Source organism: Apus apus, chromosome 2, assembly GCF_020740795.1.
Source record: "Apus apus isolate bApuApu2 chromosome 2, bApuApu2.pri.cur, whole genome shotgun sequence".
Taxonomy (NCBI): domain Eukaryota; kingdom Metazoa; phylum Chordata; class Aves; order Apodiformes; family Apodidae; genus Apus; species Apus apus.
Window position 1 is genome coordinate 111,895,949 of NC_067283.1, and position 254,804 is coordinate 112,150,752.

At 41.1% G+C, this 254,804-nt stretch overlaps 5 protein-coding genes across 9 annotated transcripts; 3 read left to right on the top strand and 2 right to left on the bottom strand.

Annotated features, from left to right (window-relative positions):
- The first annotated feature begins 230 nt into the window (after positions 1–230).
- RNF125 (ring finger protein 125) lies at positions 231–10,535 on the top strand. The gene is given in 7 exon segments (XM_051610283.1): positions 231–298; positions 2,983–3,124; positions 6,261–6,355; positions 7,722–7,777; positions 7,780–7,880; positions 9,295–9,483; positions 10,443–10,535. Coding segments are annotated over 7 exon segments (744 nt in total).
- Positions 10,536–14,806: 4,271 nt separating this feature from the next.
- On the top strand, positions 14,807–25,312 carry RNF138 (ring finger protein 138). 2 transcript variants are annotated; one of them, XM_051611764.1, is made up of 7 exons: positions 14,807–14,977; positions 15,888–16,053; positions 17,589–17,704; positions 19,157–19,225; positions 19,700–19,805; positions 21,015–21,122; positions 22,518–25,312. In XM_051611764.1, exons 1-7 carry the CDS (start codon positions 14,865–14,867, stop codon positions 22,584–22,586), a joined length of 747 nt encoding a protein of 248 aa, XP_051467724.1. In that variant the 5' UTR covers positions 14,807–14,864; the 3' UTR covers positions 22,587–25,312. The 2 variants fall into 2 exon arrangements, with proteins under 2 accessions (XP_051467724.1, XP_051467726.1); XM_051611766.1 differs by having other exon boundaries at positions 23,209–25,312.
- A 7,628-nt stretch (positions 25,313–32,940) lies between these two features.
- MEP1B (meprin A subunit beta) lies at positions 32,941–61,144 on the top strand. The gene is made up of 16 exons (XM_051610284.1): positions 32,941–32,960; positions 34,528–34,774; positions 40,272–40,290; positions 40,476–40,526; positions 40,627–40,670; positions 41,630–41,702; positions 42,798–42,915; positions 47,227–47,405; positions 48,779–48,997; positions 51,358–51,510; positions 52,263–52,478; positions 55,749–56,216; positions 57,935–58,117; positions 58,568–58,805; positions 59,954–60,155; positions 61,127–61,144. Exons 1-16 carry the CDS (start codon positions 32,941–32,943, stop codon positions 61,142–61,144), a joined length of 2,448 nt encoding a protein of 815 aa, XP_051466244.1.
- A 20,326-nt stretch (positions 61,145–81,470) lies between these two features.
- Positions 81,471–187,573, bottom strand: GAREM1 (GRB2 associated regulator of MAPK1 subtype 1). Of its 2 annotated transcripts, XM_051609721.1 has the most exons (6): positions 187,193–187,573; positions 163,175–163,315; positions 107,545–107,675; positions 96,342–97,520; positions 90,754–90,920; positions 81,471–87,593 (listed from the first exon to the last, which is right to left on the bottom strand). In XM_051609721.1, exons 1-6 carry the CDS (start codon positions 187,311–187,313, stop codon positions 86,681–86,683), a joined length of 2,652 nt encoding a protein of 883 aa, XP_051465681.1. In that variant the 5' UTR covers positions 187,314–187,573; the 3' UTR covers positions 81,471–86,680. The 2 variants fall into 2 exon arrangements, with proteins under 2 accessions (XP_051465681.1, XP_051465682.1); XM_051609722.1 differs by lacking the exons at positions 107,545–107,675; positions 187,193–187,573 and having other exon boundaries at positions 163,175–163,257.
- Positions 187,574–194,724: 7,151 nt separating this feature from the next.
- LOC127380566 (ras-related protein Rab-10-like) lies at positions 194,725–224,265 on the bottom strand. 3 transcript variants are annotated; one of them, XM_051609723.1, is made up of 6 exons: positions 224,079–224,265; positions 217,915–217,975; positions 216,690–216,828; positions 209,040–209,129; positions 204,819–204,920; positions 194,725–195,105 (listed from the first exon to the last, which is right to left on the bottom strand). In XM_051609723.1, the coding sequence occupies exons 1-6, from the start codon at positions 224,239–224,241 to the stop codon at positions 195,031–195,033; spliced, it is 630 nt and encodes a 209-aa protein (XP_051465683.1). In that variant the 5' UTR covers positions 224,242–224,265; the 3' UTR covers positions 194,725–195,030. The 3 variants fall into 3 exon arrangements, with proteins under 3 accessions (XP_051465683.1, XP_051465684.1, XP_051465685.1); XM_051609724.1 differs by lacking the exon at positions 209,040–209,129; XM_051609725.1 differs by lacking the exon at positions 204,819–204,920.
- Between the last annotated feature and the right edge of the window lie 30,539 nt (positions 224,266–254,804).

Below are 254,804 nucleotides of genomic sequence, written 5' to 3' on the forward strand. Positions count from 1 at the left end.
ATATGCTGGGTTTATTTGATTTTTGATGCTTTTTTAGGCTTTAAAATAAGGTGACACTCTCAGAAACCTACCTCTTGGATACTTCCAAGACCTCAATCCCCACCCCATCCCCTAGTATCCCTGCATGCAGGAAAGGAAAATGCTCTTGAAAAAAAATAAATAAATAAAAAAAATTGGCTGTTCCCGCCGCCACTTATTCCTGCAAAGGTTGAGCGTGACCACGACCCGAGATGCCGGGGCTCCCTGGGCCGTGCCAGGCCGGGCAGTGGTGGGAGTGCATCCGCGGCAGCAGCCGGAGGTTGGGGTGTAGGGCCTGGCAATGGGAGAGGGTTGTGGTGTGGGCACTCGGGGGTCACCCGGGAAGGGAAGAAGGCTGGGAAAAAGACAGGGAAAAAGGGGGAAGTCCACTTTGAACTGACTGAAAACCGAGTAATCGGTGAGTTTCATCAGTAATTGACATATAGTTCAGGGCGAACCAGCAGGACGGTGTGCGGGTGCACAGGTAAAAAAGCAGGGTAGGTTTTGCCAGAAAATCAATTGCGGGAAAGAAAATAAAAACAACAACAAAAAAATCAGTGTATAAACCAGCTGTTCTAGACTACGCTCCTGAATCAGATTCCAACTTCTAATAGTTGTCTCCATTGCAAATTTAATGTGAGCCATGGTTGTAGTGTTGCCCCGAATCTGTATCTTCCCCACGGGCGAGCATACAGCAGCACAGAGATCTTGCCTAGAATTGGCACAGAGCAATGGATACAGGTGTGAAGGGCAAGAGCAAATGTGAACCGTCTGTTAGGGATTCCTTCTACAAACGTGGCCCCTGGCACAGGCATCCTGGTGATAACGGCAGCTGGAAGCATGACTTAAGCCAGTGATTAGGAGTAATTTATTTTTTTTTCTGGGGGGGGGGCGGGGAGAAAAAAGAACACAAGGCTTTCTAGCAAGTTCCAGAGCCCCTTCTTAATTTCCAGGACCACTTGTTGCCTCAGAAATTACAGGCAACTTAGCAGAGTTCCATCCCAGCAGAGAGCCAGCTAAGAAGTTGTGCCTTTTCTGCTATTTGCCTGGTGAGGCTTCTTTTGATTATTTATTCCAGGTCACAGATCAAGGAAAATTATATGCTCCTGAGCTGAGACATAAACACACACATATAGATATATGTGCGTGTGTCTAAAAATGCAACTGTTTACGGCACCTTCACTATCTTCAAGAACTACTGTATTAGCTTTTGTTGAATTTGAGAAATGTTACATAGCCTCTAACTAGAGTGCTGAGGCAATTGTTTGGAGGCTAAACAGAAGGGAAATGAAAGTAGGGCTTTACCAGTGTTCGTGGCCAGTATCCTGAGGTGCTTATGTTTTATTTCATCTACTTGCAGTGGTTTAAGTTTTGCTTGCTTATTTCTTTTACGTGTTTAGATCCAGGCTGGGCAAATAAAGCAGAGTGATAAATTTGGTGGAGAGGTGTAGTTATTCTTCACCAATCTTTGCATCTTCTATATTAACCTTTTCTCCTGCTGCTAACAGTTTTATGGGGAGGTTGAACAAACTGGCAAAGAATAATCTGATTTTATATTTTGTGGCATTAAAAGGGGAGAGTTCTCAGCAGTGTGTTTGAACCTTGTACAGGGTTATTTATAGAAGACTCTTCTGTTTCTCAGGGAAACAACCTTTTCAACCCTATCTAAAGTACAGGAATAACCTAAGCTAAAACCTGCCCGAGGGCAAACTGTGTGTAACAAATCAGAGTTTATCCTTGGACAGGGAGCATGTTGGGTCTTGGCTGTACTCTCTTTGCACTTTGTGTAATAATTTATACTGCTGTGAAGTAACTGCAGAATACCACCTTACATCTGACTTAGGCTTTGATAGCATTTTACATGGTTCTGAGGAGCTATATATGAAGAAGGCTCCTAAAGAAGAGATTACATCTGAAATCCTCCAATAGATTGATTGGCAGGCTGTTAAGTATATTAGGAATGCTGTTGCAGAGTGCACTGGTAAGATTGGCAAGTTGTTTTACAGTGGCTTAAAAAGGTTTTGCCTAGCTTCCAGCTCCACTCCTCTGCTGGGGTTGCCACCTACATAGCAGAGCTGGTGGGGATGATGTGGATTTAGCAGCTCTGGTGCAAAGGTTAGCATTTCAGCAACTGGGAAATCAGGTGGATTTGCACTAAAATGCCAAACTGAGTACAAGTGTCTGAGAGATAAGCACATGAATCCTTCCACTGGGCTGTTGGAAGAGGAGACAGAAGGAGAAGTGAGTAACCTTCAACAGAAGGGCAGCACAGAAGGGTGCAAGTAAAAACATCCTAAATTGGCACAGTGTGACCACCAGTACTAGCTGGTTTGACCACAGTGATTTAAGGTTTCTTAAAGAAGACAGATGGCTGTCTTCTAGAAGCAACAGCATTTAAATCTTCAGGCAGAACTGGCAGAGCAGATGTTGTTTGTGCTCCTTACCTGTTTCAGTGCAAAGCCGGCAGTTAATCTAAGTGAAATTTTGCATTCGTGCAGCTGGGGTTGCAGAAACATTTGCTCCTGGCACTTCTGCTGCAGAGCTGTGCTACTTAGCAGAGGGTGTATTTGTAACATTGTCCAGAAGCAACACTACAGAAATGAAATATTCTTTACTGTGATAGCAGGTTTTGAAATGATGGACTGCATGCAACGTTTGCCTGGCCTGTGGGGGGCAGGTTCCTCACTTCTGCTCTGAAATGAGTTCTCACAGTCACCTACATTTCAGTGCTACCAGGAAGCTCAACTTCTCAGTTTTCAGTGCTCCCCTTAGTGCATGTAGGGCTGCAAGAACAATACTCACAATGTTGTTAATAATATATCGCAAGAAGAACAAATACCCCACAGTGTTACCCTGGGGATGCGTTTGCTGCAAAAAAAATGATTCTTTTTTATATACTTTGCCTTACTGGAAGCATGTTTTGGGGGCATTATCACATTTGTTTTCGTTTCATTCTATATCTAGATTCTGTCATCCCTGTATTTCTGCAAGTTTAAAGAATAACGCATGGATGTGTCCTTATCTTCCTTCTGAAGGAATTCCAGCCACCAATATTGCTAAGAAGATGGAGAGCACGTACCGAAACTGCACAGAATGTGAAACACAGGTTTGCAGCCTCAAACACTAACTACTAAATAATTCCAGAGATGTCTCCATGCATGAGAACTAACACTGTTAAGATCCCTTTTTAAGGGCATGTCTAAACAAAGAAACTCCACCAGCATGGCAATGGAAGAATACATTGTTGTGATTTATGAAGTTCCATATCTAAAAGAGCTCTAAAACACTCTGCCAGTGCCATTGAAAATACTAAGTTCAAGCCTAAACCTATGGGAGCTGAATCTGGAGGAGGGGATTGAGTGGCACCCTCTGTAAGTTTGCAGATGACACCAAGTTGGGTGGAAGTGTTGATCTGCTTGAGGGTAGAAAGGCCAGCTGAGGGTCCTTCTGCTGAGGGACTTGGACAAGCTGGATTGATGGGCCAGTTGTATGACATCAACAAGGGCAAGTGCCGGGTCTGGCACTAGGGTCACAACAACCCTGTTTTGCACTGCACAGGGCTAGGAGAAGAGTAGCTGGGAAACTGCCCAGAGGAAAAGGACCTAGGGGTGTTCATGAACAGCCAGCTGCACATGAGCCAGCAGTGTGCCCAGGTGGCAAAGATGGCCAATGACATCCTGACCTGCATCAGAAATAGCTTGGGCAAGCAGGAGTAAGGAAGTGAATCATAGCCCTCTACTCAGCCCTGGTGAGGCCACACGTCAAATACTGTGTTCACTTTCAGGCCCCTCACTATATGAAAGACACTGAGGAGCTAGAGTGAGTCCAGAAAAGGACAACAAAGCTGGTGAAGGGTCTAGAGAACAAATCTGATGAGGAGCAGCTGAGGGAACTGGAGTGTTGTGTAGCCTGGAGAAAAGGAGGCTGAGCTTATCACTCTCCACAGCTACCTGAAAGGAGGTTGTATTGAGGTTGGGGGTTGGTTTCTTCTCTCTAGTAACAACTGATAGGACAAGAGGAAATGGGCTCAAGTTGCTCCAGGGGAGGTTTAGATTAGATAGAGGAAACTTCTTCACTGAAAGGATTTATCAAATACTTGAACAGGCTTCCCAGAGAGTTGGCTGAACAAACATTCCTAGAGGTGACGTGTAGATGTGGTGCTTAGGGACATAGTTTAGTGGTGGACTGAGACTAGAATTAGATTAATGAGCGGACTGGATGATCTTAAAAGTCTTTTCCAACCTAACGATTCTGATTCTTGACTCCCTATATTTTTTTGGCTGGAGAAAAAACAAATCACGTTTTTTTTAATATGCCACGATTGCCCAATTATAAAAATCCTGGCTACAATTGCATCTATTACAATGCAGGACAAAGATACAAAATGTTGTGAATTGTTTTTTTAAACATCTCCCCTCCCCCCCACATTTGGTAAAGCTACCTAAACTGAGCCTTTTTCCTTAAATCTAAATAAAGCCTTTGAAACATCACTTACTACTCACATGCAAACAAAGTTTTAACTGCTGCTGTTTGAACTGTAATATGTTAATCATCTTTCATTAAAACAAGGTGCAGAGCAAAAACTCTTAACAGTACATTGTGGTGGTGAACAGGGCAGATATCAGTAAGAAAAAGAGTTAACCAAGACTGAATTAATATACGTTAACTTCAAAGTTCATATAAAACCAAGTATTTTCTCCCATGTTTGCACATATTTACTGTGTGCCTCTTTCAATATAAAGAACACATCATTCTTGCTCTCCCATCGTATTTTTATATCTCTGTTGTTTTGTGGGAGGAGATTGTACAGCTTAAATGTGACTTCCTCCTCTTCCCTGGATTCACATCTGGCTTTTATAATTTCTGCTGTCTTGCCAACTGCAAAATAATACCCTGAAATCTTTCTTGTTTAGGTATAGTAGTGTGAAAATACCATGAAATATAAACCAGCAAATAAATGTGTGAAGAAAGGCTGTTATTTGCAGGGTTGTGAGAAGTTACAGAGAACATTAAAAAAGCAGGGAAAATGTCTATTTGTTGTTAAAATAATTGATTCTTTACCTTTTCTTTCTATGAATTTTTACATCAGGGAAAAATTTGCTTAAAACTAACAATGAGATATATGAACTGCAACACCTTGTTATTAACAGTAGCTCAATATTGAATTTAATTTCAATATTTTTTTAAATGGAGGTTTGCAGAAGGAGCCCAGTTGTAACAGGTAGGTTAACAAGTGCTGAGCTATTATGTGGCTTAGCTGGGCTTCTCAGTTAAGGACTCCCTTTGTTGTTCAGTGGCAGGATGCAAGAAATTACCTAAGTATGGGTATCTGCAGGGGTTTTTGATCTTTCTTATGGCTGCAGAAGGGACTGGCTATATTTCTTGCATAAAGCCGTCAGTGAGGCCACTAAGAGATGTTGAAAAGGAGAGTGCGTTTAGTGCATTATTGTGTCAATACACCTTTGTGTATTGTTTCTGATATTTGGCAGACTACCCTTGGCAAATCCTCCTGCGGTGTCTCAGTCACACCAGTGCATGGATCGCTGTGTTAGTATAAACATAATTTCATTTGCTGTATCTGCTCAGGGAGTGGAAATCATAATGAAGTGGCTGAGGCATGGGCACGTTTCATTTTGCTGCATCTGCAGTCTGGATAATAATTTGAAGTGGAGCCATAGCATTGACATCTGGGAGAGGGTTATTTTCAGTTTCTTCACCGAAGACTCACTGGAACTGGTCATCAGTGTTAAAAGGTTAAGAATGTAGAATAGCATGTAAGAAACATTAATGTCTCTGTACTGTTTCTGTGCAAATAATATTTTAATATCTCAACATAGTGACTTCTTATAATTTCGTATTTCACTTTTGCAAAAAGCGAACTGGGAGGGTCCCCCTCCCCAGACTAGAAATGTTTCCTTATTGCCTCCCTAATTTAATTTAAAAATATTAAGGGCAAATAAAAGGAACAAACAACATTACCACAAACTAGTAACATTTTCACTCTAATTAACTTCACTGTCATAAGACGAATGTTATTATTATAAAATGTATTACAGCAATACTGAACCAGTAACATAATGCTTGAGAAACTGAGCCAGTAGGAGAAGGAGATGCATATTCTTCCCTAGGTACGGCCACAGTGTTGTAATAAGGCTTTGAACTAGGAAAATGTTCAGAATAATATATTGGCATGAATGTGTCATGGTATAAAACATAACAAGCTGCTTCTTCTAATTGCTTAGGTATGCCTGAGTGAAATGAGAGCTCATTTAAGAACTTGTGAAAAATATATAGAAAAATATGGACCTCTACAGGAGCTTGGAGCTGCTGTAACAAGGTAGATCTTAGTGATGATGACACCGCAAAAGCACTTTTGAGCTCATTATCCCAACACAGTACAGTCAAACTGGTAAAAGGATTCTCTGATTTTATTTATTTTCTTTTCAATTGGAACTTGCTTCTGTTCAATAGAATTAAACATGAATCCTTTACCAGTATTTAAAAATTATAATACTCAAGTAGTATTTAAAATTGACACGTTTTTTGGTGTATGACTACAAAATAGTACATTTTACTTGCAGTTAGTATGATTTTTGATAGAATTTAGCTCCACGTGACCTATTCTGTAGCAACAACAATATTTTTACAAGTTAGCAGTTTTTAATGTTTTTCTGGGGGAAGAATTAATGATTGCTTTAAATAAAGCTCCTTGAAAGTGTTGGTTATTTCCAGAATGAGTGAAGATTAATAATAATTACATTTAATTTGCTCTCATCTATTACTTTGTTCTTTGGAAGTAGCTTTGAATTAAGAAGACTAACAGCTTTTCTTATTTATATATAGTATATAAAGAGAATGTGTGTCATATGTCAAAAGTTCAAATTCTTTGTCCCTTTCATTCTCTTTCAGGGCAGGACCTATTAGAGCAATCAATTAGGCATGTAGCAATTCTAGAATGACAAGTCTGCAAGTTCAATGGCCCTTAGTTTTATTCATGAACAAATAGGATTTTCATATCATTATTAAACTGCTTTTTTGATATATGTAATTTCAAGTCCCTATACTCACTGATACTGGAATTCCTACATGACATGTTCAGGTTGCTTGCTCTGAAGACCTGTCTTCATCTCAGTTATTGCTCTTTTGATGCTCACAAAAACTTGAATATTTATCCACACACATTTGAAAACACAACTAACCCAAAAATAACTTTTCCGCTGTGCAAGAAAACAATGCTCTGAAATGTACTGAAAACTAAGTAGGAATCCTCTGTGAGAAAGTGTCAATAGCTAATGATGGCTCCTGAGAATTGGTAGTTTGGTCACGCGTGCTCCAACTGTATCACAGCAATTAAATGATGCTTTTATCAAATGTCTGTAGTTGTAGCGTTCAGTATTTTCATCCATTCATCTCTAAGGTCATGGTTATGTTAGAGTGCTTCTCTGGATCAATATCCTGACATGCTGGCACAGTTCTGTGCAGTGTTTGCAGTGTCCATTAGCAAGGCTGACCTTTGGCCAGCACAACATACATCACACCCAGGTACATGACATATGCTCATGCTGTGTTTTAGCTATGGCAAAAAGAAGCTTCTAATGATATCTGACCAAAGAAGTCTAAGTACTTCTTTTATTGCTTGTAGCGCTAAGAATGTATTAGTTCTATCTGCAGCCACTAACAATATTACTATGTTTCATTCTCAGATATTCCTGTCCTTATTGCCAGTGTGAAGTAGATGAGGATGAGCTTATGGACCGTTGTCTCACCACGGATCAGAAAGGAGAGCAGCGGTAACATACATAAGTATATATTTTACTGAATTCACATTAAATGGATTAATTCTAGCAACATTACTCATCAGTGTATACTGTGTTCATCTTTGTCTGAGCTAATGCTTTAATGTGTAAGATTTTGCTAACTTTTGTGTTTTACAGATAAGACTTTGTTTACTTTGGTCAACCGAAATAATTGTCAATAATTTTTATAATACCTATCAGTCTATAAGCTCTCATTTTTTCACATAGGGCAAATTCATACATAGCTGTATTGTGTAGCTGTAGGGCAGAGTTTAAGCCTTAACGCTTAGAAAATTATTAAATCCTTTGCTCAATTCAGAGTTGCATGTACAAGCTGATCCTGAGAGACTGAGTAATATGCATTATGCAGCCTCTGTTGCGTGGTTCTTTGAAACCTAATGTAACAAACAATATTCAGAAAAATTCTCACCCACAAATAACAGGAAAATCATAAGCAAGGAAACAAAAATATGATCTTTTAAATCATACTGGTTTCACAACTACTTTAATTGGTGTATGAACTATGACACCACATCGTTAATACAAAGCAAAGAGAGGGAACATGCTGAGAGGTGCACTGTGTCATTTGCTACTGACACACTGACTCTTCCCTTTAATTCTGAAATACCTTTGGAGTAACTGTTTCTGGATTTCAGTGAAAAAGTGGTTTGGCATAGCTATTTCAACCTTCTTATTTCAAAATTAAACATATCAGACTTCTAGTTCTAAAAAGGCATTGCATTTTTGTTGTGTTGTATCATAATGTTCATAACCAGAACATGTAATAAAGGTGTTTTTAGTATACAAATGGTATATTAATACAGTATATTCCCACATGGTATATTCCATGATAATAGCATTTTTAGTATACACACAGTGTTCTCACAACACTTAAGAAATACAGGTTGCAACAACTGCAACTTTTATATTGCAGAGAACCCTCAGGAAGTAATTCAGCTTTTCTTTTGAACAAGTGTTTTAGGCACTTCTGTTGTAAGCACACAGGTGAATCAATTTGTTATGGATGACCAGAGAAATCCTGTATGTTTCTTAGCACTTTGTCATCCAAAAAATGTCTTGGTTGATAAACAAATGGATTGTTTTTTATTAGTTTATTCGAATGATAAACAAATGGATACATGAATTGTTGGGATGATAAATTTTGTTTTGCGTAAAACAAATGCTTTTACATGACTGTTCTCTTATAGCTAGCAGAAGGGAATTTATTAATCATCAGATCTACGTAGATTGACAGTCCTTGGGATGTCTGTAGGCACAAATTACACAGCAAGGATTAGCATAATTGACAGCTGATCTGGAAGTGCACTGGGCCTAAGCAGTGTTTGTCTTGCTCAGAGAATGCTGGTTGGCTATAATAGCTCCACTTATTTAACATTTCTGGTTTTTTAAACATTGATAGCATTTCTTCTGTAAGACCTGCAAGATGAAAATTGAATATTTCCTTCCATTTTCTTTATAGTGTTGTCCAATTTGTTTTTTAACACCCGGGAGAGAACCAAGCTATTTCAGCAGAAGTTTTATAAGGCACCTTCAACTCAGACATGCACTCCATTATGAAGACTACATAGTAAGTAATGGTATTTGCAGTCTACTGGACTTGATTTCTTTGTGTGTTTCTTCTTCCACACCTTTTACAATCAAGAATTCATGAAAAGAACTGAGCAGGTGACTGCACCATGAAGTCACGAAGTGTGGCAGGTATGTACAGAAACAGCACAGCTGGTGCCGAGAGGTGCCAGCTTGTTCTCAGTTCTGTTGCTATCTAATGGTGGGACAAGGGAATGGTACCCCCTTACCTCACTTCTTAGCAGGTACTATACATCTCAATTATGTTTATAAATTACTTGGAGATCCTCAAATGAAAACCTGCGTACTGTAAGTGACAGTTCAACAACCCATTTTATTCTGTAGAACCTAAGATGGATCAGTTTTAGTTCTGCAAGGTGCTGCATGAGTGGGCTGTAAAATACAAAAAGCAGCACAAACATTAACACGCTGCTAAAATTCCTCAAGAATATCAGTTAGTGCTTTCATGTATTTATCTTTGATACTCATGCAGACAAAATCCCAAAGAGAGATACAAAACATTTTTTAATGGGGCAAAAGAATTGAAGACAATGATGTGCAAATGGAGGGCAGGGGCAAAGAACCAACTTAATAGTCTGAACCTATAGTTCATGCACATGGCAGAAACATACCTATGTATGATAGCACTTTAATGATAGCTCACATATCATAACACACTTAATAAAGTATAGCTAAGACTTGAGAATTTATACACAGTAATATAAAATGCATCACCAAATTGGAGTCTTTAATAAACAGCATTAGCATTGCTAGGTTTTGCATAATCACTGAATTTGACTGTTCCTGCATTTGTCATTCTCATTTATTTCAAGTTGCATAATGATTTATCTTGTTTCAAGTTGCAGTGTTGACCACTAAGGAATAGAAAGTTGGGCAGTAAACTTTACACATGAATGTAAAGCCACTGAAAACAGTAGTTGGTTAACTGGTAACCCTACCAGTCAGAATTAAATCAATTAACACAGTAATTACTACCTTGATAGTCAATAAAATATCCTTTTTCATTTTTTTTTCTTTCAGTACATAAACACTGTTGGAGAAGTTCTTGTTGAAAGAGTTTTGGATGGGTCATTCTTAGACTATATGCATGTGAGTCATCCAAACAGCACCTAAGGTATCCTGCAAAAGAATGGAAGAGCATTCTCTGTGGATAAACACAGTAATTAAAATTTAGCCCTTTGCAATCAATGGAGTGTTAGTAACTCGTGTGGACCTAAAAAGGTTATGGGGTGTTTTTTTTTCCTTAAGCATTGTTTTGGTTTTAAACTCTTTAATTAAATTCTCTTCATTAAAAAGAATGCATTTTTTTTTTCTTTTTGTATGGATAAAATACAGCTCGTTTCTCTACTTAAAGCACAAGGGTCAAGAACTTGCTGCTAGTCCACTATACAAAACCACCGGCTTTGATAGCAGCTCCTCCTATTTGTTTGCAGCTCTGTTCCAGGAACAGGCCAGTCTTTCATACATTGATGATGACAAAACAATGCTGGAGATAGGTTACAACAGCTTTTCAGATGATACAGGACCAAATAAATTTGAACAAACCCCACCTGCAAACAATACCAGGCATACTGCTGTCAATGCCTGTGTTACTGACCCCATAAGAGTGCACGAGTTGCCATTTACAGTGCAAGATGAGACTCAAAATTAGCAAAGTAAGTGAAAGCCACCTTGAAAGGATAACAAGAAATTAATATGATGTTTGTAATAAAAAAATATAAACCTGCAAGAGATTGACAGCATCTCTTAACTAACCTGTATTCTTTTAAAAGTACATAGTTTCTTAAGGTACAGTATAACATGGTATCTTTCAAAGATTCAGCTGATCTGTAAGAAATTAAAATTCATGTTCATGCATAAAAGGATGTACGGTGATCAAAGTAGCTTTAATCCCATGGTAACATGTTAACAAGGAAACTCGTGATAGACTTTGGGTCTTGTCTAGTTTTTCTTGGAATCTGAAAGTGGCTCCTTTTTGGGAAGAGAAAGATGCAATGTTTAATGTGTGTGGGAAAGTTGCTTTTCTTTCTCTTTGAGAACTGTCTTTGGGAATGAAAATTCCTCAGTTAGAAAGATGGACAGTGTTGCTTTGAAGGGTGGAATTTGTGGAAACATTTGAGTAGTTAAAAAAAAAAATTATCTCATCTGCCAGATCAAAGTAACCAAAAATGTAGGGAAGAAGTTACTTGATTTATGGCTTCCTACACATCTAACAAACGTATAGAGCACTTTATATATGTATGAAATGAGCTACTACTGTGGGAGTGGGGAGTGTTGTCCTTAGTTTTGCCTGTGGCTGCAAGTGTTCTTTGTCAGTAGTGATATAGATACACCTGGCAGGAGTGAAGGATGCCCTTCCCCTTGCACATGGCACTTTCTGATCCCCCTGCAGTGACACAGCTTTCTTTCCCTTTCTGCTCACATCCATCTTTCAGTACTCCCACAGAACAAATCCCTGCCCTTTTCATATTGGCAAGGAGATGAGCTGTTCTTGCAGCAGCACTGTCAAAAAAGCAACCAAAATAGTATTTGCACAAAAAGTAGTTCTACAAAGTACAATAGCTGTGCAAAGGTGATATAAAATGTACCTCTTCACTGGCAGTTGCCCCCTGCAAACTGCAAAATTTTATGAGCAGTTCTACAAGTTTTCACAGTTGAGATTGCATTTCACAAACGCATTTTTCACAAGGAATAAAAAGTTGGCAGGGCCATTGGTTTCATGTCATCTAAAAAGTCTGATTTAAAATGCTTTCCGTCATATAAATGTGTTTGATAAACTTCAGCTGCCTGATGTCTCTTTACATGTTGTCTATGTCAATGGCAAAAACTACCTAAGATTTACAAGGCTGGTGCCATGCTATATATTGCTCTGTGGTGTACTAGTTGTCAACTCCAAGGTCACAGCTTTATTAAAGGCTCAAGATTTACAATAACGTTAGGAAAAGCATGAATGTCTTCACACACACCTTCCTGTAGTTTACTTCTCAGGTCATCTGTACAATTTCTCCCCCTGCCAAAAGGTGCTAATCGATAAATACTGCAGTCTGCTAAACACAGCTCAAATGGACCTATCATGTTCCTTTAGTAATAAATCTTTGCTTTTGTTTAACACCTGCCTTCTAAGGACATAACCCTCTTTATCTGCAGTAATTAATTTAACTTCACAGCAGCCTTATTTGGTGATTAAAAACTGCTCCCCTTTTACAGATTGAGAAATTGAGGCATAAGGACATGCCTTGCTGAAGTCATACAGGAAGACTGAAAAGACTTGGAAGCCCATTTCTGTCAGCCTCTGACATGCTGAGGCTGAAGGCCATGCTACCTCTCTCCCCATGAGTAATGGAAGGTGCTTGGGCAGCATCTGAGCTGAGGCTTCTGTAATTCTTCCTTTTAATGTACTGTCATGGCATGATTAGGGCACACCTGAAGCTGGCTATACAGCTGTGGTATAGTCCTAAGTGACACAAAAACAACAAGAAGCATTCTGCAGGGTATTTACCACTTAAGGTGTAGTTCTGTGTCTTCTTCTGGCAGTATTTGCACAGCTGAAGAGGTTACTGCCACCAACTGCTGCTTGTTACCCATTGTGCCTACTCAGATTTACCGGCCTGGCTTCCTGCTTCATTTCACGGAAAATAATCAGTTACTCTCTTTAAATAGTAGGGCTTTCTTGCCAGCTGATGGACAGTTCAGCAGCCTCTAACAGAGCAAAGATGAGTACAGGGGAGCAGTAGCCTGAGCTACTATCACAGCCACAGTTAGAAGAGGACGTATTACTGCAGTGCCTCAAATCCAAGGCCTATCCTCTCCTGGGAAATCTTTACCCAGGGAGTGGGCCTTTCCCACCAGATTTTCACCTGACCTGAAGCTTGAGCAGTAAATATCCCAGCCCAGACAACTTAACTCTTACACTGGGCCCATCACTTCAGATCTGCTTCTGCTGGGATAGATTTCATTCTCTTCACAGTAGCTGGTATGGAGCTATGATTTCACTTTGTGCTGGAAACAGCGTTGATAATTCAGATATGTCTTCAATACTGCTGAGCAGTGCTCACACAGCTTCAAAGCCTTTTCTGCTTCTCAGCCCATCGGCGAGCAGGCTGGGGGTGCACAAGTGGTTGGGAGGGGCCACAGCTGGGACAGCTGACCCCAACTCTCCAAAGGGATATTCCATGCCATCTGACATCACGCTCAGCAATTAACCTAGGGGGAAGGGGGGGATGTTCGGAGTGACAGTGTTTGTCTTCCCAAGCCACTGTTACACACGAGGGAGCCACGCTTTACTGGAGATGGCTGAAACACCTGCCTGACCATGGGAAGTGGTGAATGAATTCCTTGTCTTGCTTTGTTTGCATGCATGGCTTTTGTTTCACATATTAAGCTGTCTTTATCTCAACCCATGAGTTTTCTCACCTTCATCCTTTCGATTCTCTCTCTCCCCAGTCCTACCGGGAAGGTGCGAGCAATTGGCTGCGTGGGGCTTAGTTGCCATCTGGGGTTAAACCACAACAGATCTCCTGGTACTTAGAGGCATTCAATGTTTGCCTTCATGTCGTCTAAATAAAAAAAGGAATTTAGGGCAGTCATTGGCTTCTGCTCTGCTGTTCCCACTTTTTCTTAGGAAGACGCTGTTATTTTTAGCTAACAGTAATCATGACAGAGCCCTGAGTAAGAAAACAGCGCCAGCATCCTCCACAGGATCACAACATGGTTCAGCCCTCATCCGCAAAGAGGGACCTGAGCTTCACCTTCTTTCCCGACCGCGAGACCCGTGTCTCCTCGGCCTGGCTGGGGGGCAGGAGCCGGGTCCCGGGGGCAGGAGCCGGGTCCCGGGGGCAGGAGCCGGGTCCCGGGGGCAGCCTGACGGGCGGGCCCCGGCGCCCGCGGAAGGGGAGGGGAGCGGCTGCGGCCGCCGGGAGGGCGAGAGGGGCGGAGCGGGGAAGCCTCCCGGGCAGGGCGGGGCGGGGCGGGGCGGAGCGGATGGCGGCCGCCCAGCCGTGTCACGGCAGCCCCGCCGGCCCGGAAGGCGATCGCCATGGAAACCCAGGCCCCGGTCCCGCCCCCGCCGGAGAGCGGCCCCGGGACGCGGTTGCCGCCGGGAGCTGCGGCGGGGCGGGCGGGCGGCAGCGGCCGGGGTGGCCTCCCTGCCCCCCGGGCAGCGGCGGGCGGAGCGCGGGGCGGGGGCGCTCCCCGGGCCGGGGAGGGCGGAGAGGCGGGCGGGGCGTGCGGCGCAGGCCGGGCCCGCTCCTCCTCCTCCTCCTCCTCCGCCGCCGCCGGGTCTGGCACCTCCTGCCAGGTGCCCACCCGCCATCTTCTGCTGGGCCCCCCCGGCTCCGCGCCCGCGTCCCGGGGCTGCCCCTGAGGGAGCGGAGCCCGGCGCGGCTCGGCTCGGGGCTTGCTGCTCGTCCCCGATCCCGGCGGCCGCGGCCCTGACGTGTTGCCATGGCCGAGGGAGGCGCGGCGGCAGCGGCGTGCTTCAGCGAGGATGATTTTTACTGCCCCGTCTGCCAGGAGGTGTTCAAAACGCCCGTGAGGACGGCGAACTGCCAGCACGTGTGGGTATTGCCCCCCTCGCAAGCCTTCTCCTCGCCCCTCCCCGCCCCTCTGCCCTCTCACGCCGCCCAGCCCCGCGCCCCAGCCCGCAGGCCGGCGCCGGGCCTGCAGCCGGGACGGGGCGGGGCGGGGCGCGGCCCCCGCAGCTCCGCACCCGCCGGGAGCCGGCGGCAGGGCTGGCGTGTGCGGGGCTGCCCCGGCCTCCCCGCGGTCTGCCGGGAAGCCGCCCCCGGGAGCCAGCCCCGGGTGCCCGGTCCGATGGGGGCCGAGTTCCGCAGCCGGTGAGAGAGCATCTTCCACATCTCACCTCACTCGCTTTTCTTAGCTTTCCAGTTTCCTGTGCGTTTTCCAGCGAGGACCGTAGCTCAGTTGTTCTCTCCTGTCACTTCGTCCGTTGTGTGTTCCTCAGAGGGGCGTTTGTTTACCAAGTAGTACTTTGTTAGAAGATCAAAACCGCTTTGGCAGTCGGTAACGAGGAGGGTCGCGGGGAGAACCGCGGAAGTTCGTGAAGTGAGGTCTTGTGGAAAGTTGCTCAGTGAAGCTTTGCAGTGTTTTTGCCTCTGCTTGGGGCAGTAAACAGGAGTTCATTTGACAAGGTTTTCCGGTATCACGTGCCTCCGGTACTATTTAATCTCTCATTATCGGTCAGTCTGGTGCACAGCTCAGGAATACTTCCTTGACAGCAAATACTGAGATCTCTACCTAAAGTGCAACGCCAAGTTCCACTGCTTTCTGTGTACTTCATAAATGCTGTTACTTCATTTTGCTTATATCTACTTCATGAAGAGTTTTATTCTGTAGACTGTTACTTTGGTATATCTTCCTGATAATCACCCAGCTCTCTTCAAGGACAAAGTGTCTTAACTTTCTTGGCTTTGCTGACCTATGTTTGTGGTTAACTTTTAAATTTAGGTTTTGCAGGAAGTGCTTCCTGACAGCTATCAGAGAAAGTGGAACACATTGTCCTCTCTGCCGGGGGAGCGTGACTAAAAAAGAAAGAACATATCCCAAAAGGGCTCTAGATGTTGAAAACAGTATGAAGAAAGCTTCTGGGGGCTGTAGATGCTGTGAGAAGCAGGTAGAGTAAAACTTTATAAAAAGTTTAATACATTTTTCTTATTTTTGACCAGACACACTTCTACTGTGTGTCATTCTTGTCTTGGAGATACAAAGCCTATAGCAGGTTGAACTTGCCTTTCTTTGTGTGGCTTGTGAATATGCTAGGCAGGCAGTGCCTGCTAGATACACTTAACAGATGTGATCTTGTATTGCCTATAAGGACTTTTTAAGTGTCGTGCAAGCTTTCCCCCAAAACAATGTGAAAACTGGATATAGCTATAAAACAATGTGAAAACTGGATATAGCTATAAAACTGCCAAAAGAAAAATTAGACAACTGAAAGTTGCAGATAATACGGAAAACCTCAGAAACTTTCACTGTGGAAATGAAAGTTCTTAGAGCTACTGCAAGATGTAATTTAAAACAAAAAAAGACAGGTTGATTACACTTGGCGTACATACAGTTGTCTGTAAATTCTCCCTGTCCCATCATCTGTTGTCCATTCCCATCATTCCCTCCATTCCCTTCATAAAGGGGTCATTATTTTCAGAACATTGGGTGAAATGTTCACCCCCACTGAAATAAAGAGTAATCTCTCTTCTGATATAAATGGATACAGGATTTCAGTCACACATTTTGTTTACATCAAATTGCATCAAATCCAGGTAGTTGTCTTCATGTTTATGTTTCGTTTGGGACTTAGTTCTACCAGTGTGAAGATTAGCACTTTCTGGAAGCTGAGCTGCTTGCTTTGTTCCACATGATTCATTAGGATGAAAATGTAGGAGAAAGAAACAATAACAAGTTGATAAACTGGAAGAAAGAACCAAACGGATCTCCAGAACAATGTTCATGGAATTTAAGCACAGGCACGTGAGATGTCATCTTGTTCAGCCTGTAAAGGTGTAAGCACTTTCTGACAGTGCTGTTGGACCTGAAATTCTGACTTTGGGCATGTCCAGCACAGCTGTCTCCTGATAAATCTAAGGAACTCATTGTCTTGCCTCCCATTTAAGCAGGACAGGTAGCCTTAAGTTGGTGTTCATTCACCTTTTTTTTTTTTTTTTCCCCTCAAAGAGAAAAGTTACATAGTCTCAGGACACGCCTAATGCAAAAACATTTTGCCCTGTGTAAAGTAACAGCAGGCCAGAGAAGACTGAAGGAGCAGTGTTGTTAATCTCCTTGTGGCCTTGCTCTGTTGTAGCTCATCAGTCATTGATCATGGATCTGGGCGGTGTAGTTCCTATGGCTCTGTTACAGTGAAATGGAGTTTACTCACATCTTTCACCCCTGAGAGAGCTCTCTTAGTTGCCTGTTTGTTGTGAGCTTGGGGCATGGGAACATTCTCCAGTCTCACAGAAGCTCTATGGAAAAAGGAAATGAAGATCTGTTGGGGAAGAAAGTGTTTATGCCGAGAGGGGAAACAGGAGTTCTGATTTCAGCTGCATATGATGTCTAAACTCCTGCATGCATTGCTTTCTGTTGGCAGAATATCTCTTCTTCTATCCCAGGATTATTTAGTATAATTTCAGTAACTTGGCATTTCATTTGCAGGTTAGATTTTCGTGGATGAGACAGCATTATAAAACATGTAAGAAGTATCAAGATGAATATGGTGTTTCTTCTATTATTCCAAATATACAGATTTCCCAAGATTCAACAGGGAACAGGTAATCAGGGTGCATCTTCCTCCTCCCTCTTTCCCCAAGGAAAATTATTTTTTTTTCCAGGGTATGCCTTCTTTTTGCAGTAATTATTGTCTGTGGTTTTGTGCTTCAAAAAATGACAGTTTTTGCAGGTCTTTACTATTTGCAAACAGAAGAAACCCTTTCTACGTGATGGTTTGGAATATCTTCTAGGGACTCTTCTAAAAAGCATGTAGTATTTGTAGCTTGCATTCCTTGCCTTGACAGCTTTTGAGCAGCTTACCTTGTAACAGTTTCCATAATATTTAGCCCCAGGGAAGTTTTCTTCTCTTTTTATTCCCCACCACCCTTTTCCTAAGTCTGTTTTGGTGGTTTCAAAACATTACTGTGCAAACGTTTTCTTTCTGATTTATTTTGAACTGATCTCTTATGAAACATATAAGGAACTCCAGTATGTTACACACCATAAAATACAAATGCCACTTACCACTTTTTTCAGGCAGTAAAAGCTAAACAACTTTCTCTTTCGAATGGTCTTACTGATATATTTCATTTGGTTTAGGATTTTTGCTTATTTTTGCATACCTTTTTTACATACTGGTTTCATAGGACTTTATTATATATAGCCTGTCTTTTATTTACTTTGGTTTGGCATTTATTTCGTATTTTTAGCAGTCTGAACTTCTCTGTATTTGGTTTTCAACCCATCAGTTTATTGAAAGCAGAAGTTAAAGCTGTTACCATAACTATTTGCAGCAAAGTTTCAGTGAAGTGTCTGGATATTGTTATATCGCTGTTTATTGTTTATGCCACAGTAGAATACCTGTGCTTAAAATAGTAAAGAAGTATACAAAAATGTATTGTGACCAGATTTGTGAATGTAAATATTAATGTTTTTAGGATGATCAGAATATCTAATCAGTTTTTTCTGGTTTAGCTAGAGGGGTACGTGTGGTAAAATTTACTTCCTAAAATGTTTTGTCACTCTTACTGTAGGTGACAGTTTATTTTGTGGACAGCATAAGAAAATTTTTCTTGCCATAGTCAAAAGTTGTAAATTATTTGTGTAAACACATGGCAATTAAATGCCTATTTACATAGTCCTAAGTAAAAAAAACTGAGGAAGTGCTACTTGTCTTACATTCACATAGTTCAGAATGCCTTTTAGCTGTAATCTCCAATACATTTCTTGTTGACTAAATGTCTGCTGTCTTGCATGCCACTTTCCTGTAAAGTTGTCTAGTATTCCACCAAGGGTCACCATGGTAACTAAATATTGAGACATACCTTGATTGAAAGGAAAAGTTGTGAGAGTTAAAATATGTGCCATTTTATGTTTTGCCTTGAAATTAATAGGATTTAATGGAGATATATCGATACATGTGGTTTTTTTTTTACCTGTTACTGTTAAATTTCTAAAACTAGTGGAGTAAAATGATCTCAATTTTCTTTTTTTTTTTTTCTCTTTACTTATAGTAGCAGGAGTGATACAATATCTGATAATGGCGAGATGGCTAATAATCAAATACTTCAAGGAGAAACAAGGTAAGCTGCTTATTTTTATGTACTTACTATTAAAGTAGATCCAGGCAATGATAGTGCAAGCTTCTACTAACTTGAAAAAAAACCCACCCACAAACACCTACAACAAATTGTATTAAAAAACCCTGTAGTTTCTTCTGCATTTGCATTTATACATTAGAATTTGGGTTTTTTTCAGTACTTTCCTGAAGGATTTGAACTAAAAGCTGCTACCAGTGAGTTAGAGGGTGCAATTGCAATTGGAACAAAAGAATTTTCTGAAGTCCAAGTCTCAGAGGAATGAATTTAGTTGTACAAATAATAAATGTGGTTTAAAATGGTAATTTGGAACTCTGTTAGGTTTACTGTTGTGTCATTGAGGATGGGAGTTTTGTTATCAAATTAGGGTAAATAATGACAAGATAAGAGATTAATTAAGCTTTCTGTAACACTACTTCTAAAACTCTTTTCTGTTTAATACTGTATTTCTGTTTACAGTGGACATCCTACCTTCAAATGCCCCCTGTGTCAGGAAGCCAATTTTACCAGACAGCGTTTGCTGGATCACTGTAATAACAGACATCTCTATCAGATAGTTCCTGTAGTAAGTAGAGTTGCTTATGTATGCTTCTTATGCTACTTTCATTATAATTATGTGAACAATTTTAAATGTGCAGTAGCTAGTCTATGTCTGTGAACATCACTGTGGTCTGAGAAAGATAAACTCAATGTAGTGCGTTTAACTTGAGGAGTGACTTTGATTTGAAAATGTTTCTTGTCCAGCTGCTTGTCAGTTCTAAGGCATTTCTGACTTTAGCAGTCTCATTTATTTTGATGTGAGACAAAATCAGTTTTTCACTTACCCTGACATTTATTTAGCAATTCAGAACTGTTTCTTTGAGCCCCATTTGCAACTATTGGTTCATGTGAAGCCTAGAGTTACTTGAAAAGTAATCTCAGGTAATTAAAAGGAACAAAGGAGAAAAATCTGTTTGGCTTTCTATTATTTTAATCTATATAGTCTGTTATTTTTTCTTTGGACTTACTTGGTCATCTTAATTGTATGAAAATTAGAGCTACAGAGATGGTTAGGAGACTGGAGCATCTCTCTTACGAGGAAGGACTGAGCAACCTGGGTCGACTGAGAGGGGATCTTATCAATGCTTGTAAATATCTAAAGGGTGGGTGTCAGGAGGATGGGGCCAGTCTCTTTTCAGAGGCACCCAGCAAGAGGATGAGGGGCAGTGGGCACCAATGGGAACACAGGAAGTTCCATCTGATCCTGGGGAAAAGCTTCTTTACTGTGAGGGATGATAGAGCACTGGAACAGGCTGCCCAGAGAGTTTGTGGAGTCTCCTTTGGAGATACTCACAACCCACTTGGATGTGATCTTGTGCAACCTGCTCTAGGTGAACCTGCTTTAGCAGGGTGGGTTCCTTCCAACCCCTAACATTCTGTGATTCTATGAAAATCCTCCCAAACAATAAGTAGGATGTAGTAATCACTTTCTTTTCTAAGTTTTAAATAACAGAAATTGACAAAGAAAGTGCCAGACAGGCATAGTTATCCTCCACTCCTAAGAGAAACACTAAGAAATTTGGCAAGTTGAAATGTAATTTTCAGATGTTGCATGATTGAGATAAAGAACACTTAGAGCTGTGACTTTACGTAAAGACCTCTGATGTATTTTGGTAGTGGATGAGTAATAGACTAGTTATTCCTGCAGAACCTGTCCTTAATGCATTCTCTATTACCAATAACTTTTTTTTTTTTTTTTTTATTCTCTCTCTTTCCCTTTCCCCTCCAAATTCAGATCTGTCCTATTTGTGTATCTCTTCCTTGGGCAGATGCTAACCAGGTTACTAGAAATCTTGTTAACCATCTAAATCTAAGACACCGGTTTGACTACGCAGAATTTGTGGTAAGCTTTTTCTTCTCTGGTGTGTAGGGGAATAAATAAATGGTAACTTCTTTCTCTAAATTAAAATGCCAAATAAAAAAATCTGTAACAAACTTGTTAGTGCTCTGGACATGATATGTTCCTGCTCAAAAGTAGACCTGTCTGTTCTTAAACTTGCTGTTACCCACATGAAGTGCTACTGGGAATAGGTGCTGTCGACAGTTAATTTCTGCTCCATACTGATAATTTAAGTCTAGCTTAGTGTTCTCAATCTGAACTATTTGTTCCTCCAGAAGAGTTTATTACTGCTGCTTCTGGGGAAAATAAAATAGATGCTATGTGTTCTGTTGGCATTTCTGACCTTTTGTGGTGGAAATAGCTAAATAATAATTTCCAGGACTCAAAGTGCAGCTTGACTAGCTGGTACTGCTGCTGTGACCTCTGACCTCTATGGGAGAGGGGTGCAATGTGAAAAAAGATGTCACTGAATCATTGTTCTGGTTGCCTTCTTTCAAGCTCACTTTGAGTAAATGGCCTTAGAGTACTTGCAGAGCTGCATATACAGGTGCAGTCAGTGGATGGATTGTAATTCAAGCCAACCAGTTGGGTTCTGCATGTGGGTTGAGAGAGTTTGTGTCGTAGATTCTGCAAAGTTTGACAGGCTTTGGGGCACACTGCTTGAGCTCTGTGTGGAACGAGCAGGGTGTTTGAGGCATAGGCAGCCTTAGTGGTTAAAGACAGCAAAGATGATGCATGTTTTTTGCGTTGAGTCTTCTGGGACAAAGGCATGAAGGGCAAGGAGATTGAAACAGGGGTTTAAGCTCTTTGACATGAGTACATCTTGCATGTTTGAGGATGTAAAACTGGTGACTGGAATTCTGATTTGGGGGAGCTGCCAGAATTTCACTAAAAAGGTGTATTACTGTGGCATATTAACAACTTAAAATAGAGTTCTTCAAAAGTAGCAGGGTTAGCTACCCATCTTTTGTGATGTATGTTTACTTCCTCATTTTAAGCAGCATATTCTCAACAACCTATGATTGCTGTTGTCTGAGGATCACATTCTGTTTTTATTAATGGCGGATGTTATGGCTGATTGGAAGCCCTGTTGTAAGAATTGCATTGACGCAGTCAGGTTTCCTGAGCTGGCTATTCTGTAGTGTAATTGAAGAAGATGAACCCTTCTGCTTAATGAGCCTTGTCCCACTCATCTGATTCTTTTCCTGTCTCATGTATCTCTTGGTTAAATAAAAGATAGTGAGCAACATAAACAATCATCTAGTGGATATTAAAGCTGAAGAGCCTTAATCTAGGTGCCAATTTCTATGTTAAAATGTGGAAAATTAATTATTAAACTAAGGTCTATGGTACATCTTGAGTATTTGTCCATTTTGATGATGTTTTCATTTTGTTTAGAATCTTCAGCTTGATGAAGAAGCCCAATATCAAAATGCAGTTCAAGAATCCTGTCATGTGAACTTTTAAAGTGTAGCCCTCCCCTCACCTTACTGATTATCTGGGAGAAAAATTACATTATATCTGTTGATGATCTGAAATCTATATTAATTAAAGTGGTATTTAGTAACCACTTTTCAGGTTTAACTTTTTTCCATGCTCATAAGGACTTTTCATGAATTACTTTGCTGAAGCTCAAAACTGACATCTTTACTGAGATCTGTCTCTGGAAGTAGGGACCATTTTGAAACTTCTTACTATTGTCTTAATGTTCTCTAATTTTTACTACTGTTAATTACATGGTTTCTTCTATTAGTGTCAGATATTTTAATTCATCAAAACCAACTTTGAAAGTATCTTTAGAAATATATGCAAAGATGCTCTGTTGCACTGTTAATTTCAGCTGTCATCTGCTAAGATATCGATGAGATTATAATTTTTTTTTCTCCTTCTACCCAAGGACAAAGTTTTATTTGATGCTGTGATTTTTTTACCTTTAGTATGTGAATGAAAATAACAACAACTTAAGAAATAAAAATACTTCTACTCTATAGATCAAAATGCAGAGCAGGTTGGTTTTTTTCACCTTCCATTAAGAAAGAATGATGCTGTTGCCTAGGAATAATTCCATCTATTTTTTCCCCTTTTGGAGCATAACTGAAATAGGACGCTTGCTTACTACAGTGCGGTGTGAGGAGTTTTCCCTGTACTCCCAGCTACTGAAGAAGATGGCATACTTCCTGAGCAATTCAAGATAACATGCAAAAGGCATACATTTTCAGTATATGACTGTGACCAGCTAGTTTTTTGTTTTGTTGGAGCTTTTAAATAACTTCTGTTGTTGCATTTGGAATTAAAGTTTTGGTCTGTCCTGTCTTTCATTGAAGGCTGTGTAACTGGAGAACTAACTGGCTTCAGACCTACCAACACTCAGAAATTAACTTGCTTATTTTGATAAGACTGTCTAAACTTGGACATCTCCTGCATCCAGATTCTTGAAAAAACAGTTGAGAAGAAAAACTTGCTCTAAAATAGTTACCAACATATTTTAAGAGTACCTTTTTTTAGGTTTCCACGTTCCCAGCAAGACTGTCATTAAAATCAGAGGAAACAGAGCAATAATACGATTTTGAATTTCAATGGAAAATCCATTTGTAAAGGAACTTTAAGGTATTTTGTTTAATTCTAATGGGGAGAAGCAGAAAGCAAGCTGCACAGCTTACGTTTAAGAGGTTTTAATACAGGCTGTTCCGAGCATCTACCTTTTAGGACTGACTCTTCATCCTGTGTCACCATTGCCCACTGTCAAACTGTTGTTCTTCATGGATATTGTATACATGGTGGAAAACATCCCCAGTAATTTTCTTAGTCTAGTTGGCAATTTATGTGTAATATCAGTTGTGCAGCCAAAGTATGATCTACTTCTTGTGCCCTGGCTCCTGTTTGCTCTCCAAATACAGGTTTTGATGGTTCTTTAAATACTGGGATATTTCATATGCCAAAACTGGTAAGGTTGACCTGCCTCATTCTGCAATGTAATAGGTTTCAGAACTGAATCTTAGTCCTAATATGTTGAGTGTTGGAACTAAAACACTATACAGTGTAAGCTGACATTCCTGTAATCTATTTTTAGAGTGTAAAATTTTACTAAAGGCATAGCTGGCTAAAATACAGAGAAAGCTGGCTATTTCAGAAATGTCTGAAGATTATTAGAGATTTTTCTAACAACTTAATGTATTACATTTTGTTACTGGCTTAATACAGTATTTTGACAGCAGGTCACGCTTTGATCTTCTACTCAAACTTACCTATTTGCTCCTCATGTTCTTGTCTGTGTATTCTCACCTGTGTGTCAGCTGAAGTGCTTGTGTGACCACATGCTGATTTGGAGAGGTTCACTGATCCAACTGAAAAGGAGATTGTTTGGATTTTTCACTCTCTTTTCATCTATAAAGCCAACTATGAAAGGAATTTCAAGGTATCCTGATGCTAAAGTTTTAGCTTTTAAAAATAAAAATGTATACCATGGGGATTTTTATTAGTGTATACGTTTCCTATTGAATGTGATAGGTATATGTAAGTTTAGTTAACTTTTTTAGATTCAATACAATATTTATATTATATGGCAATAAATGCCTACAACCAATACAGATTCAGAATGCCTCATGGACACTGGAACTGGTTATTTCTATTACTTGAACATATCTTAAGAGTTGCAAATGGAATTACTTCTATTTTAAAACTCTGGGAAACAAGTTTTTCTACAGCAATAATTAGTTGTCATGTAACACATAGTTGCTGTGCATTTTAGTAATATTTAAATGTTGGGAGACTTGAATGCACATTTTAAAGCAACAAATGTTTATAAATGCAATATAAAAAAGCTTGCAAAATGTTTCTCCTCTTTATTCGCATATGTTAAAATCTGTATTGGCAGGCACTGCCTTGGTTAAAATTTTATACTTTTAATATGAAGAGATTGCATCCAATACATTAACTAGGTAAGTTCTTAATGAAAATGAAACAATCTATTTAAATATGCTGCTGCTGGTCATGATCTTTCTCACTGAAGCTCAGACATACACAAAAAGCTGTGTATTTGTGATGGGTGATGCTTGTACTCGAAACACGCAATCTTTACCAGAAGATTGCTGTTTAACAATGTTTTCATGTTTGCGTTGCATTGTGTTTCAAAATGGTATGTTATGTTTGAATTGTACCTCCTATTTTTTCTCCTATTAAAGTATTTTATTTCCTGTTTGTCTCTTCGGTGCATAATAAAGATGATCAGTCCCCTTGCTGCTACTTCTTCCTTTCCAGATGCTTTCTAAACTTAAGTACATGGTCAGTTATGTGCCTTCAGACTTTGCATGATTAGAATGGCATGTATGCTGCTGGAACTGACAAGTTGTGGCTCATGATCCGTTCATGAGCTCACAAGTTACCTTAAATCACACCTTAAGGTTTTTCCATGAGCAGAAAAGATGAGAAGTTGAACAAAACTCATTCCTGCTTCTTTTCTGCCTCCGATGTTCATATGTTGCTGTTCTTTGCGATGTTACTAAAGAAATAACCTCCTAAAAGGAGAAAGAAGTATGAAAGAGTTGGGGCCAATAGCAAAAACTTGTTATTTAAGGGTAGATTTACTAAGAAGTGTTAATGTTTTTCTGAGGAAAGAACTGTTATTAAGTCTGGGCTTGCTGCATTATTGGACCACCAACATAGCATCTAGAAGATTTATCTTTCTGTCCTGTACAGCTGAGCTGAAAGCCACTTTGGTTATTTTTTGTGCTTTAATATTGTAAAGAGATATAGATGATAATACAATTATGAAATTGAGTTAATGTCTTATTTTGAATGGTAGAAATATTGCAAAAATATTACATTTATTTTTTATTAGTTTATTTTCTTTCCCCTTAGAATGTAGTTTTCTGAGCTGTAAATGGATTATTGTGTCTTCTAAATTTGATTATAAGCTCTCTGTTAGAGAGTATTTAATTTTCTTTTACCATAGTAATGCATATTTCATTATTTAGAGAGAATGCACTGAATGTGTTTAATTCTTCTTGGCAGTATGTTGATTATAAGATATGTGAACTCTGCAGAATCTTTCTTTCTCAAGGCTTCATTCCCAGGGAGAGAGGGGGACTAGTGCACCCAGGTCATCTTCTGACTGGTAGTCAGGGCTACAAGGTTTTCTGTATTTGGGAAACATTCCCGGGTCCCTCTTCTTAGATGTGACTTTTGAGTCCAGTGAGATTTGTACACAAGTGTTTGTGAGGACTCTGTATAAAAGACTACAGCTAGTGCATTTTTTATCTCCTTTGTTCCATGCTGAAACAGACACACTAATTCATAGATGCTCTGAAGAGATGTGCGTTTTGTTATGTCTTGTAAACATTGTGTCACTTGTGAAAAGACTGCAGAACCTGGCAGCCAAAGTTGTTTCATTGCAGGCAAGCAGAGCTACAAGAATATCTGACAAAAAAAAAATTTGGAGTTCTTTTAGAATTAGAGAAACTAGCAATGAAATGGCACAAACACTATATAGTCTATTTTCAGACAGTGTACATTTAAACTTGCTCTAGATACCAGATTTTATTTTGTGCCCTGTTGCAGGTGTGCTTGAAAACACATAGGAAACAACAATTGGGGCATCTACTATGAGAAGGATTTTCAGTGATGTTAAAATTGCCACTTCCCAGTGAATAACCAGACTCTTACTAGGGTCAAGGCATGTTTTTGTTTGTGTGTTTGTTTTTTTTTTTCCTCATTAATAAAGATATGTACTGTTTCTTAAACTGTAGGTCTGCCTTGGGAAGAAGCAGTTTTCACTGCTTTATTTCCCAGCCCTAGCCAGCCTTATTCTATCTGTAGCACTTTCTCTTGATGTTTTTATTTTTGTCTTTCCCCACAGTCATATATGTGTTTTGTGGACATGATCGGGAAAGCTGCTGCAGCAGAGGGGGTTGGACTTGATGATCTTCAGAGGTCCCTTCCAACCCCTATGATTCAATGAAAGAGCTAGAAAAGTAAATTTTACGTTTATTGCTCCACCACCCCCTAAGCTTTCAGGAAACTGGAGGGGCAGTCATCAATACCAAATGCATTCCATGGAAAGCACCTAATTCCATTTTAAATCTTTACCTTAAATAGTGTACATTTAGGATGCATTCCTGAGCTCCATGAAGCTGTAGGTCATTTCCCAGGGCTTGGTGGCAGAATACTGTTTTCATGAACTTGCTTAAGCTTATGAGGATGCTAAGTCACTGAGAAAAGTGTTCCTCACTGTATTACTTTGCAGTCTTTCTCTGATTGTATCTTTATGTCTCTTTTCCTCTGTAGGTATTTCCCGACAGCAATTCTCTATAAGTTTACCCCATCTGCTTCACTCCCACTTACCTTTCAATCTTCACTCCAACTTACCATCAACAACTAAATAGCTAAGATTATTTTATTGGCTACTAAGTATCATCTCATATTCTGTATGTTTTATAAACTCTGCTTGTGCCCTCAGTATCTTGGGGTTGATGTGAATAACTAAGAAACTTTGCACCAGTAACTTCCAGAGTTCACTTTCCATGTTTACTTCTATGGCTTCTATTTACTTCTCAGAATGTTTGCAGTTTGAAAGAATGTGAACATTTTCCCAGTCAGATTTATTTATTTTTAATTTAGGAGACCAGGATGATGATTAAAAACATCTCAAAACCTGCTCTTTAATAGTAATAGGCACTTGGTTCTTTTAGAAAGCCTTGCATTAGATTATCTGTTTTTGCAGCTATGGACAGAAGACAGTAAGAATATGGTGGCTTTTTTCTCCACAGTAATGATTGTGGCAGTAGTGTCACCGAAGGAGCGAGTTATGTGCCACCTCAGCTGTAAGACTGTTCGAACTTCAGTAGCTTCTCTTAGGACACTTTCTTCTTAATTCAAACCACAAGAGGGCACTGATTATTTTTGCATTGTCTCTATAGTATTTAAAGATGGTAATTCAGTAAGTAGTTGTACTCTGAGATGGTTTTAGATAGAAGATTTCTATCCAGGTGTTTCATAAAATGTCATAAATGTTTTAGGGGTTTAGAGAGTTACTGGGGTCATTCTGATCTACAGAAAGAGCATTTCTATCTTAAGTTAATACCTCAAACTTACAGATTTACTTGTGTACTTCATCATCTGTGGCAAGTAAGCTGTGTTTCCCCAGGGCTCCACTCTGGGAAGAACTGACTGCTCCTCAGTTCACAAGTAAGCATAAAAAGTAACATGTTTTTGCAGACTCCAGATACTGCTTAAGTCCCTTCCCGAAATACGTTCTTTGCAGTGCGCGTAGGGATCACACGGGGGCATCTGAGGACTGCTGCATTCTGTGCTAACGAGCCATAGGGCTGTTGCTGATTTTTGACTTGCTTTCTGAAACTGCAGAAGAGTCAACGACCTCGCCAATGACATTTCCCACCTGCTGCGGTGAGACGGTGTCTGGTGGGTAGGACAGGTGTGCTTCAATATCCCTTCGTATTACTTTGGTCTTTTAAGTTGTTCTCTGGCTGGACACAAAATAGTTTGGGTTTACTACAGGCCTCTGGAATGAAGAGATAAATTTGCCCAGCTAAGCTGATGATCCATCATCTAAGAGAGAACGAAATATCCCCTGAGTATGCTTCTACAGTGGCATGATAGTGGCCAGCTACAGCCACTGCAGTGGCCGCGTACAAGTCACAGCCTGTTTCACACTGTAGTCTGATGCATATTTATCCTAAAACAAGCTTGTGTAAAAGCACTAGATGTGATTCAGATTCAGGGGAAGAGGTGTAATCCTGTATGACTAATTATTTAATTTGTGAAATATTTTCTCACTCAAAAGAAAATGGTTGAAGTACATGTCTGAAGTGGCAGTGGGCAGTAGGGGGTGCACCGTTACACACCTCAGCTTCTGCTGTTTGCTTTTAACCTTGATTGTTAATTTGCCTGTAGCTAAGCAGTGTGAGGAAACTGAAGGTCTGTTTCATTTTCTTGATAGTTCTCAATCAAAGCAAACATATCTTGTTTGCTCCTCTGCAAGAAGATGGAACACTTGTATTTTATATATGTTGTAATTTTCACTTTCTCCCCTTATATTCCATATGACATCTGCCATGTTTCCCAACATTGGAGTTTCCTAACTTGAAGCACTTTGATGTTGAACTCAAAACATTATGGATCTGATTGAGTCTCTATAATATAGCAGGTTTTTTCTGACAGCCCTTATCCTCACTGGTGCATTTACCTCCTCAGCTAAGGAGATAGTATTATAGTGTCATTCCCATTTGTGAGATTAACTGAAAAAGTGAAACTAATCTGTGGAAGATAATGCAAGAAGTTGAGACAGGGCAAGGAACAAACCACTCAGAATAGTACACCATTTAAATATCTTCCTGCTCTTTAGCATTTGATCAATAAGCACTGCTAAGTGAGCTATGTAATGCTCTACATGCCAGCATTTTGCAAGATTATTTAATTAATTCATATCAGTTGCAGTTGACATTGAAAATAATGATCAGTCAGGTTCCACCCAAATATCAAGAAACAACTATGAATCACTGTTGTTCACTGAGCAATGTACTGATCACAACATTGTCAAAGCATCTGTGCTGAAATATGGGAGATTAACAAAACTGTTTAAATAGGAAACTACCTACCAGAAAGGCTAGGATATGTCTGTCTGTATTTGAATTGTTGTTATAGTTCTCTGTAGTTAGCTGACATTGCATTTTGAAATTAAGTTCCTTTGGCTTTTAAAAAGAGCTATTGCTTGCTCTCCTGCACTCTCCTGTTCCTGCACATGTTCCTCTGACTGCAGCAAGGCAATGGGATAAGCATTGCAGTGGTAGAATAATAAATTATTGTTACTATTGTTATTGTTATTAGTATTATTATTTTACCTGCGCTGTAGTAATGCTCACTGGCAATAGTGCTGCTGGGCAGGCACAAAAAGATAATGCCTGTCCAAGGGAACACACTCTCTGCTCTGTGGTGCTCCCCATCTGTCTGGTATTAGTGAACTCTGCAGGAGATCCAAGTGGTCACTGCAATAGATCTTCAGCAAGCTCCACACAGAGTTCTGGTGTCTTTTCATTGCTTCTACTAGCAGCATGGGAACATGTGGGTCTGTGGGGAAGGAAATGTAATTGACTGACAAAAGCTCAGATTTTGCAGGTGTCTCTTATAGCTGCTTAGGGCTCATTAGATAGCTTAGCACCCATAAAAGTTGTGAAATGTGTTCAAGGCAAAGAATTGCAAGAAAGGAAAAAGCAATCAACCAGCTAAAGACCTGCTCCTTCTGCTTTGTGTTAAATGTTTTTACTTTTCCTCCAATACAGAACTTGTAGTCAGGACATTGGTGAACTCTACCAAATCAAAATAGTAGAGGAAATAGCATCCTCAAGTTCCACAGGTCCCTGACCATATCAAAAAAAGGACATGTGTTACTTCTGGCTGTTATAAGCCCTGGTAACTGTAGAAGACATAATCTAAGACTGCCATTTTTCTTGTACATCTCAAAATCATAGAATATCAGGTTGGAAGGGACCTCAAGGATCATCTGGTCCAACCTTTCTCGCCAAAAGCACAGTCTAAACAAGATGGCCCAGTAGTACCCTGCAGGGTGCCTCTCCCTTCCAAAGTGTCCACTTCTCCACTCAGTTTGTTAAAATCTGCAGGCTTCATACAGTTGATCCCATAATCCAGATCACTCATGAAAGTATTAAACAGCGTTGGGCCCCAATATTGATCCCTGGGGTCCCTGCTTGTGACAGGTTGCCGGATGGAAAAGGTTCTATTTACCACCACTTTTTGGGTGTGGCCTGTCAGCCAGTTCCCCACCGCCTCAGCCACTTCACCAGGTTGTAGCACAGCAGTTTCTCTAGTAGGAGTCTGTGGGGAACTGTATTGAAAACCTTGGGAAATCCAGATAGACAACGTTCACCACTTGCTGTGCATAAACCAAGCAGGTTACTTTGTTGTAGGTGATTGGTTTTGTGGAAACCAGTTTGCCTCTGTTGAATCCATGCTCACTTTTCCCAATCATGTACTTCATTTGTCTTGTGAAAGCCCCCAGGAGGATTCGTTCAATGGCTTCCATAGGAACTGAGGTAAGACTGACGGGCCTGTAATTTCCTGCATCTTCCTTTAAACCCTCCTAGTAGGTGGAGGTGACATTAGCCTTCTTCCAGATTTCTGTTATGTCCCATAGTCTCCATGACTTCTCAAAGGTTATGGAGAGCAGCCTGACAATGATGTCGGCCAGGTCTCTGAAGACCCTCAGGTGGATATTGTCAAGGCCCATTGACTTGTAACGGTCAAGCTCCTGTAATAGTTCACGTGCCAACTCTTCCTTTACTGGTGATGTGCTGGTGTTTGCATCAACCTGGGTTTTTGTTCCCAAGGCCTGGGGCCCAACAGTGCTTGTAAAGGCAAAGGTGAAGAGAGCGTTGGGAACCTCTGCTTTTCCGTGTAGTTGGTGACTGAGCTCTCCTGTTTGACAGAGGGCAAATATTTTCCTTTGGTTTTTCCTTGTTGTTTATATATCTGCAGAACCCTTTCGTGTCGTTTTTTTTATATCTCTGGCAAATTTAAATTCAAGCTGAGCTTTTGCTTTTCTAGCTTTTTCTTTGTATGCCTGGCAATGCCCTTTCAGTTCTCAATGGGGATTTGTCCACTTTTCCATCTCTGGTACACTTCTCTTTTGATTTTGAGTGGACTCAAGCTTACCATCAAGCCAGAGGAGTCTCTTGCTCTGCCTACTTCCCTTACCTTTAAAGGGGATGGAACTCTTTTTGTGCTTCCATTAGAGTGCTCTTGAAAAACTCTCAGCACTCACTGGCTCCTTTATCCTCCATGGAATCTTCCAATGGAATCCCTCCCAACTGAGCTCTGAGCAAGCTGAAGCTTGCTCTTCTAAAATCTAAAACCTTTGTCTTAGTACTAACCCTCAGCATGCTCAGCAGAATCCCAAACTCCACAATATGGTGATCACTATGCCCAAGGCTGTCACTAACCGAGATGTTACAATGCAGGTTTTCTTTCTTTGTGAGCAGCAAGTCCAGCAGTGCCTTATGCCTGGATAGCACATCTAACATTTGTATGAGGAAGCCATCCTCTACACATTCCAGGAACTTGATGGATGACATGCGAGCTGCTATATTGTTCTTCCAATAAATGTCTGAATAGATGAAGTCACCCATAAGAAGCAGGTGCTGTTGACCCAAAGCTTGCCTAAGTGGCCCAAGTATTGCTTCATTGGCCTTATCATCCTGGTAGATGATGAGGTTGGTAGCAGATGCCTGCTGTTAGAATTCCCCTTAGAGATGATCCCTCTGATCTTGACCCAGAGTGATTAGATAAAGCTTCCACAATCACCATAGCTGACTATACATTCAAGGGTCTCCTTAATATAGAACACAACTCCTCTTCTTCCCTGCCTGTCTTTACAAAACAGCCTGTAGCCATCCATTGCAATCCTCCAGTCATGTGAGTTGTCCCACCATGTTTCAGTTATTCCCATGATATCCTGACTTTCGGTCTGGGTGCAGAGCTCCAGTTTTTCCTGTTTGTTCCTGAGGTTGCATGCACTGGCAGACAGACACTTGAGGTGGTTGATCTTCTGGTTCTCACCTTGGGAGGCATCTAAGGAACATATGTCACTTCTCTGGTTGGCCTGACTTCCCCAGTTGGTTGCAATGCTGTCAGCGTTGCCGCATTGGACTTCATCCCAGTTCAGGCTACTCATCAAAGAATGTCCCTTTGTCATAAAAGCCAAAACCCTCATGACAGCACCAGCCATGAAGCCCAAAGTTGATTTGCATCATACGTCTATTTCTGGATGAATCTCTTTCCCCTAACTGGTAAAATGACCCGCCATCTGTTCAGGTAAGTTGCACTATCCTTTATTAATTCATCTCTAGTAATACTCAGTTATTTCTTACTGTGTGCCTTGATCTTAGAAGTGTGATATGACTTAAAGCGTTTTTCTTTAAAGAAAAATGCAGAATCATGTAGCAAAGCCCTCAAGGAAAATAAGGTATAGGTGTATTGCCCGAACATAAAAAGTTAGTGATAAAGCAAGATGTTTGTCATTATAGAGAACATGGTCACAAAAGTAGATAAGCTCTGTAGAAAAAAAACCGCCATTATTAGATAGAAAAAACTTCCTTAAGACTGCCTGTCTACTTATTACTTTCTCCTCAATATGTATAAAAAAACCTATGTAGCTACTTCATGGGTGACACTGTAGTTTATGCCAAGAACTTCTGTCTTAAAAGTCCTGACATTCTGTTGTTCATATAATGTTTAATTTTCTATTGCATCTTGTTTTTTTATACCAGGTGACTGGTTGAGGTGTCAAAACCCTGAGTTTAATTAAACAAAAAGCAGTGTGAATTGGAGGAAAAATGTATAGAAACTGTATTTTACAATGCATGATTAGCATATAACTTATCTTCCTTCTTTGGTGTCAGAATTCCAACACCTTCTAGTGTTTTCTTTGTGTAACTCCTTAGCCAGTCCTGAGAGCACTGATGGTCATGTCGCAGGCGTTCGTCCATACAGCCATTCTTTAGGACAGGAAAATCAACCTCCTGTCTCCTGTTGTGAAGAGGCTGGGTGAGATCTCATTGTTGGCTGATGCATCTTAGAAGTGGGAATGTGGGAACAGATAACATATTGTCTTTATTATTTGCCTGGAAAAGGGACCAAAGAAGTACAAACCCAGGCTTTTAGACTTTCTTCCAACACCATGTAGTAAGGCCAAAAAATGTGCTATTTCTTTTGCGTTTATCATACTCCATTTCAAGAAAACACTTGTACTGTACTCAAGGAATAATGGATGCAGCTACATCTTTTGGTTTTGATCAGGAGTATATTTTTTAAGCAAGTATCATCATTGTTCCCACTTACCATGCTTTAGTCATAGAATCATAGAATCATAGAATCATAGAATCCTAGGGGTTGGAAGGGACCTCGAAAGATCATCCAGTCCAACCCCCCCTGCCAGAGCAGGGTCACCTAGAGCACATCACACAAGAACGCATCCAGGTGGGTTTTGAATGTCTCCAGTGAAGGAGACTCCACAACCTCCCTGGGCAGCCTGTTTCAGTGCTCTGTCACTCTTACAGTAAAAAATTTTTTTCTGATATTCACCTTGAACTTCCTGTGCTCCAATTTACACCCATTACCCCTTGTCCTATCACTGGTCTATATCACTAGTCCATATCACCAGTTTTGGAGTGTCCAAATTGAGTTCCTTTGGGTTTCAACAAAACCGGAATATGTTCTGCAGATCCCCACCTAACACAGACCAGTTGCCACCACTGACATCCAGTCTTCGGGATCAAATCACATCCAGTCAGAAATAAAACCTGTTGAGATGTGTACAACATAGGTGCCAGGTTCTTAGCACCACATTTCAAATTACTGACCCATTCCAATTGGTTTGAAGTACTTATTACTGTGGACATACCCAGTCTAACCTAGAGAACCTCCAAGAGGAGAACCACCATCGTCTCCCAGCAGCTGAAGATGACAGTGTGCAGAATTCAAGGATTGCTGAACTTGCAGAAGTAATCTTAACAAAAGAGCTTTTCAATCTTCCAAACATCACTAATCTGAGAACAATTTACACCACCATTATTGATGGGTTGAGAATGACAATACTTATTGTTACTGTTGTTAAAAAAGAATACATTGTAAGAACAACAATATCCACAACTGCTACTTCTCAACCGATCAGCTATGAAACAAGCTAGGATCTGAGTGACTAGAAATGGCTCTGGTATCCTCAATACTTAGGGTCAATCTGTTGTTTCTTATCAGCTCTGATATTGAAATAGTATGAAAAATATTATTTTAATATAGTCATTTGGGAGTCTGTATTGACAACACAAAATCTAAGTGCTGTTTTTAGTTTTTATGATGTTCTAGCCAGATAGTTCGACTGGGGAACTAAAACCAAGTGTTTGCCAAGTGTTACCATACAATTACTACAGGTACCTTCAGTTTAAGTGTAAGAGAAACCATGGCAATTTAAGCACTCTCTGAAAGCTAATAAGTAGAAAAGATGATTTAAGTTGGAATAAGCTAGAACTGCAAAGCGTAGCAGACAGTGGTGATAGTACAATGGCACTGACATTTAAAAAATTATCTTGTATGGAATTTTTAAATAGTCCAGAAGAATACCAGAAGAATACAGAAGAATAGTCCAGAAGAAGCTATAATTTACTGATAAAGCAGTGTTTCACATTCTTCAACAATAGAAGTGGCAGTGCCTTTTCTAAAAGCAAGATACTGAAATTATGTTGCTGACAGATTTTTTTAGGTACACACATTTGCCCTTTTTACTTTCTGTCCAAAAATGTGTATGTCTTACCTGCCAGGAGTGTTCCTAGCTTTCAGTTGTTCAAAAGGTTTTAGAGCCAGCTTTATTCACTGAATCACAGGATGGTGGAGGTGGGAAGACACCTCTGGAGATCCCCTAGTCCAGTCACCCTGGTTGCATCAGGGACACTTGCAGCAGGTTGCTCAGGGCTGTGTTTGGTTGGGTTTTGATTGTCTCCAAGGATGGATATTCCACTGCTTCCCTGAGCAACTTGTTCCAGTGCTTAGAAACCCTTAGAATAAAAAACTTTTTCTTATTTTTAAATGGGATGTCCTGTATTTCAGTTGCCTGTTTCCTTGTAGGTCTGTTTTCTTGTATCCATTTCATCCTGTATGTCAGTTTGTGTCCAGTCTATTTTTTCCACAGCTATGCTTAAGAATAGTTAAAGTATATGTTAGTTATCATGATATAGTAATGATGGACTTCGCTTACTGGAAAAGAAAAAGGTAGGTAAGTTAATCGTTGATGAAAGGACAAAGGTTTTGATTTATGATATTTACTGTCTTAAATACCAAGTTGGTCTGAAAACCTGTCCGTGCAACTGCTGACTGGATATTAGCATGGGCTGGTTTGCTGTGTCTGCGCTCTTAACTTGGCTTCTTCTTCAGGTGGTCTGGAGTCAGGTAAGAAAACAAAGGATGCATATTCTCTATGTGATGGAGTAAGCAATGCAGCTTATGATGAGTTTGAGAGGGAAAGACTGAAGTACATTGCTTTTGCAAAACAAGAATTCTGTTGTCATCTGGATGGAAGGCAGAGAAAGATTTCTGTTTCCTCACGGTCTTGGTGCTGCTATTTTTAATAGGCCTAGCTATACACTGGAAGAGCTTATTTTGCATTCTCCATGTAAGCAAAATGTCCAGTAGTGTTCAAAATAATGATACCAGATTAGCAATTCTGGGGTTAGAACTGAGATAAGTATTAACATTTATATCTGTATTTGAATGGATTTTTTTTTTTTCTGTAACACAATATATCAATACTGAAATTAATGCTTTTTCAGCCACTGCATGTACTTGTAAATGGCAATTCTCTGTTCCTCTAATCCACCTGAACTATTTAATGCCAAGAAAAGTAACAACTGAGATTTTGTATTTCTTGTATTTTGCAGTGAAATACAGCATTTTGCTCATCTTGTGCTAATTTATTGTAGAGGCCAGGAATTTTAGTGATACACAAAACAGTTCGTTTGGAGAACAAAAACCAGTAGGTTGCTGAAAGTTCATTTCAGCTGTTCTTAACTTCAGGGTAATCTATAGAGTAAGGCATTACTTACTGTGACATTAGTTAAGTGGAATAACATTATCTATTTTACGTGATGCAACTTAACTCTCTAATTCTATGAATCCAGCTCCAGTATCTCACTGTGGTAGTCATATCCTCTTCCTCCCCACTAACACATGCTGATACGTCTTCTTAAGTCAAGCTCAACCTTGTCCCCAGCTGTCCGATACTCCCCTTGTATCCCCCACTGCCCCAACCCCAGACTTCCCCTGTGTTTCCGCCGCCTACCTCTCTATTCCCAACCTTTTGAAAACTCAAGTCTCAGCCTTGTTTAGATTAGTCTATAGGCTAATCTAAAAGCTTGTAGTAGGTGTTGTAGACTGCTACAAACATCCACAACCTATTTCACATCAAACTGACTTGTAATAACCAGCGCCTGTGTGAGAGAAGGGCTTCTGATCACCAGGACTATTTCATTTCCGTGTGCCTATGGCCTGGAAGAGTTTGGTTTGTATTTTTGGATGCCAGTACTAAAAGTTGTATAGTCTGGAGAAAACACTGGTAAGTCACAGTGTCTCATCTAAACTTGGTGGCTGCTCTGGTACTCCACTGGTAATATAACCTTCCTCTGTATGTGACTGTGAACGGTGAATATGCCGTTGATTAAAAAAATAAAAATAAAATTCAGACTTGAAATGCATCATATAGGTTTCAGTTGTCAGGCTGGTATTGGAACTGAAGCCATTGCTACTCAGATAAGTAATACTTCTACACAGAGATACACCTTTTGAAACCAAGTATTTAGCTGTTGAGATTCACAGAACTAAAGACTTTTTTTTTATTGAGAAGGAAGTGGAAATGAGTCATGAAAGGGATTCCTTCAGCGTAAAACATTCAGCAAGTTTTCAGACACTGAGGACCAGCCTGGATTTCAGGCAACTGCTGAATTTGGTATTCTTCAGCCATGGACACATACTCTGGTATATGCAGCAAAAGTACTTTTGGGACTTAGCTACATTGATTTCAGTTTGTGAGCTTTTGCTGCTGATAAATGAACTTTTCCATGACATAGCCAGTTTTTATCTTTAGTACAGTTATGCTTTCTGATTAGCTAATATGGGTATATTGTAGTTTATAGTTACTGAAACTGTAGAAACATTTTACTCTTCATTAATGGTTATAAGATGATTCAACATATATAAGTACAATTCTTCTCCTCCATGAACAATCTTTAACAGAAACAATAATAATTTTATTTTAATTTTTGAATATTGCAAGCTTTACTTGTCATTTTTTTTCTTCCACATTAGCTGGAAATCTGTGTGAGAGTGGGAATTTGAAAGCAAATGAAGTCTTCAACATGTGTGTCACACACTTTGCCCATGTACTTTCAGCTTGTTTTACAAGCTGAACTTTTCATTTCAAGACTTCAATATATGGACTGGATACCATCTTATGCATATCTAGTGAGAAAGAAATGTAATGAGAGGATATATGTGCAATAAAACCTCAGTGTGCAAGAGGATTCTATTGATACTGCAGATCCATGGATAATTTGTCTGGAAAAGATATTTTGGGTTATTAAACTGTATCTATATACTGTTATTAGTTTATTCTTTTTTATGAAGTCCCAATCCTAATTTATCATGTATCAATGTAAACTTGAATAATACTAGTTAACTCAGTGAAATGTGGGATCAAAATCAATCCTTCAGCATTTGCATCTGCAAAACTCTGGAAACAGTTTTTCAATGGACTCAGTCGCTTTTCCACAGACACTGGATTTTTATGAGTCAAGTATCTTGAAATCTACGAAATTTTGAAGCCATCTAAAACCATGATGTACAGAAACAGTGCTGTTTCAGGAGAAATGGGGTCAGGAAACACATTTGACTCAATTATTTTTGTAACCAACACTTTAAGATCAAAATCCTGCCTTTAGACTGGGCAAGAACGTGTGTGTGTGTGTGGTAGTTTTCATTAAGAAAATGAAGAGACAGAAGAAGAAGCTGATGAAACACTTTGCCTGTTTATATAACATTTAGGCAGTAAGCAGTTGATTGTGCCAGCTCATACCAATTAGGCATTATCTCTCTTAAACCTATAAATTATCACCTCTAATTAGTTAGGCAAAAAATGGTTTTCCCCCTCTTAAGCACTCAGAACAAATATAAAAATCTGACAAAAACTGTAAAACAACAATTTGAATTAATTTTAATTCAGGTGAAAAAAAAAAAAAAGAAAAAAAAAGAGATTTCAGGCTTTTGTATTTACAATTTTTTTTCTGCCATTTGCTCAAGTTTTCACAAGACAGTCATTTCAGATTGAAAATTAATCTTTCATTAAAAAGCTATAATGAGACATTCTGGCAATTTCAAAGCTTTATATTTGAGCCTTTTCCAAATGGAGAAATGTCATTGAAGCTGGTCTTTTTCCTGCATTTTTGTATGAACCCCATCAGTTTTAGGGCACACAGTAATGTTTGGCTTAAAAATTATTCCCCATCTTCATGTGCCAAAAGTCTAGAAGAACATGTGCATTTGAACCCCTCTTGAGTATTCTGGCCACACTTTTTTCTTATTCATATACAGATGATAAAAATTACCAAAACTAATATTTTTGTGGACTGCATGACTTGGTTTTTGCCATTTTTCAACATAGTGATCTTGTACTGTTCACTAATTCTGATGGAGTTTGCAGATGCCTATCACCCTGGAAAAAAAAAAAAGTCCTACATGCAAAACTCCATGTATGACAGATAGCAAATTATTTATACGGAGAAAGAAAATCAGCTCGGGGGAGCAGGAACTATTGTAAAAAGAAAAGTAAAAAGCCACTCTGCTTTGCAGAATTATATCTGTAACCTATATTGACAGAGCTTAGAATTTAATGGTGTTTTTTACCTTCAGTTTGTGAACTCCTTTTCAAACATCTGAACACAAAGATTTCTGAAGAAATCTTTTCTGAGAAACAAGAAAACCCACCCAGCAACAATTGCTTACAAAGGCTGTTCATTATTTTACTCACTGCTTGAGAAATAGCTGCATAGTGTTAGGTCAAGTATGTTCAAACCTGTCCAAAATAAAGAATCTAGTCCAGTGGCATCTTGCAGAATCAGCCTTTGAGTTGGTGTTGCTGAGGTAAAGAGAGCCCAGCCAAGGCACTGAACGGGGGCTGAGGTGACCTGGACTCTGTACCCAGTCCTTGCTGCGTGCCTGACTAAGTAGCAATACTTGATTTAACAGAAATAATAGGCTCTTTTCTCCTGTTTGTGAAAGTCCATTGGGCACTGCCTGAATTGTGAGAGAAAAATGGTTGTGAAAACTTCACAGAAGCAGCACTGGGTGACTTGTTGGGCAGCCTAAACTGGGGAGGACACAAATCCAGCACATATAACAATCCAGCAAATAAACATTTCCAGCCAAATGAGAAAGCAGTGGATTCAGTCAATCCAATCCAAAGCCATGCTCTAAGTGCTGTCAGTTGAGCTTAAATCGCATCTCTAATACAGTTGAGAGAGTAATGTGAGCTGCATTTAATTATGTGCCTTTCTAATAATATCTTTTTTTCTTCCCCCTCCCCAGCCTGCTCTGGAGACAACTGGTGAGTTCTGTTTAGAAATCTATTTGTATTCACAGGAGGCAGTCAACAAAAACAGCTGCTCATAAACATTGCTAGGACAGACACAGACTTATAATTACTGTTATTGTTATTGCATTAATTTTCACACTTCATAAAGATAACAGCAAGGGCTAATGTCCTACCTCACTTGTCTTTTTATTTTTCAGAAATAGATGTGGATGGAGGAATTGATCAAGACATCTTTGACATCAATGAAGGTTTTTGAAAATTCAGTTTCTCTTAATTTTTTTTTGTATTTTCATTACAGTAGCCACAGATCAGTACAGTAACTGAATGTTAATCTCCTCTTCCCTTTAGCCTTAGGACTAAACCTTTTTGAGGGAGACATCAAACTTGATCAGGTGAGTTAAAATATAAAATATAAAACCAGAAATGTGCATTGGCTTATGCAATGTAAGTTATCACTGGCATGGAAATTATTGACGCATCCTGCTCATGCAAACAATACGTGCTCTTTACGTAACAATAAACTGAGAATGTCTGAAGATATTTTCCTACCAAATGTCACAGACAATGAAAGAGCTGGGTGCATCTGCAGAAACAATGTCCTGTATAAGGTTGGTTTAGATCAATATAATTAGCTTTTTGTTTGCTATACTGTGGTTTTTATATTTGCACTTTTAAGAGATTCTGCAGCACTGATGACATCTAGACAAGTTTATACAAAAGATTCTTAATTTATGAGCACAACATTTATTATGACCCAATTAAATTTACAGACCAGTGCTGTAAAACCTTCATCGTGTAAGTAGATTCACTAAAACCAGTGGGTAAATTTAATCTGTAATACCACACTTTAAAGCATCTGTCCAATATCCCTATCTGATAAATTAAAACCAAAATAATTTATACAGCAAGTTACATGTCCTAGTAGAAACCCCAAAAGTGTCTTGTACCCCTGAAAGTCACTGGTGTTTTACTCTTCCTTTTGGTGAACTGCTTTGGCTTGAGTATATCAGTAGAAGCAAAGAAAGCACTTGCTAAGGGCACAGGAACAAACCCCTACATGATGAAAAATTACATCCCACAGCAGCTGAAACTCTTCTCACACAAACATACAAATCTCAGGTAATTTTTATGGAGAAAATGTTGCAGAAGTTAGAGACACTAGCAGAAAGGAGCAAAGGGCCTTCAAACCAAAGCCTTAGACCTCTGAGTTATCTTCCAAAGTTTTTGAGCTCTTTGATTTCTTATAGGTCTTACACTGACTCATATGAGACATGCTTTGCTTTAGCACTATTGTAGTTCCTGATCCTAAATCAGTTTTTACTGACTACTGCATAATTATTTTCTTTCTCAGGAACGAAACTCCATCATTGGTGACAACTATCGGTGGCCTCACATTATCCCCTATGTCCTTGATGATAGCTTGGGTACAGTATTTGGTGTTGACAATGTCTGCATGTTGTGTTGATTGAAATAAAGACACTATGGCATCCTTTCCTCTTACAAGGCTTGAGCAGGCCATTTTCCACAGCAGGGTTGGCCCTGGATATGCGCAAACAGGGTATATAATCTTGGTGTTGGCTCTCACATCCTTTCTTGGATGGTTCTTATCCTGCCATGGCCATAGTCCAGCAGATTGATTTGACTTTCAAAGCATATGACATGAAATAGTACTAAGCAGAAGGAAAAACAGGGCACCGAAGACCTTTTCAAAGCAAGAAAGCTTACCTGGCCGCCTACATAATCTACAGCACTGATGGCAAACTGGCATTCTGGCACCAATGCAGACTGCAATGGCACATTGCTGACTTGCCTGTTGTGGGGCCAGGGACAGGTCATAGTGTGTCTTCATCCCTTCAGATTCACCTGGCTGTGGCACTGCATGGCAGAGGCAAGCAATGAGACTGGGAGCTTGAGTTCCTACTGTGTGCCACATGGGGAGATTGTGCCCTTACTACACAATGTGGGAGGAAAAAAAGATCACCCACCCCTAGTTTAGATTCAGATCTCGACCTCTGAAGGGGTTGAAGCCATGAGAATCACTTAGAGTAGGCAACCCAGACATAACATTAGCAATTCAACTCCTAGAGAAGTTATGTGAGAGATCTATAACTTGCAGTTTGCGCTAGATGAAATCTGATGCTTTTGTTCCCTGTTTATGTAATACTTGCTCACTTACATCTCAGCAAAGTAAATTAAAGAATTTACAAAAATAAAGACCATGCACTATCATGTTTTAAATACTCATCATGCCCTATTTTATACATATGTATATGTAGCCCCCCGCTACCGGCTTGCGACAATATGTATTGAAGAAAAATTACATGGAAAAAAACCAAGAGGAAGTTATTATGTCACAATAGCCAAATCTGTTTTTTAGGTCCCTACTCAGGTTTGAATTCAGCAAAAAGCTAGCTTATTTTAATCAAATACTGTTGGAGCGATACTTAGGACTTGCTCCATGTGGGTAATAGTACAAACCTATTGGCTCAGTACTGACAAGAGCACTGTTTGCTTTGCAGAAATGAATGCTAAGGGTCTCATCCTTAAGGCATTTGAACAGTATCGACTAAAAACCTGTATTGACTTCAGACCTTGGAAAGGGGAGAAGAATTACATATCTGTCTTCAAAGGAAGTGGGTAAGAGGAGTAATATAAAATAACTCTCATCCTGTTTGACTACAGACTATTTTTGTGTTCAAATTCACTCTAAAACTGATATATCCAATGATAATGTTGTATTTTTGTTGTGGCTATTTTTCCAGTCCTTTTTTTTTTTTTTTTTTTTTTTTAATTGGAAATTGTAGTAGTTTCCAAAACAGGTATTACCTAGGTAGTAATGAACAATTTCATAGCGATAATTATTTTTAGATATAAGAGGCAATCAAGTCCTTTAAGAGGTAATTTTCTGGTTATGGAAACAAGCCATTTGTTTTCTTGATTGATTTTTGGATACATGAAGTGTCACTTTCAAGTGGTCATTCTTAGTATACCTCAGTTTTTAGAAAGAAAAAAACCCAACCCAGTAGAAATACAGTAGTTCTGACTGTGGAACAATGAATTTGTTTGACTATAACAAATGGAATTGCATTTAAATGGTGTCACACCAGCATTCAGATACAGCAGCGATATTTTTAAATGCTGCACAGCCCTGAGATATTTCACAGAGGTTTCAGTTTATTTACCTCTTTTGATTGATAATTATGCTATTCAACTACATGTTTTACAAAATAAGGCTCAGCAAAGAAGTAAAAATTACCCCAGCTGCTTCCCTTCCTAAGACGGTTCTCTGTCAAAACAACACAACAGGAACAAATCTATTCTGCACTCTATACTAAATCATTTCGCTGTGGGAAAAGATCAGGGAAAGCCTGATAGCCTGGTGAGGAAATTTACTTTCAGAAAATCATTTCCTGATATGAGAATGCATTCATAAATGGTAAAAGATTTTCTGATAATAGAAATGTCTCCCTTTACCTTTGGCTTGTTCTGAGATATCTGTAGCAGATAATTGTTTCAAAATTTCTTCAGTCTCTGGCTCTTTATATTTTCTGCCCTTCATGCTGTGCACATGACATTGAAAGTCAACCCTAGAAGATATAAAAGTGGAGACTTAGGTAGCAATGCATTTTCCTGTACTAATGACTCCTCAGTTTTTTGAGCCAAATGGAAAACTCATGTAGCTTAATTTTTTTAGCCCATTGTCACATAAAGTATGCATTGAATTTGCCAATAATTGTACCTGAAAAAGAACCACAGTATTTAGCCTATGGCAAATAAGAGGCCTCTGCACAATGTTTCATTTCTAAGTCTATTGAAGATAGATGAATCATGGTGATGAAGAAAACAAGGCACTCTAGTGGGACAGCATATCTTGCCCTCACTGCCGCATGCGTTGCTTGCCCTGAAATGTTTCTATCATCTCAGCTGACACATCCGTAAAACAGTTAAAACTCACCAGCACTTTTTAAAAGATAGAAGCTAAAAAATGCAGTCTCCAGAAATGGCTCTCCAGTTTCAGTGAGCTAACTTGGGGCTGTATAAAGGAATTATCAGGCATCGGCTACCCTTCATTTCACTCCATTTCTCTCTTCTGATACAACAGAACAAGGTGAAAGGTGAATAAACCAACCCATTTCCACTTTACCATTGCTGACTACTTTTTTTTGTTGGTGATGGTGGTGGGATTTTTTTTAATCAGGTAGGACTCCTCTAACTGCAGACTAAAGAACTCAGTCCAGAGGGTACAGTGAACACAGCAGCACAAAGTCCCTGGCAACACCAACCAGATTCCTAAAGTTTTGTCATACCAAGGAAAAGTTGATAAATCATCTTTGCCTTTCTGTTCTTGGTTTGTGTCTATAAAACAGAGAGAGGAAGGTGGGGGGAACTTTGTGTCAAAAGGATTTGTAGCAGACCATAAAGTTTCCATCTGGATTATCCTTTTGAATTCAAATTAAGTCAGCCACAACAAAAGTCTGCTGCCATTTTGTTGTATGAACTGCCCTGTGTAAAAACACATTTATAGTCTCTGATGTACATACACAGTTTCATAAAGCCCCATGCAAAGAGCACTCTTTGTGTCTACACTCTTTAGGTACTATTTGCCAAGACTTGGCTACTGCCTGCATTAAGTTTACGCATATATATATATATATATATATCTTTACAGCACTAAGTGGATAGAGGTACATGTAAGGTTTTCTAGCACACAGTCTTTCACCTCACCCTCTATTCAGGCTTATTTACCTGCAGCAGAGGTTAGACAGAGAATATATTGTAAGGCATTTTCTTGACTCCAGCCTTTGTGCTAAGCAAAATAACTGAGAGATGGTTGTGAATTATGGAAATGCAGGAACGTCAGATGTGGCTGGTGCCTGCAAAGCTCACAGAACAGTCTGGGATGACATCCTGCAATAGATTTTCCCCTACTTTTCTCATGAAGAGCAGGACTCATTCTTCAGGAAAACTCATATTGTGCAGTAGTCAAATAGTAGACCAACATGGATCAACCGCATCTCTAGTATTTCCATATGGGACATAAGGTTTTCATGGAGATGTCCTAGGAGTTCACCCAAGTTCTTTGCCACTGTAGCACATGGCAAAGGGAACCCATGGAGAAGTGGATTGATTCAGATCCCTGGCTAAGCAGCATGGTGCTGATAAGTCAAAGAGCCTGTGTGTTGATACTGGTCTGGTGATCAGAGAAGCTGTGGATGCTCCCTCTGTGGAAGTGTTCAAGGCCAGGCTGGATGGGGCTTTGAGCAACCATCAGGTTGCTCAACCAGTGGGAGGTGTCCTTGCCCATGCAGAGGGGCTGGAACTGGGTGATCTTTAAGGTCACTTGAAACCCAAACCATTCTATGATTCTATAGTATGGGAAGTTATTTAGGAGTAGGACATCATTACGAAAATGTGCCTGAAATACGCATTGTGTCTCAGAGGACAGGATTTCTAGGTGGCATCATCACTAGTGATGGTGTGTATCTACTTACAGCCCATCTTCCAAAAAGGCTGATAGGAATAGACAGAGCAGGTGCTTCTCTCTTCCTGTAGCCTTTGATCAAGGAACTAGCAATGAAGAAAGCATTGAATCAAGGGAGTTATGGCTCTCACACACTTGGGGAATCTGGGACTTTCCTCCCATTTTCTCCTCTCCTTAAGACATCGCTAACACGTTGCCTCAGGTACCCATTGATCTAGAGTCCCCTGTTCCACCCACCTAAGTCTTATTCTCAGAGCTTGGTGACACAGACCATGCTTTTTCTCCCTCTGCAACTGCTGAATAATGGGGTTGTAGGCGTTTGGCAGACTGAAGGCAAGAGAAAGCTGCATCCCCCAGTGTATGGGTGCGAATTTTGCCAAGTGTCCTGGATGTGCCTGTAGCCTGCTGTGGTCTGCACAGCAGCTGTGAAGCCAGAGGCAGCTGCTTTGGTATGAGGTGGACCCAGAGCTGTAATGGACTTCCTGGACTTCTGCACCATCAAAAAAAGCTGCATAATTGCTATGAGGCCTTGCTCAAGGGGAGCCTGTGAAATCATGGATGCCATGTGTGCTCCTTCCCAGGTCTCCTGCTGTGATTTTAATGACTAATCAATAGCCAAGGCCTGTGCTGCTTTGTGGAAAGAGAAATACTAGGGAATATGTTGCACTAGTAAGTTACAGGGTTTGAAAGTGCATTTCTAAATTTCTGAGGTGGTAGGACTGCAAATCCTATGGCATATTTTGCACCCGATTAGTTTTATGGACTTCTTTGGGTAAGTGTTGATTTATTTGCTGCTTAAAATATCAATTTAAATGTAACTCTCATTGCTTACTAGTTTGTGGACATGGGGTGCCATTTTATTGGCTTGTGCAGAGAGCTCACTGAATTTTTTAATTCTTTAATAAAAACTTTTAGCACAGCTGCAGTTTTGCTTTTCCTCACCAGTATCAACAGCAAATGCTCTAGCACAGCAGCTCACAAATAACTAGAAAGAAAAGAGTTTGTTTAAAGCACCGTCAAATCCACTAACCTTTCAGAAGGTGACTCTGGTTTGCCTTACAATAGGGACAGGCTCAAAGTGCAGTCACAGTCACATACTGTGCTCCAGCTAAAAATTGTTAATTCACAGTAATTTAATTGCTGTTAGTCATGTGTTTATAGTCTTCACATTTACCAAACTACCAATGAAATCCTAACCAGTTTTATTCTGTCAAAAATAGATCAACATTTTTCTGCTAAAGAAACCCCATTAAAAACAATAGAGCTGGAGCAGGGGAACTACTGTTTCATCAAAACTGAGGTAAATGTGAGAGGAAAGGATTTGGACAGTACAGATCAATGAAGATCTCTGTAGCAAAATGTAACTTCAACACTCAAAATATACCCGTTGAACAGACTGATTCTGGATTTCTTGTGGCATGGTGATGATGTCTCACAAGCCATCTCTCATTTTATTTGCATGCTAGCTGCTGGTCCTCAGTGGGAAACCAACAAATGGGTTTGCAGGAGCTCTCCATTGGCGCCAACTGTGACAAGATTGGGACGATTCAGCATGAGTTCCTGCATGCCCTGGGATTCTGGCATGAGCAGTCACGGTCTGACCGGGATGACTACGTGTCCATCATGTGGGACAGGATTCAGTCTGGTCAGTCAATACCTGGCTTCTCCTTTCACACTCTGGTGTGAGGACGCTTAGCTGTGGAACATCCCTTCCAACCATCCTTTGGTGGTCACGCTGTTCACACGCTGGTACTTTGTTTTCAAAGCCAGCATATAAATTAATTAAATATCAACTCACATCTATTTGGCTTAGAAAGCCTAATTTGTTGTTGCTGTGGTTGTTCCTTGTGCCACAGCAGTTCCCAAATACCTCACTAGAGACATGAGTCTTGTTATGCTACATGTTGTACAGCAGAGCAACAGAAGAGAGTAATTTAGCTTGTTTAAATGAATAATATAAAAGCACTGTTATTCTGGGAGCCTTTAACAAAACAAAGTAATTTTCAAAAATCCCATTCTGAAAAACCCAGTGCATCCAAAGCTGATAGAAAATCTCCACTGAAAATACTGGTTGTCTTCTTTCTCCCCAGGTGCTACAGCTGGTGGGGGCAGCAGCGCTGAGACAGCAGAGAGTGCAGGGAGGGTGTGCAAACAAGGGGGACCCTTTTCAGGGTCCACATCATATGAGTGGTTACTTTAGCAATGCAGCTTGTGAATGTAAGTGTTGGCATATTTGGCACAAGCCTGAGCTCTGGCACAAGGTTCCTCAGGACTCTGCTTGATCTCTACCCCTTCAGCTTGCCGTTGTCCTCTGTGAATTTCAGACAACTGAAAAACAAAGTTATATACACAGGCTTGATGCTTTCCTGACACAGGTACACACAAAACACTGAAAAAACAGATAATGATACAATCTAATGCATTGTTACTTAGTCGTGCTCAACAGTCAGGTGCATATACAAGTATATGTTGCAGAAAATGACTTGGACACTGTTATTTGATTTCCATTATAGTTTGCTGACTCTTTAGTGACAAGTTGCACTATTGTTAGCAATTTAAAACTGCTGCAGCTTTTTTACACTGCCCATAATATAGTCACATGTACAGTTAAATTCTGGAAGCTTATCTAATGAAAACTCTAACTTGCTTATTGCAAGCTAAAATGACCAGCAATTAAACAGGACATCATACAGATTAGGAACAGGGAGGCATTACAGTTGCAAATTGCATTTATTTGAGTACTGAAAGAGTATCTCCACTTTTGGGTATCACAAGCCCATCAAAGCTTATGGGTTTCACAAGGAAAAGATTTCTGGTAGCAAAAAGCTTTCCTTTATCTAGCAGAAGTCATCATGTCATGTTCCAGCAGCTAAAAGAGGAAAGTAAATAACCCTAGACTAGAAATAAAATAGCTATACAGAGTAAATACAAGTAAGCAAGAACAAAACAAATACCTTAATTCCATCCATCAAAACTTGGTCCTCTTGGGCAGTCCTTCCTTTTGTTTTTCCCATTTAGGTAAAGAACATAATTTTAACAAATATGATGACAAAACATCTGACTTCCTGAATGTGCCCTATGACTATACTTCTGTGATGCACTACAGCAAAACTGCATTCAAGAATGGATCTGAACCCACCATTGTCACTAACATACCAGACTTCATGGATGTAATAGGACAGCGAATGGATTTCAGTGATTATGATCTCCAGAAACTAAATCGGCTGTACAATTGCTGTAAGTTTCTCCATTTCTTTCACTTTTTTTTTTACTTCAAGCGTTTGAAAGAAACAAGGGTGATACTTACATGCTGGACTCATCCAGGCACGAGTGAAAGAGATGCTAACATATTTGGAGAAGCAAATAGTGTTAAAACCACCAGAAATAATGGTATAGCTAGAAATAACATAGCCCTCCTGGAGAAACACTGCTGCATAGCAGAGTCTTCTGTGCAATTTTATCTGACCTTTAGTTAAAAAACAGCTTCGTTCAGCTGCTGATTTTTTGTTCATCCCTTGGGTGTCTGTTTAAAATGTGTGCTTTGGAACAAAGCTTTTTGTTTTTCCTCCTTATTCTGCAGCTGTTGCTCAGAAATAAGTACTTTTGCTGGGGCTGTCATACCTACCCTGCTCTCATGCAATCTGTGAGACAGTGTGTTCATGCAAATAGGGTACATGTGCTGTTATGAAGAAAATATGAGCCATTAAAATTTCATTCTTAGTTTAAAACCTAATCTCTTTCCAAAGTGGTCAAAAGAGTTATTTTGCCTGCAACAGGATTTATTTTGGGAAGCTGACTGAAATTTAAAGACATTAAAATGTAGAGAATTCTAAGACCAAACTGGAATTCATAATTGTGACTGCATCAAATGTGCCCTGACACTCAGATGAAAGCTTTCATTTCACTCCCTCAGTATCCCAAGCAGCGAATACTGTTTTAACTTGTATTTGGATATAATCCTGACTAATACTTCAGTGCTGTTCTGATCTCTTCTTCAGGACTGTCTTTCAGGCCATATGAAAACATTAGATTTTAGTCTGCTTTCCCCTTCTAGCATATTCCTTAAGAGAACAGACCATAAAGTTTCCCTCAGCCACTGGAAGTTAGGACTCAGTGTGCATGACATGTTTTCTTCCAAGTCCAGCATTTCACTACATACCAAGGCAGTTTCTGTCTTTTGGTGCAGATGGAGTTAAAAACCTGCTTCAAACAGTGTGCCCTTCCCTTTTTTTCAGTAATAAATCTAAAAAATACTTTGCAAGCCATTGGGTCTTGCTTTATCTTTTGCTGTTGTTCAGACCATGACTCCATGCCAGCCAGCACATTCTAATTAAAACAGTTAGGATGCTGCTTTCCTGTTTGGGCAAATCAATTTAACATTTTGTTTTGTATTTTGATTTCAAAGAGTTCTTTCATCTAATAATACTCCATTTTTTCTTACCTTCTTGCTGACATCTTAGCTGCTTTTTTTTTTCTTCAGTAGTCAATAAAATGTTTACTGTGACAATATTTTATTGGGTTTTACAACATCATACCAATACCGTGTCTTAAAAGGTACCAGTCATACAACACTTCTGATAGCCTTGCAGCCTCTAGAGGGTTGTTAAACTTCCTCCAAGGACAGTACAAAACATCTCAGGAGTACTAATTTGGCAGCAGTTCATACTTAAGTGCTTCCCTGAGCCACAGCCTAAGCGAGGCATTTGGCATGCCATTGAGGTTGATTTTCCTGACACTCCAGGTGCCTTTTGTGGTGCAATGAAACCTTCAAACCTGCTATAATATTTTATACGTAAGAAAAGAAATAATTATGAAGCATTTTATTAACCTAGTTGTTTTCGAATTATGGCTGGTGTTACACAGAGCTCAAACATGGTACAATGAGAAACAAATCTAAGAATGAGGATGAACCAGGACTGTGTCCTCACCTATCCAGCATTTGCTTCAGGCAGATGAAATACTTCATACAGTGTTTTCACTTTTCTATTCAATTGCATAGTTTTCTTTCACTTAATTTTTCACCTGTTATATGCAAAACATCTTAAAAATTTGTATGAGATGAGTGATCCGCTGGTCCCATTGCCAAATTTTTTTTTTTAGTTCAGTATTTTGAAAATTAAGGTTTGCCTATTGCAGTGAAATAACTTCTGCTTGATTATATTTCAGTATAATAAGCACTCCAGTTGATGAATTAGTGAACTTTTATAAAAATCTGCGGCCATGTGTGGAGTAGCTAAAGAAAGCAGAGGAATGAATGGAAGGTCTCCAACTTATGGCTGGGTGAAGGTTGATGGGTTGGGGCTGATATTAATGTTCCTTTTATAAATAAAAGATGTGATATGATAATTAACTGCACCTTCCTGTCCTTGCCAGCCAGAGTGGTCCTGATGACATCTTATTAATGTCAGTGTTAGTGACCAAATGTTTTGAGTTCTTAAACATTGTACCTATGAATGCTAATGGTATTTGAAGCCACTGAGTATTTTGTGTTTGCATTTCTTAGTCTTTCTCTACTCTTGGCTTTGGACATGAAAAATTAAAAGTTATGCTGTGCAAACAGAGATTCACAACTTTTTTTTATTGTTTTACTGTTATAGCCTCCTCCTTAACTTTCATGGACACGTGCAGTTTTGAACTTGAAAACATATGTGGCATGATTCAAAGTTCAGATGATAACAGTGATTGGCAGCGTTTGTCACAGGTTCCTGCTGGGCCAAATACTGATCACACTAATATGGGAGAATGTGAAGGTAGGAGAAAAGACTGTTCTTATCTCTCTGAGAAGTGTTTTACACAGAGGTATGTGAGCTGACTTTGATCTTGGCCTCATTCTCTGTTTACTTGTTGACAAATTACAGTTTATTTTTTAACTAAGTAATATAAATCTACATACCTAGGAACCTCATGTGATAAGTTGATTTTCTACTTATTTGAGATCAAATGTCCTTATCTCTTTTGAGCTGTTTTCTAGTTTTAGTGTTGCATCCTGCCCTGAGAACTGTAGAAATGTTCTAACCTATGGTACAGGCACACCAGAAAGACTGCTTCTTTTCTCTATAACTGCTCAGTAAGTCTTTGGAAAGGTTTGGGATTTAGAAATCACATGTATTATCAGGGTTCAGGTGAACAATTATTTAAGAATATAGCCAGTTGTTTCTGAACCTGCCAAAGAAGCCTTCATGAGTGCAGGAAATTAAAACAGTCCTCCAGACAGTCAACTATGAATTACTGGCACTGGGTAAAGAGAAGAGCCCACACTTTTGAGTACAAATTGCTAGAGAGAGGGAAATGAGGACAGAAGTTGCAAGGAGAACAGTTTTGCCTCTGGACAATGTGAACAGGCAACAGTCCTCGGTCTCAGGGTTTGTACAGGTTCTACCTAACCCTGACTTGACCATGTCTTCTAGTGTTACTTACAGTACAGTAAAAGGAATACCACTACACCAGGAAAATTCTGTTTTCTCTCTCCTCTACCATTCATTTCTCATTGACTTTTTGACAGATTCTGGCTACTTCATGCATTTCAACACCAGCGCTGGAGTAGAGAGAAGCACAGCTATCCTGGAGAGTCGAATTCTGTATCCCAAAAGAGACTTTCAGTGCTTACAATTCTATTTCTATAACAGTGGTCATGAAAGTGACCGGCTGCATGTCTGGGTCAGGGAGTATACCTCAGCCCATCCAAACGGTACTTTGAGATTCGTTGAAGAGATAAAAGGTATGGAACAAATTGCATTTTGGCTTAATCTAGACTCAATATCCTTTTCCAAGTACTGGGGGAAAATCTTGTAGCAAAGTGACTCATCTCCTAGTATTATTCTTTGGCTTCTTCTCTAACTATGTAATCAATTCTCGGCTGGTGAAATTGTACTTGATGAATCCTCAGTCAGCCATTTTCCTATATTATAATCAATTACCACAAATTACAAACCCAAGCATTATCAACATGGTTTTATCACCAAAATAGCTAAAATTCCATGAGCAGTCATTTTAACTTTTCTAGAATTGCTGGTATCAATAGCAACAGGTGAAGTTGGTCATTAGAGTAAATTACAATGGATAAGGAAGTAGTAATAAAGAAATGGTAAGTACAAGTGCACTGGAATACCTAACATACCAGTTTAAATACAATAAATAAAATTTAGCTTACTTTTAAAACCAGGTTTGAAATGACTTAACTGAAATATCTGGGCAGCAGATCATTATTTGAGTTGCAGTTTGAAGATAATCAAGTTCTTGTGGTTTTAGGAGCCTATGGCCTACAGGAGGAGCAACTGAGGTCAGTTAATGGACAAGAGCTCTGTAAGCAAGAATTGCCAAGGTCACCTTATGATTATATTACTGTCTCAAATATTTAACCATTATTTGGTCTCCATTACAGCTACAACTAGTTCAATTACCTGGTTACATAAGGGTCTGAGCACATTCTTTTACTAAATAGGTATTGTCATGGTTTGGCTCTGGGTTGGTAGTCAAACCAATAACAATAATGCTCTCGATCCTACCCCCTCCCCCAAGGTAGGGAAAGAGAGACAAAAAAGTGAGATAGAGGCTTTCTGGGTTGAAAAGTGAAACAAATTGATTTTAATTATTAGTGATAGGGGAATATATATATATATTTATAAAGGGATGCGCAACACCTGATCCCCTCCTTCCTCCCCTAGTGACTCCCCTAGTCTCCCGGCTGAAGGGGGGAGTGTCTGGGCACGTGGGCGGGGTCCTCAGATGCTGGCTGTGAAGAAAAAATGAAAAAAAATAGAGAGAGCCAAAGAGAGGGTGATAGAAGTGACAGTAAGCAGAAAGAGAGAAAAGGAAACCAAAAGGCTTGACTTCCATGATGTCTTAACCTATACCAAAAGCCTAGTAGAGGAATATTCTGAAGGTTTATCCTGCCTTCAGTCTCATCTGCTCCCCCATGGGGCGGGTGGGGAAACTGCAGACATGAGCTTCAGAAGTGTCCTTGGTTCTTATCAGTCCACTGGTGCTGCTGAAAAAAGTTCACTGAAATAAAAAAAAATCAGCAAAGAGAAAATCCACTTCGCCCTGGCTCAGACCAGGACAGGTATCAAGTCTACTCCTCGACCTCTTTTTGTCCCTTTAGGCTCAGCTGCTGCTGGTGCCTGTTTTTCTTTTTTCCACTCTTCACTCTGATGCATGTGTCATCCCTGTGTGCCATCAGGAGTCATCAACAGAAGTGTCAGGGATGCTAAGGCAGATGTAGATTTTGGTTCAGTCTGAGCCCTCCAAACTTTCGAACCCTGCTTTGAAGCCAAGATTAATTTTTCCACACTTCATCCTTCTTCACAAATACTCTTTCACATGTATTATGTCCCATCCCCCATTCCTGCTGTCTCAAGTCTATAATTTCCTTTTAAGTCTCTCATCTCATGTGTGTGTCACTACTTTGACAATGTCTGGTAAAACTTTCAAGGATGGTTTAAGATAATATTTCACTCAAGCTACCCTCACTGATGTAGTCAACAAACTGGAAAAAACAGTGATGCTACAGCCCTTTCCAATCATGATGTGACATCATTGCTGAGCTGCTCATGGGTTTGCATGGAACCACCATGCCCAGGAGGCTGAGGGACAAGCCCTGAATCCTTTCTGTGACAGCTGTGGCTGCTTTTGGCCAGGAGCAGGAGAGGTTGTGGGGGTGGGACATATTACAGCACAGCAGCTGAACTGCTCATTGAACACGAGTCAGAAACCCTAGTCTTGCATATAATCATTGCAGTTCAAAAAAACTGTCGTTTATGCAGAGGCAAATTAATGGAAAACAGTGGGGTGCTTCTGTTCTTGCTTCTGGTTTATTTTTTTCCTCCTAATTTTAATGGTAATGAAAAATGGCAAGAAATTGAGACTCATATCTGAGGTCCGCTCTGTTGTGTTTAGAATGGTTAGGAAAGAGAAGCATGAGTTTGTACCTGGGATTGACACTCTTTATTCCGTAAATGCAGCTGAAAGCCTGGTCTTCCATGCAGGTGAACAAAAACCAGATGGGAAAAGAAACTGCCTTGTTGGACATGCTATTAACAAAGGATGTCCTACTTTGACTCACCTTACAAGGCCCCTGTGCAGAGGTCTTTGCTTTTACACATACTGCTCTTGCAGCCCAGTGGAATTTGCTAGTACAGGCACTTTTGGATGCAGCATCAGACTCATGGTGAGATTGTACCACATAGAATAAGAGAATCACAGAATATGCTGAGTTGGAAGGGGCCCATCAGGAATATCAAGTCCAGCTCCTGTCCCTGTGTAGGGCACCCCAAGAATGTGCTTGAGAGCATCATACAAACGCTTCTTGAACTCAGGCAGGTTTGGTGCTGTGACCACTTCCCTGGGGAGCTTGTTCCAGTGCTCAGCCACCATCTGGGTGAAAAACTTTTTCCTGATATCTAACCTAAAGTAAAGTAGGTTTTGCAAATGACTGGCTTTAATTTAAACTTTGTACCATTAATCATTTGCTGGGTGAATAGTGCTTCTGCATAGGTAAACTTCTGACATGCCATTTAAATATGCAAAAACAATTGAATGAAAAAATCTTGTAGTTCTAGACTCCCAGAATCCTCTGTAGCATCTTTTGTTCAGATATGTTGTTATTCAGTTATTTGAGTAAACTTTACTCTGAGTTTTTTTCTTTTTTTATAATTCAGGTTACAGCCATCTTTGTGCATTTAATTACCACAATATTTATATTAATTTGCTGCAACATTCTTTAAAAATATACAAGAAAAAGCAGTCTTAAAAAACATTGACACTGTTTTCACTCAAATTAAAGAGTTTCTATGCATATTAAATCTGTTGAAAAACAAAATTGAGAAAATATGTTATCACACTGAAAATGTAGTATCTACAGGAGAAATATTCCATCATGTCAGTGCCAATAGAACTGAGAAATTCTTACAAGGCATCCCTATAGGGTCTGTAGACCCATGCAGGGTTTGACTGCACAGCTTACTCAGAAATCCCTCCCCTTGTTTTTCAGGTTCACCTGTGACTTACTGGCAGCTCCATCATGTTTCTTTGAATGCCACAAATAAATTCCGGGTTGTGTTTCAAGGTGTGAGAGGAAGTGGCTCATCAAAAGGAGGCCTCTCTATTGATGACATCAATTTGTCAGAAACTCAGTGTCCCCACCACGTCTGGCATATCAGAAATTTCACAAGTCTCCTCAACACAAGACCAGCAGGGGCAGCAGGAAGAATATACAGTCCACCTTTTTACTCTAGGGAAGGATATGCTTTTCAGATCAGCTTGTATGTAAATGGTACTGCTGACAACCCATTTAATTTAGCAATATACTTGCACTTGATTTCTGGAGCAAATGATGATCAGTTGCAATGGCCCTGTGCATGGCAACAAGGTACCATGATTCTGCTTGACCAGCATCCTGATATTCGTCAGCGGATGTCAAACCAAAGAAGTATAACAACTGACCCCCTGAAATCATCAGGTTAGTTAAAATCAGATGTTCTATCCAATACATTTAAAACATAGCCAAAATATAAGGAGTAAAATTTTCTCTTTGTGTAAATTAATGCAGTTTTTTCAGCTTCTGGAATGTTCCATTTGCTGACAGCAACCGTATCATTGATGCACAGACAGGAAAAAAATGAACATACAAGTAGCTTAAGCTGAGACTCTGGATTTCAAAGCTGATTTGCATAAGAAACAGGTGGATGATCCACTCCTAAAATTTCCTCCATGTGCTCTGTGTAGATGCATTTATATCTGCTTTAATGAGAATGGAAGTTTTCCAGAAGGCTTGAAAAGAAAAATACTGAATTGACAATATACACAGTTCACACCAGATAAAAGTAGAGCTATCAAACAAATCCCCACCCTCCTTGTAAAAGGTACAGTGGTGTCAGTGCAAATCTCCAGATGGACAAAGTACTGATTCATATTACATAATCTGTACTTGTTCAAGGTGTGAGAAGATAAGAAGCAATTGTCCACAATAACTTGGAACAGAGGCAGCTGAGGTAAAGACGTAGCTCTTCGAAGTGGTTGGAATCTCTATAAAGACAGATATTAAACAAAAAAAACCCATATTCATAATTTTATAAAGATTGGCTTTAAGTCACAATTACTTTCTGCATTTATAAAAGGGTTTTGTCAAAATAAACCACCTCCACCATTGAATTAGTTTTTTGAGCTTTCAGACCATAATATTACTAAAAGAAGAAGGCACTAAAATGTTTAACTCACAGTATTAATTTTTTAAAAATGTATTTTATGTTCATTTTTCTATGACACTGTTATTTTGTAAAAACAAAGTGGGTAATCTAGAAAGACTAAATGTCCTCCCTGTAAATGAAAGATGCACCACACAAGGTCCTCCATAGATGGTTGACATTTTCTCTGTGCTCTCTGCTGTTATGGCCACAGTGCTTGGGCCTTTTCCTTCCCTGACCCTGTGGACACCCAGTCTGTTTGCACTCTGCTTCTCCCTTAAGTATTCATGTATTCTCACGTTCCCAAGAGAAGCCTTGTAACTCCTACCCTTTCTCTAACCAACAGAGGCATTGAATCAGGCAGTTCCTTCTTCCTCTGTCAGATACTCTCATAGGCACAGACTCAGCTTTGAGACTCAGAACAGGGTTTGATGGAGGAGATGTAAGTGGTCTGTGGTCGTTCAAGTAGTTCAAGTACCCTTTGCTCTACATCCACATCAGGAGATGCTCTTTTTTTGAGAAGCACTGAATTAGTTCATTTTACAGATGTTTCATGTGCTACTCTTCATCTTGTCCACCACAATTTAAAATAACTAAAAAGAAAATATGACAGGTTTTCAACTAGCTCTCTGGTAACCTCATCTCCAGCAGGCTCTTTTCTCAATATCTCAGGCTAAACCAAGCCTTTAAAGATCTCCATTGTTTTGTGCATCTCAGCAGTGTGGAATCTCAGGAAAAAAAAGTCTGCAAATGTTGTAGGCACATTCAGCATTTCTCCTACTGCTTGAGATTCAGGTAATTTATTGTCTTCTCCATACTCAAGATATCCATGAGCAGCTAACCAAAAGCAGGCAAAAAGTATGATGCAGTCTGTGTTGTTTGTTAAGAGAGGCCTCCATATAACTTTGCAACAGATTATCTGAGAAGGAAGAGACTCTGTTCAGAACAAATCCAGAGTGGTCCCACACTCACATTCAGTTAATTTTTTTTCCAGATTCCTCCTCAACTTATTTTTGGGATAGGCCAGATAAAGTGGGATCCCTAGCATCTTTTCCAAATGGAACTACATTCATGAGAGGTCCAGGAAGTGGAACGAATGCATTTTTAACTCATCAGAGACTTAGAAGCCGCAACTTTATTAAAGAAGACAGTGTTTACATTCTTCTAACAATGGAAGGTATGTAAACATAGCTGATATTCTTTATGGTACAGTAAACACAGAGTGTCACATCCTTACTAAGTCACTAGTGTAGTAGATATAATTACACATGATGTACTTTGTGTATGAGCAGTTTTGAAACTACACGTATCTAAAGTCAAGTTATATGCTTGAATACATTTGTAGATAGGTACATGCACTATATAACTCCTTTTCTCACGTGAAGGTGTATAAAACAATTCTAATCTTATGGAAATTATTTTCAATAGAATGCTTTGAATAAAATTGTCAGTTATGGAAAAAATCTAGAAGATATTTCCAAAATACACCAGGCTCCTGAAAGGTAAAAAAGACTGTTTTTCCATTATAACTGTGGACAGACTCTTTGCTCTTGACTATTAGAACTTATCATTAGAATAAGAGGAAAAATAACATGAAGACCATATTTCTTGTCTTTTTACCATGCAGATATATCACATCTACTAACAACTCAGCCAAATGCTACACCCACCTTTGCTATGAGTACACTCAGTGGCCACACCATCAAACCTACCTCTAACGCCGCTGCCACCACCACAACACCCATCACAACAGCCTCTGTCACCACGACCCAAAAGCCAGAGACAGAAATTCCAGATTCCTGTCTGGAGAACCCTTGTGAAAATGATGGTGTGTGTATTATTATAAATAGAGCACCAGTGTGCAGGTAACTGCTTTTATTCACTCTCAAAGGCAATTTTAGGATACAAAATGAAAGTTTCTAGTAGAATAAATCTCTGTTGCTAATGAAAGGAAAGAAAGACTACAGCTGATTATGACAAACGTTTCCAACTGCTACTGCGAGTCTAACCTTATGACCAGTTTGGGCAACAAAGGTCCTGACCTCAGCATTTGACCATTTTGAAGTACTCTGCTTGACTTCCTTGTAAATTATATTTTAAACGTGTTTATTGTTTTCAGTAATTTTAGTCCAATGTTATGAAATGGACTGTGCATCTCAAATAGCATTTATATCAATAGCAAAGATGTTTGATACTTCTCAGAGAGGAAGCTGTACAGACGTTATTTTAGCATTTGATTCAGAAATGTTGTGTAGGGCAGATTATGACCATGGATTGCCAAAGTGTCATGCTTGCCTGTGAAACCAGCCATGAAGGCTGAGGACTAAAAAGATTGCTTGCACTGCGAGAAAATTAGTACCAACTTCTACTTAATTCTCTGTGGATGTATCTACGTAGCCTGCCTGGCTGGTTAGCATTGTTCCAGCTCTCAAACAAGCTCTAAGGCTGAAGATAGTAACCTTAAGTGATGCTGTGCCAGGAGAGTGCTGTGAGGCAAACATCTAAAGGCTGAGAGCAAGAAAAGTCAGGATGACTCATTAATTGTTATATCTCCCCATTTGGAAACCTTTTAAAAAACAATTCTTGTGCAACCCATCAGAAACAGGCCACAAGTACCAGCAAGTGTCGAGAAGCTGTTCCAAGATAACAAAAAAAAATTAAATTATGCTGAATGTTATGCCTCATTTCAAAATTATGGGAAGAGAACATTTATTTTCTGACATCTCTGGACTATTTGAAGCTCTAGTGCCAATGTGACCTACTTTCTGTCCTAGAGAAGTGTGTGACCAGCAGTTTCCACTCTGATTTTCTATTGGGAAACAATGGGAATGTGATACAGACCTCAGTTTAAGCCAGATCACTCAAGACAATTTTAAAAATAGAAGTCACTTTTAAGGTAATTTAGACTGCAGGATATATAAACAGGGCATCAGAGATGCTGTTTTTCTTACGTAACCTTTTTCATGCCTCTAATCTTTAGGTGATAGCACATGCTTGTTCTTTTCTTTTCTAGATGTCCAGCAGGTGAGGACTGGTGGTACATGGGAGAAAAGTGTGAAAGAAAAGGCTCAACACGAGAAAATACTGTAATAGCTGTTTCTTCAACCATAGCTGTATTTGTTGTAATGCTTATTGTCACTATCACAACTGCAGTGTGCCTTAAAAAGAAATACCGCCATGGAGAGAAAAATAGGGAGAGACTGTCCCTAGAAGAAGTAAGTATTTTACCTCTTCCAACAAATATATATAAATATTTATACATACATGCACACATATATATCTATGTCTATTAACAACTAAACAATACAAGTTAGTAAGAAGCAAAATGGAATGTGTCATGTTTTTTAAATCTGAAGACTCCAGCTTAGGAATGAAACAGCTGCATTAATTGCTACTAATTTATCAAATATCAAAAAGCTACTTTATTCAAAACCTGTTCTCCTCCTCCTCCCTCAGCCACTCTCACTGCCCCATGGCAGCACAGATAGAGTGAGAGAGTGTGAACAAAGGGGGTAATTTTAAATTTGTAACTAAACTACATATTCTGCTTAGTGAGCTTGTATTAAATCTACTTTGTACTAAAGATCTCCCCTTAAAATACCTGGATATGGTGCTAGAAAACCCAACCCAAAATGTCAAAACAAAAAGCAAATCTAAAAATCACTTTCCCTAGTCAATGGCCACTTTTCACACAAGGAACAAAGTAGCCATGGAAAATATTACTTAAGGAGACTTGAAAGAAGACAGCAGATTAAAATTATCTGAATGGCTGGATCAGAAAGGCCATGTAGAGAAAAGCAGAGATATTTGGGCAGGTTTTGACAGGAAGTTTCATAAAGTCCCAGGCAGCAGGACTCTTAGCTTAAAGAGGGACTTAGACATGGAAATTACAAGGCATGAAAGAGATTTGGTAAGCAACCTGAAGAGGAATGGCCTTCCAGAGAGCAGACTTCCATTTTGGTTTTTTCATAATATTCTTTATGTGATGTGCTATTAAGGTGCAATAGCTCTGTGCAGTGCCAGATACTTGACACTAACTTTATGACCTTCCAGTAAATTATTATGGTTTCTTTGTAAGTAATTCTCTTACATTAAAAGCACATTTCCATTCCCTACATGCTTTTGATATGTAGGTTTGTTGGGGTTTTTTTGTTTTGTTTGGTTGTTTGTTTTTTTTCCCATTTAGACTAAAACATCCTTCTGAAGATAATGCAAATGAGCATCAAAGACACAAGATGAATATCACTGGAAAACCACAACTACATCATTCCTTCTATTACTTTAATCTCAACCATCATGTAAAAGATTTGTTAAGTCTGGAAAATAATTCATCATCTGGATAAAATTCTGTGCTAAAGTCAATAAAGTGTCTGCCAGTGTTGTGCATTGTCATGGAATGGAGAAAGTTGGAAATACATTGTGTGAACATGCCTGTCCTGTCTTTTAAGTCTACCGGAAGATAAAAAAAAACAGGTAAAACTGCATCCAAACTCTCAATCAACAGAATGAAATCTAGGTTTGCTATCTTATTATGATACAGATGTCTATTATAAAATGGAGATGGACCCTGTAGTCATGAGTTGCTCAGTTGTTCTGAGTCCTAGAACAGCTGGCAGTCAGTAGTGTGAGGGTATGTGGAGAGTGGGGAGTGTCTGACTCATTGAGTTATTAGGTTGTGATCTACTCAGTATAAAGGAAATAGCAAGTAATGAGGAAAATGATAAATTAACCACACAGACATATGAACCTTAATGAGGAAGAGAAAGTCACAACAGAGAAAATAATGAGGATGCAGAATGCTTCAGCCACTGCTTGATGGTCCATTGAAGGATCTACTCAGGCAGAGCCTTCCAGAATGTCAACCTGAACAACAATTTTTAACTAATAGGAAGGAGGAAACATGATTAACGTGAGTATTATGGGATACTTGAGGCTGTTTGGGATACAGGCTATCAGAAGAGGCTTGTGGACTTATGTAAAAATGCCTATGGCATGTTTAGGGGAAGGTCCAAAGAATCTAAAGAAAAGGGGAAAGGTCATGGTGGATCAGAGAGGAATTAGTGTGGGAAGACAGTGACAGCTGGAGAGACCAACATGCAAAAGAGATTTGTGTGCTGCCCATGACCGGAGCAGACCACAGGTCTTAGAGTTTGTGGGTGTAGGTACTAGCACACAGAGAGATTTGCATGCAAAAGAATGTGTGTCAGTGACTGGAGGGGTTGTAGGCAGCAGGACTTGGGCCATAGGGTTTGCAGGACTGAGAGCCTGTGATATTATTCAAGGGTTCCATGACTGTGGGAGTGCTTATGACTGTGTGAGAGTATGCATCCATTTCACTAGCAGGCATCACATTGCTCTGTCTGGCAATTAGGAGGTGACATGCATATCAGCTAAAGGACCCCAGGTCCAGGGATGGGTATGAAACAGTTTTAGAGTCCATGCTAACTTTCAAGGGGTCTGTGAGTGTGGGTGTGCTTATAGATGTGCAGAGTGAGAGCATGCATGTTCTCACCAGAGAACCTCCATTCTGATCAGCTGGAGGGGAGGAAGAGGATGGGGCTGTCTGCACTTGTGTGAGTTTAGGTGTCATTATAGGTGGGTTATGCTACCTGCACTGCTCTGTATGTGTGAGACTGTCTCTGCTGCCAGCTGCATAAGGGATCTCTGTGTGTCTGTGTTTCTCTGTGTTTGTGAGAGTGTGTTTCTTCACTACACACTCAGCCTTGCTACAGGCCAGACCTGCAAGTAGGAAGAACAGCAATGGCACCCCTAGGACTGGGATGGAGAGATCACTTGGGTCCTTCCCTGGCTGGGCACGTCAGCTGAGGAGGAGGGATGTTGAATTTGGTGTCTCCCTTAACATCCATGATAAGGAGGACTACAATTCAGAGGCATTTGGAGAATGAAGTAGGTGTGGAAATAGACAAGGTTCAGAAGAAGCAAAGTTTACTTCCCTGAGGACACTTTGCAGAGGAAGATTGCAGTCACCATGGACACAGATCACCATATTTGCATTGTTTTGGAGGGGGGATGCAAGGGACAGGAGGGCCAGTAATAGAAATGTCAGGTCACACCAGATGGTTGGTAGGCTGGTATGTGAATATGTTCACATTTAAAGGTCAGCAGCTACTTTGATTCCCTGGAATGGATGTTGATGATCATAACATTTGTCGTGCAATTTACCCTAACTATGAGCAAGAGCAGTTCAAATGTATGGAAATTTGATGAGGGAACTGGTCTTCCTCTGAATGCCACTGCATGGCTCAAAGCAACAAATGTATATGCTTCTGTACTGACATTATATATGTAATCCTCTTCTCATTAGTATTCTCTGAAATGTAGTTATATTTAAAGCATTCATAGCTGGTTTTACTAGCTTTTGTCAGATCCCTAAGAGTCATTAAAACAGCCAGACAAAATTAACAAACATTTGTCAGAGCTAACAAACATCCTGTATAGGAAGATACTCTACTATAGATGCCTTAAAATAACTTTCTTATTTTAACATGTCTTCATCAGCAGTTTTCATGCAAATAATCTTCCAAATGTGCTTTCAATTAAGATATGCACATAGATTTACATGGAGTTAAGAAGACACAAATGAGACTGTTCATGAATTCAACTCTGGCTGAAATACTTAACATTATAAACTGTGAGCATTTCATAATTTCAAATGTGAATTACCAGCTTTGTGACTACAGAGATTGTTTATATTTTTTTTGAAATCCAGATTACATGAAATGGCATAAATACTTACCTGTGCTTTCATCAGAAGAGAGTTTAATAGACAGAGCCTTATATTACAATATGTTACGCAAGATACATATTCTGTAGGGCATATTCTGGAATAGTGAATTTCCATGGGAAAAAAACCTTAAGCTTCTGCTTATTCATTTCCAATGGGAATCAGTGAAGAGCACAACTTAAAGCTGCATCTCCTGCTCAGTGACTGTGAACAACTCACTTTTCACTGGTGTGCAGATTCTGTAGAGCCTAAAGAGACTGAGGTTTGATTGATCATTAACTGACCTAAAATATTCAAGATGAAAAAGTATTTTTTTTCAATTTACAATGCAAAAAAATTGCTCAGGAAGTCCAGCATCATATTCAATATTGTTTATCACAGAAGTTATACTACCAGCTCAAGTTCCTGAACAGATAAGTTTTTCTAAAAAAACTGTAGCACAAATGACTTACAGTGATAGTATTTTTCTGTGAAGAAAGGAGGTGATTAAAAGTACCTCTGTGGCTTAGGAAACTAAGCACTTCAACTGGAATTTTCTTCTGTATGAGTAAATGCTTTATGTGGATTTGCAATTTAACTGGTTGCAGTTGCAAAGCCCCACTACCAGTGGTCTCTTATAAAAACAGCAACAAAAATGCACCAGCCCAGGTCCTGCAGCTTTCCTCTAGAGCTGACTTACCTGCTTTACAAAGACCTTTCCTACATGGTTACTAGGACAGCATCTGTTATTTTTAATGAAACAATTAAATTTTGAAGACATACTTTTGACATATTTACAGATAATAAGGATATTAATCACAGATCAGATACTCCGTTGGTCAGTCAGAGAACCATAGAGGGGCTTGCAGCCTAGGTGTTTACTTTCTTAAAGCAGATCTATTCACCTAAACTTTTACTAAAAACCTTTGATGTAAAGTTGTCTGTGTGACTTCACTGAGATACTAATATGATAGTAAGCCCCACTAGCCTTAAATCTGCACCAAGTTCCACTGCTCTTTCTCATCCTTCTCACGCTGTAGTGATTCAGGTTAAAAGCTGCAACAAGGATTTGCTCTGCCTGCATCAGGCACATCCCACTCTCTACAGATCAGGGCTACTGTAAAGAGCCTATTATTGGGATATAAAATCACAGAATCACAGAATCATTAAAGAGGAGAAGACCTCTAAGATCATCAAGCCCAACCATCAGGCCAACACCACCATGCCCACTAACCCGTGTCCCAGAATGCCATATCTACACGTTTTTTGAACACCTCCAGAGATGGTGACTCCACCACTTCTCTCATCAGCCTGTTCCAATGCTTGACCACTCTTTCACTAATGAAATTTTTCTTAATATCCAATCTAAATGTCCCCTGGCACATCTTGAGGCCATTTCTTCTCATGCTATCACTAGGATACTGGGAGAAGAGACCAACCCCCACCGCACTACAACCTCCTTTCAGGTAGTAGTAGAGAGCAATGAGGTCTCCCCTCAGCCAGCAGGGGACCTAGTCTTCTCCAGGCTAAACAATCCCGGTTCCCTCAGCCACTCATCATAAGACTTATTTTCCAGTCCCTATGCCAGCTGTCCAGGTCTCAGGCTGCAGGAAGTGCCAGGGCCTGTCACGCGTACTGGAGGGCAGCAGAGAGTTCCCACAATGTGCAGAACGAGACCTTGAACTGCGGGCAACCACTTCTTGGGTCAGCTGCCCTTGCTCCTGTTCCTCATTCAAGTATGGATCTCTGCTGGTACCCAGAGCCTGCTCCCCTTGCAAAGACCCAGGCATTAGTGAATGTTGTCTTCTCTTACCCTTCTTTTCTGGGCCTCAGACTAGATGTACAGTTGGACTCAGCAGAGTATGTGCACATTGTATTTAAAGCTGTATGTGTGACTCATTCCCCACTGCTGAGTCTATCAGGAGTCACAGCTTGGGCTTGGAAGCAAAATAAAATAACCCTGATATTCAAGTCAGTGGCTCAGGTTTGGAACAAAACAGGTAGCCTGTTGTTCTAGCTACTTACTGGTCTGTCTTGAAGAATCTCAACATTTCAGAAAATCTTTTAGTCGTGCCACCTCATATCTATGCTAGGCAGGATACACAGCCTCATATTCCTGATACAGGCCAAGTAGGACAATTTCATTGCTATTTGCATCACATAGATCAGGTTGCTCAGTCTAGCTTTTGCAGAAGTAGCAGATAACTGAATCATAATGTCTGATCATCTGGCTGGCACCACGTTGTTTAAATGCAAAAAAAGGGACTGATCCTAGACATGGGCTCTCTTCTTTCAGCTAAGCATGTTAGATGCCCTGTACCAGCCCTGCCAGGAAGACACTCTTCCATGGTGCAGGGCAGGAGTCGTGAACTGTCATTTTTTGAAGTGCAGATAAGAACAGAGAAGTGATATTCCTCTATATTATTGTTTTTCCCACCTCTCCTTTTCCAATGTTATTAGAGCTCAGGGGCTTTTGCTAAGACATAGATGCCACCTGTCAGTTCAAGTACCTTTCATTCTCATAAATAGGATGTTAATCCTCCTGTCTGCTTGAACTACATTTTTCAATTTATCTTTAGTACAGATAGTTATGTCTCAAAAGGAGAAGATAACCACCAAATAAACTGCCTTTTCTGAACAGTCAATTGCTGTTTCTCAAATCTAGACTTGTTGCTTAGAGACTTTTGTGCTATTTGATGCAGTAACAGCAAAATACCTGTATTTTGCTCAGATTGTGCTATGGAATTATGAAGAAATTAAATATATGATGTTCTCATTTTCCAACTTCTTTCATATATTCCAGTTTATTACAGAAGACATCTCTAAAGTCAGGTTTTAATAATTCATTTTGTGCAAGAATATTATGTACTTTTTTTGCAGCAGACATACTCTATATGGCTGGTCACCATGTTGTCTTCCCTTTCTGAGGACCAATAGAATGAACTGGGGGAAAAAAGACCACAGCAACTGAGATTGATCACCCCTCCTACCTGCAAATTAATAATTTTCTGTAGTGTATATGGATCGGTCTCCTTTGTATTAAACTTCTTCAAAACCATGACCATTGTCACCTTCTTCTATTTTTTCATGGAATGATTTTTCTCTTCCCCCTCCCCAGTCAAAGTTCATTACTTACAACATGTACACTATAACTGGTATCATAAAGCTTGCAGACAGGTTTCCATTCCAGTTTTCATCTTCATTTGCTCACAAATTCCTACACTTCTTCCACCTGAGATGAAACGGTCCATGCCTTTGACTCTACCTACTGCGAAAACAAAAGAGTGTCAAAGAAGTTTAACTTGAATGTCCAGAACTTAAAAGAAAAAAAAATCACACTTTATTGTTTCCCAAGGTTGCAATATTTAATCATACCATACATTACATAAACATGATTGCTCTTCCACTGCAATATTCATGGGAAAAAAAAAAGTTTGTGTGCTCTTTATCAGCTTGGAATCTTATCTCTAAACGATTTGGTGGAACATTTTGATTAACTTCTTAATGGCAGCATTTCTGCTTAGCTGTTGCTAACATGTAATGAGAACCAGCCATCTTGTTCTGCTACAGTTCTGAGTACGTGCATTTGCCCTTGATATTTTTAACACCATCTGGATCTAAGCAGTTTATGCAACAAAACGCAGATCAAATCTTGTCAGTAGCACGTCTTCCTCTGTGATTGATTATTTTTTTTTTCCATACTTCTCATCATGTTGGGAACACTGGGGTATGAAGACAGCTTTCACTCATGTAAATGCTGTTTGCTTGTCCAGAACAGAGTGTTATGGATTGCATACAATGACATTGTAACTTTAGTTTAATTTGTTAAGTAAGTAATTAGTTTATTGTTTGGTAGCTATTAAGTAATTTAATGAACTTTGTTTATTAACTGTAGTAGGAATCTCTGTTGCTCCTTAGAAGAGTCAGATTTAATTCTGGCTGCTACTGTCATGCTTTCATAACTAGAAAAAATTGTCAGGGTAAGCTGAAGGTAAGGAGAGAAACAGAAAATGAAACTATCATCTCAACTGGTTAAGGAACATCCTCTGCAGGCAGTCAGGACAACTGCAACTTTGCCCTGGCCAAAAGAATAATGACTGTGCTTAAGCTTTAGCATGCATGACTGGGAAGAATGGAAAAAGAAAAGCCACTGGGATAAGAAAATAGTAATTTCCTCAAATGGAAAAAAAATCAGACCTCTGGCTGTCTCCACCACAGCACTGCAGAGTCTCTTTGGGCAGCTCTCTCCCTCGGGGAGGTCTGGGGAACTCACAGTCAGGGTGATGGGGAGGCTGCTCTGGCACAAGCATCACACAAAACTTATTTCATCACTAGAAACTTAAGAAGAATGACTTAAAAAAAGCTTAGAAGCATAACCTGACAAGGCCAGTGGTGGAGCCTGGTGGTGTTGACTCTGCTGTCCCTGTGGAAAGATTATCCCTTCATAAGCTGCTGCCGAAGGCAATAAATATGAGTGTTTTATGGTTTGGAGGTTTTATTGGAGGAACTGGTGAAGAACAAGGCTGGGTTTCACAGAGCAACTGAAGACCAGATCTAAACATTTGTCCTCCTCCTTTGGGAATTAAGTCCCTATCCTGCACCCAATCCCCATTTCCAGGAAAAGCCAGTGCTTCCCAGTTCCGATGCCCCACACTGGCTTTCCTGGTCAGGTCTCTGTGCAGGCACACAGTGGGAGTGACTGGAAAGCCATTTGGTTGACATCAAACCTCCCTGCTGGCTACACCCCTGTCCATGAAAGACCTGCAGAGCACTGGCTGGCAACTGCCTTTGCCCCAAGAGTAAATCTTGAGCTTTGAAACAAATTTGAATTTCTAAGAAATACAAATAGCCACAGACGCATCCATTTTGAATGCAGTCTCAGCAACCTCAAAGGTATTTCTGAAATGAAATGTGCGGAAGGGAGGAATAGAAGTTTATGTACCTTTTTTCCCTGGGGTTTCAAATGAACAAACCACTCTGCCTTTTGTGCTAGCAAAGTCATATAAATGCTTTCATTTACACCATAATCTTGCCTGAGTGTTTAGACAAGGTGGTGACACTTGCTTTACCATGAGCAAGTCATCTTGGCTTCCACTTGCCTTCATTTATACCGATACTGCACAAACTACTTTACAGGCATGTCAGATCACTCTCAGGTTGGCTGTGCTTGCACTTAATTGTTCATTTGCTTTCCCACTTGTTTCCCACAGTATCTCAGTCATCTGGTGGACTAGGACTGGGTAAGATAAAAACATTTGTGTCTTTTGTCTTTTTTTTTTTTTTTTTCCCCCACACAAATATTCTTCAGCTATAAAACCCCTTTCCATTTTTTGTTAGGTGTCATCAAGATAATTTCATGGTTTTGTTGCCAAAAAACCTCCATGGGCTGGAGTGCAGGAGCTCAGGTAGGTAGGTGCTTGCTCCCGCACACATGGGCACACAGTGTGCAGCCAGGCACATGAGGGCCATTGCACCACAGGAGGACTTTAGAGCTCAAAAGACAGAAAGTTTGATATCTTTGGAAATGCACTGCTGAGCATCATTTTCTTAATCAGCAGCTACAGCTGCTGTCAACTGCCTTCCTGGCAACCCCCTGCTGATGGTGGAAGCGGTTTAGGGAATATTTTGCAGTATGACGATCACCTCTTAAAGGGGAAAGCAGAGCACTTTCAGCTGTAGAGCCAAACCCTTTTGCACACGGGTCTTAGAGAACTGGAAAAAATTAAATGGCTTAATAAGCAGCAGAAAAATTCGGACCTTTATTTGCTACCATTTTGTTCAGCACATTCGTGAATTATTAATTTGTTCTGAATAACTTGTACATTATTTCCCTTAGTTTATGAAACAGGAGTGCAGTAAACAGCCTCTCCCCCTCCACTTTTGGCTTTTGTCACAAGGGGTGCTGAAAGTATTTAAGTAGCTACTGGTGAAGTCAGAATATTTTTTGCACACCCCTCCCAAGAGTCACTGTGGCCATGCATGTCTGGATCACTTCAAACGGAGTCATTAGCAGGATTACACTTACCAAAGGTCTTTTCCCACCTGCAGAAGGGCTTATTTGTCATTCAACCTCAAACTTCAGTTACATTTAACAGCATGGCAACCCCGTGCAAATACGCAAGGTGTGAAGTATAAAAATTTAATGGAAGGGGAAACATTGTGGGTCTCAGCAACCATAGCCCCAACACCTCTTCGTGGATGTGCAAAAGAAATGAGGGCAGGAGGAGCATCATGGTCACCTCCTTCAGTCCCAGGGACTGTAAGATGCACCCTCAGACCTCTGAGCTGGGCATTAGGGATAGTCATTAAATATTTGCTGATGATGGCAGGGGCTAATTGCTCCAGTAAACTTGAATCTTGGTAATTTTCAAGCTCTGGCAGGAGTGAACTTGAATGAGATGAATGTTCTTGCATTTACAAAGTATTTTTACAATTAATTGCTGAAATACTCCTGGGAAATGGGAAATCAGTTTCCTCAATTTATTGGGAAGACCGTTAAATCAGAACTATTAAGAGTCTTAAGTAAGAGCACAGAGTAAATTGCTATCAAATCAGATTGAGAAAAGGCAACCTGCCAGTACCTGTTTGTATGGTGATTTCCTGCCCCAGTGGTGCCATTTAGTCCAGTGGTCACAAGCAGGAACAAGGCTCTCAGTGGGAGCCAATGTAGGATCCCTGGCAGCCCTGCTCTGCCATGGTCACAATCATCCTTGAGGCATTTCTTCCTTCTTGGCCCCGAAAACCTGGCAGCTGTTGGCTTCATTACTGCTGGCAGACAGACTTAATTGCTAGATGAAGCTGGTGGGAACAGGAGAGCCAGGAGTCCCTGCTGAGGGGTCAGGCAACACTCACCTTAATGCTGCTAACTCCAAGGGAGCCTGGGACTGTGGCCTCAAAATACAGTTTGCTGGGGAGCTGAAGGGTGGCTACAGCCAGACATTATAAGCTTCCACTTGATCTTCTTAATAAGTATTATTTATTCAGTGTTTCTAAGCTCCTTCCCTGTTAAAGGAGGGAGATGCTCCTGACAGTGTTGCAAGTAGGTTGTGAGTATGTTGATACAGATATTGAGAAGGGGCAAAGTTTTTCTTCTTTTCAAGTAAGAAAGATCAAAACTTCCAAAGTTTAAAACATTCACTTAAAATTTGTAAGTACTTTAAAACATCATCAGTACTTTTTTTTTTTTTTTTCCCCTATGGTTGCAGCCTTTTATTTCATACGTTATTCCAAAACACAGCTTCCATATAAATGTCATGAGGTGTAATGTTCAACTTCAGTTAAACATTGTGAGAAAATTGTGAGCAAATCAAATAAACACTTTTCATTATTCCAGCTGCAGGAGCCTGCCTTGTTCCACCAGCCTCTCCAAAAGCACAGGTTCAGGCAATTGAAAGATAAAGCATTACAGAGACACATTTGGGAGCCGTCAAGTTCCCAAAGTTGAAGGACTCTGGTAAGAAATCCTCCATGTTTTAGAATTGTTATTGGTTTTTTCCCCAACATTTCCCCTCCAGAATGCTCCTGAATCTTAGGGAACTTGAAAATCTTGCTCTAAATTGATTTAGATAGTTGTAAGGTTATATAAAAAATATTGGTGCATAAGAATTCCAGTTTTTCATTTCAGCCAGACAGAGAAGTTGGCATTTCAAAGGTCAGGAGTGTAAATTTTCATAAAAATATATTTTATTTAAATATATATATATATATAAAAATAAATACATATATAAAGGAACAGTCCTTTGAATTGCAAAGCCCAGCAGATCCATCAGCACATCAGCATGTCATTGAGTGTAATTATAACAATAGCTTTGAATCTTCATGGCTCCCCATGTGCTGTATTTGGGCACAAAGCAATGTAATTCAGGTGCTGGGCAAGCGCTTTTGACAAGGAGTTGTTGGGTAACAGTTCCCATCTGTACTGACATATTTAAAACCTATAGTAGTGCGATGTGGATGCAGTGTTTCAGCAGTACTGCCAATAAGTCAGTGTGCAAGTTGCCCTCCTCAGGAGAGAAAGGATGTAGTCCAACAGAAAGATTTGAAAAGGAATGCTGTTTTAGGCCAATCTGTTTTTAAAGCAAGTTATCAAATATTTGATTGAAGCTCTGAAAATAAATAAATATCTTGATTTGTGCAAGGAAGATGACACCTCTGCCAGGTGCTGTTATGTACCCGGTTAGAATTGTCAGGCTAATGTAACTTAGTTACAGGTACTGAAAGCAAAGCATTTAGAAATAAAGTCACAACTGAACAGCCACTGTGCCTACAAGTGACAGAAGTAGAATAGTTCCATCAACTTGAGCGATAAACTGAAGCCCATTCATGAAATCAGTGGGTGTCTCGCCCCAATGAGCAGTGCAGGATTAAACTTGATTGTGCATCACGCCAGTACTAGTCAGAAACATAGAACAGATGTCAAGTAAATAGGGAAGTGTGGGACAAAACAGAAATAATTGTAAAAATGTGCCCAAGGATAAAATAAATTGATCCTAAGACACTAACAAACATTCTTGTATAAGACAAAATGAGCCTTTGTACTGGGTTGGCTTTTATTTTCTTGCTAATATTGTATAAGAGAACTACACTGGTGTGATAGGAGGGGGGGATAATAAAATAACTTATCAATGCACTATTAACTCTACATGCTTTTACCTAATAATAAGATATTGATGTCTCCTTTAATGCGTGTCCCATTGTTGAGAACTTTCTCATTACCCCACAGTAGCATACACAAAATGGCTTTTTTAATATACTCGCGACCATGAATGTTTGGTGCTAAAGACTTGCTTAAATGGTCAAAGATGCCCTATTTAAGAAACAGCAAACACTTACATTGCACATTACCAACATTAGAATGGAATCTCATTATCCATTAGCCAGTATTAGTGCAATTTATAACTTACTTTAGTTTGAGCTTTGCAGAATTTCTTGATCTTTGCCACATCATCAGCTGAGAATGTGGGTGCTATTTCTTTGCTCATCAGTTTGATATTATTAGCCAGCATTATTGTCCCGGGTATTTTCATCAAGATACAGAGAAATGTCATGAGATTAACTATTCAATAGATGAACTCTTAAATAGATACTGGACCATTGTTTTCATGACATGAACAGCTGCTTAGGAAAGAGAAAGTGCAAGTGGAATAAAAATCAAAGAAATTATAGAGTTTTATCCATTTTATTATGGCTTAGCGAGCGAAATCCACACTGGAAGAGGATTTAATTAGTTCCAACATGAGAATTCAAAAGAAATAGAAATATATTGTATAGCTTTATAGTGCTGGGGATCCCATTTCATTCTTACCCTGCAATATGAGTGGGTGGGATATCTGTAACGGTGTGAAGCAGAAGATGTCTTAACAAAGAAGGTACTCTGACATAAGGGCTACCTTTGAAGGAAAAAAAAAAGAGAGGACAACTCAGTTTTTGCTTTGTTTTCAAAAAGTTTGTTAGTCACTTGGTTGTCTACTTAATACCAATCGACAAGCCTTGCAAACCCCAGAGAGTTATAAAAGGTATAATCTCAGAAAGCTATTTTTTAAAGCAGAAAGTGGAGAAACACCATCTTAACATCTAATGTATGAACCTGGCAATCTTTTATAAATTTACAGGCTTTGTAGGGAAGCATTGGTAAGACAGCTGATGCTTCAAAGGGCCGTGAAAAAAGGTTTTGCTAGGGGAGAGAGCAATTGGTGTGGAACTTCTAGAGAAAAGAATGAAAGTAGCACAAGATCTGCTTGTGAGCAACATGAGCCACCCTAGGGCATGATTGTGTCTCCCAGGTAAGAGGACTTGAAAGGAAATCAAATAAAAAACTAATCCAGCTCCAGCTTGGAGTGCCTCTGGAGGCTCCTAAGAAGCCTCTGTGTCTGCTGGGCCTGTCTCAGCTGCCATGGTCAAAGCTCTCCCAGCTGCCTGGTTTGGCTGTGCTGGGGTGACTGCGGAGCTGTGGATTCACTCCAGCTGACCACACTGAGGGCTCGCTCACACACGAGCAGGGAGACAACTCAGGTGTTCAGCTGTCACTGGGGTGGGCCTGGGGCCAGGTAACAGGAGCAAATCTGGCAAAGAGGAGACTGAGACAGGTGGAAATGGCTGTTCTCAGCTCCAAGAGCAGCATGGCAGACATCCCCACCGGGCACAGGGAGCTGCAGGCTGCAGCTACCACTGGCGAGCCCTGTTTCTGGCTCCAAAAAAACGAAGACCTTTTGAGTGGATCCTTGAGCTTTCCTCAGGGAAAAGCTACTGAGTCTTTTTGTAATAGGTACAGAAGAAAAAGACAAGAAATTACAAGAGAAGTCAAAGAATTTTTTAACTGTTCAGTAAAAAAATAAAACCCTCCCATCTGATACCAAGCTCCTCTCAAGCCATCCCTGAGAGCCAGCCTCCTTCACTGCCATGCCCAGCTGCAAGGCCAGCTGGCACTGACTTGGGGAGGGGATGTCAGCCACAGGTACCTTGGTGCAAGGAGATGTTTAGGGTCACTTATTCCTCCTGTGCTACAGTCACACAGTGGTGTGGCAAGGAAGGGAGGACACAATGGCCTGTATTACTAGTCCAGTGCCTGTGTTACCCTGAGCGGCAGCTAATGCCTGAAAGTAAATAAGGACACCAGGTTCTGAAGACCTGGAGATGGTGGCTCTGCACCAAGGGGTACCAGCTTCCCACCTCAGCCAGGTGCCTGGGAGCAGTCCAGGCACCCAGCCAGACCAGAGCCACCAGAAGAGCAAGGGGAAAATGCTGTGTTAATACTTGCCATTAATACTTACTGATTGAGAAAACCCAGCAACCAGCGCATATTGCCTTTCATACAGCTGAGAGGCAAAACACAGACCCAGTTATAATAAAGCTTAAATCCAAAATAATTACATTTTGTCACAATTTCTTCCACACAGCCCAAGCTACCAAGGAAGCGAGCCGCCAGCTCCCGGGGAGATACATGAATTGCTCCACAGCGCCTTTCAATCCCAGTGTGAAAATTTCCAAATGTTTGACACAGGGAGCAACTAAATCTTTTAATGCTCTCTGAAAAGCAATCAGCTCACCGAACGCATCATTCAGCAGGCTCCAATATAAAATAATTAAACCATGAAAAGCTGCTGCAGTAATCTTACTTTAAAATCCTAAATTCCTTTACATTTTGAGGATCTGATGTCATTGACTCCAGTCAGACACACACAGGCAGAGCAGAGACCGCAGGAGCTTCTCACAGCTCAGCTGAACACACCTCTTCCAGTCCTTGAGCAGAGGCAGCTTAACTTTATGAAGATTTGTTGTTGCAGCAAAACTATCCAGGAGATGCAGCTAAATCCAAATTCATTTCATTTCCAGCCAAATTATATTTTGATGCAGGTCACTAGAAGCTAATCTTTCATCTCTGTTTTTCATACATGAAAGCAAACAAACAAAAAAAAACCAAAAACAAACAAAAAACCCAAACAAAAAAAGAGTTTTAGGTTAAGCAGCATTTATCATACTAACCAGAATTAAATCAAATGGAAAAGTGCATAAAGAAGCTCAGTTAAAACAATCAAATTAAAAAGCCCTTTACCTGTTTGAATGTAATCTTTAATTTTCTCAGAAGAGGAGAAAACCTTATTATTAAGCAAACTTAAAAGGGAGCCTGGATTAACCTTTTCCCATCTCCCTGCACTTAAACTGTCAGTCTGTCTTCATGAACAGATTTTGTTTCCTGTTTGTCAGGCAAGTTCACTTCCTTGTTCTCACATGCTAGAAAAACTTGTGTTTTCACTATTGCAGAAGCACTTAAGCTGTACAGTAAGCAGCAGACAAGTAGCAGATAATGTTTTTATTCTTTTTTTTTTTTTTTTTTTTTCAGTTACAGGCATATATACACAGACATACAAGAATATACACACAACTGCATTCAGTATAACAGATTTAGCAGAAAAACAAGCTAAGCAGAGGCTAGCCTGCCTTTAATAACCTTTTATTGATGCTTTGACTTTTAAAGAGCTCCCATCTGAAATGGCTTATGGTAAGTATTAAAAATTAAGAAATAGCAAAGCCTTCTAGAAGACACCTATTTAAAATTACCAGAAATATTTCAGCATAATTGAAGGAATTATAGTCCTTTTTCCCCTCAAAATTCCAAGTCTTCCACTAAATCAATTAAAAATGCATTTATCAGCTTGGCTTATGGCAAAATGCAGAGCAATAAGAAGTGTCTGCTATGGACAATGGCTCTCTAGGAAGAATTTTTCTGATAAATAACACAGGCCTACGAGGCTCAATAATGCCTTGGGTCAAATTTTGCTGATGAACATTATCTTAGTTTCTTGGCTGGAATCGCCTCTGGCTTCTAAAAATCCTTTTTTATTTCAGGGTGATTTTTGTCTGAGAAATAAATGCAGAAACCCAAGCATTAAGGTTGGACTGACACAGAACTGAAGAAATGCTGAGGTTTCGGGCCCAATACAATGTTTATTTTGTTCCTCAGTATTTTTGGGCACACTTCCTTTAGATCCCTATGAGTGAGTGGGCACAAACTGCATCCCTTCAGAAGTGGAAGGTTTGCTTTTTCTTATCCAGTCAGAAACAAGCAGTCCCTAATTCAAGGTGCTACTCAGGTTATTGCATGAATCTCAAGCTCTGTGAGTACCAACAGAAAGTTGTAACACCTCAGAACAACATGCAAGTACAGAAATTCCAGAGGCAGAGTCATGGATGGTTTACAAACATAACATGCTGATACTGTGTTAGTGGTGGCACTGGGGTATTTAAATGCATAATTTCTAAAATATTGTTACTTGCCTAGTGCTTCTGAATAAAATCCAACATGGTAACAAATTTTTGCAGGTAAAAAATCCACTTTTTAACATGAAACTTCAAAACTCATTAGTGAAGGCAGTGGCTTTTAAAGATATAAATATAAAATATCACATCTGTCTCTGAAAGCTCATGAGATTTAAATAATTGGAGATGGGGAAAGCACTCCCAAGAAATATCCAGGTGCATCCTGTTCTCATTCCCTTGACATGGTCTTCTCTTGAGGCTGCGAGACAATACCAGGCTGCAACCTTGGGCTGAGCCACTGCAGCTCAGCTTATGCTGGTTCTTTTTCTGTATGTTGCTCCTTTGTGTTTGGAGAGGAAAGGTGTGGTGGGACTGAGAGGCCTCTCCTCTCTCCTTTAAAAACTGCCTTCTCATCTCTGGTTTTCCAGTTCAAACGTAAGGCTTTGAAAATTATTTCAAAGCTGCATCTTGTATATGGAAATTCATGGCTCAAGGCAGGTTCATGATCAGCCTTGAGATTTCAAGCTTAAGAATGTGCAGCCTAAATATAACTCCTTATAGCTGTGCTTTGCTCTTCTCTGTTTTTGCTGTTTAAAGCCATCAATAGGAATAAGATAACAATTTCAATGGGTCATTTATATAGTTTTACTTTATGTAGATGTTTCAATTTTCTTGTAAAAAACATGGGTTAAGGAAATATGAGCACAAGCCTTTTGGGTAAGCTGCAAAAATCAAGTTCCAGCTGCTAGCTAGCAAAAGTGACATCATACATGCTTAGGAAGTTGAACCCTGTACAGCTAGACAGTAGCTGAAGGTGCCTCTGTAATCCCCGGCGTGGGGAAATAACCAAACCGTTTTCAGAGCAATGGCAGCAAGAAGATCATGCCATACATTTGGCTTGGGGATGGTTTCATTTTACATGTGAAGAAGAAAGAAATTCCATCAGCTAAAAGCTTCGTAGTCTTCAAAACAGTTCTTGCTGCTCAACAGCAGCAGGGTATTTTATAAAGATTAGCTACCTGCTGTTGTATGCAGATATCATCCTACCTGATTCCTTCGGGGTTTTCAGGCACGGTGGAAGTCAAATCCAAGGTTATCTGCAATGGCAGCTCAGAGATTAAAGCTCTTGGAACAAGAAAGGTGCAGACAGCAAGAGCAGGGCAGGAGAAAGATGGGCTGTTTTGTCTGTATATACCAATAGGCCTCTGTGTAGGACCAGAGGCAGCCACCCACCCCCTGCACCTGCCCTGTCACCCATGGCAAGAGGCACCCAGTTGGAGGGTGTCCCCTGGAGGACAAAAGGTAGCAGAGGAGGGTGACAACATGAAAGGATATGCTAGGCTGGGTTTTTAGATTAAGCTGGGAAACGTGTATTTGTACTGCTTGTTGCTTTGTTAGATAGTGGGCTTTTTATCCCTGGGCCATTGCACTCCCACTGGAGGCTCAGTTTCCAAGTCCTAGTTTTTAGCATTGCACAAGAAGTTCAGATTGAATTCCATAAAGCAAAAAGTGAATATTGGAGACCCTGTGAAATGACACTTGCAAAATTAACAACAGATCTATGTGGGACAAATATAGGCAGAGGGTTGTGCCCATCTTTATTGTTTCACTGATTTTGTTAATAGAGGGAGACACTTCAGGGCCATGAAAATGGCCAGAGGATTGGAATACCTCTCCTGTGAAGAAAGGCTGAGACTTGGGGTTGTTCAGCCTGGAGAAGAGAAGGGATACCTTCTTGCAGCCTTTCAGAATATAAAGGGGGCTTCTAAGAAAGATGAGGAGAGGCTTTTTACCAAGGCCTGTAGTAACAGCACAAGGAGTAATGGTTTTAAACTGAGAGATTTAGATTGGAGATAAAGAAGACGTTTTACAATGAAGGTGGTGGGACATGGACACAGGTTGCCCAGGTAAGTTGTGGATGCCTTATCCCTGGATGTGTTCCAGGCCACACTGGATAGGGCTTTGAGCAATCTGGTCTAGTGGGAGGTGTCCCTGCCCATGGCAGGAGGGTTGGAACCAGATGATCTTTAAAGGTCCCTTCCAACACAAACCATTCTATGATTCTATGAAATATTAATCCAATGTGATTTTCCAGGGATAAAAATACCCACTGTCTTCAGGAGGAAACTGGAAGACTGGTTGCCAGGATGGTCTGTGCTTTGCTCATCAGGAGCAAAGGCTATCTAGGACTAGCATTTTAGATTTTTAGCTGTGATATATTTCTCTCAATTGCAGTGCTACAGCTAAGTAAGATTAGTCAAAATATATGCAGCTCTTTAAGGCTCTGCCAGACCTTCTGCCAGGACTTACAGTCTTGACCCATTAAGAGTTTCCTTCTGCTTTCTGTTTGCACTAATCCACTGGAAACCCAGACCTGGAGACCTGCCACGCTGACCCTCACATTCATTAAGATTAATGGTTGATACTGCACACTGGAATAGCAGCAGTGCAATTAAAACGGCTCCTTCTCGTGGCTGAGGTTTTAATGGGATTGCTAGAGTCCTAATGAGATCCCTGAGCCCATCTAACACCCTCTGCAACCCCTGCAGTTGCCTTCATCTTTGGGCGGCTGTGTGCCGGTCTGACACTGTGTGGCATATAGAAGTACTACAGCAGCCGCTGCCACACATCACTTCAGTGCCAGCTCCTTAGACTTGGCACCTTAAATATGTTTTCTCCTCCCTATTTTATATCCTTTTATTCTTCTTCCTCCTACCCCAGACTCCCAGCGAGGAATGGTTTTCATTTCATTTGGGCGTGTTTGGCACCAGATGCCTTTTGTCCCACCCAGGAGTAAAGGGCGTTTTGAGGTTTTGTTGAGCAACAAATAAAGACTTGGGCCATATTTCTATGGTCACATTGTGGTGACCTGGTTACCCATCTTGAGTTTTACACCTTTGGAATTTGATAGCAAGAACAGGGAGAAGACACCCCCCTCTCAAAGCCACTTTTCACGTCAGCTCTTTATTTTGTGGAGTGAAGATGAATAGCCATGCTTTATCCTGGGAAAGGAGAAACGCTGGATCCAGGCAACTGAATAAAAATATAAACACCATCAACTTTCAACATAAAAATTATCTTCATCAAGCATGACAAGAGAAGAAGAAAAAAAAATATCTATATTCAAAATACAATTAATCTTGAGTTTTGCACAACCACCAGAGCTTTCATTGCAACAGCTGCTCTTTGAGACAGAGGCAATCGTTAGCAGGGGCTGCCAAGCAACCTCCTAAAAATCATGTTGCCACAGGAGCATGGCTGGCAGGGAGATGGTCCAGCACCACCCAAAGCCCATGCAAAATCAACAAGGAGAACTGTCCAAGCAGCCCAGAACTGCCCGGGTTTGTTTTCATTCTGCAATGGCAAACCCACCATCTGCTTGGCACATTCCATGGCATGGAACAAGGGGAGAACAGGAGGTCTTCACCCAGGTTTGCAGCTTCTGGTCACCACAGGAGAAAGTGGTTGTGTATGACGTCTGCATCTGCTGACATAAAGCATGTTTATACCTGGGCAACAGAGCGTGGTCTAGAGTGCCCCAAGCTAGTGATGACCTGAGCTAGCACAGTCTACTGCAACTAAGGACTTTGGTGATTAGTCACCAGTGTAATGAGCCGGGACGTCAGGCTCTCTCAATATCCTGAATCCCACAGCAACTTGACTCAAGGACGTGAGTCCCAGTGAGGGGGAGAACAGGGTACATACACACCTAACATCTAGGGCAGGTCCAATTAGCAAATGTGTCACAAGAGGAGTAGCACATCCACGAGTGTTAAGCTTGCACTTCCCAAAGGGGAGAGGGCTCCTTTTTCAGGTCCCTCTCCTGGCCTTATTCAGACTTACAGGTAGCCATGGTGACTAGAGTCAGACAAGAGATTTATGTCAAACTTGATGACTACTGTAACACACATAAACAGAAAATGTCTGCTTTAGAACAGCACTTCCCTGATGGGCAGATGACCACATTTTTTTGGGGCCACAGACCTTCCCTTCCCTTTCATGTATCAAATATTTTCCCACAGACCCTTTCACCCAGCCTGAAGTCAACCAACTGGATCATTCAAAACATTAGATATTTTCCTTCTCCCTTTTTGCAGAGCAGAGATGTGCCCCAGACAGCCCCACTCATGGTGAATGAGATTTTTGCTTTACTTGTGAAAGCAATTCTGCTTGTCTTTGTTTCCTCCCCCACCCCCCCCCCCAGAAGCACATCCTTCCTCCAGACATGCTTCTTTCCTTTCCCAGATGTGAGGGTTGGAGGCAAGCAAACGCCATCTGTCTCAAATCCAGTGTCAACCACTGTGGCAGATTCTGCCCTGCTTTATTTCTCATAAACATATATTAATGAGTCCCTCCATAAAACCCTTCACAACTACTGTTGTGCTGGAGTAAGCTTTCTTTTGGTCTGGTATCAGTGAACAAAGCTTCAGCCCATGGGGAATTTGGCACAACAGCAACTTATCTGCACGGCATGTGGATGGTTGTAGAGCTGACATTTCCCCTTATTGCCAATATTAGAGGAAACGTCAACAGCCAACCTAGAGCAGAACATTGCTTCATCTCTAATATTCTCCCCACCCAATAAATCCTTCAGAGACTTTTTGAAAGGCAGAAATACCTGCATGTGGTCTTGCACTTAAAAGCATACCCAAATTATAATTGAATACGTTTCTCTAAAACAAAGATAATAGGCTGAGAGCTTGGGAAAATAACATCTTAGGTGAATGTCTGCTGGAGACAGGAAAGCTGTCTGGCAACAAATTCTTTAGGGAACACACAGCTCGATACTCTTGCTGAAGGGGAACAAGCAAAATTACAAGACAGGGAAAAGTAATGTGTCTTGAGAGGTTAAATGCAGAAGCCTGATTGCTCCCCTCAATTATCCCAATCCTACTTTGTGAATTTGCTGTTTGAGAAGTGCTTATTTCTAAATTATACTGAGATGAGACAAATGATAAGTCAGTGAAATTACTAAATGAAAGCCAACCATTTTATATAATACATGCAAATCCAACCGATTTAGTACAACAAATTCTGTACACATTTGAAGTATCATGAAAATAGTATCTTTAATATACAGTTTATATACTTACAATACATGGTTTAAATTTGTTCATATACATTACAGGGATATTTATTTGCACCTGCTTTAAATAATAATCTGCCATCAGTCTTTTACACAAAAGCCCAAAACAGCACAGAATTCCACAAAAACCATGCTTCGTTTTATAACGGAAATGTACTAAGCCAAAGTTTTAGGGCTTTCTCTTTATTTTCCCAAGTGTTACTTTTTTGACCTACCCAAAGTGAACCTAAAGAGCTAAGAACTAACAGATATTTTTAATATAATTCAGAAGATTGTCCAAGTCAAGATAAACAATCTGCAAATTTTCACACTGAAAATTTGGTTATCACACACAGAAATGACACAGTCTGAATAACTCCCAGACTATCAGGAGTTCAAGACAGAACAAATGAAGAGTCATTTATTGCTAGGTCTCAACAAAGGGCCTGCTTTTCCCTACTGCCCTGCTGTCTCAAAAACCACAAATAAAAATGGCTGATCCTTCGCTTCAATTAAGATTTAATTCGTACCTTCCAGCTCGTACATGGGAATGCTGCCATTTCAAAACATCAAAAAGAGGAGCCAGGAGAGCTGGGATAAGCCCTGGTCCTTTTCCATAGAGCTGGTGTTCAGCTTTTAAGTAGCATGGTGTATCTCCTGCCTGGCCTGCAGGCAGGACTTTGCTGACCTGCATTGCAGGCAGCCACCCTGCTGGGCAGCATGCAAGAAGCTGGTGCCAGCACACTTGATTTAGAGGGGAGAAAACCAAGGAGTTGATTCAAGAAGAAAACATAGGGTAAAACACTGCAAGTATTCATGGAGAGATTTGAAACACAGTGTGTTGTGAGATAGCATCACTACTTATTGCTGTTTCTCTTGAAGATGTTGTTGTGGAATAAAGTCAATTAAAGTGGAAGTGAAACTGCTGTACTGGAAAAAAACTGTGCAATACACAGTTACTTCAGACTCTTGCTTCTAGCTGCAAAGAACACTTCAAAATACATTTTTCTTCAAATTCTGGATGGACCAAATGTTTTCTGTCTCTAAGCTTCTGGCCCTAGGCAGTTTTACAATACAGCAAGAATAAGAACACAAATGTGCAATTTGAGTTGATTTCAATGCAGCTTTGGTTAACCAGCCAGGCAGCAATACAAAACAAAATCTTAATCCTAGACACGAGCATTTCAAGGAAACTGGTATTTCCCCTCAAGTTTCCTCCCCATCCATCCCCTTGGCCATTTCCATGTCCATCTCTAGGAAAGCCCCCGTGCTAGAATCCAGCCTTCACCACTGAAGGCAGCATCAATCTTTGTTCCGCCTTGCGACTGTTGCATAGAAAGGATTTGTTTCCTGGTGCAGGACAAAGAGCTCCATCCAGAATGACATGCCAGATTTCTTGCTACTAAAACTCCCAGACAAACAAACACCCCAAGGATAACACACAACTTCAGACACTGGTAACTAAGTAAGCACTAGAGGCCTTACACATATTTAATCTGAGGAAAGAAGTCCAAGGTTAGCGCTGGCCTATTTTAGTAGATTGCCTCCAAAAAGCAGGAGGTGTTGTCCAAACTCAATGGCTACATCTCTCTCAGTAGACTAAATGGGCCAGAGCCTGCTCTCAGGCTCCAAGAACAGCCAACACAGCTGGCATCAACATGGCTGATGGCCATTATTCTCCAAAACGAGACTGGTTTCCCCCATTGTGAACCTCTGAGCTGTGCCTGGCAGCTGACTGGAGTCACCCACTGCACAGGCTGACTGGGCTGCACCAAACCAGGCAAGAACCCACATGAACAGTTCAGCAGTAAGCAACTCCTACCAGAGAGTGCCTGTGCCCCAGCGCTGCTTGCTTTGCAAGTCAAACACTGAGCACTGTCTCCTTCAACTCACAGTAGGTGGTAAGAAGTTTGTATCACAGGGGTATTCCCCAGAGCTTTCAGATACTTCTTAATCACAGCATGAATATTAAAGTAACTGCCCATCTCAAAGTACTGTAGGCAGTGCAGCATTTTGTAACCTTTTACAGATTTAAGTCTCCAAGGTTTTACACTCCATCCTTCCAAAGGGACTGCGTGGTTCTCTGCTAAGGCCTGAAGGACTCCTCTACTCCTGCCACATTTCAAAGGTGCCACCATTCCTTTGTTGCCAGGGGTTTCCTGTGAGACAGACATGTTCATATCAGTCTGCCCTGTTCAGACTGCCTTCTACAGCACCCAGGACAGTCCTGACCCCCTAACACAACAGCAGTGAAGCTCAAGAGGAAAGCAAATCAATTAGATCCTAAGGGCACCAGCACTGCCATAGCCTGGCTACCTACATAACAGTGGAGGGGCTGAGCCACCGCACTCCAGCTGCCTGGTTTGCTCATCACTCTCCTGATTTCACTAGAGCAGATGCTTCAGTCCAGCTTGGGTATCATAGCAGGTACCTCACGGCTTCAGCCATATAATTCACACAACACAAAGGTTAGGAACACCTAAATTGCTAAAAAAGGCTTGGAAAATTAAGGTAATGAGCAGCTAAGGGCAAAGGAAAAGGTCGAATTCTGCCATACTATGCATAAAAATAAGCAAGCATTGCCAAGCCAGAACAAGACAACTGGAACGACATCGATAGCAAGTTTGCAGTAGAGGTTTTGGCTGTATTTTTGCACACAGGTCTGCTTCTGAAATCTGTGCATTTTTGAGGCCTTTCAGCAAGCCAACTGAATTTTGGTCTATGCATATATGATGTTAATTCAGCACACTCATGAATGAAAATCCCACCAGGCTACTTGCAAGAAAAAACATTCCCAGCAGGCAAGCAGAGGTAACAGAACAGGTGTCTATCTGTAGTCAAAACCCCAATAATTTCTTGGGGATGTTAATATCCCAGGACATTAGCAATATTCAAATGTTAATATCATCAAGTCTGCAATCTCTTATTTTTTTGAGAGAAACAGAAAGAGATTCTACTTTTTATACCTGGAATTAACAAGCCAAGCAAAATACAGTGAAGTACCCCGTATTTAAAACTTGGCCCTTTCAAATCTGAAAGTTCATTTGACATAGTGAGGGTTAAAATGTAATTGACTTCAACTTGCACATGCCTACCAACAATCATACACATCTGTGCAGTACTTGAACTTGATTTAGTCTTACTCGCAGCTAAAATATTTGAGGAACTAATTAAAAAGCATCCGGAGAAAGCTATTGATCTGTTGCTAAAAGTCAATACATTAAGAAAAAGAGTAGGATTATGAACTCTTGGGGTTTTTCTACTGGGATCTTTTTTGGCTCACTGCTTTCTTGTACCCACATCAATTGGGCTTTGCTCTCTGGTTGGGAACTGGTGGTTTGCATTATTGAAAGACAAATGATGCATCTTGCCTGATGATACATCATGGAGACATGACATGGAATTTGCCCAGGCAAAAGAAAACTCCATTTGCAAAAAATTATTTTAAATGAGTCAATATAGTTAAGAAAACAGGCAAAATCAGCCTCCCAGTTTTGTTCTTGCTCTGTTTTTTCTCTTGATGTCCCCACTACCTTCCCCACAATGGAGAGAGAGATATTTTTTTGTACTTCAAAAAGGTAAGAAAGGCAGGTGATGGTGCTACCCTGGCCAGGGCTCTGGCTCAGCAGCAGGTGAAGGCAAAGCTGCTCCAGTATCCCTGGCTGACTACCTGAGGATGCTGGGCATGCATACTTGCTGGGGATGGACACCACAGACTGTTTCCTGAGGAATCTTCACAAATCCTTGTATTCAGTACAACACAGGCGGGGGATCCTAGGGTTATTTAGACACATTTTAGAGAGCTCTGCCAGCTACAGGAAATCAGCAATAGATTGTAAAAAGTGAATCCTATTTCTAACCTTCTGAGCAGTTATATTTGAAAGGTCTCTGGGGGGCAGACTAATGCCCCTTTCCCATCACTGTGCTCCCTTTTGACTGCTACTTGTGTGACACCTATTGAGTTTCTGCAGCTGGGCGACTGAATTAGCACATCTTAGGATGCTACAGTCCCTCCCACTTTGACACCCACATCCTCCTAGCCTACTGCAAACCAGACAGGTGAACTTCAACATCACAAGCATTTCTCAAGGCATGGCCCAAACCCTCACTTGGCCCCCTGCTCACCAGCGTGCCATGTGCTGTTTCTGTTCCCACCTCGCTAATGTTTTATTTCAAAGGCATCCTACAGGAGTACTATCAACTTCCCACACAGATCCGACTGCAGGAATAGGATTGCACATTGAGTGCATTTTCAGATGGTTGTACCAGCAGCAGAGGAAACACAAGGGGTTGCCTTTCACCAGAGCAAGGATACTGCAAGGGCTGTGCTAGCAGGCTACTGTGGCAGGCAGGGTCTGCCCAGAGAAAAGTCTGTGCACTAAACTGCCTTTCCCATGAGAAAGCTGCATGAGCAGCAATCATGCTACTTATTCCAGCCATCTGACTACAAAAGCAACTTTTGAAATCTACAGGTCATAAACTTTTAATTGGCCAGGGCAGAGTGGCTCAGTAGGAAAATCCCCTTTCTCCCTCCCCTCTGGGCGATGCGCTGAGCAAGACTCTATTTTAAAACCATTTAACTCTTTTTGCTCAAAGTAACATAGAAAATGTATCCACATTACAGGTAGTAAGGAAGATACTGTTAATAAAAATATGCTGCAAGATTAGTGTATTAGTGGCACTTCACAGCAATTCTTAACATTTTCAGATGTAGTGTCAAAACAATGTTTTTGTATATCTGAACATGCTTTTGGTTAACAGAAACGGAAGAAAGTCACAGCATGTTGCCAAATATTATTTGAACAGAAATAATCCCATAAGAAATACATATTTTTTTTTTTTCAGCTAACAGAAAAATGTAAACTGGATTGATGTGTGTCTTTCAGCATCAAATTGTTCAGTAATAAATATGACTAAGTCTTAACAGACTACAAAGTTCCCTTAGTGTCCAGTTTTTAGCAGCTGTTGAATGTTCAGGGATGCACAAGGCACACCTCTGCAGGTTCTCTACCTTTATTATTGACATACAAAAAAAAAATAGTAATCCGTTCCCACTCAATAATGTTTATCTGCATAGTGAGAATTTTTCTACTACTATTTACAGGAAGGGCTTTTAGTGCAAAAAACAGGAAGTGATGTATTAGCTGAAGTGCACCGAGCACATCTAGTACAGTTTCACTAATAACTAGCTGGCATCACATCTTGGGCCGCCAGCCATTAATGAACTGTAGTATTTTCTTAACCTGCAATTTGCTTAGCTTAAAGTCTTCTGACAGGATTTCTTCTGTAAGCTGAACCAGTAAATTGCCATCAATCTTCTCTGTAACAAAAAATGATATGACATCTTCTGACAGACCAATAAACCTCAGCGATTTAGACACTTCCTCTATTGAGAGTCCAGAAAGGTCGGTGGGTGGCTGCCAGGGAGAGCCATCCCCACAAGATCTTGGTGCTAATTGGAGGTGGAGGGGAGATGAGAAGGGGTAAGACACAGAGAATGTATCCTGCATGCCCTTTTTAATGAGATATTGATCTTCCAAAAGGTCTGGAGAACCAGATTTTGACTCCTCCTCAGCACCATCTATTTTCAGGGGCAAGGGACACATGTCTGTAACAGTTTTCTCTTCATTTGACTTTGGTGCCCGAGGAGGTAAGGCAGGACACGAATGGCTCTGCTTTGTGTTGCTGACTCCCAGAGTTTTCTCATCAGTGCAGTCTAGGGAGTAACTTGCTGACTTTGGACAGCTAGAAATGGTGTTTGTGAACTCTGTTGGGGTCAGTGGGGAGTACCCTGCTGGGAGCTCACACCCTTCAAAGTCAAAAGTCAAAGGTGCTGGACAGTTTCTCTTTGGTGTACCTGGAGTCTTCTGTCTGGGGTAACTGTAGCTCCTGCTTGGATCTAGCAGGAAATCACTCCTATTCTGGCCTTCAGCACTTCCTGAAAAATGGTTTGGCCAAGATAACCGTGAAGGCAGAACTTCAGCTGAGGAGCTTCCCAAAGGCATCGTGCTCTCAAGCTCTTTGGATTCGGTTTTCGTCATGTTACAAGGGTAGCAGGAAACAGGGGTGCTCTCAGTTGGGTTGGTGTTGTCACTTTCTGTGACGTTGCTTAAGGAATAAAGCAGAAAGGATGTCATTAGTACAAAAAAATGTGGCATTTGAAGAAATTCATAAATCATCTGACAGAGTCAGAGGGTGGCTGTCACAAGGAAAAGAATCTTCCTTCCTCAAGCCAAACTTTTCAGATTTGAATTAACACCATGCATTAACAGTTCTTCTGCTTCTACAAGCCTGACAAAATGCTGATAAATCAAAAGCCTTATGCCTTGGTTTTTCAAGCTTGTAAAAAAGTAGACATCTCAATTCAGTTCTGTGTCATCTCTCCAATACCCAGTTTTTTCACTGCTGAATTCCTGAGGGGGCCAACCATGGAAAAGCCTCACACATAATAGATGATGTTCTAATCCTGTATTTTGTATTTATATACCACAGATGTGTCATAGTATGCAAAAGCTCATAACAGAGCCAAGTCACCACTGCAGTGGACTCAAGCTTGACTGACATTTAGAGACGATCAAAAGCCCTTTTGGAGCCAACATTTTCATTTGTTATGGCATGGGAATCTCTTCCCCATTGGTCACTGGTGCAAAAACTGCACCAGTGCACATTCAATAACATGGAAGATGTGAATGCTTACTGCCAAAGGAAGAGTTTTACCTGGAAGGGGAAGCAGATGTAGCTGTATGTGTATCTCAGGCTTCAAGCTTACCCCACAGTAACTTGTGTGTCCACACCCTTAAAAAGCTATGATGGGAAACACTTGCTCTTCAAAGGCACCTAAAGTTACCCTGACCTACTTCCAGGTCATAAGCTAAGCTCAGCCTGTCCAAGGAAACTGATATCCAGGTGTTCCTGAGAGACAGAGGTGCCAACAAAAGCATGTAATCTGTTCTCAAAAGTACATGTTTGCTGCTTTTATGCCACATGCTTTCAGACAGTCTGAAGGACTGGGCTGATCGCTGGAATTCTGGCCAATTAAGCCAGAACACCAGAAAAACAATTAAAATTCCTTCAATTAATCACCTGTCTCTTCGGGAAACTAACTACTCAAGAAACAAACTGGGTAGTCTTTCTACGACAGCTCAGTCAAAATTCGTTGAGGAGGGCAGTGGCTTTCAAAAAACCAGCAGAGTTTTGAATGGATTGACATAAAAAATAGTTTCGTGTGCACTTACAGTGAGTCAGAGAAGAAGCCAACCTGGACTGGCCCAGCTCTAACACAAAGTGCAGATGTACAAAAGCAGCCCTAATCTATGTCCCTAGAAAACGAGTGATGAAACTCAGCCCCAAGAGATGCAGTTTCCCTCTCTGTGTAACCATCCCTTGCTCTTCACTCCATGCTCTCCAAACATTTCTTCCTTCCTGTTTATGCCACTAGTGCAAGTCTGCAAGTTAAAGCAGTTGGGTATTTACAATAGCAGATTTTTTTTTTCTTTCTCCTCAAAAAGAATACGCTGCCAGCTGGTCATTTCTGGCTGTTTAAAGGCCAACTGCTGTGAAGCTCACAGCACAAAGCATTTTTCACAAATCTAGCCATTTGGGCTGTTTAATTCAGAGAAGACAGTCAGTGAGATGTCATTAACAACTATCCATACAGAGGAATTAAACTGATTGTTCCTGTCTCAGTTCACAAATTCAATCTTAGAAATGGGAACATTTAATGATTTAAAAGATCAATGGAATTACTGAAAACTGATAAAGAAACATTCTCAAACTGCTCCCTTACTCGTCCTCCACCAAAACTAACTCACTGGGACTCAGTGCCAAAGGATGCAAGAGAATCCCCAAGCACAGGTGAAGTCAGGCATCAGCATTCTTACAAGAAAATAAGGACAAATCATTTGGTTTTTACTTGTGATTAAAGTATTGGCTGCAACCCTGCACAATCCAGAAAATAAGACCACCAATAAATGTCAAGATTTAAAAAGCAACTTTGCCAGCAATCTGGTTACGACTCCACACCTTGGCAATTTCCTAGCAGCTTTCTCTGCAGCACTAGGTCAGTTCTATCAAGATGGGAGATATCTAGTCTGGACCCAAGCTGGAGATGAATTTCATGCAAATATTGTGAAGTTCGAGGCAAATAATACCACCTGCCTTCCTGAGAAACTTCACTGCTCACTGTTTTCCTCATTTCTTGGGAGACAGATGTATTCTCAGCTACAAAGAGAGAAAGCAGCATTTGGTGGGCCTCAAATGCTGGGAGGTCTTGTGCCTCCTGTGGAGTAGATCTTGACAGAACTACCCAACAGGCTTTCATAAAAACAATCGAGCAGCCTTGATCTGGAGTGATCGTTGCCAGATACACAACACTAAGCTGCAAATGTGCAATATGGCTTAGAAAGGCAATTCCAGCCTAAGTTACCATACCAATTGCATCTAGGCTGGAATGATTTCCGTGGTGTTTCAGATCAATTTGTAATATCCAGACAGATAGTATCTTGGCATTGAAGGGATACCAAAAGTAATGGCAACAAGATGCTCAAGTCAAAAAGCAGGTGAGACTTCAAAAGGTGTATATGCTTTCTAAAGCCAAAGAAAGAACACTGCATTGCTAGGAAAATGTATGCAGCCACATAATTCAAAAATCTACTGTCAACTTTAAACTAGCCTGAGAGGTATTTCCAGTTTGTGAGCCAGGTCTGTGCTGAAGTGGGTTTGATCTGGAAGCTGTCTGGCCCCCTTCTGCTACACCTCACTTTGCACTCACAGGTGTCTGCTGGCCTCTCTGTTCTCCATCACACCCACTCCGTAGGTCCCCATATAGTTGGCACAACACATTTCTGGATTAGCACACCCCTTTTGTGCCCCCACTTATCAAAGCTGGCGGCACTGCATGGATGTAGCATGGAAATCCCATCCAAAAACTAGCCGTGAGATGTTCTGGTCTGAAGATTCAAGCTTTTCAAGAATTCTACAGAGCTGTATGGGCTTTTCCATTCAGCCACCTTACAGTGAGATTACCTATGGCAATTTGTGCAAGTGTTTAACAGAAATTGCTATGTCAGGATCTATGCTAGTTTCCCCTGGAGCTTTGCTTCCTCTTGAATCTTAAAAAATAACTTATCAGGTTAGGCCATTTCACAAAAAGCCAGCAACTCTTACGTGGAACCATGCCTTTATAAACAAGTGCCTTCAAAAAGAATACTACTAAATTGAACTTCCTCAAAAAGTGCTAGCATGGGGCTCTCACATCTTGAACACATACATGTTGTGCAGTCCCGAAGAGTAGTAGGACAGAGTAGGGCTAGGAGAGCGGGTCTGCTGTCGTGCAGGTTTGACTGTGCGAGGCGGGATGGAAGGACTGGTGGAGGACGGCTTTGAACTCCGTGGTGGGACAGGGGGAGCATTCAGCAGCCTGCATTCCTCTTTCACCTGTACAAAAGAAGAACACGTAAGTAAACAGCAAATAAATCTGGGCAACAGCGCTCTCAACCAGATGAAACACATCTGGTTCTGCCTTATTCTGTGAAAGGAAATAATTAAAAAGGGAGGAGAAGAGAAAAATTACGCTAAGTATATACATTTGCAAGGGTATGTGACTGTCATAATGAAGCCCAAAGGAACGCCTTGCTACCAACAGAGCTACTAGCAACCTTTTTTTGAGTGCTTTTCAGTGGTTTGATATCCACTAATTGAAAAAGTAGCAGCAATGGAACAATGTAAAAGAACATTACCGTAACACACACCACCACACAGACTGTTCCAGATATTTTACATTTTGTAAGGAGCAATTAATTAGGCTTAAACTTAATTAGCGTTGCTTATTTAGATGCAATAAACCAAGCTTACGTAATGAAAAGATCTCAACAGACTTTGATATTTCCTGACTTATTTCACCAGTGATACTCAGCCATCCAGCTCGAGGATAATTCCCAGCCTTCCTCCCCCAGGAACAGTACACGTATCTCGTGTTTACCAGATGCTGGGATTCAAACCCAGAGCTTCAGTCCTTTCGTAGAGGCCAAAGCAGTCCAAGATAAAGTTAATTACAAAATGGATAAGTTGGAAGGTGTGGGCAGAAGAACCTGTTCAAACAGCACACCCAGCCAACAGGCCTTCCTTTTGCAGTCAGCCAACTTTGCAGCTTAAAACCCATGACTTTAGCACTGCTTATCTGAAACTTGGTCTGACCTACCTAGGTAGGAGCAAAATACTAGGATCCATCCCCACAGAAAGAAAAATGATGGAATCTAGACCTTGATCTCATCCACACATATTTGGGAGAGCAACTTTATTTAGGAGGGCTAGAGATGAACAAAGCTACCAAGAATTAGGCTGCCAGGTAGGATTTCTAAGGACTCACCACCTTCCCCTGGGCAGGAGAAGACCTCTATGTTCTCGGTGTCTGAAGATTCACCAGAAAAGGGAAATTCTTCTTGTGTTTGAAAGTTATTGCTTATTTTTAAATTTAACAACACTGCTGAACTAAAAGTTATCTTAGCAGTTCTGCAACACATAATTAGCAATTAAAGTGATTTAATTTATTTAAAAACAAAATAAATGTGGAACCTTTTGCAATCCACTTCAGTGCTTTCAAAAGGCAACAACCCATTTAGTACTTTTGTGAAATGGAAAATTGAAGACGAAGACATTGTAGCACATTTTTTCCCTAATTCAAAACAACTCAAAATTACAGGAAATGCCCGGCAGCATAAAACACTGAAATAAATCTTGCTCTGAGGGTTCTTATTTGCTCTTTCAAGAGAAAAAAAAAAAAAAAGAAAAAGAGAAAGAATCAATTTTATTCATGTTTGTTATTGAATTCAGGCATAAAACTCTTCAACCATTTTAGTGCTGTGCCCCAAGGATGCCTAAGGACTTTATTTTTTTCCCCAAGTCAGACTAGACAAAGTTAATACTGCATGCTATTGAATATGTACCCATGGGGTTAGAGAGACCATTCAGGGGAGCTCTTAGAGCACGGCAGACAGACAAGGGGTTAAAGGGATTCTTTCCTGGGAAGTCTGCTGGCACTCAGAGGTTCTGGCAGAACTATGCCAAGCTCCCTTGCTGACCTAGATTGCAGCTCAGAACGAGGACATAAATAATACCAGTTTGCAGTCCCAGTTGATGCCTGTCACAAGACCGTGATTACAGCTGCCAGACATAGCCCTCAGGAAACCAAGCAGAGGAATAAAAGGGAGAGATTTTGCAGATCAAACTGACAAAGGGAAACTTCAGAAGAGAGCTACCCGCACTAGGTCCAAGTGGACAGCAATGAAATACCTGCTTGAGAGGAGGGGAACAGCTGTGGTGTGACACAAGGACTGCAAGGGCTGCTGCTGTTACAAAGAAATACTCTTTGGCCCAGAAGCACTCGATGCCATGTGGCTGGGAGATACAGATAAAGTACTGAATGCCTGAGCAATCCTATGCTCCAGCACTCCTTCCCATGACCCAGGGATGGTCACCCTTTTCCAATGGCATGAGGTGCATTTTAAGACCTCAGCTCCTTTTCCTCAGTGCTGGCCCAAGCCCTGTCAGCAGCCTCTGGGCCCTGGGGTGTCACTCCTGAATCCAGGCACTGCAGCTACCCATCACAGCGACCATCACAGCGACCACTTCTGAGGCCGTCTGGATAAAACCCACCCCGTCGCCTGCACAACCACAAGCGTAACACAAAGCAGTTCAACACTCCTTGCTGACAGGAGCCTGAACTTCCGACACACTCCATCAGGGACGGGCTTTAAATCAATCAGGAAAAGAGACTCTGATTTTATGCAAATGAGTGTTCAGGGACTGAAGCAATTTCTAATTTACAGGCCTTAATTCTGAGGTAATTTCTCCCCCTTTCCCTTCTGCCTTCATGCTACCTTGATTTTCTGAAAGGTATTTAGAAAATAAGCACTATGTATCAGAATGCTTCATCCTGCTGGTGAGAAGAAAATCAAAGCCACTTCTGAAACATCTGAATGTCCTTTTCTCTCTCTTACAAACAGCTCCTGTACACACATTTTAAATATAGTCCATGCAAAAAATACAATTGCCAGTCAACCTTTATACAGAAACGTTATGGAGTATCATTCTAGAGGAAGTGATGACTAAACTGCATGTTCATCAGCAGCTCCTGAGATCTACTTATTCTATAAATATCCTACACGGAAACCAAGCAAATACCTCCTCAGCCCCAGCCCACTGATGAACTCGGTAAATCACTGATAGTCATTCCAAAGCTGTTCCAGGAAGCCACAAAAGCAAGCCTAAATTATTGTCACCTATGCAGATGCAGCCTCTTTTAATTTGTTATACTTCTTACGGGGTTAGGACCCCTGTCCATCTCTAAATACAAATTAATAACTTTACCAGAAATCACTTCTGCACAGCTAGAGAGCAATACCAAAACTGCTGACAGAACTCACACATTACCTCAGTAATGTAAGACACACATGACAAAACTCCACACTTTTCAAAATGTCCTTAAGAGGCAACATACATATCTACCCCAAAAGCCACCCTGCTGCCCCCATAAGGAAGCTGCTAAGCCAGGAGATTTCCCCAAGTGTGAAGGTGCACACCGATGCTGAGCAGGTGCTCCACAGCTTTCTCAGCATCTCATCACGGATGCCTCAGGCATGACCTGGGGGGAGGAGGGCCGCCCTCACCCCGCTGCTGGGGCAGCCTTCCTCCCCCACCGCCCCCTCACCCTCCTCCCGCTCCCTGGTGCTGGCTCCAGAGCTCCTTTGACCCCGCGCTGAAGCAGTTCAGCTCACAGAAATCAGCAGGAAGCTAATAATTTTCCAGATCCAGACCTGGCTGCCTGCCCAGGCGCAAGAGTGCCAGAGCCAGCACAAAAGAAGAGCCAGGACCATGTGGCTGGGAAAAGAGAAGGAGGGAGGAGGGTGAGACTAGCCCCACGCTAGTTTACATCAGCGTAGGCTGCCAGGGAACCTCATCCTGGTATGTTGATGCTGGGCACTTGTCCAAAAGAGTCTGGACAAAGCGTCAGTGTGTACCTGACCTTGGAGGCAAGGAACTGCTCTTGGGTTCCTGCACTTAGACATTTCACTTAAACACTCTTTGCTAAGAAGACGTAATGTCTTAACTTTCCTGTCTTTGCTGAAGCTGCTGCAGCTGCTTTTTGGGGAAGTTCTGGCGGCACAGTCGAAAGGTTGGAGCTGTGCATTTCATGCCTGCACTGGTGTTCTCCTCCCCTCCTCTCCTTGCCCAGCTGCCCCAGAAGCTGCACAGCCTGGCCAGGGGGATCCCCACAGCAACCCACTGCAGGCTAACCTAGCACAAATAACCACAACTTATGTTTCAATCCAACTGCGACCTGGCTCAGCCTGGAGAAGAGAAGGCTCTGGGGAGACCTTATAGCTGCCTTCCAGTACCTGAAGGGGCCTACAGGAAAGCTGGGGAGGGACTTTTTACAAGGGTGTCTAGCCAAGAGGACAAGGGGCAATGGCTTTGAACTGGAAGAGGGCAGATTTAGGTTAGACATTAGGAAGAAATTTTCCACTATGAGGGTGGTGAGACACTGAAGAGGTTGCCCAGAGGAGCTGTGGATGCCTCGGGCCTGAAAGTGTTTAAGGACAGGCTGGATGAGACATTGAGCAACCTGGTCTAGTGGGAGGTGTCTCTGCCCATGGTAGGGGGGTTGGAACTAGATGAGGTCCCTTCCAACCCAAACCATTCTATTATTCTATGATTCATGATGGAAAGGCTATGGATGGACTGTAAGATGGGAACAGGAAAGGGATGGGATTGCCACAGTTTGCTGCAGTTCGGTCTTCCTCTTAGTCTCTTACTGTGCAGCCATCCTCTTGGAACTATCATTGGACTTGCAAATAGAATGTTCTTTATGTAAATTTCAGCAAAACCTCCCCAAAATAAATTTGTTAAATTATGTGACATAAAAATGTATCACTTAAATTCTGCTAAAGATTCCTAAATACACTTTCCTGGGTGAAGTTTTCTTTTTTCCTTCACGATTTTTAAAAAGTAATGTTTAGGACTGTGTCAAGAGACCTTGTATTTCTTGGATTTTCCACCCAGTCCACATAAGCTCCTATTGATAATTTGTATTTTCGCCTCTGAAGGCTCCATGCCATTTCAGGTTTGGAGAAGTGATTCCTCCCATGAGTTTTCATTAGAAACTTTAGGACATGAAACATGGTGTGCTTAAAGTTGAGACCTCTAGAAGGATCATTTATCAACTCTTCAGAGCTCCTATTTAAATGTGTTTTCTTTCAATAAGCAGTAGAGAGTGATTAGTTCAAGTCTTGCTTGATAGTTTCCTTGAGGTCAATGACACTTAATGTTCTTCAAAATTTGCCATAGACTCTTAACAGAGAAAACAATCTCTTGTTAACAAGCACTTCAAATCTATAAAAATTCTAGCTGTCCTCATTATCAGGGCCTGTTAATTGAAAACACACACAGTAAGAGTTTCCAAGGCAGCTCCAAGTGGGGTCATACCCCACACACTTCCACCACAGAAAATAAGAAAAAACATAGAGACTACGTGAGAGATGAAGTGGAAAGGAAGAGAAGGAAGTGAGCTAGCAATTCTTAGACCTTGTTTGTGTGAGCAAAAAACCCCCAATAAGTATCACCTGAAAGTATCAGGATTAAGCTACTAGACCAGTTATATTAACTGTACTTTGGTGATTTTTAGAACGTGACTTACACTTGGTAGGAAACTAGTTGAAGTTGTACATCCCAAAGTTTCATTGTTTCCTTGCCCTCCATATGCACCCCACCCCTGCCCCAAAGTCTTCCCTAGGAAAACCTCCAAGCAAACTCTCCGTCACCTGAAAAAGAAACAAAACAACATCAGTAACTCTGACTTACTGCTTCTGATTTGGGAGGCACTGGAGGTGGAGGTAGGGAAACATCTGAAGACTTTGTGGTTGCTCCGATAGTCGCAGGCACAGGAAGAGATGCGTTACCACACTTTGATCGGAAAGAATCTCTGTAGTTGCCACATTTGTTCTTCTCGCTTAGCGAGCGAGTGAGAGGCTGGTCACAAGCCTTTCCAGACCCTTGGTCCAACCACAACTCTTCATAAGGAAGTTCTGGTTTTGTTGGCAGAAACATCGATTCTTCAGTAACTTCAGGAAAAAGGTAATCGCTGCTACTGTCACCAGACTCCTGGTACTGAAGAGCATCGTGAGAAAACAGGGCCCACTCGTTACACAAGTCCCTGCAGCCGTGGAGGTTCACCTCACTGTTCCCATGCAAGTTGTTTCCATAGACACAGACCGAGAGCCGGTGGAAGGACTGTGTGAGCTCGTCCCGCGCGTAGCTGAGCGAGTTGGGCACGTGGCTGTGCCCCGTGCATCGGCTCTTCTTTGGGCTCTTGCAGTCTTCATTCCAGTCAGTTTTCACATCTCGCACGGCACGGGAATACTCATCTATATCAAACTGTTCTTGGCAAATATTGAACCAGTGCTGGATGAGGGATTCATGCCACAGCTCCCCCTTCACCAGGCTGTCAGGTAGAGTAAATTTTGGAAGTGTCAAGTGCAAGGGAAAATGCATGGGAATGATTTTGTTGCCACGAAGCACGCAACAAACCACCACAGTCTTGGTTTGAATGTTGACAAACTTGTACCTATGCCCTTCACGGATAAAATGCAGGTCATAAGGGTTTCTCGGCGTAGGACTCGGCACAGTCACGTTAACAGGCAGCCTGGTTTTTTCTACTATATTGCGAATTGTGTGCTCACCTTCTTGCATCTGCACCTCCAGTGGGCTGCGGGTGCTAAACTTGCCCTTACACTGGAAGGGGAGACTGATGCTTTCATTGGTCCTGTGGTTCATGCAGATGAGGCAGGGCATTTTGCCTCTGCCTAGCTTACTGATTGAATTAAGTTTCCCGATTTTTTTGAAGATGGTGTTGAGTCGTGACTTCTCCTTAGAAGATTTTGCATAAAGGATTTCTGCTTGCCCCATTAAAGTGAGCTCATCCCCAGTGCTAAGGGTAATGTTGTAAACCTCAGTATCTTCATTGCATTCACCTGAAGCCACCTGCAAAATAATTAAAAAATAAGCATTTTTCCCCCACTGAAGACAATACTTCAAATCATATCAAATCTGTTAAGACTGGACTTAGAAGATAATATGTTGGGAAACAAATAATGTAACTTTACTCAAACATGTTCTGGTTTGGTTTGGTGGGTTTTTTGGTATGGGGGAAGGGCACCAGGAGTGGCTCCTGTGAAAAGCTGAGAAGCTCCTCCTGCTCCAAACCCAGCCAAAGAGCCATTAGAGGGACAATAGATGTACCTCAGTGATTAACATGAAAGAACAGCTATAACACCTGAGCAGAGAAGGACTTGGGGGGAGAAGAGCAGTGCTGGGGAAGGAGAGCAGTGCTGGTGGTTGGTGAAGAAGAAGGGGAAGAAGGTGCCCTAGCAGAAGTTTCCCTGCAACCCATGGTGAGATGACAGCTGTCCCCCTGCACTCATGGAGGAACGTGAAGGAACATTCCCTGAAGGCGCCAGGAGGGGTGAACTTGGCCACTGGATTTGGATTTTGTGGCCAGAGGATTTGCTGCCAGTGGATTGTGCAGCTTTGGAAGACCCCGGTGCTAGGGGAGTTTGTTCCTGAAGCAGCCCGTGACTCTGTGGAAGCCCAGGCTGGAGCAGCTCTGGATCTTGTGGGAAGGACTCACGAAGGAGAGGTTTGTGGAGGACTCTCTCCCATGGGAGGGACCCCGTGGGGAAGCACGGAAGAACTGCAAGGAATCTTTCTTCCTGAAGAGGATGGCACGGCAAGAACCACCAGCCTGTGAACTGACTCTAAACCCCATCCCCTGTCCCCCTGTACCGCTGGGGGGAAGGAGGGAGAGAAACAGGGAACAAAGTGATTTGGGCCCGGAAAGAAAGGAGGGGTGGGGGTAATGTATGTAAGCACTGCTCTTTGTGTTGTCTGTGTCCTGTGTGTGTTTGATTAGTGTGAAATTAAATTATTGTTTTTTCCCCAAGCTGAGTCTGTTTTGCCTGGGACCTTAATCGGTGAAGGACCTTGTCCTTTGTCTCAACCCATGAGCTTTGTCCTCCTTATCCCAGAGTGTGTGTGTGTGTAAGCTGAGTGAGTGGCCATGGGGCTGTTCCTTTGTTGTTGTGTTGGGCTTAAACCATGACAAAACAGCTGATTAGTCAAGTGCAAGGTGTTCAACCTGAAGCTCAGCCAAGTAAACTTTTTTTATTGTTCTGCACAATCCTGCATCTTACTTGAAGAGAAATAGCCGCCTGACACTGCCAAAGGAGGCATGAGAACAAACAATTTTTAAAGAAAGGACAAATCCACATATCCCAGCAATTCAAACAGCCACTTGTGTCATGAGCAATGACAGAGCATCTCTAGATTCCCTGGTGTATGCTTTTCCCACCCCCTTGCTTTTGCTGTTTGCTAGAACTTATTCGCCAGGCTTTTGAGGGAAGCAAACCTCCTCCTTCCACTATCTTCAGCTCCCTGAGGAGCAGAAAAAAGGTGATATAATCATTATGGATGAAGCATGTTCCTTTGATATAATCTCTTGCAGGCTTAGGGGGAACAACAAATGAAATCTATTCCCTGAACGAGAAGAATATTGGTTTATCATAGAATGGTTTGAGCTGGAAGGGACCTTAAAGATCATCTAGTTCCAACCCCCCCTGCATGGGCAGGGACACCTCCCACTAGACCATGTTGCTTAGAGCCCCATCCAACACTGTCCTTGAACACTTCCAGGGATGGGGCTACCACAGCTTCCCTGGGCAACCTGGGAAGACCTGGGTCTTACCATGCTCACACTAAATATCCCATATGCCTAACTCCCTCTCTGCCTTACTCTCCTAGTCATAACTTCCTTCATAATTTTTTAATCATAATTGCAATTTAAGAGATTAAACAACATATGCACAGCCATGTGTGTACTTTTCTACTACGGAAATTGTACTGGAAAGAAAAAAAAAAAAAAGGCAAAACAGATGTCCAAGGCTCATTTGTTCCTCAAGTTATTTCCTTAAGACTGGAATGAGTCTTTATACACAAGATTGCTATGTTTTGTATTTGAGTGGTTTAACATGAAAAGCCCTTTTCCGAGACCTAACAGAACCCACCCAGCTCTTCCTCAGTAGCCAGACACCTACTCATAAAGTAAGGGGCATCAGATAAACACTACAGGCCTGTTACAGACCACTTTATTTGGAAATACTGAACATACTAAAACACTTGGAACTTAAAACTTGTCCTAAAATGGTGTAGCCCTTTCTCACCTCTGCAACCCCTGAAAACTTCATGGAGCTGTGTGAAGTTCAAATTCCAGGCTTCAAACTCGCGTACCATCACAGAAAAGGCACTGCATGAAATCAAGGCTCTCATTCCAATCTCTTAATAAACTGAGAAGTCCTGTGAATAACACCTCCTCTTCCAAGACATGATCTGCCATTCACCCATATTTGTGAAGTTGTGATTACCTTCTGCAAGGCTTTCAGGGCAAACAGGCAGCTCAGCAGAGGTGTGCCGCCTTAGCGCTTCAGTCTCAGGGCTTCCGGAGAGGAAGCCATTCAAACTCTGAATTATCTAAACAAAGGCTAATTGGGTCTAATCCAGGAAACTACTAGGATTTTATGGTACATAATACTCATTCACAGCTCACACCCCTGGCAAGACAGTATTTGGAAATACCGTGACATGAAAGGAAAGCACTTGGTATTTTTGCTGGTAACACTGCTGTGATGCTTACTACTGGTTTCTCCTCAAAACCACCTCAGAGCATTGCTTTTGAGCTGTGAAAATGTAGCCCTGCCTTTGGTGGAGCTAAGAAGGACACACAGGGCTCTCTGCATGCATCATTCAGTAGCTCCCTTCTCTTTCTGAGATGGCATATTTTGTAAGAATGTCAGTTTCTAGCATTGACAAGTCCCCACAAATGGCTTATTTGGACAACATGAGCTGCAGTGTCAGAAATTTTATCTCAAGACCATAGAGTTACAGCTTCTTCCTTCCTGCAGGACACCGGCTGGAGTGAGGGAGGTGTCACAACCTACGGCTGTGAGAACTGCTTCTTGGCCAACTCACAGTTCCCTGGTGATTCACAAACAAACATGCTACTGTAGAAGGAAACGGTGGGTCAGATGTGAAAGAACAGAGGTAACTAACAGGCCAAGCTTCACAAGGAAGGTCTCACAAAGCAGCTGCTTATTAGTGGCATCCATTTCCATCAGCCAAAAGAGCAAATGGCTTTGTAGATTCAAGAGGCATGTTTAAAGACAAAACATTATAAATTCAAAAGTTTGGGAAATATTATTTTTTTTAAAAAAAAGTATAGTCACAGTAAAATAAGGCTGAATTTTGCTGTGCTGGAACAAAAGAAAAATTGCGGCACAAGTCTAGTTTGGCACTCTGAGATAAATACTGTTCTGCACAAATACAAAAGGCATCAGATGCTGTCCAAAACTGTAATAAAAAAACCTCAAGTGAAATTGAAAGTCTAATACTGCACAACTTTATCCCTGTACGTTAAACCCTACTACGGTCAAGTTAAAGCTGCTGGTACACCTCAGCAGGCTAAGTATATTTTAAAATTTGAATTCTGAAAGTCAAGAAAGGCAACTCCTCTCTTCTTGTGTTAGGTTAATTAATTCATTACCACATGGTAGTTAACATCTACAAAGCGTACAGTGTAGGTAAGTACGTGTTCCAGGACATGAGCAACAAATATATCTCTCATTCATACTATATAAAACAATAATTCTAAAATCATCTAGAAACTCATGCACAGGTATCTCTACATTTTTGTTTCTCCAGTTACATAGTTAACAATCTTTACTTTGTCCTTGTAGCAATGACCTATGAAAATCAAACTTGTTGTCTTGTTCACTCAAATATTTCACTTTATCAATGGCCACGAAACTTATGAAAACATCAACAAATAGAGCCATAGACTTTAGCACACAATATTAGGTGAGACCTTCAGGTTGGGCAGGACCCCCAGAATCATCAAGTTCAACCTGCTCCACAAAACAGGTGTAGTTAGTGCAGGCTGCTCAGGGTCATGTGCAGTTACATTTTTAGTTTCTTCAAAGATAGAGCATCCACATTTTCTCTGGGCAACCTCTTCCTGTGTTTAACTACCCTCATTAGATTTTTTTTTTTTTCATATATTAGAACAGAATTCTCATGTTCGAACTTGTGCCTATTGCCTCTTGTCCTCCAACTGGGCACCTCAGATGAGTCTGAGCTACACTCTTGCTAACTCAGCCCAATATACAGTTGGCAACCTTTGCTACACCACCACTACTCTCTACAAGGTACCTCTCAGTCTTTTTTCCACAGAGCCACTCTCTATTCCGTCAGCTAGAAACTGCTGGCTGCAGTGCCCATGGCATCCCAGATCCTGGGCTTTGTGCTTGCCTTTGGCAAACTTCACAGGGCTCCCCTCAGCCCAGAAATCAGTCAAGCACAGCAGCTCCTCAGAACAAGTATGTTTCACACTAAATAGTAGGCTTAAAGACAACATGATCTGGGAGAAAGTGTGTATCATAAATTGCTTCTAAAGGGCAGAAGGGGTAACATCACACCAGACTTGACTTACCCTCTACCCTCTAAGCTTCCAGCACTGACCCAACAGGATTTTCACCTCCAAGCACCCCTTATGCTCCTTCACAGCCCTGCTGAGAGCCACAGACCCTCTGCTTCCTGCTACGAAATCACTGTTGGGATGTAAGCAGAACCCTCTGCTATTTCAGATGCTTGGACTGGCCATTGGCACGTCCCAGCCCACACACATGACACAGCATGTTGCCAGTATATGATGGCAACAGCTCTCTATCTCAGAGTGGGAGAGTTAAGGTACTCCAGAACACAGACTGATACAGAAATTATATATTTCTATGAGAATCTCTTCATAATTCTGGAAAACAGGTAACACTACAGAAGGCAGAAAACACCTGAGAAGTCTTCATTCAGTTGCATAACATACACAGGAGGGCCAACTCTGGTTGCAGTGTGGCTCGGCTCTGCCCCACACATTCAGCTCACTTCCCTCCTCCTCCATTCTGAAACAACTCCTTCCCCAAACATTTTTCTTCATGGTTGCAACTCTCTTTTATACACTACAACAACAATGCTTCATGCTTTATAACAATGACTCCTGCAGTTTTTCTTCCCCCTGCCCCTCTTTCACCCTTCCCAGCCCATTTTCACTTTCTGTTAATATGTGAGAATAAGCCACACTCCCAACTCTGTGGAAGAGGCAGTTCTTGTTACACTAGACTCCAAAGCCATCCAGAAATCACTAGCAGATACTCAAATTGAACAACTCCTACTGCAGAGGACTCACAGAACTAGAACCTACTCCATGCTGTACTTACCCTAACCTGCCTGCTGCCAGTCTTGATCCATGCTAACTGTTCACTACTGATGCCAGGATGCTGACCAGAAAGGTTACTGGCTTACAGACATCAAACACATGGCAAAACATCAGTGGGCTAAGTCACTCTAATTCCCTCAGTTTCAAGACTCCCACAATTCAGTAACAATTCAGAAGCCAATCACATCTACTGCAAAGGACAGGCATCAGGGAAGTAATTAATGATTATTTAGGAAACCTGTTCTTTTGGGAAAGCTCAAGTGAATTGTTTCTTTTGCTTAAGGAAAAGTTAACCCAGAAAAATAGCTTTTGACAACACCTGAGTCAATATCCTGACTTGGACTGCAACTATTCTAATTTGTTATAGTTTGAAGTAGAAGTCTTTAATCACTTGGGCACACATGAACTCCTTATAAAAATGATTTGTGGCTTCATATAGCTTGTTATACCTGCTGGATCCTATTAGAGTAATGCAAAAATTGCATTTACAGTAAAAGTTCAGTTAGGATTTATTTTGGTAGAGCTCTTTTTAACTGTGAGGTGTCCGATTCATAGTTAATGTAGATAGTCTTTACTATTAAAGCTGAGAGACCAATCAGAACACTTAAAATATATTTTTACTGGTCCCCCAAAATGTATAACGATTATTTTAATATAAAACGAATGGACTTTAGAAGAGCTATTAGCAGAAAAAAATAATAAGTCTACTAAATTCAGTGAGACAGCATTCCATTTTTATTTTATAAGTGTCTTTCTCCCAATACAGAGAATCAGCAAATACAATATTTCATGTCTTCCTCTCAACTAAAAGGGACTTTGCCCTGATTACATTAAAAACTGGCTTCAGTGTTGTTTAAGAATGTCTTAAATAAATTAAATCAAAGTGTTAGAAAAGTGACCCCAAATGTGACAGGTAATACTGCAGAGCTCTAATATGAAGTGTCCCTTCACATGGGATGTCAGGAAGACCAGCACATGAAGCCACTGTGAGGCAATAGCACTTATTGGCATCAAACCACAAGGTGATGAGGGGACATAACTGCAACCAAGTCAGAAGATCAATTTTGCTTCTGTGTGCTGCATTAACATTAATTAGAAAGAAAAAAAACCAAACCAAACCTAACCACAGTTTTCACTATATACTATCTGAAAGGAGGTTGTAGAGAGGTAAGTGCCCATCTCTTCTCAAAAGTAACAAGTGATAGGACAAGAGGAAATGGTCAAGTTGTACCAAGGGAGGTTTAGACTGGGTATTAGGAAGAATTGCTTCACAGAAAGGGTTGTTAAGCACTGCAACAAGCTGCCCAGGAAAGTGGTAGAGTCACCATCCCTAGATGTGTTTAAAAATGGTGTAGATATGGTGCATAGGGACACGCCTTACCAGTGGACTTGGTAAAGTTAGGTTAATGGTTGGATTTTATTAGCTTACAGGTCTTCTCCAACCTAAGTGATTCTATGATTGATTTCTGACAAAATGCACACTCTATGGACCAGCACAGTCAAACCACTGTGAAAAGAGGATTACATTAAAAAGAGAATCAAACAGGATATCAAATCATCACATCAGCCAAACGATGCCTTTAATAGGAAAGAAAAGGATCACTACAGGGCTGATTACCTGACCCACTTCTCCATCCTGGAAAGGCTCTGCAAACAACTTCACAGCCTCTCCTGGGAAACCAAGTGGTATCGTCAGGACAAAAATTATATCCTGGAAGATTTGAAGGATCCTAAAACATTAATTGGGCTGTTTTTTAGAGTGCAGGCTTTTCTGAAGTCCAGTCTATCAGACAATATTGCTGCTTTTTAAGAGAACTTTTTGTGAATTGCCCTTGGTGTGATGTGGGGATTTTGTTCCTGATTGTAAGTCTTAATGCAAATAGCTTCTGGGGTATTTGTATAGACTGCCATGTGTGTGGGATGAGAGATCTGATCACAGAAACCTACTGCTGTTGGTTCAGCAAAAGGTAGGGCCCTGGGGCAGCTCAACTTTCTTAATATTTTTCTTCCTAGCATAGAGAATAAAAGAATTCTCCTCTTTGCAGCATAATGCTGTTACCTAGGCAAAATTCTCTGCAATCATGCACTGAATAACTTTAATACAAAGTTACCCGCCTATCTGGTCAGTGAAGAAAAGACAGAACACTTCTAATTTCAAATTAGAAACAGATTAAACACCTATTGACTGAATTAAATCAGCTTATTCCCAGGACACTAAATTGCTGTGCCTGTAGATGCTGCTGGCCACTGAGTACCTGAGGCAACCGAGTCTAAAAGCACAGTGCTGATACTTACATCCAAATAAATGACCAGAAATTGTTTTAGCCATTACAAAAGTTTGGTCTAATCTAAAATTTTTGTTTCCTATCCTGTGAAAAGTGACTCCACCTTCCACTGCCACCTCGGCCTGATGGCACGTGTCGCAGCCTTCCTTCAAACAACTGGCTGGTCCCAAACCCCCTGCCTCAGCACGGTCCCCAGAAAGCCTGCCTAGCTGCAAAACCCTGGGGAGAAGGTGGTGTGTTTTTCCTTTTAACAACTAATACAAGAAGTATAAATAAAAGTAACCCCTGTGGAGAAGAGCCCACGTCTGTCACAGTGAGAATGGCAGCACTAGTTGTAAAATCCTGCTGGAGCAGCACAGGATTTATATGGAGGAGCACAGTTTGGACCAAGTTGAACCGTAACTGTGACATTATTGGCATGTGCAGACAGACCTCAACAAGCACAGCCAAAACCAGGCAGTGACTGTCTGGTGGCACCCTGTAACTCTACAGGCTCTTTCTTCAAAAATTATCCATCAAAGACTTGAGTGTCTGGAACAAGAAAGAGTTCCCAGACTTAGCTCCCCCTCATCTTAAATGCTTCATCAGATATTTTAGGCTTTTTTTTTTTTTTTTTTTTTAAATACCGGATTAGCTACCTTCTGATACTCTGTTCTGAATTTAAATGAGCACATTGCATTGGACAGAAATCAACTGTACTTAGTATTCCTCCCTTTGCTCTAATCAGTTCAACAGGATCTCCCTTATATTAAAACTTTAACACACATAATTCTCTTGCATGTAAAGGGTTATTAAGCACTTTAATAAATCCTGTTAAGTTCATTTATTTTTTGGAAGATGAAAACCTTGGAATAGACTTCTATGAAACTGGAAAAACTGCCAAGAGAAATACTGCCAAGATAACTGTGTAACTACGTTAAACCTGGATTATTATCACTGTTATTTACATTAAGGAGTATCACTATAATATCTTCAAAAAAATTTGGTATCTAACAGTAAGCTATGCTTAGTTCTAAGTTTGTTATATATGACTCAAGACACAGCATTTTTCATTTAAACAAGCCTGCAGATGAATATTTTTCTTCTTATAAAATCAAAGGTGCACATTTTACTGTGCCACACTTTTGATTTGGTCATTAATCAACTGAGAAATATTGGCACACTACTGGATAAGGCTAGCAGTCCCAAGGTAAGACTGATCTTTCCTGGGTAGAAACGAAATTCTCTTGTTGCCTTGATTTGCCCAACTGCATCCTGAGTGTACAAAAACGTTCCAGCTTTCTCATGCAGCCTTCATTTGTGAAAGACTCTGTCTTTATGGGTTCAGGTAAATGGAGAGCAGAAATGTAAACAACCTGCTGTCTTTAAAGGCATGAGTCTGTGTCCCTGAATGAATTAACTGATGAGCCTTCACACTTACAGCAGTCCTCAGCAATCTTGTTTCACACCTATAAAAATTGTGAACTAGTCAGCGTAGCCCAGCTCTAGCAGTACAAGAAAGAAAAAGCCTTTAAAACGTTATTCTAAAAGCTCCTCCCTCACTTCACGAGGAACCAGGAAGCTCTATATTGATTTTGTACCAGAATGATTAAACAGTTTCCACTGTAGGGCTGACAATGTGGATCTGTGCTGTTGTACCCCAGTGTTAGGATGCTCTTCAACCAGTCGTAGGTGGCATACTAACTGAAGCAAAAGAGACGAGTATGAAGAGCTGAGCTGATGTGCCCTGGGTAGTGTCACAGATATAGGTAGGACCAGGAACAAGAAGATCTGAACTCACAGTGTCACGCCATTGCACGGTGGTGTGTTCAGCGACAGCAAGCCCTTCCACACTCATGGGACTGCCGACCCTTTGATGAGCCCAAAAGATGTGTACATGTACACACAGACACAGAACAAGCATGTCTTTTGGTGGGTTTTTTTGTTTGTTTGTTTGTTTTGTCTTTGTTTTATTCACAATGCTATTTAGCTGCAGTAATTTTGAGACAAGCAACCCCCCATCCTTTCACCCTGAGTGCACTCTGAGAATAAGGCTTTCTGTACAGGGATTCAAGCAGCTGCTGCTTAGCAGAGAATAAAACTCAGACTGCTGGAGGGGGAGGGAAAAGTGGGCAACAAACAATATTTGCTTAAAATCTGGCAGGAGCATCCTAATTAGATGAGTTATTGGATGGATCATCAGGACTGCTCCCCAAAGTACCATATGACAGGAGAGCCCTTAAAAGACATGTTGATTTAAGACTGCAAAAATGATCCCAAAGAGCACCACCACTAAATGCAGAACACTAAAGGCTCATTTGTCTCAAAAATCACACTTCCCACACAGCACCCTTGCTCACTTGCCATGTATATAAAGGTCGTAACAGTTAATAATTTAGACAGGGATAAATATTTATTCAGGGACTACCTTAACGTTGAATGTTATTTCCTCCATGACGTAAACTCGTTCAGGAAACGCTTTAGCCACCTCCTCCACACTGTTAAAATACTGCACTGGCTCCTTAATATCTCGGTCTTGTTCCAGCAGCTTAAACTGCCCTGAAAACAGATGATAAACAGAAGAGTTGTAAGATATTTATACTGGACAACTATCACTGTGGCAACTGCTGGCTCAATTTATTCGCCATTTTGTTTGGTAAATTTTTCCAGTTATTAGCACCCAAAGAAGATGAAAGATCGCAGAGAGTCTCCTGAACCTTCCATGAAAGACACCCAGTTTCACCAGGTTGGAACAAAAAGAATGTGTGGAGGAGTTCAAGTCAAATTAAAAAAGATCCTTTTATCACATGCTCTCTAGAAATAGTAAATAACTACGGAGGCATTTGTGTTTGTGTACTTCATTTGATGTAACTCTATCTGTACAGATAGCGTTTTTTAGCCCTTAATACAAAAAACTTTACAGAAAGAAAACACACCCACTACTAAAAAATCCCCAAAACAAGGAACATAGGGGTTTTGCTTTTGCTTTTAGCATCATCAAACAGCTATTAAAAATGCTAGGATAAAACCCATTTCCCCCTAGGCTTCCCTAAGAGTGAAACAGTACCTAACTTCCCTCAACCATAAACTAACATAAGAAATTAAACGATAAACTGTTAAAAACCTTTTGAAGGTGGTCACCTTCAGAAAAGCATTAGAAAAAAACAAGTGTTTCTTGATGACTTTACCTCTCCCCAGCATGAAAATCTTGGCTATTTTCTAAGTCTTGTAAAAGGCAAGAACTAACATGGAGGCAGCTGCCTTGGACAGACCTGCCAGGGACAGCCAGGCACATCAATCAGCTCTGTGCACTACAAACACGAAGTTTAAAAGCTTTCTTTTATAAATATAGTGATAACAAAAGCTTAGATGGACAAGTTTGCTGCTTGTATGACTTAAACCTAATCATTGGAGCAATCTTCCCAAATTAGAAACATTAACTATTACTAAATTAAAGGCTGAGCACAGTAAGACTTGATGGAAGAAACAACTGAAGAAAAAAAGTAAAAGGTTGAGTAGAATCAATTTTTAGAGCATCTCCTGTAAATAATATTTTTAAATTAGCAATGCACTGGGTTATTGTTCCCAAACAGTGCTCAACATCATTAAAATCCATCAGGATGTCAGCCACCTACAGAAATATTTTCTCACTCCTTCAGCATTTTTGTGCACTGCCTGTGTACTTCCCATCAGACTTGAGACTTTTGTGACACATTTGGAGAATTCACCCACACTAAACTATTTCAGACCACTTAGCAGCAAAGGAGGAAATGAATGCAAGGTCAGCAAGTCCTGATGCCCCATGAGAAAGACCTGTCCTCACCACCCTGCCAGGTATGCACACACACACATGTACACACACCCACACCCCCACACCAGGAGAGGTGCAAGACCAAAAGGCTCAGCTCCTCCATCCAAGCCCAGGACCCTGCTGACAGAGGCACACTCTTTCAATCAATATGTTTGAGTACTGTATTTGTAAGCCTAAATATCAACTTAAAAGACACAGATGTCTTTTTACTGCATTCCATAGGTTTTTTTTCTTTCTAGAGTGACCACAGTAACTTTGAAGTATTATCAGCAGGGTAACTAACGAAAGACTCTTGTGCTTCCCCCCGTAAGACTGTATTTTGCAACAGCTTAATAAACTTTACCACTCTTCAAAAATTAGCTGCCTTGGAGTCTTCCCAACTCTGCCTCTGCTTCAGGACACACTATTATTTGAAGTTCAGCCAAGACATTTAAAGTGCTTCAAAGACCCACACTGGGGTAGGTGCAGAAGGATCTTTGGTTTGACCTGCTGAAGCTATTCCTGTAGTATATTACAGAAATGTAGTTGACTACAGGAATGGCTTTCCCAGGTCAGACCAAAGGCTGGCCTCGTGCAGGATTCTGCCTGAGACAGGAATCAATGACAGCTGTGTAAGGAGGACTTTAAGCAAAATTACCAATACCCCTCAGTGTCTCCACACATCTAGAAGGAACTCATGGCTCAAGGATGCCCAGATGAGGGAAGAGGTATCTTTAGGCTTAGTAGTTCCAGAATTTTTCTTCCCTTTAAATTTGTTTAATTGCTTACTGAAGCCATTAAAAAAACATTAATTGTAGACATACTCTATCTTGAAAAATTCCGGCAAACTCTTTTTCCACAGGCTCTAGGGAATTAAAAGTAGAAAATTTAAGAGAGACAAAACTACATCTGGCAGACATTATGGGCAGCCACAGGCAACCTGACAGTGGACAAACATTTGGAAAAACACTTCAAGCCCTCAATGTGCCAGTGACCTGAAGCCAAATACCCCAAACTCTCTGCTCTGAGCCTCTTTTGGTGCAATGCCACAGAGGGGCCAGGCAGCTGGTACCTCTGGGCTCAGGGAGCCTGAGCAATAAACAGTGAGGTGCCCGGTTAGCCAAAGCTGGAAAGCCTGTTGTGATTGAAGTCCAAGGTGCAGACAGGGAGAGAGGAACAGAGGAGAATGGTGGGTTTTAATCCCCAGTCAACCATACAGATAATTTAAATTCCAATTTCAGGATTTGCCTGTCAGTCACATCCTAACAAAGAAGATGCATACCCCAAATCTGTAGGCCCTTCCCCACTGCAAGCACCTCACTTTCCCGCAAAGGAAATTCAGGTCTGTGTGGGAACTGAGTGAAGTCAGACTTCCTCTTTTATGGAATCAGGATGTTGCAGGACATCACGCAGCAGCAGGGACTGAGAGTTGCACCAGGGAGCACCTGACAGCACAGAAAAACTACTACTCTAGAGTGCAGAGCCAATGACCATATTTCAGATATTAACTAAGGACAAGATATTCTTAAACATCGCAGCAGTCATCACACAGTGTTCATTCCCCATGGTCTGACCTGAGGCTATGGCTCTTTCCTGCTTTCTTCTGAATTGCTTCTCAGGGTGCATTGCTGTCCTCTTCCACCGACACAGCCACTTGGCTGCAACCCTAATTGATCACCCAATTTGGGGATCCAGGAGTCTGATTTGCAGGATTCCCAGCTGTGGTTCCCACTCGAGGCAAGCTGTGACTACAATTTATAATGGCATTTCATACTTCAAATTCCCTGAAGAAAAAAACCCCAAAACCACAGTAAGTTTGAGTCACCTCAGATTGCTCTAAATTCAGTGGGGTTATTTCTCATTTAACACTCACCCCTTATGTAAAGAATGGAATTGAACAAGACACTGCATGGAAGCTACATAGTTTTTTGAAACTGTGAGATATTGCAATGATAAAATTTTGCTAGTTGAGAAAGAAATTGAGAACTCTTAGTTCAAAGTGGGAATTTAGCAAAGCAACAAGGCATGAATTCACATGAACATGGAAGGAGAGCAACAAACTGAATAATACATTGTAAGGGCAATACTCATCCAACACTTTCAATGAGGCAGTGGTTTTAATTCTACGTTCTCTAGTTACTCTGTTTGGAAGCATAATATTATTTTACTATGACTGTTATGCATTTAACAACAAATAGTCTTGGTGGCAAGAAAAGGCCAGTTACCCATTGCAATCCAAACTTCTACAAAAAAGCCCCAAATTCCTCAGAACAAACAAGTGCTTTTAGGCTGTCTGCAAGTGGGAACAGGGTCTGCTGTCTATTGTAGAATTACACATGGTCTTTAAAAAAAAAAGTCAGCTGGAGCTTTGCTTTGGTACAAAGAGATGCTCAGAACTGCCTATGTTGCTATCTGTGCCATCCTCCCCTTCCTTCAGCTGAGCCAGGCAAACACAAAGCCGTCTGTGCCTTCCCTGCTAATAAGCAGCAGTTCACAAGGAGGTTGACTACAGAGGAGTACACACAGATCCCAAAGCATATAATAGAAGGGCAGCATTAATCTCCTCCTGTTACGAAATCAAGAAGTATGCTGTGCATGGAAGCTGTCAGGGCTAGATGTTAAAATGCCTCTCCTTTGGAAACGATGGTTTATAACTCGAGATTTTCTATAGACAGTTTTTGAAAATTCATTTCCTCGCTGAGAAAGGCAGACTTTTTTGCTGGAACGAGGGAAAGTAGGGCTGAAGAGGGGCCTGCAATACACATTTGAACCAGATGTCAAGTAAGTAACTAACAGGGAGAAAGGAGACAAGTTCTTACTGTGCTTCTCCATAGTCTCTGTTCATAAAAAAGACAGCATTGCTGAAATACAAGTTAAATGGACATAAGTCTGGCTTTACTGCAAGTTAAAGTGGACTTTTATTACACTTTGCAAGCACAATTTCATCAGGAGACTTTACAAAACTGACAGCATGCATAACCAAATCACAAGGTAATTTAACTGTGTGTTATTTAGGAAAAAATAAAGAAAATTTAAAGCTAAAGCTATACTTTTATAGCATTTCATCCCTCTCTCTCTTAGTAGCACAAAGAGAATAATGAGATGTCTCTCCAGTAAATCAGTGCAGGTGCAGAAAGATCAAAGATTTGTAATACCTACACGATCCACTGAGCAGGTCTGGTAACTCCTTTGCAGCCTTCAGGCTTTGTATCTCTTTATCTTTCAGTATGGCCTCTGGCAGGCACAGTATCGGAACAGTTTCTTTCTAGTATATATTATCTCTGCAGATTATGAATTCTTATTTCCCAGTGAAGGTACTTACCGTACAGACAGTAAATCCACTATACTCCTGAAAATTAGTCTAGAAAGATAAAAAAGCAGGGAAAGACCTAAACCAGGGCTTATCCTCCTGTTAATGGAGGCATTTATTAAAACCCAGTAGGAGCAGCAAAATCAGTCCACCTTCCTTCTTGCCAGAAGTTGGTCCTGTATCATTTGAGAGAAGGGGCATTAACCAGCCTTTTCTGTCCCAGCCTTCAGTTTGCTTCTGCTGCTTCCACTGGTTAGGTTCTTGCAGGCTTGCATACATTCACAACCCTAACCCACCTCATGCAGCTTATTTCTTTAATGTAAGATGCCCTGGTTTCCACAGCAACTTATCCCTCTCCACCAAATATTCCAGCCATTTCAAACAGTCCAGAATGCTTTCAAGACAGAAATGTTCATTTTGTACTGCCTGTAATGTGCCTAGACCTAGGGAGTCCTTATCTATGGCAACGGTTCACACACTGAACAGTCAAGTTTTCGTAAAAGGATGAGAGCATGTATATGCTCATGTAAAAAACCAAGAAAACCTGGGAAAAAAAAAAGTTAAAAAAAAAAAGAAATAAAAAAGTAGCTGCATGTCATCAGTAGGAAATATGGAAGGTCACTGAAACATCTGCTCAGTTGCGCTAGCTGTTAAATGCTTCTCCAAGGAGGCAGGAGTTGTATTGTCTTTCAGCAGCTTTGATTATTTAGTAACTCTCACATCTCTCTACGTGAGACTGGACGCAAAGCCCAGCTCTTCCCAGGAATGCGCAGATGGCACAGCAGGGTGGCAAAAGTACTGCAGAGGTTTATGTTTCATATTATTTGTTGACTGCTGAATGCATTTCAGTATTTCAAAGAACAGAAGAGCTGACTCAAAAAGAAAAGGCTCTCTACCTGCCAGAATAACACTATCTTGGAAAAACACAGTTTTTGTCTACATTTTTCAGCATTCCTGTGCATCAAGCTGATCAGAAATAACATTCTTTTCCTCCCCAAAAAGACAATCTTTGTTATAACTGGGCAGAGTTGAAAAGCATAAGCCTAAAGCATAAATAAGACATAATAAAAAAAGGGCACAGAGAGGAGGCTTGCTAGATGTCAGGTAGAATGCAGCTACATGAGTTGGAAAGTACACTTCAGCATGCCCAGTTTGTAGATGTCTCCAGCTGACAGTGTACTCAACTGCCCTCAATACCTGATGCAGGAACAAATTTGTCTCAGTGGGGACAATGGAATGAAATCTCAGTTTATGGTCTCACTTGTTACCCTATCAACTAAATAATTCAGTAGAGCTATTTCATCCCTACCTCATCCTTAGACAAGGCAGCCAGTCAAGAGCAAGAATGGCAAACCAAAGACTCTAAGAGAACAGATGAAGACGTAATCCTAACACCTCAACATATATGCAATTTCTTTAAAAATACTTCTGTGCTTAAATTGACATTTGCCAATATGTCTTTGCATAGAACCTACATGTGGCATTTTGTTGTTCCCAGAAGTACTGTAAAGGCAGTGGCTGTGACTGTCTAGATCTGAAAAAAGGATGAACCATCACATCTTTGATGCAGCTATTATGTGACTAACTGGAACCAAGGTGGGAAGTTAATACTGCAGCTCTTTCAGGGACCTATCACTAAGTAAATGTGAGAAAGTTTGGCAGACATGCAGAAGTAACAACAAGTGGGAAATAAATGCCTCTCTCCAGTTTGTCATCTTCCAGCTTGATGAAAATTACCTTGTGTTCACATCTCTCCAGAGGAGAGAAGAGTGCCAGCATGCTCAGGTCCTCTGGAGCAGCAGAGCTGGCAGGCCCCCACTCCAGAGGGGACAGCACAGGGGGAAGAGACTCATTGCAGAGAGAAAGGGCAAGTATAACTGAAATTACAGAAGGCTTTTTTCCACAGCAGGAGCAGACAGTAGTTTGCAAATGAAATGGTGCAAACAGGCTCACAGCCCTACTGCTTGTGGAGAGGACTGGAAAGCGAATCACCTGCTCTGTCACTTCTGGGTTCCCCACTGAAGGAGATACTTATTTCAACTCGGGCTGGGACCTGGCAAGCAAAAGTAACGTGGATGCCACGCTACATTAAGTTCATCCCCTCAGTCAAAGAAAGAGTAAGACAACCCAATGGTAGAGGTCCATCCTTATATGCCCCACTGATAGCTTCTGAGAGCTATGGGGGGAGGGGGGCAAGTTTGGGGGGCAGAGAGGGAAGTTTTCCTAAGTTATTAATAGTAATTTCTGTGTTTGTTTTCCTATTTTAGCCTGCTAAAGCATACAGGAAACTATAAAAGGGTACAGAATACAGCAGGAAATTACACAGTCTTGGGCAGACAGCTTCCAAGGGAAGCTATGATTCTATGAAGGGATAATGACTGGGCCACAAACTAGAAAAGCTATGACTGGTTCTTATATTATAATTACCACAAAATAGCAATTAAACATACTTTGAAATACTGCTTCTATGTTTTAAGAGCTGCCTGTCAGTACTTTATCTTGAGGGGAGGGAGAGGGGTGAATAGAGGACCTCCTGTGTCCCCATCTGTACCCAATCTTCTGGAAATTTTGGGACTGTATTAAAAACACAGATGAAACATGAACTAGAGACATATCTAAGTAAACATAGTACAAGTAGAATTAATCAAGTGTACTGGAGTTAAACTTATGGCAGTGCGAAGCAGAGGACAAGGCACAAAGGCACATTCAGTCAGCAGAGATTGTGCAACATTTCATGGGGAAGGAGCCCTTCAGAATGAATAGTCTTACTTCTCAGAAGTATTATGAAGATTTTGAAGCCTTAAACGCCTTTATTCTTCTTTGTGTTACGTCTGTGGTACAAATACCCATTCAACCAAGGGGGAGTGAGTCAGGCATCACAACTTGGTGAGACATGTTGAAGCAGAGCATCACCAGGCTGACACATCACCTGTGCGCATACACAGACACCGTTCGAGAGATCAAGGAAGGGAATCCAACCAAGTTTCCCACACAGCAACACAACGCTTGCTAATCAAAACCTCTAATCCTATGCTGGCAAAGCAAAGGGGATGGTAGAGCCTAGTGTTCTCTTCCTTCTTATCTTACTTTTATGACTCTTAAGTAGCATAACAAAGAAAAGATATTATTCTACTGGCAGCATAACAAAGAAAAATCAGTTCAAATGGTGACTGATGATAGCTTAAAGCAGATTTAACTGACAGATATTCCTGAGAGGGAATTTTAGGTTACAGATGATGTAAAAAGACAGACAGGGAAAACAAGCCTAACCTCTAACCTTTGTTTCATAAGTTATTATCATCACAAATACACGATTACCACAATGAAATGGAACCTTTCATGGGGTAACATGTTTGAGTGTCTGTACTGTGAGTTAACTAGATTTAACTTAGTCACTGGATTATCACTGATCTACCTTATAATTAATACCATTCTATTTCTCTCCCATGTGCTGCCAACAGACACCAAGAATATTCCACCAGCAGAGTGTTAGTTCACCTGCTCAAGTGACCATGCAGAGGACTCTGATGACTGCTGCACCATCAGACTTTCCTAATTGCTATTAAAGAAAGCTATTGCTAGTTTCCTGTTGAACAGCAAGAATACGAAGACATGCACATGAAGGTGCCATGTCCTCCTGGTGAATATATGAGCTCATCCAGATTGCAGCACAAAAAGGCATCAAGTGTGAAAAGTTACAGAAAGCCCAACTAAACCAATACCAAGTCTGCATGAAACAGTGTTGACATGACTATGTTTAACAGCAGCTGTGTGATGACAAAAAGCTTTTCTTATGTGACTACTAGCACTGTTCCCTTGGTACCAAGTGGACACCAAGTTAGACCTCAGTTATGAAAGTGGTAAGAGTCACTGAAAGCTCATGACTCCAACATAGTACAGTGGCACATAAGACCCTTATGAGAATGTCAGCTGGAACTGACTGCCACCAGAGAGTAAGATCATTCCTAAGGAATGGAGACCCAGTTTATGTCAACACAAACTAAACCATCCACCTGGCACGGGACGGCAGACAAGTCCCTTAACAGTATCTTATGTTGTTCTGCCCAAGTAGATTTTCCTGTTTCAGTGAAAGACATCATATACATTTAAAATTAAGCAGCAGCACAAACTTAATGTACCTTTTGATCTCATCTTAGCTAGGTGATCTCCTCCCAGATCATCAGTATACACTCATCCCAAGACATGCATACGTTAAAAGAACAGGGTTGTCTACAATAGATTAACATTTAATTAAAGCACAGAAGCAAGTTGAGATGAGAGTAACAGAATAAACTCCTGGTTAACGTTTGAAATTAATATTCGCAGTTTCAAGCAGGCTCAGACCATATTAGAATACCTGTTAAAGGTTAGCCAAGCATGCTGGGCTTTTAAATCAGCTGCATCAGAAAATTCTGCCTTTACACCATTATACCCTCACCTCATTAACACTGATTTTTGGTGGAAATTATGAACATATAAAATTTCCTCTTAAACGCAGAAATATTTTTTATCAAAACAAAATTTGTGATCACTAGTTTGAAAAAAAACATAGTAACAAATTTAAATAATTTGGGCTGATGCTCCCATCAGCAAGGGTGCAGTTGTAGTTAATAGTCTGTGTGACTCCAAGTAGAGAATGAGTACAGAAACCCAACTCCATACTGCCCCTGCCTCAGAATGCCTCTCCATGGGAAATCCACACAGGAAGAAACTTTTCTTCCCCTTCACTCTATCCATTTTGGTTGCTAAACACTGAACTTCAGTTTCTTGTCCAACTGAAGTCTCAATGAAAGAAACTGGAGTAATTTCTAAGGTCAGCAATATTTCAGGACCTGACTTCAGTGCAGCTCTAGTTGAACAGATTCTTCTAATTCCAGTGTCTAAAACTGTTCAAAAAGGAGAAGAGGATTTTTTCACGGATTTTTTGAAACAATGACTGTACTTGGAGAGAGTAGCTCAATCTATCTCCTCACTACCTGTGGACAAGTAAATGAAGGTATTTATTTGAAGTTAAGATAAAAAACAGACAGCATTCAAAAAAGAGATCCTGTCCACCAGTGGCAACAGAGAAATCTTACTCTGACAAATGAAAGATGTGTCCTTCTTAGAGGAACAGCTGATCACTTTAGGGGACCAAAATTTGATTGCACTGAAGAAAGCAAACTTTTGTAATTTAGGTACTACCAGGTTGCAGCCTCTGTGTCAGTCTTGCTCTGAACTGTATTAATTTACTTTATTGATTAAAAAAATGGAGAAAATTGCAATTATAGGGAGGAATTTAAGATATGCAGAAACGTATTTTTGGTCATAACATGGTGACTTGTGGATTTACACCAGATATAGCTTTTTGCATTGGGTAGCCATCTTTTAAAAAATAAATGCGACAGAATGAAAGAGGTTTTTCCAAACAGCTTCATACACATTCTTCTATTTTTTTGGCAACTTGAAGCTTTTGCAGAAATAACAGCAGCAACTGCTGAGCTTAATTGTTAATTTTGCTTTACCAAGGAGCAGCTTTTTTTTATTTTGCAAAAGCTTCAAAGTCACGCTCAACAAAACTCCAGCTCTTAGTGCTTCTGCCACAGTGCACAGACACTTTCTTCAATCGTAAACCCACCGCCCTTTATGCTTTCTGCTCTTTTGCTGACAGGTCTTTTTCCTTGTGCTACTCCCACGAGTATCCCCATTTCTATGGCCTGACTTTAGTGCCATTCATTGCCTTCTTGCTTGCTGAGAAGCCTTTTGTGCCTTTCAGGTTCTGACCCCGTCCCATGCTCAACGGCATGAGTGTAGGACGGTGTGTAGTGAAACATTCCACCCGAGGAGGACAGTCATGTCAACAGTACTGCCTCTGGCAGGCACTTGTGCTGCAATAAACAAAGCTGAAGAAAAAGTGCATTCACGGAGCAGAAATATTGAAAATGTATATAGATCAATTCTGTATAAAAAGTGCTTTTGTTGCCCGTTCAGGAACAGGTTTTTTAATTAACTGAATGGGAGGAGTTGTAAAAACCAGGAACAATGACTGAGTCAGCAGCTCACTCTGCTCTTAGTAGCTTACAGGACTTCACATGAGACAGAATAAACATATTTCATTCAGAGTTAGACATTTTTGTCAATGTGTAGAGAGATTTCAGAGCTTGGGCTTGGTAGCCTGAAAGACCGTCTGTGCATTATAGAGCAGCTTATTGTTTCAAAGCTTGTATCTCATTTGCTTGCTGAATATACATGTGGTTTACAATCTCTAGCAGAGTCTATATTTTTTTTTCCTCCTCCTATCTCCCTTAATCTAAATCTACTTAAGTATTGCACTCAAGTTACTGGAGAACCTGTCACTCAAATAGTTCCCAACATTTGTAGATCAGCAATGGAAAGGAGGGGTTGCTGTTCTTCTGTGTGATTAGAAAAACAGTATTCTTGGGAAAGGTACAATTACTTTGTATTGTCAAAGCCCAGTTGTGTCTGTAGCTTGGCTTATGTATTTACAAAGTGTGTAAATTAGGAAGGAATTCAATTTATTATGGCTGTGACCACCACCACTTCTCAAAAATGAGCTGACTTTACCATCTGAGCAAATTAGACAACACATATAAAACTGAAATAAAGCCAGTTTCTAAAGAAACTCCTTAATTACACAACAGATCTGGTTTATTCAGCTGTCTCCTCTCAAGCAAAGTATTCAGTGTTAAGTACATTTATGCTACAACTAAAACTATATTCAAGAGAATTCAAAACAAGCATAGAACCAAAATAATACACTGTATGAAAAGCACCATAATGAAATACATGTAGTAGCTTAGGCTCCAAAACTTGTCATCCGTAACGTTGGAATATCTATCTTGAATGCAAAGTAACTTGCAGCAAGCGAACACGTCTCATTTTTTTTGGTTTAGGATCAGCAGCCATGTTTATATCATCGCCTCAGTTGAGAAGCAGAAGGTGTTTTGATGCCCATATTCTGCATGAGGTAAGCCATCTCTTCGCTCACTCTGTATGAATGCAACAGAAATTCTGTTGGAATAGTCCGTCTGGTTTCCAGTACAAGAGGACATTGATTCAGTGCTGTGCAATTTATCCATGAAGCAGACAAACTCTTGATAAAAGCTCAAGATGAATGAAGGCAGCTTTTAAGAATGAGCATTTCGGCACATGTTCACAGCATGTGCTGAAGTGTCAACAGGGAAAAAAAAAAAAAAAAGAAAAAAAAAGGAAAGAGGAGATGAGCTGAAAAGGTGCATGGCATAGACTTGGTGGGTGAGAGCATAGGGCTTCAGCACTGCCACTTCATTCAGTTTTCACTCCTACTCTGGAAAACAACAAAGATGATAAATCTAAAATTCAGATCTAAGCAAGCTATGCATCTGCCTCACTTCTCCTGAACGCATTCCTTCACACATATTTTGTTTCATCACTTTAAATAAGGTGGGTACCATCTTAACATCTCCGGCAGTTTAAACGATCATTGCTGAATCCAAAAGGTATAAAAGACCAGAACGCCCAGCCAATTTTTCCCTCTTCTAAGATGTCTGCCAGCTTGTTGAGAGCCAAACAAAACCGGCCTGTGGGGGCAGCCTAGCCTAAAACAGCTTGACAGAAAATAAATGCTACAGGCTAAACATGGGGTTGTTTAATTTCAAAAGTGTTTTTAGAAGACCACTTGGGGGATTTTGTTTTCTCCATGCAAATGATAATTCATTATTTAAAGAGTTGTATTATGCTTTGCTAATGCTTTCTGAAAAGCTATTGAATATTTTATCCTATATGTGTTTCTAGTTAAACCTTCTTGCCAGTATTGATTTGGGGCATCTCTGGTGAAAAGCCATTTTTGCACCAATTCCATTTTGTAGCCTTTCACAGAAAGGGCTGTGAAGTGGTAATTATCAGACTGGCTCTCTCTTTGTCTTTGAATGGACACAGACCTCCCCAGCTGCTAGTTTATCATGAGATGTGTTATTACATACTGATTTCTAAGTACACAAGCTAACACTACCAGCTGTAAATGGTCCAGAGAAATTCTGTGCTTTAAATTTCTGCAGAAGAACTTTAGTTTTAACACAAGGTGATCTTAAATGTGCTTTTGGGATTAAGAGACATATTACGAATACTCTTGGTTAAAAAAAAGAAAATTATTCCTTGAATCATGGAACTAAATCAATACTAGGCGATTTGTGCTAGCACACAGATTTAAGGTTGTGAAGATTCTATGGACGGAAAAGAAGGATATTAGGGTTTCAGACACATAGACTTGGTTGCTGTAGATATTGAGAAAGGTGATGCTTAGAGACGAGAAAAACTGGAACATCCCAAGCTGAGAGCAACTCAAAACCCAAAACTATCAAAAGATCAGTCTTTGCTACTGTTATCGCAGAATAATGAAAAAGTTTTCCTGAAAGCTTAGTGTTCCTTTTCAGGAACACAATTCTCTCAGTTGAGATTTTCTAACATAGGAAGTAGAACTGCAAATACACAGTAAGAAACCCTGCCTTTCAAACAGCATGAAGTGAAGCAGCAATTTCCTTAAAAAAAAATCCTTTCCTTTATTTTTCAACTGCACTACTGCACACCTGACAACAGCAAAACCCAGCATCATACATGGCCTCCCACAGATGTACAATAACACAGCTGTTACTATGCTGAAGATCACTTGGACAAGGGTTACCAGCTCCAAGGAAGCACCCCAACATTTCTCTCATCCCTTCAAAATGCTACTTCCTTCTACCATGCTGAGTTGCCTTAAGAGGACTGACCCATCAAAACCTTGCTATTGAAAGTGATGGTCTTTACCACCAGTAGGCTTGGCCAACAGTACGTGCCAGGTTCACATAAAGTAGCCTCAGGCATGGCTTGCTCTGACTGGACATAAGGCACCACACCTAACAAGCTTAGCTACGCACAGTTTCAATGCCCACTTAACTGAATTGGTATAAAACCTGTTTAGTCAAATCACTGGAAAGACTAAGCTAAGCCAAGACAGATCCAACCTGGTTTACAATCTGGGGGCTCTGAGGGATGTCAAAGTGGGCAGTCTCATGGTCCTCACCTTTCTTCCCAGCTATTGCTGTGCTTGCTTTGAGCACAACATGCAGGCTTCCCCAGCTACTCTTCAGTCTGAATTGCCCAGTGGCTGAGATCCTAAATACCCATAAAAGTTACTTAACGGCTTTCCTACAGGCTATTCTTCACCATACCCCAGAATTGTACTCCTGCCTGGTTCAGGCTCCTCATGGCTGGCCAGGCAGCTCAGTTGCCAGCTCCAGGAAGGCTCAGCTGAGCCAGCTCTCAGAAAGCTGTATGCCAGCTGACCCGAGGCTTTTCTTGGACAGGAGTCAGAAAACCATGCCGCACACTTTCCATCTGATTCGCATTAAATAAGCGTTACGATAGCCAAACACCACAAAGTGACAAATGTCTGCAATGTGATAAAAAAGCAGCTATTTTTCATTTTCCACAGTAGACGAGAGGCCTATCTAGGCAGAACGAAGGCACGCCCTCACACACATCTGCCTCCTTGCACCAGCACACCTGACAGCAGCAAGGCAGATAAGACAGCAGTGAGTTTCACCCTCAGCAGTGCAGGACACCTTCCAGGGACTCCTAGCACACAGACCTTGGTTGAGGTCCTGTGCTGGGCTGTTGTTGCTTCCTAGATGTTGTTAAGCAGGTGATCCAGGACCTACTGTGACCTTAAGTGTCCCTTGAGCTGTGTGGGCAGACCCTACATGCTTCACCTCCAGGTTCTCCAGGGAAAAGTCTAAGGCCATATCAGACAGATCTGTGAAGCCTGCACACATCTTTGTGAAGAGCTGAAGGCTTAAAGTGGCCCTTTTTATTTTATTTACTCACTTCTTGCCTGGCAAACACCATGTCTGCCAGCTCCTCCATGATCCCATTCACTCTCACTCAGAATTACTTCCCTCTGAAGAAAAGGAGAAGCAAGCAAATGAGTATGTTAAAAATGTCTTCTGTGATCCTCTTCTAGGAAGCTGTGAAGCAGTATGACCGCAGTATCATAGTAAATATATGACATGTACAGTAAAAGAATCTGTGCTACTCAAAAGATTTTTTTCTTCTGCCATTAAAAAAGCTTTAGAGTTAGTGTTAAGACATGAAAGTTAAAAAATATTCTCCCCAAAGTAATAATAGAGGACAAGTGTATCTATGATCACACACCACACTACTCAGAAGATCAGCGAAAAAAGAAAGATTAATTAGTAAATAAATTAAGCATGATACATATCCTTCACAGCAAAGTTACAATATTAGCGGCTTACATATACCAGAAATACCAACACCAGACACTTCAGATCTTTATGCAAGATGGCAGCATGAAGCACCACGTGCTCATCCAGGAACACCAGACAACTTAATTACATCTTTTACTGAGAAATTAAACTATATGTATAACTCAAATCAAGCTTTCTAATATGTTCCTGCTTTTGATATTTGACAGCTGTCTGAAAAGGAGCTGCTTGTTTCCCTTATGAAATCTGATTCCACCTCCATGGTTGAACTCAAGCAGCATGACGGAAAGAAGTGAGGGGAAAAAGGAGGAAGTGTTGGGTCATATGACTGAGCCTTATGGAAGAGTTCAACCTCTAAAATGTAAAATGTTGAAATGTTAAGACTCTTGACAAATCTTTCCTTACAGGTGAAGGTAATCGGGCAATAGAAGGATAATCAGAATTTCTTTTCCCGAAAAATATATCCTAAATTGTCCTAATTTTCTTCCTTTAGGTCCACAATGATTTAAACGATTCCTCCAACACTGAAGTGCTATGTCACTAGTTTTGGCTATCTCCTTGAGAAACCACAGAGAAGAAGGTCTGCATGTATGCAGTGTGAAGGCAGATAAATGACACAATGCTTCTGCTGGATCAGCTCATCCACCTTCATCACCTGCCACCTGCTGCCACTGAGCCACAGGAAGCACAGTGAGCTTTAGAAACCTGCCCTTCATGAGGATCTGGGCAACACACAGTGAGTGCTCCAGCTCCTATCAGCTGAACAACATCTATACTAAGGAGGACCACATGAGTAGGGATTTAACAATAAAAAAAAAAAAAGCTTTCTGTGTTATTATGCAAAGCTGCTACAGCAATAAAGAGTGCTTTTCTGAAGGAAGAATGCCAGCCTGCATATTCCATCTGGATTTTACCTTATGCTAGCAATAAGCTTGCCCATTTTTCCACAGTCTCTTTCCAGAGGATCTTAAACTTTCTCTGAAAACTTTGTTTCACTGGGTCTACAGAATGATTCTGTATTCAGAAACCTGGTTAACCTTTTCTGCCTCTTGTACATATACAACATTTAAGAGTTACTTGTTTCTTCTCTGCAGCAGAACTGTTCTATTTTCCCAGCACTGTGACGCCTACAGAAGGCATGCCCATATGCATGCTCACTCAGTGCTTCCAACTAGTGCTGGGCAGACCTACATCTTGGGGAGTGACTTGAGTTCACACTCCTCTTCTGTTTCATTTCAGCTAGCCATTTGAATCCAGTCTGTCACATTCCTGATATAAAATCAATCTTTCTGCAGGAGTCAGAAATGTATACACATAAAAAACAAATAGAAAAAAACCCCACAGCAACAAACACAAGCAAAAAAAAAAAAACCAAAACAAACCCAAAAAACTCCAAACAAACAACACCTTCCTTCCCCAAAAAAAACAACTGCTCCAAATATAATCCCTAGGACAGAGCTGCTGATTATATACTGTTATGGTCAGGGAACTAAATTTCAAGCCATTGCTTCAAATCCAGCAGGACAAGAAATGCATAGAATCATTAAGGTTGGAAGGAACCTTAAAGATCATCAAGTTCCAAACCCCCTGCCATGATCAGGGAACCCTACCACTAGAGCAGGTTGCACAAAACCTCATCCAACTTGGCCTTAAAAACCTCCAGGATGGGGCATCAACAACCTCCCTGGGCAACCCATTCCAGTTCCTCACCACCCTTATAATGAAGAATTTCTTCCTAATATCTAAGCTAAATCTCCCCTCTCTCAGTTTAAAACCATTGTCCTATCACTATATTCTCTGATGAAAAGCCCCACCCCAGCTTTCCTGTAGGCCCCCTTCAAGTGCTGGAAGGCAGCTAAAAGATCTCCTTGTAGCCTTCTCTTCTCTAGGCTGAACAGCCCCAATTCTCTTAGCCTGTCTTCATAAGCATATGCACCCTGTATGTTATATACTGAAGTTTTAAATCACCACTTTTTCTATGGTACAAGTCTCTTTCCTATTTCTATTGTGGATCTGAGAAGCCTTTCAATAAAACAACCCCTAGCCTTCAAATTTAACTTGACATGGTGCTGCAGTAGTTTCAACAGGTCAGCATTCCCCAGCAAAAAACTGTATAGCTGAAAATTAATTCTGCCAACTCTAATTTCAGACCACTATGAAAAGATCATTATGAATGTTCACTCACAACATTCACCCACACTTACACTAATAGCCTGTTATTTGACTACAAATTTCCTGGTGACGGAAATGCAATAGAAAGCAACAGCAAAATGCCTTGCCCACACTGTTGTCAATTTATTAGAAAAAAATTAACCTGCATCCCTCTGGTTCAAGAAAAGTTTCATCAATCCATGTCAGACAGGAGGCTCTGGAGCTATGTATATGTTCTTTTAATGATTTCCAAGTAGTGTTTTGCTCATTACAGTAATTAAAATAATAGCTCAATCCTTTAAGGGTCGACAGTTTTCTAAAAATTTAACTGCTTTATTTCAGCTTCATCCATCACCAGCAGTAGGAAATAATTCTTCAGCAGAAGGGGGTTTCTACTCACTAAACAATTTACAGGATAATCCTAGATGTTGTAGCATTCAGAGCAAGCCAGCCAGCACAAGGGGGGCATTGTTGGAAGCCCCTTGCCTTGCAGGGGCACCCTGGCTCCCCTTAGGGCAAGGGTTCAAAGGCTTTATACAAGACAGAGGAAGGGGCAAGCTGCAATTTGTCTCCTGCCCTGCTTTTTCTCCTTGCCCAGGGTGCCAGAGCTGACGCCCTGGAGACAGGTTTCAGGGATCAGGTCTCTGCCTTGACAACCTGAAGACCGGTGGCAGAGAGAAGGTTGTGGCTGCATTTCTAACCTTGTCAGGACTTGTCCCACAGCAGCAGAGATGCAGTAAAGCTATTACACAGAAGGGAGTTTTGTTTTCATTTGGCATCAGAACTGATACAGAGAATCAAAGGGAGGATCAGCACTGACAATTTATTTGTGTATCAAGGGGAAATCCAGAAGCCATTTAAATTGTTTACAGCAGGTTGAAAGAATAATACTAAGAACAAACACTGTGCTGACAGACATCCAGATGGCATTTGTAGGCACAACGCAATGCCTTTAGCCCAGCTAAGTTTCATAAACATTTACATACCATTCCAGGATTTTACTTCTAATCTTTAAAAAGCACCAAGTTATTAAGGTTTTGGAGAAACAGGAGTCATCCTTTCCCCTCCTTTCCCATGACTTTGCTTTGTGATTGAATTAAATTTACCTGGTAGAGCAAAACAGTTCAAGCAAATGGTGCAGATGACAGGGAGGAATGGAAGAAAAGGTGTAATGCACTGGGCAATTAAGGGATGCTGCTTGTGCAACCACAGGCCTTTTCTGTGAGAGAGTTTCACAAAGTTCCCAATTCACTGCCAGAACAGGCTACCCAGAATACTAGAAAAGGCAAAACACATACAAAAGGAGAAGGCAGGTCCATCACCTTGTATCCAAACACAAACTGACCCTGGCAACTGCTATCGTAATCTGAAAGCCCTGCATCTAGAAGGATGATGGCAAATCTCAGCAAGGGAAGTTTCTCTACCAGATACAAGAGAAAGCCAGGAGTGAGCTGGCTGTGGAGGTTTCCCACTGTCTCTTCAGTGGGAATAGGGACACAAGTATTCAGACTTGTTTTAAGGCAAAGAACCACGAAAGTAGAAAATATGCATCTGAGATTTGTATGAATTAAAAGTCTACCAGGCAAACCCTGTCTTTCCATGGCCTCATTCTGCAATACCAACATTTCTTTACTTCTGTACCAATACATTAGTGGCCACACCACTGTCAGCGTTTTCATGTACGGGTATGAAAAGAGTAGTAACACTTTAAGTCCAGTCTACTAAATAATTCCAGATTGCTGATGGAAGAAAGGATGAAAACATAGCAATGAATCTTTGTCTTTTGTATAATAGCATTGAAGTTAAAAATAGATTTATAAAATATTTGTAATCCTTAATCTCCCTTCAAATCAAAGCAATGGCTAGGTTTGCTAGTGATTAGGGACCTCAAGGGATTTATTTGTAAATGGCTGGCTCAGACTCCGCAAAATCCTCCTTTTCATTTAGCCAGTTTGCTGACCTGGTAATACTCAAAACATAGATTTTAATGAGAAAAATATCCAGCCACCTCCAGCATATTAAATCTCTGTCACAGAAATTATAAAAGGGGGGAAAGGAGGGAGGAAAGGTGTTGGTTCACACAAGGTTGGGGGGAAGGGAGCAGATTAATTCAGCGTTGAGGAGAAGCCTAAATCTTCCATATAGGCAATGTGTTTGGTGGTTTCCTGCACAACTAATCTGTTGTTACTTTTTCCTTCAGTATAGATGGACCCTGTGTAGCAGGGAACAGGGTTTTGGAGAACAGCCCTCATTTTGTTCAGTACAATACAGCCTTCTCAGCCCTTACACTGCCACTTGAACCCTAAAATCCTACAGAGGCGAGAGAATGACAATTTGGAAATGAATAAAGCAAATAACTGATTTTAGTCTCCTTTGGGTATAATGCCACATCCTGACTTAAAGGGCTAGTAAAAACTTTTATGTAGCATTTTCCATGTCTGGTAGTTTATACAAACACCACCTATGGTTATTTCTTGGCTTTCCAGGAAAAGAGACAGTCGCTAACATACTGAACAGATTTTCAGTCAGATGTCTGGTGAAGGTTGAAGAGGAAGGCATTAAGTGTCTGCTTGCACATGGCTAATGAGCATCCACTGTGGACTCCTGGATAGCTGCATTTGTCCAAGGAAAAGGTTTAAGGCTTTATCAGTGACATTTTAAATCACAGCCAAGGAAGACTTGCTGATCTACCATGACTCATTTGGATTAATATTTCCCATAACAAATATAGTAACACAGAAAGAAGTATAGAAATGCCCATAATAACCCAGAAAAAAAAAATTCCACAGAAAGCCATTTTTGGTGAATGCTGTTATTTTTACATCACAACACATGAGAATATAATTCACATACTAAATGCTTTCCACTTAAAGTTTTAACAGATTTTTATCCATCAAGGCTCAGAGAAATGCAAGTGCAACTCCCAAAAGATGAAGGAATTTCCATTCTCATAGTTAAGAGTGAAAGGAGTGAGTTGGAGAGGGAAGTGACTGTAAGTTCAAACTGTCAAGGAGTCTCAAGGAATTAATATGATCTGAATCTATTCCAGTTTCATATGGTATGAGAACAGAACATTTGTTTCCAGCTGAAGAGCAGATAAATAAATGGGTTTCTACAGCTTTTCTGGCTAAAACCATATTTGAATTTGTTTTGAGATAGCACTTTTTGTAGAACAGTTTGGTTAATATTAAATAGTTCAGAGCACTTCAGACTAGTAAAGTAGTTAGACTGTTGGCTCACTAAAATAACACTACTTTCAAGTATTGTACAAAAAAACAGAAAAACACCCTTAATTTTAAGCAAATAAAACCGTGATCAGCAGGAGATCTCTGTTCAGACTTCATTAAACAGGATGGAATTAACTGCTCAATAAGAAAGTTCAGGAAGTCCGATTTTTGCCATTTGCTGCAAAGCTGGATGTGGGTGTGAGAAGCAGGTGTGATGCAGCAAAGAGTTGTTCAAGCATGCTAAAGCAAGCATGTCCTGCAAACTCTGCCAGAAGACTAAGGTTTCATTTAAGAAGTTTATCATCTTAAAGTAGTACTTGTCAGCTTTAGGTTTGTGAACCCGAACGTGCTCAAGCACAGTATCAGCACTTTGCACACTTGACCCAAAGAGGACATATGACTAAACTACCTTTTAAGGATACCTATGCTGAGCTATGAGACATTGGTCAGGACTTCAGGATTCACTCTTGTGGGAAATTCTGCACTGATTTTGGCAAATGTCATTACCAGAAACTGAAAAAATAAAATAAAATGTGGAAGATGGAAAGGAGAAAGAAAAAATAAAGGGAAAAAAAGATTGGCAATATTAATGGTTATATCTAGCAAGGAACTAAATTCACATAAAATTGTAAAATTATGAAGCTTAGAAATCACAAAACTTTAGCTACAAAAAAGAAACTCAACCCTAGATAGCAGAGTGGCAGTGTATCTACTGTATCCCAAAGAATGGGGGGAAAAGGTGAGGATTTGGAGGAAGCTTCTTGGCATCTATCCCACAGAAACACTAAGCCCTCTCCTTCCATCCCTGTCTGAAGCCCCAGTTCACCAGATCAAGAAGAAAAGCTTCCAAGGAACCAAACAATGACCTGGTTTAAGGGAAATCTGGAACTGCATCTATGGAAAAGGAAACAGTGGGGATCAGGTATATCAGGGTCATTACATCTGACAGCAAGAAAGCTGATATGAAAAACAGCCAAGAGGCTGTTTATTCTTAAAAAAAAAATAATTCTAAAATGCGAGCTTGGTTTCATCTCTTCAAAAACTGTGTGGATGTTTGACTAGCCTAAGAGGCAATCTGGAGGGGTGCAGAAAGTTTCCTGGAAGGAAGAAAATAAGGGGGTTGAAGAGGGAAGAAAACTGCATCAGATGAGCACGAGTATTCTCAACTCTGATCCATAAGGACTTATAGCAGTAGGATCCAGTTTTCGTAAGTTAACAGTCATGAGCACTGAGACCTTCTCTCTCATGAGAAGGGAAGAGAGGGGGAGGAGAACTAGCAAGCTAGCCAAGGAAGGCCATCTGTTAAGTGAACCTCAGCTATGAACTCAGGACCTGCCCTTACTAGGCTCACACATCAGTAGAAGTGTCCAGAGAACACCAATAACTAAGCAGAAAAATTCCTTTAAATCAACAAAAATGAAAAAAAACATGGTAAAGTCTTATTTCAAAACAGTATTACCATACAAAATAGCCAATTAGCCACAAATTAGATACAAAACAAATGTTACAACAAATTGCAAAATGAGAATATTCTTAATATTTTGAAGGCATATTCTCATCAATTGGAAATAAGTGAACAGTTAAATTATATGCATATGCCAAATTTTCTCCTGGCAGTATTTGTAAAGTCTAGAAAAATTATTTTGGAACGATATAAGGAAGCAAAGGGAGGGGGAGAAAAAGCCTCCCACACACATCCCCAGCTCCCAGCAGAAAGGGAGAAAGAAGTGAATCTGAATATCAGGACAAATCTGTAATGTCCTTAATGAATCATACCTCTTAATCTGGAAGGGACTTCTGGAGTTCATTAAGTCTAACCTCCTGCTCAAAGCTAGACTAATCTGAAAGGTGGATCCCAGCAAACCCCATACCATCACGGTCTGAATGTGTCCAAGGATGGAGACTCCATGGCACCTCTAGGCGATTCATTCCTGGCTTTAATAACAATTGGGATAACAAAGCTCCTCCTTAGACCCAAGTGTAATATTTCCTACTGGCCGTTATGTGCCCTTTCATTGTGCACCTCTTCTCAGAGTCTGACTTGTCTTCTCTACAAACCTCTGGCTGCTGGAAGACTGCCCCGAAGTGTTTCTCTTCTTCAGGCTGAACAAGCCTAACTTCCTCTGGCTTTCCTTAGATACCATGTGCTACCGCCCCCAGCTGCCCCAGTGACATTTTGATGTTGATTACTAATTCCAGATACACTAAAATTTGAGGAGAGCTCTTCACAACTAAGTCAGCCTGCCAGCAAGATATTTCTGAAGTCAGCAATCTTCCTTCTTTGGCACCGTCTACCTCCCTTTGTACAGTATGTTGAAGCTTTTTCCTTCAACATGAAGTATGTGTAGTTTCATAATTCTATCTATACAGGGTTAAGAGATATTGGAAATGTAAGCCAAGCCTTCTCTACCCCAAAATAAATTAATTATATATTTAACATGAAAAATATCCACATCACCAACTGTTTGTCTCCACTTTTTCCTCAGATTTTGCAGCTTTCAGGATACTTTTGCATAGTAGTTTCTAACTTTTCTTCCCTAAGAATGAGAGGAAATTGCATCAGCAATTATATGACTGTGGTGTTAGACAAAATAACAAATGAAACAATTATTCAAGTAAAAAAAAAAAAAAGAGTTGAGAGGAATTCCCTTTATAGTAATTGAATAGTCCCCTCCTTGCTACAAGAAGAAAAAAAAAGGCAAAAGATGCTCCTCTGACATAAAAATCAATAGAAATATTAATGACCTAAAAAAGAACAGGCACAGAGACTGAAAAATACTTTCAGAGAGAGATTTAAAAATGCCAGTCATGGGAAAACCCTCCTTCCACTCCCAAGAGAGTTGCTAATCTCTCATTAACTCTCCCCCCCCATTTTACAAAATAAATTATGAAGCCAGAAGAAGCCAATATAATCATATAAGTCTTATCTCTTTGATAGCACAAGCCAGAAGACTGCAATTAATCATTTCTTTTGGGTTAAGGCTTATGAGTATTTGCTTTTTTCAAAAGGGTGAAAAAAAATACCTCCATCAATCTTGACTGAAATATTTCCAGGAAAGGAAGTTGTCCCCTAAAATTAATATTTTTTCCTCATGCTCATTGCTACCATTTTGATTCCAGTTCTGCTGTGACTTAGCCTAGCAGGCCCTTTCAGCTTCACCACTTTGATAAGGGAAAACTCTTGGAGACTACAGCCAAATAAAACTAACTTCCCTTTGAAAACCACAGAGTTTGCAAGAAATACTATTCTCCAGCCTATCATGTTTATATGCCCCTTATAGGAAACCTGCTTTTCCAACAGTATCTCTTCCACTGTGAAAACCAGCCATAAATTCTATTCTACCTGCAGTCACTTCAGTCCCAAAGAGATCTGTCTATGCCTCTGTTTCATTTATTCATTGGTTACATTAGACCCATTTACCACAGAAATCAGACAAAACCCCTCACAGTGGATAAGCCCTTTTCAGAAATGGTGCTTTTCAAAAGTGTTCCACTACCCTGTAAATATACTTTACATTTTTGTTCCTGCAGATACAATTTTTGTATGTCTGTACAGCAATAAGTACTATTTTAATGAAGATTAAAATGCAAACTGATTTCATTTACTAATTATGTCTGATCTTCTGTTTCCTAGCCATTTGATTAATTAATAAAACTACTTTAAAAATACACATAAAAGAAAGGATGGCTATGAATGCAGCTTTATACAACTTCAGTTCTTAAATCACAGGAAGTAAGAGCTGATGTCCAGAGGTCCCCTCTCACCCCCGTTCAATCAATTCCAATGCAGAATTTGTGGCCTCTAAACCAATTCTGGCAAATATTTGACACATTCTTAAAAACTTCAAATGTAGAAGATTTCTCACACTGTCAAGGTAATTCATGCCAATATGTAGCACCCTCACATTCAGAAAAGTTTTTTGGGATACTTAGAATAACTCATTTAAATCTCCCTTGCTAGAACTGTTTCCTTCAGAAGTTTTGTCTTCCAGCTCTTGATTATTCTTGCTGCTATAATCTAGATTTTAAGTTGCCTACATTTTTCTTGAAGTTCAGTGTCAAAAGTGAACATGTTGCTCAGCTGATGCCTTATCAACAGCCAAGAACAGTCACATCCTCCTGCAAACTAAGAGTTTCATATCTCAGACACTTCACCCCTCCCCTTTCCTTGAGGCAACATCATGGCACTGTTGACACGTGATCAGATTTATAAACAGAAGTAAACTATTACTAAATTTGTTTTCCATATCTAAATATCCAGCTGAAAATAAGGTCTTTGATGTCTGTTGCCAGCAACATGCTCGATGCCTGCCTTTTAACCTTTTTTCATGCTCTCATTCTAAAGCAGTTTCCCCATCAGCTGTCAACAGTTTTCAAACTGCAACCACCAGTTGCTTGGATGGTTGATTTTCAGACATATCAGAAGGCCACCTTCTTAGTGAATGAATAAAAGCATAGCAGAGTAGTAAATACAGTCCATAAATACCACTTGCTTGAATCTCAGCTCTCTGTAGGGGTGAAAGGCAATGCTTTCATTTTGGCTACCCCCAACTGCCCTCCAACATACCAACTCAGCATGGACAAAATCTTTGCTATTTCTTCAGGAAAAAGAAAATATGCCCTTTAAAAATCCCCAATGAAAGAACAAAAAAAGCTACTGATAGCAAAGACAGTATTTTTAAAACAAACTCAAAGGTCACAGGATCAGGAAAAGAAACATGATTATTATTTACTGTATTCTTTAAAGTTTCAGTGAGGTAGAACATCTCAAGAGAACTGGACCACAATCAGGAAAAAGAAGCACCTGCAATGACCACTAAACTAAACAAGCAAAATGCTCAGTTGCACACAAATATTTCTGTCTTTGTAGCACTACAGAATTAGACTATAAAAACCCAGCAAGAGAGCACTCAGACTACAAATCTCTAAAACATTCCTGAGTTTACACAGCTTCTGTTCCTAATATATAAACCCAACTGCTTTCACCTCACATATAGTCTCCATGTTTTAGAAATGCTTCTAAGCAGCACACACTCCAAAACTGCACTGAGTTAGAACATTTGATAGAACAGATGATGTTTGTATCAAGTATCACTACAATAGTTTTCCAAATGGGATGGTGATGTGCAAGAAGAGTGACGGCACTGCAAGATGAGCAGTGCGTTCAGGAAGAGTCAAAAGAAGCACTTTCCATTTGTGAAGTAATAGGTAGGAGAGATATTACTCATATATTAGAGTGAGTGTCTTAAATTCCAAGAGTTTGAATTCCTCAAAGTAAATTAGCCCAAGAAACCAAAGAAACAAAGAAACTTTAGTTGAAAATCCTCCTCCTGAAAGGTGTCAGACAAACTTTTTTTTTCCTCCTCCTAAGGAAAGAACTCAGAAGAAACATTAAGAATACATAAGAGTTTACATAAGAAATAAACAGTGAAATAGTACCATAAAAGGCAGAAATGAGCCCTAAAATTAAGAACTACAAAATATGACATCTTGATGATGCCTCTCAAGTAATGATTAATATTTTCCTTGCCTCATGTATCTGCACAAGTTCTGGAAGCTGCTATATGCCAGGCTAGAGCATTCTTTCCAGGAAAAAAAAACTAAAAATACAAATCTCTGGTTTTCTCTTTTTAAAAGCCATAAACTAGAGTAGCATGAAGGAGGTTAAATGAGCCAGCTCCCGTACTGGGCACATTGAGTGCAGAGGCTATCCTTAAACTAGCTTGAATCTTGAAAGTTGCTTTCAAGCAGTAGCAGTTAGAGTGCTAGCCCTCTAGATTCTAGAAAGGGACATCATTTAAGAAAGAGTTCTGCCTGGCTTTCTGAATTGCTAATTAAGGTAGATTTTATTAAGAACATTTTGTAACTATCTGACAGGGGAAGAAAATACTTGTAAACTGTAGTAAATACCATTAAAACCATCCTCATTCATAATGAAAGATGCTACTGTCTCACATGAGACCAACAGACACGAATTGCATTTTCTGCCAACGAACATAGCTTATTCTTTCTTTCAAATATATTTCTTCCACATTTTACTAAATAGTGTTTTGTACTACAAGCATTATTTCTCCAGTTTGCCTGGTGTGCTCCCATTCTTAGCTGTAGGATGAAAGGGACCTAACTTTAGTCCAGATTTCAGAGTCGATTATGGAAGTAATGTTATTTTACAAATAATACCAAGATAAACAGTATATAAATTTAAGCAAGTCTTGTCTAGTAACAGTATTTGAAAGTGTTCCGAGTTCTATAAACATTTCTAGATGACTAGTCAATATTCTTTTAAATCAAGTTATTAGCCTCCTCCACTCCCTATCATCAACACAAAGCATCTTTAAGCACCTCTTGCCTCATCTGATTTTTCAGGATTGTGCCCAAGCTTAAATACTACTAATCCTACTGTTCTAAATAAAGACTAATGAAAGAAATCTGGAAAGGTCAATCACTTGCTTTGTTACATAGATACATTGCTGTACTTTTCACTACATAAACATAACAAGCAACTCTACATGTGTGTAAGGCATCTTTACATACCAATCTTCTACCACATGCCTAGTAGATCATATTTATCTTTACTGCCATACACCTGGTGCTTACAGTGACTATAGTGCTCAGGATCTGAATTACACCAGAAGTAAAACAGTGCAAGGATTTTATTTAGATAATAAAAATTTTCACATTTGAGTTCAGACCTATTAGGAGATACCAATAGGGTCCTTCACAAGGTTCAAGTGCCTAAATTGAATTCATGCAAGCCTAGGGTCTTTAATCCAAATTAACCACAGAATGCATGCAGTATAAGATCATGAACCTAGCTCACTCTCTGAACCCTTCTTCTATTGGTAGCTAGTAAATTAATACTTTTGAGAGGCCTTGCAGAAAGTCATAGAATCACAGAGTGGCTGCGGTGGGAAGGGACCTTGAAGATCCTCTAGATCCAACCCCCTGAATTGGCAGGGACACCTCCCACTAGATCAGACTGCTCAGCACCCCATCTAACCTGGTCTTGAATACTTCCAGTGATGGGGCATCCATAACTCCTCTAAGCAACCTGTTCCAAAGATTAAAGTTCCCTTTAACCTATTCTTAATCAGGTAAACAACCATCTTCAATCTTTTAAAGGAGAACCATTTGAGATCAGAGGTTAGGAAGTCACATCTGGTTAGACAGTGACATATTACAGTACAGAGATAAATTAGTGGTTTTGTGTATTGTTTAAAATCCCCTTAGAAACCATTACAAAGCATCTTTACTTTAACTGTAAACCTCCCAAAACAATGGCTATTTTTAAGAAATCTTCACTGGATTTTTCCACTACAACCACTGGATTTCAGATCCTACAACATCCTTCCTCATGGTTCACTTCCTAGATTTGGGACTACAGGCAGCACCTCACTTCCATGCCCAAAAATGAGGCAGTGAGCAGGCCTATCTGGAACTTAAGAGTTCCAGCTTTCCATTTCCAGTCTGCTACCAGTGACTGAAGTGGAGATGTGTTCAAACTGAACCCTGCTGGGTACTCTGCAAGGTCTCTAAAATGGCTTTCTCTCCTTCCCATATAACAAGAAAGTCTCCTCCCCACAAAAGGCAAATTACCAAGATGTTGAAGCACCAAGAATCAGAAGAGGTGTTTGCTGAATGCACCACTGCAAAAACAATGTGTAGATGTGGTGCTTAGGGACATGGAATAGAGGTGGACTTGGCAGTATTAGGTTAATAGCTGGACTTGATCTTAAAAGACCTTTTCCAACTGAAACAATTCTACGATTCTGCATGGTACCCACAGAGCACTAAACCAGGCTCTTCCCACACTGCTATCCATGAAGTAACAACAATGCTCAGTCACACAGAAAAGAAAGTGTAAAGTCTCACCCTGTTAAGGCTGAGATCAGAGGCTGAGATCATTTACTGCTGTATGTCAAATTGTGTTTTGCCCTCCTACTTCAATACTCACATCCTCCATCTTTTTCCTCCCACCAAGGACTCCACGTGTCTCATCCCTCCTGCACATTGTAAAAATAGCTGTTCCTCCCTAAGGACCATGTGCCCAAAAGTCTACTTGCCTTTTCCAACTGGATCTTGTGAAATTCCAGCTGGTCTAACAAAAATATTATGCCTCCCTATATAACTTATGCTTGCAGAGAAACAACACACCTACAAACACTACAGCTACCGTGCCCTTCTGCCCATGTTTTTCCTTCTTCCTTACTTTTTCCACAGAGAAAGAATAAGCAACTCTAGGGTATCCCGTTTTTAAATAATTAGTTAAGATTTAAAGTTTGGGCTCAGAGTGCTACCCAAAAGCTTTAATTTATTTGATTTACAGAGAAAGGGCTAAAACTGCTTAAGACTGTTAGCCAAAGGCCTTCTGCCCCCTGACATCTCAAATATTCACTGGCATTTTGGAACCAGCTAGACAGAATCCCAGAATGGGATCTCAGTCTGGAAAGGGCCTTTAAAAGTCACCTAGTCCAATCCACTGCAGTGAACAGGGACATAGTCAACTAGATCAGGTTGCTCAGAGCCCCATCCAACCTGACATTGAATGTTTCCAGGGATGAGGCTTCTGCCACCTCTCTGAGCAACTGGTGCCAGTGCTTCACCAGCCTCATAGTAAAAAATTTCTTTCTAATACCTAGTCTAAATCTATCCTCTTCCAAGTTTTCACTACAGGTCCTGCTAAAAAGCTTGCCCCATCTTTCTTATAAGCCCCCTTTAAGTATTGAAAGGCTGCAATAAGGTCTCCCCGGAGCCTTCTTTTCCCAGGCTGAACAACCCCAACTCTCTCAGCCTGTGTTCATAGGAGAGGTGCTCCAGCCCTCTGGGCATCTTCATAGCCCTCCTCTGGACTGACTCCAACAGCTCCACATCTTTCTTGTATAGATGACTCCAGAGCTGGATGCAGCACTCCAGCTGGCATCTCACCAGAGTAGAGGGGGAGAATCACCTCTCTTGACCTGCTGGCCATGCTTCTTTTGATGCAGCCAAGGATACTGTTGGCTTTCTGGACTGCAAGCACACATTGCCAGCTCATGTCCAGCTTTTCATCAACCAGTATTCCAAATCCTTTACTGCAAGGCTGCTCTCAGTCCCTTCATCCGCCAGCCTGTATTGATACCAGGGATTGCCCTGACCCAGGTGCAGAACCTTGCACTTGGCCTTGTTGAACTTCATGTGGTTCACATGGGCCCACTTCTCGAGCTTGTCCAGGTCCCTCTGGATGGCATTCTGTTCCTCAGGCCTGTTAACCACACCACTCCACTTAGTATCATCTGCAAATATGCTGATGGTGCACTTGATTCCACTGTCTGCCATAGATGAATATATTAAATGGTACTGGTCCACAAATGGACCTCTGAGGGACAACATTTGCCAGTGATCTCCATCTGGACATGGAGCTATTGACCACTACTCTCCGGATGTGACCACCCAACCAATTCCTTATCCACTGAGCAGCCCAGCTGTCAAAAACACAAACAATGGCCCAGGTGTCTCTGCTCCATCTGCAGAAACACAGGACTGGAAAGAGAATCTGAGCCATTGTGTCCATGTTTTTTATTAACTACTCACATTCACAGTTGACAGCTCTGTAGTCCACCAAGATTTCCAAGATAACCAGCCCCCCTGATTTTCTTATTTTGGCATCACAGGATTTTGCATCAGCCTCTGTGAGACCAGCAAAGAAGAACTACCCTAGTTGCTAGGAAAAAATGAAGTGATTCTTCTACAAAAGGGTTCATTTGATGGGAAAGCATTACTAACCTTTGTTCTCCACAGAACAAGTGGAGGATGTAGCTCTCCAATGATCTCAGTGGAGAAGTGGCTCAGGTTTACACAACCAGATTTTAGAAGTGCAGGCCCCCATCTTCTGCCAAGCAATCCTTTCATTTCCCAGAGAAGAAAGTACCCTCCCTGCAGAGCCAGGCTGGCTTCACACCTGGCCACACAGACCCCTTACCAATGCTAACCATGTATCACCTTTCAAACGAGGCAGTGGGCCAGCTGTAGTTCTCAGTAGGGTCTCTACCACTGCCACCAGGCAAAACTCAGTCTAATGTGGTTTTCATCCTGAATTATCTCCTCAGCTTTCATCTGAAAGTCTCAGACCTGTGCCTAGGGCTACAGTTTCTGCTGTCATCATAGAAGATCAAAAACAACTCACCTCATCTAAGGAGGAAGAAGCTAGTTTTCCCATTAATACACACTATGGGACGTATTCCTCAGTCTGGCTCATCTGTGCTGGGTTTCTAGTCTCAGAACATGAACTGATGCAACTTATATAAGCCATGAGCTTAGAACTTCAATTCAGAGGACAAGCAGCGAATTTTAAGTTTCTTTTGGATTATTTAACAAGTCTACTTACACTTATCCACCAATGTGATGTTTTCAGGCATCTTTCTCATTCGCTGCAGGACAGGCATAATTACTTACACACCTTAGGTCATTACACAGTTTTTAATTAAATGTGTTTATAAAATATGATTTATAAGATTACAGACAGCATCTGAATCTCCAGGGAAGCCCTTAGGAAGTATTTTAGTGAAGTAAGAGAATTCACAAATGAAAACACACCTGAAAAAAGCTAGATAACTAACCTTTTTGGCAGGCCCCCCACAATTCCTTTTACTGGTAGAAACTAACATCCACTACAGGTTCCAATCTGTCATCTACTACTTTTAAAATCCTGAGGCCAATCCATTAGCCCCAAACACCACCTTAAGTAAAAACTGCATTCAAATCAAGTTTCCAGAAAAACTGAGCTAGGAAATGTACCCTTATCTGTTCTTGTTATGTAAAAAGTAACAAACACACTACAGGAAGTTTATGCTTGAGAGTAATGATATGACAAAGTCAAGTGCTTGTTAGTTATAGCTATTCTTACTTAGTCCGGAAGGATATATATAAATTAATGCACTTTAATTCAGTGCCGACTCAATCAGCTAAGCATAACTGAGTCAATATGCAATCAAGAATCCTCATAAACAGAAGTGTCATCATCTAAGTTAGACCAGCATAGTCCTTCACTTGATGTAAGCACACTTCAGCCTGCACAGCAGCCACAGTTTTTATATATAAAATAACTGAAAGGAGAGCAAACCCAGTACATCCTACTCACCCACCAGGGAAGAATGAGACTAGCAGAGAACTGACAGCAATCAACACAGTTAGTGACCAAAACTCAGTTCTGTCCTCCTACTCTGCCATGCTTCCTGTTTTCACTGTCACATGAAAGGTGTAAACATATAGTTATTGCCAGGTTTGCTCCATTTCTGTCACTATTTCAACTCCATTTTCATTTATGTTCTTACTTCAATACAGCACGTAAGTGAAAATGTACCCAATGGACACCTTTGGGGAAGATTTTCAGGACTATCTAGCACCAAGTATCTCATACCTACAGCAGCAGAACAGGGTGAGAAGTACCACACCTGTGTCTTTTAATTTGTTTGAGGATGGGTTGATGATCATCATATTACTTAAAGAGGAAGTACTTGTTTCAAGTATGTTTCATTAGTGAGGTGTGACCTGTAATTTTTGCTTTGCATTTCATTTTCTACCAATTGCCTTATATTTTCCTGCAGGGACTTAGAGAAGATATGTTAAGTGTACACACAGCTCAGCACACAAGAGAGCTTTGAGGGAAAAGAAAATTTCCAAGTTTCTTCCCTCTGCAGTAATGGCTGCTGATGACCTATCAACTACATTTAATGCAATTGTGAGAAGCAGGGTTTTTTTGTTATTAGGCTTACACTGCCCCTAAAAGTATTAGGATCTCCACTGAAAAAAAATAAAATAAAAATATGGGTCAAGGACATAATATTAAAAGCCTGAGTATCTTCAAGATCAGATCAGATCAACCCACTCCAGTAAACCTCCAATGACTATCTCCAACTGCTGAACTCTTTTCACCAACATAACAAGTTTGCTGTACTGACACAGCTGTATCTCTGGGGTAGCTCTGATTTTTCACATTCAGCTGCTAGGCAAAAGTTGGAAATGAGCACCACAGTGTCACCACCCTGCTAGCTCTCTGAAGACCAACTAACAGGTGGTCCCACAGGCCATACATAACTTAAAAACCTTCTGCTTCAGAACCAAGCACCTCTCAGAACTCACTAACTCAGCAAGATTTGTGCAGAGTAGCAATGAATGAATGAAGTCTAAGATGCTCAGTTCCACATAAACATAATTAATGTATGAAACTTCCATGCATATGACTGACATTATCTTGGGAAAACTCCAAGGGTCACAGGCATGATACAGGAAAGTAAGCCACAGAAGGAGCTACTGTATTTGCTTAATATATCTACTGCACAGACTGCTGTCAGTGGATTTTGTTCCAAGAAACTATACAAACAAAACAGTCTTAGAGGCAGAAGAGAGGGAAGGGGATGGGAGAGAGGAAAGAAAGATTTGATCTCATGATCTCTAACAAAGCTGAACAGCTGAAGTGTTCAGGGACAATGCCTGTGGAGCTCATGAATTTTCTGAATTATTGTGACAAATTTCAGTTTCACAACTTGAAGGAGATTAAAATCACTTCTTTAAGAAACAAAGAAAGTGTCAGTTTATCATTTAATCAAGCTGTGTTGGGTAGTTGACACCCTAGAGGGAAGGGATGCCATCCAGAGGGACCTTGACAGGCTGGAGAGGTGGGCCAGTGACAACCTCATGAAGTTCAACAAGGCCAGTGCAAGGTCCTGCACTTGGGTTGGCACAACCCCAGGCACAAATACAGGCTGATGGAGAATGGCTAGAGAGCAGTCCTGAGGAGAAGTATTTGGGGGGGGTGGTAAATTAGAAGCTCGACATGAGCCGCCAGTGTGTGCTGGAGCCCAGAGAGCAACTGCATCCTGGGCTGCATCAAAAGAAGTGTGGCCAGCAGGGCCAGGGAGGGGATTATTCTGCCCCTCTGCTCTGGTGAGACCACACCTGGAGTTCTGCATACAGCTCTGGAGCCCTAAGCACAGGAAAGATATGGAGCTGTCGGGGAGGGTCCAGAGAAGGGCCATGAAGATGATCAGAGGGGGCTGGAGCACCTTTGCTGTGAAGACAGGCTGTAGGAATTGGGGTTGTTCAGCCTGGAGAAGTCAAGGCTCTGGGGAGACCTTACAGCAGCCTTCCAGTACTTGAAGGGGCTACAGGAAAGCTGGGGAGGGGCTTTTCACCAGAGAGGGCAGTGACAGGAGAAGAGGTAATGCTTTTAAACTGAGAGGGGAGATTTTGGTTAGACCGTGAGGGTAGTAAGGCACTGGAACAGGTTGCTCAAGGAAGTTGTGGAGGTGGTTAAGGTCAGGCTGGATGAGGCTTTGTGCAGCCTGGTCTAGTGTGAGGTGTCCCTGCTCATTGCAGGGGAGCAGGGAGGTTGGAACCTGGTGATCTTTCAAGTTCCTTCCAACCTTAACCATTCTATGATTCTGTAATTAAACAGATTACTTACTTTTTGTTGAGCCATTTGCATTCCTTGATAAATTTTTCGTATTTTTCCAATATGAGAATAATTCACACATTGCCTATAAGACCTTTTCTCATAGATTAAATGGATCAAATGTTATACAATCAATTTTCCTATAAGATTACTGCAGAACCCTAACTACAAACTAAATTTTCATTTTTCACATTACCTACTCAAATCACTGTAGTTTAACTAGTAGGCTTAAACATGTGTTCTCTCTGTACAGAAATATAAAAAAGCATAAAAAAGATATATTTATCACAAATTCTCCTAAATTTAAGACTATATGCAAATATAAGGATGCCTTCAGATTACACAAAAATAATCTTTCTTCATTCAGCTTTAGGAGCCTAAAAAGTGTTGAAGGGAAATCAGCTCTTCTTGTGTCCTTCAGCTATGCTGCCTTTCAGTTAAATCTAATTAATATACCCAAAAAGGTGTTACTTTCATATCAGACTATCTATAGAGTAACCACTGAAACAGAGAATTAAGTAAAATTGTTATACACAAATAGGGTAACCAGTACTGGCTCTTTCAAAATTGTCCTGAGGAAACATTTTAGACAGGACTCTAAGATGACTTAGTAGATGGCAAAATTTACTATACTGCTATTTATTAATTAAGGCTTATTTTAGAGAACTAAGCTCACATACAAGTGTCTCTTGTAACTCGGAAACTCTTTGCAAGTAGTCGTTGGCATGCGATTCTGGTGCTCACCACCTTCCAAACAGGCTTAACTGTTCTACAGAAATATATTTTTGCCTTCACTTGTCACTGTTAAGAAAGCGTGGTATTACTACCCGGTTATTTTTCTGTTCTCCATAACAAGAAACTGGCCTTCAGCAACAGCACCATACAACTCTGAACCGCTAAGAGTCACTAAAAGAGGTGGCAGTAGTAAGTAATTGTAGTTTCACATACAGGGAGAGGTGTGCATATACATGTGTATATATTTTTATATTTGCACATATATATACACATCTATAAATACACAGATGCATGGACCTTACCGTTCGGCCCCTGCAAAGGTACAAACAAACCCAAGAATTCCACTCCATAAACTCTAAAAAAATTTCTCTCTTCAACTTCCCCCTCTTCATGTCTACTACGATACACTTAAAGCATCTGTAGTTGTCAGAACAGCACACCCTTCCCCTGCTTCAACACATAACCCTAACCCACTTCACTGTGGAAAGCTAGTGAAACAGGCTCCAAATATTTCGTTCTCCAGCTGGTCTTTAAGCCCTAATAACCAAGGGAGGTTGAAGTCACTCTAATCGCCTAATGTGTAAGAATCAACAGAGCTCCCCTTTGAGCAGCCAGCCTACGCCAGAGCACAGAACAGATTGTGTCAAGTGACAGCTGCTTTTTGGCAGAACACGCAGGCTCCCTACCAAGAAAGGGAGGCAGGAAGCATCACTCACTTGCGGAAGAGGTTGCCAGCTTAAAAAAAATAATAATAACAAAAAAATATCATACAGACATTTGAATAAGATCCATGCAGCTCTGAAGAGAGCCCTAAATGTGTTTGCTCTGCTGCCATCTCCCCTTCCCCACTCCTCTGTGCCATGCCTTTAGGAGGATAAAAGCTTACCACAAGGACTGTTTGCCTGTATATCTGAACGGTGCTTAAGATACTAAAGCTGCTCTACAAAAACAAATAATAAAGGATCGTCAAGCTCTCTGACTAGTTATACCAAGTTTGAAATGAATCATGCGGTACAAATACTCACTTTTCTTTAAAAAGCATTAGATGCAAAGAACCGAGCTGTAGTCTGCTGATGGATCAGAGATCTGTGCATGCACATACACACACCCCAACACACGGAAGCACGTTTCTTGCAATCATGTCAACCATGCACAAACTAGTCACATAATAAAAAATTGTTTTATAGCTTCATGCTCTGCCCAGCTTGCAGAAACATTATTTTAATTTGCAAGTAGCCACTAAATACGGCTTAAGACCAGCTGAGGTTTAATTCAAGTAAAAGGTTTCTGAACTTACCCAACCATTTCTTCTGGATATCTACAATGTTCTGCAGCACCAGGTTGGAATTTTTTAAAATGCCATGTTTTTGAAGACAAGTTGTCGCAATAACACTTTTGTACTTCTGGGTGTATTAGGTCCCAAGAGGAAGGAAAAAAGATCCAGCCCAAGCACCTTTCCCACCTCTGTTAAAGTAGTAGAAACAACAAACTCTCCGAGAGAATCCTGGCAACAAATCAGCAACTGATTGTTTTTTAAAGGAGCATGTAGATATTATGACTGCAACACTTGACAAATTTGCATTCATATCTTTTAACTGTATGACTTAAGCCCTTGAGAGTTAGATTTTAGTCCTGCTTAAAACCTCTGTCAAATAGACAAAAAACAGACTGCAACTAACTGCTTTGTCAAATCCACATTTATGTGCAAGCAGTCAACACAGACCAAATGAAAGGATTTTTAGCAATTAGCTTCAGCAGGATGAAGAAAGGACTGGAAAAGGGTGAGGAATTAAGTGATTGTAGAGGAAATGGGACTACCCAGGTTGGTTGTTCTTTTGAAAGGTGGTGGTCATATAAATCAGACTCAAATCAGTTCTAATACTATATGATCAGTGGAGAATGTTAAACTGCAGACTGGAATCTTTCAAGAACTCAAAAATGGTAAAATGGGTGTAACATAAATACACCAGACACTAATAGTTCAATTTGAGGATCAAAGGAAAGTCCAAGCCCCTAAGAATAAACACACCTACAAACAGATCCGGTAAGAGTTTTGCAATACAAGATAATACTAATAAAACAGGAAAGACTTACAAAATCCCCTCTTGTAAGCATCCCCATTACATGATGAATTTAAGATTATAAATGATTTTCTTTACTACTTCCTCTAGTGCTTTACATTCTGTTTACCAAACAGAAAACAGCATGCAAGAAGTTTGGAACAGGTGTCCCACTTTGCTCTGTGGCAGCAGAATCCCACTGTCACACATGCCAGCAACGGGACACCTCTGTTGAGCCGATGCTCCAGCCCACAGGACAGCTAGAGAGTTGAGGCACAGCTGGGGCACATGAACAGAACTCAGATTCTGACTCCATCACTACGTAACCAAAAGATGCTGCTGCTACTTTTGAGACGTTAGTGGTTGGACAGATATTTTCCATTGCAATTACTACATGATGCCCTTCTAGTTCTGCATCTGTGTCCATGAATGCACGGCATCTCAGTGCCAAATTACAACTGCCCTCACAAATACAAATATTCCTCTCTAGCCAGATACTAAGTGCTTTTTAAGCTGGTCTCTATTCAGGACCAGGCTAGTTTAGTTACTATCCTTAATTCAGTGTCTCTCTAGCAAAAGCCCATGTGAATCCTTCAGACTGATTAAGAGATTCCTCCTCATCTTACATTGTCTTGGTTTGCAACATCTGGTGTACAAAAATACAGTTTCTCATCTTAGAGGAGCTGCTTATCTAGACATAGGTTATAACTCTCTCTTGCTAGTGCCCAGCCTGGGGAACCTCAGTCTTATCCATCCTCTTGCTTCATCTGGGAAGTTCTCCTTTTTATCCTGGATGGGCCTAATGCTTAAGATGCATCAAAAAGAAAACCTCCAACAGCACATTCCTAGTTCAGAAAGCAGCTTGTCTTGTAAAGAACAATGCACTATCTTATCCTGCAAGCCTCTTACTGGAAAGCTTTACAGAACAGAACAAGCCATAGAAAACTTACTGACAACATTTGGAATCTGAGAAATATTTATCGTAACACAAAGCAGGTTTTAAGACCATATACCAGTAATTTTCTAGAAAAGTAATAATGTCCTTTGCCAAATAGATCTTGTTAAGTGCACAATAAAAGAGGGAAGAGTCTAGTTTTTTAAAATGGCCTAGAAACTGCTCTCACAGTTAACAGCCATTCAAAAAGATCATTAAACATTTCTTCTGGTAAATCACAGCATAAATATACTTTTTAAACTCCTACTTTTCACAGTTCTCAAACCTAGAAAGCTTTTATTCAAAACCTAAACACCAAGATACTGAACGTGTGGGACTGTGGTGCTTCATAGCCCACAGAAGAATGTGTGTCTCTGAAAAACTGCAAAGCAAGAGGGAGAGAGCAGTTTAAAAGTGACTTTGCTATATTTAGGAATAGCACAATCAATACAATACAGACATCAACTCCACAAATATAACTTGGGTCAGTCACCAATGCCTGAAGCCAATACATCTGCAGGAAAAAAAACCCAGAAGTAAATACATCAATCAGTCAATAAGTCTGATAGTGTAAGGAGGGAAATTCCAATAAAAGGATTTGCCAAGAACAAAAGAAATGCTTTCTTTCCAGAGAATGTACCAAATCTCTATAGGAGTTTAGCAATCTCTCAGCTGTTCTTCACATGTTTACCTTCATTTTGTGATAGTTAAAACAAGATTGTTGAGCAGTCAAAAACATTAAGGTGAGACCACACTCAAGCTCAAAATGACAGTAAAAAAAAAAATAGTGGCAACCTAGCAACATCTACTGACAAAATAACTCTGATTTCACAGCTCAGAGGGAAATGTTGCATTATAGTCTGGATGCAATCAAATCTCTAGTGGGTTTGTAAATCATTGCTAAGAATAATCTGTCTAGTTGTTTACACAATTTGAAAGAATACTGGTCTTGACACCCAAAGCCTGATTGCCATGTTGGTCTGCATTTGTAACTGTTTTCAGACAAGATTTTGTCATCTCTATTAGTTGGGTGTTCTGGAATAGTCAAACACTGAAGTTATTAGGTCTCCACAAATCATAAGTGGTAACTCCCATGTAGAAATGTTTGTAAAAGAAGTTGAAAAGATAAAACCAAAAACTCCACCAAAACATCCAGCAAGAGACTGAAAGACATCCACGGAAAAAGCATTATGGGATTTTACATTTCCTATGTTACTGACTTCTGCACCATATATGTTCCATTCACAATGGAAACTTCTATGAATTTACACAGCCATGAAAACAAGTAGATTTGACTACTTATGGAAAGCAACAGTTTGTGTGTGGTTTCATTTTACTTGGTTGTTGTTTTGTTTTTCCTTCCTTTTTGGTCATTTTTTTTAAATAAAAAGTTATACTGAATGGATCTCCATCAGCTAGTTTTAATATGTGCTATCATATCCACTGGAAGGGAAGAGAAACAACAGTTGAGTGCATCTGTTTCCAAATATTTGATTGGATATGGTTTGAACAGTCTGCAGCACAACCCTCATGAGAAGAGGTGCTCTTATTAAATAATACAAGTCCTTTGTATATGGTCCTGCTCCTGCTCTTTTCAGTGGTAAACACATTTATACTAATCTTCACTCCTATGATGTTCTTGAGCCATAGCAACGAAGAGTTAGGAACTCTGATTTGGAGCTCCAAAACACAATGCCCATAAATCCACTGCTGTGGGTGGTTCAAAGTGAGTAATTTACAGCATTTAAAATGAGTAACTGTACTTACATGCCCTGAGCTTGTAGGTATACATTTTTGCTGAAGCTGCTGCTACAACCAAACTACATTTAATATGTAATCACATTTTTGTTGTTGCTGCCATTAGATCTGAACTACATTTAAACAGCTAAACAAATATAAGCACCTTCATACCTGCATTAGCTTCATCCACCCCTCGGCATTCAAGCGATTTTATTATAATTTATTTTTATACAGATATAGATGGACATGCTAGACCAAGCTTCAAAGTTTAGGGCAACAGACTTTTGAATCATTTGTAGCCTCTGCCTCCTCTCAAGGAAGTGAGTCCCTACATCCAGTGCTCAAATAACTACAAGTGCTTCCTTGTATTTCTCACTTTTTGAACCATGCTAGTATCAGCAGAAAACCAGAGAAGACAAGTATTTGCAAATACTCAGAAGCAGGCTCTTCTCAAAAGTCCGTATTAGTAATCTAGCTCTGCTCCCATTCAAATTAGTGGGACTTCCATTACTCTCCTGAAAAAAAAAAAAAGCAAAAAAAAGCATGGCTCAAGTCAGGAAACGTTACATAATCCTGTAAAATTACTTATTACAGAGTGTAGAGTTTTCCTCTGATCTGAGAGGCAAGTTATGAACAGCCTCATCCTAGCCCTCCCTGATGCTCTTTATTTTCACCTACTCCAAATGTTACCCAAAAGTTCTGGCATCACACAGGTGCCATAACTGCTCTTCTATGGCAGAGAGAGAATTTTCTCCTCTAATAAGGAATTACCAAGGTGAAAGACCGATGAACTTTTCAAATTGCACTTGGTGAAGAGCTACCTTCTATGGGTAAATAAGCCCTGGATCTACAAAACCAATCAATCATTGAAGACAAATTTCTCATTTACAGTATTTGCTAATTTTAAGCATAATTGGGCGTATGAAACTGATCCGGCATAAGAAGCCATGAGGTGACGTGCTCTAGCATGCAATGATATGGAGTTCTTGCTGCATACCACAAACAGACCACAAACGTAAGAAATAAACACACAAGGTTATTTTTAAATCCCTTTCAGAGCAACTTTTTGATGATAGGTAAAAGGGTGTGTTTGTATTGGTTGTAATGGTTCTTCTTCCATAAAAGGGATCATTTTTTAAACATTTCTGTTTGTTCAGTACAGAGAATTCCTGGAGGGGAGACTAACATTTATAGCAATGCTAGTCAAACTATTCTGTCTCCATTCTCAAGATCATCCCTCCAACTGAGGAAAGCAAGAAACAAAAAGCTTCATCTGCCAAAACCAGCCCAAGTTGTTTCTATTGTTGATTTCTTTTGAAGTCAGTGATACTGAAGCCTAGGGCAAATGCTAACCAACCATTTTAGTTTTCCAAATAGCTATCCACACAAGGTTTTAAGCTTTACAAACAACTAAATCAGCCTTTAAAAATAGAGTTTGTTTTAAACCAATTCAACTGCACGTTGAACGTGATCAAGTATTGCTCAAATGCTGCTTTTCACAGTGCACCAGTTGAAAACTTTCCATTGCGATTGGGAAGAGACAGACTTACTGTTGCCCAAGATGAGGCCCCAAGCAGCAATGCCTATTTTCTCCTCCACTTTATTTAATAAATGCCTCTAAAGATCCCTGTGACTGGACCAGTAACCATGCAAAGTAGTCAATACCCAAATCAACACACGCAATGGCTAACATGAGGAATGTGCACATCAAGCACACAGATCGTTCCTGCCTGTAACACAGGCCCTGCAATGCGAAGGTCTCTATTCCTGGGCAGTACAGCTCCTACCCATCGTAGCAGCTTACGAGCACCACAGTGTTTAAAGCTGAAAATGTTCTTACCTCAAAAAAGTAGCCTTGTCCTAAACAAGGCAGGAATATACTTTGTGCTACTCATTCAGAAGCAGTCCTATAGTGGTTGTTTTCAAAACTTGAGGAAGAGAAATTTTATTTTCATAGGCCTTAAGTACTCACTAGGTTTAAAATTCTAGGACTCAACCTCCTACTCCACTGTCTTTAGAGCTTTTTCAAAATGGAAAGGACTGACTGCAGCCTTCCTTTGAAGAAATTTCTGAATGGAAACACCAGCTTCCTTACACACCCACTCACATGTATACAAGCTGGGGCAATTTGTCATACAGGAATTGCACAGCATCCCTGTGTTCTTTCCCCATGTCCCCAGAGTGCCCAAGTTAACTTAATTCAATGTTCTTAAAATTTGTGACCCTAATTTCAGTATTTTGTTTAGTTCCAAATGTCTGAAGCACTCTAGCTTTGTTGAAAACTGCATATAGAAGATTTTTATTTTTTTTTTCTATTTTTTGAGTAACCAGAGATACAGAAAATTCAAAAGCCTGCTTCTGGGTTGCAATAAACTTACCCTACCCTTTTTCAAAGAAATTTAAGACAATGGAAAAAAACTAGATACCTTACCAGTTCATTCCCAAACAGGAAAGGTCAGTCACCACAAAAACTTTCTACCACTTGCTGTATAGTTGGCAGGATCTACCAACTCGTGATTAATCCTATTTAATTCACCATACTATAAAAGTGTATGCTCTCTTTATGCTTTACTATGGAAAAATCCAGATTTTTTTTTTTAATATTTTTGTAAATCCCCCTATATGCATCCCAACAGCACAGAACACAGTTTAACTCAGTCACATTGGGCAGACAATTTTGCTGCATTACTTTTTTAGTTACTTGCCCTTTAGAGCATAACTTCCTTAAAATATATTCATATTTTTCCCAAAAAAAATTTGATCCAGTCACACTAGATAGTTTTTAATCCTCACACACAATAAAAGGTATCTGGAAGTAGTCTGGTTTACAGATACCCTGGAAATCAAATCAAAGCGAGATCTGGCATTTGTATGTATATAGATATATATAGCGGTTATTACTCACACCTTGCTATGATAATACGACTTGGCAAATATAGAGAGAGTTAAATGCCTTTCCTCTCCTCCTGTCCATATTGTACTGCTATAATTGGCCACCAGCAATTTGACATAGAAAAGGTTTGCATGTACGTGCTCAGCTGGCACATGTCCAGACAAGGTCTAGGGAGGGAGAACTTTGCAAGAGTCGCTGCTAGATGCACACAGCTGGAAGAATGCCTGCAAGACTGCAGACTAACAGGCTATTAAAAACACACTCAGGCTGTGTTGGCCAGCTGAAAAGCTCATCCCTCAGTTTGTCGGACACTAGACCTGGTAGTGTCCAGGACTAGCTGCATAGCTCTGCCTCCTGGGTGCTGAGATATCAACCACCCAGCTAATAGGATGGACTGTGAGAAGTTATTTTAAGTTGCAATTGATAGTTCATATCTTATCAAAAGAGCTGGATGCACACAATCATTGCTGCTAATAGCTTCCCTTCCTCTTCTGAAAGAGCAACAAGAATTTTATTCATGGCAAATAAAGATAAAATGGTACCCGGTGAAGGGTTAGGGGGACTCTACTGCTTCAACCACTCCAGTGAACCCCAGTACCTTCCCCACTCTTCTTGCAGGTAGTCCTGTTGAAACAGGCTTGTATTTTTCTTGTAGAAGAAACTTATCAGCCTCTTTCTTACAGTGACACAGGAACCAATTAAACCATCGTGTGGTGGCAGTGCTCAAAGCCCAGGACTGCACAAGCAGCTCTCTCTTTAGCTGAAGGCTGGGTAGTCCAACCTGCACACAGAAGGTAACAAACTACTTTGTGCTTTCAAGTGGCCAGGAGAAGTGTTAGAAATCACAGTGAGAAGGAAAAGTGGCACTGCTGCACATCAGACAAGGCAGAGCTTCAGAGGGGGTCAGTAGCAGGATGATGGAGAGCAAGGCATTCTCTACTTGCTATACACAAACTAACTCCAACAGGAGAACAAACATCAGCGTCAGATCCAATATTAGGTCATTGCCATAGCACAGAATATTCTTCAGCAGGCAAGCTTAAGTGTTGAAGGACAGCCTGACCTTGCTACAAGTTCATCTGAAGTCACAATGCCGAATGAGAAAACTGGGCATAAATAACCGTGTTTTTACCTGCCTGACTCCTTATATAGGTCCACCTTGGCAATAGATTTCTCTTAGATCAGTCATGCAGCTGTTACAGCCCAGACTGGTCATCATAAATTATACGCTCCCATACTGATGGCACCTACAGCTCAGGGAACAATGGTCCTATCAGTCCTCTAGACCCACTACTGGCTACCAAATACAGTATTTTCCACCAAGTATTTAATTAAATTAATTTTAATAGGATTTTCTAGACCAGCTGCAATCGCTTACTGAGGCCTTTTAGGCTACTGTGACTTTCAGAAGTCAGGCAGTCTGTTACTGATTGTATTTATCATTAGAAAACCCCACATGCTGTGAAAAAGGTACATATGGTACCCAACTACAATTGAGAGGTAGAGAACTGGGTGCTTTCCAGTTTTTTAAACTAGGTTCTGGAACATTCTCTTAATAATTTTGGTAACAAATTGTTGAAGAAGCTGAAGTGAGGCTTTGTCTTTCTCTAATGCTTACATTATGATCTGTTCCCCTTTTCCCTGAAATAAAACCCACCAAAAGGTTGCAGGATTTTTTTTTCCTGGCAATAAGATGCTGCTCTAAGACTGTGCCACACACAAACTGGATGAGCAGCCAACTGCTGAGTGGGAGGCTCATTAAAAAGGGCCATTTGCTTGCCATATGTCTCTTTCTTCTAGACAGACTAATTCTAGTCATGAAAGTTTTAACCAGAAATGCAGATTAGCAAAGCAACATTTTGTTAAAATGGCACCAGAAATTTTCCTAAGCATCAGAGTACTGAGAACCACTCGGTGCTCAGAGTGCGTTACCAGTTAGAAACAAGAGCCCTGATTCCAGAGCTGGATTGGCAGAGAGCCTCATCCTTGCAGGCAGCATCTCCCAGCCTCCCATAGGGAAGCTCCAGTCCCACCACCTCTTCCTGTTCTTGCCCTCCACTGCCACCCAGGCTGCTGCTGCTGTCTCCTGCCTCCCCCTCTCCACCACCATTTCCCTCTCATTCCTCTCCCTCCTTTCTACTGCCCTAAAATTTCCCCCACTCATTCCCATACCCAGCAGGGTAACTACAGGAGTGTAAGCTGACAAAATCAACCAGGCTTGCCTGCTGTTGAGAAGTCTGTGCACTGTGCTCCCAGCTTTGGGAAGGCAGCACAAGCAACATCTGCTCCCAACCAGCCATCTAGAACAGCTCTTACCTCTGGGTCCATGCTGTGTAACCTTAGCAGCATGGGTACTACCACACGAGCAGACAAACACAGGAAACCTACAGACATCCATAGGCTTCTTGCAATGAGGTACTGGTCAGTCAGCAGGAATCAGATTTACAAAAAGGAAAACAACCAACTAAGCCAGACTCCTTAGGATTTCAAGTGCATCCCTCAGCCTTGTTTTAAGAGTCAGATAAAGCCATTTTGCAGCTAGGAACACACGCATACTTTATCCTATTATAAATGTCAGTGTCTTCTACTTACATATTGTTTAAAAACACTACCAGCCTGAAGTCAAACTCAGGTTCTCCATTAATTTTAGTTAGAAAATTTGTCTAAATTCACGTCATGTTTCTATAGCAACTGTCCTCCTGGAGGCTCCGAAAGCACTTCACAGGAAAAAACTGACACCATGAGCAGTTACAAGTAATGACCACTTCCCCCATCCAGCACCCTAACAACAACCAAGGCTAACATTGATTTACTGTCATGCTGCAACTCTTTCTTACTCAGAGTGTTTCTCATCACACACACCAGTATATGTTGTAGCCCTTCCCCTATATCAACTTTGAGGGACACATCCTCCCAGCAGCTGGTTCTGGGTTTCCAAGTCAGACTTGTAAGAATCTCTCAACTTGGAATGATGAATCTTAAAGACAGCACTACTTTTTTTTTTTGTCTGTTTTGGTTTGGTTTGTTTTGTTTTTTGACTATGCCATTTGCATAGCAAATGTCTTAGCAGGGACACAGTAGCTAAAGAACTTGACTATGTAAGCCACCCCGTCCTTACATCTCAAGATTTCCCCTTTCCCATCACGCTTCATAGGAGTTGCCCACAGAAGTTATGGGTGCCTCATCCCTGGAAGTGTTTGAAGGCCAGGTTGGATGTGGCTCTAAGCAAACTGGTCTAGTGGGGGGTGTCCCTGCCAATGGAGAGGGACTGGAACTAGATGATCTTTAAGGTCTCTTCCAACACAAACCATTCTACGGTTCTATGAGTCCCAACTGGCCTACACAGCCTTTATTTTTTGAGTTTGGAAAGGCCCACGTAACATTTTATTAGCTTTCCCCATCAGTGTTTCCTGACACTTTCTCCTCCACAGACATACATCTCACAATTACCAATGGCTGTACACACACACACACGCATAAAACAATCCTTTTCTTCTGGCAGCAGACAACAAATGAACTTCCCATCATTTTGATAAAGACCTTCAGAAACCTTCAGATGTGATCATGCTTCCTAACTACATGTCCCTCTTCATTTTTCACACACACATGTGCAGCCACTGTGACAAAACAGGTACCTTTCACATGATGAGCTGGTCCACGCACACACTAAAAGAGGAATCAGGTGAGCACCATGAAACAAGGCAACAAGGAACAGACGCAGCTGGCTTGAATTATTTCAGCCACCCAAATAAAGCCAGCCAGCCTTGGCTGGCTATTCCCAGTCTAGTGTAATACACAATTCATGTGAGATGAACCGGAAAAGGTTGAACCAGTGACAATTATTTAAAGAGCATGCTGTGAAGGTGACTCCCCTGAAAAGCATAACCTTCTTAACATTTAGATTTAACAGGCCTTTCTTACTCTACACAGGCTATCAACCATCCAAGATGACAGTAGCATCTGTTAAGTGTTGTAGGCTTTGTGACAGGTGGCTCACCAGTCAGGCATTCATAGTTTGAGGACACTCACGAAAGCCCCTGTACAGTATACACATGTACATGGTATTTCCTTCTTTGCCCCTGCTCTGCTCACCTTTGGGACCAAACAGCATGTTCTGGTTTAAAAGAAGAGTAGAGTCTCACCCGCAGTAAAGGGAATGAGCAGAAGAAATGGAGCATCACATCTGTACATAAAGCTGTGAGGGAAATAAGTGCAGGCTTTAGTTTCCCTCCAGTGCTTAGGTCCTTCAGAATGGCATTAAATACCCATGTTTCTTCTATGCAGTTAATAATGGTCACCTTTGCTATTAGTGCTAATAGTTTCCCCCACACCCACACTGAAACAAGTTAATCTCTGCCAACTGAGAACAGAAAAACTCTGCCCAACAGCGCAGGACAGGGGAAAAAAAAGCCAGTTTTTCCGCTCCTCAAAGTTTCAGTGCTCATAGAACTGCGTGTCCCTGACACAGCAGAATTACTGTCTTGGATCACAGGCTAAATTAAACACACAAATTACATTCTCTATATAAACAGAGTTATACATGGCTTAAATAGCATGGTTTTATTTTCCTATTGGCACCAATTGGTACAGTAGTTCAGTTGAAGCCTAAGACATTCATGATGTCAGTTGCTTTAACAGGCAGCACTGACGTGACCGGCTCTCCTTCCCAGACGTGAAATGTGCTGGTTTCCATGGGGAGGATGCTGACCAAAGAATTCCTACCGCACTTCCTATCAGTTGTTTTGAGCAGCAAACATCAGCTCCAGGGGAAAAAAAAAATTCTGTTTGGGCTTCCAAAAACTCACCAGATGACATCATCCTGTGCAACAGATTTCTCTGCAGCTCCCTCCCCAAACACACACGACCTACTGAAAGCCCTGCTCTACATTCCTGCCAGCTGGGTTCTGTATTTACAGACGGGAAAGACAGTTATTATTTTTGCCTTACTTGTTTGCCATGTTAGCTCAGTTATAACAGTTTCCTCTCCAGCCCAAAGAAAAAAAAAAGGGACGGTCTGTCTAAAAGAGGTCTCTTAGACTAATCATAGGAAGCTCACGGCAAATTCGTCCCTCCCAAATTCCCTTGCAGATTTAGACCATGTATCAATATCAGCAAAGGAAAAAGAGGAGACGAACTTGAGACAAAGTGAAACCACTGGCAGAAGAGAGCCAAATTAAGTTAAAAAAAGGCAAGCTAGGCAGCCAAACAAAACCCATGTTCTCTAAGCATTAAGGATTTCGCTTCTCTGCAGAAGTTTTTATCTGCTACTAGCATGCACTATGATCCAGGTAAGAGTCATGGGACAGCTGCATTGGTGACTGCATTGTTCCTTATAACAGTGACATGTGCTTCCTTGCTTCTGCATTTGCTACTTTGTTCCTATGAAAACATAAACTCCCAACTTCTTCCACCAGGGTTAAGTAAGAGATTAACAAAAGGCATCCTGACCCATATGATCCACCAACTCAAAACATACCACTTCTCAGCTCAAACAGATTTTATAAAAATTCTTTCTCAAGGTTTGCAAAGAAGGGAAAGCATGTATGTTTGTACTAACTAAATAGTGACCATGGCCTTTAAAACTGCCTTCTCTTTATTCTCTTCTCCCATCAAGAGTCAACTCTGAGGCCAGATAAGTGGCTTGTAAATCTGTAAAACTCATACTTAAGGAAAAGAGATGTGAAGTTCCAGACTTGCAATTGTAGACTACAGGCTGACAGAACCTCTTTGAGCTTCTAATGCCCTTAGAGATTTTAACTGTATGTTAACATCTGCTTCAGGGTAGGAAAGGGTGAAGCAGCTTCACGCTTAATTCATGCCTTGTTCAGTGTCTAGAAACAGGCAGCTCATCCCTACCCTGACCTTGCTGGCAGGAGCTTACCAACTGACTGGGCTGTTCATGTATCTCCTCTTTTAAATCCTTAAGTTATATCTCATGAAAGAGGCGAACAGCTTCCCCTTGCAAACTCAGGAGCCACGTTCCCATCTTCCTTGTAGCTAGTACTTAGGGCAGCCTCAAGTGGCTGGAAACATGGAAATTGGACCAGAACCTTGAGAGCAGCTCTAAATACACCTCGAATTCCCAGTGAGGATCAGCCTTTTCCTCTTGGCTTCCTCATGGTTAAGTTAAGCAGCTTTTAGGACTCTTCTCCCAAGCACTTAAGTCCTTCTCACATCATGCAAATGAGCTCAGTGCTCCACAGTACCAACCAAGAGCAAAGGCAAAGTAATTCAAGCAATGCCAAGAAAATCCTGTGTGATTTAGTCCATCTCCCAGTCTTCTGGGAACCAGTTTCCTGGCTATTCTACTCTTCCCTCAACTGCAATATTTCAAAAGTCATCCTTCACAGTTAACTTATTTTGTACAAGCCCTAGGACAGAGAGAGTTCTTTCCTAACTGATGCAACTCTGATCAGCTTATTTGCTGCCCACAGAGATGTGAAACAAGCAAACAAAACAAGCAAACCTCCTCATGGTTTTTCTAAGGCCACAGCTGAATTTCAGCAAGTTACAAGTTTGCAGACTTTAAAGTAACAGCCAAGAACTGTGGAAGTCTGAGAAGAACACGTGATACTTCGAATGGTCAGTTGTAAAAGCTGCAAGTGTTCCCCCTCTCCTCCTACTCCCTTTCCCTTGTCACAAACAAAACACAGAAAGTTCAATGCTGAGGCAAATCTTAGTTTTTTTTAAACAAAAGCAAGATTATACTTGTGCTGAAATCAAAGTACAGGAGAGCAAAACAGCTGCATCTGAAAACATACTATCATCACAAGCTTTTGTTCCCTTTGAGGCACCAAACAAATCCCATGAAACCAAACAATGTTCATAGTACAAACTGGTGTCTACAAACCACAAATTCTTATTCCAGGTTGGAAAGCGAGAGAAAATGCAGCTATTTTCTTTCCATGAACTCCTTGGACACAACTACACTCTTCCTTCACCAGTTAGAATAACACTACCCTGTGAGCTAACCCTACAGCTCTCATCACATCGAAGAACTGTGGCCTTTGAGAAGTGCAAACTCTACAGCAGTTTCAGACATTTCTGATGGGCCAGGCAGCAAAACTGGAAGGTGGTTGAGAACTAAACCAGAGTTGAACAGGGTTTCACCAGAAGGCTGAACGCAAACTTTGCTATATCCAGCCACCAAACTGAACATCAAGCAAATTCTGCAAATTCTGTAGGTGACTCCAGAAATCTCCCATAGACATAAGGTTGTATATATACAAAGAGAAAAGCAGTCTGTCTGCTGATTTTAATATATGAGGATGATAACTTTTTTGCAGTCTCTAGTTTCCTTAAAGTCTGGCTAACTCCAGAGAGATGAAGTTGAGAGAAAAAGACTCTTGGCAGTGCAATGATGCAGAATTTCAAACCACCACTTCACTAGAAAATAAATTTGAACCGTCTCTCCACACTGAAAAGGTATTTCTGATCCACAGTTTGCATTCTGAGATGCTGCCAACACATGATACTAGAAAGCAAGTACAATTTACACTCAGAACAAACTCCTTGGGCTTAGGATCAAAAATCAAGTAAGACTGCTTTTCAGATGACATGACCTTTGGGTACCGGTGGGTTAAATACATTAGTTGTTTTTTCCCCTCGGTTTTTTTCTGAGGACATTCATTCATTAATAATTTACCATCCCAGAGACACATGGCAGCCTGCCTCTCTCAGAAGCACTGCATTCGGGCTCTGTTCTCTAGAAGTTATATACAGTTATTCAGCACAAAAGCTGCAGGAAGAACTACGTGACAGTCGGATGCCAGGTTAAGTTCAAAGCAAAACACAAATTAAAATGCAAGACACATTTAATATCAGGGAGTGGTGTAACTGTTGTCTGGAAGGGACTCACCTAAGTTCCCTAGTCCAGAACAGTGTTCCTCCCTGTCATAGATCTCATCACCTCTTTGAACTTAAAAATCACCCCATTAGCTGTACTGCTCCACATACAGAGAAGAACAGGCGTGGCTCTCCCTGACACCAGCTGCTGCTCCCAGGGAGGCAAAGACAAAGGGCTTTTTAACCAACAAAGGGCTTTTTAACCAACACCACCTTCCTTGGCCAGCAGACAGCATTACACTGCACATGAGGAAGCAAAGACTCTAAATTCAACGTAAAAGAAGGAAGCACCCCTCTCTCCCCAAAGGAACACAAGTTGGCAGCAAATACCATAAATCATCAAGCAAAGGACATTTGCCAGTCCAATGTTTGATCTTCTCTCCAGGGCCCTGAAGAGACCTGTACAGCATAGTTACAAAAGACCCAACAGAGTATAAATATCTAAGAGTGTTCAGTATCACCAAAGTAAAAATCCAAGCTCTTTCCAGATCTTGGATGCAACAGGTTCAGGGTGGGTATCGAGCAACAGCAGCTGCTGTTGCCATCTCATCACAACTAGGAGATGCCCAACTCACATCATACTTCAGTGCTCTCCTCCCTTGATATCCAAGGTCTCACTACCCCAGAGAGGGCAGCAGTAGGCCTAATGGGACTGCAAAATTGTGTCCTAGAGGCAGGCATGCCTTTGGACATGAGAAACTTCTGCAGCTGCATGTTGCAAAATCTCAGGGAACTGTCCTGCTCCACAGCTGCCAAGGCAAGTTCACTCCTGAGAAGGCGTGCAGAAAGCGTCATCCTGTGTTTGCAGGACGCAGCGAGGAACAGGCCCAGCAGGCACTGCTCCATGATTAACAAATCAAACCAGCAGAAACAGGTTTCAAAAGGACATCCATTGTACACCAGTTCCACCACCAGAGAAGGGACTTCTGACTCATCTCCATCCAGCGCCCCACCTGAGAAAGGTTCACATGACGAGGTTTTACGTTTCCTCATTAAAAAGACATTAAGGAAGCTTTCAGCACACTCAGGTAAGCAACTGGACAGGGCACCAGTGATTACTGTGTACACCTTCACTATGTGGCGGGCAGGGGTGAGTTCACAGGAAGAGTATTTCTAACACCCCGGATGTGTTCCAGTGTGGCACACCCTGGAATAGGGTGTTACTTTCTAATGTCTTCATAACAGTATTTTCTTTATTTGTTGCCTCCTATGAGCACACAGATGGCAGTCCTGACGCAAGAGGTATTCCCTCCAAGCCCTGGACAAAGGAGAGCAGAAGCTAAAGTTGAAGACAAGGTAGAGGGTTGGATATCTTTTAATTATTTGTTTTAAAATATGACCTTGAGAGAACAGTTATGCTCTCAGAAGAGAAAAAAATGTCTAGCAGACAGAATAGGAGAGTAAACGAATCATCAGTTGCAACAACAGAGATAAGGCCCTAAAAACAACAGTAAAGGTCCTGTTACGATTTGATTAAACATGGGACTGAGCATTTGGGGTCAAAGTAACCTAGATGCTGCCAACTCATCCCAAAGTGCTTTTTCTTCCATTGCATACACTACCAATATTAACACGGCCTTCCAAGGAAAAGACCACATCGTGTAGGCGAGGGTATGCCTGCACATGTGGGTCACTCCACACACCTTGGTGCTGCTTTTCCCATCTGGGAAGTTTTAAGTAGCCACATCCATCTGCATACAATTCTCACATCAGCAATCCGCACACATAAGGAGCTGTGGCTATATAGCACAAGATTTTACAACAGACTGATCCAGGGCCGTTTAGAGTCAGAGCAGAAGACCTCTGTGGCTTGTGGCATCCTCAAAAATGCTTTTGATAATTTCAAGTTATAAAGATCCGGAACATAACACATAAGGAGGGTCAGATAACACCTGATGGCCACAGTGTTCAAACCCCCAGAACATTAGTTATTTTCAGTTAACAAAGAATACATTAGAAACGTGGTCATCAAACCCCCTGTACACATCTTCCCACACAGACACTTCTGCAGAGGAACGAGAAGCATTCCTCTTGATGAGCACAGTGGAGTCTAGTTCATCAAGATATCAACATGCTCTATATCTTCCAAATTCAGATAATAAAATCATATTTTCTGGAAGGAGACACTTATCAAAGTAAAGATTACAGCACTGCCTAAGCCAAATCTAGGGGCAGCATTTGTCATCAGATGGAAGGTATGAATGATACACAGTGATTTTTAGAACAGAAATTTAGTATTAGAGTTATCACAGTTCCAAGAACAGTATAGAACTAGTTCAGACAGAAAGCTGTTAAGACCTTGTTGTAAATATCAAGTGTGAATTGTGTACCTGAGGAAAGCAAAGGACACCAAAGCAATGTCCATATGTTGTGACTGTTCACCTTGGATTCTTTGTGAAGTATGGTCTCCTACACAAAGACAGGGCACTATCAGGACAGTAACTTTGATCTGCTCCCTGTTCTATATGCACGTGAAGACCTCTTCTGTTTTAGCAGCCAGAAGCACGTTAGCCATTTGGTTTTAATTACATGAAAATCAAACTTCATGCTATGTTACTTTAGCTTTTACTCTAAAGAGAAGCAGACTGGAAAGAATATTCAAGAGGGAATGGTTAGAGTAACAGCTGTCATATATGACTGTTCTTTGACAGCAACAGCAAAAATTAAACACGTCAGCCACCCCCAACAGAAACAACCATGGCTGCAGCTTCCCAGTAGGGAAAGGACCATCAGCAGGATTGCAGAACTCAGATTCTCTTAATGAGTTTTCACTTAAATTTAAAATACAGCATTTTCCTTCTTTAATAAGGCTTTATTGTATTTAGGATTAATAAGTGTATCAAAACCTGATTTAGCAAGTAGCAAATTAAGATATACTTTATACTCGTATTTATATATGTGAGTGATGACTTTGTGGTACTTAAGCCCATAATCTCATGAGACTGACATCAGTTTCAACTTCCCTTCCTGCTCAACTGTTGCAACAGAAATCATCCTGCAATTTGCTACATTAAAATTCTGAAAGGGAGTTGTTCCATTAAAACAAACCTGGAAAGCCATTTTAATGCATTCTTGTTCAGTGTCGAATGGTCATTCTGGTAGGCAGTATAAGCAGTAACGTCAACCAAGTGTTCATAGTACACGTCTTACTTGACAGAAGTTTAAAGTTAAAGCTTGGAAGAAGTCAGTCCTATAATCCTAAACTTATACAGCAATACAGTTTACAAACGTTTGCCTATGAGGGCATAAAATCCCTCAATTAAAAACAATAGTTGAGCCCCATATAAACAGTCTGCCAACTGTTCCAGTTGCACTTTCAGAAAAGATGGAAAGCTCTTGCATGCACACTAAGGGCTGTACCAGCCAGCTCATGCATCAATCACCATGTGACAGCACTACCTTTCAGTAGTAGCACATCCTCCTCAGAGCTTCTAGAGCACTCCCATCTCCCAGTGCTCACTACCCCATCTAGCTCCAGAGCCAGCAGCATAACTGTGCCAGTACATAGTCCAGCAAGTCATCTTAGATTGAACTTCAACCCTTCAGCATAGGGGTTCAGCACAGGCTTTGGATCCCAAAAGTAGTGTTCACAGAACCACAGAATGGTTTAGGTCTGAAGGGACCTTAAAGATCATCTAGTTCTAACCCCCTTGCATGGGCAGGGACACTTCCCACTAGACCAGGTTGCTTGCTCAAAGCCCCATCCAATCTTGAACACTTCCAGGGACGAGTCACCCACAACCTCCCTGGGCAACCTGTGCCTCTGCCTCCACCACCCTCACAGGAAAGAATTTATTCTAATGCCTAACTTAACTCCACCTTCTTCCAGTTTAAAACCATTCCCCCTTGTCCTATCACTACATGCCCTTATAAAAAGTCCCTTCCCAGCTTTCCTGTAGCCCCTTCAGGTACTGGAATGCAGCTATAACATCTCCTCAGAGCCTTCTCTCATCTAGACTGAACAACCCCAACTCTCTCAGCCTGTCTTCATAGAAGAGGTACCCTATCCCTCTGAAGCCAGGCTGAGAGTCAGGGTTGTTCAGCCTGGGAAAGAGGAGGTTCTGGGAAGATCTTATATGATGCCAGGAGGCACTGCACAATGCTGCACACTCGGTGTTACGGATTTATGTATGGCATATCACAGCAGCATAGATTTAGCTTTCGGGTATGGAAGATGTTTCTAAATACATTTAGATGCTACCACCCAGGCAGCAGCCTACAGTGCTTTGCTAACTAAACCTTCACATGCTTAGAGACATCTCTCCTATCTTGGAGGCAAGCGCATCAGACATGCTCTGATACTGCAAGTTAGTACTGAACAGTTTAAGCTATGAATGAATGGAACTACGAAGCATCAGGAAAGCACACTTAGCTGATATTCATTAATTTATTCTAAAATTCAGAACAAAGCTTTAGTTAACCCCTTAAGATCCAACAATCTTTCACGCCAATAACCATTTTATTTTCTTCCAGGAACCACAATGAGGATTTTAAAACACAGCATTCAATTTGAAGGAAGTGTTTATCTGGCCACAGCACTGAAGTTTATGCAGCCAGGTGGAAAGAAAAAAAGCAAAAGAAAAGAAAGAAAGAAAAAAAAAAATAGCAGCAGCAATGTTACTAAGTTCAAACACAAGAAGCTGTTTATACTAAGAAAGTTAAACTCAGAGTTTTAAAGCCACATCTATTATGACACTATATGCCATCTGACCAAAGCTTTTAAAGGCATCTTAAAAAAAAAATAAAATAAAAAAATCAACCTTCCAGGAAGAGAAATAGTGTGTAAGAAAGCAACTTGTCTAAGTTTCATCACTGATATCGGGTGCATCACTGAAGTTGCAGCACTAGTGTGATTGAAAAAAAACATTTTGGTGAGCTCTTGTTCAACTTGGCACACACTCACTGCACCATTTTAAAGGAAGCTGTAAAAGACTTGAGTAGATTACTCAATTGATAATTGCCTATACAAAAGACCAACAAAAACATGAAGCCAACTTTGCTTCATAGCCACAGCTCTTTTCATTCACACTTTCCAGTTTTTAAAATTTTTGTATCTACTGCAGTAAGATAAGCACACCCCATTCATATCATATTGTTCTATTCAGCTTGTGAATATGGACATGAAGCAGCAGGGAACAGTACTAAACATAACTTTCTAGGAAAGTAAAAATTTGAAATTGTAAAACAAATATGGATTAGTTACATCATATCTACTTGGAACAACAGTATTACTACATCAGTCAAAAATGCAGAGAGTGACAAGGAACTACTGAGGAGCATTACAAGAAAACTACAGTATTATTATGAAGGTTCCCTGGCTTTTACCATGGAAATATTAAAAAAATCCCCTCCAGCCTGAGTATGCAATGAAGGGCAAAACCCATTCCATCTTTGACCGAGCATTTTAAGGCATATTCAAACTTTCACATGTTTGTCACCGTATTCACAGATGAGAAGTGCTAGCAATTCATTGTACTCAAATTGAAAACAATTCTTTTACATGTTCTGTTAATGCACTACCCAATGAAATACATCTAGTTCATAGCCCTGGGAGTAAGTCAGCATCACTTGCACTCTGTAGCAGTATTAAAAAGTTAAGTCATAGACACCGCATCAGAAGCTTAGCTTCACTCTGTCAGTGAAGTGATCAGTGTAAGTGGCAGGCAATTCATTCTTTGTATTTCAGGTCAGCAGTAGTTTTACCTGCATAATGTACAGGGATTTCTATCTTTGGCCCTATGACGTAGTGACCTTCCTCCAGACTGTGAGCTGTAATTGTTGTCCACTGCCGACACGAGTGGATCAGAAGATAATCGCTCTCTCGAAGGCCTTCTACAGTTTCTCCTGCAAAACAGACATGGGTTTTAGAAAAAAATTACACTTACTGCATGAAGAATTAGGAAAACTTCACAACAAGTATTTGATTCTTATTGCTGTTTATTTTTCCAGACATTTTGGTATTTAGAAATCCAATTAGGTGAGTTCCAATTCTACACAGCATTCATTTTTGCAGCATAAGGATTCTACCTCACAGAAAACAAACGTAAAGCAAAACAACTCAGTGCATAAATACAGTACCACAGAGATGTAATCCAGTTTACTCAGCAGGGGCTCTGGGACTCCTTTTTCAGCTTTCTGAAGACTTCCATATTTCTACTTACGTCTACCTATCTCATCTAACAAAAATACTTGAGAGCTCTCTTCCTTTCTAAATAAAAGGAAAAAAAAGTACATTTTCATACGTTGAAAGGGCAGCATCACACTACCCTACAGCCACCTGAAGCCAATTCTTGTTTATCACTATGAGGTAACTGGGTATCACACTTGCAGATACAGAGATTTCAGCTTTCTCAGTCCATCTCTTTGCAAGTCACTGCTTAAACAGGCATTCCTATGTCTGTAAACTTAATCTTGCCACTTAATGAGACAAAAAATAAAATACAAAGTTTAACACACGCTGAAGTCCTCTCTGAGAGATAAATTCAGCTAGAAGGCCCTCCAGATACTGTCCAGCTCATCTTTGTAATGCCCTCTCTTGTACTCTTGTGTCTGTCAAATTAATCTCAAACACAGTGGGAGACCCAGCTCTCCTTTCTTCCCCAGTCCCTACCAAATCCTCTGCATTTCTGCAGAGTACTCTCCCCTCCTCCACTGGTTGCATTGCCTGATCAGGACTAAAGTGCTTTGCCGGGCTTTCCAGCAATTGCAAGAGCTACATCAGACAGACTACTCAAAGTGCCAGCTATACCTCTCAAGCATGATATATGAACAAAATTTCATAGAGCAGGGCATATGGCAGAGTGCTCTTACATACCTTCCATCCTGCTCAGTACACTTCTGTGCTCCACACACAGAAAGCAGCCTTTCTCAAAGGTTTTTAAAGCGGCCACGTTCAACTTTCAGGAACATTTAGTAGAGGCTAAACACGGGCCAAGAAAAATGAAGCTTTAAATTTCATTTTCCTTCTCTCCCACCAGCCCTCTGCAATTACAGCCAAAAATAAAGCAAGTTTAGTCTTGGAATCAAGTTTGGACAAAACCCATCCCCTTCAGCTACTGCAAATAACTGCACTTTCTCTTCACTGTCCTCTGATATTCTTAAAAGTCAGTGGCAGAATGAGACTTTCCTCAGCCTGGGGCAGCAGATATTTGCCCTGTTCAATTTCTGCAGAGTTGAGATACTTCCCAGGCAATCTTTTCCACCGTATGCAACAGCTACTACACACCCCATTCCTGCCTGATTTCATGCTCCCATTCTATCAGAAAGTGCCCTCCTACACAATTCAAAAGGCAGCAACTGGTGTTTGTGAGAATTGTTAGGTTTTTTTTTAATCAGAAGAGACCATTACAACCATCTGCTCCAACACTCTCCAGCCACAGAATTCTGCTTGTTTCCTCCAGAAACTTAGGTTTGGCTAAACAAGGGAGAGACTGGCCTCAATTCAGAGTCCGAGAAATGGCCTTCCCCGGTTCTGCTGTCTCACAACCTGTTAAACCTTAAAAAAAACACAATGTTTGTTTTGCACATTTGGGGCAACTTATAACTGTGGATAAACTGCTGTTGTGGAGGTGTAGAGGGGGGAACAAAAAAAATTAAAAAAAATCAAAAGGTATACAGAGCTCCTTAGAACCAGTTATTCTAGCTCTGTGAAGGTACTATTTCCAGGTTTCCTTATTTTCCACAGCACAGAATGTAGCTTTCAGGTAAGCAGGACATTTCAAGAATTGGTTTCCAAGTGCTCCTTGGACCACATCCCTTGGCAGCCCAGCCAGGCAGAGTCTGCATAACACCAGCTTCTTGTCTTAACACACAGTGTGCTGGGAGAAGGGAACTGGGAAAGCCTCAGAAAATGTGGCAAAACTACCGTGCGGTAAAAGGACAACTCTTTGGTCCCGTCCATATTGTGAAGGAAATTCAGATCTATTTGCTAGAGGAGTCATGCTCCCACTAAATATTACCAAATCATCTGACCTTGAGCACCTCCTGCTTTCTGCTCACAGGGCAACTCTTAATGCCTATTATAATGATCTTCAGCTTGTTGCAACAGAGGTTTGAAAATTTTTGGGCAAACACAATAATAATACATGATGTTATTTGAAACTCATGGTTCAGTAGAGAGAGTTACACTCATGCCTTCTATAATCCATAGCAACAAGTAATTAATCCAGCCCACAACAAAGTAAAAACCAATGACACTTAAGGGAAGAACTAGTATTTTACTGGTTTCACTGACAATGGTAAATGAATTTTGAAGAAAACACAAAGCATCTCTGGTATGCTTTTTCTCTACTTTACAAACCATATGATTTCAGAACTTTACCTAAAGGGAGGCTGGATTCTACATCCAGGATTACATGGAAATAATTACAGTATGGGTCATCCTCGAAGAGCCTGAGAAATATATTCTCAGGAAAATAAAGACACCCATTATGAAAAGGTGCTTCCAGTCATGGCTCACATGCCATGATCTGTTTAAGCAGTTACTGCACTAAAACTGGGTGGGACAGGTGAGTGTAAAAAGAGATTACTAAGGCAGGCCCAAGAGTGACTGTGTAATTAAGCTTGCAGCTGGAAGTAGCTGTATTTTTAAACAGAACCTTGGAAACCACAGTTCTTGTTACACCAATTATTTGCTCCAACCAACTACATCGGAAATGAATTTTGTACTTTGCCACGGGAGTTTGAGCGGAGGTGGAGCAGATGCCACGGGGAGTTCACAGTCCTTCCTGCTCCCTCACAACAGGCAGCTCTGTCTTTACCAAGCCCTCGTCTTTCCTAACCATGGGTGAGCCAGATTCCTGGGGTTGCTTTATAGGAAGAGACTCCTTATGACCAAAGGGATTAATGGACTTGCAAAAACACCTGGTTAATGATGGCCTCCACACTACAGGAAGAAATACAAGGAAGACTCAAACATGAATGAGGACAACTTCCATTTTTTTCTAGTCTGTTCCCCACCCCCCCACCCCCAAGATTTCCTTGCTGTCTCCTGGAGAGGATGACCTTTCAGGCAGGAGACACCTCTTACCCAAGCTACACGACTCCATTCCCCAGCCAACCACAGCCGAGACTCAGCTCTTTATGCTTTTCCCAGTCAACTGTACCTGGCAAAAGACCCACACACATCCAACATGATTTTTTCTCCTGCCTCAGTAACACACGTTATGCAAGCCTTTCATTAATCACATTTGAACTATGTGGGAGAAAACCCAGCAGTGCTCACATTCACCAACTATGCAACTCAGATCTCACCTATTCAACATACTCCTACACTGCCTGCTTACACAAAAACCAGACGCCATGAGAAAACAGAGAACTCAGGCCACTCATCTTTGTAAGAGTTTTGTCTCTTGATCAAATATGGATTAGCTCTATCTTCTCATCCTCTCCTCCCCACCCCACATGCCTGCAATATAATTAAACCACTACAAAGAATGTACAGGCAAACACTTGAGTTTTTTTTTTCCCCCCAATAAAAAAAACATAGAAGCAATGAAGTATCCCATGCAATTCCCCACACCTTCCCAAGTTGCTAACCTCTTTCCAAAATATGAGTCAAGTTTATTAATAATAATGCCCAAGAGTAAGAAACCCATCATTTGCTAGCAGTGCCTAAACCCTAAATAAAGAGTCAACACCCATCTTTGCCTGACAATAAAGGCCTCATACCTCTGAACTGAAAAGTTAGTCAATATGTTCCTACACAAGTTATCCTCCTACAAGCACTCTGACCACAACCAGCACTGGGGCTACTTCATCATGCACCACTGAAGAACTTCAACAGCTATTCATGTGTTCATGGCAGGTAAGTTGTATTACCACTTTTAATGACATGAGCCATTTCCATACAATCCCTAAAAACTACAAATATGTGAAGCCCACCCTTGCTGTAGGACAATTGCAGAGGGAAGGCTGACCATAAAAGGAAAATTGATCATATGTTGATACAGTTTAGAAAAAAAAAAAAGGTGATTGCTTAATCAAGATTGTCATGCTTATTAAATACCACCTACATTAAATGCCAATACTTCTCTGATAATTCTTTCCAGTTCCAAAACTGGATTGTCCACATTTAGCAAATCTTGGCTCTGTCACTGTAAACACTCCAATCAAAAATTAACAGTTAACAACTGTTGTGAGACTGAGAGCAGGATACCTTGACCTACAAGTTGAGAGATTACTTTCTGTTCTCACTTGCAGTTTTTAACAAACCAGGTGAGAAAACAGAGGTTGCTATTCACAGGGAATGAGTTTATATGTAGCAAACCTGCAGCACAGAAGTCATTTCTTTTGAAGCAAGTAATGACCACCCTGCAGGTTGCTGCCACTGCTTACTTTCTAAAGATGTACACTTATTTATTTTAGCATTCCACAATTTTCAAAAGTCTGGGTAAAGCCTCAGGAGTAGAACTGATGACCACTCCAATTTTGAAGGGTCTGAACACTCCCACCTCCTCTTTACTTCCTCCTGTTTCAACATTTAAAGCTTGGCCCACTGGAGTTCATAAAAGAAAATTCATGCAGGTTCCAGGTATTCGGGTTTGCCAAAGACAGCAATGACTTTTCAACACCAACCACTAAAGAAAAATCATGAAACAAATTAAAAAAAAACAAAACAACAAAAACTTTTAAGGTTCTTCTTCTAGTATTGAGAAACTAACATTCAAGTCAGTGCAAAATGTGCAGGCCAACATGACTCATTCACTCACAGAAACTACACTGCTAAAAATAAGCAGCGATCTACAGGAATATAAACACTTTGTAATGCCACACATTTTGTCATCTTGGCTAAGAGTTTGCATCACTGCCTTAAAGCATAAGCTTTCCGTCTGAGGACATTAAAATAGTAGGTAACAAGCAATTCAGAGAAAGAGAAGTCATTGCATGCAAGGTTCCAGCAATGTAACAGATACCATTTACACGCGGCAGATGAACTAGATACCATCTCCTCCTGCCAGGAAGACTGTTACGGAGACATTCCTCTCATCTCATTCATCATAGAAGACTGTAAAGTGAGCTTAATGCTGCCCCTTGCACATAAGTTCAAGTCTGCAGAATTTGCTTTTTCTGGAACAAAAAGGCTCACAGGAAAGAGCTAGGAGCTCACAAGAAACTTAAAATGGCTTTTGTGAAATTGTTGGTGAAGATGCCAGTGAAACATCAGACTTTGGGCCATGTGTTTTCATTAAACCTGAACATCATCTGCATGCAGGTAACAGATGCCATACAATGAAGTGCATCACCTAGCCTGTCTTGGTCAGTGAAGTGGGTGCTAAGTTTAATTATTCCACCTAATGTTCCACAATTGCAGAACACATCATTACAAAGGAAATCCTCAGCAACATTAAAAATTATTTCAGTCAGTGTTCAGCCAGGTACCTACACAAAGGAATAACTTCAATTTTAACCTCACTCAAGCTTGCACTAACATTGCTAGGAATGAAGAGTTAATTCGTGGAACTGCAAAAAGCAGTATTTGTCTGGTTAGGTGAGCACGTCTGCTGTGAAATAGCTATGAAGAACTGTCAGCATATGGCTTGTGTTACAGAGAAAGACTAGCAACCAAGGCTATTTTGGAACAAATGGAAGCTAAGAGAAAGCAGAATTATTAGAAGCCAGGAAAAAGAGAGAGGTGAGGTTCTTATTTATTTATCATGCTATCATTGCACTGAGGAGCCTTACTTAACATGGTATCTTTTTCACTGGGCATGCAGCTTGACTGGACTTTCCCTGGCTGAGGACCAAGTAAGCCATGCATTAAGATGCACCTTAACATTATCCTACCACATCATGAAAAACAGCCCTAGCCAGCATGAAATGAAGTTATAATCTCTTGTTAAAAAAAACCAAACTGTATTATGGACTTCATGTTTCAGGTCAGAGGGAGGTCGCACTGCTAGCACAGATGTAAATGCCAGCACTGCTTTTCCACTCCAAAAAAAGGAATCTAAAACACTGCACACCAATCAACTAATAAAAGCTGTCTTCTTTTTGGAAAGGCCAACTTGTATTTCTGTAAACTTTCGCTAGTCACATAGGTCCCGTGCAGGTAACACCTTAAGACAAGTTTAATCTATTTTCATCTTATTGGAAGATTCACAACAGGTAAAACACTAAGGCAAGGTCTCGTCTCAGCACAAAAGCTCAGGAGTCCTCCTAAAAGTGGGGAGCCATGGGCCCAACACTGATAAGACAGCACATCCAAAGAGATGGTGGAGGAGTCTGAAACACCAGCTGTGCACAGTAAGCACCTATGCACTGTGGGCATCCCGCACACTGGCTTCAGCCTTCTTGACAATGAGGGTCTATGAGCATCACAGATACCTGCAGCCTTTCCAAGGTAGGCTCTCCTGTTATCACCAGGTGTTAAAACCAGCCTGGGCTTCACAGCATCCTTTAGCCTTAAAAAAAAAAATAATAAATTAAAATCAGTCATAACTCAGAGCCCTTCTCATCTGGAAATCTGTGTTTCCTTTCACTGGTGGGCTCATGCTTCACACAGTCTTCAAAGAGGTCGCAACAGTTTGCTTCTTGTTCAGCTAGTTGGTTATTTGGGCTTCTGATCTACTGAAATACAAGATGACAAAAGCCAAGGTATAATCGTCCACAAAAAAACCCAGCAGACAGCAACTCCTTGTTCCATACAAAAGCCAAAAAAAGATCAAGGTGTACATCAGGCTTTGTCACAAATATTTTTCACTGATAAGTTCAATTTAGTATTGTTAGATGCAGAGACACATGGAAGCATTGCTAGTGTTCAAGAAGCAGTGCACTGAGTATGTTGTTTTTATGTCAGTAAGAGTACCATTTATTTGAAAAACATATATATATAAAAGTCATACTGTTAGTACAGGCAATAGGCTACTGGAAAAGAATACCAAATAGTTAATTTTTCAGTATCTTTTGAGGCTTAGCATCTATTTTTTGGAGTATGAATTCAAAGAGCAGAATGAATTCTTTCACAAGAATGTGCTCCTAAATAATCTCCTCTGGTTTCAATACAAGCTGAGGAGGAGAAAGAAAAGTAGTAAGTATGTGACAACTCAAGATGAACAAGATGAACCTACTATATTATTTGTTAATCAAATGCAGTGCAGTCATCTGTAGAAGCATGGACTTCATCTGAAGTCACCTAATGGCTTTGCTGTTTCAGGCAGACTGAAACTGCAAGAGTGCACGAGACAGCTTCCATCTGACTGCCCATCTACCACAATGCCATCAACACTGCATCCTTCATCTCCTGAACTCAGTGGTTATTGCCACAGCAACATCTCAGTGGCAGAACAGGTGTCTCTCCTCCTACGGATCACTCCACTAATACTTAAAGTTTTCTTCTCTTACAAAGCTGAATTTGGAATTTACATTCTGGGGGAAGAAACTCTAAGTTCTTGTCAAGTCTGAATATTTAAATTAGGACAATTCATTTGTTTTACTTTTATCATCACTTGACAGGTCATGCAACCTCTCCTCATGACAAATACCTTCTATCTGAACACTGAGGGAGGGTGGGGGAAGAAGTCAAACCTTTTGTTTTCTGCATGCTGCATCATACTCTGGAGTATCTGTTGGATATTTATCTATGGAGACATACCTCAATGAATGTCAAAGACTAATAAATATTAAATTAGGGTGGTTTGCTTGCTTAAGCTTTGGCACTGTTCTTGGTTTCTGAGTCAAATGTCAATGAGCTGTTCGGCCTGCCATGCTATTTCTTCTGCAAAAAGAAAACTTGCAAAGGGCCACGATGTAGGTCAGAGGAAAAAAGTCTGTTAGGAGGAGAACATGGTCTAAATTTTCCAGTTTGAAGTAGCACGTGGAATTTGTACAGGAAAAAAATTTGAAATCTCATCCTTGTAACATTCCTTAACAAAGGAAAGAAAACCCCACAAATATTTTGTTACATGAATAATCTTGTAATAATATTAATCAACATTACATCTACAACAACTTAAAATTTCATGGGTTTTTTTTGTCACTATGAGTGAACAGATGCTTGGTAGGATTACTCTTGCATAGAATGCCTAATGAGAGAGATGTAAAGAGAGCATGTAATTGTAGAAAACACTACTACTGCTACCATCAAAGAAAAACCTCCTTTGAAAGCCTTTCCACTGTCATTCCATAGAGGCACAAAAAAGGTTGATAAAAACCCCAAAGTATCTAACTGATCAGACAAGCTTCTTTGTTTACAGGAAAGCAAAACAACTTGCATGGGGGTGTATATGCAAAGTCTAAATACAGACTGCCAGTGAATTAAACAGGTAAATATTTTAGTTTCTAGGAGCAAGATGGAGAAAAAACTACAAAACAAACCAACCCACGTTAAATTTTAAACATCTCAGGGCCATGAAATGTAGGTGTGCTAAATTTTTAATTTAAAGTGGGCAGATTCGTTAGGAAGGCCTGACAGTGGTCTCATCTGACTGACTGTGCCTGAACATAGTCGAAAAGATGAGAGCAGAAGGCTCTGTCCCCAGCTACATGACCTTTTGAGCTCACAACACAAAGATGTGCAATAAAAATTGTAGTTATATCTAGGACTGTTGACAATCAATCTCACTTTTAAGTTTCCCTTCTTCCTTCTCAATTTCCCAAGCAGTTTTAAAAACATGCATCCATTTAATCATTCTATTCCTGCAGCACATTCATTCGTGCTGGTTTCCATTATCTGGATCTACCATTATTTCTGTCACAATTCAAACTGCAATCAAACACCCCTCTCTCCAAAGAAATCTAAAGTAATATTGACTTGACCTTCCATCAACTGCATTGACTCCACATCTTTCAGTGGATGAAAGGCTTCCCCTGACAGCATAAAGGGAAGTCATAAAATAATTTTTATTTTAAGATAACTTACATTCTTCCTTCCTTTGCCAAAAGCAGGAAATGGGAAAAAGTTGCAACTAAAGCAAGGAAGATCAGGCAAGATCAGTTGAAAATCTCATGTGCTGTCTCTCCTATTAAGATTCAAGCAGTTGGGTCTTCAGAGTTGATTTTTGTATTACAAATGAGTTTTTAAAAAATTAAAAATTACTTTTTAAAAAATTTTAATTTTATTGGAGCCACAGGAGAACCCAGTCACCAAAGCCCACTCAGTTTGCGTCTCACAAACTCACCAAGAGTTCTGGACTGCCTCTTTGGTATTTCACTGCAGAGGCCATGTAGGAAATGCTCAGCAGCATCTTCCAACCCCATCCAGCCCAGATTGAGACACTTGGCTGCCCAAAACTGTTTATCTGCAGCAAGGTCTGTTACCAGCAATTACACTTGTCTCAGCCTTGGATGGTGGAGGGAGACGCTGAATCTTCTCACAGCTTCAGGAAGGGCTGAGCAAGATGCAGCTACCCAAGAAATGGTTTCTCCAAGATTGAGCCTCTGCCCATTGTACGCCTTCTTCCTTGGATGAAACACCTGTTGTTGGCTATGGCTGGCCATGCCATAACAATTTTCAGTCATGTCTGAACAACAGGTCATCCAGCTTGCTTCACTGACCCTACCTGCTCAGCGGGGAAGGGGTAAGGACAGCATCACCCTCAGGCTGCCTAACATCCCTACTGGCGCTACCTTGTGCACTGATGTAATCCTTCACCCTCACAGTACCGTGATCAGATTTTGCTCTGGGTGACCATTAAGTATTTTGCAACCAAGAGAAAGGAGATAAAGCTTTACTTCTGCCATTTCAAATCCCTCTGCAAAAGCCTGATACAATCAAATAGCTTGAATCCAACTGAGGCTGAACACAAGCTATCACCCACTAATACACCCAATGAGAGAGCAGAGACTCCCATCCCCTATTCTTTTTATGTCTGCCAGCAAGAAGACAGATTTATTTCTTAAGGATTATCATTTTGCTATTGGAATGACTGGATATACCAGTACTGTTGCAACAAATCAGCATAAACCATAATCTTGTTACAAGGCTATGGGACAGATTAATCCACTGAAAAATCCAGTTTGTTCCAAGACAAGATTTCTCTAGCTGCAAATACACAGACAGCATCTCAGCGAGTCTTAAAAAAACCTGTCTGACCTACTGCAGGGAAGAGGAGCACAAATATTTTAAATAAACACTAAGCAGAATTCTGGTGCCACTGCCACTGATGGTAAATGCTCTGCTGACTTCAGCTGTCTCACAGTTTGAACCTTAGCATCTTGCTTTCTTTGTGTTTGTAAGAAAACTAGTGGAGGGGGGGAAAAAACAGACAGAAGAAAAAAAAATTAAAACCACAGATTTCATTGAGCTTTGTGTTTGTTTCAAGCATTCAGAACAACCAATCCAGAATGAGAAACCCTACTTTTTATGAACTTAAGCCAAACAAGCCAAAACACATCTTTCAACACAGACTGCTCTCCACCCCCACACGGGGAAAAAAACCACTCGGTACAACAACATCTCAACATTTGCATTCCAAAACGCAGTAACTTTCTGCTGCTATCATAATTGCTCCTCTTACTAATGCTGTGCATCACCAGATGTAACTGCAGATTTGCTGTATCCTCACAAGAGATTTAGCTTTAAGATTGATCCAAGAGAAGAGTCAATCACCATGGTTACTTACAAAGCACCCCAGAAAGTCCCACCAATCCTTTAAACTACTTGGATATCCTACATGTTGAATAATGCCAATGACTTATCATGGTATCTTATGTTTGAAGGATATTAAAAAATATATATATTTTGGAATCACTCAATTTAATTGAAAACTGAGATTCTTAAGGAAGAAAGTTTTCTGGTTTTCAAGTCACCTAAGATCACAAATCTGGTGTGTTAAGAATAAGAGCAGAACATGCCAAGTTTAACTACACTTAAAATGGTCACATTACAAATACCAAGAAGGAGGAGGCTAAATAACATTGTGTTGCATATAAGAGGAGATAAAAGAATTTTCATGTTGCTCTTACCTTTACTTTATTTCCAATTTTGAATTCTCATGGCCAAAGTTGGGGGCAAAAAAAAGTAATATTAAAGTATTTTTTTCTCTTTTGCAATCAAGGCACCAGGTCTGGAAATGAGGAATCCAAAGAGTAGCTTTCATAAGCAGCCTGATAGGTATGAATAAAGAGAATGACATTGCTACCTGACCAAAAGAAAAACACAGCAGTAATGAGACTTCTGTGCAGCCTTACACCATCAAAATCAGTGCCTCCAATACTTCATTAGGAAAGATGAAGTTTTCTTTCATTAGACATAAGCATTCCTCATGCTAGAAAGCTCCCGCTCAGATGCATCTATAAATATTGTGAAGTCCACTGAAGGATACCCTTCCAAGTGTCTGTTTAGCACTATGTACCTAGTTTGAGAAGCTTAGTACTTAGAGGTAGGAGGTCACCATTTAGCATTGCACTACATAGTTTTCTGGCTTCCTACTTATTTCCAAACACAGATACACAACAGTTGCTCTCTTCAGTAAAACTGAAGGCAGCTGCGCACCTTAGCTGCTGCAGAAGTCATCTTTCCCCACGTGTGATGATTGATAGTCTGGGAAGTCTGGCTAAAACTCCCCAGATTCAGGATGCTGATGAAGACAATTTTAACTCTACCAACCTCATGGATTTAAGGCATAGAGCTGGATTCTAGATGGCCCTGGCAGACAGAAAAGCGGCCTATTCATTCAGACCTTTCCTGAGAACAGCATGAGAGCTGGGGATCTCTCATTGTCAGTTATTTATAATTAGATGGTACTTTAAAATAGTATCCAAGTAAACACGCTCAGTCCTCTCATTATATATCCCAAGTCCTAAAGAGACACTATGCTGCTTTGTGTTGCACAGCAGTGATGCCTGTTTGAACTTGGGGCATCTTGGACAAACTCCCAATTAAAAATAAAGTAGCCAAAATCCAGGAGCTGCTCAAACATAGTTTTCTTTGGCTTTGAAAGAACTCATCATTGCACTTTAATTTGCCTCTGATTCTCCCCCACCCCCCTGGCCCCAGCCTGGGTAAGGATAGAATAAAAACAGCTGGAAGCAAGCAAAAGTTCAGCTCTGCTCTGAAGTCAAGTTGCCACTTGGCTGCTTGCCCAGTGGCCTGGCCCATATTCTGGTGCCCTCAGAGACTGCACAGGCACTAATTGATCATGCACACATGGCATCCGCCTTTCAGGGCTGCTGTTGCCTTTGCATTTTAGCTTTGTCCATTCTACCCCTTCTGCTCAACCTGGAAAAATTCAAATATCGCTAATAAAAGGGCAATGCCTGTTCAGACATGGGCTGACCATATACACGCATAGAAATTTTGGATGTTCAGCTGTAATTAGGCACCTGGTTGGTCTGGTTACATCCTGGTACAGTAAGAGCATCTGAGCAATATGGGAATACTAACAAAGAGGAATGCAATCAAAACACCTAACTCTTCTCTGCTCAAGAACAGCCCTGAAGGCAGTTTATTTCCACCATTTCAGCAAAATCTACACTTGAATTGTAAGGTATAAAAAGAATGGCTTTGTTTTGAATAAAACATAAGGGATAAGCAAATAACATCCCTTTTTAATAATTTTATTGTTTTAAGAAGGGGAAAAAAGAGAAAAATAAAACTCCTCCTGTGAAGAGGAAAGCTTCTGCTTTTGGTGAGCAGCACACAGAATGGAGAGTGAAGAAAAGCCCATCATGCCTCACTTTCCCCTTGAGGACACATCTATCTTTGCCCACCAGCCGTTTGATCACAGATATATTTTGTTACATACTGACAGGAACCCAAATGATATTTGATAATGTAACCTATAAAGCATGCAACAGCAATGATCTTTTCCTCCAGCTTGTTCTACATTCAGCTGCAATGGTGCTGCAGTTTTGCTGTTTGTCTACTGCCACATCCTGGGTTCAGTGACTGCAGTAACACACATGTACAACTAGTCACATTTTGTATTTTCTTATGGAACCCTATCATCTCTGAGTCATGTACACACCAGTGCTTTCTATATTCTCCTGCTATGAGTAGCACAGTGCCGTTTCACATTTGGAGACAAAGACAGAAAAAAAGCCTGACCACAACTAATTTACTTAAGGACAACTCAGAAAAGATCTTAGATATTACCCCATGTGTGTGGTTATGGCCCCTTTCAAAGAGGAAAAGGGGCATTGTGAACTTTTAATTGACAGAAGCCTGAAAAAAACTGTTAAGAAAGAAGCAGGAATAATTTAATATTTTGGAAGCCAGTCTTCCAACAAGGATATATACACACAGGATTCTCCTTCCATCTAGTCATATCATGTAACAAATAGACAAAGATTACTACTGTTCTTACAAATCAACAGCATCTCCTCTCACTTTCTGTAAGTCAAGCGAGCAGTCAGTTCTGGCTTACAAAAGGAAGCATGACATGCAAAGTGTACTGATTCACACTTTGGTCCTGCCAGCAAAACTCCCTTTACAGAAGTTAAACCAAACAGCATGTCAACAGCAAAGCATAAGTCTCCACAGAGGGACATCCCATGTTATCTCCGCTGATATAAACCACCCCTCTGCAGTGAAGCCCAGAACACCTGTCTCCTTCCAACAGCAACAAGTTGCAGTTCCAATTTCTGGTCCCAGGGACCAGAAACTCTCAAGTCTGTAGAAGTGCCTGAAATAATTTCCCCTGCTTGCTTCTTCACCTTTGCTAGCAAATACCCAGTTATCACCCCTGGTACACACACAGCCAAACATCATTCTGCTGTCTGGTCCAAGAAATACCCCAATTCCCTCCAAGTTGAGGGAAGAGGGAATGGAGGGAAAAGATAATGGCATGGAGGGACTGAGAAGCAAGAGTATGTGCAGGAGCTGCAAGAAGCTGGAGGACAGGACAAGAAGAAAACAGCAATGTGCCAGTAATGCTGGAAGAGGTAAAAAGGAAGGACTATCCTATCTGAAGGCAAGAAAGGATAACAGAAAAAAAGAAGCAGCTCCTTGCACTGCTCCATTTTGCCACTGCTAAAAAATACTGGTTGTTTCACCTTACAGCAACCTTGGAAACAACTGCAGATAACTTGCAACATCTACTGGAAGCCCACAAGTGCAGGACAGTAGCCTGGGGGAAGGACTGAACGACAAAGACTGGAGGCAAGGTCTCCTTGAATCCAGCTGTGCCCCAAAGGGACTTACTGAAAGATGCAAGAGGAAAGCTGGACATGAAGAAAAGATCTGCACACACATGCCATTTCCCTCCCTAGATAAAAAGCTTCCTTTGTCTTCCTGCCCCAATCTTCCCTCTTTCATCTCCAAAGTGGTGAGGTGCCAGGAAGCAAGAAGAATAGTCAGTGCTTGCTTTTACTGGGCCAAATAAGTAAAACTGCCGGTTGGAACAGCAACAAGAAAAGCTGCAAACAGAAAAACAAAACACGTGGGAGGGGGGATCTGAGCATTTGTGGATTACTTTGAAATAGTTCCTGGAAGTAATTTAGTAACTGAGTATTTAGACTGTATGATTCTTGCAAACCCAGCTGCCAGCCTGCTCTGTTTCAATCCTGCAGCCCAGCTCACTTCAGCCCTCAGCAGCACGACGAGGGGGAAGATACTTGGTTAGGGCCAGTGGGCATAATGCTGAAATGACTGCTTAGTGTACACACAAGGACCTTCTTCCGCTCGTACCCTCAGGTCAGCCGTGGGCACACAGTCTCTCTCTTCAGAACAAAACCCATCTGGATGCGTTTCTGTGTGACCTGCCCTAGGTGATCCTGCTTTGGCAGGGGGGTTGGATTCTATTATGTCCCAGAGGTCCCTTCCAACCCCTATCATTCTATGATTCTATGACAGAGTAAAAAAGCAGTTTAGGATGGTTAATCTCTAAACCCTCCCCAATTAGCCTATAACCTTCTTGCACAGGAGAACCATGTTCCCATGCAGCCTCACATCCAACACCTTGCCTTTGGAGGATGCACACCCCTGCGCTGCCCCCAGCCCTTCTCTGGAAACCTGCCCCCCACTAAGTGACATCCTAACCCATGCCAGGCATACATTTTGTCACAAACACACACAGAGCTTGAGCAGAGCAGCGCAAGGCACGCACCAGCCTGTCAAAGGGGGCTTTTAGTTCCTTCTGTAGCTTTTCTTCCCACTTCCCCAGCTCTGACTGTAAGGAGAAACTCCTCAGCTTCCCTGCCACCACCGTTTTGCCAGAAAGGTTTCCCCTGCTTGTTTCACACATGCTATGGCAGCATGTTGTGTTTTATGCAATATTTACATTTGAGTCACTAAGGCCCAGCCCTGGCATGAGGCAACTCCAGGATGAACTGGCAACTCCAGTTAAGCTCTCAGGCGTCTTCCAGCCTCCAAGACCTTATTCATGTCTTGGTTCTCTTTAGGAGCCCAGTGACACCCTCCCAGGCTAAAGAAATATGCATAAGTCCAAGTCTTCTGTGATGACAACTTGCATCAGTTATAACACCAGGAAAGAAAGAGTCAACAAACAGAAAAGACACTTTTCAATTTTGCATTTTCCTCTAAGTTACCACCTCCAGGAAGCTTCAAGTGACCTTCCCCACCAAAAGATTTTCTACTTTTCCTAGTGAAATCACCATCCACTCCTCTGCTGAGCACACACCAGCTCTTGCTGGGCATGCACATGCTGCGGCCCCTGGCATAAGACTCTCTGAGCCCCCTGAACCCGCAGCTTCAGCACCTCTTGCTGGTCACGTCAGGTCTGCATAGTGGCTTGATCCAGATACTTGGTGTGCATTTTGCAGGCTCAGGAGCATCTTCCCACACACAACAGACTTAGTTTGTGAATTTGGCAATTCTTGCTCCCCAGCTGCAACCTCCCTTACACCTCTGTAGTCATTTCTCCAACTTAGAGTTAGCCACTGCAGTAGCTGTTGGTATTAACGTCTTGTAAAAGCTAAAGAGTTATCTCCTGCCCCCCTTACACCACCCCAACACTCCACCAATCTCTTTCTGAAGGCCAAGCTTCTGATCACTCCTTTGCACAAACCAAAAACCAAAGCGAAGTATGGGATGAGCATGCTGGATTTTAAACTTTCCCCACCCCTAGGAAGACATTTCTACTCCCCAGTGTGCAGCAACAAGCCTGAGGGTGCCATACATCATGCAGCAGCACAGGAGCTCAGGAGCTGTCGAGACAGAGCAGCTCTTCTTGCTGATGCAATGTCGCAGCCAAGTGTGCAGGTGCTCTGGCAAAGCTCTGGTATTAGCAGTGTTATGCTGACATGCCCACCGCCACATACTGCAAAGCAGACGGGGCCACAATCATCACACACATGCTCCAGTCTGCTTATGCACCTCAATTTTACATTTTCTGTGCTAGGCCTTCAGAGTAGCAGATTTGGCTTACAGGTGAAGGTGCAGTGAAGTCAGCTCTGCAAGCTTTTTATACTATAAATGGTATGAAAATCACAGACCGCAAATGCTACATAAAACTCTTTCCAAAGGGAAGCACTATTAAAAGCAAAAATTTCAGACTTGAAATATTGGCTGACTGGGTTTTATGAAGGCTGGTTTTGAGTCATATGCAATCCACATTATGATGATGATGAATATTTTCCTATAGGGGAGAGACTTAAGCTTCCCTAATCCAACCAACTTGTTACTCCTAATGCCAAAAGGAAATGAAGCAACACCCATGCCCTTCGTTGCTGACAAACCACCACTGGAATGACTGGAACATGCTGTAGCTCTTCCCACAACTTCCATCAAATCCTGAAGCACCAGACCACATTGTCCAATATCCTCCAGCACTTCATCTTGGCACACTCCCTGGAGTGCCTTTGCTGGGCTATTACAGGGAGTGCCAATCCATATAGTAACTGAAGCCAGGAACACCTAGTCCCAGAACAGCACTGACAGACAAAGCATAAAACAACAAAACCCTTCTTTCCTATGCTAGGCTTGTACCATTCCTTACTACCGCCTCTTACAACAGCAGCACGTGATTCATCACACCACGTGTTTTAAGATTAAGGGTTTTACTAACTGTTCAGGACACCTTAATTCCTTTATGTATATCTTGTGCCTCATCTGAAAGCTTTGCGTAGTTTAAATGGAAAAAAACAAACAACAACCAAAACCAAAAATCAAACAAGAAGAAAAAAAAAGGCCAAGGCACTACACTTCCTCTAGGACTTCAAGTCCTATAACTTGAAATCCATGACTGAACTCCAATTAAGGAAAGAATGATGGTTCTTCACCTTCTAATACACAAGGGACGGTATGCCAACCAGATGGAACTAGACAGGATCAAGAAGTGGGCCCATGTGAACTGCATGGGATTCAAAAAGGTCAAGGTCCTGCACTTAGGTTGAGGCAACTGCCAGGATCAATACAGGCTGGGGGAATGAAGGGACTGAGAGCTGCCCTGCAGAGAAGGGCCTGGGGGTACTAGCGGATGAAAAGGTGAACATGAGCTGGCAATGTGTGTTCACAGCCCAGAAAGCCATCCATACCCTGGGCTGAATGAGAGGAAGTATGACCAGCAGGTGAGGGAGGTGATTCTTTCCCTCTGCTCTTGTGAGACCCCACCTGCAGTACTGTGTCCAATCCTGAGGTCCCCAAGAACAACATGTAGTTTTTGGAGCAAGACCAGAGGAGGGTCATGAAGATGATCAGAGGGCTGGAGCACCTCTGCTATGAAATAACACTGAGAGAGCTAGGGTTGTTCAGCCTGGAGATGTTATTGCAGCCTTTCAATACTTGAAGGGACACTATAAGAAAGATAGGAACAAACTTTTTAGCAGGGCCTGTTGCAAAAGCACAAGAGGTAATAGTTTTAAACCCAAAGAGGATAGATTCAGTCTGGGTATCAGGAAGAAATTCTTTACTGTGAGGGTGGTGAGACACCAGCAAAGGTTGCCCAGAGAGATGGTAGATGCCCCATCCCTGTAAACATTCAAGGTCAGGTTGAATGGTGCTCTGGGCAACCTGGCCTAGTTGAAAATGTCTCTGCTTACTGCAGGGGGTTGGACTAGATGACCCTTAAAGGCTCCTTCCAACCCAAACTATTATATGATTCTATACCATAATTACTCAGGAAGAGTTTGTCTAGGTAGATACACAAAAGCTTCAGAAACTGAAAGAAAGAGCTGTAAGTTTCACATCCTGTATGACAGAAAACAATATGAACATTTATTAAGTATGTAGGAAATAAGACCTGTGTCTTAGCAGCCCTACCACACCACCAAGGGTGGTGCAAATGCCATACTGGTTAAAGAACACACAGTACACACTACTGTACTTTAAATCACGGCCAAACATGAAAGCAGCTCAAATAAATAATGGACTTAGGTGTAAAACAAGTATGCTGCTGAACTCTTTATCTGCCTCATTGGAAACCTGTGGTACTCCTGGGGATAGGTGTTGCCAATTTGTTGCCTTCCATCTCCACAAGGGCACTATAATCTTCAAAGACACCATTCGGTAGCTGCAGATTTTAAATGTATTAAAAGCTTTTTCACTAAAATGTTTCTGGAACACATCTCTGCCAGCAGAGGAAAATAGAAAACAAAACAAAATAAGGCCCCAGAAGCAGTCATTAGGGGCAATTGTCTTGATGGAAAAAGCAGACCACAAGGTAAAGGATGAAAGAAGAGGAAGCAAGGAGGAGATGCTTCTGAGATTATACTTTAATGGCAGAACACACAGTATAAACAGTTGGGAGTTTCAAAGCTGCTCAGCGCATAAGGAAAAAAAGAAGTCTAGCCATGTGGATACAGCATATCTTGAGAAATTTTGCCTTCAGAGACACTTCTCTGTCTGCCCAATATATGAAAACCATCACCTACAGTACGCAACAGCCACACCTAGAATGGAAAATCAGATCATGGCCATTGCCCAAAGTCTGAGCATATCTGAAGCTTCTTTCTTGGTCCCCTTGAAAGCTTTGCCCTACCCCCACATGATTCCTGTTAAAGGTTTATTCAGTAGCAAACTACTGAAACACTCCACACTAGCTTCTGGAAAGAGGGAGGTCATTCAAGACAAAGCATGCAGAGCACCATTCAGGCCCTAAAAGAATAAGTCTCTTTGTGGTTTCAAAGCATTGTTCAGCTGCACAGATAACCTGCACTGGTAGAGTGATGCAATGCAAAATTTCCCTTATGTACACAGCCACACTGTTCTACTGAGTATGATGTTCTTTGATAAGCTGAGGGTGCTCAGTTTCCAAGTATTTGGAACTGGAATAAGACCTACAGTAACGCGCTGCAGGGAACAATACTCTCCTGAATGTGACAGTGGTAGATGGCTGTCACCATGGAAAGTATTGGAACAGAAAGAAAAAAAGAAACTGAAATAAAATAAACAAGTAAATAAATTTCTTCATCTCCAGGAGCAATAGCAACATGAACTCACTATTTACCCACTGCTAATATTCACAAAGAGTTCACTCAGGGGTAGGAAAGAAGAAATCACCCTTTAAATTTGTTATTTATTTTATAGATTTTTCCTTTCTTTATAGCCACTAATTGTCATGTCATCTTACAGCAACCACATATTTACAACATGGAGAAAAATTTCCTTTGGAGTCTCAGTGGCTTATAGCAATCCACAGTCTCCCTCCCAAAGAAGTGGTTTCTCCACTATGCACAGCAGCAAATCACTTTTCTGTGAGTTGAGGACAAGTGCCACTATGTTTGCTCCAAAGAGCACCAGTTTCCATAACATCCGTTTCTGAGAGCATGTAGAAATAATCCCTTGTCAAAAAACCCCAAATAAAATCAGAGGACCACATGCCCCCTCAATAACTGAAACTTTAGTCTTTGTACACAAGCTGTGAATTTTTGTGAACTCTTCCAGTTCATACCCAAGCTGTGCGTGAAAGGCTGCTCTTTACTTTTGGTGGCTGGGGGAAGGGGAGTTCCACTAAGAAAAAGAATGACAAACTCTTGAGTCCAAAGGGAGCAGTGAGCTTACAAAAAACAAACAAACAAACAAACCAAACAGAAAAAGCTTAGTCTGAAGCTCAGCTCTGTGCAAGGCACTTCTTTTCCAGATCTTAACCTTGATTGCATTTCTCTTTTACCCTCCAAATTCATCCTTAGGAAAACAATTACCAGAAATGTAAAGCCCTGCGATAATCACACACATCATCATTTCAGCATCAGCAACAAGATACAGCCACAGCTTCACATTTCATCTTTTCCACCAACGGGTCCACAGGCAGCCAACCCAAGCTTAATGCACATCCCTGTTTTCTCGGAGACCAGCGGCGCTCACCTTTTGCCCTGTTCCAACAACCACACTCCGATAAAATCTCTTTCTGCTGCCGGTTCCCAGAGCGAAATATTTTTTCCCACTGCACCCACTCACAAACTTCTGGGTGTCCCTGGGGTGGGAGTCGGCTGTGACAAGGCAGATCAGGGCTGGGGCGGGGGGGACAGGGGGGACCGGAACAGAAAAAACACGAAAAATAGGACAAAGCTCACTCCTCTTGCTCTTCCAGTCTTGCTTCTTTTCAATTGAAACGGCCCACTCAGTGAATTCCACAGCTTGAGATAAAGTCCATTCATTCTCTTTGATACGGTGTTTAGCACTCTTTTAACAGGTTTGTATTTGAGCTATGCCCTAGAAATATTTAAGCCTTTTTTTAAGTAGAAAAACCCATTTGCTTCCTCTCAAGAGTGACAGCTTTTTCCCCCCCACACACTCTACTTGTTCAATTAATATAACAATATTCACTAACAAAATATTAAAACACATGAACAGATTAAAACAATCAAAACTTGGCTTATGACTTAACAGCTTCCAAAAGCACAACCTGGAACACAGTTAAAACACAATCTTGAAATTTCATCTGAAAAAACAGAAGTGGACATATTTAGCACTTCTAGATGGATAAGGTAGGCACTGATACCTAACTACTTCCAAATAAATCTTGATGTAACAACAGACTACTTCCTCTAATTCCTCCTTCTTCTCATGCCATAAAGAAAAGCCCTCCTTTCTTAGCAGAGGGCCAAAATTGGTGTGCATAAATATTTAATAACTTCATCTTGTCAAGAAATCAAACTGAACTACTTAAGGGCATTTTTCCAGGAGCTGCACATTCAAACTCAAAGAATAAAAATGCATTAATCATATCCACTCTCCCTCTTCAAACTGAAAGGGCTGAAGCTGGAGCAACAGTGAAAAACTGGAGATTGTGTGTTTAGCAACTGCTAAACTCCACTAAGGAATGCAAAAACAACACAGTAAAGCTGGCATCTTCTGAAGATAATATATCTCCAGCTTTGCCATCCTCTTCTACATCTGGTCATCCAGAAGAAAAATTCTGGCTTTCACAAAACCTCATTATGACTGAAACAAGTAGCCTAGAAAAAAAACTCCCTACCACAGTCAGAAGCCAACCACGAAATCAAAAGGTGACTGAAGACAGACATCTACAGGTGGTTTCACTTCCAACAGCAAGAATCACGTGCAGCTTCCACTGATGAGGAGAGGAATTCAGCATCTACAGAAGAGGTGAGGCCATTTCTGTGCAACTGAATCCTGATATGCCAATGAGTATCTGCAGGCCGTAGTTGCAGGGGTGTGGAGGAGACAAGAGCTGCATCCTGATAAAACCAGCACAAGTCCCTACTTTGTTAACAGAGGTGCTCTTAAATTTCCTGAGCATTGGATGACACACATCTGAATTGGACTCTATTTTACTCTGTATTGCATCAAGAAACTCTCCAATAGAGCTCCACTTGTCAGTTTTGCCAGGACATGGATGCAATGCAATCATCCCTGGACAGCAGGTGCTCCAGTCATTCCCACAAACATTTTACCTTCCCAGCTTTCCTCCCTTAGGAGGCTACGCACTGATTGATCACTGTTTTCTTTTATTGCAAGATGACCTCCTTAGGAAATAGAGTGTTTTCTTCATACCACCAAGACCACAGTGTTTGTCTTCTTTATAAAATATTGATTTGTCTGCCATCTGTAGTCCCAGAAGGTAAAAGGTATGTCCATACCAGTAGGCAAAAAAGCAGACTTAAGAGCCTCTGCCTTCATGCTGAACCAGCCAGACCCCTACCATCTCCAACCCCAAGCCCTTAGCACAGTGCAATAACCAAGCCCACCTCCCAGCAGGGTTTTGTGGGGGGGATGAACCATGACTCACAGGACACCTACACCAACAGCTGCCTCACGTCTGGCCATCTCAGGGCATGAGCAAAAGAGCTCAGGTCTGTTTACATCCACTTGCCTGTGCATATGCTTTAAGTGCAGCACACAGTACAAAAAAGCCTTTGCAGAAAATCCACATCATCTTCATCTTCCTGAAAATTATAGGACATTCCTATCACCAGGTCTGACATAGGACCAAAAAAACCCAAAACCTCCTTGATTCAAAACCCATTAACTTTCTCTACCCGCAAAGCTCTTTCAGGTCCCTGCCAATGAAGCAAGAGAAGAGGAGCAGGGAGACTGGGAAGTATAACACAGAGAGGGAAATCACTAAGTCATCAATAGACACATCCTGTTAAAGCCTGAACCACTGCCAGAAATCTCAAGTAAATTGACAGCCTTAAGTGCAGTGGCTGGAGGCCATCTTAGCTGTTCCTAGTGACAGAAGGTATTACCATAAGGAACTCCTTAACATAGCAGCTTCGACATTCTCACAGGACAATACACATGAGATGGTATGTAAAACAGCCAGCTGCAGTCAAAAAGGCAAAGAAGCTTTTCTTTAACCTGCTCCTGAGCGCCAGCTCTAAGCAAGCACTACAAGGAATAGGAAAAGTACTGCATAATCAAAGGACAAAGTCAAAAAAGCCCTGGCTTGAATCATCACTGGATTATGGGAACTGCAGTTAAGTAATAAACCAACCCTGGTCTCGACTCGCACTCCGGGGAGTACCAGAAGACGATGCCTGTGCTCATTTTTAACTTTTAAAATCGATACAAAACTTTGTAAGAGAACGGCTGTATTACGTTGTGTAAGCAGATGAAGGCATCAGCTAACAAATTAGAAAGCATGGAAATTTTTCCTGATTTGCGAGTTGCCTTCTGCATTCCCTTAGAGAAGGGAGAGTCGGACAGTTTTCACAGAGCTGCCACTCTATGCACACTGTTATAAAAGCAGCTGCCTGAACCTTTCTATATAAAAAAAAAATCCCCACATTTCCCCAGTTCTCTGTGCCGACACATTACTTTCCAAGACACGTATCTAGGAAAGGTAAAACGCTGCTGTCACAGCTATTGTGTCAGACTCGTTTCTTATTTCCTGGAGTAAACAAAAAGCTGCAGACTTGCAAACTGCATGCAGGTGAGCACCCAAGTGAGCAGTAATAAAAAGTTATCGGGAAGCTGGAAAGGCTTCTTACGCTACTCCTCTTTTTACAGGTTCTTGGCTCTTTCTAGTGAAATGTAACAGCTGGGATCTAACCCGCTTGGGTATTTAATATCCTTTCTTATTTGGCCTTGGTGCAGCACCGCTTCATGACAACGCTGGGTCTCCCGTGCTGAAAATGCCCTTCCAGGCTGTAACTGGAGACCCGCGAGGACCCTCCTCAGGGGCAGGCAGCTGGCAGCAAACAGGCTTCACCCAGCTCTCCGGGCACACGCGGCAGGGGGGCAAGGAGCGGCATAACCCAGATTATGGGGACGCAAAGCAACGCACGGACTCCGCCGCAAGTCGCAGCCTCGCACCTACCCCCGGCAACGGCAGACGCCGGAGGAAGGACCGTACGGAAACTACCCCGGGGAGCCGCGGGAGGGGAGGGGGTGCCTCCGGGGGTCTGGCAGCCCGCCCCGGGAGCTGCTGTCTCCGCCGCCCAGCCCCCGCTCCCCGCCGTGCCCGCAGCCCCACGCACCGCTGTCCAGCCGGGCGATCTGGGGGAGCCGGTAGGTGCTGACGAGCAGGTCCAGGGGGACGGCCACCGCGCTCCACTTCACCTCCTTGAGGCTGCAGCCCAGCGGCGGGCCGGGGTCCATCTTCCCGGCCCGGGGAGGGGAAGGAGGGGAAGGCAGCCTGACAGGCAGCGCCGGCGCGGTGCTCCTACCCGGCGAGGCTGCAGCCAGCGGGGACGGGGAACGGGGGGAGGGAGGGAAGGAGGGAAAGAGGGAGGGAAAGAGGGAGGGAGAGAGAGAGTCCACCTCGCTCAGCGTCGGCCGCCCCGGGACATGCCGGGCTAGGCAGAACGGAAGGCCCGCCGGGCTGCTGGTGCGGTGGCTGCTGCTGGTGCGGCGGTGGCGGCTGCTGCGGCTGCTCCCGCGGCTGCTCCCGCCGCCCCCGGGGAGCGGCTGGGGCCGCCCGCCGCCGCGCCTGGCCCAGGAAGCGCCATCCCAGCACTGACTAATCAACAGGGTGCGAGCAACGCCTGCGCGGCCGCCCCTCCTCCCGCGCCGAAAAGGAAAGTGCCGGGCTGCCCGCCCGCCCGCCCCGCGGGGCGCGCCGCCGCCGCCGCCGCCGCCGCCGCCCAGCCTGTCCCTCTCGCTCCACCCTCCGACCGGCCCGCCGACCTGCAGCCCCGCCGGGGCGGGGAGGCTGCCGGGCGGCTCCGCAGGTGTCCGTGTGTCCCTCCGTCCCTCCACCCCAAGCCCCGGGAACGCGGCGTGACCTGGCCCCGCGGCCGCGTTTAGCTGCAGGTCGGAGGCTCCGGCCGGTTTCCAGGTGCTGCCTCCCTGCAGAACCGGGGAGACACCCGGTCTGCAACGCGCGTTGACACGGTATAGTGGGTTGACATAACCTCTCGCTTCAGTTATCAAAGGCATTTCGAGGAAGTGGGCTACACTGTGTCTTCTCACCGCTGAGTTCAGCAGAGGAAATTTGCCTGTGAAACTCAACCTACATTAAGAAAAATTCCGATTAGGTTGCAACTTTGATTACCGATCTGTTATTTTAGTTTCCACTCGTAAGCCACGGATGAGCATTTAAAGCGTGAAAAGTAGCACGATCAAAAGTAGAAGTTAAGGAAGATCTTCAACTTAATTGCGTCATTGTTACTGAACATGCAAGTGCTCCCTATGTTGCTTATTCAAGGGTCTTCAGGCCACAGGAAAGTTTAAACTCACATACCAGTTCTCCCTTTAAAGGGGCTTATGTGGTGAAGTCTTATATGATCTTCATAGAATCGTAGAATCATTTTGGTTGGAAAAGACCTTTAAGACCATCAAGTTCAAACGTTAACCTAGCACACTGCCAAGTCCACCATGTCCTTCAGCACCACATCTACATCAACACCTTGAGAGGGGATGGCTCCATCACTTCCCTGGGCAGCCTTTTCCAATGCTTGACAACCCTTTTGGTATAGAAACTTTTCCTAATATCCAATCTAAACCTCCCTTGGCACACCTTGAGACCACTTCCTCTTGTTCTATTGCTTGTTATATTGTTTAATGCATTTTTATCTCCAGATTGCTAGAGTGCAGAAAACTCTGGGAATCTAAACCAGTAAAACTAACTCCTGGGTGGCTGCACTGGACTGTGCTTATGCTTATTCTCTTTACTTTTGTGTCAAAACTTATTTCTTTTATCGCAGTAAATTGGGCTACATGTAAGGCTGTATAAAAAAAATGCCTTTCAGTCATTTCTACAACTGCAAACATCCACAGCTAACGTCTCTCTCCAGGCTCCATCTTCCACGGAACCTATCTTTGGGACTGCGGGGAGTGGCAGAGCCCTGGGAAGTGCTGCTGCAGACAGAAGAGCTTTCCTGCTGCTCTCCCTGCCTTCCCGGTGTGCCTGGCGAAGGGCAGCCACTGCTGCCTGCCTCGGTGACCGCTGGTGCCAGCAGCACTGCCAGCACCAGGAGGGCTGAGACAGACACACTCTTGTTCTGCCCTGCTGCAAACAGAGACTGGGACTTCATCCATGCTCTCCAAGATGAAAAACAAAGACCGTGGAATCCGGTTGGCACAGAGGATTACAGAAAACCCAAAGCTGTCTTGCTTGAAATGGAGCTGGGCTGGTTTCAGCCTCCACCTGACGTGGGTCCGTGCTTTAGCTACACAGTCTGGCACTGGGATTTCCCAGCATTACGGAAGAACCTTTGTTCTCTACACTGTAGTCATGTTGCTGTTAGATCCTACCTACCAGAATAATTAGCTTTGAACACATTACACTGGATTTTATTTTTTTCAAAGTAGATTCCCTTTTACAAAGTTCACCAAATGCTTTGAACAACTTAAGTGAACTAAGCTATTGAAGTGCAAAGTAATACAATAGCTAAAAGCATAATTTTTGACATATGGAAAGCAAACCCATGGTTTTAACTCATTCAGGTTTGATGAGATTACTGGGTGCAGTGTGTAAGGCAAAGCAGATCAGGTCAGACTGGGATTCACCTGGACTTGAAGCACTGGTCTGTCAGGAATTGGTTTTAAGCACTATCCTAGGTAGCATTAATTCCAGGATAGATACTATCTCACAGCATATGTTTCTCTCAGACATCATGCACTTGTGCTGCCTGGGAAGAAATGCATCTTTCACATGTAAATAGTTACTGCTAATTTTTCTTTAAAGACATCTTCACTCTTCAGATTGTTTTAGATGTCCTATGGCTTTTAGGTCTGCCTTCATGTAACTGTGTTTGTGTTCTCTCTGAACAGTAGAGACCCAGCCTACTCTTACCTGTCCTATTGGAACAAGATGCATTTTTTAAAAATGTAACTTTCAGATACTATCTAAAGTTAATTCAGTTATTTCCAGGCAAAGAGACATCATAAAGCTTACTAGTATTTAAATGTCCCACTGGAGCATTCAGAGTGAATCTGTTATGTGTACTAACTGTGCTATAGCTCAACCTCCTTGAAATATATTCTAATATTACATACACAGTATTCAAATCACCACCACAGATGAATCTTGGACGATTTCTTGTTTTAACTGCACCTTATGTATAATTAACACTTTAAAGATAATAATTTATCTGATGCCTAGCAATGTTTTAGTCCCACAGTGTAAGCTCTCACCATTGTCTCCCACTGGTGCAAAATGTTAATGAAGCCATCAGACCTTGAGAGGAATCCAGGTGTTCAGATCCACCTCAGGGCCAGGGCCTCAGTGACACAACAGCTTGGGTTTTCTTTGTGTATGTGCCTTTCTGGCAGTGTCCAGAGACAGTCTTAATGTATCAAGAGTAAATTGTCACCATAAAACCAGAAGTAGTTGGGGGACTTGGAATGATTCCTGAAATTATTATTAAATGCATTTGGAACTGACTGACTTTCATGTTGATTTCACAACACATTTATGCAGCAGGCTGTAAAACCTCTAGTATATATTTATTCCATTGCCAATAACATTATTTTTAAAGCATTCCAAATCATCATCAATTTATACCTATGCTAACATTTTAAATGGAGCTGTTCAAAACAAAGTGATTTTACTCTGGTCACATGCTTTATGCTGTAATATGCATACACCAAATACAAGTCTGAGCCCTTATACAGTAAGTTTCATGTTAAACCATTGTAGTCAGGATTTCTTTAAAAACCCCCATTAATTTGCATTCCTTCTTCCTACATGTGATTTGCCTTTATATCAAAGCCCTTATTTTCATCATAAATATTTGTAAATCCAATGGGAAACAACAGGGATGCAACAATCATTTCAGAATCATATCCTAAATACCTTTCTCTGAGGCAAGGGGGAAAGGGGAAAGAGAACAATGCATTTGAAATAACTGATGTCTGTGCATCTCATGTTTTGAAAGGGAATGCTATTCCCGTCTTCCTGGCAAAATTCCATGCAATCTGTGTTCATGCAAGGTATTCTAAAGAGATTTGAGGGTCTGGGGTGAACATTCACCTTTCAGCTTCTCTTTCACTGTAAGAGGTGTTCAGTCAAATCTCTTATTCAACCTTTCTTGACTTTAAAAATTCCATCTGTGAGAACTTGTAGGAAACTATCATCCAGCCAGCTTTGGAGAGAACAAAATGAAGATAATGCTCTCAACTTACATCTTATTTCTAGTTGGTAAAATGCCTCCAAACACAGAGTGTTCCAGTTTGGTGGGAGGTTTTTTGGTCCTTTCTAGTGAGAGTGATGGTTTTTCCCCAGTGGCACACTGCTGTGCATGTACTCCACAATGCAGATGCTTAGAAAAAGGCCATTGTTTCGCTCCAGGAGAGCAACAGATGTGAAGAGGAGAGCAGTCATGCTACCTGGAGTTTCAGGTGAAGCATGCTTAATGAGCTGACAGGGGTGAGGCATCCTGCAAGCACTGCATGGGATCTGAAATATTCAATTAGCTATACAGAGAAGAAATTAAATGTATTAATAAATCTGACCCTATTTTGTCTATTTTCATTGGTAGGAAGTGGAGGAAGAACTAAATGGAGACTTAAAATCAGAGAACTAGTAGCTAAACTTCTGTGAGTTCAGGACAGCTTAAGGTCCATTGGAGATCCACTGTTGAAGGCAAAATTGCAGAATTTCATCTACACAGAGGAAGGAGAGAAAGCAAAATAAAGACTAACTTGGCTGAATCGTAAGATCTTCAATGACCCAAAATAAAGTAGAAAGTAGGCTAAATTACTATATTATTAATAACTGTATAGACTATGCATGGACAAAAGCAGAAACATAAGGTCCTGAAATGTTAAGATAACTGGAATTTAAAGATAGCAAGGATGTTGGAAAGATGCATAGTGGGAAGACCAAGGAAAAACTTGGTCTGCTATTCCATAGACAGGGAAAACTATTTAATCATCACCCATGTACTGATGATACTGAGATGCCAGTACCCATAACACCCTTTTTAACCTCAGTCTTCAATTTAAAGTGACAAATGTGATTTCACTACTACTAGAACCACTGGCAGAAGTCTACGAGTACAGGCTAGAAAAATGAACAAATAGACTGGAAAATACTTCCATAAGTTAAAGATTTTTTGATAGACTGGACCTGATGAAACTCCCTTAGTGTTCAAGCAATATTACAGCTGCTACTGGTCATCTCCAGGAATCAATAGAAAATGAGTGAGGTTCCAGGAAACTCAAAAAGGATTGCATCTCTCTTAGAAGAAAGGGGGAGGAATGAGGTCTACAACCTGGTTAGCTGAATTGCTACTCCAAAAAAACCCCCCAAACATTTCAACAGGTAATCTAACAATTTGTAAACATCTCAAAAGTAAAGATATGACAAGTAACAGCGTTGATGTGTCAGTAACAAGTAATACCAGGTCAATCTAGTCTAGTTCTACCAGATGGTAACAGGCTTTGTGGGTAGGGTAGAAAGAGCAAGGATCATAGGGTTTCATAGAATGTGCTCTGCCCCCCCATAAAAATATGGTTTAGAGAAGAATACAAAATGAGTGCAAAATTATTTGAAAACAATTAGTACTCCCAAGCTGAAAGGATACATTGAATGGGATTTCACTGAGATCTGTCTTGGGTCCAGAACTATTCAGTACTTTCATCAACATCTTTGATGAGTACACAAAGTACACTTATTCACATTTGGAGACCGTATCTACAGGAAGAGGGTCCACCTATGCTGGAGCACAGCATTACAATTCAGAAGGGTCCTGGCAGACTGGAGAAACTGAAATGCCACCAAATAAGGATAAACAGAAGGTTCTACGCATAGAAAGGAACAGTCAACTGCACAAGTATGTATCAGGATAAAGAAATAGTTCTTCAGAAAAGAGAGGTTACAGATCATGAGCTCAACAGTCAGCAGCATCAGGCTATCTTGCCTTATGCTGATGCTGGAATGCATACAAAGGAGTATGGTAAATAATGACAAAATCATTTTAATCTACCAAGACATTATTAATTAAACTGAAATAGTCTGCTTGGTTTTCAGGTCTACACCGCAAGACAGTTGAAAACCAACTTAAAAATACTGAAAGGAGAGAGACAAAAAAGGCAAAGGATTCAGAAAACTCAAACTGCAAGGAAAGGAAGAAGGGATAGGAGTTATCTGGCCCAAAGCAATGAGAGAGGGCAGGCAGAGGCATTCACCTGCATCAAGAGGAAAGGAGAACCTGCTTTCCAAGCATAGCACTTAGGTTAGGTATTGGGAAACTTCCTGCTTGCCAAACCAGTTAAGTAAGGTCTGTGCACATCACTGCAGATCTCTGAACATCTTCCTGCAGTACAGCAGGGACAGCTGATCTGAGGCTGAGATAGAGAGAGAGGCACAAGACAGCTTCTCAAAATCCCTTCCAGCACTATTTCTTCCTTTGCTATGGTTGTAACTAGGGCAGGGTTTATCCTTTGTTCCTTGTTCACAGATTTTGCTCTAACTGCTAGCTTAAGTGACTGGCCATAATGAGTAGTCTCAGGAGCAGCCATAAATATGTAGCCCTTCCCATCCACACCTTTTCTGCAAGCAGACTCAATCATCCAGTGGCACAGTCACCTGTCAGCATGCTCAGGCTTACTAGGTCCCATGCACTTCAAAAAGCATTTTCCAGTTGAGCTCACTGCCTCAATACCAAATTTAATAATAATTTGATATTATGACAGTCTGCAAACAGCCCTCAAAGAAGTAACAGGCATATTTCAGGAGGGTAGTGACATCCCAGAACAATGAGACAATGGAGTTAGTTATTCTGGATGTGCTGGGATAGCTCACAACACAATTTTGCACAGTAGTATTGTTCATTCACAAATGTGATAAAACAATTACATTTAATAATCAGAAAGAATGACATCTCCTAGGCAAAAAAAAAAAAAAAAAAAAGATAATCACAGCATTTCTTCAGATTTCCCAACTTGTGTTTGCTTTGTGTATGTCCTGCAGGTCTGATTTGTGTTCTCTTTGCTTTTAATTAAAGCAAGAGAAACTGGCATCTCATTTAAATTTAAATAAAATCTGATATCCTCCACTGAAATTAAATATATTACATTCCAGCATAAAACAGATCCAAATGAGCAGAATCAGATACCTAATGCATTTGTACTTTAAGAAGATAACTCACAGTATCAAGCAAGTACTGCACACACTTTTCATACTGTGTTCATTTACAATAAAAGGAACACTCGAAAATGCAGGTATGCTGCTAATGCCTGTGTGAAGTGTTTCATAGAATTACAGAAGTCTGGATTAGCACGAGAATTATTACTGGATGCATTCCATTGTTCCATGTTTTCTGCCTTGTAAGGAAGGTTCAGCAACATACTGATTTTGTATAGGGCTTATTCTTTTCTCTCAGCCCTTACCTTCACAGACTCCCTGTTCAAGGATATTGAAATAACACCTATGTTTCTGAAAAAGAAGGAAGCCAAAAAATCCCAGAAAATAACCTTAGGGGACTGCAGTACTTATCAGCTACTTAAAGTGGTGTTATCTGGGGAACAGCACAAGTGATTTCATGTATCAGAAGGTTGCCCATGTGATTATGTCAATGTTCATTACATTACAAATCTGGTATAAATAACACAGAAAAAAAAATCAAGGTAAATGTTTTTAATAGGAGAAAATTACTACACTTAGATTTCATTTCTGCAAACACTTATCTAAATGCAGTCCTCCTGAGATGCACCTAATAACTCCAAAGTCAGATAATTGTTTTAACTTCACAATAAAAATATGAAAATATAATATAAACATATAAAAACATTTGGCAACAAAGTTTGTGCAATAGAAAGGATACGTAAATACTGTGTTTTGGTATCACAGGCTCACTTTTAAGGTTTTTTTTGTTCCTTTGCAATAGTTAATATTTTCTGAAGAGAAGATGGAATAAGAAACAGTATTTCAGAATGCACAGCAGGTTCTCTTCTTATTTTCATTTAGAGCCACAACATCTAAGTCATACAATACACAGGATTTCTGTAAAACAAGCAAAAGCAAACAATTAAGATAACTAGAACATAACAGTTGAAAACATTTAATTTTTATAGATTTTAATATGTTACAGATTTGGTGAGGTCACTGAATATATTTTTTTCTTTGAATATTTAATTAAAATATTGCAGTTTTCTAAAAAAATTAGACAGACAATGATGCCCATGCAAGTCACAGCTTTGTATATTTACATTCTTCAACTGCCTCAGATATCTCTCATCACTCCGAAGGTGACAGATGACAGAAGCTGGAAGGCAGGGAAGCTGGAGGGGAAGGGACACAATCCAGAGGGACCCTGACAGGCTGGAGGGGTAGGCCCATGCCAATGTTTTGAAGTTCAATACGGCCAAGGGCAAGGTCCTGCACCTGGGTTGTGGCAATCCCAAGCACAGTTACAGGCTGGGGGGAGAATGGATTGAGAACAGCCCTGAGGAGAATGACTTGGGGGTGCTGATTGATGAGAAGCTCATAATGAGCCAGCAATGTGCGCTTGCAGCCCAGAAAGCCAACCGTGTCCTGGGCTGCACCAAAAGAAGCATGGCCACACGGTCAAGGGAGGTGATTCTCCCCCACTACTCTGCTCTCATGAGACCCCACCTGGAATACTGAGTCCAGTTCTGGAGTCCCTAACACAAGAAGGACATGGAGGTGTTGCAGCAAGTCCAGAGGAGGGCCACGAGGATGATCAGAGGGCAGGAGCATCTCTCCTATGAGGACAGGCTGCAAGAGTTGGGGTTGTTCAGCCTGGAGAAGGCTCTGGGGAGACCTTATAGCAGCCTTCCAGTACCTAAGGGGGCTACAGAAAAGCTGGGGAGGGACTGTTTACAAGGGCTTGTAGTGATAGGAAGAGGGGGGATGGCTTTAAACTGAAACAGAGGATATTTAGACTAGATATTAGGAAGAAATTGTTTAGTGTGAGGGTAGTGAGACACTGAACAGGTTGATCAGGGAAGTTGTGGATGCCCCTTCCCTGGAAGCGTCCAAGACCAGGTTGGATGGGACTTTGAGCAACATGTTCTAATGGGAGGTGTCCCTGCCCATGGCAGGAGGGTTGGAACTAGATGATCCTTAAGGTCCCTTCCAACCCAAACTATTATATGTTTCTATGAAAGCGTCTTTTGAAGAGACACTACAAACCATGTGAACTGATCCTGTAAATCTTTACTCACATTAATTTCTCTAGATGTGCAGGTTCTTCTGTTGACTATATAATTTTTACTAATTTACAGTTAAGTACATTAATCTTCAAAGTATTCAGCATAGGGTGCAAAAATCCAATTGAAAAGCATAGGGCAATATAGCTATTCATTAAAAAAAGGCACAGGCTATTAATTGTGGTAAAGAACATCAACTTGTTTTGTAAAATTCACTGAAATTCTTCATTTTCTTGCCTCTCTTGAATAACTAGGAATACCCCCAAATAGAAGCAACAAGTCTTTATCAAGGTAAACGATCAAAGTATAACTCTGCCCTTGTACAACATTTATGTACTGATTGCAAAAGCAAATTAAAAAAAAAAATAATCAGCAAACCCAGGACTCTTCCTTTCAGCAATAAAGTCAACTAGATAATTAGTGCTGACCAGAGAAACAATCAAACCCAGTTATGCAATACAATACTGAGTAAATGATGCAATCTTGTACTCTAAAACTATGAACAGTGAACCTTGAACTCAGGCACAAAGATGTAGAGAATATTGTGACATGCCTAGGAAGAAAAAATATGCCTAACTTCTCTACTTGCCATTGTCCTGCCTTCATTCTTGGCAGGTTTACCAAGTATGAAATGATTCACAGAGAAGTAAGTGCAACCAATGGATTCACCACATTCCTCTCTCAACACAAACCCAACAGCCATAAACAACCATTTCTGATAATAAAGAGAAGCTTCCAGAGAGGACAGCTGTCTAATCTGGAATTAATGACATTCAAAGCACAAGGTAAAAAAAAAAAAGGGAGAGAGGACAAAAGGCATAATGTAGTATAATGCTAATCATGATTCAGAATTGAGAACTTACACATACATTGTGATAGCGTAGTTGAACACTGACTACATCCAGAAAGAATTACTCAGCTGAATCAAAATGAGGGGAAAACAAAAGGTCCCCCCATGTGACAATAAACCTTATGCCTCTCTGTTTGAGAAAATTTAAAGCTACCTAAAATTCTGGAGCTGATGCAGGAAATTTGTTTCCTTTTTCCTTCTGTAGCCACAGCTCCAGCTCTCCCAGGATACTGGCTGCCCTGTGCCAGGGCCATCCCTACAAAGAGAGTGGCTGAGCCCATTCCTCCCTGAGGCTGCAGGGTCACAGAGAGGCTTGTATGGTGCACACTGCTCAGGGAGAAGATGACATGTTTGGGAAGGGTTCAGAACTAATGGATAGAGGCAGAAACAGAGGGCAGGAAAGGTATCGTAGTGTCTAAACCTCAGGATGGATGTCATCAATAAAATTATTGGCAATTACTGTTCTGACTCTAGGGTACTAGAAGACTGTGACTTAATGAATTTAGGGGGAAAAAAGAAAAGCTTTGGAAGATAATGGTACAATAAGAAATTTAAATTTACTCTATTGAGACCAAAAAATAACACTGAACATTGATTATTGTGAACATAAAGTTTCACTCCTGCTTTTTCTTCAGAAGAAAAAATTCAGTTTAAGTAGTAAAGAGTTCTACAAAAATCCCTGTTTGAACAACTTCAGAATTCAAGTGTTATTGGTTATATCTAATTTCAAGCTTTCAGTTAGAGAGGAGAAACTTGCATGTTCCTTAAACACTGAAGATGCTTATTTACAATTACTTTAATACTTAATAGCACTTTTGGGTAGCAAGTAACCTGTTCATGTGTAAGTGCAGCAAGGCTCCTTAGTTCTGTAAGTGATGAAAAATGGTGAAACCTATTTGACAATGAAATGGTTAACTGAATCTGTAAAATCATTATCTGATCATAGTTCATCAACAAATTAGCCAGGACACAAATATAAGAACCACTGCTCCACAAATAAAGACGAGGTAATAGCTGGTTTTAAAAGCCATTTAAAAGTCATGGACTTTAAAGAATCACTTCAGTCTGATAAAACTAGTTCATACAGGATCTTCATCAAGCAAATAAGGGCCTGGGATTCATTTAGGCAAATGTGCTATACACACATTTAAAAGGTGCACATTCATAGCCTCAAGTACTGTGTAAAGTATTGAAGCAAGGATCAAGAAATGCCACGTAGTGCTCAGCTTCAGCAGAGCCCTGGAAGAGGCGGGGAGGCGCGGCACCCTCCTCTCCCGAAATTACAGCAGGGAGGTATGCAAATCTCTCCCACCTGTGGAGAACAAGGCGAGCAGCATTCCTTCTTCAGGGCTCCCTGAACACTAACACATCCAGCTCACATTTCAGCTCAGCCTGTTGGAACTCACTCCTCGACAAGCCAGCCAATAAAGAGCAGAAAACTGTGGAAAAGCGAGAAGAGCCAAAATGGAACTGAGAAGCTCGTTTCCACTTCAGCATCTTGGGCAAAGCGGGGTTTTGAAAATACCGCCACAGACACAGATGCTGCTCAACCATGCAATGATTTCAGTATGATGTTGAAACTTCCTGCTATCCAATACTAGTTTTTCCTGTTAACTAGCACAGCAGACACATCTCACCTAACAGGCAAGTATCTGTTTAAGCTGGTTTATAGGCCGGCCGTCTTTCCTCTCCAGCTCCAAGCAGTTTGTAACACTGGCGTGCAATAGATACCTAACTTGTAGACACAGGAACTGTGAGGAGATGGCTGAGATCCCAATGGTTATTTGCTTTTTTTTCTTTTTAAACCAGGGAAAGAAAACTAAGCTGGTACACAAGGGGAAATACAATTAAAAAATAAAATAACCTCTTTGAATGGCTTCTAATGGGGTACATTTATAAAACTGAGTTAAGATCAGCTGCCCTTTCCTTGCTTGAAAACTGCTCAGATTAGCAGTGCCATACCAAGTTGGATTAATCTACTCTGGCACAACTTCTTGAAATTTTGATATTGTTTTAGATATTTTGGAGGTGGGGTTCATTATGGATTTGGAAAAATACTCTACATGTATTTCAATGCCCCCATCAAAGGCAGACCTGGAGTGCCCGTGGGAAAGCTATGGACTTTAGAAAAGCAAGCAAAAGGGACTGTATCTGAAGCTCCTATTATTTATAGCTTCTTGAAATTCCAGTGATTTTTATTTTCTCTAATGACAAAATTATCATAGTTATTGAACACAATAATTTTGTATATATTTAACAAAGATTGGCAAAGCATGGCAGAGAATCATTTGCAACCAAATTCATGTGACTTCCAAACCTGAACTACCAGTAGAGAGAGCTGTGTTATTAAGATCAGCTCTGCCATATTCTTGACCTGTGTTTTCCCTGTATTCTGTAATTCTAGGGTTGAAATTACTTGTTCAAAATGCAAGACGGTCCTCTTGAAATAGAATAAGCAGGACAGGGCCCAAGCAGCATCAAGCAAGAGGTAGAGATACATTAGCATCAAAAATGATCATTGAGAGGGCAGGGGGAGATGCAGAAGAGCAGGAATTGCTACAAGTTCAGGCACAGCAGGACCTAGATGCTGTAGAATGCCTGCCTCAAGAAATGGGGATGAAGTCCTTGCTCCCAAATCCTGCTATACCACAATGTCTAAAACACATCTAACCCAAGGACAAAGCGTGGGTCTCTACCTCCCTCTTCTGTTAATACCACGGAGACTGTAACAATGTTGTTCTGCTGTTATTTCACAAACTTGAGGAGACAGCTATGCTGTTACTCTAAGGTTCCTCAACCCTACAGATCATCTGTGTAAGGTTTAATATAGCTCCACCTCAAAAACCCAATTTCAGAGAGCAATCAGGCTTCAAAGTCAAGATCTTGCAGAAGCAGCAAATGCCAGGAGTGTGTAACATTCCTTTGGTCTCCTGAAGAAGTTTAATGTATTAAGCTTTATCATATGAAACCATATGGGCTGATACAGAGTCCTCTATAATCAGTGGAGAGAGAAAGGCATCTCCAGAACACAGTTTTATCCTAAAGATTCATCTCTTTCCACTGAACAGAGTCCAGACAAACATATCGGAGCAGTCATGGGAATTTTAGCTGGCTGATGTTGCAGACTAAGATGAATCTTATCCCCTATAACCAAACTTAATTATAAAGTTTTGATTTTTGCGACCTAATTATATGCTACTGTTTCCAGAAGAATATCTGGTTCATTCCATGTCCAGAACAGACCTTTATTTATTTTTCTTGGTTTGTTGTTTTTTGGTTTGGTTTGGTTTTCCCCCCAATTAAACAAGATAGTGTAGCAAAATTATACCCTACATTGCATCAGCACAGCGTTGGTGTCATCATTTATCCTCTTTGCTTTAATCTCTGTACCTTGGTTCTCATGTGTGCAATGCTGAGTACACTACCTAACGTTACTAAGATAGGTTATGAAGATAAAAATCTAAAATAGATCTATACCACAGCATTATAAGCATTATGAAAAACCTCAAGAAGAAATTAATATTCTGTGGTCAGTACAAGATAAATAAAGGACAAATAAAGCCTGGGGCTCCATTCATGACTGTGAATAATAAAGATACACTGAATGTGCACTGCTGGAGACATAGGTATGTTTTGGACAAACTAAAAATTTCATGAACCCTGGCAATAATGAAATCTGATTTCCTATGGATTTCAGTCTTGCAGTGAATTAAATTTGATACCCATGATGCAAGATCCAGCTGGAGTGGCTGGTTGAAGCATATTTCAGTCTCTGTGTAGTCATTTCTGTCTAATACTGTATGAACTAATGCTGGAGGCTTCCCTTCTGCAAAAGACTCTGCTTCTCCTCCACCCATCACCTTATTTTCAAGGAACTCCTTGGGATCTTAATTATCTTTTAGTTTGGCCTGTTAAATTTGTTTAAAATCAGCTAGCAAGTTCCAAAGGTACTTCAGGACCAAAGGAATGGCACACACAATATAGTCTCAAAAATTTTGCTGCCATAGGAAAGTAAAGAGATGAAGGAAGGACAAAATTGGGGCCTGCTACTTCTGACTGTTCATCTTAAATGAGATCCAGCTGCTAAACATGAAACGTTACTCTCAACAACACAGGGAAAGTTCTTAAATGGAATTTTACTTCCTGTGCTCAGCAGACACATGTTTATTTAATATTATTTTAAAAGAATTTTAGTAGTCAAATGCTCTTTGGAGGCAGGTAGAACATAAATTTTGGTTAGTTTTATAGCAGTCTTCAGAAAAAGGCAAAAACTTCTTTTCTTCTTCTTTTTGTTCAATACATTTTTCCTCCTTCTGCTCCTAGTTTAGGAAAATGCCAACCACCACACCCACAAAGAAAGAAATACAAAGCCTTGTAGTATTTTTTTAAAAAGCTGGTCAAGAAGAGTTCTGCTTGTCAGCCATGAAAGCAAACAACACCAAATTGCAAATACTGCTTTGTGGGTGGTATTTTTTTTTGGTTTTGATTGTTTTTTGAGGACTGAATCACAAGGACAAGTAGCTGACTGGCAACCAGAAGCATTTTTATGCAACAGCTGCCATCTATTAATGAACACGTTTAGGCATATCTGAGACTTGTAAGAATTGTGAACAAATAAAATACTGTTGATATTTGTCGATGTGTCTAAGCAAACCTCTGGAATAAGCTCTGTCATTAACATTGATTTCCACTATGGCCTTTTGAATACAATCTAATCAGCTAATATTAACTGATTGGTTTGAAAATCATGAGTTCTCAAAAATATGGCATGACTCCTTAGCTGTTACCAATGTAAGCTGTCAAATAAGATCTGATTGTTTTAATGAGACTACCCATGTAAAGTAGAGCTGTAGAATTAAGAACCAGCATAGAACAGCAGAGATGATAAATATGTGAAAGATTAAGCAGCACTTTAGTTATTTGAATCACTGGGATACAGAAGTCTTCGCCCTCCCTTAAGACCACTGCAAGTAAAACCACAGAAGAATCACATAATGGATTGGAATGGACCTTAAAGATCATCTAGTTCCAACCCCCCTGCCATGGGCAAAGACACCAGAAGAGACAGAAAAATGAAGTACAAATGACAACACAAACTCACTTTTTGTGTGTGTGCCTGCCACAGTTTAACGTGTTTTTTTTCCCCAATCCTCTGCTGAACGTTTAGAACACGTTCTAAATGTCAAAAGCAGCAAGAACCTCATTAGTTCTTTATAAGCTCTGTAACTCTGGACATTGATCTTCCCTATCTACAGGAGTGTTTTCTGTAGATTTAGTTAATAAAGAAAGCAGATGGTAAACAAGAGTGTATATAAAAAACCTAGATTTCCACAGATAAATACAGCCTACTGCAATGTATCTGTAAATGGTCTGCTGCCTGCCAGCCTGCCTTGCCTATCTATCTATCTATCTATCTATCTATCTATCTATCTATCTATCTATCTATCTATCTATCTATCATCTATCCACCCACCCATCTATCTCCTCATCTATCCACCTATTCACCTCCCTATCCATCTACTGAATGACCTCCACATACTTCCCAAAAGCATGGCCACAATAGACTTTTTTGGGAATTCCTTAAAACCAGTTTCCTCTGTGGGACTGGTAAAGCAATGATGTGCTTCTGCTGAAGCACCTCATCAGTCTGGGACAGGTGGTCCTACTGCAGCCAAAAGCAAGGCCTGATATTCGGCTACCTCAGACATGGGTGTCTTGGGACAAAACACCATGCAAAGCTGTATCTCCTTTTTACAATCAGCAAATACATATTTTACCACTACAGAATGAATCTATGACTGAAGTGATCTCAGACTAGCATCTATCATGTCATTTTTCATGGCTACTAGTCACACTTCCTACTGCATTTTCCCTTCTCCAAAATTTCAGCAGTCAGTAAGTTAAAATTCAATTCAGGTTTCACAGTTTTGTGAACAAGCAAATTATTTTGTCGAACCTGAAAATGTTGAACTGATCAAACTGTATGCTGGATTTTTTTTTTTTACTGTGAACTCTCCCATCACGCCATAGACAAAACCCACTGGGCTAAAGGAGCACTTGTTTAAATCAACAAATATTTAAATTGTTCAAATCAACAGCAAATTATACACCAAAGTAATGGTACCTGATGCCCCATCAGGGATTGCAAATGTTTCTAAATAAGGTGAAATGTTACTACAGACAAACTTAACAAATTCTTATGGACATGATTTCCAAAGACACGTACACACACACAGAATGTACAACTGTATTCTCAAGCAGCTCTAATTAAAGTATAACATTTTCAACAAGGTTTGAATTAGTTTGCATGTCCACACTACAAAACCCACTAATTTTCATGATGATCAGTAGCAATACTGAAGTTCTACTTAAAGTAAAATAAGTGCAGGCAATCTTAGAGAGAGAAATACTCAAACATAATTCCTGCACGCTGCAGAGAATTCTCTCAGACCTGACCCAAACGCACCGTGCATAAATGCTCGCTTCGCGTGTATTTGTCTTTGCAGCAGTTATGATCATAGCTATTGTTTTTGTATTTTTCATGCTTCATACTAAAAAATACAATCTCTATTTACAGTACGCAATGTCTTCATTTACAAGAAAATCAGAATTATTTTATTTGAGAGTTTTTGCCAGCTGTTGAAGGACCTGCCATTATCCTCCTGTTCTAATTTACATGTGATTGTTGAGTTGCTGAGCTTTATTTTCATGCTAAAGGAATTCAAAGCTTGTTTTTTTCTCCCCCAAAATAACCAACTACAGCTTATGTTATTGTAATATGTGACAGGACCTTGATTTAGAAGCAGTCCAACCCTGAGATATTATTCTGACCATTGCCTATGGCTACTTAATCAAAACACTGCAACTTGTGACTTTGTCAGTAATTTTGCTCATTTATCTTTATTATGACTTCAAGAGTATTTGGAATGGAAGGCTAGTTTTGTATAACTAATATTGGTGATGAATGGCAATGATAATTCATTGCATGGAGAACATCCATTACTGTCTAAAATAATACTCTACTGTCTATAAATAAATTGCGATGCAAAACATTTTCAGAACTAATTAACAATAATTCAATCCTACAAAAATACTGCAACCCTGAGGAGTAAGAATGTTCAAGCCAAAACAGTCAAGGTAGTTAGAGATGCTGCCTCTGACAGCTACAATATTGATTCTACCACTAATTAACTCAAATCTTCAGGTCCTAATAACTTCAAAAGCACAAAATCATCCAAACAAGCAGCTATGAACTTTGGATAAAACACTTGATTGTTGAACATAAAAGGTCTGCTCATTCCACCAGCATGCAGCATCTTCACAGTGTGCATTTTCTACAGAAACCTAGAGGGAAAAGGAATCTTCTTGGCACGGAACTACTAGAGCTGTTAAACTCCCCCTTGAAGAAGAGTGTGGGAAGGAAAGCCTCAAATGTTTTCCGAAATTTTCACCTTCTCTCTGAACTGTATTCTACCTGCTCCCCTCTTGTGTTGTTCTCTTCTCCCACAGTTATTCTCCCCCACGTTCCTCCTCTGTATGTCTACAGCTACAGGATCCCCCTCAAAATACTAACCCCATAATCCAGAAACAGTACTGGCTGTGCTTTGCTTAACCTCTTTGTATTTACAAGCTTGTTTACCCAATCTGTCAAGAGAAATCTTCCATTTTTCTTTCTACTCAGAGAAGGAGCCTACCTTTTCCAGTATTTCCTTAGTCAAGACTGAGAATGCATTTTCAATGTTCACATTATCTTTAGCACTGGTTTCAAAAAAGGGTATTCCATGTTCCCAAGCAAGCTGAAAAACAAATGCAGGCAATGGGATGAACAGTTTTCAGGAAAAAAAACACTTCCTAGTTCTAATAGCAAGAGACATGGAGGTGTTCTGACAGCTTCTACCATGCTACATAAACACTGATTAAGTAAATGTCAGCTCACTGATGTACTCTATATTCATCCTCAGTTTATAAATTTCAGGTAATTCTTAAACATTCTTCTTAAGTTTCTGCATTTTCAAACAGCTTTTTAAACCTCTCGCTACTTGTAAATAAGAAGAATAAACTCTAGTGGTTCTATTTTCACTGTTTTGATTTATTTGGAAAATGAACTGTCTCCTAAGCAATTATTTAAGAGGAAACTAATGGACTGCCTGCAGAAAAGTACAGACAAAAATGTGAAAAAACTGCAGAAAAAAAGGCATGACTAAATACAAAAAAGAGATGTTCCTTTTCACCAGAGAGAGGCATAGAGATAATCGGCAAGCAAAGAACAGCTAACGTATGTGAAAACATATTATGATAATAGGAGAAGAGAGAAAATACTTAGAAGAAAAGGGCAGCATAGACTTCACATCGGTTAATTTTATTTAATTCACTCATATTCCTTAATCTCCAGTGTATTTCCATTATAGACAGCTTAGGGATATGTTGGCATGAGGAAAAAAACCAACAACAACCCAACAAAATTCATAGCTTTTTAAGGCCCTATTTTTTTTTTTTTTCTAACTTACACAGTTAAATACACGGAGAAAAATAGTTGTATTGTTGTCTCCCAAGAGAGGGGGGTCAAGGTGGGAACAGTATCTGTCAGATAAACATAGTGGGAGAGTCTATTTATTCCCTTTGCAATGGATCCCTCTCAGTATACATCTTGAGAAAACAAATCCAGGAAACGAAAATACCTTATTCTTTATAAGGTATAGAAAATCCAGTAATTACAGACCACTTAATGATTTATTTGGAAGGCTCCCCTTCCAAAAAGTCTAATGTTGATGGTTATGTTTGCTTTCAATGACCTCTAAAACTAACAAATCAGTGCTTTACAAAAATTCCATAATCAGGCTTGAAGGTATAAGAATTGGGCATAAAAGTTTTTGTCAAAATATAGTAAAGACTAAAAGCAGGAAAAAGGAAAAGCAAAATGTTTCTTTTTCCAAAAAGGCTCTAAAAAATGTAATTTTGAAAAAAAAGATGAGATCTGGACTGTTTCTTAAGGGATTCTTCATAAGGGATTCTAATACTCCAGCATCTACTGTGAACTGGTTTTGGTACTGCAGTAAGTTGTCACAGAAAGTTAAAATCATTTCACTATTGGCAAATGTCAGTGCAAAACAATGATGCATAAAGGTTCATAAACAAAAATAAAGGCAATAAAGAAACACTGGGCTAATAAAGTGGAGAAGACTGGTTCACTGCTTATAAAGTACACAGAATCTACCATTAAATATTCTTTTTCTTTCCTGTGTCATGTAACAGATTCTGAGATGCAACCTATATACAAACTCTGATGAACACAAACCATTGTAATAATGGAAACACAGAAATAATTTGGAAAGGTAACCCCATTTGAAATGGAACTACTGCCCATATATGTGACTAGCCATAGCTTTGCCTACCTGAGCCTAGAAATACACCAATGATGAAGATTCCCTGACTTCTATGGGACCCTCTTCCATGGCTACATTACCCTTCAGGTGCAACTAGTTCTCCTTATCTCCAACCTGAACCTCACAAACCAGGGCTTCTGTCCTTCCTCCACCCACACTTCAATTGCTGTAGACCAGTATCTATCCTCAGCGTCCTCTTTACACAGCTCTCTCAGTTCTCCTCAGGGATTACTGGTACTAGACCCCAATAATCTTTGCAGCTGGACCATCTCCAGTTTATCCATATCCTTCTTGAAATGGGGAAGGCAAAGCTGAACACAATACTCCTGTGTGGCCTTGCCACCACTAGGTAGGCAGGATAATAATCTCTTCAGATCTACCATGCATTATCCTTCTAATGTAGCCCAGCATGCCTTTAAGCAATGAGAGAACACCGCTGACTTACATTCAAGCTGGTGTTCACTGTAACCCACCTGTCCTTTGCAGTAGAGCCATGACTCATGCCTGGGATTCTTTCATCCCAGGTGTAAATCTTTGCACCTCTTACTGAATTTCATGATGTTTCTGTTGGCCCAATTATCAAATTTATTAAGGTCCCACAGAATTGGTGTTCATCTATTTGGTATGCCAGATACATCCCTTAACCTCATATCACAAGCAAATCTCCAGTGATCATCAGCCAGGTCACTGATGAAGATGTTGAACAACGTGAGTCCCACTACACACCCCTGCCAACCAGACACACAGTCTTTGGTTGCTACCCTGTGCCTCTGATAGTCCAGCCATGTTTCAGTCCACCTAATGCTCTGCTTGTCCAGCCCACATTTCCTAGCTCCCAAGTGAGGATACCATGGGAGAGTGTGACAAAACCCTTATTAAATTCAAGATATATCACAAGCACCACTACTCCCTTGTCCACAGTCACTTCCCAGCATCATAAAAGGCAATCAGGGCGGTGAAGCACAATTTGCTCTCTGTTGACTATTCCAAAGTATCTTTGTGTCTTTTATGTCATTGGAGAAGGATTTGATGACAATATGCTCCATGATCCTTCCACTGACCAAAGGAAGGCTGACTGTTTCTTTAACTCTCTTCCTTGCCTTTTTTAAAGGTAGGTGTCATGCTGGCCTGTTTCTAGTCAAGAGGGATCTTGCCCAACCACCATGATTTTTCAGAACTGACTGACAGTGGCCTAAATGACACTGACCAGCTCTTTCAGCAGAATTGGGTGAACATCATCATGTCTATTGATGCATCCAACCTTCCTAAGCAGTTTCTAATGTGATGCTTTTCCACTGCTGGCTGACCTGCTCCTTGCCAAACCATGCCAGTATATGCAGACTTCTGGGAGCAAGTAAAAGGGAAAGGAAGACAAGAGAAGGGAAAGGAAAAGGGAAGGAAAAGGGAAGGAACTACCTAAAAGGAGGTAGTAGTTGAGTGGTTTCTTCTCCCAAGTGGCAGGACAACAGGAAATGGCCTTAAGTTGTGCCAGGGGAGGTTTAGATTAGATACCAGGAGAAACTTCACTGAGAGGGTTGTCAGGCACTGGAACAGGTTGCTCAGGAAAGTGGTGAAGTCACCTTCCCTCAAGGTGTTCAAAAGACACGTAGATGTGGTGATTAAGGACAAGGTTTAGTGGTGAACTTGGCAGTGTGCTATGTTTGGACTCAGTGATCTTAAAAGGTCCTTTCCAACCTAAACGATGCTATGATTCTATGCCTGAAAGCGTAACAGAAGGGCTCATTCCGAGTTCCAGACAGCAGATGCACACAGTCTGCAGTTGCAAAATTTACTGATATATAATACATGCTGCAACATTAAAGTATCACAATTTCTTCTGCCATAGCATGGCTCCTGTATTTCCTCAATTGGTTCTCAGTGAGAGCAATTTGCCATTGCCTTTGAAACAGCACTCCCCACTTAACACCAGTTTTTCCCCTACACGTACATGGTCAGTGGCTATAAATTATACTGTATTCTCAGCTGTACAACACATACACAGAACCAGGGGAGCTCGATGTTCCCTGAATGTATCTGTTCAGTGTTATTTAGGACTATTAACAGACAATGCAGATCACAGAATAGCTCTTTATAGTCAGGCTGTAGCCAAAAAAAATACAATCATTGATAGATGCATTAGGTATCAAAAAATCTATGCAGAATGTATTATTAATTAAATTTTAGAATTCCATGTTAAAACAGCACTATGAAAATACAGACTCTAAAATATTTTTAGTTTTAATTCAAAATATGAGATTTCTATTGTAACACCAAAAACTTTTAAAGCACAGTTTAACCTTTAAAAGAAAAATCAGTATTCTAAAGAGACCAGGTAAGTGTTACTTAATGCATTTCTGCTCATAAGTTAAAAAAAACTCAACCACTCCAGAACTCCACAACTGTTCTTCTGGAACAAATCCTAACAGAATTTTTGGAATCCAGGAGCTTTTTATCATTTTCAGTGTAACAGCTCACAGTTACATACTAAGATACTCAGGAGAACCCAAAGAAAGTACTGGTGATCAATTATACCTTTTCTCCTTTCTGTTTTGGAACTACACGTTCTGCCTCCTTATCACACTTGTTGCCCAACAGTATTACGTCCACTTCATCACCTGCTTTCTAAAAGAGAAGCAGCATTAATAAGTGTCAAGTAAGAAAAAAGCAAACAGAAGCCCTTCACCTTCAACTCACACTAACCTTCAACACTTTATTTCCTTGGAACAAAAGGCTAAATACTGTCCTGACCTTTTAATCTGTCGAAATATTTTCCATCAGTTGCTGGGATTTGGAGGAAAACAGCAAGATTGCAAAGAGCAGAAAGAAGCCACTTACAAGTGCACTGCATAATTTGCAACCCATTTCATAGGATATAAAGTATATGGTTCATGGGCATCTTCTGATGAATGCTCCATCTTGAGGCTTTAAAGTGACTGGAAATGCCCCAAATTCACAGACAGTGCCCTCTCTGAACTAATGGGTTCATGGATTTGCACATTAGTCTGGTCTACATCCAGCACTCATGAGTAAAAAAGCAGGAATTTGCTGCACCTGAAAGAGCACCTCTCTGTGCTTCACTTTTGCATGCAGAGAGTAAATTACATTAAAAGTGTTCAAAGCCAACATAAAAGTTTGATTATTGCAAGACACTTGGAAGAAGGCAATAGAGTTCTAATGAAGTAAAACTTAAAAACCTCATTGACTCCAAAACAAAGAAAAATCTAGCTTTTTGACCTTGTCTCCATCCTTCGTTCCACTAATCCAGTTACGCGCATGATGACTGCAAAATACACAGAATGCTTTTCATCAGTGTTATTTTAAGATAAGACATTGTAACTATTCATGGCTGGAATAATGACAAGGAAAGAGAACAGTTTCGCAACAGCATGTGGAATTTGAAAACTGACATTTGTTCTGAAAATCATAATATTTAAAACCACTTTGAATGCTTAAATGGAGGAAGCCGAGGATCTCAAACTAGAGACAATTAAAGCTAATGTGGTCTGATCCCATGGCTTACATTCTGAAAGTGCATGTTCACACAGTTTCTCTAAGGGATCAAAAAGCTTGGTCTAAGGCTGTAGATCTTTTCTCTCTAGAAGGACATTGATGACATCTCTGATCTCTGTCAAAATAATATGTTTTATAAATTTCCCCTAAGCCAAAAGCAAGCACAGACAATTCTCTTCCCTAGTGCTCACACACATGCACATGGACACTGTCTCCCCTCAGAGAAATGCAAAAACCTCTATTCAATAAAGGATTTTATTTTTAGTCTGTTTGCACTTTTACAGCTAAGTTGCTTCATTTGAAGAATACAGCAGCAGACACAATTTACTATTAAAGAACACTATTTTTTCTTTAAATCCACTCTCATTTTAGACTCAGCTAATCTAATTTCATACCTATAGCTGATGCTCAAGATAATGTAGTATTAAAATGAAGTGAGCTTATCATAAGAGTACAAAGTACAGGCCTAAAATAATGAATCAATCTAACCTGGATTAATAGACCAAAATGTTAGCTGTTTCAGAATGCATTGAAATTTTACTCATTAAGGTCAATGGTTCTCCTACATAAAATTACATACATCAGTTCCTAAATAGGGTAAACAGACAATTTAACCTCGTAACATAATGAACTTCTTATTTGGTGGAAGACTGTAGGTAGCTGAAGGTTTACTAGTGACATTTGACTTTACTCTGAAGTAAAAGGTCAAAGGGAAATACTAACATACTTGATGTACAAAGCCATGAAATTAATCCTGTAAATTTATTTCTGTAACAGACAGCACAATTAATTTTTTTTTTTTTTGCAGTAGGAATGCTCTTTCTTAACAGCTTCAAATAATAACAAAATTTAAAGGAGGCTAAAGATATTAGGTCTTTCAGTAAGCACTTACTTCAACAAATAACGATATCTACAGTAATAATTTATTTTCACTTTGGTTCATCAACCAAAGAAATGCAAGCACTCCTATTTTTAAAGATGGTATCCTGCAGTTTCCTGGTTTTGGAAAACTAGAGCATATATACCAAAATTACTTCCATTTTAGATGTTGAAAGGTGATTATATAGAACTGGTCTTAAAAAAATTAAGTCAATATGACTAGGCAGAAGTCTGACCATGTGCTCAGTTGGCGTAAGAACTGCAGAGGTACACTGACTTGAACTGGCCAAAAATATGGCTCTTCACTGCTTCCAAAAGCTCACTGTGCTGATCCTCTTTTATTTATAGCTCAGGAATAAGCTTTCCAAATGCAAAATCTATAGCTAAAAAGAGGATGGTTATTTTACAGTTGTTAAGATGCTATTATGCAAGTCAGCACTGACTAAGCTAATAGTGTCAGGAAACATTTTTTTTCCACGTAATGGAAAAATACTATTAAACAGTTCATCAAATTCATCAGGGGAAAAATATTTTTCGTTGTTTTTTTTGAGAATTTAAAAAAAAAAAAAGTGGTTTGCTTTGATATCTCAAAAATACATCCAGGTTTTTGGTTCACTCTCTTCAGTTTTTCTTCTGGTTTTAACATTTCAAAGTTCACATTTTACTGAAACTTGAAACAAAAATAATCTGAACTTGGAGAAAACCCAGCCTATTTTTTTCAAACTTCTAAAAAGGAAGTCTCAACACTGTATTTCTCTCAAAAAATTGGAGCAGAGAGATTTATTGAGACTGACCAAGTTTTCTGAAGCATTTGTCAGAGTTTGGAGCCATCAGATGCTGGGAAGAGGGGCCTTCAGCTGCTGTATTCCCCAGCAGCTGGAGCTGGTGGCAGTGGGAGCCAGGCTGCCGTGAGCAGTGGCCACAGGAGGGAGCAGCACCAGAGCCTCAGTCGCAGAGGTGCCAGGGACCACTCTAGGAACACCGGACTACTGGATGCTGGCCCCACAGAACCATGGTGTGCTGCAGCAGACTGCTCTGATGGGAGCCATCTATCCATGCCCTTTGCTAGTACTGCTCAACTTTCACCTGGCCTGTGCACTCAGCCAGGTAAATACACAGCTCCTTGACTATGTGGCTATTAACAGAAATTGAGAATGCAAAAGGGAAATATCTTGCTTATTCCTTTTGTGTGTATTTCTTCCCCCCCTCAATGTTAGGTCGTTTTTAAATTATGCTTGATACCATTTTGCAGGGTAAACTATTTCATGGAAGTGCTGTGAATTCATGTGTGTGTCAGAAATAGCACAGACACCTTTATCAAAAGACAATCACGTCACATTTGTACATACTGGTTATTGGAATAAACTACCCCTTCACTGGTGAGCACAGACCCTAATGCAAATGGCTGGCCTCAGTCTCCCCTGAAGCAAACTGACTGTGATGACCCAAAGCTCACCCAGACTCCTTGTTGTCTAAAGCTACCTCTCCAGAATCAGCACCTTGTCCTTCTACCACACCCCCAATGCTGCATGATTTTCACACTTCTTGATTAGAGTATGAAAAGGGAACGTAAGTTTGTTTGCAGGTCAAAGCAGTGAAGTCAAGAACCCAGATCTGATAAATACACCATGGTAATGCTCAAGAAATGCAGCATTAGCATAATTTTTCAAATCTGAAGAGGACACAGAAATATGCATAGCCATGCAGCAAGAGAAAGGCAGGGCTGCGGAAGGCCATAAAGCTGGGAAGCTGCTTCCTCCTGCTCACTAGACAATGACACTAGAAACCGACCCTCTGTAGTAATGAAGAATAATTCACTGTCCCCCCAGTCTCACTGACAGCATAATATGGGCAGTGTTCATATCATGATTCCAGTACATATGTCTCTTTCCATGTATTTTTTTTAAGAAGCGTCACGTGATGACCTCAGTTACAAATGCCTAGTTTCCAGGACTTCAGTAGAATTGTACAAATTACAGATTTGTCTATGATCAAACTCAGCCTTGATTAGATATAAACAAATTTACCCTCAAACCAGTCTAGGATCAGAGAGGAACCAATTTAGTAAAGTGACAAGAACAAGAATTATCAGTTCTAATCGGAGTCGTAACAACAAAACCATCTATGAATAGGAGTATTTGATCCTTCTGGCTTTCCCACCTGAAGAAGAAATACGCACAAGACTTTGAAGTCAAGCTAATTTATACTTGTAAAGCATTTTGCTGTGCCACTTCTGTTTAAGTACGATGCAGAAAACAGTCCAGATTCCCAACTCTCAGATGCATCTAATGCACAGAGCCAGAGGAGGGCACTATACAAAAATGGCAGTAGCCCACCACACCCACACATTTCATATTCTGGTTGAGGGGACACCTTTTTTTTCAGATATCATAAATAGAAAGCTAATATATTCCAAGAACACTGAATGATGTCACCAACACTTGCTCCTGCATAAGAAAATGAACCTATCTTCCCAATGCAGAAAATCCTGTGCTAGCAGATAACTTCCAGCATAGGAATAATTGTTAGGAACTGGTAATGCCATCTTCATGGCTACACCAGGAGACCAGCACAATGAAAGCCAGGCCTATGTCTTTAAAAGCAAACCAGGACCTACGATCTGTGTCAAAAGTTTTTGGAGACCCAGATATCACGTGTGAACCATGGAGTTATTTAGCTTGGCAAGGACTTCTGAAGTCACCTGCTTTATCCTTCAGCTTGAAGAAGGACCAACTTCAAAGTCAGGTCAGGTTACTCAAGGCCCTGTTGAATCAAGCTGTCAGTATCTCTAGATCCTCTCTGGGCACCGATCTGAGCATTTCACCACTCTACTGTAAGGAACTTTTTGCCAGTATGTTAGTTGGAATCTTATTCAAAACACCCTGGAAGGAAGTGTCTTCTGCAAATGGATTTGGCAGACTGTTACTTATATTTAATTTTTAAAAGCTATGTCAGCAGACAAGAGGAACACCTTATTTAATTGGACATCACCCACAACCCTAGGAATAATGAATGGTTTCAGGCGCTAAAGTAATTTTCCTACAATTATCACGCTACTAATGAATGCATTACAAATCAAATATATCTGTATTGGATTTGCCAATAATGTCTTAAGATACTAATCTGTGAGTGTGTGTTTCTAGTATGCTATTTATGTACTGTCATGTTACTTAGTTTCCTCTAGTTCTGAATACAAATTTTCTACAATACAGATATGGCAGCATATTTGTGTCTTGAGCTCCCTTGAACAATAATTCATTTTTAATAGGGAAGCTGCTGTATTTTACACTTAAAATAATTGAAATACAATGAGAACATTACTGGTAATCTGATTGTAGTAACACTGACTGGTCAGTTTTTATAAAATCAATAGAGTTTTAAGGAATGCTAAACTGCTTAGATTGTCATTTTAATCTGTTGCGAAAACCGCTTAGTCCGCTGAACACATTTTTTAAAAACTTGTTTAAAATCTCTATGTTCAAAGAATACAAAAATGAGAGCATAATGAAATAACTGAACTGTCTCCAAAAATCCTCTTCGATTGGTTCAGGTGCAAACTTTACATCACTTGTTAGTCTGGTGTTTAATGAAACCTGTCTCTGTTTCCCTTTTTAACTTAAAAAAATGTCTACCCTTGCACATTTTTAAGGGTGCCATAGCAAAACCCACTGTGACACTGGGCATTTGTGGAGAAATAAATACTGGTTTGCATTCACAGACCAAAGCAAATGCAGGGAATGTCACCAACATCCAGTAAGCAGTTAATTTTCATGAAATGCCTTGTGTTATAACAGTTATGGCTTATTTTGCAATGAATGGCCCCATATATTTTCACCAAGATCCTTCAGAAATTGACACCCCACTAAGAATAAATTAATTTTTTTGTTACTCTTTAGCTCTGTTACAATACTTAACTAATTGCTAGTTTTGAGATTAGTACAATCAATCATGTAATTTACAGTCCTAGAAATTGTTTTAAATTGAGTATTTTTCTATTTTTTAATTCTATACTAACAAACTACCTTCAGGGGTTAAGAATAAAAAAACCCTAAATATTAATAGCTTGAGTATGTTTACACAAAAGCTTTGAAGTGCAATGAACAGAAAGCAGACTCACAGAGGTGTGATTTCCTGATTGACTTACACAGATTTAAGCCTGCCCAGTGGCTCCAAGAGCTAGACCCATCCTTCCTGCCACCCCAGTCATACAGTCCTGGTCCTTTCTTTGCGCTCCTGGTTGTGTATTGTAGCCCACTGAATCAACCAGTCTCTTGATCTAATTACAGATGACAAGACAAAACAACTCCTTTGGAGGCAGTGTGAAGACAGATCAGTATTTTATATATAAATGTATACACAGATACATATATGCATGTATCCATGTTATGAAGCTGTGAAGAGAAAAGGATGTGTTTTATTTTGAGCTTGCTTTCCCAAGATGAACTCTCCCATCCATCATGTCATATTCCTACCAATTCACTGCCTGAATGTTTACTTGATTGTAATCAACAAAGAGCACTATCTTGCTTGGATTCTTACACAAACATACTAACTTACCCCAGCGTCCTAACCACAAAGGTCCACGTTACTGCTTAGGGCAACCTCATTGCTCTCTGCAGCTTCTTGAGGAGGGGACGTGGAAAGGGAGGTGCTGATCTTATCTCCCTGGTATACAGTGACAGGACGTGTGGGGACAGTTCAAAGCTGCACCAGGGAGGTTCTAGGTCCCTTCCAGCAGAACTACTCTATTTTAATACTGACCTGCCCCCACCTAACAGAGAACACACCAAGAGAGACCTAGCAATACACTCAGGGTACAGGGTTACAGGAAGCTGAACGATCTGCTGTCTAAGGGCTTGCCCACTCCTCCTTCCCTGGTTCCTCCCTCACATTGTTCCCACACATTCTTTTCCTGGCCTTCCTACTCCTACCTGTTTACCTTGTGCCAACTCCAGTAACTGCCAGACTATGAACCTCTTAAACTCACTGATGGAGCATAAAACCATCCAACTGTTTTTGCTGTGGTAGTTTTCTACCACAGAAAGTCAGAGTGAAACCCAGAGAGCTCTGACAAGCTCCAGAAGCAGCACAGTAGGAGGCAATGCTCAGGAGCAGGAAGGGAGGTGGGAACACACCCCCCTTCTGGCAGCCGTGTGCTGCTGAATCACTTCCTATGCCACATAAAAGCACATGTTTCTGGCTGCAGTACCACAAGCAGCTTGAGCTAACCAAACATCTCACTGCCACCAAAAAGGGATTCTCCTTTTTCTCCCCCAGTTCCTCCCTTTTGAAACCAGCTTCTCAAAGGGAATATTCAGCAAGGACAAAGAGGATGTTTAATTTGATTTGTTTCTTTTGATTCTTGGGATGAGGTAACTACACTGAAGTAATGAAATTAAGAAAGGGAAATCACTGGCTGTTATATGAAATTTTGACATGGAAGCCAATTAAATGCTGGGATGAGCTCATGGAGATTGGTTTGTGTATAGCCACACCAGTGACACAAGCACCATAACTCAGCATGTGCAAACCAGATTGGAAGTCATGTTTTAAAAGTACTTCAGAAAACACTTCTGCATCATCACTGGCTCGTCCTGGATAATCGACACTGTATTTCAGTTTCAGATAACAATAATCCTATTATCATAATGTGTGCTGAGTTAAAAGTAAGAAATTCTGGTTAGAAACATATACTTCACGGAACAATAATCTCATGCAGTCATTTAAAGCATTAAGTGTAGTAACTCATTAATTACCTTCATTAAGAGATCAACCACTTTTAGATATATTTACCTCATGTATGTCTTTCATCCAGCTTGTTATATTATGAAAACTGTCCAGATTTGTGATGTCATATACAAGAACAAAGCCTTGGGCACCACGAAAATAGCTAGTACTAAGTGTACGGAATCGTTCCTGGCCAGCAGTATCCCTGAAAGAAATTGTAAGAAATCACACACACAAACAAACAAAAAAGGATGATCAAACTGCAGAACCACCCCAAAACATCACTTTTTTTAAAGGAGCATTGTCCAGATTTTGAATGGAGTACCCTACCATGAAAGGAACAAGATAACATAAGGATGAGAGAAAATCTGGGTGCCAGATGCTGCAGTAAAAGAATTACACTGGAAATTTACTCTAAATAGCACAGCTCCACTATGGAGACTAAACCAGAGGTTGAAATCTGAGTGTAACTTCAAGCCTATCATCGCTTCTCTATATACAGTTAATCGTTGGGATAGTAAACTCAGGTGATGAAAACAAGTTGGATTACACGCACAACAGGAGTCAGATGACATCCCATATCCTGATAAGCCTTTTCTAAACTGCAATACAGACAGTAAGCTGGTTTATATGGAAGGTAGGTTTTGGGAAAAAGTCATAAAATACAGAGATACAGAGATTCTTACACGGAGTCAGGCCTTAAGAAAGCTATAAACAACTCTCCAAGATCTTTGTATTAAAACTTGAGATGGAATAACTACATATCTAACACTGGTCTGATAATTCATGTACAGAGTTACTCCTTAATACGTTAAATACTAGAAAATAAAGATAACCTTCTGTATTGGATGTCTGGAGAAATGGCTTTCAGTAGCTATATGCAGTCTTTAGAAAAACTTCAAAAACAAAAAATTGAGTGTAGGTTCCAGAACATTCATCTTACTATCTTTCTCTCAGTGACGTGTGTGAATATGCAAATACGAAATGTAAAATTTTCTTGCTTTTACACTTCTCCCAGTGTTCCTATACAATTAAATATACTAAGTAGAGATGGGAGGCTGCATTGTTTGTATGCTGCAAGTTTTACTGTTTAAACAACCTAACAACAACTCTTTATACCTTGTAGTAGTTGCTGCAAAAAACATGCTCCCCTAGGCCAAATTAAAATTTTAAAATGACCCAGTAAGAACAACTGCACTTTAGGAAGACATAATTAAAAGCATATGCGATTTTTCATGCTGTAATGTAATTTAGTTGGCTCTCATTTGTGGTGATATAAATTAAAACTTACCATATTTGAAGTTTCACTCTTGTACCATTAAAGGTTACTAGCTTAACTTTAAAATCAATGCCTAGAAGAAAGAAGAAAATCTGTAACATTTTTCATAATAACACGCATTCCCTTTGAAGATTATTTCTTAGCTCTAGTTATCAGGCAATTTTGAGCAGGAAGTGAAAAGGAACTGTATCAAACAAAGAATAACTAGCCAACCATATATATTCAAAATGGAAGTTGCAAAAGGAAATTATTCAATGGTGAAAACAACTATGTGCCAATACATGACACAAACACAATTCAAAGCAATGCCAATACAAAGCGATGGAGGAGCAGGTCAGAGCAAAGGTGCAGGTACTCTGAAACTACATGTTGGTATTTCCACGAATAATGGACGTGACATGACAGCAGCTTCATGGCCTATGCCATGCGGCTTATACCAAAAAAATACTCAGTGATTATTAATAATACTGGTGAGTACAGTTGTGTCCAGTTTAATCACAACAGCATGGCATCTACCAGTAGGGAGGTAGAAACGCTTACAAAACTGTTTAATCTGTGACACCATTTTTCTGTCCTTATTTCCAAATCTCCAAAAAAATTAAATCTAGGGTTACATGAACAGGAATAGGAATTAGCTATACTAGTTAAATGCAACGACAAACATACACTGGATTTCACTCAAAATGAAGAGGATTGTGTCTGCAGCCTTAATCACTGTGCATCCCAGATCCAGAGCACCAATGCTGAGATCAAGCATTGGCACTTGAAATCAGAGCAGAAGGTTGTCTCTACATACAGTACAGATCTTTCCTCAAATATACTCACTTTATATTTTATAGTGTTTTCCTTTATTATATATCAAATGAGTACTCCAAATGTGGAAGATGATACTTCAGTTTATGGGTTGTCAAAGCTCTGATCTTAATATTAGAATCTGCTAGCTATCAGCTGTTGTCTTAAGAGTAATGCATGTCCTCACATTTCATGTTTTTTTTTCCCCCAATCACTTTATAGCTGAAATTTTAAATACTGTTTAATAATTTATCTGCTGCCTTTTTTTTCCCCACTGAAAAATAATAAGGCTATTTTTGTCAATTATATTAAATGAAGTTAAGGTGACATTTCAATAGCTAGCCATTCTGCATGGACAAAATTCTGTAAGGCCAGAATATGGCTACTTAATATGACCTCAGAATGGACTTTCACCTGTAGCAATGTCATTTGAAAGAACTAAACTGATTGAAAAAGCATAAATGCACTGATTTCTGTAAGAACTGCCAAATCACTTCATGAAAGAAAAGCATCCATGGCAGTAAACCAAAATCGCACTAGAGGAAATGCTGCTCCCTTCCTTTTTACTGATGGAATTACTGTGCACAGAACTTTGACAAGTCCACTCTTACGTGCATGATTCCAATGCTGTTAACATTTTTGTATGTGTGTGGTAAAACAGTTTAGGTGGATTTTAAAAATTATTATGATAATCATGTCCTTCACTTGATGAATTTTTATTGAAGCTCCAATGGAAAGGAAAGATGAAATAATATAATTGGTATCTGTAATTAATATTACACAAAGTTTCCGCGGTGGAATTAATAATGTCAGATGGAAATGTAATTTAAACCAAATTTGCTCATGTAAGGTGAAATTCCAATGTGATGGAAAACATTGGCTCCTGAAATTCACATGGTTTTGGTTAATTATCTGTATCACTTTCTCCAATTCATGTTAGAGCAATGGAAAAGGGACAGAGTACACCGTGGGAGGCTGGAACGTCGCTTTCAAATGGTGTGTTGGGAATACAGCAAAATATTATAATCCAGCCAAGGATTCCTAGACCTATAGGAAACCATCCTTATTTGATATACTTTTTAATAATAAATTGCTATAAGCTTTTTTTTCTTTCTGTATAAAAAGGGAAGCAGAGTGCTGAATCAGACTAAAACTTAATCTAAATTAAAATAAGGCTTATTGACTTCTTAAGTCAACTTCAAAATTTATTGACCTAAAAGGTCAATGAATGTTAGTGAAAAACAGAAGTCAATATGTTCTGCATGCATGAATTGTTCATGTCTTTATATGAAATTTCCAGCAAACTTAGCAAATTGAAAAGACAGAAAAGAAAAATGAGAAATACAATGCCAAAGACAGCTCACAGATTTCAGATGCTTTTAGGCCCACGTAAGAATACAACATGATCAACATAACAAAGCGAGCATTGATTACCTCTCTTGAGTTAAATGTTATTTTGAATGCAACAGCTTGAACTTGCTTCTTTTAAATTGTCAAATAAGACCAAGTAGGGGTACACTGGGCCCCAGTTCAAATTCCAGTTGTTATTTACAAGTTTTATAGCCATGAGATTAATTTATTTTTTTTATGTTCCAAGTAATGGGTAGGTCCATATTAGGAATGAAGCACCTTAAAGACAGCTGGGTCTAAAAAGCATCAAAATAGTCAGCGACAGGAGATTTCAGCTGTGAATTGCCCCTCCATTCCCTCAATACCTAGAAAATAATCTTTGGCATTTTGCAGAAGTCCTCTTCAAAAAGGTCTTTTGCAGCTGGCCCAGAAGTTTACAACACACTCTTCACCTAATGCAGTTGGCAAGTTCCTGATATAAAAGGCTCAAAAAAATATGTCTACCCGGAGCAAATGAATGTTTGAGCAGGATGCAACAGTGGTCCACAGCCAGAAGGCAGGACATGCCAAGGAGCAAGTTCTACCTATCCCACTTACTGTCATACAGCAACTTCAACTCGGGACACGGGGAAGCAGGTGGTATCAGCTCCTGTGCCCAAGCTGGACAAGCGCCCAGTGAGATGTCGTGGGTTGTGTTTCCACTGTGTTACTCCTACCCATACTTAGTTCTTGCCAGCTGCTGGTGCATTTCTTGAATGAGACTTGTCTCCTGTACACATCAAGAAATATCTGAGGCAGAGTGGTATCTAACCAGTCAGAAGTACTGATAATTACTGTTTTGGTAAGAAAAATAACTCATAATATATGATGGCTTCTTAGGAAAGTGACAAAAAATCCAGCCTTGTAAAAAAAAGCATAAATTAAGATGCAAATTACTACTAGTGTGTCAACACAGTTAACAGATTTACCTTCAATATAGTTAATTTCTGTTGATTAACTTTACTTCATTTCCTTCAAAAGTGAGTATCAGGGAATCCACACAAACTTTAGAGCTGGTTCTCTTATTCATTATGCATTAGAAACAAATGCATAAATCACTTTAATTTAGAACTTCACTCTCAATATTATTTTTTTAATAGAGGCATTAAAAAGCAAAAGTTTTCTTTTTCCTATAAATTATCTTTTTAATTATTTTTATTAACTTTTTTTTAATCCTAAGGCAGGGGTTGCACCTCTTTTAACTAGGACAGATTTGGGAGGACTTACACTTCTAGAGAAATGCTTCTCACAAAAAACGTGTGCTGGGGGACCACTGCCTCCATACTACAGCAGTGAGATCACAATCCTGTTCACCTGTACCCGGGGGATTTCTTGTTCATAAACTTTCTCTATGGCTTTATATGCAACGCCATTCTTTAAACAAAAACATTTATTCTTCATAGTCTATTCATAATACAATGGATCTGCCTTATGATGCGTATAAGTTTAATTAGAAAACTATAACTGCTTAGAATTTACTCAAACTGCATAATTGAAGAGGAGGAAGTTTACCCAGCCTTAAATGTTTTAAGTGCTGTATAAGAATGCTTTTTTTTTTTCATAAAATATGTAATTTTAGAAAAGTTCACTACTACTGCAGCCTACTACAAAATGTTTGGGTTTTTTTAACTCTGCAGTAAGACTGGGATTTTTCCTATTAACACAAACCTGTGATTCATGATGACACAGAAACTTCTGTGCCTACGACCCTTTGCCACTAAGGAAGGTAGTGGCACATGATTTTGTCACAGTTGAGAGACTGCACAGCCTGGGTAACCTTCCCTCTATCCAAGTCACCTGGATAAGTAGGGTGAAAACCAGAACAACACCAGATGAATATTCAATAGGCTCCATGACAGACAGGGATCAATTGACTGAGCTTATATGAAAAAAAGACATCTGATGAAAGCAGCTTTTTGTTTTGATGGTCTTAACAAAGTGTGAGAAGACATCATGAACAGAACAATGACTGCATTGTGTCTTCTTCCTTTGCAACATCACAGGCCACGACCTGTAGGCCAAGCTCTTGGCTGTAGATATCATAATGAAAAGAAACTTTCACTTCTAATATTACTGTTTTAGAAGCCTTCACTAAAAAACCAATTCATTTCAAAAGTCTAAGCTTTAATACACCTCCTAAGATGGAATTAAATGGAACACAGTATTTCAGAAATAACTTTAAAATCACATTCAGGTAACAAATGTCATATTTGGATTATTCATTTACATTTCAGAGAAACATTTGTTTAAACAGTTTTTAAATATCTCAAGAGTAGGTTTCAGGAACAGTAATAAAACTAATAAGGTTAATGTCAGTCCACAACTGTCCCAAAACTTTTATTGTAACTATTCCTTAGACTACTTCAACCTGTAACTTGGAAAATATATTCTTAATGTCATCACCATAAAGGAGTTTTTGACTTTGCAGTGGACTGAATTAAAACAAATCGTGTCTCAGAATAGTAACCTCACAGTCAGGAATCTCCAATAGAAAACCCATCGACAAAGCTAATGTTTGTTTCCATGTCCATTCCTTGATACTCCTTCCCAAGTCTGGTAAAAAGTTGCCTGTTATAAGGATCAATTTCACAACATTACTCCTAGTTGTTTTCCTCCCTTCTTGTTTGTGTCAGTTTCAGAAGCTGCTTTTCTAGAATGGACAGAAAAGTAAAAAGTGGTTTAAGTTCAGCTGTTCTCCTATGGGAAGGTCAAGTCATCTCATGTCCATTAAGTACTCCCCGGGCTGACTGCTGCCACAGCTACAACCTGTGATTTTTATTCAGCTCAGCCAACTCCTTCCGCACTGAAAGTTGTATAAAAGAGCCATGCACATTCCAAATGCAGAAAAACGCTACTTCTTGTGCGTATTTCTCTTCAAGAGCAGAGAAAATGAATTCTTACACACACACCCAATTAAAAACGGAAACTGGGAAGATCCCTGCAGCCAGCAAACCCACGAGTGCGTGTCTTCACGCTGGTGACCCTGTCTTCAGCCTGCGGACAGTCAGCTCGCTGCTCTCGGGGGCACCGTGGGGCTGGCGCAGCGGGGCAGTGGGGAGTTCCCCATCCCCTCCCACCTGCCGAGGTGCCAGGGAAAGCAGCAGGCTGGCACAGCCCCAAACCACCTTGGTCTGGCAGGGCTAATAATTATTAAAAGCAGTGGCTCTGCTTTAATAATCACACACGTGGCTGCTACCTACAGTAGGAGGTTATCTTGACTTTATACTGTTAAAATTATTAGTACAATGTTAAACCCTTGTCTAGCACAAAAGCTGGAGGAGCTGGGCATTTTACTGATGCCTGACAACTACCGCGTTCTCTGCGCCCACAACGACGCACAGCAGCACGGACTCTGCACCTGTGGACAGCAAGGAACAGTAAGAAGGTGTCCCTGTCCATGCAGGGCAGTTGGAACTTGATGATCTTTAAGGTCCCTTGCAACCCAAACCATTCTATCATCCCCAAGTTTAAAAAAACCCAGCCGGTTCCGAACGCCCCCAACAAACAGCAAGGACAGTGTGACAGCCGGCACAAAAGAGGCTCTGGAGCGTTTCCTGGCAGCTTAGAGTGGCTGGACACACGCAAGAGAGGGAGATCTGACACCTCCGCGACGGGCAGCGCCGGGAGGGCTGACAGACAGCGCCGGGAGGGCTGCCCCCAAAACCCGCACCCGCGCTCTGCGGGCGTGAGGCAAGCCCGGCAGGACAGGCTGCGGAGGGAGGGAGGGAGGCAGGGAGGGCAGCCCGGCCGAGCCGCCCGCCGGGACACACGCCAGCCCCGCGGGGCGTGCGGCAGCCCAGGCCTGCCCACGCAGCCGGCCGCCCCGGCCGCGGGCTCCGCTTCCCAGAGCGCTGCGGGGCCGTGCGGGAGGCTGGCGGGCCCCGGGGGGCGGCAGGCCCGGGGGGTGCCCCCGGGGGACACGGGCAGGGGCCAGGCCGGGGGGCTGCGGGAGAGCGCCGGCAGGGCCGGCCGCCTCGGGGCCCGCGGGCACTCACCGATGGTGGCCAAGTAGGAGGAGGTGGGAGCCCCGGCGGGCGGCGAGCCGGGCTCCGTGTACCTGCGCACGATGGAGGTCTTCCCCACGCAGGCCTCCCCGGCCATCACGACTTTCAGCAGCAGCGGCGGGCACCCCGCACCGCCCTGCCCCTGCCGCGCCATGGCGGGCGCCGAGTGCCGGCCGGCCCGGCCCGGGTCAGGCAGGGCGGGGCGGGGCGGGGGCCGCCCCGCTGCCGGGTGGTGTGGGCCGGGCCGGGCCGGGCCGGGCGGGACCTCCTCGGGGCTGCCGACCCCCCGCCTTGCGCAGGCGGGACGGGCCGCGGGGAGCCCCGGAGGCGCCGGGGGGTGCTGGGCTGCGGGGAGCGGGCTGCGGGGGTGCTGGAAGAATAAAGCATCTGTCGGGGTTTCCTTTTTTATTTGTGTTTGTTTGGGGTTTTTTTTCAGTCTAACCGAAGGTCGCCGCCGGTAACGCCAGCCGGCAACCCGCGCACCTGCGGCAGAAAGTACGAAACCGGTCCAGCCCGAAATTATTTAATTCGGGCGACTGCTAAAAAGATAAAATCTGAGACCGAACTGGTGGAGGGGGGGTAATTCCGTGCTGTACGCTGCGGCGGGGCCCCGCAGCAGCCCCGCAGCTCTCGCCGCCGCCGGGTCCGCGGCGCTTGAGGCAGCAGGAGCTCGCGTGGGCGCTCCCGCCGTGGCCGCGGACGGCGCGGGGGGGGCAGCCGGTGCGGGGGCAGCCGGTGCGGGGGCTGCCGGTGCGGGGGGAGCCGGTTCGGGGGCAGCCGCCTGCACGGGGCGGCCGTCGCCGTGCTGAACGGGTCAGCAGGGCCACCTCGGACCTGTCCCGGATCCGGTGAAGGCTTCCCGGCTTCCCCATGGGCTCGGACCTCCCAAGGCAGCCTGCCCTTCAGCCATGGCCCTGAATTAAGGTTACGAAATTATGCGAAGATGCGCTTTTTTTTTTTTTTTCGTGAAGTTTTGTCACCGGGGAGGAGAGGGGGACCTTTCGCAACCCCCGTAACACCCCGGGTAGTACAGAAATAAACAGTCCCGTTTCTTTTCAGTTCCTAGCGTTAGAGACAGAGACAGAGGAAATAGGTTTTAAAAATTTCCTCTTTCTCACTTCTGATTTGCTGTCAACTGACAGGCTAAGTGACCTACACTGTACAAAAAAAAAAAAGTGTACCAACAGTATAGACTTGCTGCATGTGTGTCCATATGTTTTTACTGAAATCCCTCGTTGTCCAAATTATAAGGCCATTTGCTAATGTGCACACTGAACTTGTCTGGTGTCATGGATTTAGGAATGGGGTATACTTGAAAGTGTTAATAGACGTTTACAAGTATTTGTAGCTGTCTAGGCCCATAAAGGCTCACCACAGATTTTGACAATTTCAATTTCAGGCAATTCCGCCATCAATTCACACATTACAGAGCACTAGATGTAACATACTCACTGTTTGTGGGGGACAATTTATGACTCAGTGAGTTCCACCTGGCACAATTTGGGATGCCCTGGTATCATTTCAGGCTTATTTCCCCTGCACCCCACTCTGAACCACACACCAATCTGCACCTCAACTTGCCAGAATCAGACTGGTTAGCCACAAACCTTTATGGCTTTGTGGCAGTAGATCTTGAAGAAGTGGCAGAGCTTGTTTCTCAAAGTCAGTGCAGTTTCCTTCATTGCTGGAAGAAAGATAATTTCTGCTACAAGCTGTGAGGTAATCAGTAGGAAATGACTGATAGAATCAGCTACTGAGTTAGCTGGTTATTTTAGGAGTGATCTGTGAGACATGACTGTGTAAAAAAGCCAATGCTACCAACGAAGGCATCAACTGAAGCGTTTCAATTAGGGACAGAGAAATGCTGTGTATAGATGAGACTGAATACATACTTGAATGAGTGTTGGTGGGAAAAGTTGGCCCTACAGGACACTTTCAGCTGACACATCACATTATGAAAGTGTCTGGGGAGCCCCTCCTTTACAATTAAGCTGTGGGCGTGTGGCTTGCTTTGTTTAACAAAACTAAGGCTAGGGAGGAATATGGTTGCTGTCTGCCATGACAGTAATCGTATTAAATGATAAGGGAGTGAAAAAAGCTGCTTATACAAAGAGATAATAGAGTGAATAGATATGCACTGACCACGAATATGTCTGAGCTAAAAATTGAGAGTTTTATAATGCTACTTCAGAAAATTCTCACAGTCGAGGTCATCAGGAGAAAAATCTTAATAAAGACAGAACACGGTGAATTTGTTAGGGAGGCTATAACCACATGCAATAGGGAAGGACTGGACTTCATGAAACAGAAGTCTTCCTCTGAGAAACATCCCCTGCTCTCTCAGCAGCCTGTCAAGTTCTGCTTCCCTGTGCAGAATTTCAAGCTACTGTTGATTATCCCAGATCTGAGTGATGATGGGGTGCTAGCATATTCTGATAGTTCTCATGGATCAGAGGTGATGATGTGTGTGAGGAATCTGTAACCCGTATGGATAATCTAACATTTTCAGCAGGGGATGGGTGTCTCCAGACAGCTGTGCATCAATCCTGCTCCAGTCCCTCCATCAGTGTGGCTGCAGGAGCAAGGACAAAGCTGGTGCTTTTTCCTGTAGATGGATGCTCTAGTTCAGGTTTGACAGACACATGGATTATAGACAGACACATTGGTTTATAGATACATGTCATGGTTTGGGCCCAACACGACAACAAAGAGCAGCCCCATGGCCGCTCACTCAAGTCTCCACTCCCACCCCCCAACACACACACACTCTGGGATGAGGAGGACAAAGCTCATGGGTTGAGACAAAGGACAAGGAGGGTTCTTCACTGATTAAGGTCCCAGGCAAAACAGACTCAGCTTGGGGAAATATAATAATTTAATTTCACACTAATCAAACACACACAGGACACAGACAACACAAAGAGCAGGGCTTGCATATGTTACCCCCACCCCTCCCTTCTTCCCTGTCCCAAATCACTTTGTTCCCAGTTTCTCTCCCTCCTTCCCCCCAGCGGCACAGGGGGACAGGGGATGGGGTTTAGAGTCAGTTCACAGGCTGGTGGTTCTTGCTGCACCATCTTCCTCAGGAAGGATTCCTTACAGTCCTTCCATGGCTCCCTCCCACGGGAGAGAGTTGTCAGCGAACATCTCCTTCATGAGTCCTTCCCACGAGGTCCGGAGCTGCTCCAGCCTGGGCTTCCCACAGAGTCATGGGTTCCTTCAGGAGCAGCCAAATCCCCTGGCACTGAGGTCTTCCAAAACTGCATAATCTGAGTCCACAGGCAGCCAATCCACTGGCCACAAAATCCAAGTCCTGTGGCCAAGTTCACCCCTCCTGGCGCCTTCAGGGAATGTTCCGCCACGTTCCTCCATGAGTGCAGGGGGACAGCTGTCATCTCACCATGGGTTGCAGGGAAACTTCTGCTTGGGCACCTTCTTCCCCTTCTTCCTCACCAACCACCAGCACCACTCTCGTCCTCCAGCACAGCTCTTCTTCCCCCAAGTGCTTCTCTGCTCAGGTGTTTTAGCTGTTCTTTTGTATGTTAGTCCCTGAGAGGCATCTATTGTCCCTCTAATGGCTACTCGGCTGGGTTTGGAGCAGGGGGACCTTCTCAGCTTCTTCCCAGAGCCACTCCTGGTGCCCTTCCCCCATACCAAAAAACCCATCAAACCAAAGCAGAATATACCATAAGACTTAGTCTTTATTGTGGAGCTTTCTGCCATCCTCTGTTCTTAAGATGCTCTTCACAAAACAACTGTCTTCAAATGATGGCAACGCTGCAGCTTCCTGCAGCAGTTGGATTTAAGGGGGCAGCCTGTACTGATGGTGTTAGCAGTGATGCTACATTAGCTCAGTCTTTACCCTCTGTTGCCTGTCAGGCCAAGCAATATAAATTAAAAGGCTCCCCGTAGTATTTTGTGTATTTTAATGTTGATTTATGAGCAATGTGCAAGGCAGGATTCTAACTAATTTCTTAAGAAAGCTCCAAATGACCAGGGTTATGGCTGCAATCTGTGAGTTAAAACATCACTTTCCCAATATTCCTATCCACAAGGGGACACTCTTTCCATCTCTTACCACCGAGTAAAACCGTTTAAATGTTAGCTCTTGAAAAGCTACCATTCAATGAATTACATTTGACTTTTCTTTAAAATACATGGTTCATGCTTTAGAAAAAAATTCTGGATCTTTGCAAACTAAATGATGTTACTGTATTTGTAGAGTTAATAATAAGTAAAGTTGTTCTAATTAAGCTAATGACTTAAAAATAGTGACTGCGCGGCTACAAGACAATCAGTGCAAAGCACTGAACAAAGTTTCCATGGTGTTCATTGAGATATCCTTGGAAAAAGGATGTCTTTTTCTCTTGTCCAGCTTTTTTGATCCTTCATTTCCATTTCTTTGACTCAATTTTTCCAATAATGTGATGAATAGTAATAACATTAACAACATCATTTTAAATACCATTTTAGTGGGACACCTTTTTGTTCTCACACAGAAAAACTACTAGAGTTAGTAGGATTTAATTTTATAAAAAGGTGGGTTATTGCAACATCGCATTCCTGTACATTGAATACTTGTAAATGTTTATGGTTTCTTTATATATGTGGGACTTAGATTTTTGCTTCTTACCTGAAGTGTTCAATTCAGGAATAACTGCACAGTTTACTCTCAGAGAACTGGAGGACTTTGGCAAACAAGATAGTGCCATATTTTTTAATTCTCAAAATGTCCACATGACTTTTGGGATTCACCTTCCTGTGTGCTTTATTGCTATGAATTTCCCTAATCCCTCCTGATGAGTCAGCACGTTGTTACAGCAGCTGCTTTTTTATATGGCCAAACCACTGCAAAAGGTGGGCTAGCTCTTCACTGCAGTGACAAGTACTGTAAATTGCTCTGAATGCAGGAGGGAGCCAGAAAGATTCTTCAGCAGCATATTTCATACAAAGCATCCAGCATAATCTCATCACTGAGCCTGCTTTGGACTTTCTTGCAAGTAACTTTCATATTAAAAAACCCACAACAACCAAACAAAACCAAACAGTTAAGGGGACGAATATGACTATAAACCAAGGATGAAGAAACAGCAGCATTCATTCAAGTACCCTGTTTCTAAAACACAATAATACCATTATAGATGTCACAGCCTCCTTAGTGAAATAAAGCTTACAAAATATTGCAAAGAGGCTAAATGTATTTCCATTTGAAATTATTTTGGTGGAGTATTAGAATACTAATGCAATTACAAATAGTGGCAGCATATTCATGCAAGTTTTCCTGAGCTGAAGGTGTAAGGTAAAAATGGTAATGAGAGGAAAGAGCGAGGTTTAATTTGGATTTAAAATCCTTAGTACCCTTGTGTCAAGATTACCCACTGAATAGATTCTGTTAAGTGACCTAACTGAAGCTCTTTGCTTTCATTAGTGTTAAGATAAAACCACTTCTGAGTGGACAGAAGTGAGGTAAATTACTCATGATAGGCAAAACAGGGTTCACTAAGCCCTAAATGAAATTTCTGGGCAAACTGTAAAGTATTTTAGTTATTTAAGAGACAGGATTCACTGTTAAACTGGAATATAATTTTTCAGATTTCCTCAGAGAACAGGGCACCTCTCCAAGTCAGAATGACTCAAATGTGTGGTCACTGATTAAACTCCCTGTTGAAAAGCGGTTGTGATGAGGTGCCCACTGTTTACAGCTGCTTATGACTGGGTTCAGAGTTGTAGGGACATTTAATTTTATTTTCCTTAATTACAGAAGTGAGTGTTACTTACTGGGTTAGCTTATTGTCTTCAGTAAGAGTATCCTTTGATACCTCCAGATTCAAAGTCACATTTCTAGTCTACTGATGAGGAAGATAAATATTAGCAGAACAAACTGAAGTAATCTAAGCCTTACATCAGGGGTCCTGACCCTTCAAAAACATAGAATGGAGACCAAAAATGAGAGGAAGAGTCACGCTCAGCTCTGCCTCAACATCATTGCTCTTGGACCTATGGAGTTTGTTAGCAAAGGATATTTAGTAATTTGCTAATAAAACTCTCAACTCAGCAACAAAAGAACACCTTTATAAATAAACAATGCTAGAGTTCCCATATCAGAAAAGGTAGTCTTCTGCAGCTCCTTTTGCAGTGTATGATTTTTTTTCTGAATTAGAAGCAGCAGAAGGAATTTGTAGAGACCATACTGATTGCCATCCGTATAATTAACAAAATTCTGGCTATACCAGTACTCTGTAAATGAAAACTGAAATTTCTGGAGAGCCAAGCTTCTGAGCAGTTCCAGTTTCTGACTGATTCGCTATCAGCCTTGCTCACTGAACAGCCAGAGAAGTACAGGCTTTAAATACACACCCTCCCCTCAAAGTCACTTGGACTTCCCTGTTACTCAACACTGTGCTTTCTCTGGGTCACGGCTTAATTATCTGGCCAAGATTTTTAAATTTGTAATCAGTGTTACATTTCTAAATTAGTGTACAGGAACTTAAAAACTTACCTAGTTGCACGAATGCTAACTGGAAACTGCTAGACCCTTAGAAATTCAGTAGTTAGTTTTGTTGCCTCCATACATCTTTAGAAAATAAGATATTAGAAGCTAATTCTTCAAAACATTAATTTACCCTCCAGATATTTAATAAAGATTACTCTAATGTGCTTTTATCAGATAGAAATGTTTTAAATATTCTATGCACTAGGTTGCCAATTCTTTCCTGTGAGGGTGGTGAGACAGTGGCACAGGTTGCCCTGTTGTGGATGCCTTATCCCTGGAAGTGTTCAAGGCCAGGTTGGATGAGGCTTGGAGCAACCTGGTCAAGCAGGAGGTATCCCTGCCCATGCAAGGGGATTAGAACTAGATGATCTTTAAGGTCCCTTCCAATCCAAACCATTCTGTGATTCTGTGATCTATGTGTGGGGGAGCACAGAGACAATGTCTAGACAGTCAGTTGCTGACTGTGAGGAGTGAAGGGCAGCAGACAACGTGCAGCCCATGTGAACACCTGCAGCTGCACGCTTGGGAATTTCCACACCACTCAGAAGCGTTTCAGGTGTTTCAAGCATTACATGTACCTCTTACTTATATTGTAATTGCATTTTTTGCCATTCAAAAGCTAGTAGAATGCAGTTAAAAAAAATATGAAGAGAGTCTAAGGTGCCTCCCATCTGAGTGAACAGTTACTGTGGGAGAAAAAGAAATTAGGTTTTGTATGATTCATCTTTGCTAAGACTAGGTTTCCATCTCTGTGAGTTTGCTAAAAAAATACTTATCCCAGTCTTTCTGGGTGTTGACCTCAGGCCAATTGTCTGTAATTTTGCAATTTCACTTGTAGACTTTTTTTAGCTATATGCCTTGCCCATCTGTGGAATCCAAGTTACCAGCTTCTGGTTTTTCTAGGTTTCCAGGAAGTTTTTCAGGTCATCCCTCCTGTGGCCTCCAGTATCTTCTCGGAATGTAATCAAAACTGTTCAGTTATGAATTATGAAATAAGCATTTTATCACTCTCTGCAACAAAACTTGAAACATACTGTAATAAGAATAGAATTCACTTGAAACAACCAGACCTTAGAAATGCCATGGGTGCTAGTTTGGTGGAAGAAAGCAACTTTTAAGGGGAAAAATGCTAAAATAATTTTTTGGATGCAAGGCCCTTTTGTGTATTTCTAGGATTAAATTAGTCTTGAAAAATTTTATTTGACTAAGGAAACTACTGTAAAAGAAAATGGGAACACAATGATGTAACTATTATGGATAATACTGTGTGTTACCATGCTAGATTGAGAAAAAAGGGATTCAGGTTTTAACAGAGAATTTCTGGAAGTGTCAAAGTCCTGATTTTTTACTCTGTTATACCAGTTTTATTAGATGGTTAAATAAATTATATTGGCTCAAAACTAGTGAAAGGCCAGGCACTATATTCCTAGCCAAAGCACTGCTGCAAAACTTCAGAAAATATTCATTTAAAAGACAAATTAATCAGAGTGGATAAAACAGTTGAATGCAGGGAATTCAAGCTGGCTCTGCAAAAGGCATGCAGGGCACATTGATACTAATTCCTTCATGTTCAGAGTGTGCTCAGCTGGACAAGAAAAACTAGACACTTCTCAGGATTTAGATAGCTTACAGGCTGAGACAAGGGACCATGATGTATAGGAGATGCAACCCCACTGTGCGTATGCATACTGCTAAAGAAGAAATCAATGTGCTATTAATATGTCTCTTTGACCATAGTGAAAGCAGTGGGGATTCTGGAAGAGAGCTGGTAGGTCAGTGGCTTAATGAACTGGAGAAGGGAGAATATTTTATGGCAGAAAGTACTGTCAGTGGTGGAGTGGGAAGGGCTAAGACAATGGAGCAGGTGAGAGAGACTGACTGGTTCTATCATGTCTAAGTCAAGAAGTCAAGGCTGATAAACTAGGGAAAACAAGTTCTGGATATGTTCAAAAGAGGCAACATGATGGTCACAGTAACAGGTCATTTCAGCTGATTGAAGAGAAGAAAGTGAAATAAATGAAAGATAGGATTCCTGGAACCAGACTGTCACGGTTTGGACCTAACATGACAACAAAGAACCAGCCACGTGGCTGCTCACTCAACTCACCTCCCCAGGGATGCACTGGGATGGGGAGGACAAAGGCCAGTTAGAAGCCTGTGAATTGAGACAAGGACAGGAAGTTTTCACTCACCATTTACAGTCCCTGGCAAAACAGACTCAACTTGGGGAAAAATAATAACTTAATTTCACACTAATCAAACACACACAGGACACAGACAACACGAAGAGCAGAGCATATGTTACACACAACCCCCTCGCCCCTCCCGCTTCTTCCTGGGCCCAAATTTCTTTGTTCCCAGTTTCTTTCCCTCCTTCCCCCCATGGCAAAAGGGGGACAGTGGATGGGGTTTAGAGTCAGTTCAAAGTCTGTTGTTTCCTGCTGCTCCTTCCTCCTCAGGGAGAAGCATTCCTCACAGTCCTCCAATGGCTCCCTCCCATAGGAGAGAGTCCTCCACAAACCTCTCCTCCATGAGTCCATCCCACAAGGTCCGGAGCTGCTCCAGCCTGGGCTTCCCACAGAGTCACGGGCTGCTTCGGGAACAGTCACCTCCCCTGGCACTGGGTCCTCCATGGCTGCAGATCCAAGTCCACTGGTGGCAAGTTTACATTCACCCCTCCTGGTGCCTTCAAGGAATGTTACAGCACGTTCTTCCATGAATGCAGGGGGACAGCTGCCATCTCACCATGCAGGAAGAGCAGCGAAACTTCTGCTTGGGCACCTTCTTCCTTCCCCCTTCTTCCTCACCAGTCTCAGGATCTTCACCCCAGCATGGCTTTCACCTCTCCAGCACAGCTCTTCTGCTTGTTCTTGGCTTACCATGAGTACTGTCAAACATTGGAATAGTATCCTAAGGGAAGTGGCAGATTCCCCCACACTGGACAGTTTTAAGTCTCAGCTTGACAGAGTGCTGAGCGATCTCATATAAACTATTGTATTACTTAGAAAGGTTGGACCAGATGGTCCTTGAGGTCCCTTCCAACTTGGCATTCTATGATTCTATAATCTATTGTCTCTCTAGTGACTCTGGCCTTGGCTACCTGAGCTGGGGGAGCTTTTAGTAGCTTCTTACGGAAGCCACCCCTGAGGCCTCTCACCCTCTGCCAAAAAGCCTGCCAAACCAAACCAGGAGACAAACTGGAAGACAATTGAGGCAGAAATATTTTACTTGCAATCACAATTAGGAAGGATTGGTTATGATATATTACAGAGAAGGAAAGAACATTTGCTTATTTCCCAAGTATATGGATAGTGTGAGAAGTGATGTTCAAAAAGGAGTCACCCAAAATTTGCACAACCCTGCCTTTTCAGTGGCTGCCTGGTCTTCTTCACTCCTCCCTCCCTCTCTTCTTTCCTGCTTTGCCTGCCTTGGATTCTTCTGCTGTACATTTTAGGAGTTAAACAGGTATTACATTTATAGCATCAGCAGACAGAGGTAAAAAAAAAAAGTTTAAAAAGTGAAATTTTATACATTGCTCACACTCCTCAAAATGTTCATCTCTAGTGAGATTTTTTGTGTCCTCAGGTTGCTTTAGGTAAGCTTCATGGACATTTCAAAATGCTAAGTTAGCTTAAGGTATAGTATAAGTCATCTGTAGCCATGGGAAGCTTTGGACTCAGACAACTATGGCAGAATTCTATGTATATTCCAGTAGAGTTTATGCTGATTTGTGTGTGTTACAAATATAATTAACGGCTAAAATGACACTTTATTTTGGTTTGTACATTGCAAGTTACCTCCCATCTTTACCTCCTGTATCTCCTGAAGTGTAGTCTTCCTGATGAACAGCATCACTGCCTACCTTTGGGTTGGCTCCCTTTCTTAGCCAAGTGTCCGATGTCTCACTTTCAGGCATCACTACCCATGGGAAGCAAAATCTGAAAATGCACCTGGAAATGCACTTATGCACCTGGAAACAGCAGCTATCTTCTCACCTGCCCTGTCCTTTCCATGTGGGAAGCAGGTCTGCAGGGAACTTTCCCACAGGAATCTATATTATTTTGAAAAAAAATAATTGAGAAGCATCTTAAGATTGCAAAAAGAACCCTGGAATAGGAAGAGAAGGTGGAAAGATATGTTATCATCAAGATACAGGGAGTAGGAGGAGGATGCTAAGTACATGTGCTTATTCTGATTTTCCTTAGCACCTGTAGTGTCAGGAGCAGTGTAGACTGAGGGGGCTGATTGATCTGCAAATCAGGGCACAGGGAGTAGAAAATCAGAGCAGATATGAGGGACTGAATTAATCCTCACAGAGGCCTATAGGCACAGTTTATGGGAATGATTTTCTACAACACTTTTATAAGAACAAAATGGAGTATGTGGGCTTAGAGAGGTCACATACCAAAGACCAAGCAGCTGTGACACACAGCTTTGCTGGGAAGGTTTTACATACTCTTCACACAGATTTTGTTATCTAGTAATAGAAACAAAGAGAAAACTGTGCGAGCAGCCTGCTTATAGACGAGCCTGAGAACACATAGCCTATCTCTGTATCACCTTTAGTAGAAATGACCATATTTCATTTCAAGTTCACCAAGCAAAGCTGCTGGAGGAGTAAACCAGCAAAGATGCTCCATCTGTCCTGTAGGTGCTAGTTCACCTCCATGAACTTGGATTTTGGCAGGAATGAAACCAAACTCATTAGCTTGCTCCCATCTCCATGTGTCCTTATGCAGCTGGTCCCACTAGCTCCCATGCTAGATTCTCCTCTTCCTCAGGTGAATTTGCCATTCCAGCCCCAAGATAGCTGTCGCCTTGTCACAGGCAGAGTCAAGAACGCAACCCTTCTTCCTGCAGTTGAGCATCATTTTTGGAGGAGAGACACTGGTAGCTGCTGGTGATTGATTGCAATCCCCTGAGCTTCAATTAGCAAACTGTATGGCAGCTGAGGGCCTCCCAGAAACCAAGGCAGGACTCTTCTTCCATGCTCAAGAACACCCAGCTACCCCCAAACCCTATCCAAAGAACTACATGAGCACTCATCCTCTTGTTTTTCAACAGAAACAAGTGATCCTGGCTGAGATGTCCTGGCAAGGAGCCCTCGCGTTTGGACTGTACCTCTCCACCGTGAAATCAGCTGGTTCCTCAGGCTTCAGATCTGCTGGACACGTCTCCAGTCCCTGTCAGTTGTGGGATACAAAGCTGGGACAGGACTGAGAACATTCAGAGCTGGGGGCTTGGTGGGCCCCTTTTATAAAGGCTCTTACGATATGAACTCAGTTCAAAATGTCCTTGTGGTTCTGGTTAGTGAAGGTTATCTGAATGACTCTGAGCAGGGAAGAGCTTTAAATTTATTTTTCTGTGACTGTTTTCTGATTTAATGGAGATTGCTGCTTTTTATACTTGTTTTCACCAGACTGAGTGTATTTTCCTATATATCAAAAGCACGTGGAGTTTTGGATATATCTTTTTATGTATCATACAAATCTATTTAAGTGAATAAATAAATAAACAGTGCCACAATGAAGTAAGAGTGAAAGATTGCACAGGTGCTATTAGGAGTAAAAATATTTTGGAAGCACCACTATCAAATCATTTGTGAAAATGCCACATAGGCATATGCACACACATAACCCACAAAAGATGTTTTCCTTCAGATAAATGTCAAAAATGCAGACATCCATTTTCATTTAAGTGCCTGACATATTCTTGAAATCCACAGTGCTCTTGGCAGATGCCAGAGTATCTTCTATTAATCCTTAAAAGGTTTTTTAAATAGCATTTTATTTATATTTATCATTCTGAAAGCACGGAAGAGAATAATAAGAGTATTCAATGCCTAGATCTTATAGGCTTATTCTTAGGAAAGACTGCTACAAAACAAAGGCTTAATAAGTAGTATCTTAATCTGTTGTAGATAATAATTTATGTTGCTATGTATCACGTTAACGACTATAAAACAATGTGGACTTCATATTATTTTCATTTGCAGTTTGGGATTCTCAGAATAAGAGAAAGAGAGACAAGGATAACACGTTTTCTGTGAGAGATTCATGGAAACTGAAAAAAAAAGATCTTTTAATAGTTCATGATAACTGTTTTTCTTGGCTTAAGTGTAGGTTTTAAAAAATGGTGCTTGTTGTTTTGCTTGTAGTTCTTTCATGCATGGACAATCATGCTGATGATGCATTTACTTGAAGTGAATTTTCCAATTGAAAGAGTTTTCTTGAGTAGTTTAAGTACTATGAATAACCAAAACCTCATCTAAGTCCCATAAAAGCACTGGCTGAAGAAAGCAGCCCTGGAAAGGAGACCTACTGGGATTGTACTGCATGGTTCAGCTAAACAGAAATATCTTTTGTCAACACAGAAGAAGCTGAAGAACCCGAGAGTTACGTAAAAATGAAATTATAATCTGATAGACAGAAATTAGCTCTTCTGGAAACCCCCCTATTACATCACTCAGTTCACAGAATCACAGAGTTGTCAGAGTTGGAAGGGATGTCTAGAGATCATCTATTTCAACCCCTTCTCTAAAGCAGAGACCACATTACTCAGGGCTGCATCCAATCAGGTTTTGAATGTGTCTAGAGAAGGGGACTCCACAACCTCCCTGGGCAGCCTGTTCCAGTGCTTTGTCACCCTCACCATAAAGAAGTTTTTCCTCATATTTAAATGGAACTTCCTGTGTTCCAGCTTGTGCCTGTTGCCCATTGCCCTGTCACTGGGAACTACTTGCACTCACCCTTTAGATACTTGTAGGCATTAATAAGGCCTCTCAGCCTTTCCTCATAAGAAGCTCCAATCCCTCAATCATCTTTGTTGCCCTCTGCTGGACTCTCTCCAGTAGCTCCCTGTCTCTCTTGAACTGTGGAGCCCAGAACTGCATGCAATATTCCAGCTGTGGCCTCACCAGGCCAGAGTAGAGGGGGAGAATGACCTTTCTTGACCTACTGGCCACAATTTTCCTTATTCAACCCAGAATTCCATTTGCCTTCTTGGCAGCAAGGGCACACTGCTGGCTCATGGATAATTTACTGTCTATCAGGACTCCAAGATCCTTTTCCTCCCAACTACATTCCAGCAGATCCACCCCTAAGCTATACTGGTGCTTGGGGTTCTTTCTTCCCAGGTGAAGGACCCTAAACCTGCCCTTGTTGAACCTTAGGTTCTTCTCTGTCCAGCTCTCCAGCCTGTCCAAGTCACGCTGGTTGACAGGACAGCCCTCTGGAGTGTCAGTTGTTCCTCAGAGGTTCTAGACATGAGAACTTCAGCCCTTGAAACACAGGATTTTTTGTGGCATACTTTTCATTCCTCAGCTCTTTCTCTACTTTTTATTTCACTATTGTCTCCCTTTCTAGTTTCTCTTGGCTTAGGCTGACTGTTGGACATCCTCCTTTTCCTGTTATCGCTGCCTGCACCATTTGAACACCTAGTATTTGTACAACAATGTCTTGTTAGGATGAAGAAATGCAATCCCTTTATTTCTTATATGATAATATTTCCACTGAAACAACTTGGAGGCAAATATATCTGTCAGGGAGACATTATTGATTTTGAAGTTATTGTTCAGCTCTTATATAGTTTTTATTTAAGGCAGCCTTTGAAAGCAGATAAAACTAATCACTAAATCACAGTATTTAATATTTTTGAAATTGTAACATGTTTAATAATGAGTTCAAAATGCTAAGCTATCGCATTAGATATTTTTAATTTATGAAATAGATTATTGTTACAAGTTTAAAAAAGTAATTTAAATATGCTGACAGATTAATAAGTGTTGATGTAGCTTTCTGTATCTTGGGTAGGGATGTGTTGCCTCAATTGGGCAACCCAAGTATAGGTTGTTTCCTTCCGTGTGGAATTTCTGTTAGGATGAAAGGCTGTGGAGCCCAGAAGTGACCATAGACTGCTGAGGCCATGTGGTGCTCCAGGAATGGCTGAGAGGATTCCTGAGGTCACGGCATCTTTTCTGCTTGTTGCTACTTAGGCAGCTGTAGGTTAGCTGGTGCTGGAGCGCGGGATGGAAAATGGTTTCCATTTTGCCCTGGTGAAAGAAAATAATTTTGCCCACACACATGCACAGGAAATATATTAATTTTTATTGTTTTTCCAACGTAATTTGGATACAGGTTAAGATGTTTAACATGAGCTAGGGGAGCTTGCACAAGTGGTCTGGCTGCCAGAGAGGTGGAGCACAGCTGAGCTCTGGCCACCAGCTCTGGCAGGCTGCTGTGGCCCATCCTCAAGTTATCTTGGGGGATTGTCTCTGGAACAAAGTGATTTTTTTAAAAAATGTGCTTTTAGTATGGAAGATACCAAAGAAAATTTGATGGTTTATCCCATGTGGTTTTTTTTTGGTGACATTGTTGACTGACAAGCTGGTTAGGCTTACTTTGAGGATTATCACTCTTATGTTTTTATTAGAACAGTAATTGTAGAGCAAGCAGGAATAAATAAATAGCCTTTTGGCCTCTACAGCTTTCTAGGCAACATGGATAATTTTCCTCTCTAAAAATGTGTAAACAAATCTGGGGGGAGGTGTGGATGGGAGGGAAGTGATATGAACGTGAATATTTAGTACCCATTGAATCATAGAATCACAGAACGATTAGAGTTGGAAAGGACATACCAGATAATCTAGATCCAACCCCCCTGCACGGGCAGGAACACATACCACTACATCAGGTTGCTTAGAGCCCCATCCAACCTGCCCTTGAAAGAGATGTAACAGAGGATACAGGAGTGACAGAAAGGTATGAAATTATCAAAGCTCAGTGCTAACTCAACCTAATCCTCCTGAAGTGCTTCCCTTAAATAAAAGCTCTGTTCTAAATCAAGAACTTTTTTTTTTTTTTTTTTTTTTGCAGTTAAAACAAATCAAGCTTCCATCCAGGTACACACACACACACAAAGGTGGTGATTTGGCATAATATTTGAAATATCAATCAAGAAAATGAATGTCATTTGGAGACATAGTGAAAAAATGTTGAGAAAGGCCCACTTGCCTTGGTTAGTGAAACAAACTCCTGCAGTGAGGCACGCAGGTTGTACATCTGCATGACAAATTTGCTTCCCCTTCCAACTGAAAGCAAATAATTAATTCTGCATTTCTAAAATGTGTCTCTTTGCAGTTTATGTGGAAATGCTTAATATTGCCACTGAACAGTCCAACAGTGTCAAACTGGTGCTTTCTCAAGTAACACCATTCTGCTCAATATTATTATTTTTTTATTTTCTCTGGTTATCTATACAGCAGAAGATTTGAAGTCACTGCTAGGACTTTTTATAGGAATATGGCCAAGGAAGCTGATATTGTGCTGCCCAGTAACATGTAGAGCTCCCGTTTTCTCCCTGTGCTACTCTGCACAGCTCTGCTTACTCTGTTTTCACAGCTGTCTCATCTGTCATTTCCCACAGCCTTCCTGGGGTTTCCATCCTGCTTATCTCTCCCTTATTGTACTTCATAAAGCTTAGGTAGGATCTGATGTAATGGAAGGCCCAAAGAGGTGAGAAAAGCTAGGATGGGTGACAAGACACTGGTGAGAGAGATAATTGAAGCAGACTGTGAAACTTGACTCTTCTGTCCTTTATAGACTACAGTTGTTTGTGTTACACTGGCAGCATGACTTTTCTTAAATCAAAATCTGAGAAATGACCTGCTTCAAAGACAACTTTGTTGAAATTTGGAGTTTGTGATCGTTTAGGTTGAGGAACAAAATTACCTGACTTGTGCAGGCTGTGGATGACTGAAGCAGAGCTGACAAGTCAATGGCAGTGCTGTGGTTTTGGAGACTGAGGCAGCTCTGGTTGTAGTTTATCTACAAGAGTGAGCATCACTATTTTCTCTGAAGAATAGTTAAGCACTGAGGGAGTGCTCCAAAGCTCTTCTGGAGCCATTGATCATGCACATTTCAAAGGACACAGGAGTGTTTTAGCTTAAAATATTGCTGTTTGATGACCAGTGAAGTTAACAAAATCTCACCTTCAGATGAAGCTAGAGATGAAAACAGGTAATAAAATGTGTGGAGGAGAAGTTTCATGGGATAAGCCTGGAAAATGATAAACTTAATGCTTATCTTTAGAAACCAGGGAAAGGAAGAGCCAGAAACTTATGGAACAAGTAATGAAACTAGCTGCAAGGACAAATTGGATTTGTCAAGTACAAATTGTATTAAACCAGCCTAATTTTCTTTGATGACAGGAAAACAGGCCTTTTGGATTAGGGAAGAAGAAATAGAGTTCATAAATCATCACTTTGGGAAGACTTTTGTCACAGTTACTTGTGGAATCCTCATGAGCAAGTAAGGGAAATATATAAGTAAGTAAGGGTCCAAGTAAGGGTCCATATAAGCCAGTCCAAAACTATTTTGAAAACTAAAGGGAATAATTAGTAGATTGCTGTCACATTGGAGCATGTTTCAAGGGGTAATGTCCCAGACGTCTGTCATGGACCTGATAATACTGAGTGTTGAATATTCATTCAAAGTAAATTTCACTAAAAATATTGCTGATGAAATAAAGAGCATATGTGTTAAATTTGCAGAAGGCACCAGGATGAGAGAGCTACAAATGTTTTGAAAGGCAGAATTAGAATCCAGGCTATATCTTGGAGAAGGCTATGAGAACAAAATACTGTGCAAGTTAATTAGGAAAAACTCCTCACTCAGCAAGGAAAATTTGTGTTCCAAAATCCACACAACTGGGAATAGCTGACAGGGCATAAAATTCATGGAGAAGACCTGGAATTTATAGTGAATATATGTTAATTATACAGCATAAATGTAAAAAAGGCACTTTTGCTGCAACATGCATGAAGTTTTCTTCCTCTGCTGACTGCAGGTGTGGTGTTCAGCTGGAAAACAGTGTCCACCTTCAAACCCTTTGAGCACTTCAATAAAGATGCAGATGAAGTAAGGTGGATCTGGCCATTTTACTTATTCTCCTCTAAACTCTTTGAGAATGTTAGAGGAACTGGGCTTATTGGATCTAAAGAAGATAGAAATTACAGCAGACAGGTTAACCATCTTCAAAAATATAAATGACAAAGAGGGCAGGGAGTAACCTCAAAGAGGACAAGAATAGCCTGTGGACAAGCAGTAAGGAGTCTACATTGCATCAGGAGGGATTTAGTTTAGATATTAGGAAATGTCTGAGAGCAACAAGGCACTGAGGCACTATTACAGGTTGTCTAGGCAGATGCTAGCATCTTCATTGTTAGGGTTAGGATCTGATTAGCAGACATTGCTAAGGTAAGATTAGGTATAGCAGACGAGTGGATAGATCCTCTTTATGGTGACTCTGCATATGTGTTTGATTAAATATCAGTGTAATAAAAGAAACTCAAACCAGTCTTCAGCCACTGGGTGTGATAATAGGATTTCAGTATTGGAACACCAGTGTTGTAATTTCCTGTCCTCGGCAAAGGAGAGTGGGAATTGGCCCTTTGCATCAGCAATGGAGGCATCTGGCTAAACTGTCAGATCATTGAGCCCAGCAAAACAGCACAGCCCTGCTCTCTGTGCTTCTTACACTAGAGCCCAGAAAGCCAGGCAGTAGAGGGCAAGGTAGATAGACTATACACAGGCTGGGGAGAAGGACCATTCCCAGGAACATCATCTCTATCCTCTGGAAGGGGAGAGCGTATCAACATCTTGTCTCCAATCCAGCGTTGTCCTTTGATTTGCTTTTGCTTTTCCTGAGGCAAGAGTAGAAATATCCTTTATGTTGCTTACCCGGTTGAGAAGCCCATGCCAGCTTTGCAAAAGAGGTAGATACTATTCTAAATAAACTTTCACTATGTGACTTTCTCAACATCCAAAATTTTAGCAATTCTTCTGCTAAAGTCACCTTTGCCTGGGGAATACAGATATCTCAGAAGAGAACTCGAGGATGTATAAGGTCCTTCCTTGTGATCATGTGTCATAAAGCAACTGGGTTGTGAATTGAAGATAATTGAATGCACTGACATAATGAGCTAAAGACCCATATGACAATTAATAATTCTATCTAAATACAGTTCTAATTCAATATTTTTGGTAATGTAACACTAAATGTAATAGGAGAGAAGAATGCCTTCTTTCTCAGCTTTTCACAGACAAGTTAGACTAACCCTGCAAACTCCTGTCTCCATGCTTAGCCTGACTTCTGCAGGGTTGTGGGCAAGTACGGGAATTTAAGCAGATGGCCATGGATTTATAGGAGGAGGCACAATCTGATCTCACTATAGTAAAACCAACACAATCTTGTGCCATGTGATGTGCCAACAGTCATATAACCATTTAGTGCCTTTGCCTTCCCCCATTTAAATCAGATATGCAGAGGTGCAAGTCTTTCTAAGTACAGTGAACATCTTTGTTGAAGTCTAGGATCACTAAGCAGTGAGCAAGCACTTCTTGTCATTAGAAACTGAAACTTTTCAATAGTTGCCTCCTGTCTTTTGGAGCCAGAAATGTGGCACATGTAATGCAACATGGGACTCCTTGGAACAGAAGTATCACAGCAAGGGATAAAAAACCACCTGAACATTTGTTATTCCACTGGGCCCCTGGTGAAATCGTTCAAAGCCCAAATTGATTTTAAGTTTTTGAAGGACCTATCTGGTGATTAAATATCTCAAATCTTCACTAAAGCTTTTAATAATATTTCTAATATCAAAACTCTCTCAGAAAGATGGATCTATAATGGATCAATAAGAGGAATGATTTTTGCATTGCCATACTGTTCTTGGCAGTCACATGTTAAAGATGAAGCGGAGACGTTTTCTGTCAATCCATGACCTTTGAGAAATTACTTAGCCTTCACTGAGTCTCTTATATTTGCTGCTATCCTATCATTATTAATTATATATAAATAATGTAGATGCTTCTCTTGTACAAAAAGGAACCCCAATAGCATGTTAAGGCCCTCCAGGCTTCAGCTCCAATCTTCTATCGTGTCCTGTGCTTTGTAAATAAATTCTGCTCCTCATAAAGGAAAGGTTGAACACATACAGGTCACAATTAAAAAATGGTCGGAGGTGATGCTTCTGGCTCTTGGGCAGCATTTCAGCAGGCACAGATCTGCAGCCCACACTGAATGGCATGTGCTAAATTCCTAATTGTGTTGTAGCCATGATGGTCTACAAATATGACAGTCACAGACTGTAGAAAGATATATTGTGGGTGGGTTTTTTGGGGGGTTTTTTTTGTTTGTTTGTTTGTTTTTTTCTTGGAGAAACTGCTATGTCTGGAAAAACAGCCAAGTTTTCAGGCACAAACTTTTCTGCAGATAGAAAAAGCTAGAGAGCTCATCTGTGTTTTTACAGCCAAATCAGTGGGACTAACCAAATGCATCCTCTCTCCAGACAGATCTGCCCCACAGCAGCCTGGACAGCAGGACTCATCAGTGCTTGCTGCTGGTGAACCACCACCTGCTGTGGGAGCCTCCATGGGGACTGCAGTCCCCTTGGAGAGGGCCTGAAAAGGACAGGGCAGAGATGTGGCAGCAGGAGGTGAGTGGGGCGAGGAGGGGAAAAAACCTCACCATTTACCCCCACAAAGCCCACCTCTACGCTGCAACCTCCTTTGGGCTTTTATTTCTCCTCAAGAACCCTAGCTTTGCCCATAGTTTGAACAACAGCCCTGCCATCTCTATCTGACCAGCCTTCAGCCCCGAGAATCTCCTTCTGTCTTTCTGGCAATCCCACTCAACAGTCTCAAATAGGAGAGAGAGTTTATAGCAGAACAAATAACGATTTTGCTGCAAGACCAGTTTAAAAGTGGTAAGGCAACACAAAATTTGAACATTCCTTCTTAACACACAAAAAAGGGGATTTTATATTACAAAAGGAGTCTAAGGAACTGTTTAAAACAAAGAACAAAGTTTTTAAGTCACCCGTTACTGTAGCATGCTTGGCAATTTCAGCTCCTGAACAGTTTGTTCAAGTCCAGAGGTACTTCAGGTACTGCATTAATTAGAATGTATTTCCACAAGATATGGCCCAAGTATCTCTTTTTTGACCTTCTTTATATTTTTACTTAGACTTGAACTTGTGCTGAATGCAGAACTGAGCAATTTTAAAATCCTGAGTCAATCTCATAATGAGGAAAATAACAAAAGTTGTAAGAGGAAGAGTTCTTCCCACGGTTCCTTTGCAGTAAAACCACTAAAGACTGGTGGTAAGTGGCCAAGAGGGTGCAGAATTGCTGTTTTGTGCTGTGGCTGTATGGAGGACAATGCAGCTGGTACCTACAGAGGATCTGCTTCACCCTGAAGCTGCTTCCATCTCTGTTGTTCCCTGTGCACTGCTCTGGGGTCATGGTGCCTGTGCAAAAGCATTGAGTTCTACAGCAAGCTGATGTCCAGGGAGCAAGGCATTTTGCAAGGCTGTTCTGGCACTCCAGTAGCCAGGGGGGACTGCTTTTTGTGGAGCAAAAAGAGTCGTCCTGTGCCCAGAGTAAGGGCTTTGCCTTGCAAACACCAGCTCAGCACCCTGGCTGATACCTACATCCCTTTACTCTAGGAAGCCAAAGCAATATTGCCCTCCACTGGTCCTGAAACTAGTTTAGCTGCTAATGTGAGTTGGACAGAATCATTGTCAGTGCCATCAGGGGCACTTTGAACCCAGGACTCAGATCCCTGAGACATGTTGGTGTTGTTCCATCTGTGCTAGGGGCTGGTGCTTTTCAGCCCCAGCTGCAGCAGGGACAGTCATTAGGAGCAGCAGTGACTTGACTGCGCAGCAGGAGAGGTGAACGAGCAACCTGGCCTCCTGCAAGGACCTGTGTTCTGTGAGGGATTTTTCATCAGGGGATCTGCTGCTCAGCTTTCACTTGAAGCAGACAGAAACTTCACTCAGCGCGAGCTCTGGCGTTGTCCAGCATGAGCCTCCCTAGCAAATGGATTTGCTGTCCTCAAACAGTGATACTCCCACCAGGCAAAAGCTGCAGGTACACTAAACTTTTCAAATTGCTAAAGCTTGTAATACTATGTTGAAAATCCATGTTTTTTGAATATTATGCCTGCTGATTCTCACCCCTGGCTGAGGAGAAGGCAAGGAGCCTTGCTTACAAAACCTCCAAGCACATCCTCTAGACACTGGCTCAGAGGCACCCAACAAAGCTGGCACCACTTGAATAACCCAGCCAAGCACCAGCATCCAACAGCTCTATGCTAACAGCAAGGGAGATTAAATACTTCCCATTGTACTTTGAGGACTGTCTGAGGGCTGTGCAGGCAGTGCTGGCCTCTGCAGGCTGCTGGTTTATTCCTTGGGAGTGTGGAGTGAAGGTGTCTGGCACCGGTGGGCTTCACCTGCATGCTGGTGACATGGGGAAAGCTTGTTAGAAGATATGTATTTCTGGTAGAGTGAGCAGCAGTGGAATGATTAACTGTCCTGGCATTTAAGTGACCATAATTAGGCTTCCCATGAACAGCCCTTTGAGATAAATAATAGAAATTCACACCTATCTGGGTCCTACAGTTATTCAGCCTATTTGAGGCAGGCTGAAATGAGGTGTGTAAATCTCCTTGAGCACCTTGGGTACTCTGCAATTGTCTTATGGAGCTGTGGCAGTCACTGGCTTGGCCTCCCTAGCTCAGTCTTTTAACCTACTGTTCCCAGCATCACCTCCATGAATAAAAATATCCCTGGTTTGCAATGCATGCTTCCCCAAAAAACTGCTCTTCTAAGGAGCCAAAAATCTTACCTCCATCCAAAAACATCTGCCTCTGAGCACAGCTTGATACACCTAGAATTACTGTGGGAAATAAGTCCAAGACCACAGTGGCAGGTTGAAGTACATGAGACTTTAATATCTATACAATTATTGTGACTTATCGTATGTAAGAAAAACTTCTTTAATTTCCACTATCAGTTTCTTTCAATGAAGCTGGAAGATGTGCACAAGAGCAGCTCAGACACCAGAGAGTTTTCCTGCAGAATTAAGAACTTAATTTTAGAATAATGTCCAATAAATCACCGGGAAAGATTATGGACTGAGGTTTTTTGCAGGATATTAAGAATTATATCCCCCCTTCCAGAGCTATCTGCAAATCCTGTGCTGGTGTGATAAATAACCCCATGGTTACCAAAAGTCAGGGAGCAATCAATGTCCTTGCAAAGTAGAAGAGGTCTGTTTTCCTGAGAGCAAGGTAGTGAGAGCTACAGTTGTTGTTCTAATGCTGTTAATGGGTGACAGTATGCTAATTAGTCAGATTAACTAAGCGGGTGAGTCATGCACTAACCCTTCTTGAAAGAAAGTGCCCATTTTGAGATGCTAAATGAGAACATAAATGCAATCAGGCATAGAATTCTTGAAAGATAAGACAAGAGCAGACCTGCTTGTTAATGGAGCCAGTGAAATTAATTCTGCTTTGAAAAGGGGTGCACTTCTTCATATTCAGAGGGTTTTTTTAATGGGGAAGGGTTCAAAACCTTCGGATCTGTACAATGCATATCACTCAGGTTTAAGTAGTTTTAATGACCCAACATAACAAAGATATTTCTGACATTCTCTGCTATGTTCGTACCTTCAGAAAGACTTCCTTCTTTGTTTTGTTTTGGTTCTGTTTTGTTTTTTTAGAGGCATTCAGATGTTTCAAATGAAGACAAAACTATAATATTCTGGAAAAACACAACCCCCTCTCCTCTGTAATTGATGTGAAAGTATTAAAAATATTTATTGTGAATGCTCAAGCTCTTATACTGAAACACTGCAGTCTCCCCATATTTGAGAAGTCAGCATCAGTGCTGACAGGGACCACAGATGTGGTCCTGCTGTGGTGCTGGGAGTCACCACCAAAGGTAACCAAGGGAGGAAGGGGTGCCTTTCTGTGGAGAACATCGATGCCATTTTTTGGTGTGTGTCATCTCTCCCTTTCTTGGCAGCCACCCACTCCGTGCATGTTAGCCCATTGTAACCTTTTTCTCTGCATCACACATCATGGTGATGGCATCAAGGATACACAGAAGCTATGCTAGAAGCCATCGGGTGCTGTCTGTGATACTTTGAGTCCTGAGCTAAATAGGGCTCAGACAGTCAGGCAGCCCCAGTCCCTGGTTTGACTTTCCAAGCATCTAATGTGGTGAGAGGAGAAAGCACCAGGCTCAGCTCCTTGTAGCTGTTCCACAAACACACCTTCACATGGAGTTTGCCTGGGCCAGCACCTCCAGCTGTCCTTTGGGCACAGTGGGACTTGCAGGTGCACAGTGCTGGGGACAAAAGCCACATCTCCATGCAAAAGCAAGTGCATGGGGCAGTCAGGCACGATGCCTGAGGGGGTTTCTCTGGTCATTAGGACTCTGAGAAAGAATACAAGCCTTACCACGACTTCCCTTGGGCACTGAATTCACCACAAAAATATTCTGCCTCAGCTTCTTTCTGAATGTGCTCTGTCGACTCATTGTTTGCCAGAACTGGTCATTTTTCTTAAAGATTTCTGACCCTTCCAGTCTGATTTCAAGGCAGCTCCTGGGCAGTAGGGCTGCTAGAAATGCCAGCTCTAGTAGCCTGCCTTCTTTTCCATCCGAAAGTGTTGCCAGTGCCACTGCAATGGCCACCCATTTCCACCCCAAAGGTGACTGCACCGAGATGATTGGTGAAGTGATCCCTACATATATTTGCAATTCTCTGAAGTGCCTTGAGGCTTGCAAAAGGCACTATATAAATCAATTAATAACAATATCAGAGGTCAGTCAGCCAATAAGAATACAATTTAGTTTAATGAGAGATAAATAAGACAGACAGAGTGAGAGGGGAAGAGAGCTACAAGGCTCCCTACTTGGTGCCAGGCTCTAAAAACGCCAGCTCCTCGTTTTATCGCACTGATCATCAGAAACACGGAAGATAATTGTGTCATTGCCATTTCTTAGTCCAGTGTAATATCTGTTACTGGTTTTGATGTCTTACTCAGCTTTGTACCAGTATGATTTTAGGAAGAGTGTACATTATTTTCATGAAAACAAATATGAGCATGAGGAAGCATTTTTCCCTTGCGTGCAATTCCTACTAAAGAATTTACATTCTTCTAATTTACTGGTTTACTGCACCACTTAGTGCACTCCTGAGATGTGCAGAATGTCCTCGCAGTTAAGAATGTGCAGATGAAATTTACCCTTTTTGCACTGAATCACTCACTCTTCCTTTGGAAGTCACCATGCTCTTTCCTCCCTCTAAATCTCCTTTAACCACTCTAATAAAATAAAAGATTATTCTGCATAGTTACAAAATGGATCCAAATAGGATGGTTGGCAGTTTATTTGGCAATTAGGGTAGTTAAATATTTTTGAGACCATTTGGGATGGTGAATGGAAAGACATTATTTTACATGTGATTCTTCCTATTATACAGGACCGTGGATGTAGGAATGAAAATTCTCTATTGCAGCCTCAGACAAAAAGCTGAGCTCCATCACCCTCATCAAAGATGTATTTGAAAGGTTGTCAGAAGACACAGAGGATATGGGGAGATAAACCCTTGTGGGGTAGGGAAAGGGATGGGGTGGGCCTGCCTGGCAAAATGAGAAGGTATTTTGTGCTTATGCCACACCAGTACACAAGCTGCAAAGCCTCTTGCTGTGTCTGTGTCCACATGAACCTGTTGGGATGCACCGGATGATGCCTCAGGCCCTGGTTGTGCAGCCTGAAAAGCTGTTGGGGGGGCAGCTGCTCCTGTCCAGCCCCTGCACATGGCCTTTCTGGGGGTCTAGAGGGAGCATGTGCATGGATGCGGGTGCTGAGAAATGTTCCAAGGCTCAGTATTATAGAAACAGCCATTAGCAGCAGAGCATGAAACTGAAGCAGAAAAAAGCAGTATGAAGCACTCATGGTGAGCAAGCCCACAGCTGTAGGGCAAGGCTGACTCGGGCTAAAATTTGAGGAGGTTTAGTGTAGGATCATTACATGCAGAATCTGCTCACCTGGTTATTCCCAGAAATGTCTGCTTTTAGCCCCATCTGCATGCTCTGCATGTCTCCTTGTCTGGCAGTTGCCTGCAACCTGCTTTAACAGGATTCTTGTCCTGACCTCAAGCCTTGGCCATGTGAAAGGAGGCAAAGGAGGCAGAAGAGACTTTCCTACAGTTCTTTGGCAAAAGCTGAAGTCAAATGGAGCTGACTTCATGCACATCAGGACTTCCGAGGTTGCATCCCCCCAAAATTCTACTGATATTTTTGAGTCCTTTCATGTGCCTCAAAAGAGCAGCCTGTGCAAATCTGGGGCTGTCTGCTTCACATTTAGGTAATCCACTCACAGCAACTCAGATCTGGACATGAAAACATTGCTTCTGCAGGGGGGAGGCTGCTCTTTGTTCTCTCTCCCTCTTGCCCAAAAAAAGCCAGCCCTGAACACTGTGACAAAGGATTAGCTCGAGCTGAGGCCAGGCTGCAATGTAAATAGCCAGACAGGGAACAGAATGGCTTCTTTTATCAAACTTAACATCCCAAAGCTCTACTGATTTCATTGTCATTACAGTGGTGATTAATTTGACCCAGAGTACTGCCACCCACTGTTAAAGCCTTCGCTGCATCCCTGTTGATAGCTCTCATGACAGAGATTACAGCCTGCTACTGCATTGTCCATAATTAGTACTTGTCAAAATGAGATTTGCTGATGGTAGCCCACTGTCCATGAGAAACCCATTCAAAATTAAACATGCTTTGGAAAACAGAGGACAGTTCACCGTCTAATTGGAACCAATGACTACAGAATGAAGACTCTTTTTCTCATCAATTACGTGTTGTTTCAGGTCTAACAGATGATTATGTGAGTCTTCTCCATAGCTGTCGATAGGTTTCCTCTGGTGAAGTACAAGGGTGCTGATTCTGTTCTGTAGCTGGATCATAAAATGTTTGCACAGCTAATTCCCTAAAAGAGCATAGTTTCATCTCTTCATCTGAAACAGAGCCAGGGTCACAGCCCAGTATCAGTCCCTGCCAGGTGGCAAGTGCCACTGCTGCTCACCTGCCCCAAGCAATGGGCCCTCGGGCTGGCAAAGGCTGGGCACAGCCCTTTTGCTGGGGGGAGAGGCATCCAGAGGGGGATGTTTTGATGAGTTGTTGCACATTTCCAAGGAATGGAGGAGAGAGGAGAGAGTGAAGCCATGTACTCCATAGCTTGCCTGATGGGCTGGTATAGAAATGTGAGGTTTACAGTGACTGGGGTGTAATCCAGTCTGAGGCTTCATTCACCAACATTTCATGCTGGGCTAGACTAAGATACAGTCTAAGATACAGGCAGGCCAAAGCCATGACCCTTTCTTTTCTTTCCCAGTGTAAGAGGAATGGCCAGTGTCCCTGAAACCCTGAAGTCAAAGGCTCAGTAACTACATCCAGTACTGCTAAGGACTGAAACAAATTAAACTCTGAACTACAGGGTCAGTGCATGCCATTTGCCAATGTGACATGTGCAATTAGCCAGAAGTATCTGCTCTCGCTAAGTCCAGATGGACAAGTTCCCTCACACTAAAAAAAAAGGGAGGAATGGAGAGGGAGAACAAGCAAAAAATCCTCAGTCAGAATGAGATACAATTAAGGTCAAAGCACAGCTGAAGATGTGGGCCAGCTGGAGATCGACTAAAAAGGGAAAAATCTGACTGCTGGTAGATGTAAAATTCATACTCTGGGATGAAAGACTGAATAACAGGGCTAGAGAAAAGTGAAGACTGATATGGGTTTGGAAAAGAAAAATGCTGCAAAGAGAGGGAATAAACATTTCTCATCCACTAAGAGCAGGAGGAGGCAAAGCAGCTTAAAAGGTCGTGTCATTTGTGCAATTTTTTGATGATTTAATTTTGGACTTAAATATTTGGAAAATAATTTGGTTTCTCTTTTAGGTTCTTCCTGGAATTATCTCTTCAAACTAATGAGACATTTAAGCTAGACATTAGGAAGCATTTCCTAATGATGACGACAACTACTTCCCGTCACAAGTGGCTAGGAAGGTCAGGAGAGTCAGCAAACGTCTGCTGGGAGCACACTGAGCACCGCTGACCCCGCTGTGGTGTGGGAGAGGCTGGGGATGGCCTCAGCCAGCCCCTGCTAGTCCTGTTTCCTATAACTCTAGCAAGTCTGAAGATTTACTCTCCTCCTGAAGGTAATCAGTCAGTCGCGATTTTGACCTACAGTTTAATGTGCTCTCTTGCTATAGTTACAGACATCCTCCTTCTGGTTATGCTCCCTGCTGTGACTAATGGGATCTTTGCAGTTAAAGAGGTGGTTTTTAAAGAAAAAGCTCCAAGTTTCAGTGCTGTTACCAAGTTTACAGCTTTAGCAAAAATGACAGCATAGCAGTCTTTACAATGGTCTATGAACTTGACATTTTTTGGGGGCAGGTATGTATGTGCATAGTTATACACCCTAAATACAGGGGAAGCAACTATTTTTTTTTGGTACAGCTTATGCAATGGATCATCAGTTTGGGTATTTGATATTCACAGTGGAGGGATGTTTAAAGTTTACTTCATTCAGAAAATACTCATAATTGTCCAAAGTTTTTTGAAAACTGAATTGTTTTTGAACAAATACAAACAAAAATGGAAATGAATTTGCAAAGAATCAGGAAACGGAATGCTGCACAAGATACAGAGATACAAAGGAAACTTAACAAATACAGTCTGTTTTTCTGGAAGATGTATCAAGGTGATATGAGGAAACATTTATTAAAGAGAAAAACAGGCTGTGCCCTGTGATAGGATGAGGGGCAATGGATGCACATTAGAACACAGGAAGTTCCAGCTCAACATGAGGAAAAAACTACTCTACTGTAAGGGTTATGGAGCACTAGAACAGGCTAGAACTAGAACCCAGAGAGGTTGTGGAGTCTCCTTCTCCGGAGAATTTCAAGACTCATCTAGATGTGTTTCTGAGAGACCTGCCCTAGATTCTGTGGTGGTCCTGTTCTGGCAGGTGGGTTGGACTTGATGATCTCCAAAGATCCCTTCCACCCCCTAAGATTCTGCGATTCTGTGAAAATACCTCAACCACTAATATTCTATTTGAAAATATTGCAGTGATTCAAGGTAGTTCTCCAAAGTGAAGAACAGGTTTTTAGATCAAGTGGTGAGACCATTTTGAAGAAATTAAACATGGGGGGTTTTTTTCTTTTTTTTGGGGGGTGGGATTTGTATGTGTGTTCACAGATGCTGAGGAGAAGTAAATTTTTGGGAAATGCAGCATTTTTAAAAATCTCCTTCCCTTGTTTGTACTTGCTAAGTAGGTTTCCTGTATATGCTCACCTCTAAGGAAAATGAAAATCAAGGGCAGCAGATCACAAAAGCTAATGCTACTCAACCAAAATTTCTAGTCTGTGTGACAAGAAAATCAGCAGAAAGTAGCTCAAGTTCTGCTTTTCTTTGCTAGATAAGACTGCAGATGCCATCTGGATGCTAATTGGAGTCATTGTACAATCTTGTTAGATGCCCTGCTCTCATTCAATATGTGGCAGGTAACATAGTACCTGTGTTCCTCAAGAAAGGCAATGACACAAAAGTAGGTTTCTGCTGCAGGGAGAAAACAGACAATTAGAAAATCACTATTTGTATTCAATCTCTGTTTACACTGGCTGACCACATCTCTTGCAAGTGCTCATTTCTCTCTAGCTTCAGAAATATATCAGCACCAGAAGCCTCCTCTTGTTTTACTTTGCAATTCAGGAATGCTTTATTAATCAACAGAAGATGCATTCATTGAACTGGATTAATCCTGCATAAGTAATTTTGAAATTTCCTGCTGAAGTTACTTTTCATTTCTGGGAACAAATAATTTATTTGGATTTTCATATATCAGGATCACAGAGATTTGCCAAAATCAGATTTTAATTTTAGTTACATCTGAGCTGGCTTACATATTAGGGCACATAGTTTTTGCATGAGAGCATCTTCTAAAATCTGTAATTGGTGTGGAACACTGACATGCACAGAATACATCTGACAAGGTCCAGAGAGTTAGGTTCAGTTTCGCTGATGAACGTCTATGCTGCAGATTACCTGAATCTTTTATGGCATTACAAGCCCTCCAGAATTCATTAGTGTGCTTTCCCTTCCCACTAACCACTTTGACCTCCAGTGCTGCTGTCGTCACTTCCCTGGTCTGGACCTGAGAGGCTGAAACACTGACTCTTTTCCACTGCTGCACTAACAACAGAAATTAGAATGTGTATCTTAAAACTGCTCAGGAGAGTGTACATTGGCAATTACGGTCTTGCCCTCCTTAGCACTGTTTGGGATTTCTGTTTCCTTTGTCTGGACCTGGAAAGCTCCATTTAAATTGCAAGCTGAAATATGGTCCCTTAAAAGCATGAGAAATAGAGTACTGTAGTGGCTAGTGATTATAATACAATGCAAACCGGTTTATTTAATTAGGTTTGGCACAGATTTTTCTCATAAGTTGGCTCACAGATGCAGCGAGTGCAGTAAATCAGCATATTAAAAGTGGGAAGGGGGACAAACATATGAAAGGAAGCAATGCTGGCTTTTGAGAGGTGGGCACACAGCACCTCTAGGACAATGTTATAATAAATGAAAAGCATATTTCTGAAATGTCACCTTTGTCCACCTTAAGGGCATGTGTATGGGTTGCAAGTCAGCAGCAACCCAGCCTTCTCACGCTTTTCTGACTGTTGATGGGAGCACAGCTCAGGGCTAAAGAAATTCACTGGTCTGTTTTTCTCCAGGCCCAGCTCCACTAGAGTACTTAAATGTTTAAGCCTGTTGTGCTGAAGAGGAGAGGAAGATAAATGTTTGGCAGAAGGGGCAGCAGAGAAGAGGATAATGGAGGAACACTCCAGGCATCCAACTCCCAAAGACAGTTCTCATCTGAGAATCAGAAATGGAAAAGACGCCTCCCTCCAGCTCAGCAGGGACTGGTCTTGAGACACATCTGCTCTTGCCATGCCGGCATGGCTGGCAGCTCTTCTCCCTTGTCACAGGTGCAGGCTGTTGTTGGGTGCTTGCTGCAACCCAGGCCCCACAGAAAGGTGCTGCTGTGCATCTTTGTCATGATGTCTGTGTGTTGAAAGCTTGAACACTGCAACACCTAAGTACTCTGCTGATTTGATCCTTCTGCTTGACAGGTAGACCACTGTAAATGATTAGCTGAAGAAAACAGGAGCAGTACCATCACCAAGTACTTATTTAGTTTTATGTTTATTTCATGTCCTCTTTTATTGCACATTCTTGTGTTTCTCTTCTCCTCTATATATCACCTCTCCTGTCATTTCTTGCCAGACTTGCTCTGATGTGTGC

Coding starts and splice junctions, on each gene's coding strand:
- RNF138 (XM_051611764.1), top strand. CDS start 14,865: ATGGCCGAGGGAGGCGCGGCGGCAGCGGCGTGCTTCAGCGAGGATGAT. Junction 16,054..17,588: donor GTAGATGCTGTGAGAAGCAG/GTAGAGTAAAAC, acceptor TTTCATTTGCAG/GTTAGATTTTCGTGGATGAG. Junction 17,705..19,156: donor CAAGATTCAACAGGGAACAG/GTAATCAGGGTG, acceptor CTTTACTTATAG/TAGCAGGAGTGATACAATAT.
- MEP1B (XM_051610284.1), top strand. CDS start 32,941: ATGACCCGCCATCTGTTCAG. Junction 41,703..42,797: donor TGTCCTTGATGATAGCTTGG/GTACAGTATTTG, acceptor TTTGCTTTGCAG/AAATGAATGCTAAGGGTCTC. Junction 51,511..52,262: donor TAATATGGGAGAATGTGAAG/GTAGGAGAAAAG, acceptor ACTTTTTGACAG/ATTCTGGCTACTTCATGCAT.
- GAREM1 (XM_051609721.1), bottom strand. CDS start 187,313: ATGGACCCCGGCCCGCCGCTGGGCTGCAGCCTCAAGGAGGTGAAGTGG. Junction 90,921..96,341: donor TGCCTCCCAAATCAGAAGCA/GTAAGTCAGAGT, acceptor TCTTTTGTACAG/GTGAAAGAGGAATGCAGGCT. Junction 87,594..90,753: donor TCTTCGGGACTGCACAACAT/GTATGTGTTCAA, acceptor TTATTCCTTAAG/CAACGTCACAGAAAGTGACA.
- LOC127380566 (XM_051609723.1), bottom strand. CDS start 224,241: ATGGCGCGGCAGGGGCAGGGCGGTGCGGGGTGCCCGCCGCTGCTGCTG. Junction 216,829..217,914: donor AGAGTGAAACTTCAAATATG/GTAAGTTTTAAT, acceptor AATTTCTTTCAG/GGATACTGCTGGCCAGGAAC. Junction 195,106..204,818: donor CTAAGGAAATACTGGAAAAG/GTAGGCTCCTTC, acceptor CTTGTTTTACAG/AAATCCTGTGTATTGTATGA.